General features: G+C 49.1%; 2 protein-coding genes and 1 long non-coding RNA gene across 4 annotated transcripts; 2 read left to right on the top strand and 1 right to left on the bottom strand.

The window, feature by feature from the left end:
* Nucleotides 1-61,394: 61,394 nt before the first annotated feature.
* Nucleotides 61,395-97,120, bottom strand: CD9 (CD9 molecule). The gene is made up of 8 exons (XM_027541088.1): nucleotides 96,898-97,120; nucleotides 74,407-74,509; nucleotides 66,483-66,580; nucleotides 65,622-65,696; nucleotides 64,214-64,312; nucleotides 64,016-64,105; nucleotides 63,099-63,182; nucleotides 61,395-61,915 (listed from the first exon to the last, which is right to left on the bottom strand). The coding sequence occupies exons 1-8, from the start codon at nucleotides 96,961-96,963 to the stop codon at nucleotides 61,850-61,852; spliced, it is 681 nt and encodes a 226-aa protein (XP_027396889.1). The 5' UTR covers nucleotides 96,964-97,120; the 3' UTR covers nucleotides 61,395-61,849.
* Nucleotides 97,121-100,818: 3,698 nt separating this feature from the next.
* Nucleotides 100,819-103,600, top strand: LOC113893615. 2 transcript variants are annotated; one of them, XR_003511315.1, is made up of 3 exons: nucleotides 100,819-100,855; nucleotides 101,101-101,176; nucleotides 103,400-103,600. It is a non-coding gene; the product is annotated as an uncharacterized LOC113893615 (long non-coding RNA). The 2 variants fall into 2 exon arrangements; XR_003511316.1 differs by lacking the exon at nucleotides 103,400-103,600 and adding an exon at nucleotides 101,424-101,846.
* Nucleotides 103,601-158,767: 55,167 nt separating this feature from the next.
* Nucleotides 158,768-283,394, top strand: VWF (von Willebrand factor). The gene is made up of 52 exons (XM_027541087.1): nucleotides 158,768-158,977; nucleotides 160,839-160,893; nucleotides 162,386-162,550; nucleotides 169,412-169,514; nucleotides 169,786-169,994; nucleotides 171,129-171,250; nucleotides 189,379-189,595; nucleotides 191,293-191,415; nucleotides 192,266-192,377; nucleotides 193,320-193,366; nucleotides 197,650-197,786; nucleotides 198,105-198,243; nucleotides 199,180-199,280; nucleotides 203,962-204,157; nucleotides 204,775-204,990; nucleotides 210,995-211,235; nucleotides 212,769-212,863; nucleotides 215,572-215,732; nucleotides 219,837-219,940; nucleotides 220,983-221,121; nucleotides 224,353-224,487; nucleotides 225,819-225,965; nucleotides 229,204-229,344; nucleotides 229,479-229,592; nucleotides 231,189-231,345; nucleotides 232,124-232,282; nucleotides 232,943-233,078; nucleotides 235,005-236,383; nucleotides 237,899-238,015; nucleotides 238,098-238,238; nucleotides 238,525-238,668; nucleotides 238,937-239,101; nucleotides 240,635-240,678; nucleotides 241,324-241,501; nucleotides 244,824-245,044; nucleotides 246,935-247,121; nucleotides 247,308-247,649; nucleotides 251,916-252,115; nucleotides 259,714-259,816; nucleotides 260,173-260,247; nucleotides 262,473-262,577; nucleotides 263,956-264,161; nucleotides 265,556-265,705; nucleotides 268,912-269,022; nucleotides 271,034-271,214; nucleotides 272,141-272,181; nucleotides 272,659-272,775; nucleotides 277,950-278,048; nucleotides 278,717-278,845; nucleotides 279,348-279,387; nucleotides 282,500-282,597; nucleotides 283,077-283,394. Exons 2-52 carry the CDS (start codon nucleotides 160,839-160,841, stop codon nucleotides 283,263-283,265), a joined length of 8,433 nt encoding a protein of 2,810 aa, XP_027396888.1. The 5' UTR covers nucleotides 158,768-158,977; the 3' UTR covers nucleotides 283,266-283,394.
* The last annotated feature ends 4,203 nt before the right edge of the window (nucleotides 283,395-287,597 follow it).

Here is a 287,597-nt window from a genome sequence, read left to right as displayed (position 1 = left end):
TGGACACATCTGATCACGCAGATGATCTGATCACATCTGAGCATCCCGCACGCACCTCTCCCCAGAGGGCCCTGGTCTCCCCTAGTGGCAATCCTTGGAAGTGCAGTTAGATTTTACTTGGTCTGCGGGGCCAGGAGTGGCCAGGCCCCCAAGCCCTGGCCTTTCTCAGTGAGATGGCAGCTGTGTGGTCTCACAACTCCGTGCAGGAAGGCTGCCTAACGTCCTTGGCAGATGGTCCTCGCTGCTGCCCGATGACCTCCAGCAAGGCCGCTGCCCAGGTTGTCCCTTTGTTCCTGCAGCTCTGATCAGTGACAACCCCTTCCTCCAAGTAGTCGTTTGATTTCCTTCCTCAGGTCTTCACTGACAGTGGGTGTCCACCTGCTCAGCCCCAGTGACTCAGAAGCACACAGAATGAAGAATTTTAAGGTTCTGGGTCAGTCTTTGCAAAAGTTTTCAAAGTGAGAGTAGCTCACGACCCCCAACCTCGGTCAGCTTCTATGAGCACTATGGCCCTTGTCACAAGTCCAGGCTTACAGCCAGCTCTTCCTTGTGAAATACACAAAATATATGTGTATTTTGAGGTTCATTTGCCCAGAGAGATTGACTGTCGGCCCATCTCATTATGACACATCTTGCCCAGCCTGGGAAGGTGGGCAGCTCTTTCACTCCTAAAGCAGATGCTAGCACAACAGTCCTAAATCATTATTTATAATTTGATTTGACAACCCTGAATTTCAGGAAGTTCTTTCTCATCTCTGACCCAAATACCTCCTGCTCAAGCTTAAAGTAATTTCCTCATGTTCAGGGGAATACCTGTCTCTGTATCATGGGCCCCTTTTTGGATAATTGAGCCACAATTTGGGTCACAGTTCGTGACTTCCTAAGTGTCGCTAGTGTTAAAGAATCCACCTGCTAATGCAGGAGACTTAAAAGACACTGGTTTGATTCCTGGGTTGGGAAGATCTCCTGGAGAAGGAAATGGCAACCCACTCCAGTATTCTTGCCTGGAGAGTTCCATGGACAGAAGATCCTGGCGGGCTACAATCCATAGAGTCACAAAGAGTTGGACATGACTGAAGTGACTTAGCAAGCATACTCGGGTCATTGTAGCAGCATCCTGAAGCCTTGGATCCACTCCCCATCCTTCAGAGACTTAGATTCTCAGTTTGGGGTCATGTGGGCAGCCCCTAGGTCTCAAGAACCACCCTGTGTGCCTGGCACTGTGTTCAGTGGAGACCAGTTAGCTCTGTTCCCTGCATAACCCAGTGGAATGGGGCTGCCTGTATTAGCCCACTTGATAGATACAAAAACAACTCTCAAGTAAAGCCCCTTGGCCAAGGACACGAAGCCACTATGTGGAGCAGCACACGGAACGTCCAACAAGGCTTCAGGGCGGGCATTGGTCCAAGCACTAGCCTCACAGGAGATCTCTGTGAGCGTTCTGGAGAGATGTCTTCTCTGACCTCGCCCTCATTTCATCCCCATTTTATGCTTGTCCCATATGGCACTTGTGGTAAAGAACCCGTCTGCCAATGCAGGAGACTTAAGAGACACGGACTTGATCCTGGGTCAGGAGGACCCCCTGGAGGAGGAAATGGCAACCCACTCCAGTGTTCTTGCCTGGACAATCCCATGGACAGAGACTTGTGGGCTGCAGTCCATGGGGTTGCAGAGAATTGGACACGACCGGGCACACAAGCGTTATGTTCATCTCTACCCTGATTCTGCATTGATCCTTTGCATCTGCCTAGATGACCTTCAGTCATGGCCCCATGCATTCCTTACCATCTTTGTTCAAAGGCAGGCCCTTCACAAGGGCTTCTGGGGCAGGTGAATTTGACTTCTCCAAGTCTCCATCCTTGTACATAAAATGAGGATAATAATACTAATTTTTGGATCATTATGATAATAACAGCTAACTTTTTATTAAAGCAATTACTAGGTGAAGGCATAATTTAGCACTTGACATGTGTCATTTCATTTAATCCTCACCAAAACCCTTCGAGTTAGATATTAACCTCATTATAACAGATGAGGAAACAGACTCGGAGAGGTTACATAACATGCTCACGAGGACAAAGTTAGCAAGAGGAGAAGCCAGGATTTGAACTCAAGTTGTCTGGCCCCCAAGCCTGCACCTCTCACCTCTCGCCTGTAGAAAACAAATGGGTTACTGTGGGTAAGCCTGTCGTGAGATGGTGAAGGACAGGGAAGCCTGGCATGCTGCAGTCCATGGGGTTGCAAAGAGTCGGGCGTGACTTAGTGACTGAACTGAACTTAACAGAAAGCCTGCCGTGGGGCTAGGAAACCAGAGGAAACTGCCTGCCTAGTTTCCATCTGAAAGGTTGTCTCAGCATTTAAAGAGACAGAAGTCTCCTTCCTGAAGCCTTGAGAAGTGATGCTGGCCTTTGCTCAGGGCTGTCCTGTGGCACAGGGCCCTGCAGCTCACCACCAGCACTGCTTCCTTAAAAAAAAAAAAAAGCACCTTCACGGGATTTTGCTGTCAGTCTAGGGGTTAAGACTCCACGCTTCCACTGCTGGGGAAACGGGTTCAATCCCTGGCTGGGGAACTAAGATCCCGCATGCTGAGAGGTGCAGCCAAAAATCATCTTCATATATCACCCCATCCCCCAAATATCACTCCTCACATCTGTTCAGCCTCTCCGCTCTGTCTCCTCGAAAGCCCTCTTCCTGATCATCCGTCCCGAAGCTGCATCCTCTTGCCGTTATAAAGCCACTTGCCCTGGTCCTCTGGCAGATTTTTCTGGGAAGCCACTGTGCTCAAAAGCAGGTAGTCAACTCCCATGAGGACGGAAGATGCTTGTCTTGGTATCCGGACTCTGGGCACGTCCGAGGCTGATGGGAAACCCTAACGGGCTGAGGGGCCAACCAAGAGGGGATTTAGAGAACTACCTTCCTCATGGGCCTCTGTCCCATCCCCCTTTTCCTTCCCCTCCTCCAGTCCCTGGGGGAGGGATCAATGGGGAGTCATTCGGCCTTACTGACTCATCCAGTTCTGCATATTCTACACAACTCAGATTGATTCCTGCCCAACCATCAGACCCCTCTAGTCCCTGCGCCCTCTCCCAGCTTTGGGTCCTGTTGCTTTCACCACCCCTGCCTCTCGCCCTGCATTCACTGTTACCAAATTTTCCACGGTGGGTGTGCATCTCCTTAACTAGGCTGTGTACTCCTTCAGAGAGGCAGCAACAGCACAGCTGTCTAGCTCAGGTGTGGAGTCAGGCAGTCTTGGTTTGAATCCCAATTCTGACACTTTGGCTATGTGGCCTGGGCAAGTTATTTAATCTCTGTGTCTCTGAATCTTGACAACGGAAGCATCTATCTCATATGATTGTATGAGAACCAACCGAAAGTGTTGAAAAAGCGAAAGTGTAAGTCGCTCAGTCATGTCTGACTCTTTGCAACCCCATGCACTGTAGCCCACCAGGCTCCTCTGTCCATGGGGATTCTCTAGGCAAGAATACTGGAGTGGGTTGCCATACCCTCCCCCAGAGGGTCTTCCCAACCCAGGGATCAAACCCAGACCTCCTGCATTGCAGGCAGATTCTTTACCATCTGAGTCACCAGGGACCAAGTGAGTTAATATTAAAAAGCACTTAGAATGTGACCTGACGTTGTATGCTCAATACAAATTTATAATATAAATAAAATGCAGCAATGGACAAATAATTAATTACTGTTGGAATAATTAGGCTTCAGAGCAAATTAACAACGAGAAGATACCTACAATACTAGTAAGTGGCAGGCTTGCAAAATATGTATTTAATGATTGTTGTTAAATGCATTCTTTATAGGAGAATATTTACATCACAGTGCTGTTAAAAGTTAATCTAACAAGGACACAGTAGGAATAAACAAATGAGCTGAGAAATGACTGACGATTGACCGGCAGAAGATGATCCAGCAAGGAGGAGACATGTATCCAAGTTAAAAAAAAGAAAAAGAATGATTTTCCATTATCCAATAATTTAGGGGCCAAAGTTAGTGAAAAAATTTTCTATAAGTCATTAAATGTTTGTAAAAATATAAAACACTGAAATGCCTCTGATACATGTTCCTTTACTTTAAAGACCTCAAGTAATAATAGTTCAGTTGGTAAAGAATCCACGTGCAATGCAGGAGACCTCGGTTCGATTCCTGGCTCGGGAAGAGCCGCTGGAGAAGGGAAAGGCTATCCACGCCAGTATTCTGGCCTGGAGAATTCCATGGACTCTATAGTCCATGGGGTCACAAAGAGTCGGACACGACTGAGTGATTTTCAGTTTTACTTTCTTTTGGATTCAGCTGTTGAAAGTAAATGTGAAACTTCTCACTTCCTCCTCCTGGAAGTCGTGTAAATATGCAGAGGAGAACAGACCCAGGCAACACGGCTGAGGGTACCTGCCAAGCTCTTGAAGGCTGAGAACAGCCAGGGCGCAGGTGCGCCTCAGAGCAGAAAGCCTCCATTGCCCAGATGCTCTTTAAGAATCATGAATAGTTTTAAGATAGACGGATAAGGCATGGTGTTGCGCCACCAGTTCATCACCCGCATCATGTAAAGTACCATCAGCCTTGGAATTTCACCTGTTTTGTGCTCAGGGATTCACCCTCAGGAATCAAGCATTCTTGGACAATGGGGGGCAAATGGAAATGAATAGCATCATGGGGACTTCCCAGTGGTCCAGTGGTTAAGATCCTGTGCTTCCTTGGCAGGGGATTTGGGTTTGATCGGTCCAGGGAGTTCTGCCTGCCTCAAGGTGTGGCCCCTCTGTGATATATCCAAGTCTAGAACACCCCAACGGGGCCCAAGTATGTTTTTATTTATTATTTATCACTGCTTTATGGACTCATTTTCTATTAAATCCTCAAAAAAGTTTTTATTGCAGTATGTGCTGTACTTAGTCACTCAGTCGTGTCTTTCTCTTTATGACCCCATGGACTGTAGCCCACCAGGCTCCTCAGTCCATGGGATTCTTCAAGCAAGAATACTAGAGTGGGTTGCCATGCCCTCTTCCAGGGGATCTTCCTGACCCAGGGATCGAACCTGCATCTCTTATGTCTCCTGCATTGGCAGGTGGATTCTTTACCACTAATGGCACCCAGGAAGCCCCAGTTGCTGGTGTAGAGCAAATTAAATCAGTTATACATATATCCCCTCTTTTTTAGATTTTTTTCCCCATATAGATCATTAACGGAGTATTGAGTAGACTTCCCTGTGCTATACGGCAGGTTCTTATTATCTATTTTATATACGGTAGTGTGTGCATATCAATTCCAGTCTCTCCACCCCGCTGCCCCTTACTGCCTGGTAACCATAGGCTTGTTTTCTGCATCTGTGACTCTATTTCTGTTTTGTAAATAAGTTCATTTGCACCTTTTTAGATTCCACATGTGAGCACTATCATGCTATGTTTATCCTTCTCTAAGATAAATATTTATCATGCTATATTTATCTAAGTGAAGTGACTTACTTCACTCTGTGTGACAATCTCTAGGTCCATCCACAACTTATCTTCTTCTTAATGTCACATTGGAGAAGGGCATGGGGACCCACTCCAGTATTCTTGCCTGGAGAATTCCACGGACAGAGGAGCCTGGTGAGCCACAAATCCATGGGGTCGCAAAGAGTCAGACATGACTGAGAGACTAACACTTGTGCCCAAAACAAAAAGATATTTGTGACAGAGAAGGCATGAAGCTGGTCATAGGCTTGTGGTGATTCGATTAAAAGAGGACTCATCAGAACTGATATTTTGGTGTCATTTTGTTTCAGACAAAACTTTTGCATTCCAAGCATTAATATAATCAGTTCAGTTCAGTCGCTCAGTCGTATCCGACTCTTTGCGACCCCATGAATCCCAGTACCCCAGGCCTCCCTGTCCATCACCAACTATCGGAGTTCACTCAAACTCATGTCCATCGAGTCAGTGATGCCATCCAGCCATTGCATCCTCTGTCGTCCCCTTCTCCTCTTGCCCCCAATCCCTCGCAGCATCAGGGTCTTTTCCAATGAGTCGACTCTTCTCAATTGGAGTTTCAGCTTTAGCATCAGTCCTTCCAGTGAACACCCAGGACTGATCTCCTTTAGGATGGACTGGTTGGATCTCCTTGCAGTCCAAGGGACTCTCAAGAGTCTTCTCCAACACCACAGTTCAAAAGCTTCAATTATTTATTTGGTGCTCAGCTTTATTCATAGTCCCACTCTCACATCCATACATGACCATACTAGATGGACCTTTGTTGGCAAAATAATGTCTCTGCTTTTTAATATGCTACCTACATTGGTCATAACTTTCCTTCCAAGGAGTAAGCGTCTTTTAATTTCATGGCTGCAATCACCATCTGCAGAGATTTTGGAGCCCCCAAAAATAAAATCTGACACTGTTTCCACTGTTTCCCCATCTATTTCCCATGAAGTGATGGGATCAGATGCCATGATCTTAGTTTTCTGAATGTTGAGCTTTAAGCCAACTTTTTCACTCTCCACTTTCACTTTCAGCAAGAGGCTTGTTAGTTCCTCTTCACTTTCTGCCATAAGGGTGGTGTCATCTGCATATCTGAGGTTATTGATATTTCTCCCGGCAATCTTGATTCCAGCTTGTGTTCATCCAGCCCAGCGTTTCTCATGATGTACTCTGCATATAAGTTAAATAGGCAAGGTGACAATATATAGCCTTGACGTACTCCTTTTCCTATTTGGAACCAGTCTGTTGTTCCATGTCCAGTTCTAACTGTTGCTTCCTGACCTGCATACAGGTCAAGAGGCAGGTCAGGTGGTCTGGTATTCCCATCTCTTTCAGAATTTTCCACAGTTTATTGTGATCCACACAGTCAAAGGCTTTGGCATAGTCAATAAAGCAGAAATATGGAACTCTCTTGCTTTTTCCATGATCCAGCGGATGTTGGCAATTTGATCTCTGGTTCCTCTGCCTTTTCTAAATCCAGCTTGAACATCTGGAAGTTCACGGTTCATGTATTGCTGAAGCCTGGCTTGGAGAATTTTGAGCATTACTTTCCTAGCGTGTGAGATGAGTGCAATTATGTGGCAGTTTGAGCATTCTTTGGCATTGCCTTTCTTAGGGATTGGAATGAAAACTGCCCTTTTCCAGTCCTGTGGCCACTGCTGAGTTTTCCAAATTTGCTGACATATTGCGTGCAGCACTTTCACAGCATCTTTTAAGATTTGAAGGACCTCAACTGGAATTCCATCACCTCCACTAGCTTTGTTCGTAGTGATGCTTCCTAAGGCCCACTTGACTTCACACTCCAGGATGTCTGGCTCTAGGTGAGTGATCACACCATCATGATTATCTGGGTCATGAGCATTGTAGGCAAATGCTTTAACCTCTGAGCCACCTGGAAAGCTATTAATACTTAATAATAATTAGTAACAAAAATCCAGGAGGGGTGAGAGTCTGAGGCACACCTGAAGTGTCTCACGTGGTGTGTATTATTTTTTACCTGCTCCCTCCTCTCCCTATTAGACAAAATTATTTTCAGCAATAATCATGAAAGAAATGATGACATTTCATATTTGTCCTGACTCAATGAGAAACATTGAACCTGTGATTTGCCCTCTTTTTCTCGGTTTAAAACCAGAAAACACCTATTCGTCCTTTAGATCTCAGGCCCCTTAAATGTTGGGGCCTTCTCTGACCCCTGGAAGTGTCCTCCGTAAGTGTCAAAAACCCCATGATATGTTAGTAGGAAGATGAGGGAAGAACATTTCATAGAGTAAGGACTTCAGGTAGGAAAGTCAAGTGCCCAGACTTTCCAGCCTAGGGAATTCCAGCATAGGGAACAGAAATAAACTCAGGATGGGGGGCTCAGGGTCAAGTGGATGCTGGCGGTTGTGAGCAGGAACTCCAGAATGGCCCATGGTTTATCTGTGTTTGCTGGCCTTGCCAAATGTCACGGTCTGCTGTTTCAGGAGGTTCTCAGAGACTAATCCAGAAATCCAGGGCCCTGCCCTCCCAGGGTTGCCCGGACAACCTCTGTTGGTAAAGAGTCTTGTTTACTACCTTCTGACTCATGCTTACCTGTGGTTTCTATGACTGCCACCAACAATGAAGCATAAATCCATTCCTGGAGGGTGGGGTCCGCAGGGTGGGGCTGCCCTCTTCCTTTTTCTGGCTCAGAACCTGGCAGAATTTCCCAGACTATATAGCAGAGATGATGGGGGTTGGGGGAGAGTCTTTGTCTATGGAATTTCAGGTGTGGGTGTCCTTGGGAGGGGATTCAGAGAAGCGGGGGGCAGGAGCCGAGCAGGGTAGAGGCACAGGTCTCTGCATTGGGGCCTGGGGTTCATGCAGAAAGAACAGTGTGGCCCCAAGCTTATCAGAAGCCCTCTATGTCTAAATCATTATGGAGAGAGAGTCTTCAGGTATAGAAGAGTTAGAGCAATGAGACTTCCCTGACGGTTCAGTGGTTAAGCCTACCACCAATGCAGGGGGCTTGGGTTCAATCCCTGGGCAGGGAACTAAGATCCCACATGCTGCAGTGTGGTAAAAAAAAAAAAAAGCGTTAGAGCAAGATTCAGGAGACCTGGGTACTTTCTTCACCAGAGACAAACAGGCTCTGGTCCTCAGGATGGTGGTGGGGATGATAGACTGGGTTTATAAACACAAAGCTGGGGGCGGGGTGTGGGAACAGGCTGATGACGGCTGGTAAGGACACACGCAAAGGAACCAAAAGAAAGGCAGCCAAAGGGACAGAGGGTCTTTTTACAAGACCATTTCATACTGACTCACTTTGCTATACACCTGAAATGAACACAACATTGTCAATCAACTATACTCCAGTAAAAATTAAAAAACAAAACAAAAAAACCCACCATCTCATCGCACACATTTGCACAGTCCTAGAGGTTACAAAGCACCTGCGTGTCCATTTTCTCATTTGCTTTCCATAGAGCCATGTGAGGAAGCCAGAGCAGGAAATACAGTCTATCCCAGAACGGGGAGACTAAGGCTTATCGAAGTTGACTAACTCAGTCAAGGTCAAAACCAAGACTAAGATGTAGACATCCTGGCTCCCAGTCCAGTGCCCTTGAAAACCAGTGCTTTTCCAGCTTCAGCGTCTATAGACCACTTTAGTGGGTGTCCAGTAACACACAAAGTGCCAACATTTTGGACACATTTAAAAAATGATCGCAAACTCTAAAATAGAATAAAAGAACACTTAAAAAGGTAACAAATCAATGAGAAAGATATATACGAAGCCTTCACTAAAGAATTTATATTGAGGTCGACGTCAGACAGTTTGAGTCATGTCTCATGTTTGAGTCATATCCAGCTAGTTTTTTTGTTGTTCTGTTTCCACTCAATTAGGACAAGTTAAGGAATGAGCTTGAGTGCTTCGTGAGACAGGCCTGATAACAGATGAAACTTACATTCAGAACCGTGCAGAGCATTCTCAGGGAAGACGGTTTGCTGAACAATTAGGACCGAAGTCTACAAGTTGAAAGACTATTTTAACTGGATGGTGGTTTAGTCACTTAGTTGTGTTCAACTCTTATGACCCCGTAGACTGCAGCCCACCAGTCTCTTCTGTCCACGGGGATTTTCCAGGCAAGAATACTGGAATGGGTTGCCATTTCCTTTTCCAGGGGATCTTTCCTACCCAGGAATTGAACCCAGGTCTCCTGCATTGCAGGTAGATTCTTTACCTTCTGAGCCATCAGGGAAGGTGGGGGCAATTGGGGATTCCTTATCCAATCCTTGACTTGGCTCAGCTTTGGAAAGTACTTCTTATTCTGAAGGGCTTCCCTGATAGCTCAGTTGGTAAAGAATCCATCTGCAATGCAGGAGACCCTGGTTTGATTCCTGGTTTGGCAAGATCCCCTGGAGAAGAGAAAGGCTACCCACTTCAGTATTCTGGCCTGGAGAATTGCACGGACTGTACAGGCCATGGGATCGCAAAGAGTCGGGCACAACTGAGCAACTTTCATTTCACTTTCTCATTCCGATGTAGAATTACAAGTGTGTGTGTGTGTGTTTGTTTACCATTTTATCAAAGTAGTTTTAAAATTCTCCTAATTATATGTTTTTAATTTCTTTTTCAAAGAAATCAAATATTGGGACATAGTAAAACTTTGATGAGGCAACTGTGGCAGAGTTTTAGCTTTAAGAAATCCTGATGTTTTATGCCAATTTTCAGTTCAGTTCAGTCACTCAGTTGTGTCCGACTCTTTGCAACCCCATGAATCGCAGCACACCAGGTCTCCCTGTCCATCACCAACTCCCGGAGTTCGCTCAAACTCACGTCCATTGAATCGGTGATGCCATCCAGCCATCTCATCCTGTGTCTTCCTCTTCTCCTCCTGCCCCCAATCCCTCCCAGCATCAGGGTCTTTTACACCTGAAGAGTCAACTCTTCTCATGAGGTGGCCAAAGTATTGGAGTTTCAGCTTTAGCATCAGTCCTTCCAATGAACATTCAGGACTGATTTACTTTAGGATGGACTGGTTGGATCTCCTTGCAGTCCAAGAGACTCTCAAGAGTCTTCTCCAACACCACAGTTCAAAAGCATCAATTCTTCAGCACTCAGCTTTCTTTATATGCAATTGGAGAAATTCTCTTTATTGGTATTCTTATTTATTGTCATCCCACATTTCATGTTTTTTTTTTTTGGTTGTGAGGCATGTGGGATCTTAGCTCTGTGACCAGGGATCAAACCCATGCCCCCTTACATTGTAAAGCAAAGTCTTAATCACTGGACCACGAGGGAAGTCCCCACATTTCAAAAATTCATATAGTGAAAAGGAAGAAGTAAAACTGTTTTTATTTTCAGATGATATGGTCTTATTTATTAAAAAAAAAAAAATCCCCTGAAGAACTGATGAAGAAAGAAACCCAAACAAAAAACAAAAACCCAATCCTGATTAGAGATAATAAGTAAGTTCAGCAAACCTGAGGGACGTAAGATCAATATAAACATCAGTTTCATTTCTATTTGCCAGCAATGAGCAATCTGAAATGAAGAAAGCAATTCCACTTATAATAGCATCAAAAAGAATAAAATACTTAGGAATAATTTAACCAAAAAAGTGCAAGTCTTGTACACTCTGAAACATTGAAAGAAATTAAGGACATTTAGACAAATCTAAGAACATCCTTATTCATTGTTTAGAATACTTAATATTGTTAAGATGGCAATGCTCACCAAATCCATCTACAGATTCAATGAAATCTCTGTTAATACTGCTTTTCGTTTTTTTTTTTTTTCAGAAATGGACAGGCTAATCCTAAATTGCATACAAAATTGCAAGGAACCAGGAATAACCAGTACAGTCTTGAAAACAGAAGGAAGGACAAGGTTGAAGGACTCACACTTGCCAATTTTAAAACTTGTGACAAAGCTACAGTAATTAAGACAGTGTGAAATTAGCATAAGGACAGACATAGATGCTGCTGCTGCTGCTGCTGCTAAGTCGCCTCAGTCGTGTCCGACTCTGTGCGACCCCATAGACGGCAGCCCACCAGGCTCCCCCGTCCCTGGGATTCTCCAGGCAAGAACAATGGAGCGGGTTGCCATTTCCTTCTCCAATGCATGAAAGTGAGAAGTGAAAGTGAAGTCGCTCAGTCGTGTCTGACTCTTAGCAACCCCATGGACTGTAGCCTACCAGGCTCCTCCGTCCATGGGATTTTCCAGACATAGATGAATGGGATAGAATTGAGAGTCCGGAGACAAACTCATACATTTATGATCAATAAAGGTGCCAAGACGATTAAATGGGAGAAAGATTAGCTTTTTCAACAAAAGATGCTGGTAAAAGTAGATATCCACATACAAAAGAATGAATTTGAACCCTTCCTTCATACCAGAAACAAAACTTAACTCCAGGGACTTCCCTGGCGGTCCAGTGATTAAGACTTCCTCTTCCAATGCAGAGGTGCAGGTTCCGTCCCTTGTTCGGGAGCTAAGAACCCACATATCTTGAGGCCAAAAAACCAAAACAGAAAACAGAAACAGTATTGTATATAATAAATTCAATAAAGACTTTAAAATGGTCTACATTAAAAAAAAATCTTTAAAAAAAGAACTGAACTCAAAAGAGATCAAAGACCTAAGTGTAAGAGCTAAAACTATAAAACTTTAGAAGAAAACATATGGAAGTTTGTGTGGCCTTTGATTAGGCAATGGATTCTTAGAAATGAGAACAAAAACACAAGCAATCAAGGAGGAAAAAATACAAATCAATTGGACCTCATCAAAAATAAAAATTTTGCGGTCAAAGAACACTAACAAGAACATGTAAATACAGCTCACAGGATGGGAGAAAATATTTGCAAATCATATATAAGATAGGGAGCTAGTGTCCAGACTATGAAAAGAACTCTTAACAACTCAATATTAAAAAAGATCACCTAGTTAAAAAATTGGGCAAAGGGTTTGAATAGATATTTCTGCAAAGAAGGTAAACAAATGGCCAAAAATCACATGGAAAGATGTTTTTAACATTATTAGTTACTGGGGAAATGTAAATCAAAACGATAATGAGATGCTACTTCACATCCACTAGGATAGTTATAATAATTATAATTATAATTCATAATATATAATTATAATATAACAGCATCGACAAGTGTTGGTGAGAATGTAGAGAAAGTAGAATCCTCATACATCGCTCCTGGGACTGTAAAATATTTCAGCTGCTGTGGGAAGCAGTTTGGCAGTTCCTCAAGAGGTAAAATACAGAATTACCATCTGACTCAGCAATTTCATTCACGTATACCTGAGAAAATTGAAAACATTCATTCACACACATGCTCGTGCATGAATGTTCATAGCAGCGTTACTCAAAATAGCCCCAAACCAGAAACAAGCCAATGTCCATCTACTGATGAATAAATAAACAAATGGGGTCTATCTGTACAGCAGAATATTATTCAGCTGTAAAGAGGAGTCAAGTACTATTATATGCCACAGCATGCATGAACTTTGAGAATATGGTGCTAAGTGAAGGAAATCAGACAGAAAAGACCACATAGTGTAAGAAGTCATTTATATGGAAATATCCAGAACAGGCAAAGCCATAGAAGACAGAAAGTAGATTAGCAGTTGCCAGTGATTGGGGGAAGAAGAGAATTTAGACTAACAGCTAATAGGTATGGGGTTTCTTTTTAGGGTGATAGGAATGTTCTGGAAATTAGATAGCATTGATGGTTGTACAACAGAGTGAATATACTAAAAATATACACTTTAAAATGGTGAATTTTGGGACTTACCTGGTGGTCCAGTGGTTAGGACTCCGCACTTCTATCGCAGGGGCATGAGTATGATCCCTGGTCAGGGAACTAAGACCCTGTATGCCATGCGATGTGGCCAAAAAAAACCCCACTAAATTAAAAAAAAAAAAAAAAGTGAGTTTTATGCTATGTGAATTGAATCTCAGTAAAAATGCTAAAACAAAACAGAATTGATGTGAACTCCTCTGCCCTCCAGCATCTATGTACTTCCCAGGGCTTGGCAGAAGGAAGCAGGTTCCTGTACTTCTATTTCTATGACCATGTTGAAAAGAATGTATCCTTCGTGACTGCAGCTTGACTCACGATGAAAATGTTTTCTATTTCCTCCAACACTGAATTAGGTTCAGGACACGTACTGAAGACTGCCAGTGGTTCTCTGAATTAAGCAGTGTTCAAACCAGCATTCATGTAATGAGAATAATAACTCACCTTTATTGAGTACTTCCTTAATTTTTTAATTGCTGGATGTTTGATCTTTGTGGCAGCACTCGGGATCTTTAGTTGTGACATGCAAACTCTTAGTTGCAGCGTGTGGGATCTAGTTCCTTAAACAGGGATTCAGCCCAGGCCCCCTGCACTGGGAGCCCGAGTCTTAGCCACTGCACCGCCAGGGAAGTCCCCACCGAGTGTTTTCGATATGCCAGACACTGCTTTATGTGTAGTTCCTCACTAATCTTAAGCACCTCTGTAGGAAACAGGCATTGTTATTACTGTTAACAGCATCATTCCCACTTTTCAGAGGGAGAAACTGAAACACAGAGTCGGAAAATCCCCTTTGTTAGAATTCCAAGGTATCTTTTTCATTTACCAAATAACCTCTAATAAAACAAAATATTTTCCTCTGGCAGTAGAAAATTTTAGAGATAAGTGGAACAAAAATTCAGTGACTGCTTGGCCATCGTCTATGTTTTCCCCTTTCTAAAAGCTATTGCCTAGTCTGGATATGAAAATTTTCACCAGGAGACTTGAATGTTGACATCTGTACCTAATGGCGATTGCTCATGAACTCGGCGTGCCATTGTTCTATGACATCCAGCAGTGGCATTTCATCAAACTGCTTTCTTGCCAAGTATTTATATCACTAACTCCACAACGGGTTTGTCTGTCTTTTCTGTTGTGTCTTTCTGTTCTGTTGCTCTGAAGAGTGAGGGCAACTAGAAGTGATGTGCTCTATTTGGGGGCCTTTTTCTATCTCTATTATGAAATTAAATTTTTATTCTGGGAAACGCTATATTGGGCTTATTCTGGAAAAAAAATCAGTAGGCTTTACCTGTGACCAGTACACAGGTTTTGATGACTTTGAGCCTTGATTTGACATTTTAGAGTTGATAATGCACTGGGGACGGGGTGAATCATCAACAAAACCCAGTTTCTGGGACTTCCTTGGTGATCCAGTGGTTAAGACTCCATGCTTCCATTCCAGGCTTCCACTGGTTTGGTTCCTGGTCAGAGAACCAAGATCCCACATGCCACATAGTATGGCCAAAAAAAAAAAGACTCCCAAACCCTCCAGTTTCCAGATAATGTTTATGGTAGTTCCTATTTGCAGTTTCTTTTTTTCTTATTGTGTGAAATAATTGCTCATATTTTCCTTCATCCCAGCCCATTTGGACATATTATACCCCACTGAATGCTGTTTGCACTTTATGAATGGTATTGTTCTGAGCTGTCAGATCCCTATTACTACCTTCATCGCCGCTTTTATGAGTCAAGGAAGCACTTTTGAGGCATTGGTGATTTTTTTCTAATTTGGGGCTATAACAGCAGGGCAATAGGGACATATAAGGCACATTCTACAAGGTAAACAAAAATGTGCATACAAAAGAAAAATGATTTGCCAGTGTCAACTACTCCCGTTGACGAAATATTTAAGAACATGAAATATTTAAGATCATAATAACTATTAACATAATGAGACGCAGTGATAGCTGTAATCAATGCCACATTTCAAATTTGTGAAAAGTGGTGAACTAGGGTGCTTACTGGGCTTCCCAGGTGGCGCTGGCTGTAAAGAATCCACCTGCCAATTCAGGAGACCTGAGACACAGGTTCAGACCTAAGACACAGGTTCAGACCTGAGACACAGGTACAGTTGGGGAGATCCCCTGGAGGAGGGCACAGCAACCCACTCCGGTATTCTTGCCTGGAGAATCCCATGGACAGAGGAGCCTGGCGGGCAACAGTCCATGGGTCGCAAAGAGTCGGAGACGACTGAAGTGACTTAGCACACACACGGGGTGCTGATTACCTCTTCCCCTAAAACTACCCCCAGTCTACCTGTGGGCTCAGTGATACAACTTGCCTTGGAAACATTTCAAAGGGACAAGATATTTTAAATTCCTCAGAGATAGGCTGTGGGGAAGCTGACAGAAGAAAGTAGACAAAGGCCATCCGAGGTGCTGAGAGAAGCTGGTAGCCGGGACTCGGAATCTTGCAATTCTCCCCTATGGCCTGGGAATCCTATGCAACAGTTCTGTCACCACCAGAGGGCGCTGTAAAACTAGAGATGGTAGCCTTGAACCTGCTGAGTCGCTTTAGTTATTCCCCAGGCATTATTGATCTTTTTAAACTTTCTTTCTTTCTTTTTTAAGACAAAATCTTCCATGAAATGGTCTAGATGTTCTTTCATTTTGTTCTTTTCTTTCACAGGTCATCCCACAGCCAGCTTAAATCCCCTGAATATCCAAAGATGAGTTACGGCTGTACTGGGTCTTCATTGCTGCAAGGGCAATTCTCTGAGTTGCAGCGCGCAGGCTTCTTACTGGAGTGGCTTCTCCTGTTGCAGAGCGTCGGCTCTAGAGCACAGGTTCCGTAGTTGTGGTGCACGGCTTAGTTGCTCTGAGGCATGTGGGATCCTCTGGGATCAGGGATCAAACCCATGTCCCTTGCTTTGGCAGGTGGATTCTTTAGCACTGAGCCACCAGGGAAGCCCCTGCCCCAGGCATTCTTGACAGCTAACTTCTAGCTTTGTTTTTCTCCCTTATACTCAGGGCTCTTAACCTGGTGACTCTGGTCAGTCTTCTAGTCATCAGTGACCATCCAATATTTATGTGTAAAATATGTGTGCCTGTGTTTAGCTTCATTATTGTATCTAGAGGGAAGTGTTTTTTTTTAAAGCTGTTCTGGGTATTAGTTTCCACTCTTGAGATCTAGTGCCCTGACTAGATGGAACCCAGGCCCCGCTGTATTGGCGCAGAGAGTCTTATTACTCACTGAACCATCAGGGAGGTACCTAGAGGTAGGTCTTCTTATAGTTTTTTTTTTTTTTTTTTTTTGGTTTTATAGTTTTAAATCAAACTCTCAAAGGGATTTGTGAGCTTCCCATCCCCCCAAAGCAACAGCATCTCCTTGAGAGTGCGGAATGCAATGATGTTAGGTACTGTTGACATCTATCAGTAGTAAGCACTTGTTATATGTAATGTAACAGAGGCTAAGTACATGTTCAGTCGTGTCTGGCTCCCTGTGGTCCCATGAACTGTAGCCCAACAGGCTCCTCTGTCCATGGGGTATTCCAGACAAGAATACTAGAGCAGGTTGCCATATCCTCCTTCAGGGGATCTTCCCAACCCGGGGATTGAATCCACATCTTCTACAATGCAGGTGGATTCTTTACCCCTGAGCCATTGGGGAAACCCAACATAAAACAGTCTCTAAAATTTCCTTGCAAAATATCCCCATTTTTCAGAAAACCAAAAAAAAGACTTACAAAACCCCCTGAAGTTCAAAGAGATGAAAGTACTTTGCCTCATATCACACAGTTAATAAATGGCAAGGCTGAATTTAATTCCAGGAATGGTTGGCTTGAACTGCACTGTTGCTACACTGAGAAATAAAAGAAGCCAGAGATTCACCTCATTCACAGCGAAAACTGAGTGTGTGTCCAGCACCCTGAGCTGGGTGCTGGGGTAGAGGGGGAACCAGACAACCCTGCTTCCAACCTTCTTGGAGCTTAGTGCCTGGAGGTGATGGTGGCGATGGTGGTCATGTCAACAGGAAACAGGCAGTAAACAATAAGCCTGTAAATTGCAAATCGAGAAAGGCATTCTGAAGGAAACAACAGGAACAGAGACATAGAAAAATGGGGAAATTTATAGATAGTTGGAGCTGAAGCTGCAATACTTTAGCCATCTGATGTAAAGAACAGAATCACTGGAAAAGACCCTGATGCTGGGAAAGATTGAAGGCAGGAGGAGAAGGGGGTGACAGAGGATGAGATAGTTGGATGGCATCACTGACTCAATGGACAGGAGCTTGAGCAAACCCTGGGAGATGCTGAAGGATAGGGAAGCCCGGTGTGCTGCAGTCCACGGGGTTGCAAAGGGTCGGACACAACTCAGCAAGTGAACAACAGCAACAGATAATTGGGCCAGGGGAAACCTGAGCATGCTAGCTCAGAGTAAAGGGTGGAGGTTGCTGTGAGAAGAGGTAGAGACAGAGTCTCTCAGGGAGGGACAAGCCTGGTCTGGGTACACATATGAGAAGCGTCCGACATGGCTGAGCAGGGGACCCAGAGCAGAGGTGAGGGTGACAGAGAAGCAGAAGTCATCCGGGCTTTCTAGACCAGATAAGGAATTCAGATCCTATTCTTAGAGAACTAGGAAGCCATTCTAGGGAAGAAATACCAGCTAATTTGTTTTTTCTTATTTTACTTTTATTTTATATACATATATATGTTAATTAGAGGATAATTACTTTATAATATTGTGGTGGTTTTTGCCATACATCAACATGAATCAGCATTAGAAAAGTGAAAGTGAAGTCACTCAGTCATGTCCGACTCTTTGCGACCATGGACTGTAGCCTACCAGGCTCCTCTGTCTGTGGGATTTTCCAGGCTAGAGTACTGGAGTGGGTTGCTGTTTCCTTCTCCAGAGGATCTTCCCAACCCAGGGATCGAACCCGGGTCTCCCTAATTGCAGGCAGACGCTTTAGGGTCTGAGCCAGCAGGGAAGCCCTGAATCAGCATTAGGTATACATATGTCTCCTTCCTCTTGAACCCCTCTCCCACCTCCCTCCTCATCCCACCCCTCGAGGTTGTCACAGAGCACAGACTTTGGGCTCCCTGCATCATAGATCGAACCCCCACTGGCCATCTATTTTACATACAGTGATATATTTGTTTCAGTGCTATTTTCGCAAATCATCTCACCCTCTCCTTCCCGCAGTGTCCAAAATGTCTGTGTCTCTTTTACTGCCTTGCAAGTTGGATCATCAGTACCATCTTTCTAGATTTCATATATATGCATTAATATATGATATTTGTCTTTCTGACTAACTTCACTCTGTATAATAGGTTCCAGTTTCATTCAACTCAGTAGAACTGACTCGAATGTGTTCCTTTTCATAGCTGAGTAATATCCCATTGTGGATAATATGATATTATCCATTCATCTGTCGATGGACATCATGTTCTAGCTATTGTAAATAGTGCTGCAGTGAACATTGGGGTACACGTGTCTTTTTCAATTTTGGTTTCCTCAGAGTATATGCCCAGTAGTGGGATTGCTGGGTCATATGGTAGCTTTATTTCTAGTCTTTTAAGGAATCTCCATGCCATTCTCCACAGTGGCTGTATCAATTTGCATTCCCACAGACAGTGTAAGAGGGTTCCCTTTTCTCCACACCCTCTCCAGCATTTATTGTTTGTAGACTTCTATGATGGACATTCTGACAGGTGTGAGATGATACCCCATTGTAATTTTCATCTGCATTTCTCTAATAATGAGAGATGTTTTTAAGTGTAGAAAACTCCCACACAATGCCTAATTTATCACTTGAACCATCTTTTTAGGCTTACAGTTCAATAGTGTTAAGTACCTTCATATAGCTGTGCAATCAATTTCCAAAACTCTTCATTTTGTAAAACGAAAATTCTGTACCCATGGAACAACAACTTCCCATGTCGTCCTGCCCGCACCTCCTGCAGGCCTTGGCAACCAGCCTTCCATCTCCTTCTGTCTCTGTGGATTTGACCACTGTAGGGACCTCATGTAGGTGGAATCATACAGTACATGTGTGTGACTGGCTTATTTCTGGTAACATTATGTCCTCAAGGTTCATCTGTGTTGTAGCCTGAATCAGAATTTTTATCATCGGGGAAGAAGAGGACCCGGATCAGAGGCCACGGTGATGGGTGGGTCTTTCCCATGGATGCTGCCCGGTAGAGTGAGTAGTTTCTGGGAAGAGCAAGCCTGGAGCCAGGAGCCCGGTCTTCAGGGAAGGAGGGGGAGTGGCCAAGAGGCCAGAGGATGACAGTAAGCATTTATCTTTCCTGATACTTTTCCTGTTAGCTGACCTGTAAAGGGGTGGGGGGGGGATTATCTCTCATTCCCCAATTGTTGTGGAATTAACGTGTTGCTTAAATAAGTGGTCTACAAATTGTCATTATACAATGACCTAAGTCTTCCTTTCCTTCTCTGAGTTTGGGTGCATAATGGCACCTACCTCCCCCAGGGCGGCTGTGAGTGTGAAATAAACACATAATCTAAGCACAGAGTTGCTCAGTCGTGTCTGGCTCTTTATGACCCCATGGACTATTCTCCAGGCCAGAATACTGGAATGGGTAGCCTTTCCCTTCTCCAGGGGATCTTCCCAACCCAGGGATAGAACCCAGGTCTCCCACATTGCAGGCAAATTCTTTACCAGCTGAGCCACCAGAAAACTAAGATCATGGCATCTGGTCTCATTACTTCATGGCAAATAGATGGGGAAACAATGGAAACAGTGGTAGACTTTATTTTGGGGGGGCTCCAAAATCACTGTAGATGGTGACTGCAGCCATGAAATTTAAAGACATTTACTCCTTGGAAGGAAAGTTATGACCAACCTAGATAGCATATTCAAAAGCAGAGACATTACTTTGCCAACAAAGGTCTGACTAGTCAAAGCTATGGTTTTTCCAGTGGTCATGTATGGATGTGAGAGTTGGACCATAAAGAAAGCTGAGCGCAGAAGAACTGATGTGAACTGTGGTGCTGAAGAAGACTCTTGAGGGTCCATTGGACTGCAAGAAGATCCAACCAGTCCATCCTAAAGGAGATCAGTTCTGAATATTCATTGGAAGGACTGACGCTGAAGCTTAAACTCCAATACTTTGGCTACCTGATGTAAAGAACTGACTCATTTGAAAAGACCCTGATGCTGGGAAAGATTGAGGGCAGGAGGAGAAGGGGCGACAGAAGATGAGATGGCTGGATGGCATCACCGACTCAGTGGATATCAGTTCAGTTCAGCCGCTCAGTCGTGTCCGACTCTTTGCGACCCCATGAATTGCAGCACTCCAGGCCTCCCTGTCCATCACCAACTCCTGGAGTTCACTCAAACTCACGTCCATCGAGTCAGTGATGCCATCCAGTCATCTCATCCTCTGTTGTCCCCTTCTCCTTCTGCCCCCAATTCCTCCCAGCATCAGAGCATTTTCCAATGAGTCAACTCTTTGCATGAGGTGGCCAAAGTATTGGAGTTTCAGTTTTAGCATCAGTCCTTCCAAAGAATACCCAGGACTGATCTCCTTTAGAATGGACTGATTGGATCTCCTTGCAGTCCAAGGGACTCTCAAGAGTCTTCTCCAACACCACAGTTCAAAAGAATCAATTCTTCGGCACTCAGCTTTCTTCACTGTCCAACTCTCACATCCATACCTGACTACTGGAAAAACCATAGCCTTGACTAGATGGACCTTTGTTGGCAAAGAAATGTCTCTGCTTTTGAATATGCTGTCTAGGTTGGTCATAACTTTCCTTCCAAGGAGTAAGCGTCTTTTAATTTCATGGCTGCAGTCACCATCTGCAGTGATTTTGGAGCCCCCCAAAATAAAGTCTGACACTGTTTCCACTGTTTCCCCATCTATTTCCCATGAAGTGATGGGACCAGATGCCATGATCTTCGTTTTCTGAATGTTGAGCTTTAAGCCAACTTTTTCACTCTCCTTTTTCACTTTCATCAAGAGGCTTTTGAGTTCCTCTTCACTTTCTGCCATAAGGGTGGTGTCATCTGCATATCTGGAGTTATTGGTATTTCTCCCGGCAATCTTGATTCCAGCTTGTGCTTCTTCCATCCCAGCGTTTCTCATGATGTACTCTGCATATAAGTTAAATAAGCAGGGTGACAATATACAGCCTTGACAGACTCCTTTTCCTACTTGGAACCAGTCTGTTGTTCCATGTCCAGTTCTAACTGTTGCTTCCTGACCTGCATATAGGTTTCTCAAGAGGCAGGTCAGGTGGTCTGGTATTCCCATGCATATAAGTTTGAGTAAATTCCGGGAGTTGGTGATGGACAGGGAGGCCTGGCGTGCTGCAGTCCATGGGGTCGCAAAGAGTGGACACGACTGAGCGGTTGAACTGAACTGAACTGGCACAGAGGGCTTCTGGTGGAGACGCCTAGGGTGAGGAGGGGCGGGGCAGGGGCTGGGAGTGGGCGGGGCGCAGAGCGCGGAGTGGGGCGCAGGGGCAGCAGGGCTTCCCGGTGGCCACGAGGGGGCGCCGCGGGGGCGGAGGGAGCGGGTCTCCGGGCGGGCGGGTGACTCACGGCGGCGGGAGGGAGGGAGGGAAGATGAGTCTGCCGCCCTCCGGCTTCCCTCTCCCGCCGCGCCCCGGCAGCCGCCCGGAACTGACCCTAGGGAGGGGCCCCGGGGGCGCCGCCCTGCAAGCGGCAGGGCCCGCGCCTCCCAGAAGCGGGGGCGCTCTGGGCCTGCCTCTGGTCGTCGTCTCCTTCGGGGCCGGGGCTTCGGGAGGAGACTCCGCTCGCGACCGGGGCTGATGATCCAGAGCGGCGGGCGCCAGCTTGGGAGCCGCAGAGGCGCTGCCCCCGGGCTCGGGGTGGGCGGTGGTATTGCCTGCGGGGCCGGAGGAGGGGGCTTCCCTGGGGAGCCGCTCCCGCCAGGCCGGTGGGGTCCGCTAGGATGCTCCAGGTGCGGTGGGCTGCAGGCGGCGGCGCAGAGAACCGGGTCACCCCGCCCTGCCGCCAAAGCCGCACGCAGTAAACCTGCCCTGTTCCTTGGCGCACAGGCTGTTTTCACCTCTTTAACCTGGTGCCCGATGCCCGGTGCCCGGAGAGAGTCTGACTCAGACCTTGGGAGTCAGAGCTACCCAAGACCTCGCGGAGCCTGGGCCGCGGCCTCGCGTGGGCGATCCAGCCCAGGCAGGGAGGTGATTTGTCCAAAGGCCCCAGAGGGGACACCGAGCTCCTGAATCAGGACCTCCTACTCACCAGCCCGTGGAAAGTGCTTAAAACAGTTCCTGGCACCTAGTCAGCCATTATGTATAATAAATAATATATATGCCTAATAGCTCATCTTTGTGGGGTACTTGCTGTGTGCCCCTACGTGTTCTTCATGGATTGCTTGATTCTCACAACTGCACTAAGACATGAACACTATTCTTATCCTTATATGGGGGTTTGGGAAACATGCTCAGAGAAGTTAGGTAACTTGCCCAAGATCACACAGCTAGGAAGTAGTGTGTGGGAGTTAAATCCAGACCTCTTGAATTCAGAGGCTGTGTGTATGAGACTGACTTCAAATATTGGTGAGGTGCAGGTGTTAACACAAAAATTAACTAGTCGATCTAAGAAAGAAATGGGAGATTTTTATTGGCGCCAAACTGCAGGGTTATAACCTGAGAACAGCCTCTCAGAAAGCTTTGAGAACTGTTTGCCCTGTTAGGGGCTTCCCTGGTGGCTCAGATGGTAAAGAGTCTGCATGTAATGTGGGAGACCTGGGTTCAGTTCCTGGGTGGAGAAGATCCCCTGGAGAAGCAAATGGCAACCCTCTCCAGTACTCTTGCCTGGAAAATCCCATGGACAGGAGACCTGGTAGGCTCTAGTCCGTGGGCTGCAAAGAGTTGGACACAACTGAGCGACTTCACTTCACTTGGCCTGTTAGAGGTCAACACGTGGTTGTGTAACAAGGTTTGAGAGAGGGGGCTGCACATTAAATGACAGGTTATTGACAGTTTACATGATCCAGATCCACAGGCGCAAAGCACAGTCATGGATTATCATCTTACAAGATTAAGAAAGAAGTTTATCTCTTATGGAATTGCGACCCTTTATGAGATTAAGAAAGATCATGATCGAAGAGGAGGTTGGGTTAATGCAGAGACATCACACATGTACACACACACACATATGCAAAGAGGGGAGGAAGGAACCGAAAAGGACAAAGAAAAAATTAATGTTTGAATTATGACTTACCTTAGAATTTGAATTTTATTTCATCGCAGGACTATGCTGCAGGTGGTTTGCTTCTCAGGGTGTCTGAAGAGCAATAGTGTTAAGCTGAGAGCTAGCTAGATACTAAGGGTGGGGGTCTGGTGAGCTCTGTCCCTCCAACCAGGGCCCAAGTTCTGCAGGTTCCCAGGTGCCACAGGACAGAAGAGAAGCACTGGGCGTCATCTCATCTGGTCACTGGCTAGCCCTCTGCTCCCTGGTCTCCGGCCCCCACTTCTGGCTCCTTTGGTGGCCCACACTCACTGCTTGGGGGAACATTGCCTTTAGCAGAGTTTCCCAAATACCTGCCAACAGAGAGAGACCGACTTGAGGATGTTAGACACATAGATCCCAGGCCCTGGCAGAGGCAGAGGGGTGATTCTCAGCCTTGATTTTACGTTGGTTCTCAGTAGACTTTATGCCTAGGTCCTCCCACCTGGAGATTCTAATTAGATCTGGGGATCCCCCTGAGTCTTGGGGTGATCCTTGAGTGCAGCTGAGATTGAGCATGGCTGCTCCAGTGGTAGAGTCCGGAGGGTGGAGGTGGCCTTAGGAATCTCTATGTTTAAGAAACTGCTCCTGTGATTTTCAGGTTGCTCCCTGGTTTGCCAACCTCTGATGTAGAACACATTTTCTTCTAATTGTCTTTGAAGACTGCCCCAGATTCTTACAACTGAACTATCTGCCTTATGCATGTGAACTGCCTCACTGGTTGTCTCAGAAACTTTGCATCAATTCTCCCATGCAAGAAAGGGAGCAGGGTCCCTGCTTAGCTTCTCCTAAGCCCCTACCTTAGTTTATAGGAGTTCTCTCCTTACCACAGACCAGCATTCTCACCCATCCTGTCAGCTTCATTGCTCAAAAGTTCTGGGCAGGGTGGTGAGCTCCTCTGAGCTGGTGGTCACCTGGAGGCGGAACTCTTGCACCCCGAGGGCTCAGCCGTGTTGACAGCCCAAGGACCTCAGGGACCCTCACGCCCATCTTCTTTCCCCAGGTCTCGGTAGACAGTGTTGTCATGACAAGTGAGCTGGCTCTAGGGACTGCTCCCCCCTTCCTCTGGGACGTGTTTTTAGCCCTCTTTTTTCAGTGTTGTCTTCTGCCCTGAGGGCTTCCCAGGTGGCTCAGTGGTAAAGTATCCGCTTGCCAATGCCGGGGAGACTCGAGTTGGATCCCTGGGTCTGGATGATCCCCTGAAAAAGGAAATGGCAACCCACTCCATTATTCTTGTCTGGGAAATTCCATGGGCAGAGGAGCCTGGTGGGCTATAGTCCATGGGGTCATAAAGAGTCTGACATGACTTAGCAACTAAACAACAACAATAAAATAACAACTTCTGCCCTGGAGTAAAGTTACATCTATCATCCCCCAGCTTGATAGCCAACCTGTGAATCTGGCTACTGTGAGTTCTTCTGGTTTCTTGGTGCTCATGTTAGGTGTGAGGCTAGGAGTCTAGGGACCTGTGTTCTGGACTGTGTGCCCCCAGGGCATATTACCACCGCCTGTAATCCTCTCCCCATCACTCCTGGTCCTCTGGCACCCCTGTGCCATCTCAGTCAGATCACCCCCTCCCCGATCTCTGTCCCTGCCTGAGTGCTCCACCCTCCACCCAGAGCTGCCATCCATTGTTCTCCTTGGGAGTGGGTGCATCACGGGAAATCACTGTTTGGGGCCAAGGAAGAAGGAAGGAGGGACGGGACTGGAAGGGGCGCGTGATGGAAAAAGTGACTGCCAGCCATTGCCTGGACGCGAGCCTGGAAGGCAGGGCAGGGCGGTTGCCCTGGTGATGATCAGAAAAGCAGGCCACCACTGGTTCCCTGTCCTTGGCATTGAAGGCTACTTGTGTGTCTTTCCTATCCTCCTCTGATAGCTTTAGGCTGCCTCCTGGGACAGGGTCCAGACCCCCAGATTTAACTCTTGTGCCTCAGGTTCCCAGCCTGGCCAAAGGAAGGTAAAGAGCATGTGCTGAGTATTCCATCTGCCCCTGCAGACCTTCCAGCCTTCTCCACGCGCTCTGTGCCCCAGCTGGCTCACTTTTGTGGGCCCCTCCTCCTGGGCTCTCTTGCTCTCTGCAAGCCCAGGGGGCCTCACCATCCCTAGCTGGTCTCCCTCAACCCCCACCTACCCCTCTGTGATTAGCCCCTCCCTGGGCACCCCTTTCTCTCCATCTGCTGCTGGGATCCTGGCTGCTGGAGGGATCCTGTTAACAAGGAGGGAGGGATGAAAGAGGCCAGGCACTTCAGGACTCCTTTCTCTGATCAGGCTCTGGCAGGCTGGCCGAGTGGGCGGGGTAGCCTTGAAGGTGTAATCTGAGCTGTACCCAGAAGCCTGCCCTGCCCAGAAATAGCTCGGCTGAAATCCTGAAGTCCAAGGGTCATTCTCTGGATTAAAGAGTTTCTCTGTATTTCTCTATTGCATATAGGGTTATCGTTACCATCTTTCTAAATTCCATATATATGTGTTAGTATACTGTATTGGTGTTTTCCTTTCTGGCTTACTTCACTCTGTATAATAGGCTCCAGTTTCATCCACCTCATTAGAACTGATTCAAATGTATTCTTTTTAATGGCTGAGTAATACTCCATTGTGTATATGTACCACAGCTTTCTTATCCATTCATCTGCTGATGGACATCTAGGTTGCTTCCATGTCCTGGCTATTATAAACAGCGCTGCGATGAACATTGGGTACATGTGTCTCTTTCAATTCTGGTTTCCTCAGTGTGTATGCCCAGCAGTGGGATTGCTGGGTCATATGGCAGTTCTATTTCCAGTTTTTTAAGGAATCTCCACACTGTTCTCCATAGTGGCTGTACTAGTTTGCATTCCCACCAACAGATGTATAGAATAGTCTTTTGGACTCTGTGGGAAAAGGTGAGGGTGGGATGATCTGAGAGAATAGCATTGAAAGATGTATATTATCATATGTGAAACAGATCGCCAGTCCAGGTTAGATGCATGAGACAGGTACTCAGGGCTGGTGCACTGGGATGACCCAGAGGGATGGGATGGGGAGGGAGGTGGGAAGTGGGGTTCAGGATGGGGACCACATGTAAACCCATGGCTGATTCATATCAGTGTATGGCAAAAACCACTGCAATATTGTAAAGTAATTAGCTTCCAACTAAAATAAATTAATTTTTTTCAAAAAAAGTTTTTCTGTAAAGATCCCACATTCCCTGGGAAGGTGAGTACATTACTTTCATTCATTTCTCAATGTATTTTGTAATAGTTTCAGCAGATAAGAAGCTTGACCATAAGCTTCAAGATACGAAGACTATCTTCTTTGTGTAGACATGGGTGGCATGGGGTCTGGTGAAAAGTAGGCTTAAAAGCAATCTGCTGAATAGATTCATTCCCCATTCAATAAATGTTTCTTGAGAGCCTACTGTGTTCCAGGTGTTCTAGATGCTTGGGATACATTAATGAATAAACAGATAAAGAACCCCTTCAGGCAGAGAGATGAACAGTATATTTTATATACATATATATACGTGTGGTGCTTCCTTGGTGGCTCAAAGGTAAAGAATCTGCCTGCAGTGCAGGAGCCGTGGGAGATGCACGTTTGATTTTTGGGTCAGGAAGATCCACTGGAGGAGGTCATGGCAACCCACTCCAGTATTCTTGCCTGGAGAATCCCACAGACAGAGGAGCCTGGTGGGCTACAGTCCATAGTGTTACAGAGTTGGACACGACTTAAGTGACTTAGCACACATACATGTATATGTGTGTGTGTGTCCAAAGCCCGCTACCTCCTCTGAAGAACGTCACTGAACCCCACAGTCCCATCCAGACTTCCTCTGTCCCCTTTGCTATAAGCAGACTGTGCCAAGTTGCTCTTTGTGACCCCATGGACTATAGCTGCCAGGCTCCTCTGTCCATGGCATTCTCCAGACAAGAATACTGGAGTGAGTTGCCATTCCTTTCTCCAGGGGATCTTCCTGGCCCAGGGATTGAACCCGAGTCTCTTATGTCTCCTGCTTTGGTGGGTGGGTTCTTTACCACTAGCACCACCTGGGCTAAGCAGACCAGTCTCTTCAAGTTTCCCTGGTGTATCTTATTTCAGAGACAGTTGACAAGGAAAGCAGAGGCTCCTAACAAAGGAGATACTTGTGGCTACTAGGGAGTTTTTACGGTTATATGTTGTATAATAAACCCCACCCTGGTGAAACTTAATGCTGTGTAAATGACTGTATTAAAAGCAATCAAGTACTACTTGATCCAAGAAGGTGACGTAGGAGGTTCCTGAACTCACCTTCTCCTATGAGCACAGCAAATCTATAGCAACATGTGGAGAAATTCCATCAAAAAATCCAGAAATCAGTTGAGTGAATTCTATACATTGGATGAATGTATAGAATTTGTTGAATCCACATCAAAATGAGGAGAAAGGCTGAGACACAAACCCCATCCTACACAGTGCTATGCAGTCAGGAGGGGACTCAACTCCCAGTGTCTCCCTGGGGAGCCAAGGCTTTGGACCTAATATCTTGTGCTCTAGCTTTTAGGACTTCCACTTTTGGGGATGGGCCTGAGACAGGAGATAGATGGGCCCTAGGCTGAACAGTTTCTCCCCTCTGGACAGAAACTCCATGATAGCAGATACTCTATAAGTGCAGGATGATGGAGGAGGCTGGGCCCTGCCCAGATAAGAGATAAAAGGCCACATATTCCTCATTCTTGAAGTTAAGGAGACCTCTTCAGCCGCATATGCCCAGAAAGGCTCCTTGGAGGTTTAAAAGGGAGGGAGTGCCACGTGATATCAACTACCCATAGGCCTCTTCACTAGACTCCATCTTGGCTAAGAGATGAGCATGGACACATGGGAGGACCCTGAGATGTACCAAATATGGACTCAGAACCAAGCCAATCAAAATGTCTGGCCAGAGGAAACCAGGAAGAAATGTCCTATATACATGATTCAAACTTCCATGAGGGTGCGACTCAGCGACTGCCTCTCTGAGGCTGGACAAGTGGTCACTGACAAGGCCCTGGCTCCTCAGCTTTGCAGAAAAGAATTACCACAAAGACAGAGAGTAGTGAAACAAGTGAAACACTTATTAGGAGGAGAAGAGTACAGTATGCGTGGATAGACACATGGCCACCACTGTGACCTGGTGTCCATATCTGGCTGGGAACTGAAACCCTATTTCAAGCCACTGCAGGCTGAGGCCACCTGAGATCAGCCCCCCCAAACACCTAGCTCTGAAAGTCAATGGGGCTTGCATCCATAGGATCCCCAAGACTATAGCAAATGAAGAAATAGTTCTTAATGAGCTACCTACATCCAAGCTTAGTGGGGAGGGAGCAGACAGAAATGTTCTTTTCTCAGTCTTTTCCTGAAGGAGTCCTATGTGCATAACTTAAAAACTGTTGCTTCAGAGTCTGGCTTCCAATCTGTCTGCATCTAGATTGAGATCAGACAGATATCTTCGACTTTGGGACACTGACAGGTCTCTGCATATCCTCAACTACTGGGAGCCATGGAGAACAAAGAATGCAGCGTGGACAATCACAGAGGCTTGAAAGATAATTAAGAACCAGCCTGTCAAGAGCTGAGCTGAGCTGAATGATAAAGTGCATCTGCTACTTGAGACCAGCCTGTCAAGATTGGGACAGGTAGCTTTTTTGTCTATTGCACAGAAAACAACATGGAAAGTAAAGGAAAAAGAAGAAACAGAAGCATATGCTTCAAAAAAGAAAGAAAACAAGATAAAGAAATGGACAAAAATTACTTACTAGATAAAGAGTTCAAGATAATGGTCATAAAGATGCTCACTGAGGTCAGGAGAACAATGCATGAACAAAGTGAGGGTTTCAACAGAGTTAGAAAAATATAAGGAGGTACCAAACAGAAATCACAGAGCTGAAGAATTCAGTTACTGAACTGAAAAATTCAATAACGGGGATCCATAGCAAACTAGATCAAGTGGGAGAAAGGATTAGTGAACTTGAAGACACCATAGTGGAATTCATCCAATTAGAGGAGCAAAGAGAAAAAAAAAAAGGGTAAAGATAGCTTGTGAAAGTGAAAGTTGCTCAGTTGTGTCTGACTCTTTGTGATCGCATGGGACCCCATGGGCTATAGTCTATGGAATTCTCCAGGCCAGAATACTGGAGTGGGTAGCCATTCTCTTCTCCAGGGGATCTTCCCAATCCAGAGACAGAATCCAGGCCTCCCACGTTGCAGGTGGATTCTTTACCTGTTGAGCCACCAGGGAAGCACAAGAATACTGGAGTGGGTAGACTATCCCTTCTCCAGTGGATCTTCCAGATCCAAGAATCAGACTGGGGTCTTCTGCATTGCAGGTGGATTCTTTACCAGCTGAGCTACCAGGGAAACCCTAAAGATAGCTTGGGAGATGCCATTAAGTGGATCCATATTCACATTATAGGAGTTCCATGAGGAGAATAGAGGGAGAAAAGGACAGAAAGTTTATTCAAAAAAGTAATGGCTGGGACTTCCCTGGTGGTTCAGTGGTTAAGAATCCATCTGCCAGTGCAGAGGACATGGATTCGAACCCTGGTAAGGGAACTAAGATCCCACATGTCTCAGAGTGACTAAGTCCATGTGCTGAACAGCTGAGCCTGTGCTTTCTGGTGAGCCCACATGCCACACCTAAGACCCAACAGAGCCAAATAAATAAGAAAATTTTTTAAAAGAAGACTCTGAGTTTTCAATGCAGGGGTCATGGATTCAATCTCTAGCTGGAGAGGTTCTGTGTACTATGCACCCGGCCTCCTCCACCAAAAAACCCCAATATGTCATTATGAGAATTAGTATGAAGTTTACTCAGAAAATTAAAAATAGAACTACCATATAATCCAACAGCCCCACTTCTGGGTGTTTATCCAAAGGAAAGGAAAACAACATCTCAGAGAAATAGTAATATATGCAGCCCATGTTCACTGCAGCATACTCACAACAGCATGATACAGATACAGCCTAAATGTCCCTCAACGGATGAATAGATAAAGAAGATATATACACAATGAAATACTCTTCAGCCATGAGAAAGATGGAAATCCTACGGTTTGTGATGACATGGACAAAACTCGAGGGCTTTATGCTAAGTGAAATAAGACAGACAAAGACAAATATTCCATGTTATCTCTTATAGGTAGAATTTTAGAAAGTTAAACTCATAGGGACAGAATGTAGAAAATTAATTGTCAGGGCCTGGGTGTGTGTGGTGGGGTGGGGGAAATAGGGAGAGGTTGATAAAAGCTTGCAAACTTTCAGATGAATAAGATCTGAGGATCTACTGTAAACATGGTGCCTTTCAGTTCAGTTCAGTCGCTCAGTCGTGTCTGACTCTTTGCGACCCCACGGACTGCAGCATGCCAGGCCTCCCTGTCCATCACCAACTCCCAGAGTTTATTCAAACTCATGTCCATTGAGTTGGTGATGCCATCCAACCATCTCATCCTCTGTCATCCACTTCTCCTCCCGCCTTCAATCTTTCCCAGCATCAGGGTCTTTTCAAATGAGTCAGTTCTTCGCATCAGGTGGCCAAAGTATTGGAGTTTCAGCTTCAGCATCAGTCCTTCCAATGAATATTCAGGACTGATTTCCTTTAGGATGGACTGGTTGGATCTCCTTGCAGTCCAAGGGACTCTCAAGAGTCTTCTCCAACACCACAGTTCAAAAGCATCAATTTCTTTGGTGCTCAGCTTTCTTTATAGTCCAAATCTCACATCCATACACGACTGCTGGAAAAACCATAGCTTTGACTAGATGGACCTTTGTTGGCAAAGTAATGTCTCTGCTTTTTAATAAGCTATGACTTAATGGTGACTTTAGATGATAACAATGCATTGTAAGGCTTTCTTGGTGGCTCAGATGGTAAAGAATCCACCTGCAATGTGGGAGACCTGGGTTGGATCCCTGGGTCAGGAAGATCTCCTGGAGAAAGGAATGGCAACCCACTCCAGTATTCTTGCCTGGAGAATTCCATGAACAGTGGAGCCTGGCGGGCTATAGTCCTTGGGGTCACAGAGAATCAGACACGACTAAGCAACTAACACTTCACTTCACTTCAATGTACTGTATAATTGTAATTGTCAAGACAATAGAACTTAAATGTTCTTGCAAAAAAAGCCCCTAAAACAAAAGATAAATATATGAGGTGATGGATATGTTAATAAACTGGGTGGGGTAATCTTTTCATAATGCATATGTCCATCAAATAACCACAATGTACACCTTAAATATCTTACAATTTTGTATGTCAACTATACCTCCTTACCTCTGAAATACAATAAATCAGGTAGCTTCTGTGAGTGTGTGTATCAGTGTTTGTAGCTGCAAAATATAAAACTCTTGGTCAGAAAAGTAATTTATTTTAAGATATTTGATCCCCAGGAAACTTCCAGGAATAGCAAAGAGAACAGCTTGCAAGCCACATAGACCTATTACTAGGCCAGCGAAGGTGCACCCCCATCCCTAGTCATGGGCAGTGCATCTCATATGGCCAACATGGGTCCCCTAGACACAGGAACCTCATGTCCTCAAGCCCCAGACGTCCATGCCTCCGTCTCCTCTGTTGCCAGGAGATGTAGCCCTACTGGGGTAGCAGTACCTGCCTCCTCACACTCTTTCTTCACTCACAGTTTTAAACCTCAGTTGGTTGCCTTGGGTGGGTGGAGCTTAGGTCACATGCCTGCTCCCTGGCTTAAAATGAGGCTGGGAAAGCAACTTTTCTGGCTTCTACCGGGTTCTGTCAGTGCGTGTTCTTGGTTTTAGCGAACAGAAACTGACTCTGGTTGACTTAAGTGGAGGGAATTTACTGCAGGAAAGGTAGGAAGAAAGTGGCGGGGGAGGCAGTCTTTTGCGAGGCATCTACTATGTGCTTAGTCATTCACATTCTTTCTTTTAATCCTCCTGTCAACCTTGTGAATTAGGTATTGTTACTCCCACTTCACAGATGAAGAAGCTGAGGCTCAGTGACTTTAAGGGACTTGCCTACGATTGTATAGCTGGTAAGCGGCAGATACAGAAATAAAATCTAGAACGTTTCGATTTAAAATTCCATGCTGCTTCTGGAGTTTATTTTTCTCTTTTTATGTGCATGGATTGCCCCAAAGCTCCAAATATTTTCACCACTGCTGGAGTCCTGGCAGCATCAGCCAGTGGGGTGGCTGCCAGGGGCTGTGGCAGCAGAGGAGACTGGGAGGCGGGGTATGCCTGTGTGGGTCCTTTGTGTCAGGTATTTATAAACCTGGATCTTCTCCCTCACAACAAACATCAGAGGTATTTCTTCTGGCTCTCAGATTCAGGCAAGGTCTCCTCCCCTCTGTTCATAAGAACACTTCCAGGAGAGGCAGTACCCAGAGGTCAGGTGAGGCCAGGACAGCTGGGGGTGAACTATGGCTCCCAGATTATAGGTACCCTGGGGACTTGGGGTGCCATAGAGTCCCTTGGACAGTAAGGAGATCAAACCAATCAATCTTAAAGGAAATCAACCAGGAATATTCATCAGAAGAACTGATGTTGACGCTAAAGCTCCAATCCTTTGGCCACCTGATGTGGAGCCAATTCATTGGAGAAGACCCTGATGCTGGGAAAGACTGAAGGCAGGAGAAGGGGGCAACAGAGGATGAGATGTTTGGATGGCATCACTGACTCAATGGACATGAGTTTGTGTAAACTCTGGAAGATGGTGAAGGACAAGGAAGCCTGGCATGCTGCAGTTCATGGGATCGCAAAGAGTTGGACGCAATTGAACGACTGAACAACAACATGGGACCAAAGGCCCGAAACCTCGTCTGCAGGATTTTGTCCCAAACCACGTGGCCTTGCCTCCTTCGGCCACGAATGGTCGGTTCAGCCTGAGCACCACAGGCTGGCCAGGGCCCATGATGGGCTTTGGTGTCAGGGCTGTGGCTACATCAGAGCGCTGGGGATGGGCTGGGCCTTATAACTGAGGGGCAGAAGCAGGAAGAGGCCCAGAAAGAGCAGAAAAAAAGGCGGCCCACCTGAGAGGTGATAGCACCCTGGGTCCTGGGCACTGTCCCCTTCCTGTTACATGGCGTCCTGTAGGGTGGTCATTCCCAGGGCCTAGAATCCTTCAAGACTTCTTGCTGTGAATTCCTTACAGTTACATTTTTAGACCTAACGGAGTGAGAGAGATTGTGGTGACCCAATGAGATCAATGAGGAAAGACCCGGATCACAGACCCTGATGTGGTCTGCCCACCACATCCTTGTTGGCCGTCCTTGGGAAGCTGTCGTCGCCCACACTTGGGTTCCTGGTTCCTGCAGTTCAGAGTCACAGGAATGCCTCAGGACCAGAGCCTGACAAGGGGGTAAGATGTGGACTAGAAGCCCAGCAGGAGAGAGAGAGAAAGGGCCAGAGGGACCAGGGGCGCATCGTGGCTTCCACTCAGGACATCATCACGGAGCTCGGCCACGGGGTGTGTTGTAAATAGTGTGTTCCTCATGGGGTCAAGGCACGGGTTTGTATTTTAACGTGTGTACTGACCCATTTAACTGTTTCAAAATTCAGAAGACACAGAAGGGAGTGCACTGAAAGTCTCCCTCCTTCCCAGCCGGCAGCTTCCCTCCCCTGACAACCACTGGAGAGTTTTCTCACCCTTCCGGAAAGTTCCACGCACACAGAAGCAAACTCACTCACACGGCGCCCTGATGACACAGATGTTAGCCCACGATTCCCATCGTCCTGCGTCTGGTTTTCTTCATTGTGAATAAGTGACTAATGTTCTCCTGAGTGAGGGGAGATTAGAAGCCATCCTGGAACAGGTAACAGAGCTGCAGTCTGCCTGGAAGGTGGACACAGTGGGCGGCAGCCTGTTCTGGGCAAGCCCTCAGGGAGGTTGTGTGTGAGTGACTGTGTATGTGTGTGAGAGTGTGTATGCGTGTGTGAGTGTGTGTGTGTGTGAGGGTGTGTGAGTATGTTTTTGTATGTGTGAGAGTGTGTGTGTGTGTGAGGGTGTGTGAGTGTGTATGTGTGTGAGGGCGTGTGAGTGTGTATGTGTGTGAGGATGTGTGATTGTGTATGTGTGTGAGAATGTGTGAGTGTGTATGTGTGTGACTATGTATGTATGTGTGAGGGTGTATGTGTGTGAGGGTGTCTGAGTGTGTATGTGTGTGTGTATGTGTGTGAGAGTATGTATGTATGTGTGAATGTGTATGTGTGTGAGGGTGTATGTGTGTGAGTGTGTGTGTGTATGTGTGTGAGGTTGTGTGAGTGTGTATATGAGTGTGCATGTATGTGTGTGAGGGTGTATGTGTGTGTGAGTGTGTGTGTGTGTATGTGTGTGAGAGAGTGTGTGTGTATGTGTGTGAGGGTGTATGAGTGTGTATGTATGTGAGAGAGAGTGTGTGTGTGTGTGTGAGGGTGTGTGTGTGTGTGTGAGTATGTATGTATGTGTGTGAGAGAGTGTGTGTGTGTATGTGTGTGAGGGTGTGTGAATGTGTATGTGTGTGTGTGTGAGAGTATGTATGTATGTGTGAGGGTGTATGTGTGTGAGTGTGTGAGGGTGTGTGAGGGTGTGTGTATGTGTGTATGTATGTATGTGTGAGGGTGTATGTGTGTGAGAGTATATGTGTGTGAGTGTGTGTGTATGTGTGTGAGAGTGTGTATGTGTGTATGAGGGTGAGTGTGTGTATGTGTGTGAGTGTGTGTGTGTGTGAGGGTGTGTGTGTGTATTTGTGTGTGAGGGTGTGTGAGAGTGTGTATGTGTGTGAGGGTGTGTGAGAGTGTGTGTATGTGTGTGAGTGTGGGAGGGTGTGTGAATGTGTGTGTGTGTGTGTGAGTATGTATGTATGTGTGAGGGTGTATGTGTGTGAGAGTATATGTGTGTGAGTGTGTGTGTATGTGTGTGAGAGTGTGTATGTGTGTATGAGGGTGAGTGTGTGTATGTGTGTGAGAGTGTGTGTGTGTGAGGGTGTGTGTGTGTATTTGTGTGTGAGGGTGTGTGAGAGTGTGTATGTGTGTGAGGGTGTGTGAGTGTGTGAGAGTGTGTGTATGTATGTGTGTGTGTGTGTGTGTGAGTATGTATGTATGTGTGAGGGTGTATGTGTGTGAGAGTATATGTGTGTGAGTGTGTGTGTATGTGTGTGAGAATGTGTATGTGTGTATGAGGGTGAGTGTGTGTATGTGTGTGAGAGTGTGTGTGTGAGAGTGTGTATGTGTGTGAGAGTGTGTATGTGTGTGAGTGTGTGTGTGTGTGAGGGTGTGAGGGTGTGTGAATGTGTGTGTGTGTGTGTGTGAGTATGTATGTATGTGTGAGGGTGTATGTGTGTGAGAGTGTATGTGTGTGAGTGTGTGTGTATGTGTGTGAGAGTGTGTATGTGTGTATGAGGGTGAGTGTGTGTGTGTGTGAGGGTGTGTGTGTGTATTTGTGTGTGAGGGTGTGTGTGTGAGAGTGTGTGTGTGTGTGAGGGTGTGTGAGTGTGTATGTGTGTGAGGGTGTGTGTGTGCGCGTGTCCCCAGGAAGCCCTTGGGAAAGCCCTAGTGCAGAGCTCCACACTGCACTTGGTTCTAGGTCTGCTGTCTTAACCCTCAGACTGGGTTTCCTTCGGACAAGGGGGAGTGACAGAATGCCCCTTGGGGCTGTTGGGAGGGTGGGACCAGGATGTGCTGGGAAACCGTCCTGCCAGGTGCGGGGTTATTCTCAGCTGGTCAGACTGGAAGAGGCTCTCCATTTCCCCGCAAGGGCATCTTGACCCTTCTCTGCTGCCTCCCGCCCACTGCCTCCTTCTCCGGAACCGACATCATCTCACCCTCGGGAGTCAACAGAAGCCTTTGCCCCAGCCTCCCACCCCCACCTTCCTGCCCACAGACTGGCTTTAGCCCCACCTCACCTCTCCCGCCCTCTCTTGGAACCTGAAACTTTCTACCTCCGCCCTCTACCCCCACGTCTCCCACCTTCCACTCATTCCTGGTTCGCTTCAGCCCCTATTCCAACATGCTCAGATTTTTCCGTCTGGTATAGTAACCTTGGGCTCCCTTGGGGCTCAGATGGTTAAGAATCTGCCTGCAATGCAGGAGACCTGCGTTCGATCCCTGGGTGGGGAGGATCCCCTGGAGAAGGGAATGGCTATCCACTCCAGTATTCTTGCTTGGAAAATGCCATGGACAGAGGAGCCTGGCAGGCTACAGTCCATGGGGTTACAAAGAGTTGGATACGACTGAGCGACTAACATTCACTCACTCATAGCAAACCCTCCCCTGACCCCACATCACCCTAAACTGCTGTTTTTCTCCCCCACTGCAAAGTCAAATTCCTTGAAAGATGAGCTTAGCCTCAAACCATGAACCCTACTCTTTCCTTCACTTCTTAGCCAGTCTCACAATTAAAAAAATTTTTTTTGGCCATGCTGCATAACATGTGGGATCTTAGTTCCCTGACTAGGGATAGAACCCATGCCCTGTGTAGAGGAAGTGTGGACTCCTAAGCACTGAACCACCAGGGAATTCCCCTGTCATATTTTTTAATAGAATGTTTATGGAGCTCTACCTGTCAGGTGCTCTTCTAAGCACTTGTATGTAGTGACCCACTGAATACCCGGAACAACAAGTCAAAGAGGTAGATACTGTTACTAGTCCATTTGACAGATGAGGAAACCAAGAGGGAGAGATTGAGTGTGGTCACGCTGAGTACAGTCCACACCCAGGGAGTGAGTGGTTGCAAAATCAGGCTTTCTGTCTAGCTCTCATGTGCATGGATCCAGGAAGCAGATTCATGCCAGGTCAGCAACCAGCTCTTTGTCCAAACAATGGCACCTGTCAGTGACTGGAACACTTGGCTTGGCTTGGAACACTTTGATTTCTTCAGTCTTGGTGTTCCTCTTTCTCTTCTCCTTTCTTCTCCCTTTCCTTGGGTGAATCCACCCATTCCAGGGGTTGCTGGGTGCTCACTGATCTCCTAAGCTATAATCTGCCAGGCTCCTCTGTCCATGGGATTTCCCAGGCAAGAATACTAGAGTGTGTTGCCATTTCTTCCTCCAGGGGATCTTCCCAACCCGGAGATCGAACTCGTGTCTCCTGCATTAGCAGGCAGATTCTTTACCACTTAGCCCCCTGGGAAGCCCCTCGATTCCATTAGGGGTTTACAAAGACTCCAGTCCTGCGCTGTTTGCTGCAGTCAGTTAACCACCTGGGATCTCAGCTACAGGTCACTTTCTCAGGAGGCTTCCAAAGACCATCTCTCTGTATGCTCTTCACATCCACATCTGGCACTGTCAGATCGCTTCTTATTCTGGACTGCAATTGTCTATTTCCTGGTTTGAGGGTGAGGGTTTCCTGTCCCCCACCACGACTGGGGAGTGTGTTTCCTTTTAGATCTGATGGGTCCATGCCTTGCCTGTTGAGAGCACTCCATAAATGTGTGCTGAGTGACATTTCAATGATGCGGATCTGGCTGGAGCTGTGGGAGGGAAAGGAATTGCAAAGTGGTGGTTTGGTTCAAGAGAAATCAAAGAGAGGGAGGTTCAAGAGGGAGGGGACATATGTATACCTATGGCTGATTCATGTTGATGTATGGCAGAAACCAACGCAGAATTGTTAATAGGAAGTTAGGGACTTTGGGAAAGTCATGCCCACACAGCTATGTTTAAAATGGATAACCAACAAAGACCTATTGTTAAGCACAAAGAACTCTGCTCAATGTCAAGTGCCAGCCTGAATGGGAGGGGGTTTGGGGGAGAATGGATCCATGTATATGGATGGCTGAGTCCCTTCTCTGTTCACCTGAAACTATCCCAACACTGCTAGTCGGCTATACCCCGATAGAAAATAGAAAGTTGCAAAATAATGTAGAGCAATTATCCTTCAATTAAAAATAAATAAATTTAAATGTTAAAAAAAGATAATTTAAAGAGAGGAGGAATAAAGTAGGAGTTTGGAATGAACGTATACACATACTATACATAAAAGAGAAAACCCAAAGGACCTGCTGAATAGCACAGGAAACTCTACTCAGTATTCTAGAATAACCTGAATGGGGAAAGAATTTGAAAAAGAATATATATATGTGTATATATATATATATATGTATGTATATATATGTGTGTGTATATATGTGAATATATATGTGTGTGTGTATATACATATATATATATATAACTGAATCTCCGTGGTACACACCTAAAACTGCTGCTGCTGCTGCTAAGTCGCTTCAGTCGTGTCCGACTCTGTGCGACCCCATAGATGGCAGCCCACCAGGCTCCCCCGCCCCGGGATTCTCCAGGCAAGAACACTGGAGTGGGTTGCCATTTCCTTCTCCAATGCGTGAAAGTGAAAAGTGAAAGTGAAATCGCTCAGTCGTGACCGACTCTTAGCGACCCCATGGACTGCAGCCTACCAGGCTCCTCTGCCCATGGGATTTTCCAGGCAAGAGCACTGGAGTGGGGTGCCATTGCCTTCTCCAACACCTGAAACCAACACATTGTAAATCCACTATCCTTCAATTAGAATAAAATAAAATGAATGCAAAAAAAAGATAAATATCTAAATAGATGCTGTCCATAGAAATTCATTGAACTGTAGGAAAATAAAGTATGACTAAAAATGTGTGTGCCAATTTGGCAAGATTGAAAAAAGAAAGAGAAGAATCAAAAAGAGAAGCACAGAAGCGTGGAAATGCACATAGCCGGGCAGGCTTGTCTGGGCCCCGCTTGTCTCATCTTCCCCTCCCAGGGTGGCGGGAAGAGCCTAGGTTCAAATGGGGAGGATCTGTGTTCACGTCCTGCCCCACCACCTGCTGCAGTGTGATCTAGAGAGAGTTCCTCAACCGGTTTGTTTGTTTCTTATTGACAGAAGCCACCCGCAACCGCAGGGCAGTGGGCCAGGGTTCTGCTCTTTCTCTGTCCCCAGGTGTCCTTGTGCAAATGGCCCCCATCTCCATGCCTCTGTTGTCCAACTTAGAGTTGAGAGCCTGGGCCAGACTCTTTCCAAATGCATTTTCGTGTTCAAACCCCCTTACCTCCGTGTATACTTAGATTTTACCTCTGAAAGTTCAACCCAGCAACGAACATTTCTCCCAGAGGAAGGAGGTGATGACATTTCACCTGACTGTCCTACACCCACAAGATGGCACAGCCCTTCCCACCTGGAGGAGCAATTATAGAAGCTGTTTATGCAGATGGAACAGCCCACACCACAGGGCTGCTTGGGAATTACACTGACTCTGGGTGCCTGAACACGAAGAGCTAAGACCCACAGCTGATTAAAAAAAAAAAAAAAAAAACCTGCACAGTTTTTGTGCAAAGCTTATCTCTTTCAGCTTCACAACAGCCCTGGGTGGGGAGGGGGATAGTCTTGAGTAGAGGGTGGGCTGCCAACCTGGAGCCCCAGGAAGAGCTGATGTGGATCAAGTTCAGAGGTTGCCTGCTGCAGAATGTCTTCTTGCTCAGAGAAGGGCAATCTTGCCTTCCACTCAGGTCTTCAACTGATTGAATGAGGGCCGTGTCCCTGCCACATTATGGAGGGCAGTCTCTTCACTCAAGTCCATAGATTTAAGATCTCATCCAAACACAACCCTATAGAAACACCCAGAATAATGTTCGTCTGCATGTCTGGGCACCAGGGTCTAGACACAGTGACATATCACATTAACCATCACAAGGGCTTTTTGTTTAATCCCTACAACCTGGGAGATAGGTCTTGGGGTCTCCACTGATGATTAGGAAAGGGAGGCTCAGAGCAGTGATGAGGTTGACTCAGGGCTGTAGTGCATGCCATCACCAAGGGGCATCTCCCACGACTACACAGAGAGTGCTCCCTGGGTGTTACTCGAAAACCAGCACCCAGGGGCCCAAAGCAGGGACCTATGAGGTCATGATCAGGACCCAATGGAAATGGATAGCCATTTCAGTTTTTCTTCATAACTCTGTTCCTTCGAGGATTGACAAGGGTCTGGGCTTGGGAATCATGAATCAACTAAACAACCCATTGATAATAACATCTCCATTTTATTTTGCTTTGATGCTTTATAGTGTTACAGCTTCATAATGCATTAAAGCTGAGCATCCACAGTGAAGAGGGGAAAAGAGCTCATTGTGTTACAGGCTTCCCTGCTGGCTAAGTGGTAAAGAATCCGCCTGCCAATGTGGGAGATGTGGGTTCGATCCCTGGGTCGGGAAGATTCCCCTGGGAAGGAGATGGCAACCCACTCTGGTATTCCTGCCTGGAGAATCCCATGGACAGAGGAGCCTGGCGGGCTATAGTCTGTGGGGTCGCAAAGAGTAGAACACGACTGAGCACACAGGCTTCATGTTATCCTTCATCGGGAGGACTCTGCGTGTCAAAAAGCTAAGCACATCAAGACCACTTACACTGCTGGAAATATTCCTAGTGGAAATAAGGATGAATCCTTCTTATTTACGTAACAAGTTTTCCCAGGTTTCATTGGCTTGTGGATATTAGAGACAGTCACAGTTATGTTAGTTACTAAAGAGAAAAAAAAAGACGAACAGAAGGGAGACACTGGGCAGCTGGGAGTGCACACCTCTCACCATCTAGATAAGATTGCCTCATTTCTTCATACCTTACTGTGGAAAGTCTAGCATCTTCCTCCCCGTGCTTCTCTTGGTCAATTGGCCCTGACTTCCCACTTCAGGCCAACAGCAATCTTATCACCACTCCCCACGACGTTCCTGTTTGCCAACCTAGCAAGCTTTTCCGTTATTTCAAAATCCACTCCTCTGCCCCCGCCGAGAGGCGTCCGTGCTTGTGGCCGGCTTTCAGGTGCCTGGCGGGGGTGATGGAGGGAACGCACAGAGTGGGGCTCCAGGCTGGACAGGAGCCCACCTGTTCTTGCCAAACGAACTTCTTGAGGCCTTTCTGCAGCCCAGTTCTGGCTCCCAGTTGCTTGTCCCTCCCTATTTCCTCGCCTTCCTTCCTCTGCCTTCTCATCACTATCCTCTTTCTCTCAGAAAAGAACATTAAATTCCTCCAGGTTTCCTTGATGGGGAAATTCCATCTTTTGTCATCCAGAGTGGTTGTCTTGGCTCCGGGCCTCGCCCTGGCTGTCCTGGGAGTGGGCAGAGGCCTTCTGAGAAGTCTTCATGAGAGAGGCGGGCCTCTTCCCTTCCCGGTCTGACTCCTCCCGCCACGGGAGCCTGTGCTGCCCCTCCCAGGGCCGGCCAGTTGAGACCAGCACAGGTCCCCATCAATCCCAACTGGAGGCCCCCCGGGTCTGACCCACATGGCTTTGTGATTCGTCCACCCCTGTGGCTTGTCCACAGTGAGTGGGCACCCTGGGCTGATGGCAGAAGGGTCTGGTCTGGAAATTGCCCTTGACTTCCTGGTGTCTGGACAACTCTGTGCTCAGGTGGACACCCAGGACAGTGTTCACAGGATTCATGTCCCCCAGCTCTGGCCTCTCCCCAACTCACTGGGAATACTCCAGGCTCTTGTATTCAGGGACCCTCCTCTGTCTCACAGGAATCTACATACCCCGTTCTCTACGGTGGGTATCGAAGGCTGGACATCCAGCCCCAAGGAGTTCTGATGCCCAGGCTCTGGAGTCCTCTGCAATCCTGAGATGTTCTATGATGCTGAAGCAGTTCCCTGTTGCTCAGCTGAACCCTGGGGGTCCTCATTCATGCAAGTCAAGATGCTCTGTTTCCCTGAATAATGCCTCCAGATGACCCAACCTTGGGCACTCAGGGACACCGCTACTGTTCTCAGAGCCTTCCTTTCTGTGTGACATGGTAAATTGCATGCTGAGGTGGACAGCCTTGGTTTAAATGAATTCTTGTGGTGTCTTAGCCAGAGCTTGGACAGGAGAGGACTGAAAAAGGAAAAAAAAAAAAAGGTCAAGCTCAGTGTATTTTCACAATAATTTTTCTTGATAACTTCTGTGTATGAGGCAGTGCTACCTTTAGAACGGGGCTGGGTCCCCATTTCCCCACTCCCCGCTCAGTGGGATCTCTGATCCTGTGCCCTCTGCCTGAACTTGACCTCAGGAGCTCTGGGTCCTGTGGCCTGGCCTCAGTTCCAGGAGTCAGCTTGTGCTGCTGGCTGTTGTGGGATCACGGGAGATTGAGCTGTGGGAATGACACTGACATGCTGATTTAATGTAACTGTAATTGTCTATCTAGACAGGAGATCAGAAAAAGAATATCTGGGCAGGGGCTTGGCCATCCTGGTGGTGGCCTTGGTGGCAGGACAACCGGACAATGTTCGGCCACCTGATGTGAAGGGCCAACTCAGTAGGAAAGACCCTGATGCTGGGAAAGATTGAAGACAGGAGGAGAAGGGGATGACAGAAGATGAAATGGTTGGATGGTATCATCGATTCAATGGGCGTGAGTTTGAGCAAGTTCCGGGAGTTGGTGATGGACAGGGAAAGCTGGCGAGCTGCAGTCCATGGGGTTGCAAAGAGTCAGACGTGACTGAGTAACTGAACAACTGCCCTCCAGGAGCCTGTGTTCTCTTTGGGGGAGACAAGTTGGGGTGCTCTGGCTGGAGAAAGAAGGCAAGCAGCTGAAAGGGGTAGACAACCATGAGGAGGCCAGCTGGGGAGTCCTCACTGATAGGATGGCACCTCAAGAGCAGTGAGAAACACATCTGGGTGTATATGGGGGAGAGTTTCTCAGACAGGAGAACAGGAAGGTGGCTGCCTGCCTTGGACTCAGCCACAAGGAAAACCATGAGGATAGAGAGCTCGTGGAGACCAGATCGGGCAGAGAGCTTGCAAGCCCTTGTAAAGATTGGCTTTCAGGGACTTCTCTGGTGGTCCCGTGGTTAAGAATCTGCTTGGCAGTGCAGGAGACATGGGTTCGATCCCTGGTCCAGGAAGATTCCACATGCCTCAGAGCAACTAAGCCTCTGTGGCACAGCTACTGAAGCCTGCGTGCTCTAGAGCCTGTGCACCGCAACTAGAGAGCAGCCCCGCCTCGCCGCAACTGAAGCCCGCATGTAGCAGTGAAGATCCAGCACAGCCATAAATAGATAAAAAATTTTAAAGTAACATTAAAAAAAAAGACTGGTTTTCCATTCAAGGAAGATACAAAGCCCTTGAGGGGGTTGAGCAGAGGAGTACATGATCTGACTTACCTTTTTCCAAGGATGAAAGTGAAGGTGTTAGTCACTCAGTCGTGTCTGACTCTTTACAGCCCCATGGACTGTATAGCCCACCAGGCTCCTCTGTCCATGGGATTCTCCAGGCAGGAACACTGAGTGGGTTGCCATTCCCTTCCCCAGGGGATTTTCCCAACCCAGGGATCTAATCTGGGTCTCCTGCATTGCAAGCAGATTCTTTACCATCTGAGCCACCAGGGAAGCCCTTTTAAAAGCATAAGTCAGACCTATTCGTGTTCAGTGCTATACAGTACTTCATCGTGTGTATATGTGTGTGTGTGTGGGAAATAAACAACTATTTGTCCACTCTCCTTCCATAAGCTCCTGGCCTGCTCTTTGCAATAATAAGCTGTTACTAACAGCTGTTACGAACACAGTTTTCACATCTCCTAGTGTTCCTGGGTGAGCATTTCCATTGGGTGGGGGTACTTACGAGATGAATCACTGGGATGAACATCATCTTGAACTTCTGACCACGTATTGGATTTCCACCTCCACTTGGATTTCTGACTGCTGGATGTAAAATCTGACTTCTGATTTCCTCACTAACAAGTCTAGTCCTAAAGTCTCCACATATCAGTAAAAGGCAACTCCATACTTTCTGCTGCTCAGGTCAACACCTTCGTGTCCTCCTGACTCTAAACTGTCACCGAATCCTATTAGACTGACCTTACCCTTTCTAGTTAGATCCTCCTTGCCTACTACCCTAGTCTAAAGCACCATCATCTCTCACCAGGATTAATCCAATAGTATCTTTTTAAATACAACTCTTTGAAAATTTTTTTATTTATTTTTGGCCGCCCTGGGTCTTTGCTGTGCGTGGCCTTTCTCTAGTCGCGGCGAGCAGGGGCTACTCTCCGGTTGCCGTGCTTGGTCTTCTCGTTGCAGCGGCTTCTCTTGTTTTGGAGCACAGGTTCCAGAGCTGTGGCACGCAGGCTTCGTTGCCCCACAGCTTGTGGAATCTTCCCAGAGCAGGGGTTGAACCCGTGTTCCTTGCATGGGCAGGTAGGACTCCCACCACAGGACCACCAGCGAAGACTTAAACTGCATCCTCTTCCTTGGTTTCCCTACAGAGGGAGCTTTTGCAGACCCAAGTCAGGCCAGGACCCTTCCTCTCTCCACACCCTGGGATGGCAGCACCTCCTTCAGAGGAAAACCTTTGGAACGTTCTTGGAATGGCCAATGAGACCATCTGTCTCTTGTTTCCTGTCTGATCCGCTCTCTGTGACTCTCTTGCTCTCGCTGGCCTCTGCTCTGTCCCTGGGACCTGCCGACACCCTGCTGCCTCAGGACTTTGCACTGGTTGTTATACTAAAATAGCTTCAGTGTTCTGCTTTATTCAGTGCTTATTGTCTGTTTCCCTTAATAAAAAGCGCTTCACAGGCAGGGCTTTTGTATCTCCAGCACCTAGAATGGTGCTTGGCACAGTGTGGGTCCTGGGTGGCTGTTTATTGGATGAATCAATGAGCGGATGAACGTTCTGAGCTATGTAACCTAAGCCAGACAAAGAAGACGTGACGTCAGGAGGGGCGAGAAGCAGGGAGCAGATGGCAGGGTCAAGGGACAGAAGGCCCTGGGTAGAGTGGGAAGATGGTTGGCTTTGGGGTTCTAGAGGAAGGAGAGATAGGAGGGGATGAGAGGGTGCATACCTGGGTCGAGTGATGAAGACGCTTTCTGTTCTCCTGCCTCATTGGCTGCTTCTTCTCAGGAAACTTTGCTGGTTCCTCCTCTCTAGACCTGGAGTGAAGTCATGAAAACTTGTAAAATTAAGTTAGTGAAAGTGTTAGTTTCTCAGTCGTGTTTGACTCTTTGCGACCACACAGACTGCAGTCTGCCAGGTTCCTCTGTCCTTGGAATTCTCCAGGCAAGAGTACTGGAGTGGATAGCCATTCCCTTCTCCAGGGGATCTTCCCAACCAGGGGTTGGACCTGGGCCTCCTGCACTGCAGGCAGATTCTTTACCATCTGAACCTCTGGTGAAGGTCCCAAACTAAGTTAGTACATCTATTAAAATAAAATAGAACAGAAGAGGAAATAGCAGAGCTCAATGTGTGTAGGAAGGGTAAGTGTCATGATAAAGCTTTATTTCACTGAGGTTGTGTACATGGTGTATGTGTGTCCTGAGTCACACATAGACAAACAAATTTAAAGCCACTGGTTCTGAGTGTGGGTGAGGAAGTGGAAGAGCTCAGGGGCCAGGCGATTAGAAGGATTTTGTTGTGAATCTTGAAATCATCAATGCTTCCTAGAGGGTAGTGCTGGAGAGGATAGTTTACCAAGGTCAAAACTCTTCAAGAAATGCCCATGGGTCTGAAAGTGGTCTTTCCTCCTTGTCCAAGATTTCTTATTCTAAATCTTTCCAGTGGTCCTCCAGCCCAGAGTGGCTGGTGGCTTCTTGCCCACCAGTGATTCCAACCTGCCTCAGTATCCAAGCAACCTGCCTCTGATGCTGGATCATGGTCCTGGGCTGGGTTTCCTCACTCATACTTCTCACTTTTTCCAAGTATGCTCATCAAGAAAACAGTAGAACAATGTTGAAATGGAGTAGGACCCTATGGCTCTTACCACCCGCCACCCCATATCCTCTGCCTGCCTTTTGTCTATGGAAAAACTTTAGCCAAACAATAAGTTTAATCAGAGAAGTGAGAAAATGCAAACACAGGAAAACAATCAAAGGAGACCAAATAACAATAATTAGTCATTAAGCATAGTCAAAGGATCTTAGTTCCTCCTCCAGGTTTATAGATAATATTCTGAGCCATATCCTGTGAGCTGTCTTGTAGATACTGAAATCCCCACGGGGTGGAAATAACTTAACTACACAATGACCAGGCTGTTGCCATGACATAAGCTGCCACAATTCTGAGAATTGGCCTCAAGGAAATGAAAACAAACTGACTATGGAACCAAAGATTAACTGTACTTAAAACAATCTGGATGATGCTCGTCGGACCACTGATGACCAATTTCAAGAGGACGGTCGAGCTGACTATGCTGTTTCTGCACGGAGCCCCCTCCCTCTATCTATAAAAGCTCTAGCCCCTTGATTGTCAGAGCTGGGAGTCACCTTTAGACAGGAGTCTGCTCTCCCTCAACTGCCTCTGGTTGCTGGCATCCAAAACAAAGCAAACTTGCCTTTCGCGTTTGAGTGGTGAGCAGGCCCCACTTTTGGTCACAGTGTCAAGGTCAGTCACCATCCTTGGAGCCCTTCTGTGTGCCCCTCTTGCAACCCCCCAAGGCACACATTACCTCTTGTTTTATAGAGGAGGGGTAGGAATCCAGAGGTTGAGAGGCTTGTCCAAGGTCACTTAGCATCAGAGGCAGGGTTTGTACTCAGGCCCATCTCACTCCCAGGTGTAGCCGTTGCCAAGCACTTTCCAACCTCCCCTACCAGCTGACCGATCCACTCCCGTGGACCATCTCCACAGCATGAGGTTCAGATTTCATGCTTCAGCACAACTACAAAGCACTCATTTCAGGGATGTTGTGTTCTATAGCTCTGACACCAATTCTCCAGCAGCAGCTGGGTGTCCTACAGTTTAACTCTGTTCTGACACCACCTGCCCAGAGATGGCACCATATTTCACAGGTTGGTGGCTCAATCCCACAAGACTGTCCACCCCACTTCAGATGTCCATGCATGTCCAGGTTGTTACCTGTGCTCTGGCCAACTAGACATGAGAGGTTCCCACAATCCCATCGTAGGCCATTAACTTGCTAGAGTGGCTCAGAGAACTCAAGGAACCAGTTTACTTACTAGATTATGGGTTTATTACAAAGGGCATGAAAGGATATGAGTCAACAGCCAGATGAAGAGATGCATGAAGTGAGGCCTCCAAGGCAGAAGCTTTTGTTCCTGGGGAGTCTTGAGGCCAGCATAGTACCCATGGATGTGTTATTATGGTTCACCAGGCTGGAAGCCCTCCAAACCCCGCTCTTTCGGGTTTTTATGGAGGCTTCCCTGATGGCTCAGAGGTTAAAGCGTCTGCCTGCAATGCGGGAGACCTGGCTTCGATCCCTGGGTCGGGAAGATCCCCTGGAGAAAGAAATGGCAACCCACTCCAGTATTCTTGCCTGGAGAATCCCATGGATGGAGGAGCCTGGTGGGCTACAGTCCACGGGGTCGCAAAGAGTCGGACACGACTGAGCGACTTCACTTTCTTTCTTTCCTTCTTTCATTATGTAAACATAGTTGATTAAAACATCGGCCATTGGTAGATTCAACCTCTAACCCATTTCCTCTTCCCAGAGGGTGGGGCTGAACTGTTCAAACTTCCAATCATCAGGTTGGTTGCCCTGGCAACCAGCCCCATCTTTAGGTACTTTCCAAAAATCACCTCATTTTAACCTCAGGTGTGGCTGAAAGAAATAGGCTAAGATAGTGATACCTTTATTGTTCTTATCACTGAGGAAATTCCAAGGGTTTTCGGAGCTCTCTGACAGAAACAGGATGAAAATCAAGTACATCTCTTTCTATAATTCACAGTATCACCAGTTCTCCCACAGTGCTGAAGCATAAACTTTAAAATTCTTGAATGACTAGTCTTCCCTGGTGGTCCAGTGGCTAGGACTCCATGCTTCCAGTGCAGGGGGGCCCAGGTTCAAAATAGCAATTCTACCTAGTGTGTGTCTACTGTGGGGCGGGTGCCTTAGGTTTCCACCTAGTAGGTGAACCTGGCCTGTGGGTGGCAGTGTCAAAGCTGTTCCAGGAAGGGAGACCCCTTCCAGGGCCTGAAAGCGGACTCTTGTCTTAACACTCAGAAATGAATTGTCCCAGGAGACACACATGCTGCCCAAGCATGACACAAGCAGTAGGGTAAGGGAACCCAGGAGGACCTGGGTTCTGCCATGTGGGTCAGCCTCAAGTCTTATGATGATGGGGTTAGTTTCTGGGTTGTCTCTGGCCAATTATTCTGACTCGGGGTACTTCCTGGTGGTGCAAGCATTGTTCAGCTAAGATGGACTAAAGCAAGAAGGATTCTGGGAGGTGTCTCTTTTTGATCTTTCCTGAATTTTTCCGGTTCGTGGTGGCTTGTTAGTTCCATGTTCCTTATCAAGACCTCCTGTCGTAAAATAATTCATGCAAATGGTGACCATGGTTCCTGGCCAAGGTGGATGGTTTCAGGCAGTGTGCTTCCCCTAACAAAGTGACCCTCTGTTGTTGGCTCTATTCCTGACCTGTGCTCCATGGGGCAGTTCTCCATGGCCCTGTGGTGCTGTGTGGCAGCCCCTACACTTCCCTGGTGACTCTCAGGGGAAAGTCTACAGTGACTTCGAGGTACAGAAGGACCTTCATTCCAGAAGGATACGTTCAGTCTCAGATATTAGCCAAGGCTTCCAACTGTGAAGTTACGACCATTTTCCTTGGTCCTCGAGGGGTCTGCTCCCGGGAAGGTGTGTGGCCAGCTCACCTCTGCTCTCTCAAGTTCTGGTTCTGAGCTCCCAGTTAGTGAAGGTTCAGAGACGCCACGCCGACAGTCAGATACATAGGATAAGGTACTCACAGAACCAGCCTCTTGGCAGGTGGCAGAGGTGCCAGCGGCAGTAGGGACTTGGGCCCTCCTCTGAGCTTCGAGGGCCTGGGAACCCTACCTCTGCCCTCTGTCCCCAGCCTTAGGACTGGTAGCTGTTTCCTGTGGTTATTATTTCTGCATTTCCTCATTCTTTTGATTTTTCAGTCCTCCAAAACTTGTTTAACCAATTCCCTATATTAAATTCTCTCTGGTGAATTACCTATTTTGGATTCTGTCTTCTTGACCAGACCGTGTTGCATATTGGTTATTTAACACTTTCCAATCCACCGCAATTGAGAGCAGATGTAGTGGCTGTAGGTATAGAGTACTGGTGACTCAGTGGTAAGGAATCTGCCTGCCAATGCAGGGGATGTGGGTTCGATCGCTGGTCTGGGAAGATTCCACATGCTGTGGGGTAACAAAACCCATGTGCCACAACTACTGAGGCCTGAGCTCTAGAGCCCGAGAGCTGCAATAAGTAAAAGAAAGCAGATATAAAATATACTAAATATAACAGCCAGCGATTTATGAAGAAAATGATGAAATATTTGCTTATGTCAGCCAGGGTTGGATAAACTACTACTCTCCCTGGGAGAGAGATTTGTACTTAATTGAAGTGCTGTGACCCTCCTTTTCTGCTTTTGCTTAAACCAAAATGTGCCCAGAATGTCATTCATGGGCCAAACTACTACTGGGCAAGAGCTGACTCCAAGTATCAAAACATCCTAAGGCACCCCCACTCTCACCCCGTTACTAAAGCAACCCACAGGTCAGAAGTGTCATCTGTAGGGATGGTTAAAGAGCCAAAAGATAATTGAACGGGGGACTTCCCTGGTGGTCCAGAGGTTAAGAATCCACCTTGCAATGCAGGGGACACAGGTTCCATCCCTGATCAGGGAAATAAGCTCTTATATGCCACGGGGATCTTAGAGAACCCCAAACTAGGGAGTTTGTGTGCTACAACGAAGAGCCCAGGTTCCCTAATGTGGCCAAATAAAATATCAAAACAAAAAACAAAAAACGGTAACTGAAGGCAAATTACAGCCTGAGAGCTTTTTTTTTTTTTTTTTTTTTTAAACTATCTGTTCCCTTAACTGGTGTTCTGTAAGATAAGCTCAAGAATTTCTCTTAGTTACCAGTTTCTGTTGACCCTTGTGGGGCAGTTTTCTTTTCCAGAACATCATGTAGTTGGAATCACATATTTGATAACCCTTTTTGGATTGGCTTCTTTCACTTGGTAATATGCGTTTAAGTTCCCTCCAGGTCTTTCTGCAGCTTGATAGGCTTCCTTTCTTTCTTTCTATTTGGCTGTGCCTTGTCTTAATTGCAGCATTTGGGCTGTTTAGCTGCAGTATGTGGGATCTTTAGTTGAGGTTATGTAGGATCTAGTTCCCTGACCTGGGACTGAACCCAGGGCACTGCATTGGGAGGGCAGAGTCTTAACCACTGGAATACCAGGGAAGCCTCTCATTTCTTTTTAATTTTCAAAACTACTCTCTGAAATACATTTTGACTTCTCCAACTTACACAGGAAAAAACTAAGGCCCAGGGCCATGTTAATCAAATGCCAGGGTCAGGTCTTTTTAATGTAGATCTGTTTCAATGTCTCTGGCCAGTGGGGGACCAGAATTTGCCACCTCCAAAAGTGTTTCATTGGCATGTTAATTATTTCAACCTTGTTATTTTCTAAGAAACTGGAGACCTGAAAGAAATGCTGCAAATGAAAGGAAGGGTCATTCTTTTGTAAGAAACCTTGACATTTGTAAGAGAAATCTCCATTTGTAAGGGTGTCTTTCTCATTGTTCCAAGAAGAGAATGTCCAGATCTCTAGAAACTCTTTGGAGAAGCAAAGACTTTAATCTGCATCACAACATTTAACCTTGTTTGCTGAGCTTTTTCCCCCTGGTCCCCTTCCATAACTGGCTCTCCTCACCCTCAGCACTCTGTTTTACATTCTGTAAGGATGGTTTTTGAGGCGAAGTTTAGTTATGTTTTCTGTGTCTCTCCTGCATAGACAAGTTAGAAACTTTTGTTTGATTTTCTCCTGCTAACCTGTCTCATGCAAATTTAATTCTTGTATCATCCAGATGAGCCTGGAGGGTAGAGACAAGGTTTTCCTCCCTGACACCCCCTCCCTATGGTTGTGGGGCTTCTCTAGGCCTGCCTGGGCTTTGTGGTCCTGGGCAAGTCCACGTCTTTTCTTAGCCAGTTGAGTTCCCCATGTTGAGAATGTAGAATAATCATGTGTCTCCTTGTAGACTGAGAAGAAAAAAAAAAACCCACAACGGGCTCAAGAGTGAAGGGATGTATGTATACTTATGACTGATCCATGTATGGCAGAAACCAACACAATATTGTAATTATCCTTCAGTTAAAAATAAATAAAGGGGAAAAAAAGCACAACCAAAAAGTTGAGAATCACGTTTTATTCAGTGGATTTTCTGAGGACTTACACTCGGAAGGCAGCCTCTCAGATATCTCTGAGCAACTGCTCTGAAGAGGTAAGTGAGAAGCCAGGATAGATGATAAGCTTTCGCAAAAACAAACAAACAAACAAAAAACTAAAAACCCAGGTAGTCAGAACTTCAGGCTTCCCTTGTAGTAAATAATCCACTTGCCAATGAAGGAGATGCGGATTTGAGCTCTGGCCTGAGAAGATCCCCTGGAGAAGGAAATGGCAACCCACTCCAGTATTCTTGCTTGGGAAATCCCACAGACGGAAGAGCCTAGAGGGCTACAGTCCATGTGGTCACAAAGAGTCAGACACGACTTAGCTACCAAAAAACAACAAAGTTGGAATATCAAAGGATCATTGTTAATTAAAGAAAAAACAGTCATCTCGAGCTAATGAATTTAGGAGTTTTCTATGTCTGGGAAGATGCAAGAGTCTCGGCTTATTGAAATCATTGTTTTGACGTGCACCTCAGTTATCTGGGGCCAAGATCCTGCTTTCTCCATCCTGAATTCCCTCAGGGTGCACAGTTCGGGGCATCTGCAGTGGCTGATGGCTTGTTAGCCTCAATTTTCTTTGTCTACTGATACAGCAGGCAGCATTTTTCATCTACAGCCCCAGATGAGAACTATAACTGGGAGACAGCCTCACAGCTCAGCAAAACTGCTCTGAAGAGGCAGGGGGCATGAGGCAGGAGATAAGATGGCCCCAGGCTAAACAGCTGTTTTCTCCCCTGTGGACAGAAACTCCAAGATAAAAGATCTTATCTAGGATAAAGGACCACAAATTCCTCATTCTTGAAGTCAAGGAGACCTTCCGGACTACACATGCACAGAAAGGCTCCTTGGAGATCAAAAAGGGAAATGATGTCAACCTACCCATAAGGCTCTTTGCTAAAATCCATCTTGGCTAAGAGATGCGAGTGCACACATGGTAAGACCCAGAGATAAAGCAAATGCAGGCTCAGAACCAGGCAAGGCAAGAGGACTGGCCAAAGGAAACGTGGAAGAAATGGCCCATAAAAGTGATTCAAACCACCACGAGGGCGTGGCTCTCTTAGCCAGCCCGTGAATGTATCTACACATACTCTTTTCTTCCTAATAAACACTTTACTGGTTTACTACTTTCCGCCTCTGTGTGGAAATTCATTTGTACACAGCTAGTGGGCCAGGGCCTTGTCTTTGACCACTGGTTCCTGGTGGTCTAGTGGCCAGGATTTGGTGCTCTCACTGTCTAGGCCTGACCTCAATCTCTGGTTGGGAATCAAAATCTTGCTTCAAGTCACTGCAGGCTGAGGCCACCCAAGATCAGGGAAGTCAGTACATTTATGATTTTATTTGTGTAATTTTTGTGTAATTGCTTTACAATGTCATGTTAGTTCCTGTTGTAAGATGAAGTGAACCAGCTATTTGCATACAAATATGCCCTCCCTCTTGGAACTCCCTCCCATCTCCACCCCTCATCCCACCTGTCTAGGTCATCACAATGGACTGGAATGGGTGAATTTAATCAGATGACCATTATATCTACTACTGTGGGCAAGAATCCCTTAGAAGAAATGGAATAGCCATCATAGTCAACAAAAGAGTCCGAGATGCAGTACTTAGATGCAATCTTAAAAACGACAGAATGATCTCTGTTTGTTTCCAAGGCAAACCATTCAATAACACAGTAATTCAAGTCTATGCCTTGACCAGTAATGCTGAAGAAGCTGAGGTTGAACGGTTCTATGAAGACCTACAAGACCTTCTAGAACTAACACCCCAAAATGATGGCCTTTTCATTATAGGGGACTGGAATGCAAAGGTAGGAAGTCAAGAAACACCTGGAGTAACAGGCAAATTTGGCCTTGGAATACAGAATGAAGCAGGGCAAAGGCTAATAGAGCTTTGCCAAGAGAACACACTGGTCATAGCAAACATCCTCTTCCAACAACACAAGAGAAGACTCTACATATAAACATCACCAGATGGTCAATACTGATATCCAATTGATTATTCTTTGCAGCCAAAGATGGAGAAGCTCTATACAGTCAGCAAAAACAAGACTGGGAGCTGACTGTGGCTCAGATCAGGAACTCCTTATTGCCAAATTCAGACTTAAATTGAAGAAAGTAGGGAAAACCACTAGACTATTCAGTTATGACCTAAGTCAAATCCCTTATGATTATACAGTGGAAGTGAGAAATAGATTCAAGGGATTAGATCTGATAGAATGCCTGAAGAACTATGGATAGAGCTTTGTGACATTCAGGAGGCAGTGATCAAGACCATCTCCAAGAAAAAGAAATGCAAAAAGGCAAAATAGTTGTCTGAGGAGGCCTTAAAAATAGCTGTGAAAATAAGAGAAGTGAAAGGCAAAGGAGAAAAGGAAAGATATATCCATTTGAATGCAGAGTTCCAAGAATAGCAAGGAGAGATAAGAAGGCCTTTCTCAGGGATCAATGCAAAGAAATACAGGAAAACAATAGAATGGGAAAGACTAGAGATCTCTTCAAGCAAATTAGAGATACTAAGGGAATATTTCATGCAAAGATGGGCACAATAAAGGACAGAAATAGTATGGACCTAACAGAAGCAGTCCCTTGGACTACAAGGAGATCCAAACAGTCCATCCTAAAGGAGATCAATCCTGAGTGTTCATTGGAAGGACTGATGTTGAAGCTGAAACTCCTATATTTTGGCCACCTGATGCAAAGAAAGAGCAGACTCATTTGAAAAGACCCTAATGTTGGGAAAGATTGAAGGCAGGAGGAGAAGGGGATGACAGAGGATAAAATGGTTAAATGGCATCACCAACTCAATGAACATGAGTTTGAGTAAACTTCAAGAGTTGGTGATGGACAGGGAGGCCTGGCAGGCTGTGGTTCATGGGGTCACAGAGTTAGACACGACTGAGAGATTGAACTGAACTGAACTGAACAGAAACAGGGATATTAAGAAGAGTTGGCAAGAATACACAGAAGAGCTATACAAAAGAGATCTTCAAGACCCAGAGAATCATAATGGTGTGATCACTCACCTAGAGCCAGACATCCTGGAATGTGAAGTAAAGTGGGCCTTGGGAAGCATCACTACAAACAAAGCTAGTGGAGGTGATGGAATTCCAGTTGAGCTATTTCAAATCCTAAGAGATGATGCTGTGAAAGTGCTGCATTAAATGTGCCAGCAAATTTGGAAAACTCAGTAGTGGCCACAGGACTGGAAAAGGTCAGCTTTCATTCCAATCCCTAAGAAAGGCAATGCCAAAGAATGCTCAAACTACCGCACAATTGAATTCTTCTCACATGCTAGCAAAGTAATGCTCAAAATTCTCCAAGCCAGGCTTCAAGAGTACATGAACCACGAACTTCCAGATGTTCAAGCTGGATTTAGAAAAGGCAAAGGAACCAGAGATCAAATTGCCAACATCTGTTGGATCTTCGAAAAAGCAAGAGAGCGCCAGAAAAACATCTACTTCTGCTTTATTGACTATCCCAAAGCCTTTGACTGTGTGGATCACAATAAACTGTGGAAAATTCCTCAATTGATGGGAATACCAGACCACCTGACCTGCCTCTTGAGAAACCTGTATGCAGGTCAGGAAGCAACAGTTAGAACTGGACATGGAACAACAGACTGGTTTCAAATAGGAAAAGGAGTACCTCAAGGCTGTATATTGTCACCCTGCTTATTTAACTCACATGCAGAGTACATCATGAGAAACACTGGGCTGGAAGAAGCACAAGCTGGAATCAAGATTGCCGGGAGAAATATCAATAACCTCAGATATGCAGATGACACCACCCTTATGGCAGGAAGCGAAGAGGAACTAAAGAATCTTTTGATGAAAGTGAAAGAGGAAAGTGAAAAAGTTGGCTTAAAGCTCAACATTCAGAAAACTAAGGTCATGGCCTCTGGTCCCATCAGTTCAGTTCAGTTCAGTTCAGTCACTCAGTCGTGTCTGACTCTTTGTGATCCCATGAATTGCAGCACACCAGGCCTCCCTGTCCATCACCAACTCCTGGAGTTCACTGAGACTCACGTCCATCGAGTCAGTCATGCCATCCAGCCATCTCATCCTCTGTCGTCCCCTTCTCCTCCTGCCCCCAATACCTCCCAGTATCAGAGTCTTTTCCAATGAATCAACTCTTTGCATGAAGTGGCCAAAGTATTGGAGTTTCAGTGCAGCATCAGTCTTTCCAATGAATACCCAGGACTGATCTCCTTTAGGAAGGACTGGTTGGATCTCCTTGCAGTCCAAGGGACTCTCAAGAGTCTTCTCCAACACCACAGTTCAAAAGCATCAATTCTTTGGCACTCAGCTTTCTTCACAGTCCAACTTTCACATCCATACATGACTACTGGAAAAACAGCCTTGACTAGATGGACCTTTGTTGGCAAAGTAATGTCTCTGCTTTTGAACATGCTATCTAGGTTGGTCATAACTTTCCTTCCAAGGAGTAAGCGTCTTTTAATTTCATGGGTGCAATCACCATCTGCAGTGATTTTGGAGCCCCCCAAAATAAAGCCTGACACTGTTTCCACTGTTTCCCCATCTATTTCCCATGAAGTGATGGGACCAGATGTCATGATCTTCGTTTTCTGAATGTTGAGCTTTAAGCCAACTTTTTCACTTCCCTCTTTCACTTTCATCAAGAGACTCTTTAGTTCTTCTTTGCTTCCTTCCATAAGAGTGGTGTCATCTGCATATCTGAGGTTATTGATATTTCTCCCGGCAATCTTGATTCCAGCTTGTGCTTCTTCCAGCACAGCGTTTCTCATGATGTACTCTGCATATAAGTTATGCAGAGTGACAATATACAGCCTTGAGGTACTCCTTTTCCTATTTGAAACCAGTCTGTTGCTCCATGTCCAGTTCTAACTGTTGCTTCCTGACCTGCAAGGTTTCTCAAGAGGCAGGTCAGGTGGTCTGGTATTCCCATGTCTTTCAGAATTTTCCACAGTTTATTGTGATCCACACAGTCAAAGGCTTTGGCATAGTCAATAAAGCAGAAATAGATGTTTTTCTGGAACTCTCTTGCTTTTTTGATGATCCAGCAGATGTTGACAATTTGATCTCTGGTTCCTCTGCCTTTTCTAAATCCAGCTTGAACATCTGGAAGTTCATGGTTAACATATTGCTGAAGCCTGGCTTGGAGAATTTTGAGCATTACTTTACTAGCGTGTGAGATGAGTGCAATTGTGTGGTAGTTTGAGCATTCTTTGGCATTGCCTTTCTTTGGGATTGGAAGGAAAACTGACCTTTTCCAGTCCTGTGGCCACTGCTGAGTTTTCCAAATTTGCTGGCACATTTAGTGCAGTACTTTTACAGCATCACCTTCAGGATTTGAAATAGCTCAACTGGAATTCCATCACCTCCATTAGCTTTGTTTGTAGTGATGCTTTTTAAGGCCCGCTTGACTTCACCTTCCAGGATTTCTGGCTCTAGGTGAGTGATCACACCATCGTGATTATCTTGGTCATGAAGATCTTTTCTGTACAGTTTTTCTGTGTATTCTTGCCACCTCTCCTTAATATCTTCTGCTTCTGTTAGGTCCATAGCATTTCTGTCCTTTATCGAGCCCATCTTTTCATGAAATATTCCCTTGGTATCTCTTTTCTGGAAGAGATCTCTGGTTTTTCCCATTCTGTTGTTTTCCTCTAATTCTTTGCATTGATCGCTGAGGAAGGGTTTCTTATCTCTCCTTGCTATTCTTTGGAACTCTGCATTCAGATGGGTATTATCTTTCCTTTTCTCCTTTGCTTTTCACTTCTCTTATTTTCACAGCTATTTGTTAAGGCCTCCCCAGACAGCCATTTTGCTTTTTTGCATTTCTTTTCCATGGAGATGGTCTTGATCCCTATCTCCTGTACAATGTCATGAACCTCTGTCCATAGTTCATCAGGCACTCTATCTATCAGATCTAGTCCGTTAAATCTGTTTCTCATAACTGAATAGTCTAGTGGTTTTCCCTACTTTCTTCAATGTAAGTCTGAATTTGGCAATAAGGAGTTCATGATCTGAGCCACAGTCAGCTCCTAGTCTTGTTTTTGCTGACTGTATAGAGCTTCTCCATCTTTGGCTGCAAAGAATATAATCAATCTGATTTCAGTGTTGACCATCTGGTGATGTCCATGTGTAGAGTCTTCTTTTGTGTTGTTGGAAAAAGGTTTTTGATATGACCAGTGTGTTCTCTTGGCAAAACTCTATTAGCCTTTGCCCTGCTTCATTCCGTATTCCAAGGCCAAATTTGCCTGGTCCCATCACTTCACGGCAAATAGATGGGGAAGCAATGGAAACAGTGAGAGACTTTGTTTTTTTGGGCTCCAAAATCACTGCAGATGATGACTGCAGCCATGAAATTAAGACACTTACTCCTGGGCAGAAAAGTTATGACCATCCTAGACAGCATTTTAAAAAGCAGGGAGATTACTTTGCCAACAAAGGTCCAACTAGTCAAAGCTAAGGCGGGCTGCCGTCTATGGTGTCGCGCAGAGTCAGACACAACTGAAGCGACTTAGCAGCAGCAGCAGCAGCAGCAGCATGGTTTTTCCAGTGGTCATGTATGGATGTGAGATTTGGACTATAAAGAAAGCTGAGTGCCAAAGAATTGATGCTTTTGAACTGTGGTGTTGGAGAAGACTCTTGAGAGTCTCTTGGACTGTAAGGAGATCCAAGCAGTCCATCCTAAAGGAAATCAGTCCTGAATATTCATTGGAAGGACTGATGCTGAAACTGAAACTCCAGTACTATGGCCACCTAATTCAAGGAACTGACTCATTTGAAAAGATCCTGATGCTGGCAAAGATTGAAGGTGGGAGGAGAAGGGGACGACAGAGGATGAGATGGTTGGATGGCTTCACCGGCTCAATGGACATGAGTTTGAGTAAACTCCGGGAGTTCGTGATGGACAGGGAGGCCTAGTGTGTTGCAGTCCATGGGGTCGCAAAGAGTTGGACATGACTGAGCCACTCAACAACACAAGGGGTGAGGGGGCAGCTGGCCCTGCCCAGAGTATATATTTCTTATTCTCAAAGTCTGGAGACCTCCCTGACCACATGTGCACACAGAAACGGTCCTTGGAGGTCAAAGGGGAGTGATGCTAACTAATGCTGGTCTATCCAGAGGCCTTTGTGGTAGAATCCAGCTTGACTGAGATGTGTGCATACATATGGGAGGATCCTGAGATATACGAAATATGGACTGTGAACCAGGCAAATAAAAATGATTAGCCAAAGGAAACCTGGAAGAAATACACCAAAAAAGTAATTCAAACTGCCAGGAGGATGTGACTCAGTGACTCGCTCTTCCGTCTGAGTCTGATTGTGTGCCTATCCACACATATTGTATACTTTGTCCTCTTAATAAAATTCTACTTACTTCACAACTTTCTTTTCTGCAAAGCCAAAGGGCCAGGGCTTTTACTGACCACTGGTCTAGTGATTAGGATCTGGTGTGTTTACTGCCGAGACCTGTCCTCAGTCTCGGGCTGGGAACCCAAGCCCTGCTTCAAGGCATTGCAGACCAAGGTCACCCAAAATCATATCAAAGGATTTATTACTTTCTGAAACTAAGGAGAACACTGGGGGTCTTTTTCAAAGTGGGGTCGGTAGCTCAGATAGTAAAGAATCTGTTTGCAATGCAGGAGAGCTGGGTTTGATCCCTGAGCAAGGAAGATGCCCTGGAGAAGGGAATGACAACCCACTCCAGTATTCTTGCCTGGGAAATCCCACGGACAGAGTATAGCTCGTAGGGTCGCAAAGAGTCGGACATGGCTGAAGCGATTTAGCACATTCCCCAAATAGCAAAACCAGGGAAGATTTAAGCTTCCATGCATATTGACGAAGAGGCTTGAGCAGAGGAGACTTCAGCATAGAACTGGGGCAAAGGTTGACAGTATTTGTTCTTTCCTATCTGGCTTATTTCGCTTGGCAACACGTCTTCAACGCTCATCCTTACTGCACCCTGTGTTCGAACTTCATTTCTTTTGAAGGCAAAACAATATTGCATTTTAAAGATCTACTACATTTTTGTGTATCCCTTCATCTGTTGACTGACATTTGGGTTGTTCCCACCTTTTGGTTATTGTGAACAATGCTGCTCTGAACATTGGTGTTCTGAATTCTTATTGTAATGGCTTTTAGGGCCATTTTGATTCTCTTCTTTTTTTTTTAAATGTTAAGATAGAGCCCAAACAGAATCAAGAAGTGGAAAATAAAGACAGGATTCCTACGCTTCTGTACTCCCCTGCCCCCAGCCTCATGTTGTTTATCTCACTCTGTCATAATTGCTGGCTTGATGCTCTGAACAGCTCGCTAGACAGCAGACTTTCTGAGTGCAGACTGTCTCCACATGGTGGCCTGGTGAGACTGAGTGACACCCCCAGCATCCCCTTACCCCTCCTTTCTGGTTAGCATGGAGCACCACTAGGGGTGGGGGTGGAGGAGCAGGGGTTGTTGGGTATCTCACACAAATCGCTACTGCTTTCCTGGCTCACTCAGCTCCTCCATGTCCCAGCCTGTGTGTTTGGCTCCATCACATCAGATCCTGGCCTCTGCAGGACCCACACCACCCATATCAAGCACCAGAACAGGGTGGGGGGGCTTCTGTGGTGGTCCAGCGGCTAAGACTCTGTGCTCCCCATGCAGGGGGCCCGGGTTCAATTCCTAGTCAGGAAATTAGTCCCACAGGCTGCAACTAAGAGTTCACCTGCCATGACTAAGACCTGGCGCAGAAAAATAAAGAAAAGAACAAGAGGAGATTCGGATTTGTTGTCCTCATGGGCTTCACATGTTCCCTTTTGCCCATGTTACATCCATTTGTGTTTTCTGACTCTCTGCCCGTGGGCATTGAGTTCCAACGTTGGGGCAAAGACAATAGTCTTACAGAGACTGCTTAACCCGCTCTTGAGGTTGGGTAAGGTCAAATCCCTTAGAAAAGTATTTAATATTCTGTGTCTCTGTTTAAACCCTGATGGGCATATCCTCATGTATCCAACCAACAAACTTTGAGTACCTACTATGGACTAGACAATGGGTCCTGAGGGTACCGCTGCCACCACCAAGTCGCTTCAGTCGTCCGACTCTGCAACCCCATAGACGGCAGCCCACCAGGCTCCACCGTCCCTGGGATTCTCCAGACAAGAACACTGGAGTGGGTTGCCATTTCCTTCTCCAATGCATGAAAGTGAAATTGAAAGCGAAGTCACTCAGTCGTGTCCGACTCTTAGCCACCCCATGGACTGCAGCCCACCAGGGTCCTCCACCCATGGGATTTTCCAGGCAAGAGTACTGGAGTGGGGTGCCATTGCGGCAGGGAGTAAAAGACTCTGCCATCAGGGAGCTCATGTTTATAGCTGTATCCTCCAGACACATTGTGTTGCTGCAAGAAAAGCCCTGGGCTGGGTTCCAGGGTTGATGTGTGAACAATGGTGAGATCTGGACCAAAATTTCTTCATTTCTCCATGTCCTGATGTCTTCACTAGTAAAACACGGAGACCAACCTTCCTACCTACTTCTCATCCAAGAAGAGTCGGGCCTTCCCTGGTGGTCCAGTGGTTAACAATCTGCCTTCCAATGCAGGAGACGTGGGTTTCATACGTAGCCGGGGAACTAAGATCCCACATACCTTGGGGGAACTAAGCCTGTAGTGAAAGATCTGGCATGCTGAAATTAAGACCCAGTGCAGTCAAGTAAATGAACAAATATTGCAACAAACCAGGGACTTCCCTGGTGGACCAGCGGCTTAGATTCTGTGCTCGAAATGCAGAGGGCTCAGGTTCAATCCCTGGTCAAGCAACTAGCTCCCACATGCCGCAACTAAGACCTGGCATAGCCAAATAAATAAAAAAATATTCAAACAAAACACGAGCAAAGAGCAGGTGAAAGACGCCTGAAAAAATAAGCAGCTCTAAAAAATTAAAAGAGGCAAAACTCCAAAACCAGTTTGGAATGTTGTCATCATTTTTTATTATGTATCAAATTGTCTTTAACATTAAGTTACAACCTGATTAAACTTGATAGACATTTTTATCTATTTAAAGACACACAAAAAATCTCGCTATGTACAATATCTTTTGTCTAGAGTTTAGCAAACATAGTACCTTTCATTGCAGGATTTCTGCTTAATATAATAAGCAAAAACAAATGACAAAAAAATATATATATTTATATAAAGCCAAAGCAAACCCAAATCCCCAATTCCCTTAACTACAAACATCAATGTTGAATAAAGCATTAAAAACACAAACATAGAATAACTTTGTTTAGAAATGCAGAATGAATACCAAAGTTAGTGGCAAAGGAAAAAAAAAACAAACTGTAAAAACAGAACCCCGCGAAAATAACCAGCGGTCTTCACGGGTGAACGTTCCTGCTCAGGGCACAAAGCTTGACTCTAGACCATGTCTCGGTTTCTGCGGATGGCACAACACAGGATCATGCTGAAAACCATGCCGAATATCTGGAAGACAGGAAGAGGTGTGAGGGACTGCCTGACTTTCTGCTGGAAGGTGGAGGGAGACGGGGAGACGGGGAGACGGGAGCCAATGAGGCCACGACAAACGACAGTGGAGGGGTTCTGGTGGGCCAGTTAAGACTCCACACTTCCACTGCACAAGCCGGCTCCTGTGAACGCTCAGAGTGAGACACGCCCAGAGCTAAATTTAACGCTCAAATCCCAACTATTCCAATATCCCTCACGAGACTTTCACTTTCCTCTGTGCCTGTCTATGTTTCATATTCTAGTTTTTATTTTTTTTAAAAATTCTTTAAAAAGTTTTTTGGCTACACCACATGACCTGCGGGATCTTAGTTCCCCAATCAGGCAATGAATCTGTGACCCCTGCAGTGGAAGTGTGGAGGAGTCTTAACCCAGGAAGTCCTTATATTTTTGTGCTTTTTACTGAAAGTGGCTTCAAGGCTTTCCTAGATTCAGAGGAGCGGTGCCAATTACCACTAAGAGAGGAAGTGGTTCTCTCTCCTGGAGTCTTTGCAACGGGCAGAGGGCTGTGTTCCCTACTGAATCTCAGCACTCCCTCGTGGGGGCTCCCCTGGGGAACCTGACTGGCCCCTGATGGCTTCTGGGGATGGACTGGCAAGGGAGAGGTGGTTGGAAACTTTCGGTCCCCTTTCTAGTTGTTCACCTGTGGGTGTCTTTCTGACCATAGCAGGAGGTGAGACAGTTCACATCCATGTTGCTTTTACTGAAACTGCTTTCACAGGACAATGAAAAGCAGCTGCTTTTTGTGAAAACATGTCCTGAAGATTATCTGGGGATCACTAACAGGGTGTCTGGGTGACCTACATCCTTGCTGCTCCAAGTGTGGCCCGTGGACCAAACACAGTGGAATCACCTTGCATTTATTCCTGAAACCTTTAAGGTAGTGGGAACGGATTCTGGAGAAACACTGAGTTCAAGTCTCAGATGCTTCACTCCTGACCTCAGAGACTCTGATCAATGCACTTAACCTCTCTCTCTCTCTGGAATCTGTAAAACGGGAATATGAATAGTTTCCACCTCATGGGTATGGCAAGGGTTAAATAAGTTGATAAATTCATAGATTAGTGAAAACAGTGGTTGGTCAGAGTAAGAGCTTCATAAATTGTAATTACTAAGGTTTTTTCCCAAAGCCCCTGACACTCACCATCACCACGGCAATCCCAATACCCACGGCGCCGATGATGTGGAATTTGCTTCGGAAGATCTCGTCGATGGCTTCAGGGCAGGGCTTGGTGGGAAAACCAAGACCCAGATGAACACATAGCCCTACTCCAGGCTCACCCCTCCCCTCCATGGCACTCATCTGACCCCTGGGGTGCTGTGGTTGCAAAGCGAGGGCTGGGGACTGGCGGATGGACAGAAAGGAGAACCAGGAAGGGTCCCCCAAGTTTGGGCAAGAAGCCATGGAAGGAAGAGGCGTGGGCCCCTGCTTTGGGATCCGTGTCTAATCTGGCCATAGGGTTTTTATTATTGTTGGTCGCTAAGTTGTGTCCGACTCTTTTCTGACCCCATGGACTGTAGCCCCCCAGGTTCCTCTGTCCATGAAATTTTCCAGACAAGAATACTGTAATGGGTTGCCATTTCCTTCTCTAGGGGATGTTCCCGACCGAGGGATTAAACTTGTGTCTTCCGCATTGGCAGGCAGATTCTTTACTATTGAGCCACCAGGGAAGCCTGGCCATAGAGTTACTTCCTATTACTATTATGGATGTTTGTACATTTGCTCCAGCTCACATGCACGAGCTGCTCACAAGTCTAGAAGGCAAGAGTCCAGGCCTGGGAGCACCCGCTGTGCAAGATGGCTGGATGGAGGCCCAGCAGCTGTAGGCAGCTAGAATGCTTTGCTACTTCTCCGGTCTCTGATTTGCTGCCCTGGAGGAATTAGAGACCCAGGGTAGGGGAGAAAGGAGACAGCCACCCTGGGTGCTTCCCACGGGGAAGAGGTGTTTAAGAAGCACCACAGTGCTGTCCTCACAGATCAAGGGGGCTGAAGGCATGTCCGCTTTGGTGGGATTTACCCAGAGCAGCTGGGCAAGGCACAGGGTCTTGTGCTAAGCTTACCCTCGTTTTCAAGCTGTCAATTAAATTCTTTGGGGGGCAGGTGTCGGTGAGAAATTGTTCTGGCACCCCGGTCAAACCACAGCAGTCCAGCTGCAGAGAGAAGGACACGACTGGGGGTTAGAGAGACAGATAACGAGGACCGAAGCAGAGATGCACACGAGTTCGGAAGAAAGTCGGGGGGACGGGAAGCTGGTGTACCGCGATGTGGATGGCCTTCAGCGTCTCCCGCTGGGGCTCGTCCTTGTTCTTCAGCTTGTTGTAGGTGTCCTCGTAAAACTTCTGGACTTCCTTGATCACCTGGGAAGCGCAGACCAGAGATGAGCAGGGATGGATTCTTTATGAGCAAATGTCACCCGTTCCATTTGCTCACATGCAGCCAAGCCACAAATTCCCCTGCTCTGAAATGTCACAGGGCAGACGCACCACTGGGCGAGCCCCCTCAGGGGCTCTGGGGTCCCCCACCTCCTCCCACCTCCTCTAGGAACCCCTCCAGCCATCTCCCCTTCTGCGTGCACCTTTGGTTACCCCTGTAGCCCCACTTGGCTCTTTCCCTTCTACCGAAAAAAGAAAATTCAATTGCCTCAATGTAAGGAATTAAAAGCAAAAATCCTACTCCCGATCCAGCTAGTTCTTCTTCCTTGTAGCACAGTGTCTGGTACAGAGTACATACGGGATAAGAACTGGCTATTACATTATAATACGAAGGAGATACTCTTATCCTCCTGCACCCGGGCACATCTCCATTTAACCAATGCTTGGCCCCTGCTCCCCACCCCCAAAAGCAGAACTGATCAACATCCAGCATTTCCCGCAGCAGCTTTCATAATTAGCCTCTTCTACTTCCATGGCTGCGGCCTTTATCATCTGCATAATTCAATCTTTTTCTCCCCCGCTTCCCCACCTCCCATCCCCACCTCCACTGTCTCTCTTCTTTCGACCCTCCTGATAAATATGACACAACATCCGTCCCTAAAACACTGCTCTGATGGAGCCCCACCTGGCCCCCACCCAGCCCCCACCCAGCTGTGCTCAGACCCTTTCTTCGCCAGGAAGCCCCTGCCTCCGCCAACTTCCCTCCCGACACCCCTCCCTCCATCAGGGTTTTGGTCAATGTCTCCCTCTCCACGAAGCCAGAAGAGACACCCCTCGCCTACCCACGCCAGCTTTTCAAATCCCATGGGGTTTCTGGATATAAATGACTTCTGTAACACCAGTCAGTCCCTAGCCCACATGAGTGGCAAAGTTCCTTGAAATGGGGAGCACAGCTCATCCATCTCTGGACCCCGCAGAGAGTGTGGCATGCGTTTATAAACTAGGGGAGGGGGCTAGGCCACACAAAGCATTCTTTTCCTACGCTGTGTACCAGAGAAGTTGGGGGAGTGCTGTAGAGGTGTGAGAGGCAGACACCAACCCTACCATACTGCCTGAACCCTTCTCTATGACAGAGCCCGGGAGGCTGGTGCTCACTCCCATCCCCTGCCCTGGGGAGCTCCTGTTAGGGGCACTTTGATGGCTGAAGGGTGACCCAAGTGACCAGCTGGGATACCCTTCTGCCGCCATCACCCTTACACCCCTGACTCCTAAGAGGTCTTATGGGAAAACCTACCTCCTCCTTGTGGGAATATCCCCAGATGGCTGCAGCTACTTCAATGGCAAATATCACCAAGAGGAAGCTGAAGAACTGGAAGAGAAAGGGCTGGGGTTAGGGGCAGGCCCAGCCAGCTGGCTGAAACAAGCAGAGGGCATTTCGGAGACCAGGCTTCTGGGGACCTGGCACTGGGGGCTGGAAGGGATGCCTGGAAGGGGCAGGAGGAGGTTCAGAGCTGCCAGCGCTTGGCCAAGGCCAGGAGTGGGGAAAAGCCACAGGGGGAAAGCATCAGAGACCCCAGACTAGTACTTCTTTTTTTTTTCCTCACAAAGCAAGAGACTTGATTGGGAAGGGGCGCCGTGGAGGAGAGCAGGAGGGTAAGGGGACGCAGGAGGACTGCTCTGCCACGTGGCTGGAAGTCTTTGCTTTTAAGGTGACAGGATTAGTTTCCGGGTCAGAACCGGTATTTCTAAAGGTGTTAATGAAGAGGCGGTGATTAAAAAAAAAAACCTCACTGGCTTACAAAACCCACAGAGATTTGAGGCAAGAAGGAAGTGAATACACTCTGGGGTTTGAGGAGAACTGTAACACAAACTTTGAAACAAGAAGAGGAGGTGAAGGTACCTGTGGATTCAGGGAAAAGAGGCAAACGTGGGCCTCGAAAAAGGGATAAACAAAGTCCTGGCATTTGGTTGCCTAAGGGAAGTGACAAGACAGTGGCTCCAGGAAGGAAGAGGAGCTAGTGTGTCACCAGAGGGGAGGAGACACTTGGGGCTAGGGCTCTGGGGCCCGCCCCACCCCACCCCACCCTGGGGACTACAGGATCCTGGGAGGGGGACCTGGGAGGCCAGGGGCGGTGGGCACCCAGGGGACACTCACCAATCCCAGCATGCACTGGGACTCCTGCACGGCTCCGCAGCAGCCCAGGAAGCCCACCAGCATCATGAGCGCACCGGCTCCGATCAGAATATAGACGCCTGGGGGGATGGGGCAGGTTTAGCGGGAGGCCCAATTGCTTCTCAATCCACCCCCCTTCCTCTCCCACATCCTCACTGGCCTTGCATCCAAGCCCCATCTCCCACTCAGCCTCCTCCGCCTCTGTGGGCAAGTCTTCTCCTGCCTCTGTGACCTGCCCATCAAGCCTCCACTCCCACTTGACCCTCAGCCCTCTAGCAAGGTGCCCACTGCGCCTCCAACCCAGGACAGAGAATATCCACGGGACCCCATGTTCTACTCAGGACAGACTGGTCCAGTTGATCAGCGGTTTCCACTTGGGATGGATCCACTCCTGCTAAATTAGACCCTCCGAACTAGGGACTAACTTCCCGGAGACTCTGACAAGCATCTTGCTGACCTCTCTACCTGATGGAAGAGGCTGTCAGAGCAAGCCTTCATCACGAAGGGGCTGTGCACATGCAGACAACCACGCTCTGGGCGGGCAGCTCGACCAGGTTCCCAAAGGGGATGCCTGAGGGCAGGTGGGAGCCAGGCACGTGCAGTTAACAACATCCAAGAGCAAGAGAACCCTGCTTCAGTCCCAACTCTGCTTCTAACTGCTGTGTGATCTTGGGTAAGACACTTTCCCTCCCTGGGTCTCAATTTCCTTACAAGTAAAATGAGAAGTTGGTTGCTGCTGCTGCTGCTAAGTTGCTTCAGTTGTGTCCGACTCTTCGACCCCATAGACAGCAGCCCACCAGGCTCCCCCGTCCCTGGGATTCTCCAGGCAAGAGTACTGGAGTGGGGTGCCATTTCCTTCTCCAATGCAGGAAAGTGAAAAGTGAAAGTAGCTCAGTCGTGTCCGACTCTTAGCGACCCTACGGACTGCAGCCCACCAGGCTCCTCCATCCACGGGATTTTCCAGGCAAGAGTACTAGAGTGGGGTGCCATCACCTTCTCCAGTTGGTTGCTATGAAATTTCAAAAGATGCCTTATAGCACACCAATGGGATCTTACAGCTACAATTCAGTCACCCCAGTTTAAGCATGCAAAGAATCCTCCTTGGTAAAGGGAAGTTAAGTGACATGGTTTGTAAACACTCGGGTGTCTGATGGAGAAGGGTGGTGAGAGGCTGTGAGTTCTACAACTCTGGCCTGGGACAGGGAACACAGGCTTGGCCCTAGTCATTCCACACTCCCCCCAGGGAACGCCCAGAATGGCCCAGCATGCGGTTATCTTCTTGAGAAGCACAGCTGTCTTGCAGTGACCATCCTCTTAACCCAGCTTCCCCCTCCATCCCCCATGGCCCCACGGGAAAACTGGCAAAAATGTCCCAGGCCTCCCCAGCTTGCAGACATGATCTGTCCACTCCTGAGAGGGGTGACTGTCACATGTGAGAATACCAGCTCTGAAGACCAAATGCCTGGGTTTGAAAAATGGCTCTATGACCCAGGGAAATCCACTTCACTGTCTGTCCAACAGCTTTCCATCTGCATTCCAGGGGTGAGAAAAATGCCTGCCTCCAGGACTGCCTTGAGGATCAGGGGATGTGCTCCAAGTGCACACGAGTGCTAGCTACTGTTGATTTTTCTAACTTATATTTTAAAAATCGGTATCTTTTTATTAAGGTATAGATAATGTACAATCAGGGCTTCCCTGGTGGCTCAGACAGTAAAGAATCTGCCTGCAATGCAGGAGACCTGGGTTCAATCCCTGGGTCGGGAAGATCCCCTGGAGAAGGGAATGGCAACCCACTCCAGTATTCTTGCCTGGAGAATCCCCATGGACAGAGGAGCCTGGCGGGCTACAGTCCATGTGGTTGCAAAAGAGTTGGACACACTGAGCGACTAAACAACAGCAACAAAAGATGTACAATCAACAACTGTCAATGTTAACAATAGGAAGGATGGACGACAATTGTGAATAATCACGATTGTGAGGATGATTTTCACAGGCGTCCCTGCTGTCCTCTCCCTGGGACCAGGGAGACTGCCCCGAAGCAGGGATGCTCCCCACAATACACAACAGGATGCTGCGATGAGAACCCTGTACCGCCGGCAGGTGTCACAGTGATTTCACTGCCCCCATCTGTGCCCTCCACTCAGCCGGAACCACACAGGCAGCAAACCACGCAGCAGGCCCGCAGCTGAGGCTCGCCAGCAGCACAGCGCAGAGTGCACACAAGGGAGCGTTTGTCCTCGGCTCGTCCCCCCACATCTGTTGTGATGTCAGGTCACGTGGGCTGGCTGGCAAGCCCCGATGAATATGGGTATTGTTCCTGTGCACGTCCAGCCAGACTGGGCAAGGGGACAAATGCAGCTTGTCCTCGAGTCAAGTCCACCCTTCTAGTCCTCCACTCTGTGGGCCCACAGGCCGGACCGCCCCGCCCACACACAGGGGCCACGGGAGAAATGGCAGTGCTTTGGGGTCTGGACTCCAAGGTGGAGACCCCAGGAAGCAGGGGCAGTAAACTGGCCCGTCTCTCCCTATCGCCTCCTCTCTCCCCATCAGGGCGTGACAACGAAGGATGAGGTCACCCCTTTGAGTCCCACTGCAGGGTCTGAATAAATAGGGCATATTAAGAGTTCAAACTAGTCAATCCTAAAGGAAATCAACCCTGAATATTCATTGGAAGGACTGATGCTGAAGTTGAAGCTCCAGTACTTTGGCCACCTGATGAAAAGAGCCGATTCGATGGAAAAGATTCTGATCCTGGGAAAGATTGAAGGCAGGAGGAGAAGGATGAGATGGTTGGATGGCATCATGGACTCACTGGACATGAATTTGAGCAAACTCTTGGAGACAGTAAACAGAGGAGCCTGGCATGCTGTAGTTCATTGAGTTGCAAAAAGTGACTTAGCGACTGAATAACAAAAATTAAGAGATCAAAAGGATTTACAGGCCCATAAAATAGAGTCGAGTGGGGATGATCAGACAATTTTCTTTCTGTCCAGCTCCCAGTCCACAAGCCCGGGTGACCCTGGCAGAAGATGGGGCGCTGGACTGGTAGCCTCAGAGAGCCACTAAAGGCAAAATCATTTCCCATGCAGAGAGAGCATTTCCCTAACGGGCCTGACAGTTAATATTAAATATTCATTCCTGGGCTCAGCAAAGATTTTAGTACCAAGGGTCTCGGTTTTCAATCTCGCTCAGACAGTTTGCAGATCTCAGGTGTCTCGGCTTCACCCTCTCTGGGTGGGGATGAAGAGGAGCAATTCCCTGGTAGCTATCTATGGGAGTTTTGGCAACGGCCATCAGGCCACAGAGGCTCAGTGGTTAAAAAACCCACCTGCCAATGCAGGACACAGGTTTGATCCCTGGGTCAGGAAGATCCCCTGGAGGAGGACGTGGCAACCCACGGAGGACGTGGAAAATCCCATGAAGAGAGGAGCCTGGCAGGCTACAGTCCATGGGGTTGCAAAGGACGCAACCGAGCACATACATCAAGCCACAGGGCGGCTCAGCTGTGAGCAGCAAGCCCTTGATCCACTGCAGGGCGAGGCTGCTGCTCCAAAAGGCCATCTGGGGCTTCCCCTTTGGACAGGCTCCTTCTAGTCTGCATCCGGAGCTTGTTAGCAGAGGCTGCCGGTGATAAATGACAAAGCATTCCCCTTTATAAAGCAAGTGGATGTTAGCCTTCGGTCTGACTCATGGAAAAAGTTATTCGTCACGGAGCCTTCTCTAGGATTACTGTATTCATTTGCTTAAGAGCTGTTTATTCTGCTTGTTTCAGGCTGATACAGACCTAGTCCAGAAAAAAATTAAAAATAAAAATAAAGCTTCTCATGAAGCAGTAGCATCTGCCAGGGTGTCCTTTAGACAAGAACCTTCTTTTTTCACCTGTTTACTGGGGCTCTAGGCCTAGGGAAGGGAGGGGACAATCAGCCTCCTGACATCACCCCAACCCCATCATGAAAACAGCGCTCAGCACACCTGCTTGTGTGCAGAACAACATTGGGCAGAGCCTCTGGCCTCCACCTGCTGAGAACACTTTGTGTGTGTGTGTGCGTGCGCACGCGCGAGTGTGCATGTGTTTGTTCAGTCGTATTCGGCTCTTTGTGACCCCACGGACTATAGTCTACCAGGCTCCTCTGTTCGTGGGAGTGCGTCGCCATTCCCTTCTCCAGGGGAATTGTCCCCATCCAGGGATCAAACCTAGGTCTCCTGCATTGCAGGTGGATTCTTTACCAACTGAGCTACCAGGGAAGCCCGAGGACACTTTATCATCTCTATTAATTCAAGCGGGGGTTCCGAGGAACCCTAAGTCGGCTCCCCAGTGGCTCTCCCTTCATCCCTCTCCATCCCACCAATGGGCCCCATTCATGAGGCCACAGTGAACTCCGGTTGTCAAGCAGGTAGCTCTCTGCCTGGAGAGGTGTGTGTATAGGCCCTGCCAGTGTCAGGATGGGGAAACCAGGTGCAGAGTGGCAAAACAAACCACCCCAGACCACAAACTGGACTGGGGAAGCCAGCTCAGCCCATCTTGGGGACAGTCCTTGCCGGGAGGACATGGTTAGAGCGTCCCAGATGCCCTCATTCGGAGATTCTGGTTCTGCAAGGGACACCAAGGAGTTAAGAAGGGCAGCTGGCCTGGGACCAAGAAAAAGCCATTCCCAAATTTGTCTGCAGCGGGGATTACAGGTCCTGCTGACAGGCTGATCTCCAGGGCCTGAACTGGAGATCAGGCCCATATAAGGCCGTCAGTTATTCTGGATCCACTAGAGACTGCTCTGAATGTGGCGAAGTCTCTTCTCTCGCTTCTCAGCCTCCTTCTGCATTCTTTCTCAACTTTGAACACTGTGACTCTGCTGGAGAAAAGACATCCCTGGGTCCCTCAGGTTTCCTGAAGGGTGAGTTACATGGCCAGGCCAGCCTGAGGGTTGCCCTGCAGACAGTCTGTGCCCCAGTGCAAGGACAGTCACCCCATGATGTCGGGAAGAGTGGCTGGGTGGGGCTGGTGCTCTAGGCTGGAAGAGGGGCTGTGGGTCAAGGCAAAGGCTGACGTCACAGCCTGAGGGGGAAGGGGACACAGAGAATGGAGCCTCCTTGGCCATTTGCCCGGAGATGACAATCGTTCAGTTGCCCACAGCGCTCAGTGAAGTAAGGGGCCCTGGGCAGACCCGGGTGGTCAGTCGCTGACTGTGTTCTATGTGATGTCACTTGTACCCCCTCCAGGCTTCTGCCAGCAGAACGAAGTCTTCAGAGCTGAGCCCTTGCCCAGCAGAGAATCCAGCGCAGAAGATTTGTATTTGTCCCTCAGAGCTCAGGGGACAGTGGCGCTGGCCCCTGAGTGAGGACAACTGTGTCTTTCTGGGATGCACCTTCAGACCAGCTCCTGGTCATTTCAGCTAGGACCACAGGCCATCAGAAGGGCCCTGCAGTAACCTGGGGGACCTAAGTCCCAGGAGGTCCCCAGACACAGGCCTGGCCCCTCCAGCTGTATGCTTGGCACTGTCCTACCACCTGCCTGACTTTTCCACCTGGCATCTGCTGGGCTGCTAGTGCTGGGGGCCTGTCTCCCGAGCACAGTTTGGGGTGAACTCAAAAGGCCCAGAGGGGGACTTCTCTGGTGGTCCAGTGGTTAGGAGTCTGCACTTTCACTGAGGAAAGCCCCAGTTCAATTCTGGGTTGGGGAACAATGATCCTGCAAGCCTCGCAGGCAGGAAAAAAATATCAACTTAAAAAGAAAAAACAATTAAAAAGTTAAAAAAAAAAAGAGCAGATATATATATATATGTAATTAATACACAGATATCACTTTGCTATACCCTGAAACTAATCAATTCTTCAGCGCTCAGCTTTCTTTATAGTCCAACTCTCACATCCATACATGACCACTAGAAAAACCATAGCCTTGACTAGATGGACCTTTGTTGGGAAAGTAATGCTTCTGCTTTTTATGTGCTGAAGGATTGATGCTTTTGAACTGTGGTGTTGGAGAAGACTCTTGAGAGTCACTTCAACTGCAAGGAGATCCAACCAGTCCATCCTAAAGGAGATCAATCCTGGGTGTTCATTGGAAGGACTGATGTTGAAGCTGAAACTCCAATACTTTGGCCACCTGATGCATAGAGCTGACTCATTGGAAAAGACCCTGATGCTGGGAGGGATTGGGGCAGGAGGAGAAGGGGACGACAGAGAATGAGATGGCTGGATGGCATCACCGACTCGATGGATGTGAGTTTGAGTGAACTCCGGGAGTTGGTGATGGACAGGGAGGCCTGGTGTGCTGCAATTCATGGGGTCACAAACAGTGGGATACGACTAAGCAACTGAAATGAAACTAATGCAACATTGTAAATCAACTATACAACCCCCCCCCCCACCAAAATACATAAAACAAGCCAGAGTCCTAGATAACAAGACAGACACAATTGTTGGGCATGATGGTGTGAGCCAGGCACCTGCAGAGCACGGGGGTGGGGTTGGGGGGCAGGGGGCTCTCTGGGTCATTGCCAACTGCTTGCAAATGTCTGTCCCAAGACCCGCTCTCCCCCCCAGAGGGTCCCCAGCTCCCTGTTGTGACATGACGTGGAGAGCTCAAGACCTGCCCTCACCCCCCGCCCCCACCCTGCAGCCCCACTGCCCCAGCTCAAGGGGTGACATTCCAGGCCTGCCAGAGCCACCAAAAAACTTACCAAAAAAACCCCGCTGTTGCTAAAACAAGTCAGGGTGCTATGGAAATCTGCTTTCAAAAACTGTGTGTGTGTAGTTTTTTAAAAAAACACATGTTGTGCTTTTTCTTCTCTCATTTTCTTTCTGACAATAGGGAGGCACGCCCTAAAAAACCCAACTAGCACCAGCACCAAAAAGCCAAGAAAGGAGGGAAACCGGGCGCCTGCTGGGCCATCAGCTCAAGGCTGGCGCTGGGAGGTGGGTGGGGGTCATGGGCCTCCAGCCACCGCGTTCTTCCTGAAGGTCTGGGTGATAACGCTCTTTAGACTGCTTGCTCTTTTTTTTTTTTAAAAAATAACTTCTTTGGTGGGTGGAAAGGAAGTGACCAAACTTACACTTTGAGACTGATGACATGACAGTATCCTTCTAAAATAGGGGCTGCTTTTGTTTCTCGCAAATGAAGTGTTTGTTTCCTATCCCCCAGCCAGGTGAGGGGAAAGCTTCAGGTTCTATGAGGCAACTCAGAAACCGGGGAACTGCCGGGGACAGGCCAGGGCTCTCCTGCTCCTGTGAGAGGTGCTTATGCTGGTATCACTGCGGGTGACAGTGACAGAATGGTGCCAGAAAAAGATGCCAAAGGACCTATGTGCAGAAAGAAACCTGCTAAATCGATTCATGTTCCAACTGGACACCTTTGCCCTGAAGCAAAAGCACTTTAGAAAACAAGTAAGACTTAACATGCATAGCCTGTGCGCCAGTGCAGGGGTCGGAAAAGCTGGTGCCTCTTCTACTCTCTCACTATCTGACAGTTATCCAGGAGGCAGGACCTCGGGCCTCTTGAGTCCCTGTCTGAGCCGTGGGGAGATGTTCCCTCTGCTTCTCCTGGCATCGTGGGTCCCCAGGACCAAGTTTTCTAAATTAAGCAGATGAATGAACCTTCTCAGACATGAAATTCAGAGAGAAATCCAGGGACAAGAACAGAAGCTCTGCAGCCCTCTGGGAGTGGCAGCAGCTTTGGCAGAGCCAATTTCACATCAAAGAATGGTCCAAGTGCCAGGCTTGGTCAGCTTGGAAAAAGAAACCACATCAGTCAAATGCAAATTCATGGGCGCAACTACACAAAAGCAGGGCTGGAAATGGACCTGACTGGCAATGCAGGCCGGAGCAAAGTCCTCCCCTGCCCAAGTCCCTAGATCAACACGGACTCTCTCTCTGAAGCTGGATGGAAGGAACAGCAAGGTCCCCCACTCACCTGTGTAGAAGCTGGAATCATTATTTTCTTGCTCGAAGATGCTCTTGGTCTGCGAGTCGAATCGGAGCCATAGTCCAACAGAAAGGACCGCGATCCCGGCAAGCTGCAAGACACACAGGACGTCGGTATGAGCCTGGCTGCCGGGGACATGGTGGTATCCCAGGGGAGCCGCCCTTGGTCTCTGCCCCTCGCCAGGCACCTGGCGGCAGCAGCAGCCACGCCGGGGTGGGCACAGGGAATCACGTCATTTGCTAAAAATAACAACCAGTGGGGAATAAACAGTTATCTCCCAGCAGTACAGGGATGGTTATTGTGTGGAGAGAATATTATACAGCAGTGAACATGAACCAGCTCTGATACTACGGGTGCGTCTGACCGTGTTAAACAGAAGCAGGGACTTCCCTGGCAGTCCAGTGGTTCCCGTGCAGGGGACACAGGTTTGATGTCTTGTCGGGGAACTAAGATCCCACGTGCCTCTGGGCAACTAAGCCCACGCACCACAACTACAGAGCCTACCAATGACAGAGCCTATGAGCTCTGGACCCCAAGTGTGACAACAAAGATCCCACATCCCGCACCTAAGACCTGACACAGCCAACAATAAATAAATATTATAAAACAAAAACACAGAAGAAGCAAAAAGCACCAAACACACACAATAGGATTCCATACAGTTAAAAATGACTATTTAGGGGTGCTTGTAACTCATAACTCCTAAGAAAAAGAAGAAAGTGACGATCATAAAGTCAAGTGAGTGGTGGTCAACAGGGAGGGGGGTTTCTGATGAGGGAACAGCAGTCGGGGGTGGGGGGTGGGATGGATGGTCTACAGCTCTGGCGGTGTTCTAGCTTTGACTTGAGTGGTGGTGGTCCAGATATTCACCTCACAATTACTCTTTACTCTGTTTTCTGCACTCTTCTGTGCATATACCATACAATAAAAAAAAGAAAGAAAAAAAAAAAATCACCCAAAGAGCAGGCACATCCCTGGCTCTTCAGGCCACTATGACTCCTGAGCCATGTCGCCCAGTGAAGCCTCCCCCATATCTGGTCCCTCCCTGTTCACACAGGGAAGCCTCACAACCTGACCCACCCAACTCTAGGTTTCGCTGGACACATCATTATGAGTGATCCTTATAAACATTAGACAAGAAGCCTTCAAGGGATTGTTCGATCCTACAATTTAGTGAAAAGCTCCCTGCAGTAGGAAATGGCAACCCACTCAGGTATTCTTGCCTGGAAAATTCCATGGGCAGAGGAGCCCGGTGGGCTACAGTCCATGGGGTCACAAAGAGTTGGACATGACTAAGCATGCGCATGCCCATTTCAGAGGGGGGCAAGTTGAGATACTAGACTTGAAAGGGCAGATTTCCCCATAAGGAAAGCCTGAGGCATCAATCCTGGCCTCAGGCACTGCTGAACTCGGTGCCAGGAGGAGGCTCCCTGCCCAGCCCCCCAGCCGACTGAGCTCCCCTCCCCACTGCTGGCCTGTACCAGGGCTTGCCTGGGTGACTCACAGGCTGTGGGTGGTGGCCGGCTGGATGAGGGCGTGTGGGCTTGGGGCCAACACCCAGCCCCAGGTTTTACTGGCCCACCCTCTTCAACAGAGACAGGCGCCCTGTGTCAGAGCCCTACTCAGGGAGCTGGGTTCTCTGCTCCAGGGGCCAGGACAGCCTGTGGTGTAGACAGGCTTCTTCTCTCTCTCTCTCTGCTTCTCTCCTTTTCAACATGACTTGGCAGCATTTGAGTATGCTCAGTGGAGCATGGAGATGGCTACAGTGGGAGGGGTGACCCAAGACTTCAGACTGCAGTAGAAACAAAACCTTGTCTATACCCACAGCGGTGTCCACAGTGAGGGTCTGGAATTCCTTAAAATTCTATCTCTTTGGTTCTCCCATCTGGCAAACAGGAGTAGTGAGTCCAGATCCTGTGACTCAGTCTGGGTTCTCCCAACTCTCAGGATTGCCCAGAACAGGGGCCAAAATAGAAAATGTCCACGTACCAGGGACTAAGGCCCAAGTCCCTGGCCTACCTATTTAGGGATCTTGGAGTTACAAGAAAGAAGGTAAGACTTCCCCTTCTCCACTCCCAACACAAGGAGGTCCAATCAGGCCCCTGGAAAATGGAAGGCCACTGGCTTCTTTTGGGATGTGAAAGCATTAACCTGAAAAGCCTGGAGGCTGGAGCTCTGAGCACACTTGCAGGTAGTCCTAGACAGTGGTTAGCGCTGAGAACAAACCCTGGCCTCCGTATCTCCTCTTGCCCTTATCCTGGCAGGGATGTTGCTGAGAACACCTGGGCCTGAGAGGCCTGTCCTTTCCTATCCTTTCTGCTCTAGGCTGCCTGCTCTTATCCAAGAATTATCCAACAGTCATTCTTCCTGTGGATAAATTTACTCATCCATCCCTTATTCTGCCGGGGAAATTCTTAAATGAGTCAGCACACACACACACAAAATAAAAACAATCCCATTTGAAAGAACTAAGCTACAAAAGACGGTGATGACTACACTCTGCCCAGAAGCTTCACAGGGCAGGAGCTGGGTCTCTTGGGGAATGATTCCACGCATGGGTAATGACACACAAATGAAACTCCCATTCTGTAATTTCAAGGACACATGCACAGGTGGCAAGATGAGAACTGGACCCAGAAGGTCCAACCTGGCCAAGGACAAGGCCAGACACAGGAGACAGTCCGGGGTCCTGCCGTATCTGGACCCTACCCCAAACCTAACATCAGGAGGGAGGAAAAGAGACTGGTTCTACAGAAGTGGAAAAAGCAGTAATAGATCTCCATTTCTGATGCCTAAAAACTAACCATTAGCAAGGAAGAAGGCTCAGCCTCCCAGGAGGCAAGGAGGTCAGGGGCAGGACTGAGAGGCTCGGTTCCCACTCTCTTTTTTATGGCTGAGTAATATTCCATTGTATATATGTTCACCCAAATCACAGACAAATGAGCCCTGCTGTCTGCTTTGACTGAATTGCTGAGCTAACTGGTTTGAGGGGATGCTGCCAACGACCGCTTTGTTTTCTGTAGTCCTGTTGGAGAAACAGCTTGAACTGGCTAGAGGTCACAGGGCCATCCATGATGGGCTTCCCTGGTGGCTCAGATGGTAAAGAATCCGGCTGCAATGTTGGAGATCTGGGTTTGATCCCTGGGTTGGGAAGATTTCCTGGCAATCCACTCCACTATTCTTGCCTGGAGAATCTCCATAGAGGAGCCTGGCAGGCTACAGTCCATGGGGTCACAAAGAGTCGGACATGACTGAGGGACTAAGGACGGCACAGGGCCATGATCCCACTTAATAGTAGCCTCCCTGCGTGTACAGATAGTGCTATCTGGAGAGCTCAGAGCACGTCTCAAGAGGGCCCACTTTCTGCTGTGCACAGAGGGTTCCCTAGCCCCCTACCTGGCTTTCACCCCTAGCTATCTGAGTCCTGGGAGAAACCAAACGGGAATGACCAGCAAGAACCAAAAAGAGGTTTACCGTTTAAAAAAGTGTCACCCCACGGTTCATAGCAGCACTATTTACAATAGCCAAGATAACCTACGTGTCCAGCAACAGATGAATGGATAAAGAAGATGTGGTACACATATACAATGGAATATTATTCAGGCACAAAAAAGAATGAAACAATGCTATTTGCAGCAACATGGATGGATCTAGAAATTATTAAGCTAGGTAAGTAAGTCAGAAAGAGAAAGAAACACCACATGATGTCACGTATATGTACAATCTAAAAAAATGATACAAATTGGGAGTTTGGGATTAACATTTACACAGTACTATATATAAAATATATAAACAACAGACCTTACTGAATAGCACAGGGAACTATATTCAATATCCTGTAATAAACCATAATGGAAAAGAATATGAAAAAGAATAGGTATCTATCCGTATCACCGAGTCCCTTTGCTATACACCAGAAACTGACACAGCATTGCAAATCAACAACACTTCAGTTAAAAGGGTGTCAGCCAGTTATGGAAGGACTCCATAGAATTAGGACACAGGGGTCTGAGGTGGGGGTGGGGCAAGAAATCGACGGCTTCCTCCTGGGTTAACGCACAGCACGTGGCAGGAATGTCGACCACGCCGACGCTACGGCTGCAGCCTTGCCTCTCCCCGTCATGGAAGGACTCGAGCGCATGGATGCTGGATGCTGACAATTCCCTGCTCACAGCGTCTTGGAAAGAGAGCAGCAGCCTGCCTGCCGTCACCAACCTGTCTGGTGGGGACGGAAGTACAAAGTACAGGCCTTCCACTCCCAGCCCCAGGCTCCAGTCACCTCTAACAAAAGCCCATGGGACAGATTCTCCCTTTAGGCCAGAAACAGTCATACACATTTGATAGACTGGGGCAAGAGTACAATTTTTCCCATCATTTTACTGGAGATTTCTTTATTTCTTCAAGAATGTTCACTTTCTTCTTAGAGGATGGGCCAGGAGAGAAACACTGGACAAACCTAACAAAATACTTGACCAGAACGTCTCAAAACTGTCAGGGTCATGAAGAAGGAGGACAATGAGAGCAGACAGACACTGTCACAGACCAGAGGAGACAGGGGAGACTGTACACCCGTCACCTGGTATCTCGGGTGGGATCCTGAAACAGAGAGGTGACAGGACTGGAAAAACAGATGGAATCTGAGGAAGTCTCGCTTAATTAAGGGTAGTATAGCAATGCTGGCTTCAGCGCCGTGACAACTGTACCTTGGAATATGCACTGTGAACGAGAAAGAAGATGGGCGTGGTGGGGAGTACAAGGGAACTTTCTGTAATATCTTTGCAACTTTTCTGTAGATCTGAAGCTGTTGTAAAATCGTGTGTGTATGTGTGTGTGTGTGTGTATGGTAGGGCCTCTCTTTCAAAACTTCCTGTCTCCTTCAAGAACCTGCTCCATTAATCCACCCCTTTCCTGCCTCTGCTGCCTGTCTCAGCCGCTGTTTTACTTTCTGCCAACACACAGAGGAAGGTTTGTCTGTCCCAAAAAAACCCATCAGAAAACAAGCCCTCTCTTCCTCCAACTGCATTGCTCCTCCTGGCTGCTCTGTGCTTTAACCCCAGAGTTTGTAGCTAAACCATCTCCGAGTCCTCACTCAGTTAGGAGTCCCTGTAACGTCCCCTGCCCTCCTCTGACCCCTGTCCTTCACGCAGGATGGTGGCTGTTGAAAGGATCAGACGGCTTGGGTCACCACCAAGTGTGAAGGCTTCTACTCTGTCCTCACACTTTTTGATCTCTGAGCAGTGACATTGTGGAACCCTGCCGCTGCCTCCTCTTCTGTTCCTTAGATGGAATCGCTCCAGCAAGCCCTTCCTCCTGGACAGCTGCCCTGGCCATCCAGGCCGGCTGCTTCCCCACCAGGATGTCCACCCCAGGAAATGTGACCCCTACTCCACACTGGTCTCCCCAGCATCCTCGCCCCCTCCCTTTCTGTCCACATTTTCCTGGAGGGCGGGGTGACTTAAGTCATTTGAGTAGCTCCCCTGCCCCATCCACACTTGGGACCAAAGCAGTCCTTGGTAAATCATTATTCAGTGAGTGAAGGCTGAGCACCAAAGAATTGATGCTTTCAAACTGTGGTGATAGAGAAGCCTCTTGAGAGTCCCTTGGACAGCAAAGAGATCAAACCAGTCAGTCCTAAAGGAAATCAACCTTGAATACTCATTGGAAGGACTGATGCTGAAGCTGAAGCTCCAATACTTTGGCCGCTTGATGCCAAGAGCCAACTCACTGGAAAAGACCCTGATGCTGGAAAAGCTTGAAGGAAGGAGGAGAAGGGGGTGACAGAGGATGAGATGGTTGCATGGCATCACTGACTCAATGGACATGAGTTTGAACAAACTTCAGGAGATAGTGAAGGACAGGGAAGCCTGGTGTGCTGCAGTTCATGGGGACCCAAAGAGGTGGACATGACTTAGTGACTGAACAACAGGTGAAGGACGACTTCAATAAAAGAGAAGAGAATCTCTGGGACTTCCTTGGTGGTCCAGTGGCTAGGGCTCCGTGTTCACAATGCAGGGGCCCGGGGTTCAATCCCTGGTCAGGGGACTAGACCCCACATACCACAACTAAGATCAGAGATCTTGTGTGCTGCGAATAAGACCTGGCCTGGCTAAATAAATAAACAGAAGAAGAAATGAACAAATAAATATTAAAAAGAGAGAGAATCTTTGAGGCCCACCAGAACTTCCTCTCCTGGGTTCTCTTCCCTTGGACAAGCCTCCTTTCCCACTGGCTTGTCATCTGGATTCATTTCCCAACGTCTCACAAGAGTCAGAAACTACAAACAACTACTTGCCCAGAATAAACACCGAGAAAGAGTCATAAGGGTATACAATGAGATTTAGGAGCATATCCACATCAGGTCTTTTGGAAAATGAGAGTGTTTATGAAAAGGTCATGCCCTGCTGTCCTCAGCATCCAGGGAGGTCCAGCTAGACACTCCGATCCTTGCAGAGCACACAGGTGCCCCAGTCTCTGGGGTGTGTGCCAGCTCTCCCCCCAGAGACATGAAAGCTGCACCCCACCCCAGGCCCAGGCCCAGGCCCTCGGCGAGCGTTCAAAGCACCAGGCATCCAAGATGCCACGCGGCAATGGGGATCTCAGCGAGTCACCCCCAAAGGGACAGTGCTGGGCCCCCGAATCTCCAGTTCCACGCGGGGGACTGAAAACAAACCCAACGCGGTGTTGCTCAGAGGCTCCTGGCTGCCCTGGACCCGCTGCCAAGTCTGCAAGACTGCTTGCTTCCAGCCAGAGCCTGAGGAGGGGTGGGCGATCAGGGGCCCAACCCACCAACAGGAACACCTGAAGTCTGAGAGATGGGATGTGAGGAGGAGGAGAAGAGGAGCTGGCTGACTGAAGAGGAGGTTTCTTATGTGCGTATGTGCGTGCACGTGCGTACGTGCGTGTACGCGGCCTCGCGCCCCATCCCTCAGGTAGAAGGAACCATGTCTCCCCTGGGACAACCCCCCACTCCGGCCAACACACTGGGTGGGGTCAGCTCCACCCTCTCTCCACATGGTCCCCTCTGTTTTCCGTAATATGAGCTGGCCAGTCCACATTTTTAAAAAAAAATTACTTTGGCTGCACCGGGTCTTAAGCTGCGGCACGAGGGCCCTTCGATCTTCTTTGCAGCATGCAGGATCTTTAGTTGTGGCCCGAGGAATCTAGTTCCCTGACCAGGGATGGCACCTGGTCCTCCACTGCCTTGGGAGTGCAAGATCTTAGCCACTGGACCACCCGGGAAGCCCCTGGTCACATGTTTCTTTTTTAAAGGGCAAATACTCATGACTCTTTCTCCACCCAGCAGTCTGAGGCCGGGGGCTGCAGGGCAGATCATTCTTCATGAGCCAGATCTCTGGGCCGACCACAGACGGCAGGGGTCCCACCTGCCACCCTGGGAACAGCTGGAGGCGACAGTGGTGACAGGAGCAGGTGGGGGAGAAGGCAGGGCTTTCTTTCCTTCATCCCACTGTCCTATGAAGCCCTGGCCATCCGGTGACTTCGGTGAGCCTGTGGTCCCTAAGGGATGCGGCACACCTTTCAGTGAGGGGACAGGTAGTGGGACAGAAAAGGGCACGAGCAGGGGCCCTGGCTCTGTCCCTGTCACTTGCAGGCCACTGCCAGCCACGGGGCGATGTTAGAGTCACCTGGTGGAACTCTAAGCAAGCCCCTGGCGCAGCTCCACCGGGGGCGTTTGGGTGCTGCCAGGAGAAGGCACACCTCTGCTGAGAAGGGTGCCTGCGTGACGGCGTGGCCTCGGGGTCTGATCCTGGCGCTGCCTCCAAGGAGCTGTGTGACATTCAGCACTTTCCTTAGCGTCTCTGAACCTCAGAGCTCCCATGTGTAAAAAAGGAGTTTGATACCTTCTTGCCTTTGACCCAGGTTGAAGGTGAAGATTAAATGCAGTGATGCATGTAAAACACTCTGAAAACTGAGTTCTAGCTAGCCAGAGTCTGTGGGGAGAACAATGACAACAGCTATAATAAATGCCCATCGACAGAAGAATGGATAAAGATGTAGTGCCTATACACACAATGGAATATTAGTCATTAAAAGGATGAAATGCCATTTGCAACATGCCGCAACATGGACGGACCTAGAGACTGTCATACTGAGTGGAGTAAGTCAGACAGAGAAGGAGAAATACCATGCGACATCCCTTCTGTATGGAGTTTCAAAAGAAATCATACAAATGATTACAGAACAGACTCACAGACTTAGATAATAAACTTATGGTTGCCGGAGTTGGGGGAAGGATGGGGAGAAGGGACAGTTAGGGAGTTTGGGATGGACATGTACACACTGCTTATTTAAAATGCATCACCAGCAAGGACCTACTGAATAGCACAGGGAACTCTGCCCAAAGTTATGTGGCAGCCTGGATGGGATGGGAGTTTGGGAGAGAATGGATACATGTATATGTATGGCTGAGTTCATTGGCTATTCACCTGAAACTATCCCAACACTGCTAATTGGCTATACCCCAATACAAAATAAGGAGTTTTTCTTTTTTTAAATAAACCTTGAAAGTGACACGAAGCCAACAGTGGGGAAATGTATGACCTCAGCGATGTGTCCTTCCCTGATCTGAGAAGGTGGCGGGTGGACATAGGGCAACTGGGGACAGAGGGGGTCTGTCTCCTGTGAGTCTGAGTGTGGTGGGTGGGGACATGCCTCCCAGAGCTCCACAGGGACCAGCTGGAATCGTGGAGAGAGGTGGGATGGGGAGGGTTAGGGAGACGGTTGGCTGAGAGTGGAGGCCTTTGTCCTTCCTGGGATCCAGGCTGCTTCCGTGCGAGAGCGAAGTCACTCTGCAGAAGGCAGTTATTAAAGGGGCAGATCACAGAGAGAAAAGGGATTTGACCTCCTGACTTTCCTCCTTGGGTAAGATCTGTATCAGCCCTGGAATTTTTCTGTTAACTTACTGTGCTTGGGAGACCTTGGCATAGCTGCCTGAGGCGCCCAGGGAGCCACAGAGGCTAACAAGAGGATGCAAGTGGCCCCACCGCCCATGCCTGATGGAAGCCTTGGGAGTGCAGATAAGCGGCTCGGTGTTCATGAAGCCTTTAAAAACCAGTCGGGCCACCTAGGCCTGTGGGTGCCGGCCTCACCCATCTCCATGGCAACCCGGGCTCAGGGCGGCTTGCCAAGCCTCAATGGGCTGATTCACGGTCAGAAGCCTGGGCTGGGCGCTGCCGGCAGGAGCAAACAGCAGCTGGATCCCCACCTCCTCTCTCACCCTCTCCCGGTGCCCATTTCCCCCGAGCTGCTATCTCTGGAAGGACGAAGCCCTTTGGCAACAGCAGAGATCTTGGGGTCCTGCATTCTCCAGGGCTGCCAGACAAGATAACAAGAACAGAAACCAAGTTCCACCCTGATTAAAAAAAACAAAAAAAAAAAAACACAAACTGCTATTAACTTGCTTTCTGCAACATTCAAAAGTAAACTGTTAGTTATGGCAGAATGGAAAGAGGCCAAACAGGGCCTATTACCAACTTTAGTTTTATTAGAGATGATGGAAAAGCCCCAGAGACCACAGTCCTGGGGAATGACCGATCCCTACTTTCTCCTTCCTCGTGCGTATGATCATCCCAGGGGCCATTTTGTTCACTTGGGGCTTCTGCTGAGCTGCGGATCTACAGAAACCAGTACCCTCAAAGGCCACTGGGAGACTTCTTTCCAGGCCAGCAGTTCTCAATGTGTGGCCCCCAATCAGCTATAGGGACAACAGCATCACCTGGGAACTCGTTGGAAATGCAAACTTGCTGTACCCACCCTGGACTTACTTGATTAGAAACCCAAGTAAGCTGGGCTTCCCCGATGGCTCAAGTGGTAGACAGTCCACCTGCAATGCAGGAGATGCAGGTTCAATCCCCGAGTTGGAAAGATCCCCTGGAGAAGGGAACGGCAACCTACCCCAGTATTCTTGCCTGGAGAATTCCATGGACAGAGGAGCCTGGCGGGCTACAGTCCACAGTCCATGGAGTTGCAAAGTCAACACGACTGAGCGACTGCGCTCAACTAAGGTGAAACCCAGAAAACTGTGCTGTTTTTTGGCCACACCATGTGGCATGTGGGATCTTAGTTCCCAGCAGTGGAAGCACAGTCTTAACCACTGGACCACCAGGGAAGTTCCAGCAAGCTAAGTTTTAACAAGCACCCCCACATGATTCTGCTGTGCACTCGAGTTTGAGAACCACTGCTCTAAGACTTTCATTTAAACACTGAACAAACTGGAGGACATGGTAAAGCTCGCTGGGGTGGGGGGGCTTCTGAACCCAGAGACCAGCTTTTGAAATGCCAGTGCCAAAAGGCACAAAGTCACAGAATCGGGGCCTGAGCCTCCCCTGGGTGCACGGGTACACAGCTGGCACTGGAAAGCCAGGGGTCCCGAGCCCGAGGATCACCTTGGCGGCCACACGGTGACAGGTAAGGGGGAGGATGTAGGACAGGTAGGCAGGAAGGAAGAGGTAAGAAAGATAGATACTGGCTGGACAACACTCTCTTGAACCCACTGAGCAGGGAAGAAGCCATAGTAAATGCTCAAGTCCGAACCTGCATTTGGCTTCCCCACATGCCTCCACCCACAGACTCACCCGGTGAACCCTCCTCCCTGAGAGGCCAAAACAACCTGGGTAGCCTTGGCAGAAACATCCCTAATGTCTGCAGCCTGCGATCTCCCTAGGACAGGCTGTGCTGTGTATGGAAGGGGTTGTTGTTTGTTGTTTAGCTGGCGACCCCATGGACTGTAGCCCGCCAGGCTCCTCTGTCCATAGAATTCTCCAAGAATACTGGACTGGGTTGACATTCCTTTCTCCAGGGGATCTTCCCGACCCAGGGATTGAACCCACGGCGGATTCTTCACCACTGGGCCACCAGGGAAGCCTATATGGAAGTGAACTCTTCCTCAGATTTTTCTCCAGGACAGATTTCACAAGAGGGGCCCCTGACAACCAGGCCTCCTGATGTGCCCCCAATTGGTACCTCCCTCCCCCACCTTTCCCAAACTGGGGAAATCTCTGAAATGCGCATTTTGTAGTCAGATGGAAAGATAATTTCTCTATTTCACCTTCTGAAAGGGATGAACCCTATGGTAACATTTCAGCTCTGAGCAATGCCCTGGGATGCAGGTTGGCAGAACTGAAGGAATAAGACGCTGTTGAACGTGAAAGCTCAGGGCAGCCTCAACCTCTGAAAACTTCTAAGGAGAGGCAGCTTAGGTAACAGCAACTACAGAGGGCTGCAGAAGCTGAGCTCTGGCTAAGATGTCACAATAGGAGTTTTACATTAAATATCCTGTTACTGCTCTCAGTGACCTTGAATTATTGTAGGAAGGTTGCCACATTACCTTCATTCCCCACCTAAGGGAAGTGAGACCTAAGCAGAGTCACTCACTGACTGTCCCTCCCCTCAGGAATCTGCATTTCTAACAAGTTATTTCCTCCCTTCCCCCAATAATCTCCTGGGTCACAAAAGCCCCCTGCGGCTCAGCTCTGTGTTGCTCTTTTACACAGTGTGGCACCTTGAGGTGCTGTCAACAGCAACAAAACCAAAATCCAAGTATCCCCTGCTCTGCTTCCCCCAAGCCAGGACCTGGGGAGACAGACTTCTGCTTCCTGTGGCCAAGTGTGTGTGTGTGTGTGTGTGTGTGTGTGTGTGTGTGTGTGTGTGCGTGCTCAGCTGTGTCTGGCTCTTTGTGACCCCATGGACTGCAGAGCATCAGGCTCCTCTGTCCATGGGATTTACCAGGCAAGCATACTGGAGTGGGGTGCATTTCCTCCTCCAGATGATCTTCCTGACCCAGGGATTGAAACTGGGAAGCCCTTCTTATGGCCATTTCGTGCCCTTAACATGCTTCCCTGACGGCTGAGATGGTAAAGAATTCGCTAGCAATGCAGGAGACTCAGGTTTGATCCCTGGGTCAGGAAGATCCCCTGGAGAATGGAATGGCAACCCATTCCAGTATTCTTGCCTGGAGAATCCCATGAACAGAGGAACCTGGCGGGCCACAGTCCATGGGGTCACAAAGAGTCAGACACGACTTAATAACTAACACACACACTGAGAAGATCATGGCACCTACCCCACCACCTAGATAATTCAACTTTAAAAACAAAAAATCGAAATTAAAATGTAAGTCTAAAGTAACCTTCCCCAGGGCTCCTGAGCACAGGCTCAGCCTGCCTGTGGACCCTTGGCCTCCCTTTCCTGGGATGTTAAAACACCTGAGGGCCTCCTGGGTGGAGGACGGGAGGTGGCTTAATACCTTCAGCCCGTGGCTGCCACTGTCCTGCTCTGCCGGTCTCTCCTGGGCCAACTGTGTTTAGATTGCTAACAGGAGAACAGTCCCTGGAGGCGCACAGTGAGTGGATTTCTAGGGAAGAAGGGCAACAATGGGAGACTAGAGTCCTACAGTTGGGTCCTGCTGTTCTGGGTCAGGAAGATCCCCTGGAGATCCTGGAGAAGGAAATGAATATCTACTCCAGTGTTCTTGCCTGGAGAAGCCCATGGACAGAGGAGCCTGGCGGGCTACAGTCCAGGGAGTCGCAAAGAATCGGACTGAGCGACTGAGCACGCATGCACACCCTTCTGAACCTGAGGATGTGGGTGGGACGGCCTTATACCCTTCAAGGTAGTTCCCATCATCCCAGCCTGAGATGAGGAAACAGGCTCAGAGTGGTACAGTAACTTGCCCACCATCACAGAGCAGACATGCAGTGCCTTGGCGGACAGCTCTCTCCCTGTCGTATGCACAGCATGTGCCAGGCACAGGTCAGCTACTTGACTGCCTGTCTCATCCTTGGTGGAACGGCGGGAGCTTGGTCCCCTCTCTGGGGTGTGGTGGAGAATGAAGGACCTATAAAAGTTTTTTCTTAGCACATATTTATGGGAATTCGGCAGTGACTATGTCTGAACAAGTTCGAGACTTGAGAAACCCTCCCTTCTGAGGACTGAGCCAGCACTTTTAAAAAACCAGAGCCCTGGGATTTTCCTGGTGGTCCAGTGGCTAAGACTCCATGCTCCCACTGCAGGGGGCCCAGGTTCGATCCCTGGTCAGGGAACTAGCTCCCACATGCTGCAAGTAAGAGTTCACAGGTCAAAGTAAAAGATCTCATGTGCCACAGTTAAAACCTGGTGCAGCCATATAAATGAAAAGGACAGCAACAACAGAAAATCAGAGCCCTTATTCTGTCTGAGAAAAGTTTCAGTTCCTACGAGGTGCTGGTGTTAAGTGGTTTAGGGCTGAGGGAATGGGAGGGAGGCCTCTGCCCAAGGTAACTTCCCCTTCTAAGCAAGAAATCTCATTTCAAGTTTCCACTGCCTGTTCGCCAGACTTGTAGCAGATGTCAGCCAGCACATAAATCCATTTTCTGCTGAAAGCAGGCATTCTGATCTTAACCAAAATCATCTGATGTGGGAGATTGTTTTGGGGCTGTTTGGCTTTAAATTCCAAAATACCATTGTGTTTTCCATTGCATATGCCTCACTAAGATGCCTGGTGATCACACACACACACACACACACACACACACACATTCTTGCTGACATACTTTAGCCACGCGGACTAGGTTCTCATTTCATCTGTAGAACCAGTTACCACTTGCTTGCACAACCCTGAGTGGTAGGAGACGTGCCTGTCCTATTCCCTAAAATGATGTCCCCTTCATTTTAGTCCCAACAATCAGACAACAAGCTATCTGCTGTCTGCCATGTTCCTAGTCCCACCCGAAGCACTTCACCTGAATCATTACACTTTCTCAATGAACTCCCCAGGTAGGTAATATAAACTTCCAGTTTTCAGATGAGAAACTTCAGGCACAGAAATTTAGTAGCTTGTTTTGGGATCTCATAGGTATCAGAGTTACAATGTGGACCCTGTACAGTCTGACTACACAGCCTAAATTCTCATGTTGCTAAGTCTTGTTGATCTGTTTGGTTAATTTCAGGGCCAGAAATTTTCAGTTTTGTCTTTTCTCCTTCCTAGTCACGTCTGATTCTATTTCAAAAGTGGCATCGTCTCACCATAAAGGCCCCAAGAGAGATCCCGTGTATGAACAGAGTGTCTACCTTCTCAAGACAGGAAGGGATCTGCCACCCCACCTGGCCTGTAGGTGCCATGGGAGCCTGGCCTCTCTCTAGGGCAGCTGCCTGATGGATGGAGGCTTGATTCCTCTTCCTGACCTCTGGCAGGAAAACTCTGTCCACGCTCTTGCTGAACTGGCCAGAAACCGAGTGTGGACCCAGCCCTGCTCTGGGAAACAGATTCTCCAGAGTAACCTAGTACATTTCCTTCTTGTCCTAGCTTTGCCACCGTTGCAAGCCTGGCAGGCAGACACTGCTGTAGCTGCCCACCGTCCTTACACCCTTACAGGCATGGCCCCACGGTGGGACCCAGAGCCTCTGCCCTTCCCCCACAGCCCATCCTGCCAGCCGATGCCTGTGTTACAGCCCTGGGCATGGGACCCCAGAAGCACCTGTGACATGAGGGTCATGTCACAGCTCCCTATCCTAAGGGTTCCTCTCCAGCACTGGAAGAGCATCTAAATGCCTTGTTGAAATGAGTTTTCTGGTCTCTTAAGGGTTACCTGTCTTGGGGAATCAGGGCTATAATGTTATTGAAGTGGGGGAAAGTAGGCTGGTAGAAAGGAGGCTTTAAAAAGTTTGAGCACCAATAGTAAAACAGGATGAAACCCACAGCCCCACATCAGAAGAAAGAAGGCACTTATAGTGTATCAGGGTGAGCAGGAGGAAGAGGCTTAGGGGGGGTTTCCTGTCCGTGGAGGGCACATTCTGCTGGGGTGGCTTCCCACCCATCAGCGGGAGACATGGATGTGAGGAGTGCAAGCAAACAGGCACATTGCGATTGTTCATCTAGAAGGGAAGAGTTGTTCTCGACTGGGACCTGTAAATAACTACATCTTAGTCTTTTCAGGCTTTTATAACAAAGTACCGTGGACCTGTGGAAAAGTCCAAGATCAAGGCACAGTCCTCATGAGCTCATCACCCCAAAGGCCATGCCTCCAAATACCACTGCATTAGACTTTAGGATTTAACGTAGGAATATGAAGAGACATAGTCTATAGCAAACTATCTTTTTAAACAAATGCTTTGGCTGTGCCCCCATGGCATGTGGAATCTTTGTTCCCCAACCTGGGATCAAACCCATACCCCCCGCAGTGGAAGTGAGGAGTCTTAACCACTGGACAGCTGGAGAAGTCTCTATGGCAAACTATCTCTTAAAAACACCAAACCTCCCAAAGAAGACATCCTGATGGCCAACAGGCACATGAGAAGATGCTCACAGTCACTAATTGTTGCTGCTGCTGCTGCTAAGTCACTTCAGTCGTGGCAGACTCTGTGCGACCAGGATTCCCCGTCCCTGGGATTCGCCAGGCAAGAACACTGGAGTGGGTTGCCATTTCCTTCTCCAATGCATGAAAGTGAAGTCGCTCAGTCCTGCCCGAGTCTTAGCGACCCCATGGACTGCAGCCTACCAGGCTCCTCCGTCCATGGGATTTTCCAGGCAAGAGTACTGGAGTGGGGTGCCATCGCCTCCTCCACACTTATTGTTAAGGAAATGCAAATTAAAACCACAGTGAGATATATTACACCTGTCAGAAAGGCTATTATCCAAAGGTCAACAAGTAACAGGTGTTGACGAGGATGTGGAGAAAGGGATCCTTGTGCAGTCTTGGTGGGCATGTAAACTGGTGCAGCCAGTATTGAGGTTCCCCAGAAGATTAAAAATGGAAGTGGTCCAGCAATTTCACTTGCAGTTACAGATCCGAGGAATATGAAAACACTAATTTGAAAAGTTACATGCACCCTGATGTTCACTGCAGCACTATTTACTATTGTAAACAGCTAGTGCCAAGATGTGGTAACAATGTAAATGTAAATGGATAAAGAAGTGGTGTGCGCACACACACACACACACACACACACACACACACACACACACCAGAATATTATTCAGCCATAAAGAAGACAGAAATTGTGCCATTTGTGACAACACGGATGGAAGTGGAAGGTATTATGTTAGGTGCAATCTGAAAAACAACACAAATGAACAAACCAGACCCACAGACACAGAGAACAGATGGGTGGCTGCCAGAGGGGAAGAAGGCTGGGGGATGGGACGTGAAACAGGCGCAGGAGATCCAGAGGTACAAAATCTTCAGTTATAAAATAAGTAAGTCAAAAAAATAAAATAAAATAAAATAAATAAGTCATTTGTTATTTGTGATGTACAGCATGGCAACTGTAGTCAGTGATACTGTTTTGCAAATTTGAAAGTCGCTCTCATTTCAAGAAAAAGATACATGAACCCTGATGTTCACTGCGGCACTATTTACAATAGCCGAGGTATGGAAACATCCTAATTGTAAATGGATAAAATGATGTAGTATATACTCAAGAAAAAAGAAGGCTGTGACTTTGGTGACAGATGGTGCCTAGACTTACTCTGGTGCTTTTTTCAGGGTATACAAATGTCAAATCATTATGATTTTGGAGGAAGGTCCTACTGATTTCATGGGATTTCCCACCCCCAAAAATTCAGACTTGCCAGTCAAGGATGACAGCATGCAGTATTTAAAAACTATCCAGAAGTCAGTGTTTTTTTGGTGGCGGGGAAGAATTACTGGATGGATGTAATTAAAATAAAATTATCTCATCTGGACACAGGATGTTGCTTTCCACAGCTGCCTGCCATCGTCTGACGGAAAACGAACATGTCCCTGGACCAGTGTTACTTTTTCCACGGAACGAAGCAGGCAAGTATCTGCAGTTAGACTTGGAAAACATAAATTCAAAAAAAAAAAAAAAAAAGGATTGTTTAGCACTTTTGATCTCCTGAATTCCCTTGGTTGCAAAGGATGATCTCTGGGTGAACCTGGGTCCGATAGTCTCTTCCCCAGATTTTCAAGTCCCCAAATGATGAAATCAGTGCTCTTCTGTAGGTTAGAGGGAATGATGGTTTCTGCAAGACTGGTTGAAAAGACCTGTGATGGCTCCCAATAAAGTTCCCCTGATCCTACTCTGGGGGAGGTGGGAACACAGAATATAAACATGCAGCTTCGAGAAACTTTTCCACGCTCCTCTGTCCAGACTATCCACCAAGGAGGCTACAGGACCACAGAAGCCATGGTGACCTGTGACTTCAGGTCCCTCATCTCACAGCCAGAGGTACCCAAGAAAGCCAATCAAGGCTTGGGTTCTTCAGTAGAAAAGGTGCTTGTGTTAAGTCCCAGGGGTATTAAGCCCGAGACTGTGCAACAGATCCCAAAAGGCGGGCCTCCTTGCAAAATGGAATTGAACAGGAAAACAAGACACATCAAACACGGACACACAGTTCTGTGTGTAAGAGGGAAGATTCGCCTTGGACACAAAAAGGAAAAGCGTGAGAACACTGATGGGTGAGGTCTAAAACCGCAGAAGGCTTCATTTAGCAGAGTAAGCATTCCGGTGAGGACAGCCCTCCGAAGGGCTGTTTATCAAAATGGTTCTGCACCAGCAGTGGTTTCGTTGGAGCACAAAGAGGAAGGTCTGGAATGGTGCTGTGGGCCATTTTGAAAAAAAAGAATAGAGTGTGTGTGCCTGTGTAGGAATCCCGCCTCTCGCCCCCGGGGCCCCCATCAGGAGTCAGACCTGTTGTTGATAACCACTGGAGGGCAAAGTGGAGGGGGTAAAAGCCATCAGGAGCCAGGCAGGGAGAAGTCCTATTTTCCTGAGCAGAGGCAGACACCTGGCCTCCTCTCCCCTCTCCCCTAACCTGCCAGGCTCTGTGCAAACGCAGCTGGCTCTTGCCGGGCTCCGGCTGTCCGGGTGCCAAAGGGTGGAAGCCATTTCATGCAAGAGCCCAGCGGCCTGCCGAGCCCAGCGCTGAGCAAACAGCCTCTGGGGGGAAGCCGCAGGTTAGGTGGGAGGGGCATCAGCCAGCGCCACCCCTGCTGGTCCACCCCCCACCCAGACCCCGAATCCCGGGGCCTCTGCAGTTTGATTTCCAGAGGTGGGGCCACCCATGACATGGAGTCAGTGTCCTGAAGTGGGGATCGCAGAGGTGGGTGGAGGAACGAGGCTGGCGGTGACGCAGGAGGAGGAGGAGGAGGAGGAGGAGGAGGAGGAGCCCGGAGTGTGTGGACGAGGGGTGTGCACCTGGCTACCTCTCTGGTTTCAACTTCCATACTTCTCAGGCAGTGGCTCCCACCCTCCCTACCTCCTTTCCCCTCAGGAATGATAAGAGAGCCACAGCTGGAAGCTTACTCTGCACCCAGGACTAAGCTCCTGGGCCAAGTGCATCACAAGCACGTGCTCCTGTAACCCATAGCCACCCTGGGGGGTGGGGGCAGGCGCCAGCTCCACGTGATGATGGGGAAATCGAACCCAGAGCTGCTGGTGCTCTGACCACTGCGCAGCACTGCCATGAAACGCTCACCCAGGGGGAGACCTCACCCAGGAGGAGTGGAGTGGAGGCAACTCCAGGGTTAACAGGAAAGAGAGGCAAGACTCAGGTCCCAGAAATAAAGGTCAAATGAAGCCACTCTCTGAGCCAAGCCTGGGTACCCACTATACACTTCCATTTCCGGACTCCTATTTTGGGTTGTGTGGGAATGTCCTTCGCTGTAGGTCACGGGGGTGGGGTTGGTTTCTTAGGCTGACCTTTTGGGACCATTTGCTCCCACTCACTGGTCTTACAGATGAGGAAGCTGAGCTATGGAGTTCAAAAGTGACCTGCTTGGTCATACTGTATAGCGCAGGTAACTATAGTCACTATCTTCTAATAACCTATAATGGAAAATTACTTCAAAAATAATAAATGTGTATGTGTATAACTGAATCATCTGGCTGTGTGCCTGAAGCATTGTAAGTCAACTATATTTCAATACAATGTATATATATTAAGAAGAAAAAAAGTGACCTGCTCGGGACTTCGCTAGTGGTCCAGTGGTTAATTTAAGACTGTGCTCCCAATGCAGGGGGCATGGGTTTGGGCCCTTGTCAAGGAACTAGATTCCACATGCCGCAGCTAAATAAAACACACACACACACACACACACACACACACGTGACATGCTCAAAGTGGGCTGAGGGCAGAGCTGACCCAGGTCCCTGAACTCTGGTTTCCACGGAGCCTGTCTTAGGCCCAGAAGATACTGTTTCTCGAGAAAGAGAAATTCCCTGCTCTTCCCATCAGTGAGGGAGGGGTCAGGGATGAGGTGGGGGGACATAGTGAGCAAAGGGCAGAGGGAGGTGAAGGTAGAATGGGAAAGCCCGGCCTGGCCCAGCTCTGGTTCCCCACTAAACAGCTGAGGCTGTCACTCTGGCATCACAACAGGTTTCCCCTCTCAATCTTCTCTGGAGGGCGGGTGGGCAAGCAGGTCAAAGGAAACCCAGAAACAACTGAAACGGAACTGGGAAGTAAGAGTCCTGGGGCCACTGGAAGGACAGAATGACCGCTGACTTGGCTGCAGGCACCAGGGGCCTTACTTCTGGGGGTGGAGGGCAGGTGGTGCAGGCTGTGCTGTCACCGAGGGGCCCTCAGGAATGAGAATGGGGGCCAGGGAAGAGGTACACCCTTCCTCCTTGATTGCCCCTGCCACTGAGGTGGGCCTCTCCTCTCTGGATCCCTGCTGGACCACCCCTCTCAGCATCCCCTGGCCATGAGGTATGGGTGACTCCTACCCTCCCAACTCCTGCTCTTCAAGGCCCATATCAGGTCCCAAACACTGAATTTATAAATTCTGAGTCTCAAGAGAGAAAGGGAAGTGACGACATCATAACGATCCAAGCAAGCAGTTCCCTCAGGTCACGGTTTCCCTTAAAAATCATTTTTTGAGGGCTTGTTGCCACCCTCCTATCATTCTTATCCAGCTGGGTATGGTGGCTAGCGGTGACATAAAGTGCACTGGGCACACTACAGCCCACAGACCTGTTTTCAAACTTACCTCTGATGCTCTCCAGCCACCTGACCCTGGCCAAGTTACGGAACCTCTCTGGGGACTGGTTTCCTGGTCATTGATAAAAATGGGGATAATGCTTTCTGCTCTGACCATATTGTGGGACTTGGAAAAGGACTTTGCAGGCTGTACCGTGCTGCACAAGAGATCACAGTGTTCCTTTACTCTATCACCTCCTAGGAGATGAGGGCTACATCTCTATAGGGACCTTAATACAGGAGTACTGAACAAATGGGCTTCCCTGGTGACTCAGTGGTAAAGAATCCTCCTGCCAATGCAGGAGATGTGGGTTTGATCACTGGGTCGGGAAGATCCCCTAGAGAAGGAAATGGCAATCCACTCTAGTATTCTTGTTGGGTAAATCCCACGGACAGAGGAGCCTGGTATGCTACAGTCCATGGGGTAACAAAAGAGCTGGACACAACTTAGCAACGAAACAACAACGACAACTTAACAATAGTTGATTCAGATTCTTGCAGCTACTGCTTACCCCCCACACCACCTGTTACCAGGTCCCCTTGTTGGTTTTGTGATGGAGACGGAAGAGGACAGGACCCAAAGGATCTAGGGGCCGAGGTATTGGCTTGGTTCCTGTGACGCTGATCGGATCAGCCCAGTTCCGGTTCCCACTTCTTTACTGTGAAGAAGTTGGACAGGATGACCTCGAAAGTCATTTCCAATTCTACACCCAACCGGTCCCAGAATGAGTCATCTCTGTTTCAGATGACACTGCCCATCAGCAGCACTGAGCCCAGGTGGGGGCAGCTCTGGACATGGGTGGGGTGGCAGACTGGAGGCTGCCGGAGAGGTCTTGGAGTCTCCCACCAGGCTCTGCCGGGCTCCTCTGTCCATGGCATTCTCTAGGCAAGAATACTGGAGTGGCTTGCCATGCCCTCCTCCTCCAGGGGATCTTCCCGACCCAGGGATCGAACTCATGTCTGTTGCATCTCCTGGACTGGCAGGGGGGTTTCTTTACCACTAGCGCCACCTGGGAAGCCAAGGAGTCACCAGGGGACTAGCAGGGGAGAGAAGGTGCTAGAGGAAAACTCCTTAAATGACTAGGGTGGGGCAAGGCGGGGCTAGCCCGCCTTCCACATTCTTTTCTGGTGCCTCTGTTGGGGTGAGGAGGAAGCCAGGCTGGCAGCCAGCTGGCTGGCTGCTGGGACTAGTGGGAACAGCAGGAGGGTCTCCCTAGAGCAGGCCCTGGGCTGGGCAGGGCACATCTATGCTCCACCTTCACTAGGGCAGGTGTTTGGTGTGATGACTTGAGCAAGGGCAGGTCCGTCTCATATCCCGTCAGCTCCAGGGAGAGGAGTAAATCTTGGGAGACTTTTCCCTGGGGCTCATGGGGAAACAGATCCGAGTGAATAAGTACAGTTTTGTTACAAGCCTCCTGTGGCATGCCCCTGCTTCTATAGCCATCTCTCTCTGGAGAGTGGCACAGGATCTGCCTTTCCAAATGCCTTCCTGATGGCAAAGGGGCAAACATCGTCCACCTGTGAGCGGGGGAAGTGGCCCTGAAATTAGGACACCAAGTCCCCTACCCCTTGCCTCGGTGTCTGGGTGGCCCCTTAATTCCCCTAGGGAGGGCTCCGAGGGGCCTCTCCCCTTCCCCGCTGCCCGCCTCAGGCTGCCGTAGGCTGAGAGGCTGCCAGTGGCCGGCAGCGGGAGTCTTGGAACTCCCAGGCCTGCGTCCTCCCCAGGTGACAGTCCGCTCCCGGTGGCCCCACCCGGCTTCTGGGTGGGCTGGCGAGGGAGGAGGTAGGGCGGCCACCTGATCCCTCCCGGAAATGGAGAAACACGGGACTCATCCCACACGGGCGCCGATAAGCATCGGCCCCAACTCTCCCCAACAGTCCCGGAGTTCTCTCCAGTCCAGATACTTATCGCCCTTTGGGGAAAAAGAAAATCAAGACAAGCTAGTCTTTCAGGTAGTTTTGAGGGAGCTCGGACTTTCTCACGCCGGGTCAGAATCAGTCTGAGAGCTCGGGGGTGCAGGAGGGACCCCGACTTTCATTCACGAATGGGGTCCCGGGACGCCGACACCCGCGGTCAGGGCGTCCCTTCCCCTCCCGTGCAAACGTGCCAACAGCTCTTGGCTGAGCGCCCCCGGAGAGACATTAGTCCCTTTTCGCGTCCGCATCCTTCCCCTCCTCGCGGCCCCGGATCGCACAGTCCGCCACAGCCCCCCACGATTAGGGCCTTAAGTCCCCAGCAGAGGGGTGCTCTGATTCTTCCTCTTGCTCGGAGGGGCTCGGGGTGGGAGCAGACACAACTCCACCCGCAGGTCATCAGGGCCGCGCGTCAGCCGCCCGCCTCGCTTCGGACGCGCCCCGGACCAACCCGTCCGCCCCGCCCGTCTCGGCTCGGGCCGAGGAGTTAGTTGGAGGCCGCAGCGCCGTCTCCTCCCCGCCAGGAGTCTTCCCCGTACAGGCTGGGCGGGTGCCCTGCAACCCCGATCGCGGACTGAGTGCGCCGGGCGGACAGGTGGCCCCCGAGAGGCGCGCGCGGCAGTCGCACTCACCCAGAAGATGAAGTTAAATCCGAAGAGCAGGTATTTGATGCACTTGGTGCCTCCTTTGACCGGCATGATGCGAGCTAGAGTGGTCTGGGTTGGACTGATGTGAAACGGGGCCGCGTGAGGCCGGGACGGGTGGGACCAGGCTGTGGACTGAGGTACGCGCGGCTGCGGCTGGCCTCGGGGCTGCACTTTTAAAAAGTGCCACTCCTCGGCCGCGCGCCGCCGCGGTGCGCATGTGCGGGGCCCCGCCCACGCCCCGCAGGCCCCGCCCCCGGCCCACCTGCCACGCCACGCCCAGGTCCCGGGGCCCGCGGCTCCTCCCGCCTCTGGCTCGGTGCTCCCCACCTAGTCGGCCGGACCTGACTTCCCGCCTTGGCTTCCCTTTCCTCCCAACCGTCCTGGGGTCTTTCCAGGCCGTCATCCCTGGCCGATTTCATCCTGGAATTATGTGAAGGCCTCACCCCTTTCGGTTCTCTCCTGGATTCTGCCCCTCCCGAGCCCTCTACCCTAGGGAGAACTTCCCCGGTGGGTGGTGAGGGCAGAGGCCCCTTACCTAAGATGGCCAGCAGAATGAGGGCTCTTCTTGCTTGGGGCCCGATTTGAAGAGAAACTGTTTCTGTCTCCCTGGGGCGGCTCCTTGCACACTTTCACTCTGAAGCACACTCTTCACTCGGCACACGGAGGCTTGCCTTCCGGATGGGAGGATCAGTAGGGGCTTATGGAAGTAATCCTGAAACACCATCAATGAATAGTAATAGGTCTGAGAGCTGGACACTGTGGGATTGCTTCCTGGATTTGTGGTTCAGATGCCCCAAAGAAGAGAAGGGCTGTAGCCTGGCTTCTGTTCTTGCCTCTTCTCTTCATCACCCTCCTTCTTGCCCTTGACACTGCCCACTGCCACATCTTTGAGCTCCTGTGCCAGAGTTCTTAGGGTGTTTCTCCTCTGCTCCAACATGTCCAGCAAATGACAAATGTTGGCTAGGATGTGGAGAAAAGGGAACCCTGCTAGATGGTTGTGCTGTGCTTAGGTCGCTCAGTTGTATCCAACTCTTTTCGACCCCATGGACTGCAGCCCACTAGGCGCCTCTGTCCATGGGATTATCCGGGCAAGAATACTGGCATGGGTTGCCATGCTCTCCTCCAGGGGATCTTCCCAACCCAGGGATTGAACCCAGGTGTCCCGCATTGCAGGCAGATTCTTTACCATCTGAGCCACCGGGGAAGCCCCCAAAACTGTTGAGGGGGAATACAAATTGATACAACCACTATGGAAAGCAGTATGGAGGTTCTTTAAAAAATTAAAAATATAACTACACAGCAATTCCACTCCTGGGTATTTGTCCAAAGAAAATGAAAACACTACTTGGAAATACATTTGCACCCCTATGTTCATTGTAACATTATTTCTAGCAGCCAAGATATGGAAACAACAGAAGTGGTCCATCAATAGATGAATGGATAAAGAAAAAATATATATATATGATGAAATATTACCCATAAAAAGAAGGAAAACTTGCAACCACATAGATGAACCTAGAGGGTATTTTGCTAAGTGAAATAAATCAGAGAGAGAAAGACAAATGGAGCCTAAAAAAAAAAAAAGTGTAACTAAACAGAAACAGAGATATACATACAGAGATACCAACAGTTGGTTGCCAAGTGGAGGTGGGTAGGGGGAGGAGAGAAATAGGTGAGGGAGATTAGGAGGTACAAACTTTCAGTTACAAAATAAATGAGTCAGGGGTATGAAATGTGCAGTGTAGGAAATATAGTCAATAATTATGTGATATCTTTGGACAGTGACAGATAATAACTAGACTTACTGTGGTGATCATTTCAAAATGTATAGAAATATCGAATCACTATGTTATGTATGTATCAGGAACTGACACAATGTTTTAGGTCAATTATACTTCAAAAACAAGCAAACAAGCTCAGAGAGAGAGATTAGATTTGTGGTTACCAGAGGTGGAGGTGGGGAGGTAGGAGAAGGGGAATTGGATGAAAGTGATCAAAAGGAACAAACTTCCAGTTGTAAGATAAATAAGTACTAGGGATTTAATGTACAATATGATAAATATAATCAACAGTGCTGTAAGTTATAAGGAAAACTGTTAAGAAAACAAATCCTAAGAGTTCTCAGGACAACGAAAAACATGTAAATATTTTTCTGTTTCTTTCATGTATGTATATGAGGCATGGATATTCGCTAAACCCATTGTGGTAATCATTTCATGATGTACATGAGTCAAATCATTATGTCATACACCTTAAACGTATACAGTGTACACCTTAAACGTATACAGTGCTGTACGTCAATTATATCTCTGTTAACTAAAAAAGATGCACAATGTGAGAGTTGCGAGTTAAGTTTTATTTGGGGCAAAATGAGGACTGCAGCCCAGGAGGCAGCACCGCAGATAGCTCTGAGAGACTGCTCCAAAGGCGCAGTGGGAGGACGGTCAACATATAAGATTTTGGTGAAGGGGGAGTTCGATACCATCAAGCACTCATTTTACAAAAGGTTTTCTGCTAGTCACGAGGATTTGATGTCATCATGAAGGGATTTAGTGCTTTTCTAGATATGAGAAGATGGCAAGGATTGGAATCATAAAATTTGTTACTGAAAATATCCAACTATATAAAAACGAGTTCCACCAGGTTCCCTGGAGCACAGAGTGCCTCACTCTCCACCCTGAACCCCCTCGGGGTGTTTAAGGCCAGCAGCTGCAGCAGTGCAGGGTTCAATCTCTGCAGAGGCAGATGGCAAATGCCCTTGCTGTTCAGTCGTTGGCAATGCTCTTGGCAAGTGCCAGTTTGTAGTTGACATCTCAAAGAAACTGGAAGAAAAAATACTTTCCGCAGCGCTCCTACATACAATGACTTACGTCAAAATTCCTTATTTTGCCCTCCACAGCACCCCAGCCCTGCATGGGGCACGTGGTGTGTTCCCTCTGGCTGGCTAACCGTCCCCTCTTCACTTGTAAAAATTCCATGCCTCCTTAAACATTCCTTTCCTGGTTCTCACCAAAGGCTAAGGAGATTCCCCCTACTTTAAAAAACCCCAAACCCTTTCACATTTTTTTGTCAAAATTAAGTTTCCTTTTTTTTTTTTTAATGACAAAGGCAAAACCTCCTTGATTACCAAAACATCAGAAAATACCAATAGTTTTTGCCTAACTCAAACATAACTCAAAATAACACCCACCCGAAACAGCGTGTATTACCACTTTGAAATTATATTTTGCTCTGTTTATTATCACTGTTACATTTGTCTCATCAATTTGTTCATTCAGGCCAAAATGTGGTTTCAGTATCCAGGCGCATGAGGGTATATTCTTAGAGCAGTAGGGGACTGAGCCTGTTACATGACCGCAAGGAGTGAGGCTTGAAGGCCAGGGGAGCTCAAAGCAGACTTTTGACCCAAACAGGGAAGCAGGCTGCAGAGTGCCTTGAAAAGTGGTTGTAATCAAGGGAGAATTGGGCAAAGTTAGGGCAGGGGCTGTCTGGAGTCTGGGCTGGAGCTCACAGTAGTGGGGAGGTGTGTGGGGAAGTGAGGCGGGCATCTAGCTAGAGGTGCCTCCTGGCACTGGACTCTGCCCTCGGGGGTGAGGGATCACTGGTGGACTTAAGCGAGGGGAACCTGTGTTTTGGGTAGTTGGGTGGTGGGGGAGCAGGAGGGGCAGGCAGAAGGCTGCTTGACTCTAAGGACCATTTTCTGTGTCTCCAGACCTTGGCTCAGAGTGCTGGGGGCTTAGACTGTGACTCAGATGGTAAAGAATCTGCTTGCAAAGCAGGAGACCCGGGTTTGATCCCTGGGTCAGAAAGATCCCCTGAAGAAGGGAAAGGCAACCCACTCCAGTATTCTTGCCTGGAGCATTGCATGGACAGAGGAGCCTGACGGGCTGCCATCCAAGGGGTCACAAAGAGTCAGACATCACTGAGCGACTAAGACTGAAAGGTGAGAACATTTGCGGTTGGGGAGTGAGGCAGCTAGAGACGGAGGTGATCTGGGGACCCATGGAGGTACATCAGGAGGATGTGGGTTCAGGTCAAAGACCCAGGGGTGAACTGAGGTGGGACAGCAGAGTGGAGGCTGGAGAGAAGGCGGCAAACAGGGAGAGGGGATGAGTGTGTGAGAGGGCGGCCAGGGGAGGTCAGAGTCAAGGCAGCTCATTCACTTCTTCTTCTGGTGTTTCTGGGGAGCCTGCTGTGTGTCCTGGACACAGGGGATGCTGAGAGGACAACGCCCTCTGTCTCACCTGGAAGAATCGCAGTGCAGGTCAGACTAAACCCCAGGAGTATTTGTTCGGGGTGTAACTGAGCAGGACCCTATGGGGTCTTCCCCAGGACAGGCCTCCCCCATATCCTCTGCTTTAACTCCTCTCTGAAGTACCCTGTTGTTGCTGTTTAGTTACTAAATCACGTCTGACTCTTTGTGACCTCATGGAGTGTAGCCCGCCAAGCTCCTCTGTCCATGGAATTCTCCAGGCAAGAATCCTGGAGTAGGTTGCCATTTCCTTCTCCAGGGGATCTTCCTGACCCAGGGATCGAACCTGCATCTTCTGCTTGGCCAGCAGATACTTTACCACGGAGCCAATTGGGAAGCCCTCTAAAGTATCTGAAGTATCTGAAGCACATTTTCCGAGTTGTTTCAGAGATGTGAAAACTCCTCATCGAAAGGAAGATGTTAACTACCTGATGACCAAGAGCATACAGCCCCAGGCCTCTTGAAGCCTAAGGACTGATAACGTTCACCTCTGTGACACTGCCTGCTGCCTCACCATCAGCCCATCAGAGAACTGTGTACAAGCTGATCACATACCCTGTGACCCCTCCCACCTCCCTCACTTGGTTTGTAAAAATGCTTTACCTAAACCCTTTGGATAGCCTGAGGTTTTTCAGGGCACACGGCACCCGTCTCCTTGCATGGCCCTACAATAAATCTTTCTTTGCTCCAAACTTTGACGTTTCAGTTTATTTGACCTCCCTGTGTGCCAGGCGCACGAACTTGTGCTAGTAGAGGGGAGATTTGGCCTAGGGACTCACAGGGGCCAGGGTGTGTCCCCAGGTCTGCCTGGGAACGAAGAGGCTTCCAACCTCTGTGGGGGACATGGCAGCCAACTTTGGAAGGCAGGCCAGTAGACAAGGTGGGGGGTGGCGGGGTGTGGGGCGGGGGGCAGGGAGGAATTCCAGGTAGAGGGAACCACATGCAAAGGCACAGGGCAGGAAACCACAGGTCGCTGCTGGGGAATCGCCACAGTGGGTGAGACAGGGAAGGAAGGAGGAAGGGAAGGAGAGGCAGAGAAAACAGAATTTCCTTAATGTTGCCAGGAGCAGCCATGCATAGGAGTTTCCCCTCTGTCGCTGCCACTCACCCACTGGGGCTGAGGACAGTTTGGTCCAGCCACATGTAGGGCAGGCTTGAAGGAAGACAGGAAACCAGACAAGAGCTCATGTGCTCAGCCAGAGCCCACCTGTCTTTTGAGAACAGGTCTAAGGAGAGGAAAGATTTTATCTTTTTAATATACCCTTCACCCTGGCCTGGACTTCCCTGGTGGCTCAGCGGTCAAGAATCTGCTTGCAATGCAGGAAACTCGAGTCTGATCCCTGCATTGGGAAGATCCCCTGGAGAAGGAAATGGCAACCTACTCCAGTATTCTTGCCTGGAGAATCCCATGGGCAGAGGAGCCTGGTAAGCTACAGTCCGTGAGGTTACAAAAGAGTCGGACACGACTTAACCACCAAAGGACAGCTCCCTGAACCATTCTCCCTCCATTGCTCACAAGCCCAGATAGGAGGAGCTCAGGAAACATTTAGTTTCTAACCTTCTTTGGGTGATTCTGAACCCTGACTGTTTTATTCACCTGCCACAGGAGTGCCCAGGAAATGTTGGCAAAGGTTACTATTACTGTTATTATTTGTACTATTACTGTTATCATTTGCCCTCAAGAAACCGTGGGAGGGGCCATGGTGAAACATCAAATTACTTAGTAAATCAAGAAATCAAGGGGGTCCTTAGAATGTGAATGAGGCAATCCGAGTTCTATTCTGGGTGATATCCAATGAACCACCTCAGGCTCCTCACCTGCACAATAAAATTTTTTAATGTCTTTTTTTTTTTTAATTGTGGTGAAAGTCATGTAACATGTGCCCAGTCACTCAGTTACATTCAATTCTTTTGCAACCCCATGGACAATAACCCGCCAGGCTCCTCTGTCTATGGGACTTTCCAGGTGAGAATACTGGAGTAGGTTGCCATTTCCTCTTCCAGAGGTCACATAATATAAAACACACCATTTTAATCATATTTCACTGTACAGTTCAGTGGCACTAAGTACATTCACACAGTTGTGCAGCTCTCACTATCATCCGTCTCCCAAATCTTTCAGCTTCCTAAACCTGAAACTCTGTCCGCATGAAATGCTGAGTCCCCATCCCCACCATCCCCAGCCCCTGGCAACTACCAATGTACTTTCTGACTCTATGCATTTGACTGTTCTAGGTACCTCATAAGGATCCTAGGATCCTCGTGGTGGATTCACTCCAATATTCTTGCCTGGAAAACTCCCATGGACAGAGGAGCCTGACGGACTACAGCCCATGGGATTGAAAAGAGATGAACAACTTAGTGACTGAAGAAGAACAACAAAGTATATTGAAATGCATTTTTAGGATTAAGTTAATATATGTCCTATAAACAGATTATATCTTCTTTTTTCTCCTCCCTGTGCTATATGTAGGTTCTCACCAGCCATCCACTTCATACATAGTAGCTGTACCGTGACTTTCTGAATTAGGAGATGGCAGGTCTCCTCCATTCCCGGGTTCGATTCCTGGATGGGAAAGATCCCCTGGAGGAGAGCATGGCTACTCACTCCAGTATTTTTGCCTGGAGAATCCCATGGACAGAGGAGCCTGGTGGGCTACAGTCCACGGCGTGGAACAGAGTCCGACATTACTGAGCACGCGCCTTTAGCTCCATTCCCGGTGGCACGAGTCCCTGTTCCAGAGTGTGTTTGTGACGGGTGTTTTGTCCCACAGGCAACCAGGAAATGGAGCAATGGAAAAAACATGGTTTGCTTTAACTGGAAGGGGAAAATCTGGGTAAGCCCCTGAGTCAGAGATCACATGGAGGCAGCGAGGTCTTCCAGGCTCTGCGGTGAAGGGTGAAGGAGTGGGAAGACTTCCTCCCCTCTCTCAGAGAATCCTGTTTCTGGAAAACCCTGCTCCTGGGGCTGACGGTCCACTTTGGCTCTTGTGCCCCACCTACTGGTAAGACATGAACACAGGGCTGGGGCGACGAAGACGGGCCACGCCCATCTGCGTGGGGTGTTTTCACCTCCCGAAGCAGAAGGCGGCAGGAGGACCCACTCTCAAGGGCCATTAAAGCCTCCCAGCCGCCACTCCAGTGGCCATTTCTCCTTGCTGAGCCCGCTGACCAGCCCTTCCTTCTAGACAACTCCCCTTCACTGTCCCAGGTGCTGCACCATCTTGGTTCACTCTTTTCCCTTCTAGAAACGTCTTTGCTGTTCCTTGGGCTTCCCTGGTGGCTCCGTGGTAAAGAATCCACCTGCAGTGCAGGAGACACTGGAGACCTGAGTTGGATCCCTGGGTTGGGAAGATGCCCTGGAGTAGGAAATGGCAACCCACTCCAGTGTTCTTGCCTGGAAAATCCCATGGATAGAGGAGCCTGTCAGGTTACAGTCCATGGGACACAAAAGAGTTGAACACGGCTGATTGCCACACACACACACGTGTGTGTGTCCATGCTTTGGTGGTGAACTCCTTTGAACACACTTGCATTTGGTTGATTTCTGTGTTCTCCAAGCATCCAGTTCCTTGGTGGCCTGGAGGAACCCTCTGCAAACATGTGGAAAAGCTGCAAGGGAGTGAGTCTTCCTCCTGGCCTGTGTTCTCTACTCCCCTCTCTTCCTGGACTTGCATAGCCCCCTTTTTCTCCCTCCATTTTTCTTTTGAGTTGACCTCTCCCTAAGTTCATTGTGATAAACTGGGCCTGTTGGCCATTTCTACTCTAATGTCCCTCTAGATACCCCCTATTTCAAATCCTAAAAGATGGTGCTGTGAAAGTGCTGCACTCAATATGCCAGCAAATTTGGAAAACTCAGCAGTGGCCACAGGACTGGAAAAGGTCAGTATTCATTCCAGTAGAAAAGAAAGGTAATGCCAAAGAATGCTCAAACTACCACACAATTGCCCTCATCTCACACACTAGTAAAATAATGCTCAAAATTCTCCAAGCCAGGCTTCAACAATATGTGAACTGTGAATCTCCAGATGTTCAAGCTGGTTTTAGAAAAGGCAGAGGAACCAGAGATCAAATTGCCAACATCTGCTGGATCATCGAAAAAGCAAGAGAGTTCCAGAAAAACATCTATTTCTGCTTTATTGACTATGCCATAGCCTTTGACTGTGTGGATCACAATAAACTGTGGGAAATTCTGGAAGAGAATTTTGAGAAATTTGTATGCAGGTCAGGAAGCAACAGTTAGAACTGGACATGGAACAACAGACTGATTCCAAAGAGGAAAAAGAGTATGTCAAGGCTGCATATTGTCACCCTGCTTATTTAACTTATATGCAGAGTACATCATGAGAAACGCTGGGCTGGAAGAAGCACAAGCTGGAATCAAGATTGCCAGGAGAAATATCAATAACCTCAGATATGCAGATGACACCACCCTTATAGCAGAAAGTGAAGAAGAACTAAAGAGCCTCTTGATGAAAGTGAAAGAGGAGAGTGAAAAACTTGGCTTAAAGCTCAACATTCAGAAAACGAAGATCATGGCATCTGGTCCCATCACTTCATGGGTAATAGATGGGGAAACAGTGGAAACAGTGGCCAACTTTATTCTATTGGGGCTCCAAAATCACTGCAGATGGTGATTGCAGCCATGAAATTAAAAGAGGCTTACTCCTTGGAAGGAAAGTTATGATCAACCTAGACAGCATATTAAAAAGCAGACACGTTACTTTGCTAACAAAGGTGCAACTAGTCAAGGCTATGGTTTTTCCAACAGTCATGTATGGATGTGAGAGTTGGACTATAAAGAAGGCTGAGCGCTGAAGAATTGATTCTTTTGAACTGTGGTGTTGGAGAAGACTCTTGAGAGTCCCTTGGACTGCAAGGAGATCCAACCAGTCCATCCTAAAGGAGCTCAGTCCTGAGTGTTCATTGGTAGAACTGATGCTGAAGCTGAAACTCCAGTACTTTGGCCACCTGATGCAAAGAGCTGACTCATTTGAAAAGACCCTAATGCCTGGAAAGATTGAAGGCGGGAGGAGAAGGGGACAACAGAGGATGAGATGGATGGTTGGATGGCATCACTGACTCTATGGGCATGAGTTTGAGTAAACTCTGGGAGTTGGTGATGGACAGGGAGGCCTGGTGTGCTGCAGTCCATGGGGTCACAAAGAGTTGGACATGACTGGGGGACTGAACTGAACTGAGATAGCCCCACCTCCTAACCCCCCAAATCTGTGAAGATATCACCTTACACATCAAAAGGGATTTTGCACATATGATTATGTTAGGATCTTGAGGTGAGGAGGTTATCCTGGAGTGTGCTTGTGGGCCCAGTGTACTCCTAAGAGTCCTTAGAGGAAGAGGCAGGAGGGTCAGAACCAGAGAAGGAGGCAAGCAGAGATGGGAGGGACATGGGGCCACAAGCCAAGGAATGCAGGCAACGATGGAAATTGGAAACAGCAACGAAGAAGATTCTCCCCTAGAGCTGCCAGAGGCAACAAGTAGAGCCTCACTGTCCCTTTTTAGGCTTCTGACCTGCAGAGTTCTAAAGTGATATGTGCTAAAAAAAACAAGTGTGTGTTTATTTGGATGTGCTGTGTCTTAGCTGTGTACACAAGATCTTCTTTGGGGTGTGCAGGGTCTTTTTCACTTGAGTCATGCAAACTCTTAGCTGTGGCTTGTAGGATCTAGTTCCCTGACCAGAGTTAGAAACCGAGCCCCGCTGTGTTGACAGCATGGAGTCTTAACCAGTGGGCCATCAGGGAAGTCCCAGTATGTGCTATTTTAAGCCACTGTATCTGCAGTACTTTGTCACAGAAGCAATGGAAAGCTAAAAGACTTGTCTCAAAATAAACATCAAGATCAGACTTTGTAATCTCTGAGGGTCTCCCTGTATAAGAGGATGACTTCCTTTCTCCTTGTCCCTCTCCCCTGACCCCTGTTCTCCTCCCAGTCAGCTCCAATCCTTGCCCCCCAACCCGAGACTCCTGTGCTCTGACTACATCTGCTCACTGATGCCGTTCCTGGGTTCTTTGTGTGTGGGTTCAGACACATGTGGGCAGATGAAATATAGTTAAGATGAACCTGAACATAAGAAGCTGTGGCCCCCTGGGGCCTGTGGGGAGGGAGATGAGAGGGGATATCACCTTGGAGTGTCGCTTGCAGAAAGATGGAATCTGGACCTCATGGTGTCCCCCAAGAGGTCACTGTAACCTGGTCTGTGTCGATGTCCAGCACCCATTCCCTCTTCTGGCATCTTATCTGCTTTAGCCTTTTTGTACAATTATACTTTTCTTTTTGTCTTTTTTCCTTCTCTCTCTCTCTCTTTTTTTTTGGCAAATTAACTTTAATATACAGATACAAAAGCAACAAATATAGATTCACAGCATTTATAAGAAATCATTCAAGTAGCATTGTAAATAAATTTTTTAAACAAAATTTCAGACAAAATACATATTTGCACAAGTGATCTTGTACAACACACATCAGCCATCAACAGCTATGTCCTCAGTCAGGAAGCTGTCACCTGACCTGGACAGATAACAGCGTCTTGATGTTGATGAGTTAGAATTGAAGGAAAAAGTGAAGGCAAAAGTGTTAGCTGCCTAGTTGTGTCTGGCTCTCTGTGACTCCATATTCCGTAGCCCGCCAGGCTCCTCTGTCCATGTGATTTCCTAGGCAAGAGTCGTGGAGTGGGTAGCCATTTCCTTTTCCAGGTCTCTCTTAATAACTCTTCTATTTTGGAATAATTTTAGGTTTATACAGAAAAGTTGCAAAGATAGTCCAACTTCCCCCTAATGTTCACATCCTCTTAAAAATTTATTGATTTATGTATTTGTGGCTGCCCTGGGCCTTTGTTGCTGCCCTTGGCCTTTCTCTTGTTGCGGCGAGCGGGGGTCACTCTAGTTGAGGTGCACAGGCTTCTCACTGCGGCGGCTCCTCTTGTTGGGGAGCACGGGCTCTGGGGTGTGTCGGCTTCAGTAGGTGTAGCTTGTAAGCTCGAGAGCACAGGCTCAGTACTTACAGCACTTGGGCTAAGTTGCTCTGCAGCATGTGGGATCTTCCTGGGCGAGGGATCAGACCCATGTCCTCTACATTGGCAGGTGGATTCCCAAGTACTGGACCACCAGGAAAGCCGTAATGTTCGCATTTAAAAAAAAAATCATGATTTGTCAAAACTAAGACGTTAATATTGATACAGTACTAGTAACTAAACTGCATATTTTATTCAGATTTCACCCATTTTTCCACTAACATTCTTTTTCTTTCCCAGAGTCCAATCCAAGACCCCACAGGGATTTAACATTTTGCATTCCTTTTAATTCTGTGAAGGAACTGGGCTCCCTCCTGTCTTTCTACCTTTGACCCTATCATTTACTTTGTTCCCAGTTCCCACTGAAGTCCTATTCATCCTGCTACAACCCCTCTTGTAGGCAGGGATACTGTGGGGAGGATGGTAGGAGAGGGTTAGGGGATCTGGCTGTAATATTAAATGGGGAGAATTTCCACTGCCTCTTCCATACTCAGGATCTCATCTGACTCTCATTTGGTTTTTTATTTATTTATTTTTAATTGAAGGATAATTGCTTTATAGCATTGCATTGGTTTCACCAAACATCAACATGAATCAGCCATAGGTTTACTCGTGTCCCCTTCCACTTGAACATCCCTCCCACCTCCCTCTAGGCTGTTATCCAGCCCCGGTTTGAGTTCCCTGAGTCATACAGCAAACTCCCATTGGCTATCTATTTTACATATGGTGATGTAAGCGTCCCTGTTCCTTTCTCCATACCTGCTACCCTCTCCTTCTCCCCTGCCACCCCAGCCATTATCGTTTGGTTTTGATGTAAGAAAGAAAGTGAAGTTGCTCAGTCATATCCGACTCTTTGTGACCCCGTGGACTGTAGCCCACCAGGCTTCTCCATCCATGGGATTTTCCAGGCAAGAATACTGGAGTGGGTTGCCATTTCCTTCTCCAGGGGATCTTCCCGACCCAGGGATCGAACCCAGGTCTCCTGCATTGCAGACAGACGCTTTACCCTCTGAGCTACCAGGGAAACCCTGGTTTTGATGTAACCTTTATGCAAATCCAAGCTACTGTGTATTATTGCTCACTCCCTGCTCCCCCCTACTCAAGAGCCTGCATCTACAGGTGAGCTTTTCAGGATCACGCAGGTGGCTGGAAGCAGAGCTGGAACAGAGCCCAGGTCTCTGACCTCTGGGAGTTTCATCGGCTCCTCTGTCGTGGGTGATGATCCACCCCCACGTTCCTGTGCTGTCCGGTCTGGGGGTGCTTTGGTGTAATACTTGGCTTGGTGGGTGGAGGTTTTCCTGTGGTTTCGCAGCGGCTGCACATTTAGATAAAACTGCATTATCCTTGGCCTCAGGGACTTTCTTCAGGCTGTTCCAGCTTACGTTGTCCCTGGTGCCCTGCCAACCCTTCCACCCACCTCTGCCAAGCAGTCCGGGAACCCCCCCAGAATGCCAGAACCTTGGGCTCCCTAACTCTACCCACCTCCCCCCTCCCCCCTCCCATCATCCTCTGTGCCCCCCAGTCCCTTGCTTTTCTGTCTTCCTTTCACCCTCCTTCCTCTCCTTCCTTCCTTTCTTTCTCTCCTGTCCTGCATGGCATGTGGGGATTTTACTTCCCCGACCAGGGGTTGAACCCGGACCCCCTGCAATGGAAGCCCAGTCTTAACCACTGAACCACCAGGGAAGTTCTTAACCATGTTTTCATAATCTGTACAAAAGGAACAAAATACTCACTTCCGGGATCACTGTGGGACCCTATGGGAAACATCTCTGCACAGTGCACAACCACTAAATACTGTCTCCCTTCCGGGACTGCGGACTGCAGGCCACTCTTGGGCTCCTTAATGGCTCGTTGGGGAGGAGGTTTGGAGGCGGCCCTCCCGGCTCTGCTACTCTGGGGGAGGGGACGGTCAGGCCAGCCTGGGGGTTGGGCTTGCAGCAACTGCCCTGAGCCTTTGTCCGGCTGCGGGACAGGCTCGGTCCTCCCCTGCCCAGACTCTGGGCTTCTCTGGGCTGGGAAGAAGAGAGCAGTCTCCTTTTTGGGGGCAGCGTCATCCTCTCTCAAGGCTGAGACTGACACCCGGCGACCCCTCCCCACTTTTCTGGCCTCACTGTGCTTGGTGGCGCCAACACTCTCCTCTGCTCACACGGTCCCACAGATGCTAACTCTTCTGCTCGGCTAGAAATACCGTCTTATTTTTAGCTCTGGCCCTCATCCATCCCACTGCACCCCTCCCTGCCTGGGCTTGTCCAGATCTGCAAGTCGTTTTCCCCAGTCCTGAGAACCGCAGGAATGTTCCCGGCACTACACTTACATGGGCCCTGCTCGAACTTCTCTCTCTCTGCCCTATTTGCTTGCACACAGTCTATTTCTGCCACAGACACTCTCCAAAGTGTCTCCCAACGCTGCCTCCTCTCCTGTTCCCCGCCCCTGCCGCTCCCTCCAGAAGAGAGGAACAGCCCTAGGAAACCCTCACAGCTGGAAGGGACAAGGGAAGATGGCAATGAGTTTATGCAGCCTACACACACACACACACCACACACAGACACACACACCACACACACACACCACATACAGACACACCACATATACACACACCACACACACACCACACACACACACACACACACACCACACACACACCCCATATATACACACACCACACACGCACATCATACACACACCACACACATACCACATATACACACACCACACACACACACACCACACACACACACACACCACATACATACCACATATACACACACCACACACACACCACACACACACACCATATATACACACACCACACACGCACATCATACACACACCACACACATACCACATATACACACACCACACACACCACACACACACACACCACACACACACCTCATATACACACACCACACACATCACACACACACCACATATACATACCACATATACACACACCATACACATCACACACACACCACATATACACATACCACACACACCACACACACACACCCCACACACATACCACACACCACATACACCACACACACACACACCATATATACACAACCACACACGCACATCATACACACACCACACACATACCACATATACACACACCACACACACATCACACACACACCACACACACACACACCACACACACACCTCATATACACACACCACACACATCACACACACACCACATATACACACCACATATACACACACCATACACATCACACACACACCACATATACACATACCACACACACATACACACACCACACACACACACCACACACATACCACACACACACATACACCACACACACCACATACACCACACACACACACATGCACCACAAACACATACACCACACACACACACACACACACACACACACACACACATACTATGTTCTGCTTTCCATGGCGTGAGGTTGGCTGTGGCTGGATCAGCTCGGTTTTCTGAGGTGGTTAACCAAGAGTCTGCAACACTTCCCCCCTCGATTTAAATTCAAGAGGAGCAAACAAGCACTCCCTTTGGAGACAAAGAGTGGAGAGCTGACACTGATGCAGAACAGCAGGCTTCTGAACCAAGGCGGGTGGTGGGTGTCTCCCTGAGCCTGCCAGAGGACACTTTTCCATCTTGAGGCTGAGTTTCAAGCTTTTTTTCTCTTCTAAATTGGTATTTATTTATTTGGCTGTGCCAGGTCTTAGTTGCTGCAGGCAGGCTCTAGTTCTCTGACCATAATGGAACCCAGGTCCCCGGCATTGGGAGCACAGAGTCTTAGCCACTGGACCACCAGGGAAGTTCCTCTAAGCATCATTAGCATGTCTAATGGAATTATTAGCATTCCTCTAAGCACTGTCAACATAGCCCTGGCCCCACTTCTGATTCTAGACAGGGAACTCCTTGAAGACACGGCACATTTTGTTCTCAACCTTTAACATTTCCAGTCCCTCAGGGTAAAACCCCAATTCCTCAGGGCCTGTGATATATGATGCGCATACCACATGGCGTGTCTGGTCCCCTCTCTCCCTTCCCCAAAACATACGCCCCAGACTCTAGGATGCTTCCTGAAACTGTCCGGCACACTGCACCTCCTGCCTTGGTCTTGCCGTTCCCTCAGCCTCGATCTCCTCCCTGAAGATACTTCCTTCTCTGAGCCTTGCTCTAAAGGATCCTTATCAGCTTCTCCCCTCGACGTGTGGTCCAGCCCAGCCCATGCATCCTTGTCACCTGTCCTGTGTTCTCCCCTCATTGTGTTTCTCAGCAGCTGACGTGGGGTATGTTGATTTTTCTGGTCTCTGTCTCCATACACCTGAATGTGAACTTCACGGGGACCATGGCTAGTCCTTCTGTTTCCCACTACATTTCCAGGGCCTAGATCATGCCCATGTGGGTGTTAATACTTATTTGTTGAAACGGAAATGAAGGCTCAGTACATATGGATGAATGAGTGACCTACATCAGAAGCCTCTCAGGACAGCTGGGCCCTTGGATGAAAGACTGTCAAGGAAGGGAGAGTGGGGGGAGCACATGGTCTCCCCTGGCCCCTGGAGGGTGGGTGGCTGCCTGCTAGCCAGGCAGGACACATAAAGTAGGGAGGGCTGGTGTGTGGAGGTGGACACTCCCCTGGAGGTCGTGCTGGGTGTGTCCAGATGTGAGGGGTCTCTGGTCAGCAGCCAGCCATTGCTGCCCTTCCCTTCCTGGCCAGTGAGTCAGCCTGCCGGGAAACACACTAGGGAAGTGGCCCTGTCAGAAATACAATGGGGCCAGGGGTCAACAAAATAAGAACCCGCTCACCCACCTCGCCCTCTGCCGGTCAGAAGGAGCCGGCCCACCCTCACCTCCATCTCAGACTGCTGGCCCCAGAAAGTGGGAGAATGCATGCCTGGTGTTTAAGCCCCCAACCTGTGGGCCTGTGTGAGGAACCCAGGAAACAAAGGCGGGACCTCCTGACCGCTGATGCTCATCTCCTGGTCCCTTGATTTCTGGAGCTCAGGCTGCCTATGAGAACTCTCCCGCTTCAGGCTTTCTTCATCTATTGTCCTGTCTCCCCTCTCCGTCCCCTTCTCCCCATCTCATCACAGGGATTGCTTCCTGTTGCAGTATTTGTCACCTGCACCAGACTGTAGGTCCTTCGTGCTCACTTGATACTGTGTCCTCAGTGCCTGGCACCTGGAGGTGCTCAGCACACTTTGGTAAATGAAGGACTATATGAAGGAAGGAGTGAATTTCATCCCCTTGGGCTGATTAAGAGGCTCTGACAAAGGTCTGTGCTTATAATTTCAAATTGTGGTGCTCAAGAAGACTCTTGAGAGTCCTTCAGACTACAAGGAGATCAAACCAGTCAATCCTAAAAGAAATCAGTCCTGAATATTCATTGGAAGGACTGATGATGAAGCTGAAGCTGAAGCTCCCATACCTTGGCCACCTGATGTGAAGAACTGACTCATTGGGAAAGACTCTGATTCTGGGAAAGACTAAAGGCAAAAGGAGAAGTGGGTGGCAGAGGATGAGATGGTTAGATAGCATCACCAATTGAATGGACATGAATCTGAGCAAATTCGGGAGACAGTGAAGGACAGGGAAGCCTGGTGTGCTGCAGTCCATGGGGTCGCAAAGAATCAGACAGGATTTAACGACTGAACAACAGCAAATAATAATAAGCAGGGGCAGCAGAGTCCCCCTCAAGACCCCCCAGTAGAGAGTCATGTGGGATATTCTGGAGAAAGCCCTGCAGAGGCTGCCCAAATAGCCCTGGAGCCCTGGGGGCAGGGCAGGGAGCCCGATGGATGACAGGTCCACACAACTCACACCTAGCACTAGTCCGGCAACAGAAAGGCCAAGAAGAAAGTCTTCTCTTAGTCTAGGAGTCTGAGCCTGGAACTGGATTGGGAGAGTAAAACGTGGGGGGATATTGGAGTACGTGTTCCTCTTTCTCTTACCTCTGCTCATCCTGCTTCTCTGTTGTGGACCCAAAACAGGGTAGGGAATGAGAAGGAAACAAGTCTCCTCCTCATCACTCACAGATGCAGTGACTATTGAGGGGCCGACTATGTGCCGGATAGTGAGATTGGGTCCAGGATGGAGAGATGAGTAAACTCAGTCCCCAGGCAGCTCACAGCTGGACAGGGAGATGGACAAGTAAACGGTCCTGGAACAAGGTCACGGCGGCTCTGACGGGCTCTGTGTAGTGCTGTGCGAAGAGAGGAGATACTCTGAGTGAGGGACTTGGTCCAGTCTGCATGGAGGAGGGGCCACCAGAAAAAGGCCTCCATGACTGCTGTATAGCAAGCTGTAAAATCTCTATATTTCCAATTCAAGTTCAGGACTGTAAAGTTTAAAAAAAAAAAGTTTTTATTTTTTATTTTATTTAAAATTTTTTTTTTATTGAAGGATAGTTGCTTTATGATGTTATGTTAGTTTACGATTGTGAAGGTTTTACTCAGCTTCCCCTGTCTTGAAAATACTTAAGTATCCTTGGAGATTATGGTTTTTTGTTTGTTTGTTTTGATTTTCAGTTGCACTGAGAGGCTTGTGGGATCTTAGTTTGCTGACCAGGGATCCAACCCATGACCCCCGCAGTGGAAGTGCAGAGTCCTAGCCACTGGACTGCCAGGGAAATTCCAAGATTGTGGTTTAGACACTAATAAGGAGAAATTGTTATCTGGTGGAGGAGGTTCAGAGAAATCAGAGACAAAACCTCTGGACTCAGATGAGTTCAGTGACTGTTTAATTCGTTTTTACACACATGCACAGCGGCTCCAATGCTTTGGCCATCTGATGTGAAGAGCCAACTCATTGGGAAAGACCCTGATGCTGGGAGAGATTGAAAGCAGGACGAGAAGGGGGCGACAGAGGATGAGATGGTTGGATAACATCACTGACTCAATGGACATGAATTTGAGCACGCTCTGGGAGATAGTGAAGGACAGGGAAGCCTGGTGTGCTGCAGTCCACGGAGTGACAAAGAGTCGGACACAACTTAGTGACTGAACAACAACAGTCAGCCCACCTAGCCTCCTTTGGATAAAATGGTATCTTGAATTTCCTTCAAGATTCTCCCTCCCCACCCTCTGCCCTTTTGTTTTGGGTGAGATTGACCCATCTCTATAACTCATCCCCACTGACCAAAACTCTGTTGGCTCACCAAAACCACAGCAATGAGTCTGGGGCAGTGGGGTTGGGCTTCAAGTAGAGCAGAGAGACTTCAGCTGAGGTTTCCAGGGGTGAGACGCAGGGTTTCATCCCTGATGGGCTTGAACCTGCACACATTAAACACTGGGACCACTGTCTCTCCTTGTTATCATCACAGGTGGCCTGAAGGGACGGCAGCTGAGAAATGGAGAGAAACCAGGCCTTTGAGGAGTATAAGCCCCCGGGCAGCCTACACCGGAAGGCGTCCCAGCCAGACTCCTGGATTTCACTTAAGTGAACTCCCATTTGGTCTCTGTTTCTCCTTTATTTATTTAGTTTTTGGTCACTCGTAGCTGAGAGAGTCCTACATGAAGCGATGGTCACCGTCAAATCCTGTCTCATCTTCTAGCTCTCCTGGGGGATGGCGCCTCAGATAGAAAGCATGATGGTATTCAATCAGAGCATTGTGAGTTAACACTTCTGTGTCGGACCCCTGTTTGTAAAACAAACTTTAGTTATTCTTATATTTTACTCTCCTTGAGGGCAAAAACTGAGATGGTTTTGTTTGCTTTGTAGAACCACAGAGACTTGCCAAAGTCCCTCAAAGAGACTGACTATTCTTTGTGTTTATTCTCTCCATATGGTGAAGGAGGACAGAGGCTCAGAGATGAAGCGTCCTGCCCAGGCAGGCGTGGATGCAAGAGTCTAGTGTCTGGGCTCAGCTGAGGCCAGCGGTGAAGCCTCTTGGCTCTAAAACGAGGAATAAGTACTGGCCTGGGACCAGCTCTGTCACTGACCTGCTGGGTGACTTGAGGTCACTTCAGCCCTTGGGCCTCAGTTTCCACATCATTTAAATGGGGCCACAACCCTCACCTGCAGGAACCAGCATGTTCTGTGTACAAGTTTTCTCAAGAGCACACAGAGTATCCCAGCGCCTTGCTGCTTCTTAGGGAGTGAGAAAGCTGGGGGGCAGGAGGGCTCCCCCAGCCCCTCCATCCACCTGGGACCTTTGATTCCCAGTGTGCAAAGTGTTGCAGACACACCCTAACTGGCCCAGGGCAGGCCTCTGTCCCCACCCGCCACTCCACTCCGGTCTCGACAGCAAGTGCCCCCCCGAGTTGCTCATGGACAGACATGGCCCAGAAACGCCAAGGGGTGCGCTCAGGGCCCTGCTGGCCTGGCCACTCTGAGGTGGCCTTGCTGCCGTAGGCTGGCTGGTGGGGGCGCTGTAGGCCTGGGTTCCCTGCTGTTTCTTTGGCGGTAGTGCCATGATGGGTCCTAGGGGAGGGGGGACCTGAAGGGGAGGCGCAATCGCTGTGTGTTTTGCTGGACCTGCGTCCGAGTGGCTCTTCCGGCCATTGTGCTCAGGATGCTTTTGTAGCCTTTTTGTAGACGCAGCGACAGCCTGTATGTACTTCCCCGCATTCCAAGGAGGCCCACAGATGTGGTCACTTATGGGAGGTCTCCCAGACCCTCCTTCCTCCCCCTCCTCTGAACTCCATCCTCTTCATGGTGTTGTAGCCACACGTTCCGGGAAACAAACTCACTCAGAAGGATGATGCAGATAGTGAAGTGCAGTTTATTACACTGCGGGCCCAAGGCAGAGTCTCCTCTTAGCCCAGGACCCCGACCAGCATTTGTGAAAACCTTATATACCCTAAGTGTACGTGCCCAAACCCACCTCCCCAAGTTCCCTGAAACTAGTCTGAACAAAGGAAGAGAAAGATACAATCAAAGTTAACCCGTGATTCATATGCCTTAAGCCTAGGTAGTTAACAGTGGACAATTATCAATAGGTCACACCCCAATAATCATAATAGAATTTATGATTTTATTTGGTTACACAGATAATTAAGGTATTCTTTTAGGCAATGGAGAGTCTAGATATGAGCCCTGGGGTTCTTTCATCTGGGGGGTCTGGTTCTTCCATCTGGCGGGTCTGGTTTTCCAGTTGGTATGTCATTTCCATAGATACTGGACATATAGCTCAAAGTCCACAGTCCGGCCCAAGACGGAGTCCTGCTTTCAAGATGGAGCCTGTTCTGTCTGTTTCTTCCTTCAACGGAAGAGGCTTCTGGCCACCCAGCTCTCCCCATGACCAGCAGCCATGCTCCAGAAGTCCTTAGATCTTGACCACACAGCAGATCAACAGCACAGGGAATGTTTTCTGACTTAGATACTGCTTAAGAGCTTTACACACTAACCAACAGTTTCATGAAATAGATGCCCTAGTTATCAGTTCAGTTCAGTCGCTCAGTCGTGTCCGACTCTTTGCGACCCCCTTTCTCCTCCTGCCTTCAATCTTTCCCAGCATCCGGGTCTTTCCAAATGAGTCAGTTCTTTGCATCAGGTGGCCAAAGTATTGGACTTTCAGCTTCAGCATCAGTCCTTCCAGTGAATATTCCGGACTGATGTCCTTTCGGATGGATTGTTTGGATCTCCTTGCTGTCCAAAGGATTCTTAAGAGTCTTCTCCAACACCACAGTTCAAAAGCATCAATTCTTCTTCGGTGCTCAGCTTTCTTTATCAGCCCTTCTCATAAATATGAAGGAAACAGAAGCTTAGAGGGGTCCAGTAACCAGCCCCCCACCCCCAACCCCAGGACACAGCAGTGGTGAGTGGCAGAGCCAGTTCTCAGAGTTCATGCGTCTGAGGCAAGAGCCTATGTTCTCAGCTGCCCGTTGTCCTGTCCTCTAGTTAAGTCTGGTACTTTGTGCTTCAGAAGTGAGTAAAGATGAAATAGAGTTCATGAGTCATTTTTTATAATAAACTTTTAATTTTGGATTTGCAGAATTACTGCGAATACTACAGAGATAGTACAGAGAATTCTGATATAATCAACACCCAGTTTCCCTGATTATTGACACCTTATGTTGATATGACATACACATTGCTATTGATGAAGCCATATAAGTACATTGTCAGGTCCATCCCAGGCAAGGATATTGGAGTGGGTTGCCGTTTCCTTCTTGGATAGTTTATTTATTCAGAGGTCTTTATTTTTATTGTTATTTTTTAACTTTACTTTTTTCATGTGATCACTTTTTTTCTACCAAATAATCTGCATTTTACTTTTTCAATTTAATTTAATTTTTTATTTATTTTTGGCCATACAGGATGTGGGATCTTAGTATGGAAGGGAAGATGCTGGAGGGGCAGGTGCGAGGGCTCAAGTGGTGTCCCGGAGGAGACTGTAGGGACACCTAACTGTCCTTCCCTTGGTGTGTTTACTTATTTATTTTTGGCCTCACCTGTGGCACTTGGCATTTTAGTTCCTTGACCAGTGATCAAACCTGCATCCCCTGAACTGAAAGCTCGGAATCTTAATCACTGGACTGCAGGGAAGTCCTAAGAGTTCTTTTTTTTTTAATCTAATGTTCCTTTTCTGTTACAGGATCTCATCTTGGACCCCACATTACATTTAGTCATCCTGTCTCCTTTGGCTTTGAGAATGTTAATGTCCTCGGTAGGGAGGCCAGAGGTCCCCAAACAGCAGGAGTGGCAGACTTCTTTTTTTCCCTCTTCTAATCCTGTGTTGTAATGGAACACCTGATTCCACCTGAATTTAACTTTATCTCACATCTTGAGCTAACCACTGTGCTTTTCTTATGCATATGTTTTCTTAAGCTATGTTAATGAACTATGTATTTGCTAGGAAATCTGCCTTTCTTCAAGATTCAAGTCAATTGTTTTATGGCCCGATGACTCACCTAGTGTCCGGGATGACTCACCTAGTGTCGATGCTATCTCATTATGCGTGTTGTGGGTGAGGGGCCTGGTGCACCTCTCAGTTTTGAGACATTTCCTTTCTCTAATTAGCAGCTTGCTAAAAGGCAACGCACTGCAGTATTCTTGCCTGGAGAGTCCCATGAACTGTAACCTGTCAGGCCCCTCTGTCTATGGGGTTGCAAGAGTTGGACACAACTTACCAACTCAACCACCAATAGGTATGTAAGTGAAGTCACTCAGTTTTGTCCGACTCTTTGCGACCCCATGGACTGTAGCCTACCAGGCTCCTCTGTCCATGGGATTTTCCAGGCAATAGTACTGGAGTGGATTGCCATTTCCTTCTCCAGGGGATCTTCCCAACCCAGGGATCGAACCCAGGTCTCCCGCATTGTAGACAGACGCTTTACCGTCTGAGCCACCTGGAAGGTAGGGATAACCTAGCAAGGGGGCACTCTTTCTGTCCCCTTCTGATGTCTATGTCAGACACTTCCTCTATTCTTTTATACTTTAATAAAACTTTATTACCCCAAAAACTCAGAGAGATCAAGCTTCATCACTGGCTCTGGATTGAATTCCTCTCCTCCAGAGGCCATGAATCCCGGCATTGTTCACAGCTTGTTCAGTCAGTTCAGTCGTTCAGTCTTGTCTGACTCTTTGCGACCCCATGAACAGCAGCACATCAGGCTTCCCTGTGTATCACCAACTCCCAGAGCTTGCTCAAGTTCATATCCATTGAGTCGGTGATGCCATCCAACCATCTCATCCTCTGTTGTCCCCTTCTCTTGACTTCAATCTTACCAGCATCAGGGTCTTTTCAGATGAGTCAGTTCTTCCCATCAGGTGGCCAAAGTATTGGAGTTTCAACTTCAGCATCAGTCCTTCCAATGAATATTCAAGACTGATTTCCTTTAGGATTGACTGATTGGATCTCCTTGCAGTCCAAGGGACTCTCAAGAGTCTTCCCCAACACCACAGTCCAACAGCATCAATTCTTTGGCCCTCAGCTTTCTTTATGGTCTTTGACTAGACAGACTTATGTTGGCAAAGTAATGTCTCTGCTTTTGAATATGCTGTCTAGGTTGGTCATAACTTTCCTTTCAAGGAGTTAGCGTCTTTTAATTTCATGGCTGCAGTCACCATCTGCAGTGATTTTGAAGCCCCCCAGTAGGAAAAGGAATACGTCAAGGCTGTATATTGTCACCCTGCTTATTTTACTTAAATGCAGAGTACATCATGAGAAACGCTGGGCTGGAGGAAGCACAAGCTGGAATCAAGAATGCCAAAGGAAATATCAATAACCTCAGATATGCAGATGACACCACCCTTATGGCAGAAATTGAAGAACTAAAGGGCCTCTTGATGAAAGTGAAAGGGGAGAGTAAAAAAGTTGGCTTAAAGCTCAACATTCAGAAAACGAAGATCATGGTCCCATCACTTCATGGACAATAGATGGGGAAACAGTGGAAACAGTGGCTGACTTTATTTTTCTGGGCTCCAAAATCACTTCCCTGGGGGGAAGCGTCACATGGTCAGGATAGGAGCCCTTTCCTTGTCTTCCCATTACACACTCAGCACAACCACCACTGTCGCCATTGGCAACAGAATGCATCCTGTGCAGGAGCCCAGGGACTCTGGGCTCAGGACTTGGTCCCAGTTACAACTGTTATTAAAAAACAGAGACATTACTTTGCCAACAAAGGTCCATCTAGTCAAGGCTATGGTTTTTCAAGTAGTCATGTATGGATGTGAGAGTTGGACTATAAAGAAAGCTGAGCACTGAAGAATTGATGCTTTTGAACTGTGGTATTGGAGAAGACTCTTGAGAGTCCCTTGGACTGCAAGGAGACCCAACCAGTCCATCCTAAAAGAGATCAGTCCTGAGCATTCATTGGAAGGACTGATGTTGAAGCTGAAACTCCAATACTTTGGCCACCTGATGCTGAGAGCTGACTCATTTGAAAAGACCCTGATGCTGGGAAAGATAGAGTGCAGGAGGAGAAGTGGATGACAGAGGATGAGATGGTTGGATGGCATCACCAACTCAATGGACATGAGTTTGAGTAAACTCTGGGAGTTGGTGATGGACAGGGAGGCCTGGCATGCTGCGATTCATGGGTCACAAAGAGTCCGACATGACTGAGCGACTGAGCTGAAGTGAACAACTGTTTTCATTCTTACAACCCTGGGGCATGGATTCTGTTCCTCCCTTGATTTTACAGATGGAAAGACAGAGCTTTCCAGAGGTTAAATAACACACCCAAGGTCACACACCAGGGACCCCTGTGTGACCTTTTGTGTCTGGGGGATTGGCTCCCACAGTGGGGTCAATCCTGGTCAGAGGTGGGCACCTTTTTCTGGGAAAAGTAACTATTTTAGGCTTTGTGGGTGACATAGAGTCTTCTGTCCTCCTCCTTTTCTCTTCCTTCCACCCTTACAGATGTACAAACCTTTCTCAGCTGGTGAGCTGTACACAGACAGGCCACTGGCTGGACTGGGCCTTCAGGCCCTAGTTTACTGACCCCTGCTAACAGGTGAACAGAGATGCAAATGGCTGCAGAATGGTACCTTTTCAGTTTACAGAGCCAATCTCAGACCCACTCAGAGACTTCTGGCCTGGGAGGGAGGCAGGGTGACCTGTCTGTTCCTGGTGGACACCAGGTTTACTGGAGATGCAGTGGGGTGTGGGCACCAGGACCCACAATCAGCTACTTGCCCCCTTCTGCCAGGTCGCCTTGGTGTCTGGTGCTGGGTGGGAGGTGCTGGAGCAGAGGGGAGAGAAGGCCTAGTGTGGGGGCACGGTGGGATGCTGCCGCCAGAGTGAGGAGTGCCCCAGCCTGGCAGGAAGCTGGGAAACCTCTTTGTTCCTCAGGGGTCTCTGGCTGGCCCAGTCAAAGAGGTTTGGGAAAGGAAGCTATGGTGTAGAAACAGGAGATGCTGTTTGTGTGCGTGGGGCTGGCCTGCACGAGCCCTTGCAGATGCAGTATGGGAAGAGCTGCGGTCCTGGATCTGAGCGGCAAAGAAAGGTTTAACCCAGGTGCACACGTGGGTTCAGTTCCTGACACCAGTGCTGACCCACTCTGTGACCCATCCAGATCTTCAGCCTCTCAGGCACTCCCTTTCCTCATCTATAAAGTGGAAACAGCAACATCCATTTCAGCAGGCTTACAAGGTAACTCTATTCATCCAACGCTTCCAACCCAATGGTTGATCTTCACTATCGGCAGATTCCTGATTTTCAAACTTGCCTACTTGTAATCCCTTGAATCCATACTCAAAGTACTTTGAGGTCTTTGGAGCATGTGTGCCGAGCGGTGACTAGTGTGAGCTGTCAGAAAGTCACATTCGCAGCTGAATGAGACGCTAAGTCTCCTTGTTTCCCCTCTTCGTGGTCTGTTTCGTGCCACATCTTTCTCACGTTTGTGCTTTCTGTTGGTGATTTCGCTGTTTAAAATGACCCTTACTTTAAAAAAAGAATAAAAGAAACTCCCTAAAGGGTACCTAAGGGCTTCCCAGGTGGCAACAGTGATAAGGAATCTGCCTGCCAATGCAGGGGTGTAAGGAATGCAGGTTCAATCCCTGCGCTGGGAAGAGTCCCTGGAGGAGGAAATGGCAACCCACTCTAGTATATTCCTGTCTGGAGAGTCCCCATGGACAGAGGAACCTGGCGGGCTGCAGTCTGTAGCGTCGCAGAGTCGGACAGCGACTGAAGCGACTCAGCACACAGGCAGATATTCTCTGACTCGGCCCTTGTACAGGCCTCTGCTCTCATGTCGCCCCGGCAGAGAGGCCCTCCTGACTCCTGCCCATAAATACCACTCGCCCCATCACTTGCTTCCCTTATCCTGTGTCCTCTTCCTAGTGCTGTCACCATTTGAGTTATGCTTGTTCCCCTGTGTCTTCATCAGCTTGGGCTGCTCTAACAAATGCCCACAGACTGGGTAGCTTAAACAACAGACATTTATTTCTCATAGTATTGGAGGCTGGGAGTCCAGGGTCAAGGTGCTGGGAGATTCAGCTGTCTTCCTCTCTTCTCCTTGGACCCTCACAGGGCCTTCCTGGGAGCAGGCAGACTGAGAAATCTCCCGGCTCCTCCACTTTTTATCAGTGCACCAATCCCCTCATGAGGGCCCCACCCTGTGACCCATTCTAGTTCTAATTACCTCTCAAAGGCTCCACCTTCAAACACCATTACCTGGGGTTTTACCAGGTAAAAGTTAGGGTTTCCCATATGAATGTTGGGGTTCCCCAGGTGGCACAGTGATAAAGAACATGCCTGACAATGCAGGAGGCTTGGGTTTGATCCCTGGGTTAGGAAGATCCTCCGGAGAAGGAAATGGCAACCCACTCCAGGTGTTCTTGCCTGGAGAATTCCATGGACAGAGGTGCCTGGAGGGTTACAGTCTATGGGATAGAAAAGAGCTGGACATGACTGAGTGACTGAGCACGCACACATATGAATGTTAGGGGGATATAAACACTTGTTCATCAGCTTCCTCCCTCACCAAGTATAAGCTCTTGGAATGGTCTGTCTGACTCTTAGGGTCTCCATCACCTGCAATAATGCTAGCACACAGTAGGACTCAGCTGAGGTTCCCTGGATGGGGAGTAGAGAGTACTGATGGGTGGGTGGCAATAATAGCAGAACAGAGTAGCCTCTGCCTGGGCTTCAGGGAAGGTAAGGTGGATCTGAGCCCTGGAGGGGGGATGGAGGGAGCAGGTGGGAGGGAGGGAGAAGGCAGGCAGGGGCTGGAGGGAGAGCCAATTCTATTAATCATGGAACTTTGCCTGGGTGGTCAGAGAAGTAAGGCAAGGGAGGGAGGGAGAGAGGGTGCAGGCAGCGGGGGAGGGCAGGAGGCAGGGGGGCGGTGGGCTGGGCTGGGGGGTGGGGGCCGTGGGCACTGCCTTTTCCATGTGACTGGCGCTGAGTCCCGGAATCTGCTGGGCGCCCGCTGTCTGCTTCCAGGCCCGGTCATTTGTTTACTTGGCCAGTACTTTGGGTTGCCTTGGGCTTTTCTTGCTGAACTCCAGGGCAAGAGTTAAATAAATACTGGCTTCCAGATACGGGAACCAAAATCATGCAGGAAATGAAGTGGGGGAGAGGGCGAGGACCAGTCCTGGGCTTCCCCTGCTAGGGGCCCCCAGGAGTGCATTCACGCCTGCCTGGCGTGTTTATTCCCAGCTCCCGTGGGAAATGAAGTGGGGCATCCTGTGTTTCCCAGTGGAAGCTTCTTGGTTTTTCTTTATAGCACTCGTTAGTTCATTCATAGACCTGAAAGAAGTGAAGTGAAAATTGCTCAGTCACGTCCAACTCTTTGCAACCCCAGAGGCTCCTCTGTCCATGGAATTTTCCAGGCAAGAATACTAGAGTGGGAAGCCATTCTGTTCTCCAGGGGATCTTCCCAACCCAGAGATCGAACCCTGGTCTCCTGCATTGCAGGCAGATTCTTTACCATCTGAGCCTCCAGGGAAGCCCTGTTAGGCACTACCTGCCACTAACAGCAGAGAAGACAATGGCACCCCACTCCAGTACTCTTGCCTGGAAAATCCCATGGGCGGAGGAGCCTGGTAGGCTGCAGTCCACGGGGTCACTAAGAGTCAGACATGACTGAACAACTTCACTTTCACTTTTCACTTTCATGCATTGGAGAAGGAAATGGCAACTCACTCCAGTGTTCTTGCCTGGAGAATCCCAGGGACGGGGGAGCCTGGTGGGCTGCCATCTATGGGGTCGCATAGAGTCGGACACGACTGAAGTGACTTAGCAGCAGCAGCAGCAGCCACTAACAGGCTAAGGATCTAATGTTCATAGCAGCCCTGTTCTGTGATTCTGCTCTCTAAGCATGGTGAGCTGTTAAAAGATTAACAGCTGGCTTTCACAGCCTCCACCAAGGCTGCATTTTCATGCTACTGATGTGATGTTACTGAAACCAGGTTTGTTTACCCGACTCTGCAAACCAAGCACCGAGACATGGGGGTTGATAGCAGAGAAAGAGTTTATTCTCAAGGCAGCCAAGCCAGGAGAATAAGTCTCAGATTTGCCTCCCCAAAGGTGAGTGGCTTGGGATATTTATGCGATAAAGAAGCAGCATGATCTTAGGTGTTGGGGAAAGGGGATTGAAGTTAGGGAAAAGGTAGGCTATTTGGTATTCTGTATAGGCAAATATGGGCTTCCCTGTTGGCTCAGTGGTAAAGAAGACACTTGCCCATGCAGGAGACACAGGAGACAAGGGTTTGATCTCTGGATTGGGAAGATCCCGTAGAGGAGGAAATGGCAACCTACTTTTGTGTTCTTGCCTGGAGAATCCCATGAACAGAGGAGCCTGGTGGGCGACACAGTTCATGGGGTTGCAATGAGTTGGATGTGGCTTAGTGACCGAACAACAAAAAAACGTAGGTGTATCTGGGTTATGTGCTTCTCCATGGGATGCATGTTCAAAAGTGGAGGTGCTTTAGCATGATCTGAGGGTGGCGTTTTCGGCCTTCTGACGTCAATATGTCATTCACTGGACATTTGTGCTAGTCCAGTTTTAGGGTCAGTGGGGTCAGTGGTCCCAACCAGTCTTAGCCGTCTTGAACTGGACAAGAACTGACTCCAAGTTTCTGAAAAACAACCTAAGCTTCCGTTACTATAACAACCCATACGTCAGAGGTACTGTCTAATAGGGGTGGTTAAGGAGTCTAGCGATATATTTATCTAGGCTATGTGAAACTTGGAGGGTAGGCAATTAAAGAAAGAAAACACAACTAAATCGAGCTTAATCAGTAAAGTCAGGTTACAAACAGAAGGATTTTAACAAGCTGTTTCCTTACCTGCTGTTCTGTAAGATAAGCTCAAGAATTTCTGCTGGTCACCAGTTTCTGTTAACCTGTGGTCTCAGTGTCACTGAGTGCAAAATTGGAAAGAGTTGTGTAGCACCACACCATTGTATAGAATTCCCTCTGTACAGATTTATGTTGATATGTACCTACTACTTTAGCACCAAAGAATTGATGCTTTTGAACTGTTGGTGTTGGAGAAGACTCTTGAGAGTCCCTTGGACTGCAAGGAGATCAGACCAGTCAATCTTAAAGGAAATCAACCTGAATATTCATTGGAAGGACTGATGCTGAAGTTGAAACTCTGACACTTTGGCCACCTGATGCGAAGAACTGACTCATTGGAAAAGATCCTGATGCTGGGAAAGATTGAAGGCAGGAGGAGAAGGGGATGACAGAGGATGAGATGGTTAGATAGCATCACTAACTCAATGAACATGAATTTTAGCAAACTCGGGGAGATAGTGATGGACAGAGTAGCCTATCGTGCGGCAGTGCATGGGGTCACAAACAGTCGGACAAGACTTAGCAACTGAACAGCAATATACAGCTCCAACTAACACAACATTGTAAAGACAATTATACTCCAGTAAAAAATAAAATAAAATGTTGCTAGTACTTAAAAAAAGAGTCTGTGCTGTGCTGAGTCACTCAGTCATGTCCAACTGTTTATGACTCAATGGACTGTAGCCTGCCAGGTTCCTCTGTCCATGGGGTTTCCTCAGGCAAGAATACTGGAGTGGGTTGTCATGCCCTCCTCCAGGGGATTTTCCCAACCCAGGGATTGAACTCAGGTCTCCCACATTGCAGGCGAATTCTTTACTGTCTGAGCTACCAGGGAAGCCCAAGAATAGTAGAGTGGGTAGCCTGTTTCTTTTCCAGGGGATCTTCCCAACCCAGAAATCAAACCAGGGTCTCCTACATTGCAGGCAGATTCTTTACCAGTTGAGCCACAAGGGAAGCCCAAAAAAGAGTATAGATAATGGCAAAATGCAGAATAATTAGGAAATGATGTTTCCAGTATTTGTTATCTCTGCTTTAAATAAAATTTATTTAATTATGACTACTTACTAACAGATTCACAAAATTCTTAAAAGTATAGCAATCAGCTCTTGAGAGCCAGGATGAGCTGGTTCCAGTTATCACTGCCTGGGAGTTTGTGCAAGACACAAAATCTTAGGCCCCACTCCAGACCTACTAAATCAGAATATGATTTCTAACACTTTTAACAATGTCCTTAGGTAATTTGTATACATGTTAGTGTTTGAGAAAGGTGACCTTAGAGGTAACCACTGTTTTCTGATTTTGTTTATATCTTTTAGATCTTTTTCACAACACAGATGCATATATTTCAAAGTATCTTATTATTCTTATTGCTATGTTATTTATTTTTATTTTTTGGCTGTGCCAAGAGTCACGTGAGATCTTAGTTCCTTGACCAGGGATTGAACTCACGCCCCCTGCATTGGAAGCTTGGGGTCTTAACCACTGGACCAACAGGAAGTCCTGGATGCATATATATTTTTTAAATGATGTTTTTCTGGCTTTCTCTTTGAACAATTTAAAAAAGATTCTATTTATAAGAGCAGTTTTAGGTCCACAGCAAAATCAAGCAGAAGGTATGGAGTTTTTCTGTACACCTCCTGTCCCCACACATGTACAACCTCCCCCAATATCAGCATCCCCAGCAGAAGGTACTTTTGTTACAACTAATGAATATACATTGACACACCAGTCTCACCCAGAGTCCACAATTTACATTAGGGTTCACTTGGTGTTGTACATTCTGTGGGTGTCAAAAGTGTGGAGTCTTAACCGCAGGCCTGCCAGGGACGTCCCTAGATTTTCAAAATATTGATCTTATATTCAGTTACCTTGCCAACATTTCTATTATTTTTAATATTTTTGTAGATACTTTTGGGACGATTATATCATATGTTATTAATGACAGCTTATTTCTGATCTTTTTGACTTTGTTTTTCTTTCTTTTAAAAATTATTTATTTATTTGGCTGCACTGATCTTGGTTCCAGCATGCATGCAGGATCTAGCTCCCTAGTCAGGGATTGAGCCCAGTCCCCTGCATTGGGAATGTGGAGTCTTACCCACTGGACCACTGGGCAAGTCCCTATTTTTAATGTCTTGTTGCATTTTCTAGGATTTCCAGTGTGATTTAAACAGAAGTGGTAGGATTGGGCATCATTGTCTCGTCTTTCATCTGAAGAGGACTGATGTTACATCCTTACATTTCCTTTACAATAGGGTTTAAAAAAATTGAAATATAGTTGATCTACAGTGCTATATTAGTTTCAGGTGTACAGCATAGTGATTCGACTTTTTAAAGATTATATTCCGCTTAAAGTTATCATAGAATATTTATCATATTTCCTGCGCTCTATATTAGACCCTCCTGTCTTGTTTATTTTATGTCTAGTAGTTTGTGCCTCTTAATATCCCTCTCCATCTCGCCCTTTCCCCCACTCTTCTCCCCACTTGTTATCCCTAGCTTCTTGTGTCTGTGAGTCTCTTTCTGTTTTGTTATAGTTAATTTGTTTCATTTTTTAGATTCAGAGTATAAGTGAAAACAGGCAGTGTTTGTCTCTCTCTGACTTACCTCACTAAGCGGAACACCCTTTAGGTCCATCCACATTGTGGTACATGGTAACCCATAGGTTTTTATTACTTAATCTTAGTTACATTAGGGTATTTTCTTCTATTTCTGGTTTGCTAAGAGTTTTTATGAATCAGTAAATTTGTCAGGTGAGATGCTCAGAATTTTATCTTTTAATTTGTTAATGTGGCATGTGATGATGGTAGATTTTCTAATGTTAAACCATTCAAATTTCTGGGATAAATAAAACTTGGTCATGATATATTATCTTTTTTAACATATGGTTGTATTCAGTTGCTAATATTTTGTTTAGAACTTTTTACTTTTACTTGTTACTCTATAAGAATTTAGGCTTCAATCAGAGGCCTTTAAATTGGAAAATATTGCCTCATTACAGCTACATTAAGATATGACTAATATGATTGTGAAATGGGATGTTAATGGCCTATAATACAGATGAAAATTTAAAGAAATGGCTCATTTAAAATGTCCAGTAGAAAAGAAACAAAACTGTGAGCTGCTTACTTTGTTTAATAGTGTTTGGGTTTTTACCAGTTTACGAAATGGTTATACTGATATATTTAACACATATAAAATTGTTATACATATATAATTAACACAGTAAGGAGAATTTTGGGGCTTCCCAGCTGGTGCAGTGGTAACGAATCTGCCTGCCGATGCAGGAGATGTGGGTTTGATCCCTGGGTCTGGAAGATCCTCTGGAGTAGGAAATGGCAACCCACTCCAGTATTCTTGCCTGGGAAATCCCATGGACAGAGGAGCCTGGTGAGCTACAGTCCATGGGGTTGCAGAGTTGGACACGACCGAGCGCACACACATGTACAGGTGTGTTCATGATTAAGTCTGGCAGGGATTTTTTCTTATATTGTTCATGTCTGGTTTTGGGATCAAGGCTATATTAGATTCATAGTCTCAATTAGGGATAATGTTCTTTGTGCAAGAGTCTGCTGCTGAGTCTCTAATACTTACTCTGGACTTCTTTCTTTAACAACAGAACTCAAGGTTTTAGCTGGACACACAGTTAAAGATGATATTTTCCCGCCTATCTCACACTCCTCCATGTGATTAAATTTTGGTGAGTATCCGCTCATCAGCACCACAGTAAGTCGACTCTTTATGGACCCAAATCCTGAAATTTATGATTCCTACTTTGAGAAATAGATCCCCGAGGGTTTTTATTTCTAATAGTGACTCGTTTCATTAAAACTAAAAACATGATCTAGTATATAGACTTCATATATATTTATATTTATACATCCGTGTAGAATTAGAAAAATATATTCATTGCTCCTTGATCTATACTTGCAGCTTCTCTAGACATCTTAAGTAGAAAGAAAATTAATCGTTGAAGTCATTAAACCAGCCACTATTTGCATGAAAGAATGTCACTTATGAACCATTTTCAGTTTTTAAAAAGATCTTTAAAATTTTTTTCTTCAGTTTTAAGAAAGCTGGCTCCTAAACGTATAAACCAACACAATTTTCATATTAAACTGAAAATATTCCAAAATTTACATGCATTATAACCAGGACCATGGAGAGAAGCTAACCAAATGCAGAGGAATCCTTTTCAGCTTCTACAAAGAATTATGACCTCTTGTTTTTCCTGAAACTCAGCTCTCTTGGTGTGTCTGATTTTCTCCACTTTTGATAGAGAAGTAGCTACAAAGAAATGTTTCTGTACTCTTAAAAAAACCCGATAAAGTAAGTGGAATGATAAATGGCAACTGACAACAGACCTCGTTGTTGGAGACAATAAAGCAGGTGGAAGGGACTGGCAACTTCTAGAGGACATGCCCATCCAGAAAGGGAAGTGCCTCGTCCCCTGTTGATTGTCCATGAGAACATGGTCCAGTCTTCCTGCTGATCTTCTAAGTGAACCAGAAGTTCACATTTTAATGTAAGAAATCCTGAGATGTCACTATTGGCTCAAAATTTAAAAACAGACAAACACACACACATACATAGTTATACACACACACAAACACACACATATCTGACTATTTATGGAAAAGAGAGGGCCAGAGAAATTCTGAAACTTTCTCAAGGTGGAGGATTAAGTAGGTGCAGACTCTGACCTCCCAGAGTCTGAAACTTCTTCCATTTCTGAGACTCTGTGAGGAAGTAGATGCAGCTATTAATTCCAGTCAAAGGCACAATTATATCCTACTGCTTGCAGGCTGCAAAGGGCAGTGTCCCAAGTGTCCCAAGGCTTTCTCTTCCAGCAAGAAGCTCCATCTTTGGTGAGTGGCTTCAGGGAGGGTGGTGGCAGCTTGCTCAAGGCCCATGATTTAGGACATGTTTACGTTTTTCATGCAAATTATAGCGGGTAAATTCGGTCACATTTTTTTAGAAAGAGGGAGGCTAGAAATTTAGGAGAAAAGAATTTGTCCTTGAGCATTTTTGGAAAAAAGAAAGAGAGATGTGCTTTTTCCTAAATCAACAAACACTTTATAATGTGGGCGAGGCCATTTCAGATAGAGAATGGTTGTGTTTCAGGAAGCCATAAAGATAAGGGGAAAGTTCCCGTGGTTCCCAAATGAATGAGCAAAACCTTCCCATGAGAGGATGTCACTGGCCCACGGGCATTTTCTGTATTTCAAAGCTGACATCTGGAAGAGGGGAGTAACTGAATTAAAGGCCGGGTTGCTCGGTCCAGCCAAACCATGTCATCCCAAAGGCTTTTCCCACCAAGGAAGTCTGAGCTCAAAGGAGTCCAGCCTGTGTTTCATGGTATAAAGCAGAGAGAATACAGCCGGAGATTCAGGGATGCATCGGCACTTTCAGGATGCCCCCTGGGAGAGTGTTAGAGAAGGAAGGTCTTCCAGTTTCGTGACCTGGAGTCTCCGCCTTGGATTTGAGGGCAGGGCCCTAGGAAGGCTCAGCTTGGACTGAATACAGGGGTGCAGTGGTGACGCAGGGCAGAGAACACGGGACCACGACACAACAGCAAGGGGTGAGCACGGGCTTTTCCACATCCTCCCTGTGTAGCTTCTCAAGTCACTTTCCAGAGCACTCACTTCTTCCCCTGCAGGCTGGGACTCTGCCGGCTCTTGGTGGTGGTGAAAGTGCCCTGAAAACAGAAAGGATTCACGTCACATCTGGTACCTTCTTACCACTGCAGCCTGTGCCGCATGCATCCCTGTGTTCTGTGTTCCAGCCACGCACACCATCTTTTGGGTTCTTCATAGGTAGCTTCCTCCAGCCACTGGGCCTTTGCACATGTTGATTCCAAGACCCGAAGTGCTTCTCCCATCTTTTTCTTGATTTTAATCTATTTATTCTAGAACTCAGCTCAGTTGGCACCCCTTCCCCCATCAATTTAGGTTAGAATCCTCTGTTGCAGGTATATATCCATAGTACCACTACCTTCTCACCATTTGTAGCTGTATGATTTGTTGAAATCTATGTCATTCTTGTCACTAGACTGTAAGCTACTTGAGAGCAGAGGATGATGGAGTTTTGCTCATCTTTGCATTCCCAGCCCCAGCCCAGATATCTGGGACACATTAGGACTGCAGAGTGGTTCCAGGAGTATAGACAGTGGGAGTTCTGGATTTAGGTACCTGGGTTTGTTGTTGTTGCTCAGTCGCTCAGTCATGTCTGACATTTTGCTACCCCATGGACTGCAGCGCGCCAGGCTTCCCTGTCCTTCACCATCTCCTGGAGTTTGCTCAAACTCATGTCCATTGAGTTGGTGATGCCATCCAGCCATCTCATCCTCTGTTGCCCCTTTATCCTCCTGCCCTCAATCTCTCCCAGCATCAGGGTCTTTTCCAGTGAGTTGGCTTTTTACATCAGATGGCCTAAGTATTGGAGTTTCAGCTTCAGCTTCAGTCCTTCCAAAGAACATTCAAGGTTGATTCCCTTTAGGATTCACTGGTTTGATTTCCTTACTGTCCAAGGGACTCTCAAGATTCTTCTCCAGCACCACAATTTGAAAGCATCATTTCTTCAGTGCTCAGCATTCTTTATGGTCCAACTCTCACATCTGTATATGACTACTGGAAAAATCATAGCTTTGACTATACGGGCCTTTGTTGGCAAAGTAATGTCTCTGCTTTTTAATATACTGTGTAGGTTTGTCACAGCTTTCCTTCCAAGGAGCAAACAACTTTTAACCTCATGGCTGCAGTCACCATCTGCAATGATTTTGGAGCCCAAGAATATAAAATCTGTCATTTGTTCCATGAACTGATGGACTGGATGCCATGATCTTAATTTTTTGAATGTTGAGTTTTAAGCTGGTTTTTTCACTCTCCTCTTTCACCCTCATCAAGAGGCTCTTTAGTTCCTCTTTACTTTCTGCCATAAAAGTGGTATCATCTGCACATCTGAAGTTGTTAATATTTCTCCCCGCAATCTTCATTCCAGCTTGTAATTCATCTAGCCCAGCTTGTTGCAGGATGTACTCTGCATAGAAATTAAATAAGCAGGGTGACAATATATAGCCCTGATGAACTCCTTTCCCAATTTTGAACCAGTCTGTTGTTTCATGTCCGGTTCTAACTGTTGCTTCTTGACCTGCATATGGGTCTCTCAGGAGACAGGTAAGATGGTCTAGTATTCCCATCTGTTTAAGAATTTTCCGCAGTTTGTTGTGATCCACACAGTCAAAAGCTTTAGCGTCGTCAACAGAGCTGGTCCCTGGGATAGGATTCTCAGAGTGAGGATCAGACAGTGTCACCTTCAAATAAGCTCTGTGTTCACATCTTTTCTTTCCCTCCCATTACGTCACACTATACCCCATCATGTGATGTCACACTGACATCTGTATATATTGCGTACATCAAATTATGTCATCTAGTTAATAGTGGTAGGGGCGTGCGGGCTTCCCAGGTGATACTAGAGGTAAAGAACCCGCTGGCCAATGCAGGAGATGCAAAAGGTGTGGGTTCGATCCTTGGGTTGGGAAGATCCCATAGGGGCGCCCTTGTGTGAAAGGCAAGCAGATCTGGTCCAAAGCAGCCAGTTGGAGCAGGAAGTGGGTTTCAGAACAAGGAGTTCGAAATTAATTAGATGCTGCCTTGTCTGGAACACTGCTTCAGAGACTTGAATTATTAATAAAAATTCTAGGAAGCCCAGTATCTTTTCAGGACCTTTATCCAATTAAGGGAAGATAAATTCCAAGCATGCTTCCAGGCACCATTATTGCTTTTCATTTTGAAAACTTTATATTGATATAATATTCATAGAGAAAGTACTCAGATTACAAGCACCCAGTTCAATATTTATTCACAGATGAAGCGCCCCCTCTTATCACCAGGACCCAGGTTAAGAAATAGAACATCACCAGAACTCCAAAAGCTCCTCTCATGCACCTTTCTAGCCATTCCCCTCACCGCCCCCACCAAGGGAACAGTCCTCTGACGTCTCACAGCACAGATCTACCATTTTTTGTATTCTGTGCAAATGGGGTTTCCAGCAAGTACTTTCCTGAGTCAAACTTCTTTCACTCAGCGCTGTATTTGTGAGGCTCATATCTACTGGTATGTGCGGTTATAGATCGTTCTCAGTGCTGAGCGATAACCATCATGCGAGCACACCACAGGGTATTTATCCATTCAGCTGTGGGTGTACATTTAGGTGGTTTCCAGCTTGGGACTATTACAAAAAGAAGCATTGCTAAGTTGGGTTCACTGTAAAGGAGTGTACAAAGTAAATCCAACTTTTTTTGGTAAAATTGTTCTCTTTTACGAATTTTCTTTCCATTCCTCCCACTTCCCACCCTATCTCCTCCTCGGAAAACAAGAATCTGACTGGAATAAGAAAGCGTCTCTCCTTTTCCTTGGAGTTCCCAGTTCATTCTTCTTCCTCCTTCTCAGATCTGCAACTTCACCTGTAAGTTAAATCCTCAATAAGCTTCTGTGCTTATTCTCCCCTCTCCCCGTTTTTCCTAGCGTTAAAAATGTGAAGTGAAGTGACATGAAAGTCGCTCAGTTGTGTCCGACTCTCTGTGACCCCATGGCTCCTCTGTCCATGGAATTCTCCAGGCAAGACTACTGAAGTGGGTTACCATTTCCTCTTCCAGGGGTTTTTTCCCCACCCAGGGATCGAACCCTAGTCTCCTGCATTTCAGGAGGATTCTTTACCATCTGAGCCACGAGGGAAGCCCCTAAGAATGTAAACACCCCTTTTAAAGACATTACATCCTATTGTAAACACATTGCCACAAAAAGTGGAAGCGTAAGTAAGTGACAACCTCCTGCTATCTAGAGATAACAGTGCAAAAGATGTTAGTGGTTTTCTGTCCAATGTTTTCTTCTACATCAATTTCACGTAGTTGAGATAGTCTCCTTTCACTTAAGATTATACCACAAGTATTTCCCTGTGTCATGTGTAACTGTTCTTCACCCCTGTTTCTCCAGGCTACGTGATAATCCATCCCGTGTGTTTGCCAAAAGTTCTTTGACTCATCTCTGAAACTGGGACGTTGTGGGTGCTTGAGCTTTCATTTGATGATCAGAAACAATGCTGCAGTGATTATCTAGGAGGCAAATCTCTGTCCACATTGTAGACGATTTCCTTAAGCTAGCTAGAAGTGGAATTTACTGGACCAAGGATATGAACACTTTAAAGAAGTCAGGTACCTCACATATTGTCAATCTGCTATCTTTATAGTATTGAAAGGTGCTATTTTTTTAACTTATTATTTGGCTGCCCTGGGTCTTTGTTGCTGTGCATGGGCTTTCTCTAGTCGTGCCGAGCGAGGGCTGCTCTCGTTGTGGTACACTGGCTTCTCACTGTGGCGGTTTCTCTTGCGGAGCACGGGCTCCAGGGTACACGAGCTCCAGCAGTTGTGGCACACGGGCTTAGTTGCCCACGACATGGAATCTTCCAGGACCAGGGGTCGAACTTGTGTCACCTGCATTGGCAGATGGATTCTTAACCGCTGGACACCAGGGGAGTCTGGAGAAAGACTTTAAAGTCAGTTTATGTGTTTTGAAGCTATTTTACCAGATGCATGCATACAAATTTAGAATCTGTAATTTTCTGTCTGTGAAATTAGAACCCCTGCCCCTAGGATAGTGGGTCAAACATCCTATAGAGCTACTAGGACCAGAAACGCCACGAGATAGAGTGGACTGAGCCCTCTCTAATGCTGTGGCTATAATAATGTGGTGTCATAGTTACTGAGAACATGAGAAGATTAGCCTGAAGTTGTGCGTTCTTTTGATAGTGGGCATTCCGTTACTCTGATGGCAGTCACGAAGGCAGGAAGTGAGCATACCGCTTAGCCCACAGAAGTCCCTGGAGGAAACAAAGTGGAGGAGGATGGCTTCCCTCTAGTAGAGGCGTTAGCTGTGTGCTTGGGAGCTGGTAGCCTGGCTTGAGAAATTTGGCTTGTTTGTTTATTTGCTGTAAACTTACAAGAAAACTCTCTTTTCTGTGGAGTTGACATAGGAGAAGAGATGCTACAATGATGTAAGGAAAAGACAAAGATGAGCCCTGCTGGGAAATCTTGAAGTTCTCTTGCATTTGTGCTAGCTCCACCCTGGAGAACTTACACTCCCCAGGCAGGCAGAGGTCAACTCATCCGTCCCCCTGTCTCAGGGTAGTACTGCCCCAAGTACCTCCAACAGTCACACTTCCCATGTGTGCTTCTTCTCTGGTTGTTCATCTTCCCAGCTTAGTTCTTCAGGCTCTTATGCCTAGGCCCTCAGGGATCCCTCTTCCTTGAGCTCATAGCACATGCTCTTTTCTGGACCCCAATTCAGCAATGCTGCCTGGAATTGCCTCCCACGAGAGCAGAGTGCTCTGTCCATGTGAGTTTCCTATCATTGCTCAAACAAATTGCCACCAACTTAGTGGTTTAACACAATAGAAGTTTGTTATCTTACAGTCCTGGTTAGAAGTCTGAAAGTCTGAAATTTCCCTGATGGACTAGTGGCTAAGATTCTGTACTCCCATGCAGGGAGCCTGGGTTCAATTCCTAGTCAGGGAACTAGATCTTATATGCTGCAACTAGGAGTTCGAATCTTCAACTAAAAATCCCTCATGCTTCAACCAAGATCCACTGTAACCAAATAAATAAATAAATATTTACAAAAAGAAGGCTGAAATGAGTCCAAGTCGGGGTGGGCAGAATTGTGTTGCTTCTGCAGGTTCCAGGGGAGCAAGTGTCACATGCCTTTTCTGGCTTCTCCAGGCTCCCTCATTCCTTGGCTGCTCATCCCTCGAACCTCTGCTTCTGCGAACACCTTCCCTGACTCTAATTCTCCTACCTTTCATGTAAGGACCCTTGTGATTCGATTGGGTTCCCTGGACAATCCAGAATAACCCCCCATCTCAATATCTTTATTTTATTTTGAATTTATTTATTTGGTTGTGTCGAGTCTTAATGGGGGCATGCAGGATCTTTAGTTGCTGTATGTGGGATCTACTTGCCTGGCCAGGGCTCGAACCCAGGATCCCTGCATTAGGATCCTGGAGTCTTGGCCACTGGACCACCAGGGAAGTCCCTCAATATCTTTAATGAATCACATTTGCAGAGTCCCCCTTTTGTCTTGTAGTGTGACTTTCACAGGTTTTGGGGACTAGAATGAGGACATCTTTGGGTGTTTATATGGGTGGCTGTACCTGTCCTTTCTCAAGCTCATGGCCCTCTTCAGATCCTCACTGTACCTATTCTGGAAGAGTCTGTCAGCCTCCTGACCAGTCTCCCTTAGCCATGCAGCCTCTCTACAATCCCCATCTACCACATCCAGAGTGTCTGGCCCAGAGCCTAAAGGATGCACACAGGCCCTTAACCCTGACTCAAGGTCCTTGACAAACTGTCTTACTGCCTTTTCTGATCTTCTCTCCTGTTAGTTTCCTTTACATGCATTAACTATCAGCTTATTTGGCATTTTGTTTATTCTAACACACCCACAAGTTTCCTGCTTCTATGCTTTTACTTCTTTCTTTGCATCTGAAAGGCCCTCTGCCCTCATTTTTATCTTTCACAATCCTATTTAGCCTCATCATCAAAAGCTTTAAAATGTGGATGACTGTTGACCCAGAAATTCCAGGGGCAGGAATTTCATACTATGGAAATAACCCCAAGGGCTGTGCATAGACACAGCTTCAAAGATAAACATTGCAGCACTGCTTAAAAAAGTTTTTTTTTTTAATGGAGTATAGTTGACTTACACTGATGTGCTAGTTTCAGGTGTATAGCAAAGTGATTCAGTTGTATACATGTGTGAGTGTATGTATATATATATAAAAGAATATATGTGTGTATATATATATTCTTTTTAAGGTTATTTTCCATCACTGGTTATTACAAGATCTTGAATGCAGCAGCATTGTGAATAAAAAGAAAAAAGTAGAACCAACCTAAATATACATGCAATGATATGTAAATAGAGCTGGTTGAATTTGTGGAATATCATAAAGTGAGATATGTAGTGAACAAAAGCCAAAAACCGCAAAATATTAATGCATTGAAAAACGCTTTTGATATATTCAAAAGTCAAAATGGCAGACTACAAAATCCCCTGTATAAGAAAATTTTATTTAAAAATTATATTGCATATATATTAAAAAGATAAGAAAGCAGCATTGTAAACTGTTGATGGTGGTTGTTTCTGGGTAGTAGGATTATGGGTGATATTTATTTTCGTATTTTGATTTGTTCATACTTTCCTTTCCTACTGTGAACACATGTTACTTTTATAATTAAAGAGGTAGGGACTCGCCTGGTGGCCCAGCAGCTAAGATTCCCAGCTCTTAATGCAGGAACGTGGGCGGGGGTGGGAGGGTGGAGGTTGGGGGTGGGGGTGGGTTCAGTCTCTGGTAGGGAACTATATTCCACATGCCACAACTAAAACCCGGTGTAGCCAAATAAATAGATAAATATTTAATAAAAAATAATCAGAAGTATTAAAAAAAATAATTCTACCCACCCTGCCCAGGTCAAGTCAACCCTGCCTCTTCCTGAGGCCTTTCGTGGCCACCTTCCTGGAGGAAGGTGAAGGCTCTGTCCCTTGACCCTCTCAGCCCTCATCATCAGTATTTAAGAAGATGTTACAGAGTAGCGTCTAGGAGTGGGGTTCCGTCTCCTCAGTGTGAGGCTGCCCTGGGCGAGGGGCGTGCTCAGCACACCACTGGGCAGGGGGGTGAGGCTCAGGGATTTCAAGTGGCACTTTTGCCAAGGGTCCTCCCTTCATGCCCAGAAGCTGGATTCATCTGGGAAGCCAGGCTGTTTCCAAAATTCCACTCCTATTTTCATGGAACTGGTGGTCTGATTAGGGAGATAAGGCAACAGAACACCATATGTTTATTGTTGTTCAGTCACTCTGTTGTGTCTGACTCTTTGCAACCCCATGGACTGCAGCATGTCAGGCTTTCCTGTCCTTCGTCTCCTGGAGCTTGCTCTAACTCATGTCCATGGAGTCGGTGATACCATCCAACCATCTTGTACTCTGTCGTCCACTTCTTCTCCTGCCTTCAATCTTTCCCAGCATCAAGGTCTTTTCTTAATAAGTCAGCTCTTCGCATGAGATGGCCAAAGTATTGGAGCTTCAGTTTCATCAGTAGTCTACAATGAATATTTAGGATTGATTTCCTTTAGGATTGACTGAGTAGATCTCTCTACAGTCCAAGGGACTCTCAAGAGTCTTCTCCAATACCACAGTTCAAAAGCATCAGTTCTTTGGCATTCAGCCTTCTGTATGGCCCAGCTCTCACATGCATGTGGAATTACTGGAAAAACCATAGCTTTGACTATACGGACCTTTGTTCGCAAAGAAATGTCTCTGCTATGTTTATAGGAAAACACACAAATTGCTGACTGATACCTTGTGGGTCTCACTATGAACAAAGCTAGCTAGTGGAGGTGATGGAATTCCAGTTGAGCTATTTCAAATCCTGAAAGATGATGCTGTGAAAGTGCTGCACTCAATATGCCAGCAAATTTGGAAAACTCAGCAGTGGCCACAGGACTGGAAAAGGTTAGTTTTCGTTCCAATCCCAAAGAAAGGCAATGCCAAAGAATGCTCAAACTACCACACAATTGCACTCATCTCACACGCTAGTAAAGTAATGCTTAAAATTCTCCAAGCCAGGCTTCAGCAATATGTGAACCATGAACTTTCAGATGTTCAAGCTGGTTTTAGAAAAGGCGGAGGAACCAGAGATCAAATTGCCAACCAACATCTGCTGGATCATCAAAAAAGCAAGAGAGTTCTAGAAAAGCATCTATTTCTGCTTTATTGACTATGCCAAAGCCTTTGACTGTGTGGATCACAATGAACTGTGGAAAATTCTTCATGATATGGGAATACCAGACCACCTGACCTGCCTCTTGAGAAACCTGTATGCAGGTCAGGAAGCAACAGTTAGAACTGAACATGGAACAACAGACTGGTTCCAAATTGGAAAGGATATATTGTCAAGTATACAGGACTATACAGTCAAGGCTGTATATTGTCACCCTGCTTATTTAACTGATATGCAGTTCCCATCATGAGAAATGCTGGGCTGGAGGAAGCACAAGCTGGAATCAAGATTGCCGGGAGAAATATCAATAACCTCAGATATACAGATGACATCACCCTTATGGTAGAAAGTGAAAAAGAACTAAAGAGTGCCTTGATGAAAGTGAAAGAGGAGAGTGAAAAAGTTGGCTTAAAGCTCAACATTCAGAAAACGAAGACCATGGCCTCTGGTCCTATCACTTCATGGGTAATAGATGGGGAAACAGTGGAAACAGTGGCTGACTTTATTTTTCTGGGCTCCAAAATCACTGCAGATGGTGACTGCAGCCATGAAATTAAAAGACGCTTACTCCTTGGAAGGAAAGTTATGACCAACCTAGACAGCATATTCAAAAGCAGAGACATTACTTTGTCAACAAAGGTCCATCTAGTCAAGGCTATGGTTTTTCCAGTGGTCATGTATAGATGTGAGAGTTGGACTGTGAAGAAAGCTGAGCGCTGAAGAATTGATGCTTTTGAACTGTGGTGTTGGAGAAGACTCTTGAGAGTCCCTTGGACTGCAAGGAGATCCAACCAGTCCATCCTAAAGGAGATCAGTCTTGGGTGTTCATTGGTAGGATTGATGTTGAAGCTGAAACTCCAATGCTTTGGCCACCTGATGCGAAGAGCTGACTCATTTGAAAAGACCCTGATGCTGGGAAAGATTGAGGGCAGGAGGAGAAGGGGATGACAGAGGATGATATGATTAGATGGCGTCACTGACTTGATGGACATGGGTTTGGGTGGACTCTGGGAGTCGGTGATGGACAAGGAGGCCTGGCATGCTGTGGTTCATGGGGTTGCAGAGAGTCAGACATGACTGAGTGACTGAACTGAACTGAACCTTGTGGGTCCTTGTCAAGTGAGTGGTGAGAGGGCAGAGGAAGGAGAGGTTGCCATGGGTGGGGGCAGAAGAGATGCACTTTGAGCTGGCGGAGCCTCCATCATGTCAATGCAGTTAGGCCCCAGATTGTTTGTCAATGTGACCTAAGCACTCAGGTAGCTCAGGGCTGCTATGGGTGACAGTCTACAGCTTTCATGTCAAATAGCATTCTTTTATTCATTTTATCCGATTTTATTTTGTAGGCCATCTTGGGGCATGCAGGATATCTTATTCCCTGATCGGGAATCGAACCTATGCTCCCCTGCAGTGGAAGTGTTAACTGCACATTGCATTTAATATGTAAAATATTTATTGAAACCGCAGGGTTTAAGCTGTCAAATGTGAAACTTGATGACTTGGTCTCTGACTTGGGAGTTTCCTGAAGAAAAGGGCCCTGTGGTGACAGTAGGAGTCAAGGTTGATCACCTTGCAGCCCTGAGCCCTCTGCCCATAGCACCTCCGCTGTGGCTAGGGGTTGACACAGCTCCCTTCTTACTGATGATGGCTCAGCAGGTAAAGAATTTGCCTGCAGTGCAAGAGACACAAGAGACGTGAGTTCAACCCCTGGGTTGGGAATATCCCAAGCGAAGGAAATAGAAACCCACTCCAGTATTCTTGCCTGGGAATCACATGGACAGAGGAGCCTGTTGGGCTTCAGTCCTTGGGGTCGGAAAGAGTCAGACATGACTGATCACATGGCACCGGAGGAGACCTCTTATCAGATGGGGAGTCCCAGCTGTATTTATCTACATTCCCCTGTTTTTAGGGGAAATATTAGTGCCTCAGTGGTAAAGACTCCACCTGCCAATTCGGGAGGCTTGGATTTGATCCCTGGGTCAGGAAGATCCCCTGGAGGAAAATATGGCAACCCACTCTAGTATTCTTGCCTGGGAGAGCCCATGAACAGAGAAGCCTGGCTACTATTCATGGGGTTGCAAAGAGTCAGACACGACTTAGCAACTAAACAACAACAAAAAGTGTTACTATTCCAGTCAGGAGTGTTACACCCTGAAAAAATAGAAATTACAGTGTCATTTAGAAATAGTCCTGGAGAGTCATACCAGTTACGGCTGCTGAATGACAAATGGGTGTGTGACTGGGTCTGATGTCACTGTCCCCTGGCAGAGCAACCCCATGACTTTCCCTTTGCAACTTCCCCTGACCTAGGGGTGAGTGCTTTTTTTTAACCTCAGTGTTGACAAATTGGAGAGCAGCTGACAACTCTCTCAGATTTTGAGCAATCGTTTCCTTGTGATATCAGTCTTGGAGATCCTTTTTAATATTTTATGCTAATTAAACATTGCAGGGAGTTCAACTAGCATTTACAGAACACTTATTATGATCCATGCTCAGAGCCACACACTTTCAAAGATACAGGGATGGGTAAGGTGTGGTCCTTCTTGTAGGAGAGCAAAGAGGAGAGGCAATTTAAAGAGGAAAATATGCAGAGGGATGGTATGGGGAGGGAGGAGGGTTCAGGATGGGGAACACATGTATACCTGTGGCGGATTCATTTCGATATTTGGCAAAACCAATACGATATTGTAAAGTTTAAAAATAAAATAAAATTAAAATTGCAAAAAAAAAATAAAGAGGAAAATACGTGGCAGGATGGGTTCCCTTAGAGATATCAGAGTGGTTGAAAGACAGGCAAGTGGTTTCTAGACAGGTCAGTGGGGCATGAGGGAGCGAAGGAAGGAGGAATGACTTCCAGAATAGTTACACTTGTAGGAAAGAAAAACACGAACTTTGCATCAGAGAGATATGGGTTCAGAACTGGCTATAACTGGGGGGTCCTGTGCAAGTTACTTGGCCCACTTGAGCCTCAGCATCCTCGTCTCTGGGATGATTGGTTGTTAGGAGGTGTAGTGGGTTGAATGGTGCCCCCTCCTCCAAACATATGTCCACATTCTCACCCCCAGGACCTGTGGGTGTGACCTTATTTGGAAAAAGGGTCTTTGCAGATATACTTAAGGAAATCAAGATGAGAGTGCCTTAGATTACCTATGTAGGCTCTTGTGACATGTGTCCTTTTAAGAAACACAGAGGGGAGACAGAGAGCGAGAAGGAGAGACCATGTGAAGACAGAGGCAGAGACTGGAGCGATGTGGCCACAAGCTGAGAAAGGTCTGGAGCCCCTGGAGGCTGGAAGAGACAGGAAACTCCTTCTCTGTCTTAGAGCCATTGGAGGAGCTTGGCCTTGTTGCCATCTTTTTTTTTCCCCCCCGCCACTTTGCAGCATGTGGGATCTTAGTTCCCCAACCAGGGTTCAAACCCTCACTCCCTGTATTGGAAGCACTGTGTCCTAACCACTGGACTGTCAGGGAAGTCCCCCGTTGTCATCTTGATTTCAGACTCTTACAGAACTTTGAGTGAGTACACTTCTGGGGTTTGAAGCCACTCCATCTGTGACAGTTCGTTACGGGAGCCCCAGGAAACTATATAGGGGGACTGAGTGAAAGAATGCAGGGAAAGCATGCTATTTTTGTTCAGTTGCTAAGTCATGTCCAACTCACCCCATGGGCTGCAGCCTGCCAGACTTCCCTGTCCTTCACTGTCTCCTGGAATTTGCTCAAACTTGTATCCATTGAGTCTGTGATGCTATACTAACCAGCTCATCCTCTGCTGCCCTCTTCTCTTGCCCTCAATCTTTCCCAGCATCAACATCTTTTCCAATGACTCAGCTCTTTGTGGGAAGGGTAATTAACAGAAGGGAGGAGAGGGGGAGAGAGAGGGCCCTCTGGTTGGTGGAGTCCTGTGAGTGAGCATAGGAGGTGTCCGGGGAGGGAGACAAATGGGCCATGAGTGGGGTGCACAGTGAGATAGGGTGGTGATATGCATGGGGGCCCAGGAGGCAGTTAAGTGTGTTGGTCGTGAGGCCCAGAAGGAGGAAGATCCATAGAAAAAGAAGTGGAGGAGTCCCCGGGCCCACCCTGCTGCCTTGCTCCACCTGGCTAACACTATTTTCGTGTTCTTATTAGAGTTAAAGCAGTGGCCTGGGGAGCCAGTGGCTGCCAGACCCAGAGGTCCTGCCAACAGGCCCTGGAAGTTGCTGGACTGCTTGCCTTTATTCATTGATTTTCGGCCAGTTGGCGAGACATATGGGATCTTAGTTCCCTGACCAAGGATAGAACCCACATTCCCTGTGTTGGAAGCGCAGAGCCTTAACCACTGGACTGCTGGGAAAGTCCTTAGACTACTGGTCTTTAAAGGAGTCATGTGAGCTTGGGAAGGAAGGAGCAGCAAGAGGAGGGGACTTGAGATTTGAAGTCAGTGTTTTCTGAGCCCTCCATAACCCTCCTGGAGTCTCGGGTCACCTTGGTTGTGAAGAAGGTTAGATTTTATCTGACTTAAATAAATTAAAGGGATGTGATGCATCTTGCCAATGCAAGTTGTGGATAAGATTCACATTCCACAGGACAGATTTGAAGATGAATGTTTAAAACATTTGTAATGTTTTTTGACTGTATGGATCACAATAAACTGTGGAAAATTCTTAAAGAGATGGAAATACCAGATAACCTGACCTGCCTCTTGAGAAACCTATATGCAGGTCAGGAAGCAACAGTTAGAACTGGACATGGAACAACAGACTGGTTCCAAATAGGAAAAGGAGTACGTCAAGGCTATATATTGTCACCCTGCTTATTTAACTTATATGCAGAGTACATCATGAGAAATGCTGGGCTGGAAGAAAGACAAGCTGGAATCAAGATTGCCGGGAGAAATATCAATAACCTCAGATATGCAGATGACATCACCCTTATGGCAGAAAGTGAAGAGGAACTAAAAAGCCTCTTGATGAAAGTGAAAGAGGAGAGTGAAAAAGTTGGCTTAAGGCTCAACATTCAGAAAACGAAGATCATGGCATCTGGTCCCATCACTCCATGGGCAATAGATGGGGAAACAGTGGAAACAGTGGCTGACTTTATTTTGGGGGGGCTTCAAAATCACTGCAGATGGTGACTGCAGCCATGAAATTAAAAGATGCTTACTCCTTGGAAGGAAAGTTATGACCAACCTAGACAGCACATTGAAAAGCAGAGACATTACTTTGTCAACAAAGGTCCATCTAGTCAAGGCTATGGTTTTTCCAGTAGTCATATACAGATGTGAGAATTGGACCATAAAGAATGCTGAGCACTGAAGAAATGATGCTTTCAAATTGTGGTGTTGGAGAAGACTCTTTAGAGTCTCTTGGACTGCAAGGAGATCCAACCAGTCCATCCTAAAGGAGATCAGTCCTGGGTGTTCATTGGAAGGACTGATGCTGAGGCTGAAACTCCAATACTTTGGCCACCTCATGCGAAGAGTTGACTCATTGGAAAAGACCCTGATGCTGTGAGGGGCTGGGGACAGGAGAAGAAGGGGACGACAGAGGATAAGATGGCTGGATGGCATCACCGACTTGATGGATGTGAGTCTGAGTGAACTCTGGGAGTTGGTGATGGACAGGGAGGCCTGGCGTGCTGCGATTCATGGGGTCGCAGAGAGTCAGACATGACTGAACGACTGAACTGAACTGAGTGATTTTTGGAGGCTACCCAAGATACTGGAGACAGTGTTGCCTCCAAGAAGAGAACTAGGAAGCTGGTAGGGTGACCGACTGTCCCAGTTTGCTGAGAACTGTCCCAGTTTTAGTAATGAAACTCCATGTCCCCAGAGTCCCTCTGTTCAGGGCACACTGGGACAGTTGGTCACTCACTCGGAAGGAAGGGAGATCTGACTTTTCACTGTGTTTCCTTTCAAACACTGTGTTTTTTGCTGCACTGGGAGGCATGTGGAACTTCCCCCGCCAAGAACTGAACTAATGCCCCTGTGGTGGAAGCACGGAATCTTAACCACCAGACCGCCAGGGAAGTCCTCACTCTGTCCCTTGTACCTTTACTCTGCACCTGTGATAGCTAACACTCCCCTGTCCCCAGAACATCAAACAACCCCCCAAAACTCTTGTAACATAAAAAGTCACCATAACAAACAAAGGTAAATGAAGAATTGAGAAAAAAGTTCACATATTAGTGTGAGGAAAAAATTATTCTGATTTCTGAAGCGCTTTTACAAATCAATAGGAAAAGATAAACGTCTCTGTTGAAAATGAGCTAAAGACACTAGCCAGAAATTCACAAAAGAAGAAACACAAGTGGGCAATGTTAGAAAACATCCCCCAATAATCAGCGGGATGAATATTCAAAAATAATCTTTTACCAGTTTCTGCCAGTTACATTACCAAGTAATAATAAAAAAGAATAATTGTCTTAGCTCAGGCTGTTGTAACAAAATATTGTAGGCTGGATGGCTTAAGCAACAGACATTTATTTTGGTGGTCTGGAGGCTGGAAGTCCAAGATCAAGGTGCTGGCAGATTCAGTTCTTGGTGAGAGCCTGGTTGCTGGCTTGTGAATGGCTCCCTTCTCCCTGCGTCCTCACTTGACGGATAGAGAAAACTCTGGTGACTCTTACCCTTTTTATAAGGGCACTAATTCCATCATGGGGGCCCATCCCTACACCTCATCTAACCCTAATTAACCTTGAAAGGTCTCATCTTCTTGTACCATTGCAGTGGGAGTTAGGGCTTCAGCAAAGAATTTTGGGAAGATACAAGCATTCAGTCCATAACTAATAAAATTCCATGGAAGGGTGAATCGATACAATCCTTGACAGGATGTATGTAAGTCTTAAAAGTTTTTTGACTTTTAACCCAGTGATTTCTTTCGCATCTAGGTATTTGTCTTAAGGCAATAGAACTGGTATGTGAAAATGGGTCGTAAGGATGCTGGTCCCTCTGCTGTTTGTGACAGCAAAGCCAAGATGCCAAGGTCACTGGCTTCAGGGCTTTGCCTTGTAAAGGAAAATTTCAACTGTCCCCAAAACTAGAGAGGCTAATGTAAAGATATCCATGTTATAGTCATCTGTTTTTAAAGTTTATGTTTTATTGAAGTACAGTTGAATTACAATGCTATGTTAATTACTGCCTTACAGCAAAGTGATATATTCTTTTCCATTATGGTTTATCATAGGATATGGAATATAGTTCCTTGTGCTATACAATAGGATCTTGTTGTTTATTCTATTTATCAGTTTGCATCTGCTAATCCCAAATTCCCAATCCAGTCTCCCGCCTTCCACCCTTTTGGCAACCACAACTCTATTCTCTATATCCCTGATTCTGTTTGTTTCATATATGTGTTCATTTATGTCATAGTTTAGACACCACATATAAACGTTATCATATGGCATTTGTCTCTTTCTGACTTATTTCACTCAGTATGATAATCTCTAGTTGCATCCATGTTGCTGTAAATGCCATTATTTTGTTCTTTTCTATGGCTGAGGAATGAGGTTCGTGACATTGTTCAGGAGACAGGGATCAAGACCATCCCCATGGAAAAGAAATGCAAAAAAGCAAAATGGCTGTCTGGAGAGGCCTTACAAATAGCTGTGAAAAGAAGAGAAGTGAAAAGCAAAGGAGAAAAGGAAAGATATAAACATCTGAATGCAGAGTTCCAAAGAATAGCAAGAAGAGATAAGACAGCCTTCTTCAGTGATCAATGCAAATAGGGGAAAACAACAGAATGGGAAAGACTAGGGATCTCTTCAAGAAAGTCAGAGATACCAAAGGAATATTTCATGCAAAGATGGGCTCGATAAAGGACAGAAATGGTATGGACCTAACAGAAGCAGAAGATATTAAGAAGAGATGGCAAGAATACACAGAAGAACTGTACAAAAAAGATCTTCACGACCCAGATAATCACGATGGTGTGATCACTGACCTAGAGCCAGACATCCTGGAATGTGAAGTCAAGTGGGCCTTAGAAAGCATCACTACGAACAAAGCTAGTGGAGGTGATAGAATTCCAGTTGAGCTATTCCAAATCCTGAAAGATGATGCTGTGAAAGTGCTGCACTCAATATGCCAGCAAATTTGGAAAACTCAGCAGTGGCCACAAGACTGGAAAAGGTCAGTTTTCCTTCCAATCCCAAAGAAAGGCAATGCCAAAAAATGCTCAAACTACCGCACAATTGCACTCATCTCACACGCTAGTAAAGTAATGCTCAAATTCTCCAAGCCAGGCTTCAGCAATGTGTGAACCGTGAACTTCCAGATGTTCAAGCTGGTTTTAGAAAAGGCAGAGGAACCAGAGATCAAATTGCCAACATCTGCTGGATCATCGAAAAAGCAAGAGAGTTCCAGAAAAGCATCTATTTCTGCTTTATTGACTATGCCAAAGCCTTTGATTGTGTGGATCACAACAAACTGTGGAAAATTCTGGAAGAGATGGGAGTATCAGACCACCTGACCTGCCTCTTGAGAAATTTGTATGCAGGTCAGGAAGCAACAGTTAGAACTGGACATGGAACAACAGACTGGTTCCAAATAGGAAAAGGAGTACGTCAAGGCTGTATATTGTCACCCTGCTTATTTAACTTATATGCAGAGTACATCATGAGAAATACTGGACTAGAAGAAACACAAGCTGGAATCAAGATTACCGGGAGAAATATCAATAACCTCAGATATGCAGATGACACCACCCTTATGGCAGAAAGTGAAGAGGAACTAAAAAGCCTCTTGATGAAAGTGAAAGTGGAGAGTGAAAAAGTTGGCTTAAAAAGCTCAACATTCAGAAAATGAAGATCATGACATCTGGTCCCATCACTTCATGGGAAATAGATGGGGAAACAGTGGAAACAGTGTCAGACTTTATTTTTCTGGGCTCCAAAATCACTGCAGATGGTGATTGCAGCCATGAAATTAAAAGACGCTTACTCCTTGAAAGGAAAGTTATGACCAACCTAGATAACATATTGAAAAGCAGAGACATTACTTTGTCAACAAAGGTTCCTCTAGTCAAGGCTATGGTTTTTCCTGTGGTCATGTATGGCTGTGAGAGTTGGACTGTGAAGAAGGCTGAGCGCTGAAGAATTGATGCTTTTGAACTGTGGTGTTGGTGAAGACTCTTGAAAGTCCCTTGGACTGCAAGGAGATCCAACCAGTCCATTCTGAAGGAGATCAGCCCTGGGATTTCTTTGGAAGGAATGATGCTAAAGCTGAAACTCCAGTACTTTGGCTACCTCATATGAAGAGTTGACTCATTGGAAAAGACTCTGTTGCTGGGAGGGATTGGGGGCAGGAGGAGAAGGGGACGACAGAGGATGAGATGGCTGGATGGCATCACTGACTCGATGGACGTGAGTCTCAGTGAACTCCGGGAGTTGGTGATGGACAGGGAGGCCTGGTGTGCTGCGATTCATGGGGTCACAAAGAGTTGGACACGACTAAGCGACTGATCTGATCTGATGGCTGAGTAGTATTCCATTACATATATGTACCACATCTTCCTTATCCATTCATACGTTGATGGAAATTTAGGTTGTATCCATATCTCAAGATGTTCCAGCCATCTTAATGTGTTTTCATACTTGTCTCATATTTTCAAAATCATTAAGCAAATAAAACATACACAGAGAGGTATAGCCCATCATGTACTACTCTCTGGATCCCATCTTCTGTCTTCCTCCCTAAAGGTGGTTACTACCATGAATTTAGTGGTGTTCCACCATGCATGTTGACTTTTCCTGCAATTAAATATATTTATAGGCAATAATATATTGCTTTGGGGCTTCCCTGGTGGCTCAGAGATTAAATATATTAAATATATTTATAGGCAACAATATATTGCTTTGGGGCTTCCCTGGTGGCTCAGATGGTAAAGAATCTGCCTGCAGTGCAAGAGACCTGGGTTTGATCCCTGGATGGGAATGATCCCCTGGAGAAGGGAATGATGACACACTCCAGCATTCATGCCTGGAGAATCCCATGGACAGAGGAGCCTGGTGGGCTACAGTCCATGAGATTGCAAAGAGTCAGATATGACCGACTGACTAACACTTTCCTGTTTTATTTTCCATGGTCTTTATTTCGCTTCACAGAAATGCCATTGAGCTGCTGAAATGCTCCAACACTTGCTTTTATTTTCTGCTCAGCGTTATTTTGGGGATTTATTCTTGTTGGTAGATGTAGCCTTGATTATTTTTGACTGTTGTTTTGTACAAATGTACTACCATTTATTTATTCATGCTGTTGAAGTGTATTTAGGTGTTTACACACTTGTGAACTACATTCACTGTGGCCATGAACACGCTGTGCACGTTGCTTTGTGGATGTAGGTGAAAGTTTCTCCAGCGGATATGCCTAAGGGTGCATGTGCTGGGCCATGGGAGGAACATCTTTAATAGCTGTTTCCATATTTTCCTCCAAAGTGATATACCACTTGTTCGAGCAAGAGCAAATAGTTCCAATAGCCCCTCATCCTGGCCAAGCTGATGGGAAGATAACTGTGTGGCTTTATTTTGGATTTCCCTGGTGACCAGTGGGGTTGAGTGATTTTTCATGTGTGTACTGGCCAAAGGGGCGTTTTCCTTTTTTGTGAATTGCTTTTCTATCTCTTATCTGATGCTACTGGATAGTTTGTCTGTACCTCACATTTTTTAAAAATTAAAATATTAACAAAATTTAAAAAGTAGAAAGAAAGGGAATTCCCTGGCAATACAGTAAAGTTAGGGCTCAGTGCTCTCACTGCCGAAGCCTGGGTTCAGTCCTTGAAAAGCAAACTAAGAGCCCACCAAGCTTCACAGTGTGTGCCCTGCCCCAAAAGATATAATTGCCACATAACATTATATTGGTTTCAGGTGTACAATATATGATTTGACATTTGCATATATCGTGAAATGATCACCTCTGTCTTGTTAACATGTTAACATCTATCACCACAACTTTTTATCTTGTGATGAGAACTTTTAAGATCCAGTCTCTTAACAACTTTCAAATATGCAATACGGTATTATTAACTAAAGTCTTTCAGTGTCCTATCTTTTTGCCTTTTCATACTGTTCATGGGGTTCTCAAGGCAAGAATACTGAAGTGGCTTGCCATTCTCTCCTCCAGTGGACCACATTTTGTCAGAATTCTCCACTATGATCCGCCCGTCTTGGGTGGCCCTACACGGCATGGCTCATAGTTGCATTGAGTTAGAGAAGTTAGACTCGACTGAGTGACTGAACAGAGCTGAACTATAGCCACCGTGTTGTACAATACGTCTCATGATTTACGTATTTTATAGCTGGAAGTTTGTGCTTTTTGACTCCCTTCACCCATTTTGCCTATGTCCTACCCTCTGCCTCTGACAACCTCCAATCTCTTCTCAGTTTCTATGAGCTTAGTTTCTTGTTTTGTTGTTTGTGTTTTAGATTTCACACATCAGTCAGTTCAGTCCCTCAGTCATGTCTGACTCTTTGTGACTCCATGAACTGCAGCACGCCAGGCTTCCCTGTCCATCACCAACTCCCGGAGTCCACCCAAACTCATGTCCATTGAGTCGGTGATGCCATCTAACCATCTCATCCTCTGTCATCCCCTTCTCCTCCTACTTTGAATCTTTCCCAACATCAGGGTCTTTTCAAATGAGTCAGCTCTTCGCTTTAGGTAGCCAAAATATTGGAGTTTCAGCTTCAACATCAGTCCTTCCAATGAACACCCAGGACTGACCTCCTTTAGGATGGACTGGTTGGATCTCCTTGCAGTCCAAGGGACTCTCAAGGGTCTTCTCCAACACCACAGTTCAAAAGCATCAATTCTTCGGCGCTCAGCTTTCTTCACAGTCCAACTCTCACATCCATACTTGACCACTGGAAAAACCATAGCCTTGACTAGACAGACCTTTATTGACAAAGTAATGTCTCTACTTTTTTATATACTGTTTAGGTTGGTCATAACTTTCCTTCCAAGGAGTGTCTTTTAATTTCATGGCTGCAGTCATCATCTGCAGTAATTTTGGAGCTCCCCAAAATAAAGTCAGCCACTGTTTCCCCATCTATTTGCCATGAAGAGATGGGACATGATGCCATGAACTTAGTTTTCTGAATGTTGAGCTTTAAGCCAACTTTTTCACTCTCCTCTTTCACTTTCATCAAGAGGCTCTTTAGTTCGTCTTCACTTTCTGCCATAAGGGTGGTGTCATCTGCATATCTGAGGTTATTGATATTTTTCCTGGCAATCTTGATTCCAGATGTGTTTCCTCCAGCCTAGCGTTTCTCGTGATGTACTCTGCATATAAGTTAAATAAGCAGGTGACAATATACAGCTTTGACATACTCCTTTTCCTATTTGTAACCAGTCTGTTGTTCCATGTCCAGTTCTAACTGTTGCTTCCTGACCTGCATATAGGTTTCTCAAGAGGCAGGTCAGGTGGTCTGATACTCCCATCTCTTTCAGAATTTTCCACAGTTTATTGTGATCCATACAGTCAAAGGCTTTGGCATAGTCAATAAAGCAGAAACAGATGTTTTTCTGGAACTCTCTTTTCTGGAACTCTTTTTCGATGATCTAGCGAATGTTGGCAATTTGATCTCTGGTTCCTCTGCCTTTTCTAAGACCAGCTTGAACATCTGGAAGTTCACGGTTCATGTATTGCTGAAGCCTGGCTTGGAGAATTTTGAGCATTACTTTACTAGCATGTGAGATGAGTGCTATTGTGCAGGAGTTTGAGCATTCTTTGGTATTGCCTTTCTTTGGGATTGTAATAAAAACTGACCTTTTCCAGTCCTGTGGCCACTACTGAGTTTTCCAAATTTGCTGACATATTGACTGCAGCACTTTCAGAACATCATCTTTCAGGATTTGAAATAGCTCAACTGGAATTCCATTCCCTCCACTAGCTTTGTTCGTAGTGATACTTTCTAAGGCCCACTTGACTTCACATTCCAGGATGTCTGGCTCTAGGTGAGTAATCACACCATCGTGATTTCACATATAAGTGAGATCATTTGGTATCTGTCTTTCTCTGATTTGTTAACAATAATGCCCACAAGTTTCATTCATGTTGTTGCAAATGGCAAGATTGCCTTCTTTTTATGGCTGAATAATATTCCATTGTATAAATACCACATTTTGTATATTCATTCATCTATCCATGGATACATTGGTTGTTTCCATATTGTGGATATTGTCAATGATGCTGTAATGAACCTGAGTCTGCAGGTATTTCTCTGAAATAGTTATTTCATTTCTTTCAGATATATATAGGGAATTGGGATGACTGGCTCATAGGGTAGTTCTATTTTAATTTTTTTAAGGAATTTCCATACTGTTTCCCGTGTGGCTGTACCAGTTTATAGTCCTACTAATAGTGCACAAGATCTCTTTTCTCCACTGCCTCATCAGTACTTACTATTTTCTATCTTTTTGATAATAGCCATTATTAATTTCTTATTGACAATCTAAAATTCCAAATTGTCTCAACTGTTCTTAATCTTATGCTCTCCATAAGGATTTTGTGTCAGCTTGTCTAATTTCTTGAAAAACTCTGTTACATTTTGACTGGAATTGTGTTTAATTTATATACTAACTTGAAGATAATTGGTATCTTTACAATACTGTGATTTAAGTAAGTATGAACACAGTGCATCCTCCTGTTGGATTTTCTGCTATGTCTTGCAACAAAATTTATAATTTTCTACATAATAGTTTGTGCAGATTTTACCATACTTATTCTTAAGAGCCTTACAGTATTTGTTGTTTTACTAATAGGGGCACTTTAAAGATTACATTTTATAGTTATATAGAAACATTATAGGTTTTAAAGATTTTTTGTTGTTGTTCAGTCACTGAGTCACGTCTGACTCTTTGTAACCCCATGGACTGCAGCATGCCAGGCTTCCCTGTCCTTCACCATCTCCCAGACTGTACTCAAACTCATGTCCATTGAGTTGGTGATGCCATCCAACCATCGCATCCTCAGTTGTCCCCCTTTCCTCCTGCCTTCAATCTTTCTCAGCATCAAGGTCTTTCCCAATGAGTCAGCTCTTTGCATCAGGTGCCCAAAGTATTGGAGCTTCAGCTTCAGCATCAGTCCTTCCAATGAATATTTAGGACTGATTTCCTTGACAATTGGCTGGTTTGATCTCCTTGCAGTCCAAGGGACTCTCAAAAGTCTTCCCCAGCACCACAGTTCAAAACATCAGTTCTTTGGTGCTCAACCTTCTTTATGGTTCAACTTTCACATTCGTACTTTGTTTTAGTAAACTTTTGAACTCTGATAAAATTCTCTTATGTAGAATTCTGTGGAATGTTTTCTATGTACAAAGTCATATCTTTAAATAATAACTATTTTGTTTTTTCTTTTTGAAGCCATATGCCTTATATTTCCTTTTCTTTCTCTTTTTCTGTACCAACCTGGACACCTGATCCAATGTTGGCTAGCAGAGATGTTATTGGGCATTTTTGGCTTGTTCTGATTTTTAAAGATAAAGTGGCTCATATTTTATCATAATTGTGAGGTTTGCTCTATTACTTAGGATAAGGATATTACATTTTTTCTGTGGGTTACAAAGATGTTTTGCATGTTTGTTTTCCTAAGAGGATGTTGTTGATTTTCACCCAAAGCTTTTTCTGCTTTGCCTTATAATTCAATAATTTTTTTTGTACATTTTGAGCAAATATTATGAAGTGCACATAATTATAGCTTCTTGGTACATCCATCTTTGTGTCATTTTTGTATCCTCTTTGTTTCTAATAATGCCTTTTATCTTTTTTTTTTCGCTCAGTCACGTCCGACTCTTTGCGACCCCATGGACTGTAGCCTACCATGCTCGTCCATCCATGGGATTTTCCAGGCAAGAGTACTGGAGTGGGTTGCCATTTCCTTCTCCAGGCTTTTTTCTTAAGGTCTGTTTTGTCTGATAGTAGTATCATCAGCTTTCTCTTGGTTACTATTTGAATTTTCCTTTTTTCTTGCAGTCTTTGTGTCTTTATGTTTCAGGCTTAGCTCTTGAACATTGCTAGATATGTGTCATCCAGTCTGATCATCTGTTTCATTTAACTGTTGATGAGCAATGTCTGGATTTTTTCTGTCTTATTTTATGGTATCTGTCCTGCTGTTTCTATTTTTTCTCCTGGGTCAGTCTAGTTGTCTTTATTTCTAGTTCCCCTCTCCCATGTTGGTTTGGAAAATGTACATTTAATTCTATTCATTTAGCATCCTCTCTTAAAATTTGGCTGCATTTTAGCCTCCACAAAGTCCACAGTTATCACCTCTTGCTTCTGAGCAATACAAGGACTTTTCTACACTTTCACTCCCATTACCCACTCTCCAACTTAGGTGCTATTACCATCTGATGTTTTGATTCTGTCTTACTTTTGAACTCTCCAGTTTATTGTTATTATTCTTATTGTTTTATGCAATCGCTGCCTGCTCCTATTACTCCCATATTTACCAATTTTGTTTTATGAAATTTTACTTATTTATTTGTTTTTGGCTGTGATGGGTCTTAGTTGCTGCATGCAGGCTTTCTCTAGTTGCAGCGTTTGGACCTCTTGTTGCGGTGGCTTCTCTTGTTTCAGAGCACGGTCTCTACGCGCAGGGGCTTCAGTAGGTGTGGCTTAGTTGTGGCACAGGCTTAGCTGCTCTGCGGCTTGTGGGATCTTCCTGGACCAGGGATCAAACCCATGTTCCCTGCATTGGCAGGTGGATTCTTACTCATTGAGCCACCAGGGAAATCCTATATTTCTCAATTTATCTTTTCGTCTGGTATTTTCTTTGTGGGTTTAATTTTCTTCTTCCTGAGGTACCTTTTTTAGTAGTTCTTTCAGAAAGGACTGTTAATAACAAACATGCTACCATTTTTCTGGAAAAAGAAGCCTTTACTTTCTGCCAACTTCCAAATAATTTAACAGCCTAGTTAAACTTCTCCCATATCCCCCCGAACTTAACCTTCATGTGCTTCTTCTAGACTCCAGGGTCTGTACCTCTATGCCCTGGAGACGGAATATTGGAGAGGTAATGTGCCCAGGAGCAACCCTCGACAATTAAGGGCCAGTGTGGGGTATTTTAGAAATATCCCCATTTTCTTGACCCAAGAAAGGGATAGTTCTGAAGTATGTGTCTTACCCTTTGTCCTAGACTTTCCTCAAGGGATTAAGCTCAGTTGCCCACGTGGTAACTGGCTTAGTAAACATCTATTATTGGCATCCCTCCACTCCTCCTGTTCCCACTTGCCTGCCAGTGTTTTCTGCTCTCCCAAATACATTACCTGCACTAAAATTCTCAGGGCCTGCTTTGGGATGGGGTGGGGTGGGGTGACATTCAAGTTAAGGCACTGCCCTTGGGAATCTACACTGAAGGATATTTTCTCAGTACTTAAAACTTTATTCATTTATTTGGCTATGCCAATCTTAGTTGCAGTATGTGGGATCTTAAGTTGCAGCATGTGGAATCTAGTTCCCTGACCAGGGATTGAACCTTTGCTCCCTGCAATAGGAGCAGGGAGTCTTAGCCACTGAACCACCAGAGAAGTCCCTCAGCACTTCTCTTTGGATCTTCTCCTATCATTTTTTGCCTCCTTATCTCTTTGAACAATTTCTTCAACTTTATCTTTCAGTCAATTTGTCTTCCAAAATGTCTGGTGTTTGTATTTGAATTTTTTAAATTAATTGACTATTTGCATTTCTAAAAGTCCTTTATCAAATCTTCCTGCTTTTTTCTCATGGTGTCTATTTATCTGTTTTCAGTTCCTGCTCTTTATGATGCTTTGAAACACTCTTATTTTTCCCTCTCTCTCTGATCATTTAATTATCTGAAGTTCTTGGGGATCTAATCCTGCTTTTGATTGTTAGGGCTTCTTCTTGTCCATGATGGACTATGTTCCCAAGTGTTGTAAAATTTGTGATTTTGAATTCATCCTCTAGAGACCTTTATCTGTGAGTATTATGTGTGACCTGAGAGGAAGGTTTATCTTTTCAGATACATTTGTGTTTGTTTCCACCAAGACTCACATGTGTCAGTTTCTCAGTTCTGGAGTTCCTGGACCATGTCATCATGTCAGTCTTGAAATCTGCAGGACTGTGGGCCCATGGCTACAAATTCTAAAGAGACTTAATTTTCCCACCACCAACCAACACAGATGGAGACAGACGAATTCCTTATCTTTATGTTGGTGGCTGGATTTCTTTTTTCCTATGTACCCTTAGGAAGGTAGTTCCCTTCCAGGGTTTCAGCCGAGTGCATGGGTCTTGTTCCAACTTTCTGCCTGAGCCAGACCCGAAGCCTCATTTCCTGTTCTCATGAGGCTCGGCCTTGAGGTGCCCGGGCTCACCAGCCTTGTGGACTTGAGCTGCTTCCTGTGGACTTGAGTCCCTCTTCCTCTTTGATCCTTGGAAGTAGTCATCATCTTCCTTCCAGTTTGGCTGTGCATTTAAAGAACATTTATGGTATTTGACACAACATTTCAAGATGTTTTGTAGGGAATGGATTTTCAGGTCATCTAGCTAAAAACAAGTTGGAAATGGAAGCCCTTGAGTGCCTTTTCTGCTGGATTGTGCTAATTCTGCCTCTTCTACCATTTCTTCCTTGGGAGCCTTCATCTTCCTCTCCTGGGCAGTAAAGGGGGTGGTGGAGTGTGAGGTGTGCAGGTGGGGAGGAGGAGGTTGCAGACAGATGGCTTCCCAGACTCTTAGAGTAGGTACCGTGGCCTGAGAAGCAGTGGATGGGCTTCCTTACTGAGATGCCTCTTAGGCTACCTGTTGCAGAGCCTGGGGTCCCAGCATGAGAGGCCCCGTGCTCCTCTGTTTTATTGGCTACCTCTTCAAGCAAGAATTAATTTAGCAGGTGATTGAAAACTAGGCTCGGGGGAATTGGAGTTTGGGAAGAAGAATTGGTGTGTGTCTGTATGTGGTATGTATGTGGTGTGTGTGTGTATGTATGTGGAGTATGTGTGGTGCATGTGTGTGTGTGTGATATATGTAGTATGTGTGTGTTATGTGTATGTGTGTGGTGTGTATGTGTGTGAATGTGTTGTATGTATATGTGTGGGTATATATATGTACTGTTCAGTTCAGTTCAGTCACTCAGCTGTGTGCAACTCTTTGCGACCCCATGGACTGCAGCATGCCAGGCCTCCCTGTCCATCACCCACTCCTGGAGTTTACCCAAACTCATTCAGTCGGTGATGCCATCCAACCATCTCATCTTCTGTAGTCCCTTTCTCCTCCTGCCCTCAGTCTTTCTCAGCATCAGGGTTTTTTCAAATGAGTTAGCCCTTTGCATCAGGTGGCCAAAGTATTGGAGTTTCAGCTTCAACATCAGTCCTTCCAATGAACACCCAGGACTGATCTCCTTTAGGATGGACTGGTTGGATCTCCTTGCAGTCCAAGGGACTCCATATGTGTATGTATATATGTAATGTGTGTGTAGACATGTGCTATGTGTGTGTGGTGCATATGTTGTGTATGTGATGTGTGTGTGTAAGGTCAGGGAGGAGTCAGGGCACCAGGTGGGTTTGGAAGCATCTTTGGGAAGAAGACAGCCTCCAACCATCCAGCCATCATCTCAGAAAGGCCAGGACCAGTGACCAGGCCCCTTACCTGTAAAGCAACCATTCTCTGTCCGGGACCCAGCCTGGTGGCCCTCGTGGGGGCTGGGACCCGATCTCTCACACCTTGCGGGGCAGGAAGCTTCAGCTCTCTCCTTCCTCTAAACACAGTTGCTCAGCTGGCTCAGGTGGAGGTGTTTCTCCAACCTACCCTGGAGTCTGGCCCTGGAGATCGGATCCAGAAGCTCTGTTGCTCTGGCCTGGGTTCCTCCCCAGCCTGGGCCAGCCTGTCTGGGACAGCCAGCCTCCCTGGTCCACCGGTTTGTGGGGCGCTGCCTATGGAAGGATCAGGGCCTATGCGGGGGCCCTGGAGGGCCAGGAGGCTCATTGGGGCAGAGGCTAAGAGGCCTCCCACCAAACTGTTCAAAGCCTTATCGCCTCGGAGGTGTTTCTAGTACCATTTCCGTCCATTGTTTCCTCTGGGTCATTAGGAGGAGGCCTGTCTCCTGTTGTGGCTGCTCACAGCTACTGTGGTGGGAAAAGAGGGGGGCAGGCGGGCTGACCGCAGACGTCACGATTTGGGCTTTATCACCCTTCGGCCACAGGGTGTCCGCGGCCTGGGGATCACTCACCAGCAAGACTGTCCAAAGCCGCAGAAGTTCCTGGAGAGCATGGCCTAGGGCTGGCGGCAGCACTGTGGAGGCAGAGTTTCCTTGGAGACACCTGCACCCCCTTCCACAGGGAAGGTACGGGCTTTGGGAGGGGGGTTGGCTCACTGTGGAATGAGATGCAGGACAGACCCCCCACCGCCCGCCCTGGGGACCTGGGGTTCTCCTTCCGGGGACTAGTGTGCCGGGGTGATTCACAGCCAAGGACCCTCCTAATGCCGTCTTCTCCACCTGCCTCTGGGGGTTCTGTGACTGCTTCTGTTCCTGCCAGGGCTTTACTGCTTGTAGTGCTTGACCAGACAGGAAGAGACAAGCCCTACTCTCACCTCTGGGTACCTTCCGGAAGCAGCCTGATGTACCTGTGTGTATGGCTGAGACCAAGGCTTGGACATATTGGACATCAGAGTGTTCCTTCCCCAGAAGAATTATATATGAATGGGCTTTACCTCTCCCTTGTTTGGTCAGATGGGACAGTGGGTGGGAAAGGACCCCCCCCCCCCGCAACCGCCTCCCCCTGCCCAGTGAATGCCAGATGACAGAAAAGTGTTAAGTTGCTCAGTTGTGTTCAACTCTTTGTGACCGCATGGACTGTAGCCCACCAGGCTCCTCTGTCCACAGGATTGTCCAGGCAAGAATACCAGAGTAGGTTGCCATTTTCTTCTCCAGGGGAGAATCCAGGAATCCCTGGATTCCTGATCCAGGGATCCAACGGGGGTCTCCCACATTGCAGGCGGACTCTTTACCATCTGAGCCATTAGGGAAGGCCAAATGAGAGACCCTGAACTTAATTTAGCTGCTTTTCCAGAGGAGACAGCTATGGCTGTAGCCCTGAGGGACTCAGGGTATGCTCAGCCAGCCAAGGTCAGTGGTCCCTTTTTTGAAGAAGGGGAGTCACACCTCTGGGAACCTTACCAGCCACCCAGGGCTGCTGGACTCCTGTCCACTTACCAGATCAACTCAGCAGATTTTTCCTGAACGCCTCCTGGGTGCTGGGCATTGTGCTAGGTGCTGGGGTAGGGATGAGAGAGGGAGTTCATGTACCTTGTGGGTGCCTATGTGTGTGCTAAGTCGCTTCAGTCATATCCAACTCTTTGCAGCCCCATGGACTATAGCCTGCCAGGCTCCTCTATCTGTGAGGATTCTCCAGGCAAGAATACTGGAGTAAGTTGCCATGCCCTCCTCTAGGGGATCTTTCCAACCCAGGGATCGAACCGTGTCTCTTATGTCTCCTGCATTGGTGGGTTCATTACTACTAGCATCACCTGGGAGGCTCACTTTGTGAGTGACTGCCCAGCAAGTCTGGTTCCTGAAGGTTCTCGAAGCCTGGTGCCTGTGGTAGGAATGGAAGTGTGAGACAGTTCCTCTTCTCCAGTTTGCTGTCAAGTGTGGAAGGACGATGAGGAGGAGGGAATGAGCTGCTTCCTGCTCTGAGCTGCTGAAGGATCAGGGAATGCTGGGGGTCAGGCTGGCGGGGGGCAAGGGAGGGCAAGGCAGAGCTTTCCTCTCAGTGTGCCACAGGGATCCCTGTTTGGGGAAGGGTGCCTGGCGTTCTGACCCAGTGATTATTACTCTTGAGCCTGACCTGCTTTTTTGGGGACCAGCAGTCCATGTTTAGGTCTTTCCCAGTGGCTCAGCTGTAAAGAATCCACCTTCAGTGCAGGAGATGCCAGTTCGATCCCTGGGTGGGGAAGATCCCCTGGAGGAGGAAATGGCTATCCACTCCAATATTCTTGCCTGGAGAATTCCATGGACAGAGGAAGCTGGCAGGCTACAGTCCACGGGGTCCCAAAGAATTGGACACGACTGAGTGACTGAGCACAGTCCATGTTTAAAGGGGAAATGAGGGTCATTCTTTTCTCTTGCTTAAAGAATTCTCCCCACATCACGTGTGGCCAGTAGCACAGACCAGCAGCTGCTCACCTCTCCCACTTCTCCACAGATGTTTCCCACCAGGCTCGCGAGGCTGCTGCTTGCTGTGGCCCTCACTTTGCCAGGTAGGTCCCACGTGCTGCCACTCTTCAATTCTGCCTCGGGCCATTGGGAACCACCCCCTGCCAGGGGCCAGCAGGTGTGTCTAGAGCACACCTGTGTGCCCAGCCCTACGTTCAGCTCCTGCTGGGGCTGTGGAGTCACAGGGTCCCTGGTTAATTTCTCTTCTGCAGAGCCCACCGCTCCTGATGTGTGTTTCTCAAGGAGTTGGTGCCTGCAAGTGTCTTCTCTGATTGGGGAATTAAGAAGCACCAGGGCTACACAGGACAGTCCTTTAGGACGGGGACGGAGGATGGGGAAAAGGAACCTAAGACTTGGGTAGATTATTAGTTTTTGAGTGGATGGTGGGGCTCATTTATTTGTGTAGCTGTACATCCCATAGTAGCGATGAAGAAGCCGAGGGTCAGAGAGGAAAAACAACTGCTTTAAAGTCACATAGAACCAAGATCAGAGGTCAGTTCTCCTGGGTCTCAGGCCAGCTCTCCTCCACTGTAGACACTGCCTTTCCTCCCTCACTGAGATGCTGAGTCTATGAATGGCAAAAGGGACCCTTTTCTGATCCTGGTCTCACCCTCGTCTCCACTTAGATAACTAGGTCAGCAGCACCCAACCCGCTGCCCTCAGGGGCAGATGTACGTTTGTCATCCCTCTGCATCTTCCTGTTAACTGTAACCCTAACCCTAGCAGGAGGGTCCTGGGCCAGAGGATGCAGAAAACTTGGAGACTGACTGCTGTTTTCCTACCTGCCAACACATACACATACGCATGTACACTGTGAGGTGAAGTTGGCAAGTGTCAGCGTATGATCTCGCAGGGGCTAACATTTCATAGGTTCTATGGGTCAGGCACACTGCTCTATTGATCTATTTAGAATTTAATATGTTCAAGATATACCAGTAGATTAAAGGACACTCATTACAATCTATTTACACATCAGAAAACTGCAAAATGTTAGAACCTATACCAAATTCATTTCAATGCAGGGTACAATACAGCCCACCAAAAATCATGTTTTGGAAGTATGGCATGGTAAATTCTTCATAATATATTGGGAAATAAACAGGTTATAAGTCCTTTGCTCAGTCAGTTTGCTGACATATTTGCAAAAAAACTGTAATTGTTTATACACAGTAAGATAGAAATAAACGGCAAACACTAAAATGTCGACTCTAGTTACTGCTGAATGCTGGTTGCAGATGATTTTAACTTCCTTTATTATTCTTGAACAATATTTTTCATATTTTCTCTAAGGAGCATGCAGTATGCACTTCAAATCATCTGTCATTAAAACGAGTCAATTTCCTGAAAAGCAGTTCTTCCATTACCGGGGAGCCCTGAGTCATTCTTGGGGGCCGAAAGCAACAGTTCTAGTGTTGTTTAAGATGGAAAGTCCTTCCCCGTAGCCTGATTTCTGATGGCTGCAGCCTTATTTCTCCTGAGCTGAAGTGGTTTGAGCTGGTGGTACCTGCTGTACTCACGTGTGGGCTTTCCCTCCAGGGGCCCTTTGTGGAGAAGGGGCTCTTGGCAAGTCATCGATGGCCCGGTGCAGCCTCTTCGGAGCTGACTTCATCAACACCTTTGATGAGAGCATGTACAGCTTCTCGGGAGACTGCAGTTACCTCCTGGCAGGGGATTGCAAGACACACTCCTTCTCAATCGTAGGTGAGTCCTTGCCCTAATGGGAGGGCTTCAGAGCGAGGGGGTGGGCAGGAGTGGGGGCAGCCTAGCTCAGCCTTAGCAGGTGAGGGTGTCGGGTTGGGCGTTGTTGAAGTTTCTCATTCTTACGACTGTGCCGAGCCAAGATCATGGTGGGGAACGGCCTCTCCACGACTTAGGGATTCCCTTGACTTCTTCCTGGGTCTCTTCCTGTGGAAGCCTCGTGCATGGAGAGAGTCTTCGTGCTTCTCCAGTGTTTGAGGCCATTGCTCTGGGTCCAGGCAATGCTCAGGAAGCCCTGAAGCATCAAGAGAAATGATGACCCAGAAAGTGGTTTGTAACAGCCCAAGCATGTAGAAAAGGGAAGGAAGGTTACCTGTTTCTGCTGGAGGTCAGAGTATCAGCTGATGTGGAACATCTCCTGTGTTCCTGGCAAAGGGCTGGTACCATGCCCGTGTTATCTCTGCTCCCCCGAGGCAGCTCTGAGATGTGGGGGGCAGGCAGTCACCCCGGTTTCCCGCATGAAGAGTTGAAGCCCAAGGAGGTCAATGATCCTCCCAAGGGCTGACAGGTAAGATAGCGAGAGCAGGATTTTGATCCTGGGCTTGTCAGGAAGAAGGACCTTGCTCCTGTATTAAGGAGAGAGGGCACTGTCCAGGGCTGGGAGTGGGGCTGGAGGCAGCGATGGAATATTGCAGTTTGGTGAGCTTCACACTCTAACAGTTCACGAGATGTGTGTGGTATGTAAGAGGGATCATGCGAAACCCAGCAAAGGCAGAGTCCTTAGCTGTGGTGGGGCGGGGCAGGTGGAGAGGGAGATGGCAATAGACTTACCCACACTGTCACAGAAAAATTTTTGTGGCAATTGTTATAAACACAGTGAGGAAGACTTTACACAGGGAGTGGGGCGGGCACTGCAATGGGGGTTTTGCAGTAGAGGAAAGAATATAACAAGGATGAGTGGGGATTTATAGACAAGGAGCCAGGTGTGGGTGGCTAGATAGAAATTTTTAAAAATATTTATCTACATTACTTATTTATTCAGCTGCGTTGGGTATTAGTTATGGCATGCGGGGTCTTTGTTGTGGTGTGCAGATTTCTCTCTAGTTATGGCACTCAGGCTTAGTTGCTCCATGGCACGTGGGATCTTAGTTCCCTGATCAGGGGTTGAACCCATGTTCCCTCCATTGGAAAGTGGATTCTTAACCACTGGACCAACAGGGAAGTCCCAGGACAGGAAATTGCCAAGAGGAAACGTCAGGGGTCTCGGGGAGTCTGGCTAAACCAACTTGACAGGGTTCTTGTTGATGGCGGGACAGGGTGATGCAATGTGCCGAGTGGGTTATGAGGAATATAATTGGATTCTTGCTAAACTAACCTACAGGATTCTCACTAAAACTTGACCAAGTAGGCCAAGGATAGAGTCTAAGAGGAGACCTAACCAAGCAGAGGGCTCAGAAAACCCTGACTCAGGTGTGGTCAAGGAGACTTGGTCAAGGAGAGCATCTTGGTCAACACCCAGACCTCACATGAGATGCAGGCTCAGGGCTCTTGTGGTGTTAACTCCATCAGTTGGGACGATGGCTGCAACACCTCTGTGTTCCATCGTTGGGTGAGGCTTGGCTTGGCTGCTGAGTGAACTGACAGCTGGACCTAGCTCTGGGCTCTCCTGCTTCATTTAAAATATAATTAATTAATTAATTAATTTTTGGCTGTACTACACTGCATGTCAGCTTCCTTGGCAGCTCAGATGGTAAAGAATCTGCCTGCCATTCAGGAGACTAGGTTTGATCCCTGGGTTGGGAAGATCCTCTGGGGAAGGATGACTGCACCCATGAAATTAAAAGATGCTCCTTGAAAGGAAAGCTATGGCAAACCTAGACAGTATATTACAAAGCAGAGACATCACTTTGCCGACCAAGGTCCATTTAGTGAAAGCTATGACTTTTCCAGTAGTCATGTATGAACATGAGAGTTGGACCTAAAGATGGCTGAGCACCAAAGAACTGACGTTTTTGAACTCTGGTGCTGGAGAAGACTCTTGAGAGTCCCTTGGACTGCAAGGAGATCAAACAAGTCAATCCTAAAGGAAATCAACCCTGAATATTCATTGGAAGGACTGATGCTGAAGCTGAAGCACCAATACTTTGACCACTAGATGCCAAGAGCCAACTCTTTCGAAAAGACCCTGATCCTGAGAAAGACTGAGGGAAGGAGACGAAAAGGCTGATAGAGGATGAGATGGTTGGATGGCATCACCGACTCAATGGATGTGAGTTTAAGCAAGCTCTAGGAGACAGTGAAGGACAGGGAAGCCTGGTGTGCTGTAGTCCATGGGCTCACAAAGAATCGGACACGACTTAGCGACTGAAAAACAACAACACGGATTCTAGTTCCCCAGCCAGGGATGGAACCCTCGCCCCCTGCAGTGGAAGGGCAGAGTCCCAGCCACTGGACCATCAGGGATGTCCCTTGGGTTCTCCTGCTTCTCTGGCTGCCCGCTTGGGCCCTGCCTCTGCTGGAAAAGTGGCTTCAGTGGTCTGAACTTCACTGGAATGCCGTTTTCCCTACTGCTCCATGAATCCTTCAAGCGCAAGGACTGCATCACACTCATCTTTGTTTCTTTAGCTCCCTGGGGTCTCTGTCAACACCAAAGGTGGGGTGGTGCACAAAGCATGGTTCTTTATTGTATACAAGAGCAGTTTTCATGAACAGCAAGGCATGCAAGGCCTTGGGGAGGGGGTTTGCTCAGGCAGACAGGACAGGGAAGGTGTCCCGTGTAGTGGGGACAGCAGGAGCACAGGGGAGAGTCTTAAAGGGGTAAGTTTGGTGCCATGCAGCCCAGTGGGGGGATCAATGTGGTGGGAGTTGTGGTCCCCATCAGGCTTACCTGGAGGCTGGTTAAAACACGTTGTCGGGGTTCCCCAGCCTTGGCCCAGGGTGTCTATGCCACTGGATCCAGAGTGTGGCTTGAGATATTCAATCAACCCTAGCAAGTTCCCAGATGCTCCTGGGGGTTTGGGACACAACTTTGAGAAGCACAGGCCTGGGGAAGAGGGGGGTGCAAGACGGGGTGGTGAGGGGAGCTGATGGGGCTGGAACTTGCTGTCTGATGGCGGGGTTTGTTTCTCATTTCAGCAGGCAATGAGGGGCTAGCGCAGAGTCTCTGCAGGGAGGGCCAGGAGGAAATCAGTTCTTAGCCAAGATGGTCCTGGAAGGGAGAGAGGCAGGAGGCACGGTGACCTTGGCCACGGTCACCAGGCAGCTGGTGAGAAGGACTGGAGGCGTCCCTAGGGCATGACGAATTGAGGAGGTCATCCTGGACGCTGAACTCTGGGCACCTACCTTGCTTCAGAGGCAGCAGTGGAGAAAAAACACCCTGTCGCCTTCCCTGGGAAGCTGAAGGCCCAGGTCCTTCCTCCTCAAGTGGTCCCAGTGTTTATCTCAGTGGATTTCTCCACTTTGAAAGTCATGGTGCACTTGTTTTATTTTAAAGTGTCCACGTGTGAGGTGGTACATTTGTCTTTCTCTATCTGCCGTATTTCACTTAGTACAGCGCCCTTCAGTTCCACCCATGTTGTCGTAAGTGCACTGTGAGCGCTTGGGGGCTTGTCTCTCAAGGTCAAGGTAACGCTGACCTCCCCTCCATACATCTATGCAGGTGGTGTCAGAAGTCTGGCCTCTCTGGCCATCCTTCTTTGGGTTTCAGGGGCCAGGAGGAATGGACGGGCTGAGTTAGGCCTCTCTAATTCAGAGCATCACCGTGGGATACCCTCTCTGTGTTCTTCTTTTCTTATATCAACTTGCTCTTGTCGAGTGTCAGTTTTCTGGCAGGTAATTGGCCTAAGTCAGGCTATGAATCAATCACATTTCAATGACGACTGGTTTAATTCTCACCCCAAATTGTGCTGCTATTATATTATATTGGAGAAAATGGGCGGCTACTTTGTCTGTTTTGGATGGTGAGGGTGGGGTGCTGGCAGGACACGGGTAACCTGAGGAACTGGGCCGGGTAGGGTGGGCTGGCATGATTGCTCCGGGGAAGAGGGGGTGCCGGGTCAGGGGAAGGGACCTGGCAGCCCTGGATGCTGCCCTTCAGTCCTGCAGGCACCGCTGGGCCCTCCCCCACGCCTGTGCTCCATTGTTCTCCGATGACATCCTGTTTCCTCACTTCCAAATCACGAATTCCCGTTCCTCTCCTGCGGACCTTGTCCACATCCTGGGTAAAGTGTTTGTGTCTGAGCACGCAGGGCCACCTGGTGCAAAGGGGAGGCTCTTTGACCTGGTGCTGGCTCCCGGCCAGCAGGCTCCATCCAGGGACTCATGTCAAGGCTCCTAGCTGGCCAGCACGGGGACCTGGGAGAGATCTCGGGAGTCCTGGTGGCCCCCACACTGGGATCTGGCTCCCATAGCAGCCCCAAGAGCCATGGACAATCTGCACGGTTCTGAGTGAGCTTCCAGCCTGAGACTCTTGTCTCTACCTCAGGGCGTCATGGCCAGGTCAGATCAATCACTGCTGTGCAGCTTTAGGCTGATGTCCACCTGCATCAGAGTCGCAGGGTGGAGGACGGAGTGTTTGTTAGAGACGCAGATCAGTGAGTCCCACACTAGGAAGGCAGAGACAGCACTTGGGTTGAACTCGGCTTCCTGGAGTGCTCCTCACTCACCCAGGGGAGGTCTTGCTCCCTCACTTAGATCCTCAGTCCCTGAGTTCAAGAGGCCAGAAAGGAGACGGGGTATAGTGGGAGCTTCTCTGGCTCGCCCCTGAGATGGACACCTTGCCCTCCCTCTGGCAAGCACAGGAAGTGCAGACCTGCTGGTCTGCAGGGCGTGGGAGTGTTCCCCGGCACTGGGCTCGCTGGCGGTTTCTAATGGCTTGTCTTTCTAATGGCTGCCCATCATCAGAGTCCTTCCCGAGTTCTGCCGGGAGAGTAGGAAGCAAATAAAGAAGAGGGCTGATGGAGAGTTCTCCCCTGCATTAGCAGTTCACAGCCCTGATGCTCCATTAAGAAGTTTGTGTGACAAAGGGAGGTTTGGACTTGGAGTCAGAAAGCCCGGGTGGTTAGTGGTGTAAACTAGTACTTCTCAACTTGGGTGATTTTCCCCCCAGAGGACATGGAGTCTGGAGGCATTTGGTGTTGTCACAACTGGGGATGGATGCTAGTGGCATCTGACTGGCAGAAGCCAAGGATGCTGCTAATGACCTACATGCAGAGTGGCCCCCACAGCAAAGAAGTATCTGGCCCCCAGTGTCAACAGCGCCGAGGTGGAGAAAACCTGCTGTACACTTGGGCCTCAGTCTCTCCATCTGTAAAATGGAGCCAGTCTAGGTCAACGTTTTGCAAACTGAGTCAAAAACTATGGGTCATAAAATGAATATTATCGTTGTCGCCAGCATTAAAAAAATTTAAACAGAAAAGAATAGAAGACATCAGAAATTACCAGAGTTCACGGCTCTGGTAAGGGTAGGGGTGTCGTGGGAAATGTGTGTGCGCGCACACTGGATCATGAAGTCATTGGTATTTTTACTCCACTTTCTGGGCAAAAACTTTTTAAAAATTTATTTTCTCAGACAGTAAAGAATCTGCCTGCAAAGCAGGAGACCCAGGTTCGATCCCTGGGGTAAGAAGACCCCCTGGAGAAGGGAATGGCAACCCACTCCAGTATTCTTGCCTGGAGAATGCCATGGACAGAGGAGCCTGGCGGGCTACAGTCCATGCGGTTGCAAATGAGTTGGACAAGATTGAGTGACTAATACTTTCATGTTTTTTGAATTACCATGTTGTGTTTATTACTGCTGTACAACAAAGTGACTCAGTTATACATGCATATATACACACACACACACACACATTCTTTTTCATATTCTTTTCCATTATGTTAATCATAGGATATTGAATATAGTTCCCCGTTCTATACAGTAGGACCTTGTTGCTTATTCATCCTGGGAATCCCAAACTTCCGATCCAACCTCCCCTTCCCCTTGCCAATCACTGGTCTGTTCTCTGTGTCCTTGATTCTGTTTCGTAGGTGTGTTCATTTGCGTCATAGTTTAGATTCCCCATATAAGTGAGATCATATGGTATTTGTCTTCTCTTCCTGACTTATTTCCCTTAGTGTGATACTCTCTAGGTCCAGCCATGTTGAGGCAGATGGCATTGTATTCGTTTTCATGGCTGAGTAGTGTTCTGTTGTGTGTGTGTATCCTCTTCCTTGTCCATTCCTCTGTTGGTGGGCATTTGGTTGCTTCCATGTCTTGGTTATTGTGAACAGTGCTGTTGAGAACATAGGGGCACATGTATCTTTTTGAACTACAGTTTTATCTGGATATACGCCTACGGGTGGCATCGCTGAATCGTATGGAAACTCTATTTTGAGTTTTTTGAGTAATTGCCATACTATTTTCCATAGCAGTTGCACCAATTTACAATCCCACCAACAGTGTAGGAGGGTTCCCTTTTTAAGAGACCATTTTAAATAACACATCCCAGGGTTCATGTCACCAATAATTCACATGGTGGCTTTGATTCACTGCTTTACAATGTATTTGACTCATGCTTAATTTTGTCTTTATACTTTGATTGTAAACTCCTGGAAGGAAGGAGTCAGGATTTTACAGTTTCCTTTAAAGGAATAGACTATTAGAAGCCCTTGTATACAGAAGGCACTCAATAAATATTCCTAGATGTATGGAAAGATGAGTGAGCATATGAGATTTTGAGGGAGATTTCTGTTGCCCATTTGTTAATTCTTTGGGGGGAGTTTCCCACTGAGATAAGATTATAGAGATGATGGTTATAAATAAATGCATTCACTTTTTTGGGGTAATAATTGCTACCCAGTTTAAATGATTCTTTTCTTTTTCAGGGGACTTCCAAGGTGGTAGAAGAATGGGTCTCTCGGTGTACCTAGGGGAATTTTTCGACATCCATGTGTTTGTCAACGGTACCGTGCTGCAGGGGGGCCAGCAGTAAGTCGGAACCCAGAAAGTTCAAATTAGAAGAGGCCCTGAGAATCCCCCTTGTGCTCTCCCTCGTTTTTTCAAAGGAGTGGGGCCCAGAGAGAGACAATACCTGTGCCCAGAGGAGGTGAGAAGGGTGGGTGAGAGTGGGGAATCCTGACTCCGAGACCAGGCTCCCAGCCTCTGCATGGCAGTCTGAACCCTGCAGAACACGGTCAGGTTGATGGGTTGAGGGACTCCCAGAAAACGGCTCCTTCCTGAGCTCCTCCTGTCTCCCCAGCGTCTCCATGCCCTATGCCACCAGAGGGCTATACCTGGAGACCGAGGTTGGGCACCACAAGCTGTCCAGCGAGTCGTATGGCTTTGTGGCCAGGATCGACGGCAGCGGGAACTTCCAAATCCTGCTGTCGGACAGACACTTCAACAAGACCTGTGGGCTGTGCGGTGACTTTAACATCTTCGCCGAAGATGACTTCAGGACTCAAGAAGGTAAGATTTTCTGGGACAGCGTTCCCTGAGGCTGTGGTTGTGTTACCCTGCTCACCAACCTACACTGGGACTCCTCCCCTGGTGCTCCACCTTCCCTGAGTCCTCACCTCAGTTTATCTCATGAACTTTATCTCTTAGCATTCCACCTCAAGGCCTAGATCTGTCCTCAAGTCAATACTCAGACCTGACTTGGTTCAACTTTGAATTCCCCACGTGGTAGACGTTTGATAAATGCCGGATGATCTGAACAGGTCCTCCTGTGCCACTCTGATGGAACTTCGCACATGAAATCTATAAAAGGTGGTCCTCTGCCGGTTTATGTGTATGTGTGCATGTGTGTATGTGTGCATGTATGTGTGTGTGTGTGTGTGTGTGTGTGTGTGTGTATGTTCATGAGAAATAGGAAGTATAATGATATGGACTATGTGAAAACCACTGCTAATCCTCATTTTTCTTCTGAAAATTTCAATTACATAAACATATATGTGGGCTTCCCTGGTGGCTCAGAAAAGAATCCTGGTGGCAAAGAACCTGCCAGCCAATGCAAGAGACATGGGTTTGATCCCTGGCTCGGGAAGATCCCCTGGAGGAGGAAATGGCAACCCACTCCAGTATTCTTGCCTGGAAAATTCCCAAGCACAGAGGAGCCTAGTGGGCTACGGTCCATGGGGTCACAAAGAGTCGGACATGACTGAGTAACTGCTGCTGCTGCTGCTGCTAAGTCGATTCAGTCGTGTCCGACTCTGTGCGACCCCATAGACGGCAGCCCACCAGGCTCCCCCGTCCCTGGGATTCTCCAGGCAAGAACACTGGAGTGTGTTGCCATTTCCTTCTCCAATGCATGAAAGTGAAAAATGAAAGTGAAGTCACTCAGTCGTGTCTGACTCTTAGCGACCCCATGGACTTCAGCCTACCAGGCTCCTCCATCCATGGGATTTTCCAGGCAAGAATACTGGAGTGGGGTGCCATTGCCTTCTCCAGACTGAGTGACTAAATAACATCAAAACCCCTGCTGCACAGGGCTGTGTTCAAATCTAAACAAAGTTGATTCAGGTGCCTACAGATCTGGAGTTTTCACCCAGCAGTCCCAGGTCTCATGACCATGGCTCCATCCTCCTGAACCTTTCTCTACAGGAACCCTGACCTCAGACCCGTACGACTTTGCAAACTCCTGGGCCCTGAGCAGTGAGGAGCAGCGGTGCCCACGGGTGTCCCCTCCCAGCAGCTCCTGCAACGTCTCCTCCGAGCTGCAGAAGGTGGGTCACCTAGGCTGGGCGTGATGTGGGTGGTGCGGGGCTTTAGGAGTCAAGAGACAGAATGAGGTCCCATCCCAGGCCCTCCATCCTGAGGAGCACGGGGTCCACCTTGGAGGGTCCCTCTGGCTGCTCTGTGTCCCATGAGCCCCTTTCCTCTGGAAAACCAACTGTGGTTCGAGTTGGGCTGACCCTAATCTTGTTAATAATACTGTCCTGGGCCTGGAACTCTAGAGATGGGCCTGGTCCAATGAGTCGGTACAGCGAGTTACTATACTTTCCTGTTTTACATTCCAATGCCCCCTCAGCCCCAAATATCCCCATTGTCACCTGCTACCTGTCTGAAATTCTGCTGTGGAAAACCATTTTTAAAAAATATTTATTTTTGGGTGCTCTGGGTCTTTGTTGCTCTGCATGGGCTTTTTCTGGTTGTGTTACATGACCTATTCAATGTGGTGGCTCCTCTTGTTGCAGAGCATGGGCTCTAGGGTGTGCAGGCATCAGTAGCTGCAGCTCACAGGCTGAGTTGCTCCGACCAGGAATCGAACCCGCATCCCCTGCATTGGCAGGTGGATTCTTATTCATTGTGCCACCAAGGAAGTCTAGAAAACCATACCTTTTTAAGGGCCCGATAAGTGGTTGTTATAAAGCACAAATAGAGGGCAAGGACCTGAAGTCTCACTAGCAATCAGCAGGGAGGGGGTTACTTTATATTTGGGTGGGGGAGGGGAGAAACTGGGGGGAGGGGAGACACTGCCGGGAGAGGAGGGGCAGGGCCTGCTACCAGCCACCAGCTTGGATGTTGTCAGAGTTTCCTGAGGCTGGAGTGGCAGACTGTCTCAAACTCACTGACTTACAGCTACGGATATATATTCTTACAGTACCAGAAGGCAGAAGGCTGAATTTGGTTTCAAGGTGTCTGCAGAGCTGGGTCCCTCCGGAGGTCTAGGGGAGAGCCCCCCTTGTCTCTTCCAGCTCTTTGGGTGTGGGGCTCCTTGGCTTGTGGCCCCATCCCTTCACTTGCTCCCTCTGTGGTCATGTGGCTTCCTTGTCCACATGCTTCCGTCCAAGTCTCAGCTCCGTTGGTGACTCTGCCCATCCCTCCCCCAGTAATTAGCAGCTCCTTCCCCTTCAGGGCTACCCTTTATGATCCCATTTGGGGAGAAGGGGTCCAGGTGGGAGTGATCTGCAGGACGCACCTTGCCTCCGCCTTCTGTAGGTGGAGACCAGATGGTCTCTGTGCTTCTGTGTGGTGGGTGTTGGGATGCTTTAGGTAGGAAAGACCTCCCTCAGTGGAGGACCTCCTCTTCTCAGGGGTCAGGCTGCCAGGGCTGAGGGAGGACGGAGCAGCATGGGTCCGGGGTGCGGCTGGGCTCTTGTCAACATGCAGTGCCCTGAACAGGCTGCGCTCAGAGACTCCGCCGCTGTCTGGGGAATGAGATCCTTGTAAGTCAGGTTCCCGGAAAGTGGAGGTTTGTGAGCAGGGAGTGGCTCTCGGGGTGTGAGAGAGGCAGGGCTGTGCAGGGGGAGAAGCTGAACGCTGTGTAGTTCCAATCAAGGCCTCAGCCGGCCCTTCAGGGAGTTCTGAAAGCTGGGTGGCCCCATGGGGCGAGGGGCCCACACTGACCAGTCGGTCACTGGATGGAGGCTGCCTCTGGACAAGGAGGCAGGACGGCTCCCCTAGACTGAGGGCGGTGCCTGCAGAGTGACTCGGCTATGAGCCCCCAGCAGCCAACATGCTCAGCTTCTGGTGGGTGAGTCCTGCTCCGAAGGGCGTCTGCATTGCACCCAACATCCCCTGTAGAGCTTGGCTACCTGACAGCATCACCTCCCTGCCTCCCATCCAGGGAGCACGCACGATGTTCCAACCTACCATCATGCAGGGAGAGGGTGACCTCTGCTTATCCCCAGAACCACTGCCATGATGGGACTTGACAGGCCAAGTAAGCCCCTCCTCTGGGACTGTGTGGTTGTGCAGAGCGATGAGGAAACCAGAGCTGGGTGGAGGGGGGTGAGATTAAGGAGCTGCCCTGAGTCATCAGGGAGCACTGCAGAGTCAGAGTCCACACCCTGCCCTGCCCCCTCCTCTGCTGTTCTGGCTGTACCACCTCAGGCCACCGAAGTGATGACTCCAGACTTGTTTTCCTTCAGGAGTCTGGCTCCATGAATCTTGCTGCCTTCAGCTCTAAAACTCTTTGACTGTGTGTTTCTCTGGGTTGAGCTAAAGAGAGAGTTGATAATAGAGCTTCCCTGGTGACTCAGATGCCTCCAATGCAGGAGACCTGGGTTTGATCCCTGGGTCGGGAAGATCCCCTGGAGGAGGGCATGGCAACCCACTCCAGTGTTCTTGTCTGGGAAATCCCTATGGACAGAGGAACTTGGAGGGCTACAGTCCATGAGGTCACAAAGAGTTGGACACAACTGAAGTGACTAACACTTTCACTCAGTAAATATTCAGTGGATGGATGGATGCAAATTAGGTGGGGTCATTTATCCAGGGAATGGGCCACCCCACAATCATAACTGAGGATTCTTCATTTGTAGAACAAATCTGCACATAAGTGGAGAAATTCTAGCCTACTCTTATTCCAGAAGTTAAATAAAACACACCACACCACGCACACACACACACCCTTTCCTTAGCATGAGAAAGCTTCATTATTACTCAGTCTTTCCACTTTTAAGCAACAGTTTATCTTCCGAACCAAGGAGTGTGTCAGGCGCAGGAAAATGCTCTGGGTCATGTTCATTTCAGCTGCCCACACTATAACCACAATCTCTAATGTATCAACAAGTCCATTCCTAACGCCTCTTTTCCTTGGGTTTCCAATGTTTCAGTGGTGCGAGGTTTTCCCAGCTAGTCCCTAAACATCTCTGTCACCTAGCACACAGCACAACACTGGCAGCTTACAGAGACGGACTGAGTTCCAAACCCCGGGAGGAGAGGGTATTGTCTTGGGATAGAGGGTAGTTCCCTCTTCTTTTCAGGAAAACTTCGAAAAAGCAGACACTTGCCCTTGTAGCCCTTCCCGCTTTCCTATCCCCGGACCGTTTACCAGATTGGTCACTCTGGGCAGGACACTTGCCTTCTCCAAGCCTCAGTTTCCACATATGTAAAAGAAACAACAGACAAGTGCCTGCTCCACATATCCTTATAAAAGGATACGTGTGGAGTGCTTAGCGCAGTGGGGCTCAATTGGCTGAGCTGTTATTGTTATTATTATTTTTGAGTCTGCATTTGCCCCTGGGGTGGCCACACTTTGAGAGCAGGAGTGGGGGAAGCAGGCCAAACACACACAACACTTGAAGTGTTAAGCCCAAACTTCCTTTTTTCTCTCCTCCTCTCCCCCCAGCTATAACCCCATTCTTTCTGGGGGAGTTGAGCACAGCGTGGGGTTAGAAGGAGAGTGAGGCGCAGAGGCACCCGGACACGGAGGGTGGGGAACAGGCAGAAGCCAGCTTTTCTTCTGGGGCTGCTTGTAACCCAGGGGAATTTGGGGCTGAAGGGACTCCAGAAGCCCTGAGCAGCGAGGAGCAGAGGAGAAGGGGTTTTACCATCTCTTCCTTTTGTTTCCAAAGTTACACTTCCACCGATGGTTGTGGTTAGCTGTCTTCCGCCCTTTCCAGTGTTGTCTAGGCAAGGGGTAGGATTGAGGTATGTTGACGGGGGATAAGGGGGTGGGGAGTGGGGGGGTTAATTAGTGAGTTAGGTGGGCAGTTCATGGGCACCTCTGACACCCAGGGCATGGGCTTTGTCTCACTTTAGTTTGCAAAACACAGGCATCATAGAGTAAGCTCAAGATAAATGCTCCCACCCTCGGGGTACAAAGGAATACTCTTGTTTACACCTAAGAAGTGGGAGGTGGAGAGCGGATTTCCAAATGGGGAAACCTGATACAGAGGCCCGAGTGGAGGAGGGAGCCTGGCACTCTGTCTCCTGGAGACAGAGGTGGGGAGGTGGGGGCAGAGAATCCACAGAGGCCCTGTTTGTCTCCCCTGGGCCTTTGGGGGCTCCAACTGTACATTCGCTACTCACTTTGTCTCCTGGGTGCATTAAGGTTCTTACTAACCAGTGTCCTGGGAACAGTTTAAGAAACTGGTTACTAAGTTCTCAGAGCTGGGCCAAGGCCCCCGAACACTCACACCTCCCAAGGCACAAGATCCTCCCGAACTCCAGTTTCAGGCTGTTTACCTGAGAAGAGGGGGCGGGGCTTCATCATCCAATCAGGCTGTGTTTGTCCACGAGCGGGGCGCCCTCATTGGCTGGAAAACACATCCCCAGGAGATGATAACTGCAATCTCGAATTGTCCACAGCCTGTTGGGTCTCGCTGGGTCCTTGGGTTCAGTCAGAAGTCAGGGCTGGTAAATCCCTTTACAAGAGTCTGCCACTGTGGCTCCAAGAGCCATATTCAGTGGCCAAGTGTTCGGTGGGAGAGACGGTGCTGACCCAGCCGCCAGGGGCTCTCTGTCTTTCCGAGGTGGCAGCAAGGAGTCAGCTCGTTGAGAGCCAGGTCATATTACTTATACCCGGGGGAATGAATGTTTCCTTGTTATGCCAACAAAACCGGAGCCTCTCTACTGGGACGCATAATGGCTTGTTTGATTGCACAAAGATTTGCAGTACTATTTAGCTTCTCCGAGGGCAGGGCTGCTGGCGTCTGGGGCTTAGGTGCAGACCTAGTAATAAAAAGTGCCAAACTATAGATACTCAAATAATTGGTATTCATTTGCAGGTAACTCCACTGCACAGTGAACGTTTTAGAAAGATCCTTAGGTCACTTAAAAAAAAAAAAAAAATTCTGACAGCCTAGGAAATGTCAGCGTGGGTTGAACCTTACACAGGGATCTTAGTTTTTATCCTGGAGTCCTGTCTGCAGTGTGAAGCCCAGGGCTCCGGGAGGCTGGGTAGGGGATGCAGCTGGTCTATGCGATGTTCTTTCTAATTAGAAAAAGACACCCTTTTCTTGAGACACTTTACCATCACCTGCTGGGAAAGTGCTGTTTTAAGAAATTTAAGGAGCGTTAGTCGCTTAGTCGTGTCCGACTGGTTGTGACCCCATGAGCTGTAGCCTGCCAGACTCATCTGTCCGTGGAATTCCCCAGGCAAGAATACCGGAATGGGTTGACATTCTTTTCTCCAGGGGATCTTCCTGACCCGGGGATCAAATTTGGGTCTCCTGCATTGCAGGCAGATTCTTTACTGTCTTGAGCCACGAGGGAAGCCCCCTCAGTGGCGCTGAATACTGGGGAAGCAAGATCCCTGCAGTCTGCTTTCTCCAAATCTTACTCAGGACTTCACGTTCAGTGGTGCTCCTACCAGTCACCTAACAGTCCCAGATTGCCTGTTTTCCACTGGTTCCGATTTTAGCATTTTGTGTGTGTGTGAGTGAACACAATCCTTATTTCTTTTGTTCTGTTGCTCTTCGTGTCTGCACATCTTCTCCCCCTTGCCTCCTCCTCTGAAGAGCCCACCGTTCACCTGTAAAGCCTCTTCCCCTAAGAAGTCACCTGTCTGCGCTGGAGCTAACATTTGTAAACACACATGTTTAATTTGAATGACCATAAAAGTTTCCTGCATGGCACAAAGAGGCACACAAAATACCCGTTCTGTTGGGAACAATGCAATTCACTCTTCACATCCTCATGAAATATTGCCCACGCCTTTTATTTGCAAAGTGCGTACCCAGGTCTTTCTCTTATTTCTGCCCACAGCTGCCCTGGGAGGAAGCTCACAGGCCTGGAGGGAGGTGACCTGGTCTGGGAGGGACTCAGTGCCCTGGCAGAGCTGAGGGCTTACTGGCCACGTCCACTCCTGGCATCTTTGCTGCCTCTCCTGGCCTCCTGCATTCATGGCCTAGAATAGACTTTTCTTGGAGATTGGAATGAATTTTGTTATGTTTGTTTGTTTGGTAGAATAGTTGTGATTCTTAGAGAGAGGAACTGTGCCCGGACAGTCTGGTTCAGGGAAGGTCAGTATATCTCAAGAAGGGATCCTTGTAATCCAGGAACCCTGGAGGAGTTAGTTATCAGGGACCTGACCTGGCTCTGCAGAGGGGGCCCACCCACTGAGTCCCAGCGATGAGTAGATCTCAGTTGGGTTTTGAACACAAGTATGCACACATATACACGCCTATTTATACACACATATACACACATGCACTCATATACACACACAATACGCATACACACCTATATATACACATGCATAGAGAAGGCAATGGCACCCCACTCCAGTACTCTTGCCTGGAAAATCCCATGGACGGAGGACCCTGGTGGGCCGCAGTCCATGGGGTCGCTAAGAGTCAGACACGACTGAGCGACTTCAATTTCACTTTTCACTTTCATGCATTGGAGAAGGAAATGGCAACCCACTCTAGTGTTCTTGCTTGGAGAATCCCAGGGACGGGGGAGCCTGGTGGGCTGCCGTCTATGGGGTCGCACAGAGTCGGACACGACTGAAGTAACTTAGCAGCAGCAGCAGCATACACACATACAGTACACACACATATACACATACACACGAATACATATATACATGCACATACGCAATATACACAAAGACACACATGTACACATAGGCACACACACATACACAATACACGCCTATAAATACACACACACATATATGTACACATATGCACACACACACATACATACACACATACACATGCGCGCACACACACACACACACACACACACATTCCCCTTTCTGTGGTATGAGAACTGCTCTCTCAAGTCATCCAGAGGTTAAGGAGTGAGGATTTATTTTGGGGACTTTGTCAAAATCCAAGAACCCGTGGTTTCTAGAGCTTTGCTGTGTCCTCACGTAGTTGCACCCCTATTCTTCACCTCGGTCTCCCCTCTGAAGACCAGCAAAGCTCTGCCCGATACTGACCACTGAGGAAATAAGCACCCTTTCCCTTTCCAGCAAATCCCCTTACCCATCTGAGTACAGGGAGGCAGGAGGGGCAGGGAGCCCGTGGGCTGGTGGTGGTGGTGGGACAGTGAGTGACCCTGGCCATTCTGCCTTTGGAGGTCTAGCTTCATGGCAGAGTTCAGGGGCTGCCACTGGGTTTCAAGTTTTCCCTTAAATTGTGTGTGTGTGTTCACTTGCTCAGTCGTGTCTGACTCTCTGCAACCCCATGAACTGTGCCCGCCAGGCTCTTCTGTCCATGGAATTTCCCAGGCAAGAATACTGGAGTGGGTTGTCATTTCCTTCTCCAGGGGATCTTCCCCACCCAGGGATTGAACCTGAGTCTCCTGGGTCTTCTGCATTGCAGATGGATTCTTTACTGCTGAGCCACACCAAGGAAGCTTCCCTTAAATTAAGCAGATGCAAATGCATCCCTAACCCAGCACATTTCCTCCCACATTCCAAGATCTGGCTCAAAAGATCCCATGAAACTGGCTGATACATTTCTACTAAACGGATGCTTTAGTTTAGTGGAAAACTAAAGTTTAGTTTACACATAGGCACATACATACACACAATACACACCTATACATACACATATGCACACACACACATGAACACACACACATGCACACACACATGTATATACACATAGACACACACACACACATTCCCAAGACTTTCCCCAAGTGGCTTTCTTTCCCTTCCTCCCTCCTGGCAAGGATAGGAGGCTGCAGATGCCTGATGGCATGTATTTACTGAGATGTTTTTTATTGAGGTTGTATTTGCAATCTCACTCAGGCACAAGACACATAAGAGACAGTGAACAACCATGAAAGAGGACCATGTGAATGCCATCCGGAGTTAGTTAAGGGGCATGTGGTGCAACAGTTCTTATCACAGAGCTGATGACCCTTTCTGACTGGAAGCAGGGTGGGTGGAGCTGTTCCAGACCCAGAGCTTGGACAGATCCCAAACTGGGAACCCGGGGCTGATGCCAGGCTTTTGTCCTCCCGGCCAGCTGGTCCTGCCCTGACCCCTTCTCAGATGCTGCCCAGGAGCACAGTGGGTGGGATGGGTCCTTTGGAGGGTTCTGTAGCCATCTCCCTTGGCACTGGGGACTCCAGGGACATATCCTCTTATCCTCCTTCTCATGAAGGCTGTATTCTGACTATCTCAGAGAGAGGAATCTCCAGCTTCACAGAAAGCATCCGTTTAGTGGAAATCTATCAGCCAGTTTCATGGGGTCTTTTGAGCCAGATCTTGGAATGTGGGAGGGAATCCCAAGCCAGGCAGAAGTTATAAATAGAATCAGCAACCCTCCCCCACTCATCCTTGCAGGCTGAGCAATAAGAAACTGGGCCCTTCCCTGGGGGTGAATTCCTAAACCCACGGCTTTGGACCACTTCAGGTCTAGGCGCCTCCAGACCTCCCCAGGGGGCAGCCGCTGAACACCCACTTCAGGGCTCGGCTGAACAATCTTGCACTTTATCTGTTAGTCTCCTCTTTGTTCATGCCAGACCTAGGAATGCCCCCACCTCTGCTCCTTTGTCAACTATTCCAGAACCAACACACGAGCTAAGCTCCAGATCTCTCACTCCTGTTTTTTATCTCCTCGATCCACCCCCCCCCACCGCCTCTGCCCTTGGGGAGATGAACTTTTCTCTCCCTCTCCCTCCAACTGGCTTGGCATCTCCAGGGAGTAGGCCTGGTGCTTTTTAATGAACTGAAAATGTGATTAAGTTGGACTCCAATTGGGTCTGCACACCCACCCAGGCAGGGTGAGGTCATGGCTTGATGGACTGGGGCTGGCGCGCTCTCGCCAGCCTCTGGCACCACAGACGAGAGATGCAGGAAGACAGAAGTAGCTAATGCTGGGCATCGGAGCCAGGGAGATGCTGGAAGTGAATTATCTGACCCTCTTTGGTCTCCCTGACAGAATGGTTTAGCAGAGAGCTGAGGAGAAGCCATCTTCGAGCTGTTTGGGCTAATACTGACAGCAGGCAATGACAACAGTTACAAGCAGTCGATTGCACTCCCTGTGTTATGTCATTTAGGTTTATTTTGCAGGAAAGTTGAAGGCAGGCATTGCTATCTCATTTAGGACTAGGTCCTGCTGTGCCAGGATAGCTAAAGTAGAAACAGCTTCCATGGTAGAGCAGTGTATTTCTCTCTCACTGAGAAGGAGTTCGGAGTGGGATGTCCAGTACTGATGCCATGGTGTTGGGTGAAGGGTCCTTCGGTCTCGTTTCCCTGTTGTCCTCAGCCTCATGGCCCAAAATGGCAGCTTAAGCATCAGACATCAAGACCACATTCCAGTCATAGAAAGAGAAGGGTTGAAAGAAGCACCCCTTCCTTTGGAGGCTGCTTCTTGGGAGTCACACACAACCTTCCTGCTTATGTTGGGGTTAGCGAGGGGAGCAAAGCTTAGTCTTATGACCACTCCCAGCTGCAAGGGAGGCTGAAAAATCAAATCTTTGTTCTCAGTGGCTATGTGCCCAGCAGTTTTCTGACTAAGAAAGACGGGAGGAATAGATCCGGACAACTTTCCATCTCTTCCACAATCTCCCTCTTTTAAGGGTGAGGAAGTAAAGGTACCGAGAGCGGAGATGATCTTCCTGAAGTCACGCATTTTGTGAGCGATGGGGTTGGTCTTTCTAAAATCTGTGCTATATCCACTGGGCTACATTGTTTTCTGATCCGACTGATAGGAAACAAGGCGGGGAGTGGGGGGCATTGGGGTCGTGGAAAACCAGGTGAACTGTGGCTAAGTGGCAGGTGCCTGGCCTATGGCGTGAAATCAGGGTTTGAGTTCAGCTCAGTGACTCCTTCACCAGTATAGCTGTTGGCAAACTAAATTGACTGAGGACTGCTTTACACTCTTAAAAATAATTGAGGACCCCAAAGAGTCTGCTTTTTAAAAAATAATATATGTTTTTTTATTTGGGTGCGCTGGGTTTTAGTTGCGGAATGTGGGATCTTCGATCTTCATTTCAGCGTGTGGGGCCTTTAGTTGCAGAATTTAAACTCTTGGTTGTGGCACACAGTATCTAGTTCCATAACCAGGGATTGAACCCAGGCCCCCTGCATTGGGAGCACAGAGTCTTAGCCTCTGGACCACTAGGGAAGTCCCAGAGTGTGTGTTTATATGGCTTATGCCTGTCAATATTTACCCTGCTGCTGCTGCTGCTAAGTTGCTTCAGTCGTGTCTGACTCTGTGCGACCCCATAGGCGGCAGCCCACCAGGCTCCCCTGGTCCTGGGATTCTCCAAGCAAGAACACTGGAGTGGGTTGCCATTTCCTTCTCCGATGCATGAAAGTGAAAAGTGAAAGTGAAGTTGCTCAGTTGTGTCTGACTCTTCATGACCCCATGGACTGCAGCCTTCCAGGGTCCTCCGTCCATGGGATTTTCCAGGCAAGAGTACTGGAGTGGGTTGCCATTGCCGTCTCCGAATACTTACCCTATTAGATATCGAAAAGAAAAATTGTAAACATGTACATTTATTTAAAACTAAGACATGATATTTAGCATGAATGTGTGTTTGCTTAGTTGCTAAGTCATGTCTGACTCTTTGTGACCCCATGGACTGTAGCCTGCCAGGCTCCTCTGTCCATGGGATTTCCCAGGCAAGGATACTGGAGTGGCTTGCCATTTCCTTCTCCAATTTAACACAAATACTATCTTTTAATAAAAAGGACTATAAATTCCAAACCAAAAAAAAAACGTTGGGAGGAGGATGGTGTTGTCTCACAGTTCTACAAACTTCCTCACTGTCTGGCTTGAGAGAAAGCAGCTGGTTCTTACATTTGCGTCTGTAGCCGGCCTGTTGTGAGCCCACACATCATGTAGTCTCTGGAAAATTCCACTGTGCTTTACAAAAGAATGAGAGCATAAAGGTCAGATGACATCTTAGTGTTATTACGAAACTAGTTTTGATCTTGAGGATTCCTGCAAGGTTCTTGGGAATGTGTTGGGGGTCCCTGGACCACACTTTGAGAACTGCTGACCTATTGAATTCTTCATTTTCTCCTGCCTCAGTTTCTAAATCAGAAAGGCTGTATTTAGCCTCTGAGGTTTGGGTTCTTTAAAAAAAATTTTTTAACTTTATTTAAAAATTATGTACTTGTTTTTTACTTGGCTGTCCTGGATCTCAGTTGCAGCATGGGGGATCTAGTTCCCTGACCAGGGATCAAACTTGGGCCCCTGCATTGGGAGCATAGAGTCTTAGTCTCTGGCCCACCAGGGAAGTCTCGAGGTTTGTGTTCTTTGAAGGGGTCTTCAGGCCTCTATGTGGGAGTGGGTGACCTGCGGGTCTCTGAAACAACTTTATTTGTTGGGTTACAGAGAGCACAGATCATCATGGAGGGGACAGGGGTGTGGTCTGTCTGTCTTTAAAGCAGTAGAAGGGTGGAGACTCTGCAGGTCCATCAGCTCGGGGCTCTATAGGTCAGCGGCCTTGGATGAGTGATGAGCAGTCAGAGGAAGCTGCCCACTCCTTGCGTCACCCTGGCCCACCCAACACTGCTGGGCATAACTGTATCCACTCCCTAGGACGAGGAGACATATGGAGACACACCTATGTCACAGATGGCTTGGGTTCCATGAGAACACGTGGCAACAGGCTTGGGAACCCAGGCCTGCTCACCAAATCCTACGGTGGATGGAGTGCCCTGGAATGAATCAGAGAAAGACACCTCCTAGTGCTTTACTCAGGGAGTAACAAAGAGAGGGTCTGGAGGACCAGCTTGGGAGAAAACAGAAACTGATTCAAGGAGAGTCCACAAGGTTGGGACCATGACAAGGATCAGAATTAGCTGCTAGGAGAAGCCCAGGCACTGACCTATCAGAGTAGCGTCCCAGGGGCAGCTGTGCCTTTCCTGGGGTGTTTGTTAGCAACGCAGGGTTTGGCTTGACCGTAATTACTCTGTCTCCTGCTGCCTGAATTTGGCCGTTGGCCTTGTCTGGTGTGGCTTGAAACCTAAGTCCTGTGTAGCGTCCAGAGCCTGGTTCAGACTGTACCTTCTTCCCTGGCGTCTCAGCAGCAGCTTCCTTCTTGCTGTGACTGGCCACACCCTTGGGAAGACACACTTACACTGAGACCAGGTCTTCAGGCCATTATATAAACCTTCCCCATGGAAATACCTGGTGCAGGTAGATTGAAAACTCCCTGAGAACTGGAGGATATGACTCTCTCATTGCCCTTGTCGTGACTGTTGATTTAGCTCTTTTGTACAGCCTGGTATGCATGTCTTGGGCTTCCCTGGTGGCTCAGATGATAAAGAATTGGTCTGCAGTGTGGGAGACCTGGGTTCGATCCCTGGGTCAGGAAGATCCCCTGGAGAAAGGAATGGCTACCCACTCCAGTATTCTTGCCTGGAGAATCCCATGGACGGTGGAGCCTGGCGTGCTACAGTCTATGGGGTCGACAAGAGTCAGACACGACTGATTGACTAACACTTTCACTTTCATGCCTTGGGAACACTTTCATGACTTGGGAATACAGCTCCTGTCTTTGAAAAGCCTGCAGGGAAATGGGGAGATGGCCCCGGAAATGGAGACCAGAGTAGATGCACCCAGGAGCCTATGGGAACATCGAACTAGCTTTCTATTGTGGGTCTTGCCTGGCACAGCGCCTGGACATAGTAGATGTGCAAGAAATTGAAGGAGACATTGGGATGTGTTCAGGAAACTATCAGTAATGCAGGACATGGGGAGGGGGAAGGGTGAGAGAGAAGGAGGCTGGGCTCAGGCCATGGAAGGCCAGGCCTCCCTGCCTCCCTCATATGCTGGGACTTGGCCCTCCAAGTGGGGATGGGACCTAGACTTGCCTTTTCTATTGACCACACAGCTAAATGCTTGCTGAGTGACAATATTGGTCCCTGTCTCTCCATGGCTCTCAGAGGACACAATAGTTCCATCTTGGACTTGTATCCATGGAAGTATCCTGCCTGGGGCCTGGCCTGGCCTGGCAGGGGTGCTCAGCTACTCAGGAACTTGTGTCCTCCTGACCCACCCAACACTGCCGCTCATGACTATGTCCAGCTCCCATGGACAAGGAGACAGTCAAAGCATACCTATATCACAGATAACTTGGGTTCCATGAAGGCATGTGGTAATAGGCATGAAAACCCAGGCCTGCTCACCAAACCCTACAGTGGTTGGAGTGCGCTGGGACGAATCAGGCTGTGTGCCCTGGGACGAATCAGGATGTAGGTGATGGATCAGGGGATCCTGGAAGGAGCAGATGGCAGGCCAGGTGTGCCACTGTGCTACCGTTGTGGGGTAAGGCCAGCTGGGCTTTAAAGGCTGGCAGGCATCTGGAAATCCTCCCTGACCTTCACACTGTGGCCACTCTCGTGACCAAGCGCAGGCCAGGGCTGACCAGAGGACAGCTTGTTCCTTTTCTCTGAGAAAGAAAGCCTAGGCAGGTTTTGGATGCAGATGGTCGAGGCCTCAGGAACTGTTCTAAGGGAGGTGGCCGCATCTGCAGAAATCCACTCCCTCCTGCAGGCAAATGATCAGAACCCACCCTTCTTGCTAAGGCTTTCTGAAAACCATTTACTACCTCCAGGGACCTCCCAGGAAATGTGCTGGAGTACGGTTCCCACTTTTCCTTCCAGCAGGGATGAAGGTGGGCCAGCTGGAGATGAGCCACACTGGACCCTGCTCCCCCACCCTGGGCTCTGAAAGGGGGAGGGGAGGCCTGGACTCCTGGGTTTCTCCCTTCCTCTGACTGGTTCTGTGTCCGTCGAGGGGCCTGGTCCCTGTGCCTGGGAGCTGGTCATGTGGTGCAGGGACTGCTCAAAGCCACTGTCCTACAGCCCAGGCAATGGAAGCCAGCACTAGAAAACCCCATGGAGTTGCCTTTGGTTTTTTTTTTTTCCTCTGGTTCCAAATTGTGTGTGTAGCAAGAAGTAGGCAAGTGCCTAAGCTCCTGCCCCTACCCCAAGGGTGCCCTCAACTGCCCTGTAAGAGACCAGTAACCTCCTCCACATTTTTAAAAAATTTTATGTGAACCTTTTTTTAAAGAGCTTCTCTGGTGGCTCATACAGTAAAGGATCCGCTTGCAATGCAGGAGACCTGGGTTTGATCCCTGGTTGGGGAAGATCGCCTGGAGGAGGGCATGGCAACCCACTCCAGTGTTCTTGCCTGGCGCATCCCTGTGGACAGAGGAGCCTGGCAGGCTGCAGTCCATGGGGTCGCAAAGAGTCAGACATGACTGAGCGACTAAAGCATAGCACGTTAAAAAAAAATGTCTTTATTGAATTTGTCACAATATTGACATTAAAAGATGCTTACTCCTTGGAAGGAAAGTTATGACCAACCTAGACAGCATATTCAAAAGCAGAGACATTACTTTGTCAACAAAGGTCAGTCTAGTCAAGGCTATGGTTTTTCCAGTGGTCACGTATGGATGTGAGAGTTGGACTATAAAGAAAGCTGAGCGCCGAAGAATTGGTGCTTTTGAACTGTGGTGTTGGAGAAGACTCTTGAGAGTTCCTTGGACTGCAAGGAGATCCAACCAGTCCATCCTAAAGGAGATCAGTCCTGGGTGTTCATTGGAAGGACTGATGTTGAAGCTGAAACTCCAATACTTTGGCCACCTGATGCGAAGAGCTGACTCATTTGAAAAGACCCTGATGCTGGGAAAGATTGAGGGCAGGAGGAGAAGGTGATGGCAGAGGATGAGATGGTTGGATGGCATCACTGACTCAGTAGACACGGGTTTGGGTGGACTCCGGGAGTTGGTGATGGACAGGGAGGCCTCGTGTACTGCAGTTCATGGGGTGGCAAAGAGTCGGACACGACTGAGTGACTGAACTGAACTGACTGCTTGTTTTATGTTTTGGTGTTTTGGCTGTGAGGCTTAGAGGAACCTAGTTCCGCAACCAGGGATGGAATCTGCACGCCCTGCCTTGGAAGGTGAAGTCTTAACCCCTGGACCACTAGGGAAGATCCTGAGTGGCGTTTCTGATGGGCCAGGCAGTGGGACAGGATGGAAAGAATCAGACACAAGCCTCAGCCTCCTTCCTGGAGTCTCAGGTGCCAGTGATGATGGAGATTCTTAGACCTGTCTACTAGAAAGAAAAGTAGGGTCCTCCCCCAGCCACCCCAACTGGAAAGACACCCACCTTGTTCTGGAGGACTGTGACTGTCCCAAAGAAAAGATCAATAACAGCAGCCCTCTGTTGACCAGGGAACCCCCAAGATACTAGTGAATTGAGTGTTGCCTTGGCAACCATTCACCCCTGTACAGCCCAGGTAGATGGAGATGGGAAAAGGGACAAAGATACCCTTCTGTCCTGCTGGCGACCTGTTCACTAGTCTGAAGAGATGCCTGACGGCAGTACGGACAGTGGAAGGGCTCTCTCTGGTGGCCAGGATATCAATGTCAGTGACAATGATGATGGTGAAATGGGGTCACCATTTCTTACCTCTGGCGTGTGTTATTCCATCCAGTCTCCACTTTCGTCCTTTCGGATTGTTGTTCAGTCGCTAAGTCACATCCGACTCTTTGTGACCCCATGGACTGCAGCACGTCAGACTCCCCTGTCCTCCACTATCTCCTGGAGTTTGTCCATTGAGTCCATGATGCCATCCAACCATCTCATCCTCTGTCGCCCCCTTCTCCTCATGCCCTCAATCTTTCCCAGCATCAGGGTCTTTTCTAATGAGTCAGCTCTTATGAGTTATCAGGTGGCCAAAGTATTGGAGCTCCAGCTTTAGCATCAGTCCTTCCAATGAATATTCAGGATTGATTTCCTTTAGGATTGACTAGTTTGATCTCCTTGCTGTCCAAGGGACTCTCAAGAGTCTTCTTCGACACCACAATTCGAAAGCATCAGTTCCTCAGCGCTCAGCCTTCTGTATGGTCCAACTCTCACATCCGTACATGACTACTGGAAAAAACATAGCTCTGACTTATGTCTTTTCACGGTCCAAGTCATAGTTTGGTGCAGTCATAGTTTGACATAATCTTTTCAAATAGGCACTGTTATTATTGCCTCCACAGAGGAGGTGGGGTTAGGTAAGCAGCTAGGGTCACACAGCCAGCACAGGGAAGAGGCAGAGCTGGGCCCGGGGCTGTGATGTCATACCAGATCCAGGGCAGGGCTCTTGCTGGTGTTGTCTTCAGAAACCTCAGTTTCCCCCATCTGAAGCGCTCAGGGGGTAAAGGAAAGGCGCGTGTCATCACCTCAGCAACACAGCCCAAGGCGGCCATCTTTGTTCATCAGTCACTTGCTCCACGTGTCCACCTGTGAGGCGGTGTCTGCAGCTGGAGTCTCGTTTTACTCCAGGATGCCATTTTCCATGGAAGAATGAGCTTTGTCCCCATCCCCACCCCAGACTGCGGCAAAGCTGGATTTAAGCCGCTGCTTTTTCTCTGCCGTGTGAGGGTGCGGCGGAGACCTCAGGAGGGCAGGCTCATGGAGGGAGGGAGGCTGTTCTCAGCCACAGCTCTCAGTTTGCAGAGCTGCTAATCGTCCTTGCACAAGCCTGCTTGCTGCAGCTTTGCCATTTAGCAGTCCATGTGACTGCTGCTTTTCTCAGATGCAGAGGGAACCAGTTACGCCCAACTGCTTGTGCCAGCTGGCCTTGGAGCTCCCTGGGTCCTCCCAGGGGCCTGTGGCGATCAGGGCCCTGTTTCTGATGGCAAACCATGCAAGCCAGGCAAGGGCAGGGCACTGTGGACAGGATACACATTTCCCCGGTACCACCACATGACCGTGGGGCTTCCCCCAGGAGGCTCTCCCCGGTGGTGCGGAGCAGAGACCACGGGGCTAGCTCCTTGATCAGAACCAGCCTTGTCCTGATTGACCTTGTACACTTAGAGCAGACTGGAGTTCTCTCTCCTGAAAACTGGTCACTTGTTTGCTCTTTTTCACCATCCCCTTTATGAATGCCGATTTGCTCTGACTGACCCTCCAGGACTCAGCTCGCTCTTCTTGTACTTCCTTCATTTTAGCTGAAGTCCTTCCATCAACAGCTGGCTTCCCTTCAGTCTGAGAACATGCCTGTACAGGAAGGAAATCGTGTACCCTGTGGGCATCAGTTATAGCAACAATACTGCCTCATGTCAAATTGAAGACAAAGTGCGATATTGATTTTAAGATGTGCTCTGATTTCAGAAACGTTAAATTGTGAAAAACAAAAACATGAGTTTAAAAATTACCAACGCATTTTTTTTTCTCACGATTTAACATCTCTGATATGGCACTAGTGGTGAAGAATCTGCTTGCCAGTGCAGGTAGACCTAAGAGACGTGGGTTTGATCCCTGGGTCGGGAAAATCCCCTGGAGGAGGAAATGGCAACCCACTCTAGTATTCTTCCCTGGAGAATCCCATGGACAGTGGAGCCTGGCAGGCTGTAGTCCCTAGGGTCACACAGAGTCAGACATGACTGAAGAGACTTGGCACGCATGTTATTGAGAAACATTACCAAAATGCAGAATGTGAAGATGCTCACAAATACAACTTATAGGGAGGGGTGTTTATACTAACGTGTCCAGGAGTCATTAGTGAGAACAGTTCCAAACCTGCTTGTGTTATGGGGTTTAGATTGTCAACAAAGTGATAAAACTTAGGAAAATCCCTAAACTGGCAGCACCCCTGGGACACTCTGTAGAGTCCTGGCATGTTTTTGCTGATGGGAACTGGTCCAGTCTGGTCCATCCCAGGAACCATCTTGGAAATGTTTGCTCAGTTTCATCCCTGACACGTGGAGTTTAAGTCTCTGGGGATGAGGCCTGGAGGGTCTGTTTTGTAAACCTCATCTCTGATGGAGGAACCAAGCTCAGGGAGGGGAGGTGACCAGGTGGGTGTGGGTCAGATGCCTGGCCTTCCTCACTGGGATCCTCACAGCCTCCGGTGGATTTCCACAAGAACTTCAAGTTCTGCTCCTTTCACTCACAGAATCTCTTTACCCTTGCCCTTCAGAGGACACTGTCTGCCCCTGCAGGCCAGGCCCCTGGCATCTGCATTTCCAGGGCTCAGTTCACAAGGCTGCCCTGGCCTGGGGGCGCCCCACCAAACAGGGGTCCGACAGAGTTCCACCAACTGCTGGACTGTTTCGTCTGATAGGCGTGGACAAGCACCTCCTGGGTGTGAGAGAGCAGTCTTGGATTTCCGGGCGTGGCGGGTCTCCAAGCCCCGAGGTCAGGGGACACCCGGCCGTGTGGGTGGCAGCCTTCCTAGGTGGCCTCTCCTTCTCGCAGGGCCTGTGGGAGAAGTGCCAGCTTCTGAAGACGGCCTCCGTGTTCGCCCGCTGCCACGCCCTGGTGGACCCCGAGCCTTTTGTGGCCCTGTGTGAGCGGATGCTGTGCGCATGCGCCCAGGGGCTGCGGTGCCCCTGCCCTGTGCTCCTGGAGTACGCCCGCGCCTGCGCCAAGCAGGGGATGCTGCTGTACGGCTGGGCGGACCACAGCTCCTGCCGTGAGTCTGCGCGGGACCCCACCTCCCGCCGGGGTGGGCGGGGCCCGTCCTGGGTGTCCCACCCCAAGTAGCGGGTGCTGACCGAGGCCCCGGTTCCCGCTCGGCTCCTGCCCCCTGTTCCCGGCTCACAGAGCGAGTCCTCTCCTTAAGGGCGAAAGGAGGTTTGAAAGGTCCCCCTGGCAAAGTCCCCATATCTCCTGCCTCTGTTGTCACGCCCGGCCTCCCCGCTTCCTCGTGGACTCAAAAGCTGTTCCCCAGCTCTGCCGGGGGTCTCATCCGTTCAAGTCTGAAACTGACCTGGAGCAGGGCGGTGATCTCGGCATCCTGGCAGGCTTTTCTCAAGCCCCTGACTGTCATTGCCTCCCTTCTCTCCTCTGGCTGGTACTCTCCATCCCTCCCCCGCACCCAGTCGTCTAATCTCACCGGGTCCCTAGTTATCGTGATAGTTCCCACTCCCAAATTATCGTGAAGAACTAGGAGCTGCTGCGGTCACTTACAGGCAACCTCCTCCTCCTTCCCCCGCCCTGCCCCCGCAGGCTTCCCGTAGATCACACTGGCTGATGCTGCAGGGCAGGCAGCCCGAATGTTTACACATACACACACACACACACACACACACACACACACACACACACACGCCTTTCCGTGTGTGTTTCCAGCTTCTAAGTTAGAGCTTTTCATCTTTGCTGTGGGGGTGTGAGAAGGGTGGTTATTGACAGCTGAGTTGGCCTCTGGAAGGGGGAGTGGCTGTCTAAAAGACAGGTCTTTGAGGTAGGAGGGGGCAGATGACCGAGGTATCTTGGAGGAGAGGCGGTTTGGGATGCTAGGTCCTTCTGGTTCTTCCGCCTGAGCATCAGTCAGCGGCCAATAGAGAGACAAAGGAGAGCCGTCCTTATCCATGAAGGGCTGGGTCCAGTGGGAACAGCGGCTTAGGTGATGAGCTCCGAGGGCTGTCCTGCCACTCAGTGGACATAGATAGGAATGACCATCCCCTAGCCTGGAAGATGCTGTGCGCCCATTTCTGGGTGGGGTGTCTGATTGAACCCAATCTCTTTCTTTTTTCAAAAAAATTTTTTGATGTGGACCATTTTTAAAATCTTTATTGAATTTGTTACAATATTCCTTCTGTTTTATTTTATTTTATTTTGGCCATGTGAGATCTTAGCTCCCTGACCAGGGATCAAACCTACACCCCCTGCATTGGAAGGCGAAGCCCTCATCACTGGACACCAGGGAAATCCCGAGCCCAAGTTCTTGAGGAAGAGGAGCCCTCAGAAGAGGGATAGATGGAAGACACCATTTCTGGCTTGTGTGGCCTTGGGGGCCTTGCATTTTTAGCCTGGAGGCATTTGGCAGCCCCCGGAGAGCAGTTTAGGAGAAAAGGACAGAGCAGAGAAGCAAACGAGTGGCCAGTTGTTTGTGGCAATCAGGTGTCTGAGGGGGTGCCAGGTGACCCTGCTGAGTCTTAACCAGGCCCCACAAGGTGGAAGATGCCCCTTCAGGGCAGGAGTGGTCAGCGGATCGCCTGGGAGGTGACACTGACCACTGGGGTGCCACTAAAGTGGAGATGGCCCATGGGGCACTGAAGACAGAGGGGCCAGGCAAGGGGGCCTCAAGGGCTCTGAGCACCTCTTGGCCTGTGAGATGCTTCCTGGAGGGGACTGGCTCCAGGGAGACTCCCGGGTTTTCCATTTCAGGACCAGACTGCCCCACGGGCATGGAGTACAAGGAGTGTGTGTCCCCATGCCACAGGACCTGCCGGAGCCTGAGTATCACCGAAGTGTGTCGGGAGCAGTGTGTGGATGGCTGCGGCTGCCCTGGTAACAGATGTCCCACTTTATTTACAAACCTGAGACCTCGCCAATGCCTTTGGCTCGGAGAATCCAGATGAAGGCTGCTTGTGTTTATTCCCCATCGCTGAATTCAGAGGCCCTTTATTTACTTTTTTAAAAGTCTTTGTACAGAGTGGCCAGAATTAAGTTGGCATTTATTTTTAATTTATGTTTTCCATATCCACGAAAGCGCATGTGTGCCTGGGAAGTAGGGTGATCTGGGCTCCAACAGTGACTTTGTTTGGGGGAGAGGGTGGCTCATGGCTCTATCTGAGCTGCAGTGTTTTCTCAGTTAAGAGTCAGGGAGTGGTCTGGGAGAAGGACAGTCTAAACTCTCTCCTGGGTTGGCCATGTGAGCTCAGCTGAAAAAGAGTCTCTTCCAGGAGAGACCTTGTGAGCTTTGGTGAAAAGTCCTGGTTAATTACTGAGAGTGAGTCCTATGTGTTTCCACTCAGGACTTGCCTACTGGAAGACTTTGAATGAAACATTTGCCTCCATGTCTTTGAGACGAACATGGAAACAAACAATCTTCCCCCACCTCTGTGCAAGATAGAAAAGAAATTCTTTGAGCTTTCTGGGAGAAGCCTTCAGCCTAGACTCATGGCTTCCTTTCTGGAAGGCCTTGAACAAAACTCTTTCCCCCATTGCTTCATCACTAGAATGGAGATAAATAGCCGCCCCCCTCACTTTGCAAACTGAAAGATCAGCATCATAGAATGAGTCCTTTGAGCTTTCTGCAAGAAGCCCTGAGCAGATGACCACCCCGGGGCTTCTGTGGTTGGGAGATGAGTCATGATGGTGACAAGGCTGAGTCTTTGTCTTGATGCCCTTGACGCAGAGGGACAGCTCCTGGATGAAGGCCGCTGTGTGGAAAGTACTGAGTGTCCCTGTGTGCATGCTGGAAAGCCATACCCTCCAGGAGCCTCCCTCTCACGAGACTGCAACACCTGGTAACTGGGGCTGACCAGTGCAGGTTTGGGGAGCTGCCAGGGGCTGGGGAGGGGCCGCTGGGCCAGCAGAAGCATTCGGGGCACCGGCAGGTGGATCAGGACCAGGCCTGGGTTGGGGGTGTTTTGGGAAAGGCCGTGGAGGTTGACGATGAGAAACAAGGGTTATATACAGATCTGCCTGGAGGAGGGGGGTTGGAGCGAAGGCCGCTTCACGGGCAAACAGCGTCTCTAGCTGCACTGCCAGCCATGCTTTAATAAGCGACTCTTTCTCCCTGTTGCCTTTGCTTCTCTCAAGCCATTTCTTCCAGAAGCCCCTCTGGGTGTCCCCGCCCCCGCACACAGGGGAGGGGAACACCTCAAGACCTTGTCCCTGGCTGCCTTTCCCTCCTGGGCTGTCTTCCAGGAGTCTCCAGGGCTGCCCAGCATGGGTCAGGGCGTTACCCCGTCAGAGTCCACCGTTTCTGTCTTCCACCAGCAATATGTGTGTGTATGTGTGTGCATTTTGTATATGTGTGTTTATATGTATATGTGTGTGTATTGTGTGTATATGGGTGTGCATGTGTGTGCACATGTGTTTGTGTGTGTGCATGTATGTGTGTGCATGTGTGTATGTATGTGTGTGTTTGTGTATGTGCGTGTGCGTGTGTGTGTGTTGAGAGGGTAGCAATTCAACTGCTTCGTGCCTGGGTGGACTCGCTTGCTCTCCCTCTTCTGTCTGTCTGTCAGGGTTTGCTCCCTTGCCTCGGCATTGTCTCCATGATTCCTCTGCGGCTGAAGCCCCCTGGGTGCACCTTCACCTCCTGAAGCCCCCTCTGATTTGGGTGACTTTCTGGTCCCGTACCCCTCCTTGGGGGCTGTGGGGTGGCGGTGCCCTCTCCAAATCCGTTCATGGATGCCTGCCTCTGCAGACCCACCCATAACCTGTGCTTCTCTCTCCACCAGCATCTGCCGAAACAGCCAGTGGGTCTGCAGCAATGAGGACTGTCCAGGTAGGGAGCTTCCCCTCACACCCACTGCCCTCCTCCTGGTGGAGAGGTGCAGCCTCCCTTACCAGACGGGGAGGACCACATAGCCAGGCAGCCTCTCCTCACCTGGACATGCAGGCTGGATGCAACCCCTGTTCACAGCTGCAGCACCAGCTGTGCTAAACTGTTCCTTTCCGGCCAGCCAAGGGAGGCCCCTGGCAGTGAAGCGAGAGACTGCAGCTGGGCAAAGCTTTCACCCTATTTCCTGTCACCTGTTTACTCAGAGGATTACAGTTGCGTGAGCTGTGAAACTTGCAAGGTCATGGATGACTAAACAAAGATGACGCAGATTCCTTGGAAAATTAAGAGGAAGAAGGGCTTGATGGTTCTTTAAAGTTGATGTGAGAAATTTCTGGAATTTTCCAGAATGCCTGAGCCAAAGACCTTGGCAGGATCCAAGGGCTTCACAGGTGTCTCAGTAAAAGAATCTGAGGCAGGTAAAGAATCTGCCTGCAATGCAGGAGCCACAGGAGACTTGGGTTTGACCTCTGGGTTGGCAAGATCCCTTGGGGGAGGAAATGGCAACCCACTCCAGTATTCTTGGCTGGAGAATCCTATGGACAGAGGAGCCTGGTGGGCTACAGTCCATGGGGTTGCAAAGAGTCGGACATGTTTGAGCAACTGAGCACAGCACCGCAAGAGCTAGAGAAACCAGGCCACCCAATGAGTTCTCCTACACTGTCTCCACCCTGGAAAATCCATTTAGGAAAAGTTTGAATATAATCTCTGCCTTTTACTTTCTCCTCTGTTTAGCCCCAACTCCATCTACGGCAAATTTTGTCTGCTCAGATCTCCCTCTGCCTCCTCCCCTCCAGCTGTCCCCCTCCATGACCCTGGCTCTTCTCCTGATGCGTCTCCCCTTTCGGTCAGTTACATGACATTTTCTATTCGTTATGAGGCAGGTGCAATTTATTCTCATTTTACAAAAGAGGAAACAGGTTCAGAGAGGTCAAGTAACTCACTCAGAGTCACACAGCTTCTATAATATAGAGACAAACTCACGACTCACAGACTCAGACTCACAACTGCCTGACCTCTGTTTCATACTTGCTGTGTGGGTTGACTTCCCCAGTGGCTCAGACAGTATGAATTTGCCTGCAGTTCAGGAGACCTGTGTTCAATCCCTGGATTGGGAAGATCTCCTGGAGAAGGGAATGGCAACCTACTCCAGTATTCTTGCCTGGAGAATTCCATGGACAGAAGAGCCTGGTGGGCTACAGTCCACGGGGTTGCAAAGAGTCAGACATGACTGAGTGACTAACACACACACACACACACACACACACACACACACACGTGTCCAGGATCCCCATGAAATCAAGCTAATTGGAAGTTGCAGGAGACGACCCAAACCTTTATTGCCCACCGGCTGCGTCAAGTGGTGGCCAGAGGCATGTCCAGCTGCCTTTTGCTGACCAAGTGGCTGGGAATGTTTTGGGCGTGCTCTTGGCAGAACTTGGTCTTCTCTGGAACCTGTGGGCAGGGCTTGGGTAAGCGTCACTGTGTAGCCCATCCTTTTGGCTCCTCCTCCAGCCCCCCGGGCTCATGGCTGTCCAGCACGGCTGTGTTCCTGGGTTTCCTGTGAGGCAGCCCCATCCCTCAGTTGTACCAAGGAGATAAGCTAAATACAATATTCAGACTTCTGATTCCCCGGGAAACTTAAGGATGTCCATCAGGGGAGGTCAGAGCAGGAAATCAGATCGGAGTAGATTCAGGCCCCAAGGTTTTGCTTTTGAATGCTTGCGGATTCTCTCATTGACCCTTCTTTTCCTGGGCATTGTCAGAGATAAGGCAAGTGCAACTTCTTACTCAGATTAGAGTGCTCTTGAGAAAACACAGAGAGGCTGGGGGAAGCATTCCCACCCATTTCCCTGTGACGGGGTCAAGACCTGTGATACACAGGGCTGTGTCACTTTGTAGAAAGATGACAGCATCTGAAAAATCCCTTTCAAAAAGGCTTTTTCAGGACTTCCCTGATGGTCCAGTGGTTAGGAATCTGCCTTGCAATGTAGGGGATGTGTGTTTGATCTCTGGTCGAGGAAGTAAGATCCCACATGCTGCGGAGCAACTGAGGCCACGAATCGCAGCTAAGACTCGATGAAGCAAATAAACAAGTATCTTTTTTAAAAAGGCTTTCTCGTGACACCTGTGGATTTGGAATTCCAGCTTGGCTGCAATCAGCCGGGGTGACCCTTGCCCACCCTTGCCCCTAATCATTGCCCGTTATGCTCTGATTTCCACAAAGACTGACCCCTTGTTTGTGCCCTTCTTGAGGGGCAGTGCATTGGGAAGTCATGACTTGTTTTTGCTCGCCGCTCTGACATCATGCGTCCGTGTTTTCCCCACAACAGCCCATTCTCTGACTTACTGGACGCCACCTCGGTGCCCTACACTTCACTGCATTTCTGAGCCTGACTACCCGGGGTTAGTGCAGAACCCGGAGGTGAAGGTCTGCAACCAAGCGCCCCTACTTCTGATGCCAGCCATGGTAACTGCTAGAATGGCTCACAGAACTTGGGCAAACACTACACTTACTATTACCAGTTTATTACAAAGAAAAATATGAAGGATACAAACACTAGATGAAGAGGTACACAGGGCAAGCTCTGGAAGGGTCCTGAGCCCAGGAGCTTCTTTCCCCGTGGAACGGGGGTCACCACCTCCTGAGTGTAGATAAGCTCACCAGTCTGGAAGCCCTCCCAACTCTGTTGTTTATTTTATTTAAAAAAAAATTGATTTATTTGGCTGTGCTGGGTCTTAGTTGTGGCATGCGGGATCTAGTTCCCCGACCAGGAATGGAACCTGGGCCCCCTGCACTGGGAGATTGGAGTTTTAGCCACTGGACCTCCAGGCAAGTCTCTGATTAAGGGTTTTAATGGAGGTTTGGGGGCTACTTGCCCTCCCCCTGACTTCCAAGGGTAGGGCCACGCCTGGACCCCAAGTTGGGGTCCCGCCCCATGCCCGCTGTGCCTTTCAGTGCAGATATAGGCATGAGGTGGTAGTCAGGGGCTGATAAGCCTGGTCTTTGACAGGTGGGCAGCTGGCACCCTCCCCCCCCCCACGCCCGCCTTAGGCCTTTGGGGGCTCCTGACTGTGTGACGGGCCCAGCATCAGCCCCTGGAGATGGAACTGGCTGTAGGGCCCACTTAGGGGGAACTTGGGGTGCAGAGCAGATCCGTGCCATGGAGGACGAGTCTTTGCTGTTTGCAGGCTGGGGGTGACAGGGCCGGGAAGGAGGGCTCCCACTTTGTGGAATAGCCATGGCAAGTGTCTCTGGTTATTTCTCTGTAGAGGAGAAGGTGGAGAAGGGACGCAGAGAGGGGGGCTGGGAAGGACTCCGGATGCTGCCTGGGCTTCAGTGGGGCCATTGTGGGCCCCAGGATGGGGATGCCCTGAGTGGGGCAGGGCCAGCAGGCATCACTGGAAATGATGGCGGAGCCCCCTCCCCCCCACAGATGGGCTGTGCTCCAGGGTGTGGTGGGTCTGCACCACGGGCTGCTCCGGGGCCTGGGGAGGACAGAGTATTGGTTGGATCCAGGGCAAGTCGAGGGCTGGGGCTGCAGGGTGATGCTGGGGAGTCCTCGCTGCCACTCCCAGCTGTGTCAGCCTGGCTGGGGAGCTGGCTTGGGCGGTGGTGAGATAGTGGGCAGATGGCGTCCTGGGCCCCCATTTGCCCTGAAGTCCCAGCAGGGGTTTGCCCATGAGGAGGCCTGAGAGCTGCCCCTTGGCTGGGCAGGGGGTGAGGACAACATGCTGGCCCCTGGACTGCTCGCCCCATCATTGCTCTGGGCTGGCTTTCTGCCCTCTTGCCCTCAGGGACTCTCCTGGTGGGGGGCAGCCCCCGTGATAACAGTGCAGAGAAAGGCTTCTGACCCCAGCAGAGCAGAACCCAGGGAGGCAGTGGGGAGGGCTGGGAGCCGCAGTGAACCCAGAACCCAGAGCTGGAACTAACCCTGGCTTCTGACCCAGCCCCACCCCCAGCGTCACCACCCCCCACAGCCCAGCCCCCTGGGTGTGAATCCCTGGGTGTGACTTCACTCCCTGGGTGTGACTTCACTCCCTGAGGCTCAGGACTGACCCACTGGGCCTTGACCTCCCAGGGCCAGAGGAGTGGAGCCTGAGTAGAGTCCTCCTGTGGGGCCCCTTTCTAGACCGTGGTGGGGAGAAACCCAGAAAGTGCCCACTACTGGGACACCCCCCAGGGGACCCACTGGGACACCCCCTCTCCCCTCCCCCTGTCTTTCCAGGAGAGTGTCTCATCACAGGACAATCCCACTTCAAGAGCTTTGACGACAGGCACTTCACCTTCAGCGGGGTCTGCCAGTACCTGCTGGCCCAGGACTGCCAGGATCACTCCTTCTCCGTCGTCATAGAGACTGTCCAGGTGAGCCCGCCAGGCAGCCCGGTGGTGCCCACGGGGATGAGGGCCAAGGTGACCCCACGTGTACTTCTTTCTTCTGGACCACCCAGCAAAGGGGAGGACAGATAGGGCGCCCAGGGCTCCTTGAGGATCCAGGTCCCTGATTCCCTTTGGGACAACAGGCCCAAGGAACAAGGACAAGCAGGGCCTAGAGTTTTGAGGAGGGAGTGGTTCTGAGTGAGCAAAACTGAGGCTGCCTGGTTGGGGTCTTTTCCTGAGTGCATGGGCTGGGGGCTGGGCTGGGGGTGGTGGTGACGCCCCTCTGCACGCCCCTCCTGGCAGTGTGCCGACGACCCTGATGCGGTCTGCACCCGCTCCGTCACCGTCCGCCTGCCCAGCCCGCACCACGGCCTCCTGAAGCTGAAGCACGGGGGTGGAGTCGCCCTGGACGGCCAGGATATCCAGATTCCCCTCCTGCAAGGTGGGCGCCCTCCTCCCCTGGAGCCCCCCACCCAGCTTGCCCTCAGCGCCCCCACCCCTCACTGCTGCCTCTTCTGTGAGAATGTGAAGGAGTGCTATTGTTGGAGGACAGGCTGGCGTCCTGAATTTATGCTGCAAGAAAGGAAGGCTTCCTGGAGGAGGAGGACGAGCTGAATGACGGAGTGGCTGGTGATGGGTCAGACCCCAAGACATCATGGGTCAAAGCCAGATGACCCTGTGATCTCTGAGAAAAGCTCCCTGCTCAGTGACTTTGCCAGGCGGAAATGTACCATTACACACAGCATGATTCTAACCTTCACTCTTAAAGGGGCTTCCGTACCCCTCCCCTCTTCTTTATGACCACTGGCCACCCCATGGCTCAGCATCCCCATATTGCACAGAGTAGGTCCACAGCTTATCCTTGTGTGCTTAATGCTGTGTGTCTCCCATGAGATGCTGTGTTCCCTAGGATAAGAGGTATGCCTCCTACGTTGTCTCCAGAGAAAACTGCAGTTTTAGCTTTGCTCACAGCATTGCTCAGCAGTGAGGACTGGGTCACTCAGCCTGGAAGCATGTGCCACAGCCCAGGGGTTAGAGGTTCAGTGGAAAACCCATCCCGGCTCAGGGCACGTGCATAAGCTAAGGATGCAGTGACTTCTACTGCCCCCTCGTGGCATTATGGGAAATGGCAGGCTACCAGAGGGATGCAGAGGCACCTTCTTCTACGTGGAGCCCAGTTTGCACTGCCCCACCCTGATCCACCTTTCCTCTGAGACCCTCTGTAAGCCTCATGGCCACCCCCCAGCTGCCCCCTAATTCACTGCTTTCATTGCCACAGTCCTTTGTGACAAAGCCCACCTCTCTCTACAACCCATCTGCCTGCGGCCTCTGCCCTGGCCGCATCCCAAGCCTGAATCCCGACGTTGCTTGGTTCCAGGTGACCTCCGCATCCAGCACACTGTGACGGCCTCCCTGCAGCTCAACTTTGGGGAGGACCTGCAGATAGACTGGGACGGCCGTGGGAGGCTGCTGCTGAAGGTAGGCGCCCTCCTGGCAGCCGGGCCACACAAAGTCCCTGTTGTGCTCTGATGGGAGAGCTCGGGGGCGGGAGGGGAATTCCTTTCTCCCCCCACCCGCCCTGAGCCCCCAGAGTGAGGAACAGGCCTCTCTTGTGTATGAGAGGCTGGTGATTGCTGTCTGGATGCCCCTTGTTCACTCTGGGAGTTCCTGGGTGCTGGGCTCTGGTCCTCTGAGGGTTTCCAGCCTGGGTGGGCTCCCTGCAGGGCTGGGCTGGGGGCAGTGGTGGGCAGCTGGTTTACTGCTAAGGCTCCTAACTGCAACAAAGCTTGTGGTCAGAGGGTGTTCCCTGGGGCGCCTGCTGTGGGACTCACAGCAAAGACCTGGGTCATGTGCCCACTACCTGTGAAGGATTGTTCTGGGAGCTGCCAGATCCAACCCCCCTCACCCCCATCCAGGGGCTTGGCAGCCTTGGGGTCACTTCCAACTGCTCTCTGTGTTCTTAGAGTCACTCTTGGATAGGGATCTGTATATTTCACAGGGCTGGCTTCCAGATCTGTGTTTTCCTCTGAAAAGTACTGTCACTGCTTTTTCATAAACAAAGCAAGCAGGACTCATGGGAGCCAGGAGACGTGCCCAGGACTGCAACCCCGATCAGCTCCCCGGGCAGGGTCACCACCCCTAGGCCGGTGCTTCTCACTTTGACGTCTTTAGATGCCTTTGCACCCTGAAATTTTACTGAAGGTGCCAAGATCTTCTATGGGGGTTATATCTATTGATGTATTCTATCGCTTCCCTGGTGGCTCACAAAGTAAAGAACCAGCCTGCAATGTGAGAGACCTGGGTTCGATCCCTGGTTTGGGAAGATCCCCTGGAGAAGGAAATGACAACCCACTCCAGTATTCTCGCCTGGGAAATCCCATGGATAGAGGAGCCTGGTGAACTGCAGTCCATGGGGTCGCAGAGTCAGACACGACTGAACAATTAACACTTTCACTTGTCTAGTGACATTTACCAGATTAGAAATTAAATCAGAGACCCTTGTTAATTCGTTAAAAAATACCAATAGTGAAGTCACTACATATTAATGTAAAGATTAAAAAATCTGTTTTCCGAAACAAAGTTCAGGAGTGAGAATACCAATGTTTTATGTGTCTTCAAATTTCTTTAATGACTGTCTTGACAGAAGACAGTTGGAATCCTGTTGACTTCTGCAGTGTCATGTAGCCCTGAAAAACCCCAGTGCACACTCACAGAGAACGAGAGGGAAAAAGTCATGGGAAAATAGTTTTGGCTGCATGGACCTCTTGAAAGGGCCTCCGGGACCACCCCGTCCCACAGGTCCCAAGACCGCACTTTGAGAACCCTTGCCCTGGATATATTAAAATCCCTGGAGGGTCCCCTTTGGCTTCTGGGGGGCCAGTGTTCCCCAGGCCGTGGTATGATCCCATGGTGGGCATCTGGGGTGTCCCTGAGGACCTCCTGGTGCCCTCCATCCTTGTGATGTCATATTCTTTCTCTTCAAGTCCCTGAGAGTTCCAAATCAACACCTTTTTGTTTTTCTTTTATAAAAAAATAAAGCTGTGACCACTAAGACTATAGAGCATGAAAATCTTGAGACTTCCCTGGTGGTCCTGTGGCTAAAACCCTGTGGTCCCAATACAGGAGGCCCAGGTTCAATCCCTGGTCAGGGAACTAGATCCTACATACTACAGATAAGACCTGGAGCAGCCAAATAAATAAATAATAAATCAGTAAAGGGCTTCCATGGTGCTTCAGTAGTAAAAAGTAAGTAGTAAAGAATCTGCCTGTCAATGCGGGAGACGCAAGGGACATTGGTTCAATCCCTGGGTTGGGAAGATCCGAGTAGGAAATGGCAACCCACTCCAGTATTCTTGCCTGGAGAATCCCATGGACAGAGGAGCCTGGCAGGCTACAGTCCATGGGGTCACCAAGAGTCAGGTATGATTGAGTGATGGCACGCACATAGAGAAATAAATAAAAAATAAAAGTTGCCTTCATCCAACAACTTAAAAAAGAAGAACATGAAAATCTTAGAGATCTTATCAAACCCTCAGGTACAGTTGGAAATAAAGATACCCTCATTTCTGGAGCAGGACAGTGACTCACAGTCATTTGGTTACAGAGTGAGCAGAACTCAGGTCTCCCACACCCTGGTCATCAAGGCAGGCAGCCCCATTAACTCCCCGACTTTTTCAGGCCCTTCCCTCCGCACAGGGAGGGTGCTCTTGATCCGTGAGGCGCCCCGCCACCCTGCTTCAGCAGGCCAATGGCGCCTTGTCTTGGGCGGCTGACCTCTTCCCTGCAAGCTCCTCTGTCTTCTGTCTCCTCTGAGGAGAGAAGGCCGACTTGCTTCTGTGGGGAGGGGGTGCAGGGTTATCTCTGGGGCTGGGCTTGGTGGGTTTGACGAAAGAGAAGAGGCCTTCACTGGTCAAGACTACAGGGCAGCTGACCCCGGGTCCTGGGGAATGTCCTAGTGTTTTGGTGTGTGTGAGGGAGCGCATTCCCATGCTGACCCCGGGTTTGTGGGGACCGCGGAGTGGAGGACAGCGGCTGGTGTCAGGACGCCTGGGAGCGGTGGCTGGGGACCCCTGCTCCCCACCAAGGCAGTGGGATGAGGTGGGGTGAGAGAGAAGCTGCCGGTGGCTCCCTGGGTGCGCTATGAATCCTGCCGTGCAGGCAGCGGGGCCGGGCCGGCTGTGAGGCAGGCCCAGCTTGGCCTTAGAGCGGAGGAGAAAGGGTTCTGACAGTTTTCACTTGGTCAGAAGTGCCCCTGAGGTTTATTCCAAACAGCAAATAGCCGGCGCATTCTCCCCATGTTCCCGATCCTGGACAGTGTAGGCCTGGCTTCCACGGACACGTCTACCCTCCTAACCCTTTGCTGAGCCAGCCTCTGAGACCAGCCCCAGGGACGGAAGGAGACAGTCGTAGAGAGTGGGGGATGGTAGAGAAGGCAAGCCTGGTGGGTGAACAGGGGGAGCCTGAGGGCCTGGGGGCCTGAGAACCAGGAGGGAAGAGAGAGGGTGCTGGGATGTGGGCGAGGGGACAGGCACCTCCCCAGCTTTGCTGGGGCTGGCGTCCAGAGCAGCGCCTGGCTCACTCACCAATCCGTCCGGACGCTGTCCAGCCGTTCACTCTCTGAGCACACCGCCGAGGTTGCAGCAGTGACACAAAACAGGCCCGAATCCTGGCTTTGTTTAGTTTAAATTCTAGTGGAGGGGAACTGACAATAAGCAGAACCGACAAGGAAACTGTGTCTCCTGTTAGGAGGCGATACATCCAGGGGGAGGAGAGATACCGCAGAGGAACGCCAGGGAGTGCCAGGTGGGGAGGACCGACATGTTCAGTGGGAGGTCAAGGAAGGGCGGGTGCCTGGCGTGCCAACGCTTGCTGTTTGCCAAGCAAACAAGGAAACGTTACTCCAGCTTCCTTTTTCTGAATGATATTAACTTGGGTCCATTATACATATGTATGAGTCCGAAACCCCCACTAGATTGTTCATCCTGAGTCTTGTCGAGTTGGAGCTGGAAGCTGGAAGGGGCTCCAAGAGATGACCCTGTAGGGCCAGCCCGTCCGGGTGTCAGAACACAGGAGGTCCTGAAGCCACAATTGAAGTCTGGGGCTTCCCAGATGGCTCTAGTGGTAAAGAACCCTCCTGCCATTGCAGGAGACATAGGAGACTTGGGTTCAATCCCTGGGGCGGGAAGATCCCCTGGAGGAGGGCATGGCAGCTCACTCCACTATTCTTGCCTGAAGAATCCCATGGACAGAGGAATTTGGCGGGCTACAGTCCATGGGGTCACAAAGAATCAGACACGACTGAAGCGACTTAGCACTCATGCAAATTGCAGAGCAGGGGTCAGGGCCACCAGTGGGTCTAGGCCTCTGCTCCAGTTTGAACTAAGATGGGCAGATGACTCCAGCTGTACCATGGATCCCCACGTCACCCCTGAATGCACACCCCAGGCTCAGAAGCATCGAGAATGAGCACATGCCAGTGGCCTGCACCCCTCCTGGTCCCCTCGCAGGTGCCCCTGGGTCCTCGCTGACCCCCACAGCCCACCTCTTTGGATCATGACCGCAACCCCTGGGGTCCTCTTGGACTTATGGCCTTTTTTCCTCAAAGATGCCCAGTGACTGAGTCAAAATCTAGACGCTAGGAAGGAGTATTTTTTTTTTTTTTTTTGTCACTCAGTGTATGTTCTGAGAAAACTTGGGCCCTAAACGCTCAGCCTGCTTCTCCCACGTGTGTGACAGAGATAAGTGTGCAAGAAAGGGGGGGCTAGCTTTGCACTGTGTTTCCCCGGCCATGTCCTCTGATGGCCAGGGTGGCAGAGCTTCGCCCATTGCTGGGCCCAACTCTGTGACCTCAAGTGAGTTGCTATCCCTCTCTGGGTCTCAGTGTCTGGTCTTTGAGTGAGGGGATCATCCCTGAATTGCTTCCTAGAGGACAGGTCTTTGATTCTAAAGATTCAAGAGCGGGATGAACTACTGGTAACTGGTTAACAGATACTGCACTTTGGGTTTTTAGTTTCTTTTGCAGCCCAGGGCTTAGCTGTGGTGTATTAAATTCATATTTATTCCTCTCTTCCGGGGGACCTTTTCTGATGAAAACCATCTCATGAGGGCAGGGAAGCTGTGGCTGCTGGGGCGGCTGCTCCACGTGGTCTGTCCCCCGCAGCTGTCCCCTGTCTACGCGGGGAGGACGTGCGGGCTGTGCGGGAATTACAACGGCAACCAGAGGGACGACTTCCTGACGCCCGCGGGCCTGGTGGAGCCCCTGGTGGAGCACTTCGGAAACTCCTGGAAGCTGCGCGCAGACTGTGAGGACTTGCAGGAGCAGCCCAGTGACCCCTGCAGCCTCAACCCGCGCCTGAGTACGTGAGCCCCGAGATCCCCGAGTTCCAGTGCATTCCAGGGATGGAGCGCCCACCGCGGGGGGAGGGGGCCCCCAAACCCCTGAGATCCCCCTTGTTCCAGTTTCCTGAACACTGTGCCCATGGTGAGGGGGTTGGAGCCGGTGGGTCTTTCTTTTCATCCTCAGCATTTGATTATCTGGATCATTTATTCTTCAAAGTCTCTTTACTGAGCACCCTCTGTGGGCCACACCCTGGGAAAGAAAAGAATAGTCCACACTTCTTCCCCTGGACCTTCTCAGTCTGTCTGAGCAGCAATTACATTACCGGAAGATAGATGCAGGGGGTGGCCATCCGCAGATTGGTCTGCCCCAGCATCTGGGACCTACATCAACCGCGCCCTCTTTCCCAACTCATCAGGGAACAGTTTCTCCCTGGGAAATGCAGTTGATTGTGTATTGAAGCCAATCAAAAAAGAATATTGGCTGCGGAAGAAAAATCGCCATGGTTCCCAGACCAGAGAGAAGCTGTTTTTGCTGTTGGCTCAGCCTAGAGGGGGCGAGTTTAGGGATTTTGGTCTTGGGGTCCGAGTGCGCGTGCCCGTGCGCGGTCGGGACACGCCCCTCCTTTCCCCACAGCCAAGTTCGCAGACCAGGCCTGCGCCATCCTGACGTCCCCCAAGTTCGAGGCCTGCCACAGCGCCGTGAGCCCGCTGCCCTACCTGCGCAACTGCCGCTACGACGTGTGCGCCTGCTCCGACGGCAGAGACTGCCTGTGCGACGCGGTGGCCAACTACGCAGCGGCCTGCGCCCGGAGGGGCGTGCACGTCGGATGGCGGGAGCCCAGCTTCTGTGGTAAGTGTCCTCCCCGTCTGCTGCCCCTCCAGGCCAACCAGCAGGATCCGCTGGGATGCCCTCTGCTCTGGGCCAGGTCAGAGCACTGTCTTTGCTTTATTGCCACTGGGGAAGGAGCCCAGGGCATCTTCTCCCATCCCTCACCCCTCCCATTTCCTGGAAGGACAGGGCAGTGGGGACTGGGGTCCCTGCCTGGCAGAGATTTCTGAGGCTGCTGCTACCTGGTGTGGGATACACGTAGGGTGGGGGTGAGGAGCGAGTGGGTCCCAGATGCCCATGGGTTCCTGCATACCTGGAGGGTCTGATGAAGCAATGGGAGAGAGGCAGGTGCCAGTCCTCTGCTTGAATGTGTGTGTGCTAAGTCACTTCTGGGTTCAATCCCTGGGTTGGGAAGATCCCCTGGAGAAGAGAAAGGCTACCCACTCCAGTATCCTGGTCTGGAGAATTCCATGGCCTGTATAGTCCATGGGGTCGCTCAGACATGACTGAGTGACTTTCACTTTCACTTCTTTAAGTCGCTTCTGTTGTGTCTGACTCTTTGCAGCGCTTTGCATGAATATCTGGCCTCAGAGATGTGTAACTGGGAAAAGGAGTATTTTAATAACTTTCTGAGATAACTGTGGATATATTCTTCTTTGATCCTCCTCCTCATGTGTGCTCAGTCACGTCCAACTCTTTGCGATCCTACGGACTATATAGCTCGCCAGGCTCCTCTGTCCATGGAATTTTCCAGGCAAGGATGCTGGAGTGGGTTGCCAGTTCCTCCTGCAGGGGATCTTCTTGACCCAGGGATCGAACCCGCATCTCTTACGTCTCCTGCATTGGCAGGAGGAGTCTATCACTAGCTCCACCTAGGAAGCCCGTCCTCTGCTTCTAACTTCAGGTAAACCTCGGAGCAGTCCCTGCCCACAGCTCCAGCACTGTGTGAAGTCGTGTAGAGTAAAGTCATTGTCCCCAGACGATCTGAGAGCCTCTCCGGCACTGTTAAAGGCCTGGCATCTGAGCTCATGTGTGCCCCGCACTCTGGTCCCTGGTTGGTTGTTACTGTTGCTCTGGGAACATTTGCCCGGTGCCCTGCGTGGCCAGGCAGTCACAGTGCTGTAGGGCCTGGACCTTCTTGTTTGAGGCAGAGATGGAAACTGCCTCCCTGACTAGGTTCCTGTCACACTGAGCAAGAGCATCGTTAGATTAAGGCAGGGGCAACCAAGGAAGGCTTCCTGGAGGTGGGGAAGTCCCTGGGTGGGGAATATCCCCTGAAGGAGGGCATGGAAACCCACTCCAGTATTCGTGCCTGGAGAATCCCATGGACAGAAGAGCCTGGTGGGCTACAGTCCATGGGGTTGCAAAGAGTTGGACACAACTGAAGTGACTTAGCATGTACACGCACGCCCTTGACCAGGCTTTAAAAAAGGCACTTTCTTGATGGAGAAAAGTTGTTTCTGATGGTGGAATAATAATAGGGATGTAGAAGTGAAGGCATTGAAGGAGGATATGGTCTAGTGGACACTGATTTATAGGGTGAAGTAGATGTATTTGGAGACATAAATGTTGGTGGTTCTGATAGAAGCAGGAAAATAGGAACTACAGAAGACAGTAAAAGGACTTAACAACACATATTTGAAGAGGAGTTTAGGTTTGGGGGCTCTAGAAGTGTCATTATTTGGGATTAAATGAGCCAAGTTTAAGCGACCTTATAAAAATGAGTTTAAGTGCGATCTGATTTTAAGCGACCTTACAAAAAAGAGAAACAGACACAAAGTGAGGATGAGGAGGATGAAGTGTTTAGGTGTGTGCAGTTGTGCCCCCATCCCGCCTTCCCTGGGGTGTCACAGGGTCACAGGCCAGCAGCCAGGGGGACTGAGGCTGAGACCTCACTGGCAACTTGCTTCGAGCCCTTCACTTCACCCTCCAAAACCCTTATCAGCGTTTGCTGTTTAGAAATTGGGAGACATGATCTGGAGTAAGTGGTGTCTGTTTGTGAATATGTTTTTAAAACAGTTTGGTGTTCTTTCGTGAGCTCCAAAGAGCTCCAGTACCACAGTTGTTTATGTCTCAGGGCGGAAAAGAATTCAGCGAGAGGCCGAGAAGTGATTTATTAGAATAGGACACTTGTGAGGTTGTACACGTGGGTGGGTGAGAAATGCCACATCCTGAGAACTTACTGGGCTACAGTTTTATAATCAGAGGAAAAGTGGGGAGGGGGAGAAGACTCTGTCCTTCTTGAGTAGACGTCCTGCTTCCATCATCAGCTCCTCGTCCAGGTTGAGCAGGTGAGTTTTCTTGTTCCTACATGGTCAAGCTGGGTCCACAGATTATGTTTCCGTGGGTGCAGAGAGCATGTCCTAGGGATCATTAACTTACTGAGCTCACTGGGCAGGATGTGGGTTTCATGCCATCATTGTTTTATTGTTTGGAGACTTGTCTCCTGGTTTTGTTGCTAAGCAAGCCTGCTTGGTTCTGTGGTTAAGCAAACCTGCTTTCTGAGTCACCGTGAACTTACAGGGTCTCCCATGTTTTTTCGACCCACAGTCCCCCAGTGGCATTAACTGCTGTATCACCTCCTTTGTCCCTTCACTCTGTCCCTGTCTCCTTGATCGTCTGCTGATGTTAGACACTACGCATTATCCCTGTGCTGAACCGCCTGAAGGATTTCCTCCTTTAGGACAGTCCCCCAGAATGCCAAGGGCTTACCCAAATAGTCTTTAAACTCTTAGGAGTGACTGTTCTTAACCCCCACCCAGAACAGAACACAAAGGGGATGGGCCGACTCCGCAGCAACAGGCGCTGACCTTTGGTTAGAGTTTCCTGGCTCTCAAGGCTTCGTGATATGGCAGAAAGTGCAGAAAGTGTCTCCCCATCCCTGGAGACTTTAAAAGAAAAATTTATTTATCTAGGCTATGTCAGTCTTTTAAAAAATATTTATTTGGTTGCTTTGGGATCTTCTTTGTCTCAGGCTGGATCTTTCACCATAGTGCATGGATTTTCCAGTTGGGGCACACGGGCTCAGTGGACCATTGAGATTTGTAACCACTGGACCACCAGGGCAGAACCTGTCCCTGAAGACTTTTAAGGACAAGAGGGATCTGTCTCTATGAGCTGAACCAGAGAAAACCAGCCAGGTGGCCCTGGCTCTGAGGCCTGAGGAAGCGGGGGCAGGATGCCTGGGTTCCTCCTCCATCCTGCACCTCATTTTCCCTTCCTGAGATATGAGCAGAATCCCTAAACAACTAACTCTGTCCCCAGGAATAGGCCATACCCACTGGGGACTCTCATGGAGCAAGACCCGATTGTGTAGCTGCTTTACAAGGTGCTATCAGGAGAGTCCTGAGAAGCACAAGATTTTTTTTTCCCCTTGGAAATTGGTTGTGTTTCCTTTGGAAAGACAAGACCCCAGGCTCCTGGCAGGCAGGGACCAAGTCTTACCATCTCTGCATCCCCCAGACTAGCACAGCCCCTTCCACGCCCCATGCGGTGGACACAGAGTCAACGCATGTTAAACAGATGATATTACTTCTGGGGAAGAAAAAGTGAAAGTGAAAGTGAAAGTAAAGTCGCTCAGACGTGTCCGACTCTTTGCGACCCCATGGACTGTAGCCTACCAGGCTCCTCCCTCCATGGGATTCTCTGGGGAAGAAGGAGACATTTAACACGGCTGAGCCGGCTTCTCAGAGGAAAAAGCCTTCTCAGCTCTAGCTCCTTCTGATTGGATGAAATGTGCCCTTACAGTCATAGGTTCAGTGGATTGGGACGCCCATCTTTAGAACCCAACCTGTCCCATCTTAGGGCTTCCCAGGTGGTACAGCGGTAAAGAATCCACCTGCCAATGCAGGAGACACAAGAGATGCAGGTTTGATTCCTGGATTGGGAAGATCCCCTTGCAGAAGGAAATGGCAACCCACTCCAGTATTCTTGACTGAGAAATCCCATGGACAGAGGAACCTGGCGGGCTGTGATCCATGGGGTTGCAAAGAGTTGGGCACAACTGAGTGAATCACGTATGCACGTTCCATCTTAATCCACCTTTGCTCTAAATATTCAACCGATGACCCAATGTCTCTGCTGGTTTGGAAAAAAGTCTGTGTCTAACATGGTTAGAGCCCCTCCCCTCCCAGCTTCCCTCAAACACCACGCCCACCCGGGGCAGTTGTAGGTGGGGAGGCACCCCGGCGTGGACATTTCTGAGGTTCACGATCAGGCTTTCCCTCTACAGCTTCCCTGGGACACAGCCAGCAGGTTTCTGCTGGAGAAATGGCTTCTAACAGGGAGCAACAAGTTCTATGATCCTGAGAGGAGTGTCCTCAGGGTGAGCTTCTTATTTCTTGGATGACAGCTGATCCGCAATGGGAAAGCATCTTGAAGGAGCCAAGTGCCTCCCTCAACACCAATCTCCCTCCCCCGCCACCAGTCAAGAATTCCATCATCGGGGAGATTGTGAGAGGACCGTGAGCTCAGTGGGCTGAATCCTGGCTGGGGCCCGTCAGTGCTGGGGCCGCTTAGGTTTGGGGCCTGCAGAGCTCGGGCTGCGTTTCCCCTTTCTCACGAAGGCAGGAAAGCGGCAGACAATCACCACCTGCCAGGCATGACTCGAAACTCCCTTAGCCTTCACAGCCACCCAGCTGGATGGTATTTTTATATTCCAGCAAGGACACTGCTGACTAGAGGCACAGTTGGGACTTGAACCCGGGAACTTGGTGTTCAGCGCCCACTCTCTTAGCTGCTTTATATTTCTATGTGGGAGAAGGCCAGGAAGGGCAAGGGCTATGGGGAGGTGGGTGCTGCCTGCTCTGAGTGCCCCAGCTCTTTGTGACTGGCACGTCCCCAAAGCCTGGCTTCTAGGGGACTGTTTTCTTTTAGAGCATAATGGTTAAGAGCATGAGCTTTGGGGCTGTCACAGAGAGCTGGGTTCAAATCCTGCCTCAAGGACTTCCCTGGTTGTCCAGTGGCTAAGACTCAGCGCTCCCAATGCAGGGAGCCTGGATTCGATTCCTGATCTGGGAACTAGATCCCATATGTTGTAACTAATACCCAATGTAGCAAAAAAAAAAAAAAAAAATCCTGCCTCAGCCTCTTCCTGGAAGGCAGGTCCCTGATGGGTCACTAAGCTTAAGTTTCAGGTTTCTTACCTCTGGTGGTGGGATTGTGAGGTCTCACTCATTGAGAGGCACCAAAGGCGTAAAACCCCCGTGAAGAGCAGGGTATCCAGTAGGTGCTTAGTTAAGGGAGCTGTCATTGTTTTTATCATCAAGGGAGAAATGCCCTCACCCATCCCTGCCAAGTCTTTTTTTAATTGTTGTCGTTCAGTCGCTTAGCTGTGTCCAACTCTTTGCAATCCCGTGGATTGCAGCAAGCCAGGCTGCCCTGTCCTTCACCATCTCCTGGAGTTTGCTCAGACTCATGTCCATCAAGTCAGTGATGCCATCCAACCATCTCATCCTCTATCGTCCCCTTCTCCTCGTGCCCTCAATCTTTCCCAGCATCAGGGTCTTTTCCAATGAGGCAGCTCTTTGCATCAGGTGGCCAAAGTATTGGAGCTTCAGCATCAGTCCTTCCAATGAGTATTCAGGGTTGATATTTACAGCCCTAAAATCTACCAGGATTTCTACTCTGTCCCAGGCTCTGAGAGTTCAAAGATAACCTAAGCATGGTCCCCCTAGTTAAACAGAGGAGAAAGCGTGTACTTCCGTAATTAGAACAGTCATTTGTGGGGAACCTTGGCGGTCCAGTGGTTAAGACTGCGCACTTTCACTGAAGAGGGTTTCAACGCTGGTTGGGGAATGAAGATCTCCTATGCGGCCAAAAAATAGAAAAAAAATAAAAATAAAAAGAACAGACAGTTGTGAGCATAAAAACACACTTTTGCTCCCGGTGGGAAGATAAGGCGGTGACCATGCAGGTATAATTGGGGGTCTCAGAGGCAGCGGGTGGGACTGCTGGTCCTAGAACCACAGTCCTGCTCGTCGTAACGTTTCCGCTGAGTCTGTCCTGGCCCCGCCCTCTCCCCCAGCGCTGAGCTGCCCACACGGCCAGGTGTACCAGCAGTGTGGGACCCCCTGCAACCTCACCTGCCGCTCACTCTCCCATCCGGACGAGGAATGCACCGAGGTCTGTCTGGAGGGCTGCTTCTGCCCGCCGGGGCTCTTCCTGGATGAGACAGGGTCCTGTGTGCCCAAGGCCCAGTGCCCCTGTTACTACGACGGTGAGATCTTCCAACCCGAAGACATCTTCTCGGACCATCACACCATGTGGTGAGTCGAGCAGTGGGACTGGGGACCCCGGGAATGGCAGGGCCGGGAAATGGTCCTCTGAGTCCTCCATTTCATGGATGGGTACACTGAGGCCCATGGGCAGGCAGGAAGTGCCCGCCCAGTGTTGCACAGTGAGTTGGGAGCTAAGCTGGGATACCCAGGCCTTCTGTCTGCCTTCCTGTGCCCGGCACTGGAGCTTCAGGCTGGCGGTGGGACTAAGAGGTGAGCAGTAAGCCAGCTGTCACTCCTGGAGCCCCACTCCCTGCATGAGGTGTCAGTTTGCCTTTTCTAGAACAGGAGATGAGAGTGCTCCCTGCCAGCCTCCCCTTCGGCCTCCCGTCAGCATTCTCAGAACAAAGCATTTGAGCCAGAAGAACATTGACCATAGTAGCATCGCCTCCAGAGCACATCACTGTCCCCACTTGCCTCATGCTTTTCTTGGGAAAAAAAAAAAAAAAATCCAGATCACACCTACTTCCTGCTGTCCTTCACCCAGGCCCTTGGGCATGGTCATTGTCAGCAGGGCAGTCACAGTCGCAGAAAAAATTTGTAACAGAACATTTACAAACACCTCCTTGGCACCGGTTCTGTCCTGGGTGCTAGGCTAGAGACGGTGACCTAAAGATGAACTGGACACAGAGTGGGCCTCAAAGCTGACTGTCTACAAGGAAAACCAGCTGAAATGTCCTGTTGATGGAAAATTTCAGACATTGGAGTGGGGAGAATAGTATCAGGAGCCCTAATGCATCCAGCCTCGGCTTCCCTGATTATGACCTCTTTGCTGTTCTGATTTTTAAACAAATTTAGAAAAAGTTTTGTTTGAGATATAACTCACACACAATAAAATTTCTCCTCTTCGGTATACAGAGCTATAGGTGTTTACAAGTGTGTACATCAGGTAACTACTGTCACACTCAAGATACAGAATGTTTTCATCACCCCCCAAATTCTTCCATGCCCTATTTTACTCAATCCTTTACTCACCCTCTGGGCTTCCCTGGTGGCTCTGATGGTAAAGAATCTGCCTAAAGTGTAGGAGACCAGGGTTCGATCCCTGGGTTGGGAAGATCCCCTGGAGGAGGAAATGGCAACCCACTCCAGTATTCTTGTCTGGAGAATTCCATGGACAGAGGAGCTTGGGGGGGCTACAGTCCATGGGGTAACAAAGGGTCAGACACGACTGAGCGACTGGGCTGTAATATTCAAGGTGTTTCTCTCCAAGACCTTGCAACAACACTGTTAGGCAGGCAGACCTGGCTTTTTCAGTAGGAATTTGAGGCTTAGGGATATGATCGCTTTCCCAAGCCACCCAGCAACTGGCTGGAACCCAGGGACTCCTGAACTCTTCGTTAAGTGGAGAAGAGGCCATTGAGTTTGGCGATCAGAAGGTCCTGGTGGCCCTCTTGTTTTGTAGTGTGGTGAGCAGCTGCCTTTCACATGGATGATGGGATGGGAGCCCGGCTGGAGTGGGCAGAGCACCTTGTGGGAGGCGGGGAGTCCCTCTAAGTGAGGCTGTGACCTTTGTTTCTGCAGCTACTGCGAAGATGGCTTCATGCACTGCTCCACGAGTGGAGCCCCAGGGAGCCTGCTGCCTGAAGCAGTCCTCAGCAGCCCCCTGTCCCACCGCAGTGAGTACTGCTCACCATGAGCTCCCCACTCCCTCTGCTCAGACGGCGTGGGCGAGGGGGCTGGCTGCATTCAGGCATGTGTTTGGGTGGGTGACCTCCAGGCCTTTGCATGTGGACATCTCAAGTATTGAGGCAGGAGGAGTTTAATTTTGTGATGAGGAAAGACTGAATTGCCTGTAGGATGGACCAGCGAGATCTCGCTTCGGCCCACGGGGACCTTAACCCAGGGAGCAGCTGTGGGTGTGTTGGCCACTTTGACTGTGGTTAACACCACCCTCCTCCGATGGCCTCTCTGTCAAGGGACATGCTGACCAGGACACCTCTTTAGAAAGCTTCTCAGATGGATTGGAGAGAGCAGTTTGGACCTGGTGCCTTTAGTGTGAAGGTCGTAATTGATGCTGTGCTGTTTAGGGTTGAGACACAGGAGAGAGAAGAGGCTGACCTGGGGCTGGTGGGACCATATTCACATTTATGGAGCAGGGACCTCATGGGATTCCAGATGGATTGTCACCTTGTGTAGAAAGGATCCCCCTAGGAGGAGGAAGTGGGATGCCTTTAGGCAAATTGTTCTTCAGTTGCTGAGTCATTGTGGCTCTTTGCTACCCCACACACCGTACCAGGCTCCTCTGTCCTCCCCCATCTCCTGAAGTTTGCTCAAATTCTTGTCCACTGAATCAGTCATGCTATCTAACCATCTCGTCCTCTGTCACCCCCTCCTCCTCCTCCCCTCAATCAAGCATCGGGGTCTTTTCCAATGAGTTGGCTCTTTGCATCAGGTTGCCAAAGTTTTGGAGCGTCAGCTTTAGCATCAGTCCTTCCAATGAATATTCAAGACTGATTTCCTTTAGGATTGACTAGTTTGATCTCTCTGCTGTCCAAGGGACTCTCAAGAGTCTTCTGCAGCACCATAATTCAGAAGCATCAGTTCTTCGGTGCTCAGCCTTCTTTATGGGCCAACTCTCACATCCATATATGACTACTGGAAAAACCATAGCTTTGACTAGATGAACCTTTGTTGGTGAAGTGATGTCTCTGCTTTTTAATACGCTGTCTTATATGGGCTATTTTTCAACCTCTTCTTCCTGCCTCTCACTTTACCCAAGACCCTCCCTCTGACCCAGCTCTGTGACCGTGTTTGTTTTTCGAGGGCCCTGGGAGTTTGCCCCCTCCCTCCGCATGGCTGGCTGGTTGTCGAGCATCTCAGCCTATAGCTGGGGCAGGATCTGAAACACACGGGTGGCTCACCAGCTGTCAGAACTTAGGACTTTTTCTTAGTCTGTTCAGGCCATGTAACAAAATACTGCAGACTGTGGGCTTGTAAACAGCAGATCCTTCTCACAGTCTTGGAGGGTGGAGATTCGAGAGCAGGGTGCCCACATGGTCAGGTGAGAACCTGATTCTGGGTCCTCACTGTGTCCTCACGTGGTGGAAGGGGCGAGGGAGCCCCATGGCGTGTTTCCTTAGGGTGCTAACCCCATTCATGAGGGATGATTGGTGACCCACCCTCATAACCAATCTCCTCCCCCAGCCCTTGCCTTCTAACCTCTTAACCTTTGGGGGTTAGGATTGCAGCACGTGAATTTTGGGGGACACAACCATCCAGTCCATAGCGGACCGCAAGGTCACTGCATCCCTCTGCCTCTTTCTTCCTTCCGCTCTCTCTCACTGAAGCCTTTCCCCCACGACGTCACCCCTCTCGGCTACATTCTGCCTCTTAGGTCTTTCATATCTTTCTTGCCTAGAGTTGTCTGCTTGTCTAGTCACTGGAGGGTATCTTTTTTCAAAGTCAGGGAACTCCTAGAATTTCATGTGATTTGGAAAAATCATTTAACCTCTTAGGGTTTTAGTTTCCTAACAGACGTTTCCATATAAAAATGAGGCTGGAAATTTTGACTTTCTTACCCATACAAGGTAGTAAATGCTCTATATGTAAGATAAAAATGCAATCCAGCGCATCACAGTTTTTGAAAGACAGGCGCTGTATCAGTCATCTGCTGCCATCATTTATTCAATCAGGCAGTGATACTAATTGTCAGGAAATGTATCAGTGAACAAAGCAGATATCGCGCCACCCCCCCCCCCGCCCCACTTTCGTGGAGCAGATATTTTAGCCTGTGGGTGGGGTGGGTGTGAACAGTCAACAAAGAAGTAAAATAAATGGTGCATCAGAATATGATGTCAGGTGATCAGGTGGAGAGTGACAAAGCGGGGGTTGGGGACAGGTAGGAGGGTCCAGGGATGGAATGTTCCAGGTTTAAATGGAGGGGCTGGGACGGTTGGGGGCCAGGCAGAGGAGGACATGTGAGCAAAGCCCCCTTTAAAGTTCCTGTGATTAAGCTAATTTTAGGAATGATTGTGTTGGGGCAAAGGTTCCTTTTTAGCACCTGGCTAAATCCTGGCTCTGGACGTTTCTGCGGTGTGTCCTGATTCAGTGTAGTGGGCAGCGGCAGGGTCAGGGGATGAGGAACATGGGCCATCGGAGGGGTGCTGAGCTCAGCAGAAGTGCCTTCAGTGTGGGCAAAGGTCAGAGGTCAGATGATAGATGAAGCTGCTGCCCAGGGCCCGGCTGGAGGTCAGGCAGTGCCGTGTCCCAGGGCTTGTACAGCCTGAGCCTCTAGGGTGGAGTGACTGCAGGCAGGGGATGAAGTACAGGGTAGATGGCAGACCTGTTCACCCCTCCGCTGATCTGTGGTTTTCCTGACTCCAAGGCAAAAGGAGCCTGTCCTGCCGGCCCCCCATGGTCAAGGTGGTGTGCCCTGCTGACAACCCGAGGGCCGAAGGGCTTGAATGCACCAAAACCTGCCAGAACTATGACCTGGAATGCATGAGCACTGGCTGTGTGTCCGGCTGCCTCTGCCCCCCGGGCATGGTGAGAACCCAGATTTTGTTGTTGTTTTTTTTTTTTCCCATGAAAGATCAACAAAAATGAGGGGATTGCTCTAGAAAAGTTCCCAAGCCTTTTTGTGCAAAAATTCTTGAATGGACCACTTGCGTTTAAATTATACCATTACCTGCATCCACCACGAGGTGGCAGCAAACCACAGTCCAGGGCCCGTCTCTCGCCCTCCAGCCAGGGCTGGACACAGTCTCCAGGCAGAGCCCTAGACTCAAGCTTTCAACACTTCCTGCCACACTGGAGGAGACCAAGGACAGAAAAGACACAGAACCATTCAAGGATACACAATTGTGTAGTGGAAATCCTGGTCTCCTGTCTCCCAGCCCCAGGTGTACCACTGTCTGCGAGATGCTCACTTACCTCTGAAGTCTAGTGGCCACATCTTCCAAACTGGTACCCAGCTCTGCTGGCACCAGGGAACCTCTTGGCAGAGGGGAAGTGTGTTTATTTCCCTGGTCCTTTGAGGTCTGATTTTCTCGCTGGCCCACTGGGAAGCCTGAAAAGACTTTGGCGCTGTTTTTATTTGGTTTTGTTTTAAATTAATTTTTATTGGTGTATTTGGATTTACAATGTGGTGTTAGTTTCTGCTGTGCAGCAAACTGAATCAGTTATACATGTATCCACTCTTTTTAAGATTCTTTTTCCCATATAGCTCATTACAGAGTATTGAGTAGAGTTCTCTGTGCTGTACAGTAGGTTCTTATTCGTTATCAATTTTATGTTTAGTTGTGAGTATATGTCAGTTGCAACCTCCTGATTTATTTCTTCTCTCCCTTTCCTTCTTGGTTGGGGCTGCTTCTTGAAAGCTAGAGCTTGGGCTCAGGGGCACATCCACAGAGAGCCTCACAGGAGGGCATTGCAAATCCTATGAAATGTAATCTTAAAAGGTTCCAGAAAGCCCTCCTGTCTCAAAGATATCTCCTATACTTCCTATGGTTTGTCACCTTATCAGATTTACTAAAATATGATAGGTATGAAGTTAGTTTGGTTAACAAAAAAGAACTTTAAAAAAGCTTCTCTTATAAATCCGCATAGGAAGTCATTCACACTTTAGTGAGAGTTAGTTCACCAGATTCTTTCCTGGTAGCAAACATGCATTGAGCTGGAAATATTAGCAGGGAGGACATAGCGCAGTTGGAAGGCAAAAAAAAAAAAAAAGGTTTTGGAGAATGGGTCAGTGTGGAGGGGTGAGGTGGGTTTTTTTCAGAGAAAAGTGACAAAACCAAATTTTTTCTACTTCATAATTTTTCTTCGGGCCGATTGAAACCCAGGACCAAGTTCTCAGCGCAAACCTTTCTTGCTCAAGATGTCATGAGTTGATGAACAAACGTGACTACTATTTCTGCCTGTTCTCTTCAGAAGTCCTAAAAGGACAATCGTTACTTTTATTGTATCATCCTTCTCGTGTCCCAATGTCCAAGAGACTGACTTGCACAAAATTCACTTGGGGCTGCAGTGCCGGCCCACCCTCCATGTGGACCATTCACCTGGGGCTGCAGTGCCGGCCCACCCTCCATGTGGGCCATTCACTTGGGGCTGCAGTGCCAGCCCACCCTCCATGTGGGCCATTCACCTGGGGCTGCAGTGCTAGCCCACCCTCCACCCTCCATGTGGACCATTCACCTGGGGCTGCAGTGCCGGCCCACCCTCCATGTGGACCAGGTCTCATCTACGTCCCGCCCATCTTCTGCATTGTGTCTTTATCTTTCTATCTCTGTGGATTTTTTTTTAAAAATGCTTTAGGACTCTGGGTGATTCAGCTGGGCTGGTGGCGTTAAAGTTGAGAGCCTCTTAATGGGAAACCTTGCCTCACATATACATAGGCACACACACATATATACACACATGCACACAGAGGTGCACACGCATATAGACACACTTATACTCACATGTATAAACACACACACAGGCACCCACACATATACAAGACACACACACATACGCACACAGAGGCAAGCACACACACACACACACACACATATACACATATGCACAGATACACACAGGCACACACATATAATACAGGCACACAGCCATACACAAACATGCACCTACCCACACATACACATAGGTATACACACATATACACACACATACACACACAGGCACACACAAATATAGACACACACACAGGCACACACACACATAGACACATATGTACACTCGTGTATATTAATACACACACATGCACTCACATATACACACAGGCATGCACACACACACACACACACATACACATATGCACAGATACACACAGGCACACACCCATACACACACATGCACCTACCCACACATACACATAGATATGCACACACATACACACACACACAGGCACACACACACATAGACACATATGTACACTCATGTATATTAACACACACATGCACTCACACATATACACACATGCACCCACATATACACACAGGCATGCACACATATACACACATGCATGCACACACAGAAACACACAGGCATACACACATATATATATAGGCACACACAGGCACACAGCCATACACACACATGTGCCTACCCACACATACACATAGGCACACACATATACACACAGCCACAACACAAATATAGACACATGGGTACTCACTTATATCAACACACATATACACCCACACATATGCCCACATATACCCACACACACACAGGCACACAGCCACATACATGTGCCCACACATACACACGGGCACTCACACACACAAATGCACACGTGCATACACAAGGAAGACACACATATACACATGCACACAAATGCATGCATATACACTAGCACATGCATACAAACACATGTACGTGAATGCACATATACACATATTCACACACATAATTTCAGTCTATGATCCCTGACATGAAAGCCTTATGTTCAGCCCAAGACCGCCCTATCCCCGGGCTCCAAGCCTAGGGGTCCCAGGCTTGTCTGTGGAGCAGTGGGGTCATGTGGATGCTGGGGCACCCATACCAGAAGCTTCTCACCCTTGGGTGGCTTTGGAACCAGAGTGCTGTGGGTCCTTCTCTCAAGGTCATGCAGAGCGGGAGTCCAGGGCTGCCTCCTGGACTGCCGGGATGGAAGCAGATCCCTATGTGGAGTCAGAGGGGCTTGGCCAGCTCTTCCTGAGCCCACCGGGGCCAGTGGCTCTTCTCAGTTCTCCCCTGCCCCCTCGGCGGCATCCCGTGAGGAGTATAACTTGTCACGTGGTAACTCCTTGGCTGGTGGAGGGCTGGTGGGGAGGAGGGCAGGTGCGTCAGACCCTCAGGAGGGGACTCGTGGGACTTGAAAACCCCCAGCTTCTGGTTCTGGTCCATCCCTACCTGTGGCCAGTATTCCGCTTTTACCTCCAGGACATTAAGTACATTGTTAACCGATTACTTCATTTCATTAAATCTATTGTCCAGTTTCTTCAATTATAGAACATAATAAATGCTCAGTGAAGAGCAATCAGAAGAAAATTTAAAAACCACAGAAAGAAAATCAAACTCCCTTATCCCACCCCCTCAGAGGCAACTTCTAAATTCCCTTCCAGACAGTTTTTGAAGTATATATATATATATTTTTTCATAATTGAGACTATATGTATATACAGTTTTTTATCTCTTGTTTTAAAAATTAACAGAATAAGTAGTTCTCAAAACTTTTAAGATTTTGGTATTTCCATTGGCCAATATCACCTGGAGATTCCTCAATGGGCTTAATCATTTTCCTATTGTTGAACACTTAATTGCTCCCACTTTTTTTTGAATGGTAAATAATTGCACATTAATCTTTACCCATAACTCTGTTACCTTTAGAGAAATCCCCTGGAAGAATTACTTGGTCTAAGGAGATGCATGTGTCAGGGGCTTTTGACATGTGTTACTGGAGTCTCCACTGGGTCCCAGGGCTCCTGCCTGCAGCAGTGTGTGAGGGCAGAGGGGGTCAGAGCGTCTCCAGCTGAGCCAGGAGGACCAGTGTGGATGAGAGCCAAGCAGGGTCTCCAGCCCCAGTCTGGGCGTGGGCTCCCCGGGTTGCCTCTGGCCGTGGCTGTTCACTCACTGTGGCCCCAAGACTTTCCCTTCACTTTCCCTCAGGTCCGGCATGAGAACAGGTGTGTGGCCCTGGAAAGGTGCCCTTGCTTCCACCAGGGCAGAGAGTATGCCCCCGGAGACAGGGTGAAGGTCGATTGCAACAGCTGGTGAGGCTGGGAGCGGTTCTGGGGGTCCTGGGGGCAGGTCAGGGAGGGGTTTGGTCACTTGCCTGTTCCCCACTCCTGGGAATGTGACTGCACCTGTCCTTTTCCCTCTGCCTCTGTTTCTCCATCTGTCAAATGGGAGAATCTTTTTCATCCCCTGGGCTCGCCCTGGATGGATGCTCTCTGGAAAGCAGTGTTTCCCTGCAGGGAGGGGGCAGGGGAAATATAAGGGCTGTGTCCATCACTGCATGTGCAACCAAACTGCCCCAGGGCACCAGGCCGGGGTCCTTCTGTGGCTTTATCCTGGTCCCCCTCCTCCAGGCATATTGTGAGGGTGCCTGCCTGGAAAGGGACCGTCCTTCACCCAGTCCCTGACTCTGCTCATCACCCCGCCTTTCTTTGGGGCCTGCAGAGCTTTAGGGATGGGCCAAGGGGCCAGGCAGGAAGGGGCTGGAGGCCTGAGCATCCCACTGCTGACGCCCAGAGTGGACTTCCTGATGTTGGTTCTGGTATGGAGTGGGGAGATGGGGGTGTGGGCAGCTGGCAAGTCCCTGTGGGTTTATACACGTTGCTGCCCACACAGACCCTCTCCCAGCAGAAGTTCATGGCTGGTCACCATTTCTCTGACTCAGAACTTGCCTGCTCTTCTGTCCTGTGTGTTCCCTTAGCCTCAGAGGGGCTTTTGGCCTTGGGGTCCATTGTATAGAGACCCAGTGGCTCTTCCCAGGTAATGTCTTGGGAGACTGGGCTTCAGCATGTTCGGAGCAGGTGGTGATAGTGTCACCTCGGACAACTGGGGCTCTTCTTTGGTCATTTCCCCCTTGTGATGAGTGGGTAGCGTGGCTTCCCTGTCCTCCTTGGCCCTGTTCCCTAAAAACATGGGGGTTCATGACTGCAGAGCCCCACGAGGTCCAATCTGCAGGCCCTGAAGCCACCTACCAGTTCCCAAGGCCTCCTGGGGGTGGGTGGCACCCTGGCTGCCCTGATGCCGGACCTGCCCCTATATCCGGTGGCCTCACCCTCACCCCCTATCTCCTGTCCCCAGCGTCTGTCAGGACCGGAAGTGGAACTGTACGGACCACGTGTGTGATGCTAGCTGCTCTGCCCTGGGCCTGGCTCACTACTTCACCTTTGATGGGCTCAAGTACCTGTTCCCGGGGGAGTGCCAGTATGTCCTGGTGCAGGTGAGACCCGGGGAGGGGGGTCCCAGGCTAGAGCTGCTTGTGGAAACAGCTCTGGGGGCTGGTTTCTAATGGAGTGACTTCCCAGTCCCTGGAGAGGCAGGGCCTCAAGACCCCGGTGACTGCCGACTTGCCTCAACTCCCTGGACGCCTCCAGGGATGGATGGAAACTCATTGGTTGACTGGCCTTGGTATGGAGCAGGCTCCCATCACCCCAATTCCAGCACAAGGGAATGAGAGAAGGGCTTCTTTCCTCCTGGCAGACACAGCTTGGTCAGGGGACCAACCATGGCGAGTGGCATTGGGGCTGGATTTTGGCCCCAGCACCCTCTCTGCCAGCATCCTTGTGCAGTGAACAGCCCGCTGGGGATGGCGGAAATGACCCCTGGAGTTTCCTTCCCTTTCTGTGATTCTGTTCCATTCCATCTATTCTGTTCTGTTGTATTCTACAGCATGTCTCCTACTTACGAGTGAGTGCTATTCTGAGAGCGCTCTATTCTGAGAGTTCTGTTCGTATGTCCAGTTTGTTCACAAGTCCACCTAAGTAAGCTTAGGTACCCAACTAACACAGTTGGCTATATTTTGTACTATACTGTAACAGGTTTATAATATTTTTCACACAAATAATACACACACAAAAAACAAATACAAAAATAAAGAAAACATTTTTAATCTCACAGTGCAGTACCTTGGAAAGTACAATAGTACTTTACAAAAAAGTAAAATAGTACAAAAGTACAACAGCCCAACAGCTGGCATACAGGGGCTGGCATCGAGTGACCAGGCAAGAAGAGTTACTGACTGGAGGAGGGAGAGGAGCGGGGGAGATGGTGGAGCTGAAGGGCCAGCAGCGATGGGAGACGGAGGGCAAGCTGCCCGTTCACTCACACCTGACGTGATGGTTCCTCGCTAGAACACGAGTTGCACGTTTGCAGCTTTGAAAGTTTGCCACCTGAAAGTTCATATGTAGGGCGCTCCTATCCTATTCTATCCTGTCGTATCCTGTCCTATTCTATCCTATTCACCGTTTTCATTTCCAACCCAGTGCAGCTCAGAGTGGGGAGGGGGTGTGGGGTAGAGCAGATCCTACTGCCCGCAGGGTGGGAAGCAGCCCCAGGGGATCCTAGCTGTGGACTCAGGGCCGCTCTGCCCCCTCTCCCGGTGGGTGGACTCCTGGGCGTGTCTCTTGCTGGTTGACAGCGATGTGGGTGAGCAAGGAGGGCTGGGCTCTCTATTCACGACAGTGAGGAGGCTGGACTCTGCAGCTTAAACAGATTGCGGTCTGTTCATCTCCCCTCTCCCGAGCCGGGGAGGAGGGGCTCGGTGTGGTCTGGAGGGAAGACCACAGACCCACAGGAGCCTCAGCCTCGGAGTCAGGGCTGCAGGGAGTCGGGCGTCGAGTGAGATGGAGCATGACACCTGCCTGGCGTGGGGGGAAGGAGCCCCCTGCCTCTGTCCCCTGCCCCAGATTGGCCCCAGAGAGGTGGGCGGCATGCTGGCAGACGGGCATGCACCCCATGAAATGGTTTTACGCACCCCCAGGTGCCCTCTGGGGCTTCCCCACAGGTCGTATGTGGAAGCCCACCTTTGTTACCTGTGTGCCCTCCAGCCTTGGTAGCAAAAGAAGGGGTGACCCAGCTCTGGGGCTCCACCCTCAGTCAGGTTCAGATCTGGGCACCCAGAAAGCACGACAGTTCAGTGCAGTGAGAGGAACTGGTCAGACCCCCTGCCCTGGCTCTGCCTGCCCAGTGAAGCTGCCCAGGTGGGCAGTCGTGCCCCCACAGAGCTGTGCCCCTCGGGGGGCTACTAGTCCTGCCCCACAGCCAGTGCTGATGTCCCTTCAAGGATGCTCTTCCTGGGTCCCCTCCCTGACTCCCCTTCCTCCTTTGGGAGGTGTTCTCAGGACTAAACCCTCCCCTTCAGAAAAATCTCAGCTGGTGACACAGCGCTTCTACCTTTGTTCCCTCTTACAACTTTCACAATCCCATTAACCCAACCCTAACCCGTTGAACCCGGCAATCCCACTAACCCAACCCAAACGCATTAACCTGACGACCCCATTAGCCTGAGACAAACCCGTTTAACCTAAGAGTCCCGTTAGGTTGGCTAATTCCATCTTACAGAGGGGCACGTCCTACGTGTGGTATGTATGTATGTGTGTATGTGTGTCTATGTATGTGCAGAGTGTGTATTGCATGTGTTATCTATGTATGTACACGTGGGTGTATGTGTGTATATGAATGTGTCTGTATATGTGTGTTTGTGTGTGTATGTGTGCACTTATGTGTATATGCATGTGTGTGACTGTGTGTGACTGTGTGTGACTGTGTATGACTGTGTACACACATGAATGCATGTGTGTATATGTGTCTTTGTGTGTATATGAATGCATGCCTATATGTGTGTACATGTGTGCATGTGTGCATGTATGTATGTGCAAAAGTGTGTATTGTATATATGTTATGTGTGTGTCTTTGTGTGTATATGAATGTGTGTCTGTTTATGTATATGTGTATGTGTGTGTATGTGTGCAAGTGTGTATTGTATGTGTGTGCTGTGTGTGTGTGTGTCTGTATGAGTGTGTGAGTCAGAGAGGTAAGTGACCTACTCAACATCATCCCAGATGTGGCAGAAACAAGCCCGCACCTAGCTTTTCTAAGTTGAGTGGTTTTCCCCATCACACCACAGTGACAGCCACGATGGGAGGTGTTTGCCAGAAGCGTGTCCCTTTCTGCTGCTTTTCTGTGTAGACCCCAGCGAGGACCAGTGCCTTCTAGAGGTGGCAGCTCAGCTGGTGTTGCTGGGTCTGGCGGTCTTTGGTTACAGTCCTGGCCAGCCGCCCAGGGGACTCCACTGGAGCTTGGATCTACCAAGTGTCGCATGCCTGATGGTGTGGGTCCCTGCTGAGGCTGGCCCAACAGGCTCCGGGGCGGGGTGGGGGATCAGCAGGCTGATGTGTCCACCTTCCGCTGTCTCCCTTCTTCCTCCCTCCTGCCCCTCAGCCCTTCTCCCTGCCTGACTGTAGGCGCTTGCTCATGGCTGGTGGCTGAGGATGGCAGTCTTGTGAGTGTCGTCTGGCTCATGAACACACAAGCGCACACACACGTGCATGTGGTCATGGCAGCCTCCTGTAACACTCCCTTCAAAGGCCTGGGAGCACCGACCACGGGTCTGCTGGTCTGGGCAGGGGTGGAAGGATCGTGTTTCTCTCCTGACATCCACCCCTTTCCCCAGGACCACTGTGGTAGTAACCCCGGCACCTTCCGGGTCCTGGTGGGGAATGAGGGGTGCAGCGTCCCCTCCCTGAAGTGCAGGAAGCGCATCACCATCCTGGTGGAAGGAGGAGAAATAGAGCTGTTTGACGGGGAGGTGAGTATGGGCTGGTGCCCCACCCTCAGTGCCCCCGTTAGCTGATGGGGAGCAGTGCCCAGCATTAGTTCAGGACACGTGCGGGTGGAGCACGATGCTGCTGGTGGAGAGACCTCACCACGTCCCGCGAGGGGGGCGGGTGCAGATGGTGATGGATTTAGTAAAAGGAAGTGCAGACATGTGTGGAGGAGGGTGTGTAACTGTATTTGCACCAGTGTAGGAAGAGCCAGGGCGGACTTGGGGGGTAGTGGAGGGTGGGAGGACTTTCATATGGGAATACGTGTGTACACACACATATGTTATATGTCCACAGTCATGTTATTACAATACACACATAGACATATGCATATATAAACATGCATTACACACACACAAATATACACACTTGTGTACACACACATACATATATATATTATATACCATAGTTATATGAATTATATATATACTCATGTACACACACACACATATTCTACACACACATACATATGTATTATGTACCCATGGCTATATGTATATATACACACATAAACACATGTATTATACAAATATATATTATAAGCACACATACACACAAATACATACATATTATATAGCCATAGCTGTTTGTATTATATATACAAATGTATACACACATTTACATGCATGTATACATATATATTACATACCCACAGTTGTATGTATTATACACACAAATGGATGCAACACATATAAATATATTATACACACATATACATATATATTATATATTCAAATGTATACACACATATACATACAAATGTATACACATATGTACATACACATAAATATTATATCCCACGCACATATATAATGTGTACAAAAGTATACACACATACATACACATGTATATGTATGTACCCACATTTATATATATAATATATACAAATGTCTGCACGCATATATACACATACATTATACATGCAAATATTTTATACATACATATATATTAAGTCTCACATTTATATGTATTATATAATAAATGAATACACACATACATACATGCATTATTCACACAAATATATATACACACATATACAAGAATACGTTATATATATATACACATACATATACAGGTATATGCACATATATTGGAGAAGGCAATGGCAGCCCACTCCAGTGTTCGTGCCTGGAGAATCCCAAGGACAGAGGAGCCTGGTGGGCTGCCGTCTGTGGGGTTGCACAGAGTCAGACATGGCTGAAGCGACTTAGCAGCAGCAGCAGCAGAAGCATACACATATACAAGCATACATTATACATATACACATGTATACACACATATATGCTATCCCTTACTGTCCTGGTCTCTCGCTCAGGTGAACGTGAAGACGCCCATGAAGGATGAGACGCACTTTGAGGTGGTGGAGTCTGGCCGGTACATCACTGTGCTGCTGGGCAAGGCCCTCTCTGTGGTCTGGGACGGGCACCTGGCCGTCTCCGTGTTCCTGAAGCGGACGTACCAGGTGGGTGGCCTTTCTCCACTTCCTCCCTCTTTGTCTGCTTGCATCTTCAGCTCCCTGAGCAGCATCTGGGATCCCCACCCCCAGTCTCAGGGGGAAGGTGGGTGGTCACCTGGTTCAGCCTCCTCCCAACACAGATAAGACTCAAGGATTAGAGTTCACCTCGGCTGTTTCCCGAGACAGTTGCCCGTGGGCAGGATGGAGGGTCCTGGACCCTGCAAACAGTCCCTTGACTGGCAGTAGGTATTTTTAAGGTTTCCTAACCTAAGGAGCAAAACCCATCATGCACAATGTGACTATAACACCTCAGAACATTCGGGGTGCACCTCCCATGGAGCCCAGGCCCGCACCTGCCAAGGGCTGTGGTGAGATGGCTCATCAGCTGCTTGGGGGGAAGCTCGTGATGTCTGGCCAGGTCTTGACGGTTTGCTGGGACTTCGTTTCCTCCACGCATGTATGTGATGAATGCTCTGTCTGCCCTGGTGGCAGGACCCACGTTCCCAGCATTCTGATGGCTCATTCTCAGCTCGTACCTGAGTGAGGCTGCTCCTTGCGACCCCATGCTGTTTCTGGAGAGCATCAGCAATGCACTCATTCCATTATTCAACAAATGCTTACTAAACTCCTGTTATGTGTCAAGCACTGTTCTAGGTACTCTGGGTATGGGGAAAATAACTTACTATTGATACAGTGAGGGGAGAATCTGTCCTTGCCTTTTCTAGCTTCAGGAGACTGCCTGCATCCCTTGGCTGTGGTCCCATCCTCCACCTTCAAAGCCAGTAGCACAGCGTCTTCTGCTCTCCGTTTCCCTCGGTCTCATCGCCTTTCTCATTCTGACTTCTCCTGCACCCTGTGATCACTCTGAGCTCATCCAGGTGACCCAGGACAGTCTTCCTGTCTCAAGATCCTTGACCTAACACACCTGCAAAGTTCCCTTAGCTGTGTACAGTGACATATTCCTGGTTCTGGGGATTAGGACGTGGACATCTCTGGGGCCGGCTGTCGTTTTGCCTACCACAACCCTGCCTGCTTGCTTAATCGCTCAGTTGTGTTTGACTCTTTGCGACCTCATGGACTGCAGCCCACCAGGCTCCTCTGTCCATGGGATTCTCCAGGCAAGAATACTAAAGTGGGCTGCCATGCCCGCCTCCAGGGGATCTTCCTGACCCAGGGATCGAACCCGCATCTCCTGTGTCTCCTGCATTGCAGGCAGATTCCTTACTCTCTGAGCCATCGGGGAAGCCTGATGGAGGTCATATTCTAGTGGGGATATTATGTGTTTTATATTTTAAAGATTATATATATATTTTTAAAATATATTTTCATTTATTTTTTGGCTGCTCCGAGTCTTAATTGCAGCCTGTAAACACGCTTTAGTTGCAGCATGTGGGATCTAGTTCCCTGACCAGGGATCAAACCCACGCCCCCTGCATTGGGAGCGTGGAGTCTTAGCCACTGGACCACCAGGGAAGTCCCTATTATTTTTTATTATTATTATTTATTTATTTGACTGTGTTGCATCTTAGTTGTGTCATGGGAGATCTTCCATTGCAGGGCAGGGACTCTCTAGTGGTGCTCGGGTTCAGTTCAGTTGCTCCACGGCGTGTGGGATGTTAGCTCCCCGACCAGGGATCAAACCCACATCCTCTGCATTGCAAGGCTGATTCTAGACCACTGGACCACGAAGTATTTTAGATGGGTTGGTCTGATGAGACTCGTCTGATGAGAAAGTGTGAGAAGAGTCTTTGGGGAAGAGGGAAGGGAGTCGTGTAAATATCCTGACTTTAGGCAGATGGCACAGCAGGTGCCAAGTCCCTGAGGTAGATGGTGTTTGTGTTGAACAAGCAGACCAGGGTGGCTAGAGAGGAGGGGCTTGAGGTGATTGGTGGTCAGTAAGGACAGGGACCAGGCAGGGCCATACGCAGGGGCTGTCAGGCCACGTAAAAATCTTTGTCCTTTTGCCCACCTATGAGAACATTTTTCTTACATGTTTCCTAGCAAAACAGAATAAATCACCTCTCTTTGTCTCAAGGCAGGACTTCAAAAAGGTTCTAAAAGCATCACCTTTTCTTTTCCAGGCTGATTTTGTCCACTTAAAAAAAGTTTTTTTTGGCCATACATCGCGGCTTATGAAATCTTAGTTCCCTGACCAGGGATTGAACCTGCACCCCCTGCATTGAAAGGCAGAGTCTTAACCACAGGACTGCTGAAGAAGTCTTTGTCCAGTGGTTCTTATGTGATGGTTTTCATCTATTCATTCATTAGTTGGTCAGGATTTGTTGTATACTGCACCCCCTGATAGGTGAACATGGAGAGAAGTAAGATATTATGTCAGCGCTGGTAGCATTTAGTATACAGCAGAATCCTGGCCTTCCCTGGTGGCTCAGATGGTAAAGAATCTGCCTGTAATGCAGGAGAACTGGGTTAGATCCCTGGGTCGGGAAGATCCACTGGAGAAGGAAATGGCAACTCACTCCAGTATTCTTGCCTGGAGAATTCCATGGACAGAGGAACCTGGTGGGCTATAGCCCACGGGGTCACAAAGACTTGGACACGACTGAGTGACTAACACACAGAGGATCCTGGCCAGCTTGCTCTGGACAGGCTGCAGTTGTCCAGGGAAGGCAAGCAGCTGTCCACAGTCAAGTGGGACTAGAGGGCTCCTTCCTGAGACCTCTCACACTCTCATTGATGTAATGCTGAACCAGCTTCTCTTCTGCTCAGACCCTTACTGGGGCGGCTGACGGTTTATACTGCAGGGATCAGGGCCCTGGCTGCTTAACTGGCCCTCCGAGGGACCTGGGTGTGCTGCTTCTCTCTGTGAATGATCTTGGCTTCCTTAACCTTAACATGGGGTCATTTATGTTCATTCTGAGAAGGGGGAGACAGAGGATGAGATGGCTGGATGGCATCACTGGCTCAATGGACATGAGTTTGAGCAAATTCAGGGAGATGGTGAAGGACAGGGAGGCCAGTCCATGGGGTCACAGAGAGTCGGACACAACTGAGTGACTGAACAATTACAGCATGGGGGTCAGTGCAGAAGCAGGGAAAGGGCCTTGGCAGGGTTGGGGCTTTGCTGACCACCCTGGTCTCCCTCTGGGCTGCCCTCCCATCCCCTTCCCTCCTCCTCTTCCTCAGGCGAGTCTGCCTCCCGTGCTGCCTGGAACTCTCCTCCTCCTGACTCAGCCAGTTTTCTCCGAGGTTTGCAAAGCTCACGCTCCCCCTACTTGTCCCCCAGGAGCGGGTATGCGGCCTGTGTGGGAATTTCGATGGCGTCCAGAACAATGACCTCACCAGCAGCAGCCTCCAAGTGGAGGAAAACCCCGTGGACTTTGGGAATTCCTGGAAAGTGAGCCCACAGTGTGCTGACACCCAGAAAGTAGGTTGGGTCCCCTCTGCTGTGCGCTGTGGGTCGTGTGGCCTGCAGGGGGCGGGGCTTGGGGAGAGGGACTCTTGTTTGCTTCCGGGTTGACTGTTCTGGGTCCATCTGTGTTCTCCCTCTTGGTTCCCCAGGTGCGGCTGGACTCGGCCCCTGCCATCTGCCATGACAACGTCATGAAGCAGACCATGGTGGATTCCTCCTGCAGGGTCCTCACCAGTGATGTTTTCCGAGAGTGCAACAGGCTGGTGAGGGCAGCAGGGGGCCTGGGAGACAGGCACTTCTAACCGTGGATGCTTCCAGGAGCTTTAGAAATGATCTGTAGTTGCCTACCTCTTGTGGCTTCAGTCTGTGAAAGAAAAGGAATAATCGATGTCTTATCAGGAAAGCAATGCTTGGCAAAGCCTTTTTCTTCTGTGCAATGGTTGGCTCTCTGTGCATCCTGCCTGAGCTGCCCTTCTGGCCTCAGTCTTGGGGCTTGTCCCCCACAGGTTACCTTATCTCTAACCTCAGAATGGTGGGTTCCCTTCTCCTGCCCCTGCTGTGTCTCTGGCCCCAGACATCCCACCTGTGCCCTGGGCTCCCAGGTCTTGTCTTACAGAAACTCTTCTGGTCTTACAGCCAGATTAAAAAAAAAATTTTTTTTGGCTGCTCTGTGTGGCATGTGGGATCTTAGTTCCCTGACCAGAGATTGAACCGGTGCCCCCTGCATTGGGAGTGCAGAATCCCAACTACTGGACTACCAAGGAAATCCTCTTAAAGCCAGATTTTGAGCCTGTATTTTATGGCTTCTTTGGATGTCTTTAACTCACGTGGTGATGAGGAATTTCTCCGCAAAAGGTTCAGTGTAGGTTTCTGTCTCTGTCTGAATGTATATATGCCCACATGTGTATCTGTGGGTACGTGTGTATTTGTATATGTATGTACACATGTAGGGGCAGTCACAGACAGGTGCCCAGGCCTGCTGCTTCATCGTGTCGCCCTCGTGGGAGTGGCTGAACACCTGTGTTTCATCTCTTCCTGTCCAGCCAGTGAATTTTAGTCCCTCAGCACCCAGAAGGATAGGTAGGATCCCCTGGTTTGGTGGAGACCCCGGGCGCCTGAGCAGGAAGTGGGGAAGCAGTGAGAGGGTCAAAGAAACCAAGGCTGTGGGGCACAGTGAGCTGCTTAATGTCCGGTTCATTCCAACCGCAACTCTCCCAAGCAAGGCTGGTGTGTGGGGGTCAGGTGTGCGGCAGGTGGAAAGTGGGAGGTGGTTAGGGCTTGAATGTAGACGGCAGGTGGGCTTCCCCTAGGGTAGGTTTGGGGTCGGAGTCCAGGAGCACTGGGCCAGCCGAGGTCCAGCACGTCAGCCTATAGCATCTTAGCGGGACAGTATGGGTGGTCCTGATGGGTTTTTGGTTTTCTTGGTCTCTCTGCTGAGTGGAGGCCAGGAAAGAGTGTGTGTGTGTGTGTGTGTGTGTGTGTGTGTGTGTGTGTGTGTTGTGTTTATGTAAAGCACCCAGACTCCCATGAGGGTGGGAGTGGGTTATAGGGATGGATGATGGCTCATCAGGTGCCTGGAACAGATGGGTTGAAAGGAATGTTCTTCTGAAAAATTCTCAGGCACATCTCATCTATGAGAGGCTGGCAAGCCTGCCTTTTCCCCCCTTTTCTGGAATCCAGATGAGAACATAGGATTTCTGCCTTTTTACCCACCCCCTCCTGGAGACTATGGCCTCACATCTCTCCTTCTGCTCTGGAGCCGCTGTCCCTACTCTGATCAACGGCACATTCCCGCCTGGCTGAGGGCCAGAGTCCCCAAGCGCAGCCCTGGGTCATGGCCACCCGCGCCTCCCTTGCAGGTGAACCCCGAGCCGTACCTGGATGTTTGCATCTATGACAGCTGCTCCTGCGAGTCCATCGGGGACTGCGCCTGCTTCTGTGACACCATCGCTGCCTATGCCCATGAGTGTGCCCAGCACGGCCAGGTGGTGACCTGGAGGACAGCCACACTGTGCCGTGAGTCCCGCGGTCCCTCGCGATCCTGGCCGTGCACCCTCCCCTCACACAGCTGGACCGTGAGACCCTGGGGGTGGACGCCTTGGTGGGGGAGAAAGACCCACTTGGGAGTGAAAGCCGAGGTGGAGGGGTCAGGACACAGGTGTGCGTGAGGAGGGTCAGGATTGAGTAGAGCAACAGGGAGAGCCTCTTCTGGAGAAATTCTGGGAGAAGAAGAGGGAGTGGTGATGAAGAGAAGAAAGAGGTCAGTGTGCCTGTAATTAGACTCGATCACATTTACCATCACAAGCGCTTCCTTGGTGGCTCTGACGGTAAAGAATCCTCCTGCAGTGCAGGATACCGGGATTTAATCCCTGGGTCGGGATGCTCCCCTGGAGAAGGGAATGACAACCCACTCCAGTCTTCCTGCCTGGAGAATCCCATGGACAAAGAAGCCTGGCAGGCTACAGTCCATGGGGTTGCAAAGAGTCGGACACGACAGCCACTAAGCACGCTTCACACCACTGTGATCGAGCAGCTCAGATGCTTATGTCACCTCTTCCTCCCTGTGTTGAGCGACTGAACATTTTTATAAGGAAAACAGATTCAGAACCACTGGGTTGCTGGTTGGGGGGCTCTCAAAGCCCAGATGCGTCGGACGTGGGTGACTGTGTCTTTCCCCAGCGCCACTGTCCTCCCCCGGGCCGTCATCCCCACGGGTCTCCTGCCATCTGTCCGGGGCTGCATGGGGTTGTCTGGGGCCTTAGTAACCATCCTGCCTGTTTGGGGGTCTGCACAGCCCAGAATTGTGAGGAGCGGAACCTGAAGGAGAGTGGGTACCAATGCGAGTGGCGCTACAACAGCTGTGCTCCGGCCTGTCCAGTCACGTGCCAGCACCCGGAGCCCCTGGCCTGCCCCGTGCAGTGCGTGGAGGGCTGCCACGCACACTGCCCACCCGGTGAGGCCCTGGCCCCCTGTGGGGATGGAGTGGAGGGTGGGGCTGGTCCTCAGGAAAGTGCCGCCCCGTCCTGCTTCGTCTCAGCCTCGCCCAAGGGCCCTTCTGTCCCCAGCCCCATCACCCTATGTCCTGTTTCTATGTCCTTCCACCAGAGCCAGGCCAGCTGAGATTTTTGCCAAGCTGAGTTCCCGTGTGATGCTTCTGGGGGTCAATTGATGGGTTTATCATCTGGAGCAGCACTTTCTGATAGAACTTTTTGCAATGCCAGGAGAGTTCAACTCAGATGTGGCTCATTGTGTCTAAGGAATTGAATGTTCAGTTTTGTTGATGTTACTTAATTTACATTCAAATGTAACCAGCCACTGGTTGTTAGTAGCTACAGCAGTGGGTAGCACAGGTTGAGAGTTATCAGGTATCTTCTTTGGTGGAGGAACAAAAAGATCCCTGGTGATAAGACCTGCTTTGTCCCGGGATTTGGAAGAGGCAAGGTAGGAGAAGGAACCCCCTCTCCCAATTTTGTAGGTGAAAGGATGCTCCCTAAGTGATTTGGTGGCCCTCGGGGGAGGCAGGCAGAGCTGGGACAGGCCCTTTGGTGCCAGGAAAGTCTTCCTTGCAGGCAAGGTGGCCACTTTGGCTCCTAACGAGAGGCTTGTCACGCAGGGAAAATCCTGGACGAGCTTTTGCAGACCTGCGTCAACCCCGAGGACTGCCCTGTGTGCCAGGTGGAGGGCCGGCGCTTAGCCTCCGGGAAGAAAGTGACCCTGAACCCTGGGGACCCTGAGCATTGCCAGATCTGGTAACACAGCACCCCCTACCCTGCCCCTGATTGTCTGAATGATCAGCCTTACTGTCAAACCTGGGGGCTTGCTCGGAAGTGTCTGTTTGGGGAAGGACGTCTTGTTCTTGTTCGGTTTGCCTCTCTGTCTTTGAGGACAGACTAGATTTCTTCCCCAGGAAACACCTCTTAGGAGATTTAGGTTTTTATCTCTTGTTGCTGAAGGAAGAGTCTGGCCTCTTCTTGTCCCTGGAGGTGGCATCTGGTCTGGGGACAGGCATCTATGGATAGCAGATTTCTTGTTTACTGGACATTGGGACGCAGGTTGGGGGAAAGTGAGGTGGAGTCCCTGACCCTGTAGCAGGGCTCATACACCGTGGGCCACCGCCAAGGTGGCCAGAATGAGGCTCTCATAACTGGAGGGAGGCATGGGTCACTCCCCCTACCGATTGTAGGGGCCCCCTACTGCCCCACTGCCTGATTGCCTCTGGCAGCTGGCCCTGGGGAGGTGAGGAGGGGGTTGAGCTCTGAGCTTCTTGAAGCCCTGCTCCTAAGTCGAGGATTTATGTTCCAACGTTGTATGCTCAGCACCACTCCTTATGGGATCCTAAACTCGAGAACTTAAACTCGCTGAGGAAGAAAGGGACCATTGCCACAGCTGCGAGGGCCAGACCCCGACTGCTCTCTGCCCGGGTGGATTTTCTAGCAAACACAGGAAAGTCGGGAGTCTGTCACTCATGCGAGGCCCAGACCCCGACTGCTCTCTGCCCGGGTGGATTTTCTAGCAAACACAGAAAAGTCGAGAATCTGTCACTCCTGCTTTATCAACCAAGGATGGAGGCCCTAAACCACGTGCAGCATGAGGAAGTAGGAGTCGACTTTCCGTTAAGACCTTGCCTGCCCCCGGCTGTGCCGAGGAGTAGGGGTTCTGAGCCGCAGGCGCATGGGGAGGACAGTCACCTGGGCACACGCTGCAGCTGCGAGCCCGTGTGGAGAGCGGTTCTGGAGCAGGCTGGGGACACTGCTGGGAGGCGCTCCATAGGGATACTCCGGGGCTCAGGGCACTGCTGTCTCCCCACTCTGTTGCGATGCTGAGAGCAAGTGGCCACAATGGCTGAGAAAGTGCCTGCAGAACAAGGTTCTAGCCTGAATGGGTCTCCACCGCAGGCAGCTTCTCCTGTGGTCTGGCAGACCCTGCCACTTTCCAGGACCCTGGTGAAAGGGAGAGAAGTGACCAGGGGACTGGAAACTTGGCATGGTGGGGTGATAAGTTGTGTGGGGGCTTGGGGCTGGGTGTGGGGCACAGCCAGATCCTGGCATGTGATGGGCATAAACCATCTGTCCATTGTGGGAAAGAATGAATGAGTTAATGTTGTTCCCCATCTAGCATCTTGGAGACCCGAGAACACCACCCCCAGTACTTTGTTCTGCCAGATAAAGCTGGGATTTCAAATCTTTATTCATCTCTCCAAAATGATTTTACTCCAGTTTTCCTTTCTTCCTTAAAGCCCAACATGTTAAACATGCTACGGAATTATGCACCTTAGACTCTGTTTAATAAATACTGAAAAACATATATCTTCAGCAGAGCATTTTCAAGTCCTGGTCAGCATCAACATTACAGAGCAGTGTTTGTCTTTGGAGATATTTGGGAGAAGGCTTGGATTATAATTAAATATTTATGTTGTTCGAGGAATAGGTTGAAAATCAATCAAATTTGAATGGCTGTGTGGACTGCCGAGAAAGAAGAAAGATTCATTTTTAGGTCCTAGGTTGGGTAGAAGCTTTGGTTTTTAAGGGACTCACAACTCAAGGGAAGTGTGTATGTGTATATGTGTATGTGTATATGTGTATGTGTATATTTATGCGTGTATATGTGTGCATGTGTATATATATGTGTGTGTGTGTGCTTCTTTCTGAACCATTTTGGTCTCTCCCCTCCTGCAGTCACTGTGATGGTGTCAGCCTCACTTGTGAAGCCTGCAAGGAGCCAGGAGGCCCGCCCCCCACCGAAGGCCCGGTCATCCCCACAACCCCATATGTGGAGGACATCCCGGAGCCGCCCCTGCATGACTTCTTCTGCAGCAAACTCCTGGACCTGGTCTTCCTGCTGGATGGCTCCTCCAAGCTGTCCGAGGCTGACTTCGAGACGCTGAAGGCATTCGTGGTGGGCATGATGGAGCGTCTGCACATTTCCCAGAAACGCATCCGTGTGGCCGTGGTGGAGTACCATGATGGCTCCCATGCCTACCTCGCGCTGCAAGACCGGAAACGGCCATCTGAGCTTCGGCGCATTGCCGGGCAGGTGAAGTATGCGGGCAGCGAGGTGGCTTCCACCAGCGAGGTCTTGAAGTACACGCTCTTCCAGATCTTCGGCAGGATTGACCGGCCTGAGGCCTCTCGCGTGGCCCTGCTGCTTACGGCCAGCCAGGAACCCCCCAGGCTGGCCCGGAACTTGGTCCGCTACGTCCAGGGCCTGAAGAAGAAGAAGGTCTCCGTGGTCCCCGTGGGCATCGGGCCCCACGCCAGCCTCAAGCAGATCCGCCTCATTGAGAAGCAGGCACCTGAGAACAAAGCCTTTGTGCTAAGTGGCGTGCACGAGCTGGAGCAGCGGATGGACGATATTGTCGGCTACCTCTGCGACCTCGCCCTCGAGGTGCCTGCCCCGACCCTGACGCAACATCCCCTCGCCGCACAGGTCACTGTGGCGCCGCAGCTCCTGGGTCCTTCGCTGCCGGGACCCAAGAGGAGCTCTGTGGTCCTGGATGTGGCATTCCTCCTGGAAGGCTCGGACGAGGTGGGCGAGGCCAACTTCAACAGGAGCGCAGAGTTTGTGGAGGAGGTGATCCGACGCATGGACGTGGGCCAGGACGGCATCCACGTCACAGTGCTGCAGTACTCATATGTGGTGACTGTGGAGCACTCCTTCAGGGAGCCACAGTCCAAGGACGTGGTCCTGCAGCGACTCCGTGAAGTCCGCTACCGAGGTGGCAACCAGACAAACACGGGGCTGGCCCTGCAGTACTTGTCGGAGCACAGCTTCTCTGCCAGCCAGGGGGACCGGGAGCAGGCGCCCAACCTGGTCTACATGGTGACAGGAAGCCCGGCCTCGGACAAGATCCAGCGGATGCCTGGAGACATCCAGCTGGTGCCCATCGGCGTGGGCCCCCGCGTGGATGTGCAGGAGCTGGAGAGGGTCAGCTGGCCCCAGACCCCCATCTTCATCCAGGACTTCGAGAGGCTCCCCCGAGAAGCTCCAGATCTGGTGCTGCAGCGGTGCTGCTCCGAAGACGGCCCGCACCTCCCCACCCTCGCCCCTGCCCCAGGTGTGTGGGGGCTTGGCGTTGGAGCGAGAACTTGGGGGGCTAGGGGCTGCCTTGGTGGAGATGCCGTTCTCAGGCTCCAATCTGTCTCTCTGCTCTGTGTTTTCTGTCATGTCCTGCCTTCAGGGAGAGGCATCTGTGGTCTTTTGAGGGGGAAGGATCTTTTCTTATGGGCTTCTGTGGTGGCTCAAATGGTAAAGATTCTGCAGACCCAGATTCCATCACTGGGTTGGGGAGATCCCCTAGAGGAGGGGCATGGCCACCCACTCCAGTATTCTTGCCTGGAGAATCCCTTGAGCAGAGATGCCTGGCAGGCTACAGTCATAGGGTTGCAAAGAGTCAGACAGAACTGAGCGACCCAGCATGCATGCATCTGTAAGATGTGGATAATAATAGTGCTTACTTGTAAAATGCTTAGAATGGTACCTAGCACATAGCAAGCACTCAAAAATGGTTTATCTCCCCTGCTATTATTACTACTTTCTTAACTGATACTAACTACTGATCAGTTTCTAGTTCTTCTTTATTTACTTACTTATTTCTGGCAGTGCTGGGTCTTTGTTGCTGCACTCAGGCTTTTCTCTAGTTGTGGTGAGCGGGGGCTACTCTGTGTTGTAGTGCAAGGGCTTCTCATTGTGGCGGGTTCTCTTGTTGCGGATCATGGGCTCTAGGGCGCTTGGGCTTCAGTAGTTGTGGTTCCCCAGCTCTAGACTGCAGGCTGAACAGCTGCGATGCACGGGCTTAGTTGCTCCATGCATGTGGGATCTTCCCGGACGAGAGATGGAACCCGTGTCTCCTGCTTTGGCAGGTGGACTCTTTACCACGGAGTCCCTGGGGAAGCCCAATCCCTAGTTCTAGAGTATCTTTATTTGGAGTGTTTGGAACCATTCCAGAATCACTAGCCTTCTTTCATTGTCTATGCTTTTGTTTCTTGGTTTTTATCTGGGCTACCGATTTATCTAAACTCTTGTGATCTCTCAGTAATGGCTTCATCCAGTCTCAGAATGGCATTTGGGGCAGAGTTTGTTTCCTCACGGTGATCATGACCCTGGTCCCAACCATCAACATGAGCTTTAGGCCTTTGCAATAGAATCACCTTCTAGCTCCTCACGTGCCGCCTGAAACCCACGGACACACAAGTCCACCTTCCAGGGGTGCTTTGCTCTGCTTCCTTTGCCATCCACCTGTTTTCTGCTCCAGTCTATTGTTGGATTCTAGAAGAGCTGCAGCCCCCGAAATGGAGGGACAGGATGCCTCTGCCTCTTGCTGCTGCCTGTGGTGTTTAAACTGCCTTTGGGCATGTTGGCATCCCCCTAACATCTCCACACTTGGGGTCTTGCAGCCCCCTTGCCTGCCGCCTGGCACCAGCTGCCACACCCATGCAGGACTGGGGGACATGCCTCCCTTATGTGGCTCCTCCCAGTCCAGCGCCCTGCACACACTGTCCGGTGAGTGTCTGCTTCAGGAGCCTGGGGCCTGTCCCCCGCTGCCCTTGGCCACTCCCTCCTGTCTCTGCAGACTGCAGCCAGCCCCTGGATGTAGTTCTCCTCCTGGATGGCTCCTCCACCTCTCCAGCCTCTTACTTTGACGAAATGAAGAGTTTCGCCAAGGCGTTCATCTCAAAAGCCAACCTAGGTGAGTGAGGCGCCCGAAGCAGGGTGTTTCGGGGGCTTCCCGCTGATCCAGAGCGTGACTCCTGCGCCCCGTCTCCCGCCAGGCCCTCAGCTCACCCAGGTGTCAGTCCTGCAGTACGGAAGCAACACCAACGTTGACGTGCCCTGGGACATACACGTGGACAAAGCCCACCTGCTGAGCCTTGTGGACCCCATGCAGCGCGAGGGAGGCCCCAGCCAAGTTGGTAACGTGGGTGCGGGATGGGGGTAGGGGCCGCGTGCGGTCCCCGCTCTGGGCACAAGTGACCGAGTGACCCCGGCTGGCTGTCGCTCCTTGGCCTTAGTTTCCCTTCCTGTAAACTAAGGGCCAAGACATTCTTCCTCCCCTCACCTGTATGTGAGCCTCTCCGAGTCTCCGAGTCATCCCGTCTCAGGGATCCGAGGCTCCATCGGGAGATGGCGTGCTCAGCTGGCCTCAGGACCCCCAGTCCTGAGTCAGGACTGATTGTGCGGTCCACTGTCTGTTCCCAGGGCAGGCACTGTCCTTCGCGGCACGCTACATCACGTCCCAAGTCCACGGTGCCAGGCCCAGTGCCTCCAAGGTGGTGGTGATCCTGGTCACAGGCTCCTCCATGGATTCAGTGGAGGCGGCCGCCGCTGCTGCCAGATCCAACCGTGAGTGTCCAGAGTTCAGTCCTGTGGGCTGGGGGGGTGGGCGTGGAGTGCGGGGTGAGTGGAATGATGTAGCATCTTAGTATCTCCCTGGAGAACAGCTCATTTTTTTTTTTTTGTAGTTTTAAAAAAATTCATTTCTAATTGGAGGATAATTGCTTAAAAATATTGAGGCTCTACAAGTGGCTGGGTGAAGCTTCAGGCCAGACCACTCTGAACCCACTCGACCAGAGGTGGGCACAGACCCTTTCTCGTTCCTCTGTAACCGCAGGAGTGGCTGTGTTCCCCATCGGGATTGGGGACCAGTATGATGCAGCCCAGCTGAGGGTCTTGGCGGGTCCGGGGGCCAGCTCCAACGTGGCAGAGCTCCAGCGGATCGAAGACCTCCCCAGCATGGTTGCCCTTGGCAACTCTTTCTTCCAGAGGCTATGCTCTGGTGAGTCTTGTGATGTCTCTCTTATCCCCTCAAAATAGAAGCAAAAGCAGTGAAACCCATCTCGACACTAGAAGGTTCCCATACGTGAGATTTGGCCTTGAATTAAGACTGCTTTATAGGCCATGATCTATAAATTTCTGCTTGTGGGAGATTGTAAGACAAACCTCCAAGGGGCTGCCAGAAAGTTCTCTGTGTATATACTTCCTTCCCTCCTTACTGTCCTTGCTCACTATAGATGGGGCTTCTGGACAAAGAAACGGAAGGCAGAGGCAGGGAACCCTAACATCCGCAGGTCATGGACCTCTTCTCCAGGCCCTGCACTCATGCTCAGCATGGGTGTAAAAGACTTTAGAAAAGCAACACAGATTTACCATATAGCATGGAGATCTACATTCAAGATCTTGAAATAATCTATGATGGAATGTAATCTAAAAAATATAGCAGTCCCTCTGTGGTATACTTGAAACTGGCACAGTATTGTCTATCAACTATACTTCAATAAAAAAGAAAATAAAAAGATTAAAAAAAGAAATACAGTAACATAGAATTTAACATCAAAGTACCATAGTTTAAATTGATTTAGGGTTAGAAGCTTTTTGTTTTTACCATTGCTGTTCAGTCACCAAGTCGTGTCTGACTCTCTGCGACCCCATGAACTGCAGCACATCAGACTTCCCTGTCCTTCACTATCTCCCGGAGTTTGCTCAAGTTCATGTCCATTGAATCGTGATGCCATCCAATTGTCTCACCCTCTGTCGTCTCCTTTTCCTCCTACTTCAGTCTTTCCCAGCATCAAGGTCTTTTCCAATGAGTCAGCTCTTTGCATCAGGTGGTCAAAGTATTGGAGCTTCAGCTTCAACATCAGTCCTTCCAATGAATATTCAGGTTGATTTCCTTTAGGATTGACTGGGTTGATCTCCTTTTTTTCCACATGCATGATATTTTTTAAACTTGTTTTTTTGTATTTTCCTAATATAATTAGGTGTGAGTCCAAACCTACTAGGAGTTATTGCCCTGTCTTGCTAGATGATAGCTCTCTTGGTAGGAATTTTGAAGATCTCTTTCAAGGTTTCAGGATCTTGTCTCATTTCCCTCTTCTTACTAGGCACTGATATATTAATATCAATACATAGAAAAGAGGACAAGAAGATATCGATTATAGTTGTTGCCATGTTATTACTGTTGTATCACTATAATGACTAACAACCACAAAGCTTATGGAATTCTCTGGTGATCCAGTGGTTAGGACTGTATGCTCCCACTGCTGGGAGCATGGACTCGCTCTCCTGGTCAGGGAACTAAGATCCTGCAAGCCATAAGGCAAAGCCAAAAAAATAAAGCACCCCACAATGTTTGCCTGAAGAACCACAGGATGACTGCCTTCTAATCTTCCATACCCGAACCCTCACTGCTCATTTCACTCACGTTCTTTTCGGTCAATCCAGCTTCAAGGACCAGCCAGGTAGCTGAGTGAATGGCTCACAATTTCTGGGTGGTGGATGGGGACAGAGGTCTGACTTGTGTCTGTTTCAGGGTTCGTCAGTGTTTGCGTGGATGAGGACGGGAATGAGAGGAGGGTAAGTTCCTTTCTGTTGGCTTTGAAGGAAAGATCAGGAATGTATATTTGGAGTCCTCAACCTCCTGGTTAATGTTTCCTCCTTTGGTCTGGGTCCAATAGCTTTTTTTTTTTTTTTTTTTAATTGGAGGCTTCCTTGGGGGCTCAGTGGTAAAAAATCTGTCTGCCAAGGCAGGAGACACAGGTTCGATCCTGATCTGGGCAGATCCCATATGCCGCGCAGCAACCAAGGCCGTGGGCCATAACTATTGAGCCTGTGCTCTAGAGCCCGGGAGCCGCAGCTACTGAAGCCCGCATACCCCAGAGCCTGTGCTCCACCACGGGAGACGTCACCGCAATGAGACCCACGCATGGCAACTAGACAGTGGCCCCCGCTCGCCACGACTAGAGAAAGCCCACGCAGCAGCAAGACCTAGCATGGAATAAATAATAATAAAAGCCTAAATAAGTAAATAAAAAATTGAAAAATTTTGGCTGGGGATGGGAGTGGATCCACCCGTAAATCTTACGTTCTGTCTCCTATCTCCTTGCCAATCAGGCCCAAGTTGTAGTTTCTGTGTCTCTTGAGGGCGGGAGGGTTAGTTGCCTAGTGGATGTTGAAGTGCCTCACTCCAGTCCCTGCCCGAATGTGGTTCTGTCTCTGCAGCCTGGGGACGTCTGGACCTTGCTGGATCAGTGCCACACGGTGACTTGCCTGCCAGATGGCCAGACCTTGCTGAAGAGTCACCGGGTCAACTGCGATCAGGGGCCACAGCCATCATGCCCCGACGGCCAGACCCCGCTCAGGATGGAGGAAGCCTGTGGCTGCCGCTGGGCCTGTCCCTGTGAGTCCTTTGCTTCCTCAGCCTGGGCAGTGTTCAGGGTCTGGTGCCTTTTGCTTGTCTGTGCCAAGAGGTAGACCAGAAGGCCATCTCCTGCCCCTACCACCCATGTTCCCTCACTCTCCTGTCCTTGGGACGTGTTTCCATCCCATTCCAGGGCTCCCCATCTCCTTCCTGTGCCTTTTGGAGGGCACATCCCCAGATAATGCATAACCAGAGGGAGGAATTGGTTTTCTGAGGTCAGTACTCAGCCTCTTGCTCAGTCGCTCAGTCGTGTCTGACTCTTTGTGATCCCGTGGACCGTAGCCCTCCAGGCTCCTCTGTCCATGGGATTCTCCAGGCAAGAATACTGGTTAGATGCCTGCTCCTGGGTAATAAATAAGACTTTGAACTTGAGTTAGAGCTGAAAAGCCTCCCTGATCCCAGCATGGACCGCCTGCCTTTGGGGATGGTGGGGCTGGAAGTGGATTCTCAAGTTCTTACACGATTGGTGCTTCCATGGGAGGGCCCTGTGTTCTGGCCTGACAGGTGTTTAAGGCAGCTGCTCTTTCTTGCCAGCTCTCCCGAGTTTTCCTTTGATATCAGTTGTGTATTCTATATTCTTTGCCTGCCCACTGCTTCATCCTGCCATCCTTCTGGTTTGCTTTGTTTTGTTATTTTCATTTACTTGTTTTTGCATTCAACCCCTCACACAGGCTCTCTCTTTGTCTCTCTTTAGGTGTCCTCCTTACCATATAGAAGTTTGAGCACTTTTAAAGCAACCCTGGGCCTTCATTCCTTTGTAGACCGTATACAAAATACACACAAAGTAGTTTCAGATTTGCTACCAAGGAAGTTCCCTAGCGGTTCAGTGGTTAAGATGCCATGCTTCTAATGCAGGGGATGTGGGTTTGATCCCTGGTTGGGGATCAAAATCCCACATGCCACGCAGCCAAAAAAAACCCCCACAAAAACAGAACTGCTAACCAATATCTTTATGAAAACCAAATATACTAACTAGAGTATACATTCGTGCAGGGCTTTCCGGGTAGCTCAGCTGGTAAAGGATCTGCCTGCAATGCAGGAGACCCCAGTTCGATTCCTGGGTTGGAAAGATCCCCTGGAGAAGGGATAGGCTACACCCTCCAGTATGCTTGGGCTTCCTTGGTGGCTTAGCTGGTAAAGAATCCGCCTGCAATGTAGGAGACCTTGGTTCGATCCCTGGGTTGGGAAAATCCCCTGGAGAAGGGAAAGGATACCCAATCCAGTATTCAGGCCTGGAGAATTCCATAGTCCATGAGGTCGCAAAGAGTCAGACATGACTGAGTGACTTTCACTTTGGGTACAGAGTAAATTTTTCACCAAAGTTATTTAGGTTAGTTTCCCCCTTCCCTGCTGTGTACTCACATTATTCATTACCATTCATTTGATTTTGTACCTGTTTGTGTTCCGTCTTGAATTTTCCTCTCCGCCATCCTAGCTGATTCCATCTGTTTGCCTTCTGTGTGTGAGGCATTCACGTGGTTCTCAGTGTCAGAAGTCTATAGAAAGATATGCCCAGAAGTTGCCCTGTTGGTTCAAAGAGAGCAGAGCAGATAGGAGAGGATCACAGAAGTTAAGTCATTTAGGTGGCAAAGCCACTCCCACTAACCTGCCAGCTTAACACCATTTCACTGAACCAGCTTGTTCCAGGTGGGCAAAGCCACTCCCACTAACCTGCCAGCTTAATGCCATTTCTTTATCTTGGGACTTAGTACGTTCTTGTGGCAGCTGGGGCTGGACTGCTTAAGACTTGGCCACAGGGACTGCCCTGGTGGTCCAGTGGCTTAGGCTTCACATTCCCAATGCAGGGCCCTGGGTTTGATTCCTGATTGGAGAACTAGATCCCACATGCTGCAACTGAAAGATTCTACATGTGGCAACTAAGACCAGATAGATATTTTCTTTAAAAAAAAAAAGACTTCACGGTACCCCCGCTGGAGTGTCTGGGAACACTTACAGCATGGATGTCAGTGGGGTGGTAGCATTCAGGACTGTTGCTTGGACGTGATCGGCTGCCCAGAACGGGGGGAACTTTGAGTAGAAGAGCATCTGGGAGCCGATCAGCCCTGACCAATGGTGTATCATTTGCCAGGGTCTGTGCTGCCTTGGTATATGGGTCGTTCTTGCTATGGAGGTCTCCTGGGCCTGGCGGAGAGCAAGGGTGGTGTTAGTGAGTCCTTGCTAACCCCCTGGATCTGCCTCTCAGTTCTTGGTTTCCATTTCTTCACCACCATAGACGTGGTCATGGTTTGTCTGGAAGGCTCGTTTCCAACTTTACTGAAGTCCGAGATTAGTTTTCAGATCATGTATGACTCTGGACCATCAGTTCAGTTAAGTCACTCAGTCATGTCCGACTCTTTGCAACCCATGGACTGTAGCATGCCAGGCTTCCCTGTCCATCACCAACTCCCAGAACTTGCTCAAACTCACATCCATCAAGTTGGTGAGGCCATCCAACCAGCTCGTCATCTGTCGCCCACCTCTCCTCCTGCCTTCAATCTTTCCCAGGATCAGGGTCTTTTCCAGTGAGTCAGTTCTTCGAATCAGGTGGCCAAAGTGTTGGAGCTTCAGCTTCAGCATCAGTCCTTTCAATGAATATTCAGGACTGATTTCCTTTACTCATGGACTGTGGTCCATTGGGGGGATTTTTATGGAATCATCTGACATAGTTGCAAGATGATTAGTCTTCCCAAGTGGTGTTTTAATAGAAACCCTGAGAGTTTGCTAATGGTGTGGATGGACAAGTGGTAGACGAGATCGTGTTGAGACCCCACCGTTTGTTTTGGCTTCAGGAATATTTCTCTTTCAGGGTCTCTTAAGGGATCATGTCAACATGGCCATGTGTACCATTAGTCACTTGGTAGCTGAAAAGACACGTGCGCCTTTAGGGGAACTTCCTTTCCAGTGAGGTCATGAGCTCATGGTTTGCTTAGCTTGTTGTGGTTTAAACGTGTCCTAACACCCCTGGAACCTCAGTTTGTTTCCTGGGCCAAGACATGCTTATGGGGGAGAGCATTAACTTTGCACGTTTACATTTTTTGGAAGTATGGCTCTATAATTTGCCACATTTTAATGGAATCCTCATCCTTCTAAATCTTTCCTAGGAACATATTTAATGGCCAAGTGTTACCTAAGGTGCTCTACCTCTCAGAATCAGTTTCCTATTCTGTAAAAAGGAAGAAATTTTCCTCTGTGGCTTCAAAAAGCCCACCCAACTCTCAGCTCTGGATATCTGCATGCGGCTGCTTCTTTGCATGGGTGCGAGTCCGCTCAAGTCATACCCATCCTTTGCTTTCTTGCCCAGGTGTGTGCACAGGCAGCTCCACTCGGCACATCGTGACCTTTGATGGACGGAATTTCAAGCTGACCGGCAACTGCTCATATGTTCTGTTTCACAACAAGGAGCAGGACTTGGAGGTGATTCTCCATAATGGATTCTGCAGCGCTGGGGCGAGGCAGGCCTGCATGAAATCTGTGGAGGTGAAGCAGAACGGCCTCTCGGTTGAGCTCCGCAGCAACATGGAGGTAAGAGGTGCTTTCCGTGGTCCTGTGGCAGGGCCCTTGGGGAAGCCACGTGGACCCGGTGGCAGCTGGTTTTAGCTGGTATTCCTGTGCGGAGACTTGACCTTCTGCCTGATTAGCAAGGTGCTATCTCTGTAGAAGGGGCTTATTGCATCTCCTTTTGGTGTGATTTCTTGTTGTTCAGGGCTCAGATTCGGAAGGAAGGGTCCATTTTTTTCCTTTTTTTTTTTAAATAAATATTTCTTTTTTTTTTTAATTTTATTTTTTAACTTTACAATATTGTATTGGTTTTGCCATATATCAAAATGAATCCGCCACAGGCATACATGCGTTCCCCACCCCGAACCCTGCTCCCTCCTCCCTCCCCATACCATCCCTCTGGGTCGTCCCATTGCACCAGCCCCAAGCATCCGGTATCGTGCATCGAACCTGGACTGGCAGCTCGTTTCATATATGATATTATACATATTTCAATGTCATTCTCCCAAATCATCCCACCCTCTCCCTCTCCCACAGAGTCCAAAAGACCGTTCTATACATCATTGTCTCTTTTGCTGTCTCGTATACAGGGTTTATTGTTACCATCTTTCTAAATTCCATATATATGCATTAGTATACTGTATTGGTGTTTTTCTTTCTGGCTTGCTTCACTCTGTATAATAGGCTCCAGTTTCATCCACCTCATTAGAACTGATTCAAATGTATTCTTTTTAATGGCTGAGTAATACTCCATTGTGTATATGTACCACAGCTTTCTTATCCATTCATCTGCTGATGGAAATATTTCCTTATCTGAGTTCGGCAAACTCTTAGTTGTGGCGTGTGGAATCTTTAGTTGTGGCATGTGGGATTTTAGTTCCCTGACTGGGGATCAAACCTAGGCCCCTGCATTGGGAGCATGGAGTCTTAGCCACTGGACCCCCAGGGAAGTCCCAGAAAGGGTCTGATGTCAGTAGCATTACATCGTCAATGGGGTGCCAGTTTTTTGCACTAGTAGAAGATTGGGGTTGACACCAGGCTGTTTGTCCAGCAGGCATTTTGCGCCCTGTTCCTAGGCTAGGGCCTGCCAACCTTCTGAAGGAAAATATTTAGGGCCTAGATGAAAGCCTTTGAAAATGTTTAGGGCCTAAGAAAAATGTGTGGCTCCAAAACTCAAAAGGGAAACTGCAAAACTCATCAAAATAAATGTTTGATTACCTGTTTACAAGAGGTTGTATCCTTCAGTTCTTTTGGAAATCATAAATATTTCATTACATGAAAGCAACTTAAGGGTTAGACCTTCTCTTGCAAGACTTCTTGAACATGCACAGTGATTGCTGAAAAAAATAATCACAGCTCGTCATATATTAAATGAGTAGCTCATAGCCAAATGTTTAAAATTCAAAAGGATAAAAAGCTTTCCAAATTTTTTACAGCAAAAATTATAGTCATCATGGGAGGTGAGTGTATTTTAACAGGTTTGGTGTGATATGTTGTGGAGCCTCTGTAGATCTGGTGACCAAAATAAAATAAAGATTAAAGTGTTCCTATTAGATGCTCCTGGAGATAGGGCATCAATGAGTTGGCAAATGGCAACTTCCCCAGCCTGTCTTGAGGAGTCAGTCTTCCCTCTCGAGTGCAGATGGACTCAAGGTTTCCTTTAACCCCTGAGCTTTTGGGTTCCAGATGCCTGGCTGGCTGTTCAGCTTTGTAAGAGTCCACTCTCCTGCCAAGGTCTGTAGAGCCCCTTTATCTTAGAAGAGCTGCCGGCCAGTGCCCAAGTTTGTGAATAACAGTGGAGTTGAGTGGGATGAATGTGTAGGGACTGTCATGAACTGTGGAAAGAGACTACAAGTGAAATCCTAGGATCCTTCGTTGCCATGACTACTGATGGGGCTTTTCTCCTTTGGGCAGGTGATGGTGAATGGGAGACTGGTCTCTGTCCCTTACCTGGGTGGGGACATGGAGGTCAGAGTCTATGGTACCATCATGTTCGAGGTCAGATTCATGGGCCACATCCTCTCCTTCACCCCACAAAACAACGAGTTCCAGCTGCAGCTGAGGCCCAAGATCTTTGCCTCAAAGACGTATGGTCTCTGTGGTAAGACTGTTGTCTGCTTCTTCCCTGAGATGTACGCCCTCCTTGGTCTAATCTCAGGGCCCCTGGCTACTGCCATTTCTGGGTCCGGTAGTGGGCTCAGATGCTGGCAGGGGTGGAGAATGACCAAGCCTCCAGCATCGGGAGCTGGCTTTGGGCTCTCAACCATGTCTCTCCTGGTTTCTCTAGGGTTCTGTGATGAGAACGGGGCCAATGACTTCATGCTGAGGGATGGCACGGTCACTGAGGACTGGAAGACACTGGTCCGGGAGTGGACGGTGCAGCAGCCGGGGCAGACATGCCCGCTGGGCCCCGAGGAGCCGTGCCCCATCTCCCAGGGCTCCCGCTGCCAGGTCCTCCTCTCTGAGCTATTTGCTGAGTGCCACAAGGTCCTTGCTCCAGCCACATTTCATGCCATGTGCCAGCAGGACAGTTGCCAGCAGGAGCAAGTGTGTGAAGCCATTGCCTCTTATGCCCACCTCTGCCGGACCAAGGGGGTGTGTGTCGACTGGAGGACTCCTGATTTCTGTGGTGAGTCTTCATTGCTGCTAAGTTGCTTCAGTCATGTCCGACTCTGTGCGACCCCATAGACGGCCTCCTACCAGGCTCCTCTGTCCCTGGAATTCTCCAGGCAAGAACACTGGAGTGGGTTGCCATTTGCTTCTCCAATGCATGAAAGTGAAAAGTGAAAGTGAAGTCGCTCAGTCGTGTCCGACTCTTAGTGACCCCATGGACTGCAGTCTACCAGGCTCCTCCATCCATGGGATTTTCCAGGCAAGAGTACCGGAGTAGGGTGCCATTGCCTTCTCCGGGTGAGTCTCCACAGGCTCCCCCAAATGCTGTGAAGAATGACGAATGAGAAGCCTGCTCAACCTCCCTGAAACCTCATATTTTTAAAATCTGGGCCATGGAGATCAAAATCTCCGCCTTTCCTGTTCCCTAGGATTCCATTCAGGGTCAAGTAAGATGGTGGACATACAGGTAATTTGAACACAGGATTTCTATGTAACGAGTTTCTAGGTAAATGAAAGCATGGTCCTTTCTATCAGTATTTCTGCAGTTCCTGCACATGTGACTTTATCAGACACATTGGATGGCATCACCAACTCAATGGACATGAGTTTCAGCAAACTCCGGGAGAGAGTGAAGGACAGGGAAGCCTGGCATGTTGCAGTCCATGGGATCACAAAGAGTCGGACACAATTTAGCGACTGAACAACAATAAGACACATCAAGGCCCCAGCAAAGTACAGAATAAGCAGTCACCTTGAACTTGGACTGGCACCAGGGTGTAGCAAAGGCTCCCAGAGCAAGCCACGCCTGAGCAGGATTTAGAAGTGTGAGTGGAATTGTACCATTCGAATACCAAGAAGCTTCTTCATTAGAGATACCATAGGCTTGCTAGTGTAGACACCTCCCTGCCGAGGACCTGCCCCGGCTGATCCAGGGTATTCGAAGGGGAGACGGAGTCGGCAACTATTTACATATTTATCAAAGATATAAAGAGTAATAGAATGAGGATAGCTCAGTAGGAAAATTCAGTGGAGAAAAGAAGCTGAGTAGCTTGGTTTACACGGGAGACCAATAAAACTTCAAGACAAGAAGTTTGCACCACTTACGTAGGCCGCAGGTGTCCTTCCGTTCTCCCGAAGGAGAGGAGACACGGAGGCCTCCCCAGTCGGATCTTAGAAGCCCAGGCATAATTAGTAAGCATCCGCGCTCCAGATGGAGACTCAGCTGGAAGTTAAAGGGAAGAATGACATGGGGAGACCAAGCGTTGGTGAGCAAGGCCTGTAGCTTTATTTTTAACAGGGGTTTATATACTCCAAGTTACACATAGAGGATAATAGGGGATGCAAAGTCAGCAGTCTTTGACCCTTATCAAAAACCAGGGTTTCTTTCCTGCAAATTTATCGTATACAAATGGTTTAGGTAATTTACATCATCTTCTGGCCAGAAGGCCTATTAACATTTTATGACTCTTGACAAGGACTTATCAACAAAGACTTATTTTCTCTAAGAGTAATTATTTTAAGGTTTGGCGCCATCTTCTGAAGATAAAATTGCATTCCTATAGGGTGGATGTGTAATGGGTTTACAACAAAGGAAAGAATTTATTACCTTAAGGGTCTAAAGTTACTAACACCAAGGCCACTACTTATTTTTTCTACATACCAACTATAATTAATACATATTCAAGGATACAATTCAGGGGATGTGAAAACTTGGCAACAAGCATTGGCTCATCAATGAAATCCTTTACTAGTTTATTCTGATAGTTTCTAACTCTCTGAGAGGCTCTAAGCTATTTGAATATCTTAAGCTTCCCGTGCCTCTCGAGGCTGGGAGACTGTAAACAATAGCTGTAGGAGTCCGGGTAAACTTGTCAGGCGAGTTAGAGAGCCATCTGAGGGGTTTGGATTTAAACACTCCTAATTGCCCAGGAACTTTATTAATCGGAGCTGTAGGTTAACTCTTTTGACAGAGAGAGTGAGATGGTGGTAAGGGACAGCCCCCAGTAAAGTCAGAGGTGAGAGCACAAAGCAATAAAGTAGGCAGACTCTGGTTTTTTGGGGGGTAGATGCTCGAGAATATCCGGGGGGACTCCTGAGGCTCGGTCCTGCCTTTGCGTATGCTGAGCCTCCTTCCTCATGACCTTCGTCACGAGTGGAATGCCTCCCCGGCTCCCGGCACCTCCCCACGGTCAGCTTCCTTACCTGGACTTGGCACATGTTTATTATTTTTTTTTTGAGGGAAATGAATGTGTGCAAGCATCTCGGAGTCTCCGAGTTTATGATTATTATGCTGTCTCAGCTTTAACTGGGGCTGGAGGACTTGGGCATCCTAGCCCCAGCTCATCTGGGTGATCAGCTATTTCCTTAGTCTTTCTGGACCTCAGCTTCTGCATCTTGAAATGATAGTTGGACTAGATGACTAGATAACTTGACATGGTTTGGTGTCATTTGTGTGTTGGGCGGGGGGGGGGGGGGGGGGCTGGCGCTGAAGAGCTCCTACACCAAGTCCTCTGTGTCTTAGCACAGAAGGAATTCACCGAGAGGCACAGTGATAGATAGATAAGAAGTGATTTATTAGAACAGGACACATGTGAGGTTTTACAAGCAAGTGGGCAAGGGGGTGCCCCACCCCCAAGAACTTACTGGGCTCCAGTTTTATAATCAAAGGAGAAGAGGGGAGGTGGTGGGTGGGGGGAAGACCTTCCCTGTCTTCTTGAGTAGATGTCATGCTTCTATCATCAGCTCCCCCTCCAGGTTGAGCAGGGTTTACTTGTCCCTACCTGGTCAAGCTGGGTCCACAGATTGTTTTTTATGTGTGCAGAGAGCATGTCCTAGGGATCATAAACTTACTGAGCTCACTGGGCAGGATGTGGGGCTCATGCCACCACTGTTTTATTATTTGGGGACATGTCTCATGTTTCTGTCTCATGGTTTTGTTGCTAAGCAAGCCTGCTTGGTTTTGTGGTTAAGCAAACCTGCTTTCTGAGTCACCATTAACTTACAGCGGTCTCTGATATTTTCCCCACTTACAGTCCTCTAGTGGGATTAACTGTTTCATCACCTACTTTGTTCCTTTACACTGTCCCTTTCAAACCCCTAGGTGTGTTGGGGCTCTGGTTTTATGAGTCCCTCTGGCTGTTACTGCCTCCTTTCAACCTGCCTGCCGATCAAGGGAAAAATGTTACTTTCTGAGTTACTGATTGCACCTTCTCTATTTATTAATTGTTGTACCTCCTGGCAATTTGTTGTGCATTTGGGCTTCCCAGTGGTTCTAGTGGTAAAGAGACTGCCTGCCAATGCAGGAGATGCAAGAGATGCGGGTTGGATCCCTGGGTGGGGAAGATCCCCTGGAGGAGAGCATGGCAACCCACTCCAGGATTCTTACCTGGAGAATCCTATGGACAGAGGAGCCTGGCGGGCTACAGTCCACGGGGTCGCAAAGAATCGGACACAACGGAAACAACTTAGCACGCATGCGTGAGGAAAGGCTTTGTTGGTCTAAATCCTTGGAATCTTCTCTACCACATGCCTTGGCACCGTGAAAATGTGAGGAAGGGGTTGGCTAGGACCAGAGTGGGAGAAGTGGGTCACTTGGTAGCTTCTCTCCCAGGACATCCCTCTGTAGCTGTGGGTTCCTTTTTTTTTTAAGTTGAAGAGAATTTTTAAAGTGTTATATATACCCATATTCAAAAAAGAACAACAGAATTTCCTAAGGATCCCAGGTTCACATCATCAGGTGGGGTTAAATTTGGCTGCAAGCGAGGAAGAAGTAAAATTCTCTGTCATACAGCAGACCAGAGGCGGGCGGCTTCAGCTCTTTCCAGATCTCAAAGTGGGTTCTAGTTCTCTGCTCTGTCCTCGCGTGGGTTCGCTTCTTTTCTTGTGCTGTAAGATGGAGCTTTGGCCATCACACCCAGGTTCCAAGCAGCAGGATGAAGGGAAGGAAGGAGAAGGGCCAGAGGCACAGCTGTCTTTCAAAAAAAGATTCCTAGAAGCTGCGTAAGAGTCTACACTTGCTCTAATAGTTCATTGGTCAGAATGTAGTCATGTGACTACACTTAGTTGCAAGGGATGCTGGGAAATGTAGTCTTTTTTCTGGGTGGTCATGTGCCCAGCTTGAAAGTCTTATTTCTATGGAAGATGGAGAGAGTGAAAATTGGTGGAAACTGGCTAGTTTCCATCCCAGCAAACTTGTTGGATGATCCAGCCGCCTTGAATCAGTGGTATCTGCTTCCCTCTGGTTGCTGTGGCCCCTGAGAATCATCTCCTTCTCTCTCTGCAGCTGTGTCCTGCCCGCCCTCCCTGATCTACAACCACTGTGAGAGTGGCTGCCCCCGGCAGTGTGAGGGCAACTCGAGCTCCTGCGGGGACCATCCCTTGGAAGGCTGCTTCTGCCCTCCGCACCAAGTGATGCTGGAAGGCAGCTGTGTCCCTGAGGAGGCCTGTACCCAGTGCGTCGGTGACGATGGCATCCGGCACCAGGTAGGAGCCCCCCCTCCCCAAGGGGGCTGCTTCTCACTGGCTCAGTGGTGGAAGCATTGACCCGTGATTGGCCCCTTCCAACCTTGGCAGCAGGGCTCGGCTATTCCAGGCATCCCTGAGGGATAGGGAAGCAGCATGGCATAAAGACTTGGAGTCGGACGCACCTTGGTTCAAATTCCAGTCTATTGTGGGTTAGCTGTGTGGTTAAACACCAGAGTGTAACAACCCATTATTACTACTAGTACTATTTTTTAAAAACATTTTTTGATGTCTTTATTCAATTTGTTGCATTACTGTTTCTGTTTTTTGGTCACAAGACGTGTGGGGGTCTTAGTTTCTTGACAGGAGTCAAACCTGCACTCCTTGCGTTGGAAGGCAAAGTTCTTACCATTGGACCACCAGGGAAGTTCCCATTAGCAGTATTTTTTATGATTATATTCACATAAGTAGAATGCAGGGAAAAGAATGGCATGGGAAAAGAATACTTTATATAGTGATGTCTACCATTATTAGGGGGTTCCCTGATGGCTCAGACAGTAAAGAATCTGCCTCCACTGCAGGACACCCAGGTTCAATCCCTGGGTTGGTAAGATCCCCCGGAGAAGGGAATGGCTCTCCACTCCAGTATTCTTGCCTGGAGAATTCCATGGTCAGAGGAGCCTGGTGGGCTACAGTCCATGGGGTCACAAAGAGTTGGACACGCTGAGTGACTTAACACTTTTTCACTTTTCACCATTTTTAAGATATATTAGGTGCCTTGCATTGTACTAAGCACTCTGTATTTATGTTTGAACATTCCAAGATGTGTTTTGCAGGCAGGGTATTGACAGTCATTGTCAGTAAGAGGGGATGAAAATACACTAGCTAAGCAAGTTAGACAGTTTCTTTATTGCTGGATTCTTTAGAGCTTTTGATGTGCTGATGTCCATTGCCAGGTTTTGCTTCTCAGACTTATTAGACCATGGAATTGTACTGGGTTAGCCAAAAAGTTCGTTCCTGTTCTTCCATAAGGTGTTATGAAAAAACCCTAATGAACTTTCTGGCTAATCCAATGTGTGTGGTGGAGTGTGTGTGTGTGTATAGTATCTCCTTGGACTACAGAGAGAGTGTGTGTGTGTGTGTGTTTGTGTATAGCATCCCCTTGGACTAGGGTCCCACAGAAGACACTTCGCTATCTTACATCATCTTATAAATACTCACGAAACCTCTTTGAGAAAATGAAAGAACTTGAGTGAACTTGGTCCCCTGCCCACGGATGCAGTTTGTAGGTGATGGGTTGGGAGCTGGAGTCAATATCTGAAGCTCTGCCTGACTCCCTAGAGCTTGCTCTTTCTGATATATGAAGTTACCCTTCGGCTAGGTCTCCTTTAAGCTGAGTTGCTTGGAAGTCATTGAGTCATCAAGTCATCAATTCCTTTAGCCCTTTAGGAGTCATTATTTTGAAAGGTGATTTATTTACCAAACTCTATTTATTTACCAACACCTTGGCCTCGGATTGGGGGCAGGAGGAGAAGGGGACGACAGAGGATGAGATGGCTGGATGGCATCACTGACTCAATGGACAAGAGTTTGGGTGAACTCCGGGAGTTGGTGATGGACAGGGAGGCCTGGTGTGCTGCACTTCATGGGGTCGCAAAGAGTCGGACACGACTGAGCAACTGAACTGAACTGAACTGGCCTCAGATGGCAGTCACTTCTCTCCAGAGTTGCTCACGTGTATATTGTAGTCCCTGGGGCAGTGTGTGTCTGTGGGCCTGGGTATGGTCCTGCCCTTCATTCTGGCAGTGATACCACAGAGAGTGCTAGAGGGGAGCTTGTTTGGCTTCTAGAGAAGGAGGATGTGTTCTATCACCGTGGGCCACACTCAAGGCCTAACATCTCTATCATCACCGGGGAAGACCTTCATCACTAAGGGAACCTGGTTGATGATTTAACTGTATTTAGTCACAGCAGCAGCAGCAGCAGCAGCAGCAGGAGAATGTATGTGAAGCTAGCTAACCAACTGGAGAATGACGAGAATAGTATATCCATGACTACATGCTTCTGTCCCTGACATTGTAAGCCAGGATATGGACTGTTTCACTTGGTTCTCCCCCCAGACTCCATAGGGTAATTATTACACATCTCATTGAATGGATGACGGAACTGTGGCTCAGATGGAAAGCGGTGATTTAAAAAGACCCTGTTCACTACACCAGGTCAACCCTTAGTGTCCTACGTTTGCCACAGATCTCACTGGAACTGTGAGCTACACTCTGAGCTGACCGGGTGTCCATGTAAGCGTGTGTCCATTAGGCTAGTACTTGGATGGTTCCAGTGGCTCTGTTTTGTTGTTGGGTTTTATCCTAGTTGAACCCGTTTTGTTTTCACAGTGTAGTCGATAAACCAAGAGGGAAGCCCAGCCACTCTCTACTGCCATATTCCAACTTGCTAAATTAAGTGACTGTCTGTACCATAAGTGAAAGTGTTCCTTGCTCAGTCATGTCTGACTCTTTGTGATCCCATGGATGGTAGCCACCAGGCTCCTCTGTCCATGGAGTTCTCCAGGCAATACTGGAGTGGGTTGTCATTCTCTTCTCCAGGGGATCCTCCCGGATATTCCCCCAAAGAGTTGACAAAACCTGACTTGCACGGTCCTAGGCTCCTACTGGGCACAGATGACATGTACCACTGCCCTGGTGGCTCAGACGGTAAAGCATCTACCCGAAATGTGGGAGACCTGGGTTCAATCCCTGGGTCAGGAAGATCCCCTGGAGAAGGAAATGGCAACCCACTCCAGTACTCTTGCCTGGAAAATCCCATAGATGGAAGAGCCTGGTGGGCTACAGTCCATGGGGTTTCAAAGAGTCGGACACGACTGAGCAACTTCACTTTGTTGTTGGTGGCAGGTATTCTCAGAGGGAGGCAGAAATGGTCTCTACTTCCTTCCTTGGCATCCTGGGATTGGAAGGAATGTCAAGTTTGTTTTTCTGGTTCCATGAGTCAGATGTCTGTAGGATCCTGAAAGCAGGAGGCTTTTGAATTTTATCTTGGGGTCCTCAGCTCCTTCCCAACTCCTTCTCTCTGACCCCATTTCCCCTTTTCACTGCTCCCAACCTTTCAGTCCAACACACTGGAATATGTATCCAAGTCATATGAAGCCGGCGTTCAAACAGTGTGGTACTTTGATGTAGAAACGGTCTTAAAAATATATTTTAAAACCAAGCAACATAAAATCAGTTAATAAAACACTATGAAGGGAACACAGCCAGTGTTAGTTATTTCGGAAAATATAGTTTAAACAGATAAAAAAAATTATCCAGCCACCTGCAATGTCATTACTCTCATAGCAGAGAAAGAATAAAAATCTAATATGAAGAACATTCCCATTAAATGAATTTTCTTTAAACTGAAAACTAAAGCCTCGAAAACTTTTCTTTGGGGAAATAATTCAGGGTAGAAATCCCTCGTGCTAATGTCAGAAGGGCAAAATATTTACCAGTTTCCATAGCTCTTGTTTATGTTACAAATGCACTCTGCCTTTATAGCGGGCTCCGGAGGAATCCCGTGGACAGAGGAGCCTGGAGAGCTATCGTCCATGGAGTCGCAAAAAGTCGGACATGACTAAGCACAGACACACACACACACACACACACACACACACACACACACACTGGAGGAATCCAGAGCCCCCGTGCATGGGTTGTCCTCCTGTCAGTTTTGCGGTTCCCCCCACCCCACTGTGCTGGGCAAGCACTGCTCTGGCCCTTCTAGGACTGCCTCCATCACCTTGTCAGTCCACCCTGAGCCCGGTTCCCTCCCTGATCTCTGATGTCAGTTTATTCGCATCTTCCTCAAATCCTGGCTGGGGTGGACGGTGCTTGTGACTTGCTGAGTCCCTGGGTTCTGAAGACTTCCATTTCCCCTTGCTGTACTCTCTGCAGGCTGTCCTTCTGTAATCTTTATTTAATCTTTAACGCCAGCCATCTGGCTTACCTGTTCTGTCCAGGTAACAGTACTGTACCAGCTCTGGAACCTGGGGACTGAGACAGGGCTGCCGTGTTAGGAGCCATCAGGAGTCGGCTTGTCCTGATGCAGGAGTGCCCTCTGCCGGTCAGTTGGCTGCATAACCCTCCAGGTGTGTGGCCTCAGGGCCTTTCGAAGCTCAGCCTTGGAGGCCTAAACGGGCTTTTTCAGGAGCCAGAGATTCTCTGGCCTGAAGAGCTTCCCAGGACAGTGGAAATCCCTGGAAAAGGAGGTTAACACCTGATTTTGGTCATCTATTGTGATCTTTCCCAGGAGAGTTGGAAAGTTGTATTACTCATTCTTGAATTTAAGATGTCTGGAGTTCATTTTTAAAAAGAGAGAAAAAACTAATAAATATATATCTCCCTTCTTTTATTTTTAATTAATTTTTATTGGAGTATAGTTGCTTCTTTTGTGGGCTTCCCTGGTGGCTCAAACGGTAGAGAATCCACCTGGATGGTGGGAGACCTGGGTTCAATCCCTGGGATGGGAAGATCTCTTGGAGGAGGACATGGCAAGCCTCTCCAGTATTCTTGCCTGGAGAATCCCCATGGACAGAGGAGCCTGGCAGACTATAGTCCATGGGGTCGCAAAGAGTCAGACACGACTGAGCAGCTAAGCGCAGCACAGCACAGTTTCTACTATACAGCAAAGCAAATCAGCTATACATATACATATAAAATCCCCTCTTTTTTGGATTTCCTTCCCATTTAGGTCACCACAGAGCACTGAGTAGAGTTCCCTGTGCTATATAGTAGGTTCTCACTGGATATCTATTTTATACATAGTAGTGTATATAGGTCAATCCCAGTCTCCCAATTCATCCCACCCCTTACCCCTTTGGTGTCCATACATTTCTTCTCTGCGTCTGTGTCTGCATCTCTGTTTTGCAAATAAGATCATCTCTCTATATAATCTCCTTTCTTATCTCATCACTTTTGTTACGTAAATGTCTAAATATCCCTCAGTTTATGGTTTTCTTGGCATCACTATCAGTGTAAAAGAACAGGAAGCGCCTGGACAGAGAGATGCCCTGGGAGACGTGAGTCGCCCCCTCTCTTCTCCACTCTGCCTAGCCTCCCATGTCCTGTGTCCTGGGCCTCTGAGGTCAGCGCCCTCTGCCCCTCCCGGGTCTTCACAGCCCCTGAGAGGAGCTGGAACTGTGGCTGCTGCACCTTCTTTTCTGCCTCCTGGTCCTCGTCCTGCCTTCTGCGCCTGCTTGTGGCACCAGGCTGGTCCCTGCTGAGCTTTGAGGCGGGACCTGCTCACAAAGCCTCAGGGCTGCTCCTTGTCCTCCAAGTTCAGCAGTCTCCCACAGTGGACAGACTTCCAGGAGGTGAGACCTCTCTGGAGCCCCCGATCCTAGTGAACTCTTTTTTCTGCATTCCTGGGGCTCTTGGATTTTTTATTTTAAAAATCAGCTCTATTGAGAGTTCCCAGACATTAAACAGCACCAAAGGTAAACGCACAGTGTGATGAGTTTTGACAAGTGCCTGCACCTGTAAAGCCGTCATCATAATCAAAATAATGAAATTCCCATCACCTCCAAAAGTTTCCTGAGCCTCCTTTTTAATACACCCATACCCCCCACCTCTCATCCCCAGGCAACCACTGGACTGGTCTCCTTTCTGTCATTGTAGATTCGTTTATATTTTCTGGAATTTTATATAAACGGACTCATGCAATATTACTCCCCTTTTGCCTGGCTTCTTTCACTCAGCATAATATTCTTGAGATCCATCCATGCTGTGTGTTTCATTGTTTGTTTTTACGGCTGAGTAGGATTCTGTGATGTGAATGCATCACAATTGAGAGATCTCATTCAGCTTTTCATGGGCGAGTCCTATTTCCTCGGCTTGACCATCAGCCATTCGAGGGCTGGGACAGAGTGTCTAGTGCTCATCACTCCCCGAGCCCTGCAGCGGGCTGGCTGAGCTTGGCAGTTGTGGTCTGGAGACGGAGCAGATGTCCAGGGCTAGGATGCTGAGTCCACCTGGTCAAGCTCCTGCTCTGTGCCTTGGTGTCACCACTGGTCAGCATAGATGATGGTGATTCTCACCACTGGTCTGTGCAGACGATGGTCATCCTCACTGGATAGGATTATTAGAAGGCACATTCAGTGAGTCAGTGTGGAACCTTTGGGGAATTATCCTGAACATACTTCATGCTACTTGTTCCTAGGAAGGGGGCTTCCCCAATGTCTCAGCGGTAAAGAATCCACCTGCAGTGTGGGAGATGTAAGAGATACAGGTTCGATCCCTGGGTCGGGAAGATCCCCTGGAAAAGGAAATGGCAACCCACTCCAGTATTCTTGTCTGAAAAATCCCATAGAGAGAGGAGCCTGGCATGCTATAGTCCAAAGGGTCTCAAAGAATTGGACACAACTGAGCGACTGAGCATGCATCCTCATTACTGGGAGGCAGCTAAGCACAGTGTTGCCAAGTGGATTCTGGGTCCAGATCCTAGCTCCGTGCTGTGACGATGTGACCCGGGCAGGTGCCTCTGCTGTCTCCTTGGACGAGTGGCGATGACAATAAGGATGTCCTGGCTGTGGGGCTTCGGTGAGGATTAAATGTGGATTAAACGAGTCGTTTACATAAAGCCCTAAACTGTGCCACGTGGCACTGGCCCCTCAGATGTGCGCTCTTACATGTATGCAGTGAGCAGACGGTGCCCAGGGAGGCCTCCGAGGTTTAATCCCACAGGAGGAAGGCAGCTGGGGGAGGGGTTACCTGGAGCTCTCCCATGTCCTTCCTCTCAGTGGCTGATACTGATTATGGACCATGGAAGCAGATGGGATAAGTAAGACCTTCCCGACCTGGGAACTTCTTAGTGGCCTTTTAGCTGCTGGATAAGAATGCATTTTATTCAGGAGCGATTTCACTGGAATTTTCCTGCATGGCTGAGTCTGAAGGGAGCCATTCTTGGCTCTGCAGTCTGTGCTGTTCACAGCCCTCAACTCCTAGCATAGTCCTGGGAGGCAGGCTGGGGGGCGTCCTCACCTTTCAGGGGAGGAAGCCAGGCATCGGCACCCAGGGGTGAAGCCTACGTAGAAGTGGGGGATCCCCTGATTCAAAGCCCTTGTGCAGCGGGGGTACCCCCAGGTGACCCTTCATCTAGAAACTGCAGCCTGGTCTCCAAAGCCACTCCCAGACCCAACCACGTGGTGGTTCTGAGTTTTGCTGTCCCCGTTTCCATTCTTCTTGCCGCATAGTCTGAAGTCTGGTCCGGAAACAAAGGGAACCCTTCTTCGGCTGCAGTCTAGCTTCTTCTCTGGCTTGGGATGCGGCCAGGCGGTTACACCAGAGTCCCCGTTTTCTTGCCTTGCTTCATTTTAGCACCACCATCAGTAGGGCTGCAGTGAAAGCTCCATGTTTTCGGACACCTGTGGTTTGCCCCTCCCCCGAGCGTGCAAAGTGACGTGGGCGGCCCCGTGGGCTCCTCCTTCTCAGCACCCCCTGGCATCTGTCCGTCCCCCCGGCTCATCTGCATGGCTCTGACCCTGGGGCCCCACGTGGGGAGAGAGAGCCAGGGATGGGGACGCCTGACTTCCACGAACTCCTGGACTCTCTCTGAACCTCGTTGTCCCTCAGCTCCTGGAAACGTGGGTCCCAGACCATCAGCCCTGCCAGATCTGCACGTGCCTCAGCGGGCGGAAGGTCAACTGCACGACACAGCCCTGCCCCTCGGCCGGAGGTGAGGCTCCCTCCACACCCGCCCCCCCGCCACCGTCTCCAGAGCCGGGGGGCCAGATCCATACATGGATTACCTGTGCCAGCCCCACTCCTTGCCTCTTGGGGCTGGAGTCCCCTCTCTGCACGTGGGTAGAACTCTCGGGTTGGCGGGCCGGGGAGGCCTCTCCTGCTTTCCCCACCTTGACTCTCAGCCCTGGTGTCCTGAGGGCGCATCTGAGCAGGGTGACAGGACGTGCTGGGGAGACTCATTTGTCGATCGGCTGGCTGGTTGCCATGGTGCAGAGTCTGCAGGGGGTGAGGGGTGGTGGGGGGTACCATTATCTCTTCCTCTGACCTCTGTGGCCTCTTGTTCCCCAGTGCCCACGTGCGGCCCATGTGAGGTGGCCCGGCTCCGGCAGAGCACGCAGCAGTGCTGTCCCGAGTACGAGTGTGGTACGTGTCACCCTTTCTCCAGGTCCGACCCCAGCCCAGCCCCGGAGGGCGAGGTGGTGGTGCTGAAGGGGACGGTGGGAAGGGCCGGGGGTGGATTTTCTAAAACCTGGAAAGAGTAGCCTCTGGAAAAGGGGATTTGCTTCCTAGAAAAATTCTGCAGTGACTTACCAAATGTAAGGTTTGAGAGCATTAAGAAAGAATAGGGTTCAGTGTTCGCAGAGGCCTTGTTTGCAGCAGCCAAGATATGGAAGCCACCTAAGTGCCCATCAATAGATGAGTGGATAGGGACCTCCTTGGCGGTCCAGTGGTTAAGACTCCATCCTTCCACTGCAGGGGCCACGGGTTCAGTCCTTGGTTGGGGAACTAAAATCCCATGTGCCATGCGGCCAAAAAAAACAGAAAAAAAAAAAAAAAGAAATGGATGAATGCATAAAGATGTGGTATATACATGCAATGGAATACTACTCAGCCACAGAAAGAATAAAATTTGACACTTGCAGCAACACAGATAGACCTGGAGGGCATGATGCTAAGTGAAGTGGGTCAGACAGAGAAAGACAAACACTGTGTGATACCACATATATGTGGAATCTAAAAACTGCAGCCAGCTAGTGAATATAGCAAAAAAGACACAGACTCACAGATATAGCGAGCAAGCTAGTGGTTACCAGTGGGGAGAGGGGAGAGGGAGGGGTAAAACGGGGCGATTAAGATATACAAGCTACTGTGTGCACAGTAGATGAGCTACAAGGACGTGTTATACAGCACAGGGGTTATAGCCAGTACTTTATGATAACTATAAGTGGAGTATAACCTTTAAAAATTGTGAGTATGCCAGGGTAACTGGCATACTTATGCCAGAGTAACTGTAGAGAAGGCCACACATGGACGGGCACCTTGATTTCAGCACGTTATGTGTCAGAGGGTTTTGTTATAGGATTGCAAACTACATTGTGAATAATGGGTGGAATGACAGTGTAATTAAATGAATCCAGAGCGGATGGAATTCTGGTTAATATGACGGGAAATCTCTAGTGCACTGTCCTCATCCTCTCCGGGGTGTTTTTTTAGCTTACAGGCAAAGACATAAAACACAGGCTTGTGAAGTTTGCAGCAATAAATCTTTGAGGGAGAGCAGGTAGATCAAGGCAGCGGGAGGACCTTGAAAAGAAATCACGAGACTTTGCTTTATGCTGATGAAATGTATCAAGGACAAACAGAAGCCCCGTCAGGAGATCTGACTGGAGAACAGTTTATTAAACTGTTGGGACCCTATGCCAGTCGTCTTGGGTTGTTAGCAGTAGAGGGAACAGGTGGTCATTTAGTTCAAGGCTTTCATTTATGGACAGTACAAAGCTTCTTCAATGTGCTGGACACTTTGCTGCCATTATTTCAGGACAGCCTTAGACTGGCCTGGTGTGGTGGACTTCCCACCTTACAGAAGGTGATCCTGAGGTCTAGAGGGTTCAAGATACTTGGCCTAGATCTGGAGTCCCTGCAGATGATGGGAGTAATTAACATGAGTTTGTCCTATATCTTGGATCTATCTGTTATCTGTCTATTGATCATCTGTCTATTATGTATATATTTATTTATCATCACCTCCCCCTACCCACTCCTTGTCTCTGTATCTCCGTCTTTAACTTCATCTCCATCTCCACCTGCATCTCCATCTCTGCCTGAATCTCCATCTCTACCTACACCTCCATCTCTACCTGCATCTCCATCTCTGCCTGAATCTCCATCTCTACCTGTATCTCCATCTGAACCTGCATCTCCTTCTCCACCTGCTTCTCCATCTCTACCTGCACCTCCATCTCTACCTGTATCTCCATCTCTGCCTGAATCTCCATCTCTACCTGTATCTCCATCTCTACCTGCATCTCCATCTCCACCTGCATCTCCATCTCTACCTGCATCTCCATCTCTGCCTGAATCTCCATCTCTACCTGCATCTCCAACTCTACCTGCATCTCCATCTCTGCCTGCATCTCCATCTCTACCTGTATCTCCATCTGAACCTGCATCTCCATCTCCACCTGCATCTTCATCTCTCTCTTCATCTCCAGCTCCCCCTCTGTCTCCATCTCTAGCTCTACCTTTATCTCATTGCCATCATGTGTGTAAACAGTGGAGGTCTCATGGGTAGAAATGTAGGGAACCACTCAGTAGCACAGGAGTGGCCTTGCTGGACTCTGAGGGCCCATCCCTCCTCTGGCCCTCAGTGTGTGACTTGGTGAGCTGTGACGTGCCCCCGGTGCCTAACTGCGAAGACGGCCTCCAGCCGGTGCTGGCCAATCCTGGCGAGTGCAGACCCAGCTTCACCTGTGGTGAGTCCTCCCTCTGAGGGTGAGGAGGGGGCCCTGCAGTCACTCTCCCCTGGCCTGGGACGGTGTCCTGTATTCTAGTGAGCTGAGTCTGGGCTTGGGGTGTGTCTGGAACAGAAGGGTCAAGATCACACCTGGACTGAATCCTCTAAGACTCCTCCCAGTCACAGGCTGTGACGGGGGAGCAGGCGTGGGCACAGCTGCAGGCATCCCCCTCTTGGGTTTACTAGGAGGCAGTTGGACCTGAGGTGAAGAAGCCTCCGTATCTCATTTTTATTTACTCGCATCCTCCCATAGACCATGGAGGGGAAGGAACATACCCTTGGCTTGTCCTCGTCACTGGGTCTTTGTTGTTCAGTCGCTGTCGTGCCTGGCTCTTTGTGACTCCGTGGACTGCAGCATGCCAGGCTCCTCTGTCCTTCTCTGTCTCCCAGAGTTTGCTCAAATTCACGTCCATTGAGTTGGTGATCCTATCAAACCATCTCATCCTCTGTTGTCCCCCTCTCCTCCTACCTTCAATCTTTCCCAGTATCAGGGTCTTTTCCAATGGCTCTTCACATCAAGTGGCCAAAGTATTGGAGCTTATTCCCAAACAAATTTATAGATTTTTCACTTCCTGTATGTTTATCTATTTAAATTCTAAGTACTGCCAATTTAAGCCTAGGATTGGACTAAAGAAAGTCCTGGACATGTTAAGAAACCACATTCTGTGTTAAGCTACTGAGTATACCCACCTAAAGTCAATACCTACTTACAGTCCTGTTGATTTGGAATCTCACTTCAGTTCATAGATGGAAACCCTTGAGGGTGAGAGAACACTTTATATCTGGAAGAAGCTGGGACAGGCAAAGACATGGGGGAGGATTTGGCCTTGATGAAATGACACTGTGGATTTGCTGTCATTTTTCATTCATCATTGTTGAAGGACCTAAAACTGTAGGGTATTTATTATTCCAGGTACTGAGATGGGAATAAGATCTCATAAGCTACCAGCCTGTAAAAATGCTAACCAGCGCCTGTGTGCCTGGGGTACCTGGGTCTTAGAGATTCTGCATCTGTCCTCTCTGAGTATCTGCAGGTGAAAAAACCCCACCCCTTCCAGAGGTGCCTGGGAGGATGATGGACTGGACACCCAGCAGCCTTCTCTTCCTCTCTGTTAAAATAACATCACATTTCCCCTTTGGATTAGTGTCTTTACTGTCCTACAGACTAACTAACTGCTTTACGGTGTGATTGACTGTCCCAGGGCTCCTGAGTGGGGCTCACGTGTGTTTCTGACTTCAGAGGGGCTAGAGTTCCCAGGGACCTTGCATCCTAGCTGAATGCTGAGTGCAGGGCTCAGCGTGGCAGGACCAGGGCACCACTTTGTGCTGCCCCTCAGTCTGCAGGAAGGAGGAATGCCCGAAGGGGTCCCCACCCTCCTGCCCCCCGCACCGGATGCCCGCCCTTCGGAAGACCCGGTGCTGTGACGAGTACGAGTGTGCTTGCAACTGCACCAACTCCACGGTGAGCTGCCCGCTGGGGTACCTGGCCTCCACCATCACCAACGACTGCAGCTGCACCACCACCACCTGCCTCCCCGACAAGGTAAGGCTGCCCGGCTCTGGCTGGGATGATGGCCAGACACGTGCTTCTCGTGGAAGACGTGCCTTCCTGCCCGATGAGTGCTGTGTGGCCTGGTGGGGGGGCATCAGCATTCTCTCTTAGCCTGATTCTTGTTAGCTCAGGGGGTACTCGGAGACTACCGTGTCTCAGCATGGCTGCGTGCTGAGGTTACAGACGTGGTGTAAGATACAGTCCTGCCTTTAAAGAGCTCCTGTACAGAAGCTGGAAGACTGAGTGGGTGTAGTGAAAGTGTTAGTTGCTCAGTCACGTCTGACTCTTTGTGACCCCATGAACTACTGTAGCCTGCCAGCCTCCTCTGTCCATGGGATTCTCCAGGCACAGATACTGGAGTGGGTAGCCATTCCCTTCTCCAGGGGATCTTTCCCGACCCAGGGATCAAACCCAGGTCTCCTGCATTGTAGGCAGATTCTTTAGAGCAAGTTTAGGAAAATGGTTTTAACCTATTTGTACTGTTATGATGTGAGTGAACATAGACAGCTGTTTGGAGCTTTGGAGGACACACTTGGGATTATTTAAAACGTGTCTTTAAGCTTTATGATCAAAGAGTTTCCTTGAGCATCTCATGCCGAGAAAATAAAGTCTGAGCGTGTGTATCACATGCACTCCAGGCTTAACTGTTCTAATCCTAGCCAGCCGCTGGGATCGCATGTCCCAGGCTCCTTCCATAGTCTACAGTTCTTCCAAACGGATCCTGTGCCTCAAACACAGCTCGCAGTCCGTGCCCGAGCCTTTGTTTGATCCATTCCTCGTCCTCTGTGGGCCTCAAGGGAGCACTCGTTCATAGCCCCTGCCCAGCCGCCCCTCACTTTCAGCCACTCCTCACGGGACAGAGGGCTATTCATGGGTGGGTTCCGAGTGCAAGGACACCACTAAGTCTGAGAATTAGGGTACAGCTTTCCGAGGGACACAGGAAGGAGTTTAATGCAGTGAAGGGAGCGGTGATAGTGAGTCAGGTCAGCCAGTGTATTATATCCCCACCCAAGGGCCATGAAAGACTCACAGGGGCCAGTCCACGGGTGGGCTTTCCTAAGTTAGGTGGGCAGGGGTGGGAAGAGGCCAGACTCTAGTGTGGGCAGAGACCATGCTGTTTCACTTACTGCTGTAGTCTTAGCACCTAGGGTAGCTTCCAACACGTAGATCCTCCGTCCATGGGATTTTCCAGGCAAGAGTACTGGAGTGGGTTGCCATTTCCTTCTCCAGGGGATCTTCCCGACCCAGGGATTGAACCCGAGTCTACCGGCATTATAGGCAGACGCTTTACCGTCTGAGCCACCAGGGAAGATCCCAGCAGATGCCCACTCACCTCTCATTTAGATGAACCGAGTGAATTCACTCAGGAAACCTTGCGTCTACAGGTGTGCGTCCACCGAGGCACCATCTACCCCGTGGGCCAGTTCTGGGAGGAGGGCTGTGATACCTGCACCTGCACGGATCTGGAGGATGCTGTGATGGGCCTGCGCGTGGCCCAGTGCTCCCAGAAACCCTGCGCGGACATCTGCCGGCCGGTAAGGGGGAGCAGTGTGGGGCGGTTGGGACGGGGATCCCAGGAACGGGCAAGGAAGTCCCTTTAGGACCCTCTGGTTCAAGGCCAGAGGGGAGGGGCCAGGAGGGGAGTGGGGCCGGGTAACGGAAAGAGGCATGAGGCGAGCATGGCTCTGTCATCCTTCCGTGAACACTTCTCAGCTGACGGTCATCTCAGCCATGTGGTCTTGAGGCCAGAGGGCTGGGGAGTCGGTTTAAGCAGAGAGGTGAATTAATAGCCTAGAAAACAGGGCTTGGTTTTTTTTCCCTGTCAGTGTAACATCATGTTTCTACGTAGTTTGGTGATTTTTCAGACCAGGTTTATAATTTGAAGTACAGAAGTCGAGCTGTGTTTATAATTTGAGGTATAACTGGGAGTTGGAACCCTCCCCCCAATTCAGTTTTTAATTCTTTTTGTGGTGGCCTGCCCACTAACTACTTGGGGATGCTCTATTCTTGCCAGTGAAGACTGATCAGACTCTAGAGAAAGGGGAACCACAGTCTGCCGGGGGAATTGTGGGTTGAATTCTTGCTGGTTTAAAGCTTTTATTGTTAGCACAAGTTCACGTGCCCAATGCACAGGGAGGCCAAACAAACCGAAACATTGGAGTTTGAGGAAGAGAAAGGTTTATTGCAGGGCTGTGTAAGGAGATAGGCCGCTCTTGCCCTAAAAATCCCCAAGATCTCCTAAGGGTTTCGGCCAAGTATTTCTAAAAGCCAGGTGAGGGAGGGGGTCACAAGGGATGTGATCAGCTTGCACAGTTCTCCAATGGGCTGAGCGAAGGAGCAGGTGGTGTCATAAGGGTGAACATGACCAGTCCTTAGGCCCCAGGAGGCCTGGGGCTGTGTGCTCATGGTCAGTAAGTGGTGAACTTCTTCTGTTTGGTGGGGAGTTTTCACATTTGCAAAACAACTCAGAAAATGTGCATCAAATATTGTTACCTAGGTACTTCAGAGAGGAGCTACAGCAGAGGATGTGGGGGAGGCCTGTCTGTAGGAGGCCCCATAGGGTCCTGCTCAGTTACATTATTATTACTGCTTTATTCTCAGTACAGAATGTTGATCAAAGAAGTGGAGCTAGGACAGATCTGTACCAACAGCAGTGAAGAGAAGGCTCTTGATGCTTTTTCAGAAGTGTGTGTGTGGTTTGCTGATGGAGGGGAGGGCCTGAGAGTGAATCCAGAAGTGGGGACGTCCATTCAGTGCCCCCACGGCTCTCCCTGCTTCGCTGATGCTGTGGAGGAGCAGACCTGCCAGGCCCCTGGGAGAGGATGACGCTGTGGGATCCAGGGGTGCCTCTGGGGAGCGCCCATCCGTCTCCATCTCCTCCCACAGGCCACGGGAGGCAGCGGGAGTAACGTGCTATCGGGTGAAGAGAATGCTGCTAGAGGTCGTTTTTATACAGTTGGTCCCCAGTATGTTTTGTGTTTTGGTAGGGAGGTTTGTTTGTTTGTTTTAACTGTGATGGGTCTTTGTTGCAGTGCGTGGGATTTCTCTAGTTTCAGCAAGTGGGGGCTGCTCTGCAGTTGCGGGGCGCGGGCTTCTCATGGCGGTGGCTTCTCTTGTGGAGCACGCGCGCTAGGGCATACAGGCTTCAGTAGTTGCAGTGGGCGGGCTCAGTAGTTGTGGCTCATGGGTTTCGTTGTCCCTCGGCATGTAGAATCTTCGCAGACCAGGGATCGAACCCGGGTCCCCTGCATTGGCGGGTGGACTCCCAACCACTGGACCACCAGGGAAATCTAAGCCATTAGGTCTTATTCATCCTCATGATTCTCCTCCAGAAGGAAGAAGAGGCAGGGCTGTTCTTCCCACTTGTTAGAAAGCAGAGGGGATGAAGTTGGCTGAAAGCAGAGGGATGTTGTGCTAGGGGTCATCTGAAGCCAGCAGATGGGGCGAGTCCTGACTCCTAGCCTGGGGCTGTGCTGGCACTCTAGTATAGCTGGCAACAGGGTTGATTTCCTTCAGGACTGACTGGTTTGACCTCCAGCTGCAGGATAACTAATGAGATCTCAGCTGTTAAGACTGAGAACAGCTTGCCAAGCACCACTGTGACGCGGGTTGGGTGTCGGCAGGTCCCATGGAGATGGTCCTCAGGCTCCCAGGTCCCCGGGAGAGGCTGTAACTGGGGTGTGGCTGAGTGTCAAGCACGTCCTGTGACTCGGTGCCGCTTGTGAGTGTGCAGGGGGAGCAGAGCCGGTGTGGTACCCATGCCCGTCCCGAATACCCTTCTCTCCGAGATGCTGCTTAGTCCTGGGTTCCGGCCCCTCCTCCCCTGGGCAGCCTCGCACATCACTGTTTTGTCTGTTCTTTGTATACTGTTTCCGTGTTCTCGGTGGAGGGTTTCAATCCAAGACCCCCATGCTTTGGCCAGATTGGAGGACCTCCAAGAGGAGGATGGGTTGGCAGACTTCCACCTTGCAGGATGCTGGTCTTCCTGGCCAGCTTTCTGGGGATGGTTGGTCTCATCTCATGGTGCCCCATAAACTACTAGGTCAGTGTCAAGTGGTGACCTGGGGAAGCCCAGCTCTGTAGGTTACTGAGAGGTCCTGGGGTCAAGGCGCTCATCTCGTGCAGGTAACTTGCTCTGTTAGTGCAGAGCCCAGACTCCAGGCATCCTGAATGTTCTCCCCTGGTCTAGACTTGGGCCGTGATAAACGTTGGGTCAGCTGGCAGCTGCTGCATGAACTCTGAACGTCTTTAAAACCCCCGTGGACTGCCTCTTGGGGCTTCCCTAGTAGCGCCATAGTAAAGAATCCCCCTGCCAGTGCAGGAGATGCAGGTTCGATCTCTGGTTCAGGAAGATCCCCTGGAGGAGGAAATGGCTACCCACTCCAGTATTCTTGCCTAGAGAATTCCATGGACCGAGGAGCCTGGTGGGCTACCTCCATGGCCTCTCAAATAGTCAGACACGACTGAGCAACTGAACAAAAAGGACTGGCTCCTGGTCCGGAGTGGACGCTTGCGGAGGGCAGGGTTGTATCTGGACAGATGATGTGAGAGCCGTAGTGATTCAGTGGGTGGTGCTTCCTGACCACTTAGCGTGATCGTGGGGCCGGAGGAGCGCAGAGATGAGGACGTCCGGTCCGGCTGCCCTCTGCAAGCCCCGGAGCTCCAAACACCTGTGCGGGGACCAGAGCACTTGCGTCTTTGCTGCCAACTGTCCCGACACTCCGTCCTTGTGTGTTTTCAGGGCTTCACCTACGTCCTCCGCGAGGGAGAGTGCTGTGGAAGGTGCCTGCCGTCGGCCTGCGAGGTGGTGACCGGCTCCCCGCGGGGGGACTCCCAGACCCAGTGGAAGAGTGTAGGTCTGGGCCAGGGTGTGTGGGCAGGGGGCTGGGGGCCGGGCCAGCCTCATCTGGGCTCCAGGGCTGGCCTTGGTTTCGATAAAGCAGATGCTCACTCCCTACCGTTCGCTCTCCCTGTGGCGAGTTTAATGTAGCTGTTGGTTTATCCAGATGTCAGCTGGGGAACTAGTTAAGGCTGCTCAGATCTGGGGAGAGCCCAGTGCCCTCTTTATGAGTTCTGTGAGCTCCTGGGGGTGGGGGTTATGTTCTCCTGTTCACCTGTGAACCTGAGGACTCTGATGGTTGACGCAGGTCTGTATGATGGCCCAGGCAGGGTCCTCTGACCTTGTCACTGATTTCCGTTGGAGAAATTTACAATCCAGAGAAGCAAACAGTGTTTCTGTCCCCAGACCCCGCAAGCTACTTCTGCAGCTCTGGCTGTGGCCCTTGACCATGCCAGTGGCCCCCCCACCTCCCTCCCTATCGTCTCCTGTCTGGCCTCTCACCCCCAGATCCCCCTCCCTGAACCAGAGCAGCCTAGCTTCTCCTTTGTGGCCGGAGGCCCTCACTTTGGCTCTGGAGCCATTTTCTGAAACACAGAAGATCCCTCCCTGGGAGTCTTAGCTCAGACGCAGCGATGTTAACAGACCTTTCCACTCTGGCTGATACGGATAAAGTGGGGGTGCTGAGCCCTGGGATCCTCAGGGGGCAGGTGCTGGGGTGGGTGTGAGGTCCCTTCTCAGTCCCCCAGGGAGACCAAAACACACTCTGTTTAGAAGGAGCGCAAAGGGTTAACTGTCCTGCCCTGGCCATGCGCATCTCGTGCCCTGGCCCACTGGCCTCTTCCTCCTCGGTGGTGACCGAGGGACTTGCTGAATTCCCCATGAGGGGTCCCACCTCCCTATTCTAGTCCTGGTCCCTGGGGATGTCCTTGCTCCATCCCTCCTCCTGCCCTGTCAGGCTGCCTGCTCCCCATCACCCCAGAATCAGGCTGGTTTTGCGAACCCTCCCCAGGGTCAGAGGCTGCTGTGTCCTGGCGGCGGGGGGAGCTGACAACTGGTACCTTTGAGGCTCAGTACCCCCTCCCTCCCAGTCACTCATCTGCCTCCAGGGCTCACTCAGCTCTGATATCAGTGTATACGGAAGAGTCTCCCTCGCCCTCCCTCCCTCTGACTGTAAGACTTGGGGGTCAGAAGTGGCTCTGGAACATGAGGGACCAGCGGGAGTGGATGGGGACGGGTCTTCTTAACGCATATGATGTCCAGGGCTCAGTGGGTTATTGATCAGAGTCGAGTGTGGCCTGCAGCGGGAAGGTGTGTTCAGGGTGAGTCAGAAAGGGGTCAAGACAGAGGCTGCAGTCGGGGCACTCTGCTCCTCCTCTGAAAAGAGAAGAAAGGGAACCGGGCCCGAAAGAAGCTGCCGGGCCTGGAGCATGCCGACTGGGCACCCCTGCTTGTGCGTCCGGGAGACACACAGACCGGTCAGAAACTCCGGGGAACTTTCTGAACCATGTTCTGGACACTCAGTGCTCCTGGATGGTGGAGCCAGCCCGAGGGGACAGGCCACCCATTGCAGCCTGGAGGCCTGGGGACAGATTGCAGGGCCAAGGGCCAGATGCCAGCATCCCATCTTTAGAGGGAGGCCGTGTGAGGCTGGGCGATGGGCTGGTTCCCCCGACCCCCATGTCGCCCCTCCGCTGTCTCCCCACGCCGCTGTTCCTGGTTGCTCAGCTCCCAGGCGGGCTGAGGGCAGAGGGAGCACCCTCTGTCCTCAGGTGCTTCCTCTGGTGGCTCAAGACTGTCTTGGGAGCACATGTGGCTCTGAGCTGGGCTCTTGGTTGGGGGGACTCTGACCCAGACTCACCGAAGGACCTGGACGAGCTGTCATTCCCTCCAGGGGCCTCCCCCGTGGGCAGGGCTTAGCTGTGGAGCCAGGCTCACCTCCAGGGCCCACCCAAGCTCCTGAGGGGACCACCCACTCCCAGCAGGACCTCGGGCCCCGCGACCCACTTGGGTGCTCTGCCCACAGGTTGGCTCTCACTGGGCCTCCCCCGAGAACCCCTGCCTCATCCACGAGTGCGTCCGAGTCGAGGAGGAGGTCTTCGTGCAGCAGAGGAATGTCTCCTGCCCGCAGCTGAATGTCCCCGTCTGCCCGTTGGGCTTCCAGCTGCGCTGTCAGACCTTGGGCTGTTGCCCCACCTGTCGCTGCGGTAAGACATGCCACCAGGCCAGCCTCCAGGCCTCCCAACCCTCCAAAAAGTCTCAGGAGGGCTCCCGAATCCCTGCCTTTGGAGCAGCTTAGGGAAATGGGCAGGATCAAATCTTCCTGTCCATTCCTAATGTTTTGGGGAGAAAGCAAATGAGAGGAGAGAAGCAGGACAGTTCCTGAAGGTCATCACTGAGCTCAGTGCTGGCTTTGTACCGTGTCTCATGTCATCCCATGACGATCACAGTGAGTACTGTGATACCGCCATTTGCTCACCTGAGTGGTAGAACTGGGATTGGATCCAGGCTTCTCTGATTCTACAAATACCTTCTCCATCGTTCTTCTGAAGAAGGTATTCCAGCTGTCCATCTCCTAACCCCACCAACCAAGCAACCAAGCAACCAATCAACCAAACAACCAATCAACCAACCAACCATCAACCAAGCAACCAATCAACCAATCAACCAATCAACCAACCAACCATCAACCAAGCAAACAACAAACCAAGCACTCAACCAAACAATCAATCAGCCAAACAACCAATAGCAGCAGCAATAGCAAACAACTCTCACCACCTGCTACCCTGAATTCTTTGTGTGATTTTATCATGGGACTTAGTTTCCAAAGCAGATTTTCATTCCTTCACAAGCACAGCACCCTCTCTCTTGCCCCGTCGATGTGAATCACTTAAACAAGCACCCTCCCCTCCAAGGCTCCAGGGGGCTGGAGGGTGGGGAGTAGGCAGCTGCCCATCCTTGAGGGGCCTGGGGTCAGTGTGGCCACGTAGGCAGGAGGACCCACAGTGCTTTGCGGGGTGGAGGGAAGGACTGGAAGGTGGAGCGGAGAGGCCCAGCCCAGCGGAGCGGCCAGGTTGCAGGTCTCCAGCAGGTGTGTTCCAATCACTCATGCCCTGCGCCTGTCTCTCCCCAGAGCCCGTGCAGGCTTGCGTCCTCAACGGCACCATCATCGGGGTGAGCTGATGTGTTCTCCCCAGGGGGGCAGGGACAGGGGCTGTGTGGAGGGTGGGCAGCATCTGAAAGTGCAAATACAGGGCCCGGGGCGACCTGCTCCACCCACACTTCCCTTGCTCCTAGGGCTTCCCAGGCATCCTGGAGGGGAAGCCCCAACTCTCCAGGGCCTGGGTCCCGCCTTCGCCTTCTAGCGCTCATCTCCCGGTCCCCCAGCCCCCAGGCACAGGAGATGTGTCTGTCTCCTCTTCTTCTGCCCCAGGGAAAGCCCTCACTCTCACCACTGCCATCCTTGAGGGGGGAGGGTGGGGGAAGGAGTGGCCTCTGAGGACCGGAGGAGAATTGGGGTGATGATGGCTCCTAGCAGCTTTGAGCAGCCGGGCCCCACACCTAAGGCAGATGGCTCATGGGGCTGAGGGCAGTCAGGGGTTGGGGGACCAGGGTGCCAGGAGGCCTGACCCTGGTCCCCCCTGGTTCCAGCCCGGGAAGACTGTGATGGTTGACGCATGCATGACCTGCCGCTGCCACGTCCAGGCAGGGGTCATCTCTGGATTCAAGCTGGAGTGCAGGAAGACCACCTGCCAGGCCTGCCCTGCGGTAAGAGAGGCTGTGGCTGGGGGGACCGGGGGGTCAGCTGGGCACTTTTAGGACCCAAGCAATGGGACCTCACTAGGATCTTTAAATAAAAACTTTGATGATTTTCTGATTCTGTCCAGTATCTGACAACTGTCAGGAAGGGACTAAAAGTCACCTACCCAGATTGCATTTCTCAGAAATTATTATAATTTAGTTTTGTACATTTTAAACATTCTTTTAGTGTATTTGCAAGGCTGAGACCATATTCACAATTCTGTATTCTTTTTTTAGGCAACATTTTAAGTAACATCATTACTGATCTTTGAAAGCATTAAAAATCAGTCGAATATTTATCCGACAGTTACCAGTTAGCCCACAATTATTTATCAGACACTTGCTGCGTGCAGATTTCTACACAACGTTCTCTGGAGCGGACCTGCCTCAAAGTGTACTTTTATTATTGCACATTGTTGTCCGACTCTTTGTGACCCCATGGACTGCACCCTGCCAGGCTCTTCTGTCCATGGGATTTCCCAGGCAAGAATACTGGAGTGGGCTGCCATTTCCTTCTCCAGGGGATCTTCCTGATCGAACCCAGGTCTCTAGCATTTCAGGCAGAGTGTGTACCACTGAGCCGCCAGGGAAGCCCTTTTGGACACTGGGGTGGTCTAAAATAGTTCACCCCGTTTCTGCCAGGTCACGATGATGGTGTTTGCTTTGAATACCTCTGCAGGTGGGATCAGGGACGTGGAATCCTCACTTCTAGTGGAGTAGAGGAGAGCATGCACTTCACTGGTCTAATCACGACTCTTAGCAAACCCCTCCTCCCCTGCACAGAGCTGCATGAGTGCTGAGGAGGATGCCCTGGCTTCTGCAGGCTGCCCCCTGCATCTGGGGCTCCTGCTGTCCTAGAAAATACAGTTGGTCAGATGAGTTTGTTGTGGGCTGGATGCACAGAATACATAATGTAACCACTCTTTTAGGTGGTGGAGCAGTGGGTAGGGGCTGGACGGTTCCTGGAGAGGAGTCTCTCATCAGAGGAGCAATGCACTGGCCAGAGGGGAGGGGCGATGGGGCGAGGGATGAGGCACACTGGAACCCATGTGGTCAGCACTCTTGAGGACAGGCTGTGTTCTGCACCTGGGCGCTGTGTGAGGCTCCAAGGGAGTGAAGGGAATAGGATACACATTGTTTCTGATAGGACGGTTCAAGGAGAACATCCTTGCCTCAGGTAGGAAGAAGGGACCGAAATATGTGTTTTTACTTTTTTAAAATTTAAAATCCCAGTTGTTTTAGGGTTTCCATTGCAAGTGTGTGTGTGTGTGTGTGAGAGAGAGAGACAACTCCCCTGATACATTTGGGCTTGAATATAGGAAGGAATGATGCTGTCTGAAGTCTGTGGCACCCCTTCACCTGAATGTCGATGGAATTACAATCAATGCCAGGAGAGAGAGGTTCGCACCCACTGTCCTGCAGGAAGCGGTCAGGGGGATGAGCACACTCTTTACTGGTGCCCTCTGGTGGTCAGAGGATGGCACAGTCACCTCTGCATCCATAGATACCCAGTTTTTGTTTTTAGATAACCTTGTTTTAGAATCCAGTCTAGACATAGGTTTCTAAATATTTTTAAATCCACAGCTCACTTTGGTCTGTGTACTCCTCCTCTTCTCCAAAATTGCATCTCCCCAGGGCAGTGCGGGCTTCTCTGGTGGCTCAGATGGTAAAGAATCCGCCTCCCAGGGCAGGAGATAGCGGTTTTAATCCTTGGATGGGGAAGATCCCCCGGAGAAGGCAATGGCAACCCGTGTTCTTGCCTGGAGAATTCCATGAACAGAGGAGCCTGGAAGGCCACAGTCCATAGGGTCGCAAAGAGTCAGACACAACTGAGCGACCAAGCAAATCACACACACACACACACACACACACACACAGGGCAGTAAACTCACTTCCTCCCCCTTGAGATCCTGGACAGTAGCTCTGCGGTGTGTCTTTCAGTCTTTGCTGAGCTCTGCCTCATATGCCCCTTCTCGCTCAGCATCCTTCCCTGGACCTCCAGGAGGCCTCCTGCACGTGGGGAGCTGTGCTGGGTCAAGTTTAGGTCAGCCTGGCTGAACTGCAAATGTCAGATGGGACTGTTAGCATCACCAGCAACGTGGGCCCTCTGTCTCCTCCAGGGGAGACGATGCTTATGCCTCAAGGGGCCCAGCAGCCGATGGTCTGTGCTGGTGGTTTTGCTGGTAGAGACAAAGGAAGGCAAGGGGAAGAGACATGACCCTGACCGGGAACATTGAGAAGGCCTCCCGGAGGAGCATGACCTTCGATTGACCTTCAGCAGTGCCCACCCAGGAGTGGGAATGGGGACAGACTGGCAGATCAGCAAGAGTAAGGGCAGTGGCTTTTCAAAAAATAAAAGTAGTTTCTCTTTTTTAAAGGCTTTTAAAAATAGTTCTACTAGATATTGCAATTATTTTTAAAAGTAGATAAATTAAGGCTTTTAGTTGGAGTTTCAACATCAAACTCTCAAAATTACTAGAATGAATAGACAGAGAAGTAGAAGGATACAGTAGACCTGAAAAGCGCTATGAACCAATTTAACATAATTAAGTTTTATACAGTTTTCACACAACAGCAGGATACAAAATTCTGTTCAAGTTCCCATAGACCATAAACCAGGAGACACTGGAACATATCCAGGGACATAAAACAAGGTGCAAAAATTTCATGGTCTAAAGGTATTGAAATCATACAGACTCTGTTCTCTTAACACTGTGGAATTATGTTAGAAATCAATATGAAAGGAGACTTGAAAATAACCCACATAGTTTCAAGTGCAAGGTTTAAAATATTTTATTATCACTGCGAATGTGCTAAGTCGCTTCAGTTGTGTTTAACTCTGCGACCCCGTGGACTGTGACTTTCCAGGCTCGTCTGTCCATGGGATTCTCCAGGCAAGAATACTGGAGTGGGTTGCCATGCCCTCCTCCAGGGGATCTTCCCGACCCAGGGATCGAACCTGTGTGTCTTATGTCTCCCACATTGGCAGGCGGGTTTTCTTTACAACTAGCGCCACCTGGGAAGCCCATATTCGCTATTCATTATCAGTTGTAAACCGTGCATAGGACCAATGTTAATAAGTGTATTCACAAGAGAAAAAAGTTTAAAAAGAGGGTGAGAAAAGGAAGATAGAGTAAGGGCAGTGGGGAGATAGGACTGGGGTCCTCGAGTGGCTGACACAGTTTGTGAAAAGGGCGGGGAGACACCTGTGAGAAGAGCCTGGGGGCATCCCTGGACGTGGGAGCAGGGCTCATTGGCTGCTCTGACCTGTGAGTTCTGTGGTTGGTGGGACGCCTGGCCCTTCCTGATTGGATGCCGCAGTGAAAGCCCGGTCAGCTCTGCCCACCTCCTGGGCCACCTGCTGGCTGTGCAGTGCGTGTCCGGTCAGCACTGGCCGGAAGCCCAGCAGCGCTCAGACACGCCTGTCACCTGTGCACTGGTGTTCTCGCCTCTCAGGGTCTCTTCTCTCTCCTGTGGGTGAGGTCAGCCTGCTCCCTCCCCTCCCCTCCCTCCTTCCCCCGTCCACTGCTCCTCTGAAATCGCTGCCCTCTCCTCTCACCTCCCACCCCATCCTCCACCTCCTCCTGTCCCTTTCCCTCCCACGACGCCCCCATCTTTCCTTGTCCTTGGCTTCACCATGCGCTTGGCCCCTCTGGGGTGTGGATGGAGCCTCCACAGCCTCATCTCTTCACTTTGCAACCCCCTCCTCCATTTGTCCCCCATCCCTCATGTCTCCTGTAAAGATTTTGGGCCGAGTAGAGGGTATTTCCTAGTCCCTTCTAGCACTCACTAGAAAATGCCCCAATCCAGGCTCCTATGAAATCCTGTCTGACGTCAACCCCATTTTATTTCCTCTTTCTGATAATAACCAGTTGCATGCATTCATGCTGCTTTTCCCATCTCTCTTCCTCTCCCATTCATCACGGTCCACACCTTCAGGAATCATGTGATTTTGAAAACACAGCTAAAAGCTCACCCCATGGCCTCAAACGTCAACAGTGTCCTTCCAAGCATGTGTGTGTAGCCGGGGCCCATCCAGTCGCCCTGTTCTGCTGGAAGCTCAGTCCTCACTGGCTTTCTCTACAGCCTCCCTGATGGGTTCAGTGCACACTCACAGACTCCTCACCTCCCTGCTGGTTAGGAGCCTTCAGTCTCTGCGCAATCAACATGGGAGCCCTGTGAGACAGCCAGGTCTTCTGCCCAGGACTCCAGACTGACCTGCTAGAGATTCACAGCAGAAAAACCTCAGGACCCCAAGGAATGAATCTCTAAGTGGTCATTACTAAATGTAGCAAAATGAAAAAAATGACACCGTCATTGGCTTTCATATAGCTAAATGTATTCTTTTAAAGTTTTGCTGAGTTTTGTTCTTCCTGTTTTTTTTTTTTTTGGCATGATGTGAAAGTGTTAGTTGTTCAGTCGTGTCCAACTCTTTGTGACCCCATGGAGTGTAGCCCGCCAGGCTCCTCTGTCCATGGAATGCGCCAGGCGAGAATATTGGAGTGGGTTGCCATTCCCTTCTCCAAGGGATCTTCCCGACTCAGGGATGTGGTTCTCCCGCATGGCAGGCAGATTCTTTGCTGTCTGAGCCACCAGGGGAGCCCCTTTTGGCATGGTGGGGAAAGATGAAAGAGCTTTAATTTTAATGCAATGATGAGACAACTGATGATCGCTTTTTGCTTCTTATTTGGTTAACATGTTTGAAAATTCTTTGCAAAAATAAAAAGCTGGTTACCCTGTGTGGTCTCCCAGATTTGGGGGCATTTTTGTAAAACCGTGAAATCCTGTGGTCTGGAAGCTACAGCCTTTTCCCCTACCGTAAAGGTAAGGGATGGAGGCAGGAAGACAGTTTCCGCTGTGACAAAGTCCAGTGGTGGATGATGATTGCGTGGACTAGGTGATGACAGAGGACCTTGGAATGATAAGCAGTGGATGAGTTCAAGATGCATTTTTTGGCAAGATCTGGTGATGTGTGGGTGAGGGGCGAGGCAGGGGATGAGCAAAAGAGAGCAGGGACGAGGATGACCCCCAGATTTCTGGTTGGAGCAGCTGGGTATGATGAAATCATTTACAGTTTGGCTTACTTATGAGCGGGGTCTTCAGGGGAGGTTCACAGAGGCTGCATTTTCTCCTGGTTCCAGGGTTACATGGAAGAGAAGCTCCAGGGCGAATGCTGTGGGAGATGCCTGCCTACGGCGTGCACCATTCAGCTACGAGGGGGACAGATCATGATGCTGAAGGTGGGGGCAAGTGGACGTCAAGACTGTCCCCTCAGATCATCGTCTGCTTCCCTTCTTGGGGATCTTTTCTTCAAGAAGGAGGGGGCAAAGTTTGGGTCAATATTGACTTCTTTTCATACCTATTTCTGATTTTTTATAAAGAAAAGATGGATAACCTTTAGAAGGTACAGGATTTTCTCTTTGATTTAGTTATTTTGTCACTTTCCTCGACAAGGGGATAGTTGGTGTGGGCCCCCATGATTGAGAGTTGGTTGACCTCTAAGATTTTCTCCAGCCTTGATTATCTCTGAGACTGGGTAGGCAGTCAGGTGCCAGAGATGCCGATCTGTGAAAGTTAGGATGGGCTGGTGAGACAGGCACCTAGTTCACTCATCTCTCCATCAGAGGCACTCAGCTCTAGTTCAGCTATTGATTGACCAGTTTACCTCCACTGTGTCTTAATTCTTTATGCTGTTATGTGGTCAGAAGAGTTTAGGGATTCCCTGCCTTCATACAGCCCTGTTCCCAGTAAACAGGTTGCAAAACCGGACTGCACCTGCCTCATTCTTGTTCTATGGTCCCCCACGTTGTCTCAACAACTCCAGGGAGTCAAGGTCACTATTTGAAGTGGCTGTGAAACCCAAGCTGCCTTCAGATGTGCTCAACGCACGTCCTCTCTTTCCTTTCAGCGTGATGAGACACTCCAGGATGGCTGTGACAGTCACTTCTGCAAAGTCAACAAGAGAGGAGAGTTCATTTGGGAGAAGAGGGTCATGAGCTGCCCGCCCTTCAACGAACACAAATGCCTGGCTGAGGGGGTGAGCCGTCGGAGCCCAGGCCCTGCTTTCCTCTCGACTGGCTCCATCTATGACTGAAAAAAGAAGGTTCTTTTGAATGGCAGTTCAGCTCTGCCATGATTCCCAGTGTTCAAGGAGAACCCCAGCCTAGTTTAAAAATCAACAAAATTACAAAATCAAAGCCTGATAGAGAGATGAAACTCTCTATGATGCTCTAAGAAAATACCTCCCCTTGGGGGAGATTGGATCTGTGATCCTTGAATGGGGAGGTGAGAGGCCAAACTAATTGATGGTCCCCCCTGGGAATGACAGTCCCGGAGACTCTCAACTGGAAGAGAATTCAGAATAATCAGGACTGTTTCAGCCTGACCGGGCGGGGTGGTCAGTCTGCTCACCTTTGTGATGGGACAGTCCATTCACTTCTGGGGACTTGGGCTCAGGGCTGTGAGTCCAGAGGCAGGAATGACAGAAAGTGTCCGCTATGTACTATTTGTGCCTAACTTGGGACTTTGCTGTTTTCTTAGGGGAAATCATGAAAATCCCTGGCACGTGCTGTGACACATGTAAGTACGTTACCAATAGACTGTCCCTTGAAACCCATCAGATTAAGTCCAGGGGATGTTCCTCGAAGTGAACTTTGTTCTAGAAAGATAGCGCAGTCATTGCATTCCATTCTGCAGGGGACTGCCACCCTGCCTCGCATGTCCTTGGACTGCCCCCTATTCAAGCCCCCTTTCAGATGCCTGTAAACCAGTCTCTTCTTCCTTCTTCCAGACTCCTGGCAATCACTAGCCTGTTACTTGCCTTTCTCCTCACCGGTCTTGGGTTGGTCACAGTCCTATCACAAGAGAATGTCTTCTCTCTGCCAGTGAAGCTCCTTGAGGACGAGGCACCTTGATTTATGATCTCAACAGATGAGACACTCAATACACCTCTATTCTTTGAGTATCCCCAGAGAGAAGGGGAAGCAAGAAGCTGGCTGTGGGGCTGCAGAGAAACACAGTCTTCTTAAGGACTGATAAGGCTGGTCTCATTAACCAGTTTTATTAATCTCCTCTCCTTCACTCTTGCCTGTTCTTTTTTAAAATTAATTTTACTTTCGGCTGCACTGTGTCTTCGTTGCGGTGGCCAGGCTTTCTCTAGTTGTGGAGGCCGGGGCTACCTTTAGTTGTGGTGGACAAGCTCCTGGTTGTGGTGGCTTCTCTTGTTGCTGAGCATGGGCTCTCGAGCGCACTGGCTCCGTAGTCATGGTGCATGGGCTTAGACGCCCCGAAGCATGTGGGATCTTCCTGGACTAGGGATCGAGCCTGTATCCCCTGTGTTGGCAGGCAGATTCTTTGCCACTGGGCCACCAGGGAAGTCCTTGGCTTTTCCTGACCTTGCACTGTGTTGCACGGGTTGGTCCCCCAGCAGTTACCGCAGCAGCTTTGGAGACGGAGCTCCAGTCAGCTCATCAGAAAGCATCTCACCGCATGTTCTTGTTTCCATGAGCACATGTACTTCTCAGAATCCCAAAGTTAGTGCTGTATACTCTGGGTATAGAATTACTTGTCTGGACTAATATTCTTTGTTTTTTAGTTTAGTTAGCTTTTTGTTTGTTTGTTTTTGGATTCCTGGGTCCATGTTCCCATGTTTATTTGGAGGTAGAGAAAGCAAAGAGTTGCTCAGTTGTGTCCGACTCTTTGCAACCCCATGGACTATAGCTCACCAGGCTCCGCTGTCCATGTAATTCTCTAGGCAAGAATACTGGAGTGGGTAGCCATTCCCTTCTCTAGGGGATCTTTCTGACCCAGGGATCGAACCTGGTCTCCTGCATTGCAGGCGGATTCTTTACCATCTGAGCCACCAGGGAAGCCCCTGGGGAAAAGAAAGAAAGAGTGAAAGCATGAATACCTTCAGTGGTCAGTCATTTGTTCTTCTCCTGATGGCTCCCTCTGACAGTCCCTGGAGTTGCTGTAACCAAGCTGCAGACTGAGGGGACACACTCTGAGAGCATCTCTCTCTGTGATTCCTGTCTGCATGGCTGAGATCAGGAAACCATCCAGGAAGAGACGCATTTTTCTCTAGGTGTGCTGCAGGGGCAATCTGGCCAAGGCTGTTATCTGCAAAAGTAGCAATGAGGCAGGAGAAGGCACTGGCACCCCACTCCAGTACTCTCGCCTGGAAAATCCCACGGACGGAGGAGCCTGGTAGGCTGCAGTCCATGGGGTCCCTAAGAGTCGGACACGACTGAGCAACTTCACTCTCACTTTTCACTTTCATGCATTGGAGAAGGAAATGGCAACCCACTCCAGTGTTCTTGCCTGGAGAATCCCAGGGACGGGGGAGCCTGGTGGGCTGCCGTCTATGGGGTCGCACAGAGTTGGACACGACTGAAGCGACTTAGCAGTAGCAGCGGCAATGAGGCCAAACGGAGGCTTCAGTGCTTTCAGGAGACGGGAACCCTCCATAAGGAAAATAAGCCAGGCTCGGGGATTTAAATCAACTGTGTGTTGGCTTCAATATGTTTTCCTCATTCACCCTCTTAATGTGGTTGGCAGGCTTTTGCTTTCAAATGAAATTATTTGGAAATTGGGAGTCTGGCTAATATGTATTTCAAGTTGAATTAGATTTGGAGCCATCCAGGAATGGAAAACTCCCAGTGTTTGGACAGGCAACAGTGAGCTGACATTGAATCCTAGAATTATCAGTGGTGCAAGGAGAGATTCAAAGCTGAATGCTTTTAACCCCTGTGTGGTAAGGAAACCCATGCCTGCGACCAGGAGATGGCTATACTCAAAGCAAAAGATTCCATAGGGGCCGCAAGGATCTTCTCAGTCCCTAGGGAGACAATGACATTTGCGGGGATGGATAGATATTAATTGCATTTATTGGATACTCATTGCCCGTTCACTTCTGGGTATAGTATAAGCAGGCTGCCCAGGCGGGAATCCGCCTGCAGTGCTGGAGACGGAGGAGATGCAGTTTTGATCCCTGGGTGGGGAAAATCCTCTGGAGAAGAAACTGGCAACCCTCTCCACTATTCTTGCCTGGGAAACTCCATGAACAGAGGAGGCTGGCAGGCCGTAGTCCATGGGGTCACAGAGTTGGACACAACTGAGCAACTCAGCACACATGCAGAATTATAACCGCAAGAGGCTTGCTCTGATCATTATGGCTTTTAGAGTCTACAGTTGTATAAAAGTAAGTCTTATCCATTGACATCACCAAAGCATGGTGAATCTAGGTTCCTCTTGCAGTTAGAATTGTGCCATTAAGTGAGTTCAACCCAGTGATATCTTTATCTCTGGTTGTGAAGGGTCAGGAGAAGCTGGGCTTTAGGTGGTGCTAGTGGTTAAGAACCTGCCTGCCAATGCAGGAGATGCAAGTTCGATCTCTGGGTCAGGAAAACACCCCGGAGAAGGGAATGACAACCCACTCTAGTATTCTTGCCTGGGAAATCACATGGACAGAAGAGCCTGGTGAGCCGCAGTCTGTGGGGTTGCAAAGAGTAGGACACGACTGAAGCGACTTAGCAGGAGAAGCTGAGGGGAACCAGGATCACTGACTTGCCCTCTCTGTAGCTGGCTGTGGTGACCTGGTTACTGTGAAACTGACCTATGTCTAGTGAATAAGGGAACTGGAGTGGACAGTGTTGAACGGGAGAACAGGTCCCATCTCTCACTTGCCCTGTAGGTGAGGAGCCTGAGTGCAAGGACATCACAGCCAGGGTGAAGTCCATCAAGGTGGGAGACTGCAAATCTGAAGATGAAGTGGACATTCACTACTGCCAGGTAAGGGGTCCTCTGCTCAGAGGACGGGTCTCTTCATTCGAACACCTCTCTTGAGATACATTGTGAAAAGATCTGGGAAGTTCACAGGGAGGAGATGTGAAAGAAACTAGGGACATTTTTTTCCTTTTGAAAGCAAATGTTTTATTGAAGTTAACTGAGAAATTTTGACCCCAGAAGATTAAAAAAAATCAGCAATGATTCAAAGCTTCCTTTGAGGAGAATGGAGGGTTACTTATGGAACACGGGAGCTGCCTTCCCCGGAGATCCATCAAACATGCATAGAAATTGCAGCTACAGGGCTGGGTGTGAGAGTTCCAATTAGGGGAGGCCTTTCAGACACACTGCCTGGCTGTCCTGGGTTCCTCTGGCCGAGGCCAGGCCTGGAGGAGGGCAGGTGCAAGAAGCCGGCTGCCCCAGAGCCCTCCCCACCCTGGGACTCTCTATCACCCGCGTCGCTGCCTCTCTCTTTCCCGCTGCAGGGAAGATGCACCAGCAAAGCCCTGTACTCCATCGACACGGAGGATGTGCAGGACCAGTGTTCCTGCTGCTCGCCGACGCGCACGGAGCCCATGCCAGTGCCCCTGCGCTGCACCAACGGCTCCATCATCCACCATGTGGTCCTCAACGCCCTGCAGTGCCAGTGCTCCTCCAGGAAATGCAGCCCGTGACGCGCTGCCCGCCCGCCACGGACACCCGCTGCCTCCTGCTAGGCTCGGCGATCTCTGCTCCGCGCATGCGCACTCTACTCCCGGACCTTCCCGGGCTCACAATAAAGGCCAATCTATCCTCTCGTCAAAGGCTGGTGGTTCATCCAGGTTGAGATGGCTGGGCTGCTCTGAGCCGGGTGCTGAGGTGGGGGCTGGGGAGTGGAGAGGGAGCCCAGGCTTTCACACCAGATCCTTTTCACCCCGAGAGAGACTGTACTCAGTGCAGCCACTGGACAATGAAGCTGGGAAGGATTTAGACATCATCTCATCCACTGCCCTCTCCGGCCCCTTCACCGAGGATGAAGGTAGCTCAGAGAGCGTGAGTGACTTGCCCAAGGTCACACAGCCGCTGGGTGGCAAGGCCAGGTTCAGAACCCAAGGACCTAGACACCTGGGCAAGAACCCTCGGGCTGGTCCAGCAGAGCCACATGAATCTAGTCCTGACAGATTCAGCCTTGATCTCACTGGAACCGGGGAGGGCTGCATTTTTAGGCCTTTCTGCTTCCGCTGGATAAGAACCTCCAGGGAAGATAACGTTGGAGGCAAATGGCATGAGTTGCGTTGAGTCGCGTTGGTGGGGAGTTTTAGCCAGGTAGAGGGAAGGAGGAATGGAGAGAAGTTTTATATAACTGCTCAATAATTCAAAGGCTGTCACCCTCTATCCATCATCACCCCACCTCCAACTTTGAGTAGTCTCTAAGGTCTCTGTGGGAAAGCAGATCCGGGGCCAGAGAATTATTAATAGCTGTCTCTCTCCTGACTGATCGCCTGATGCTCCACCCCAGGACCGAGGTGCTGTTGGTGGCATGGGGCTCTAAGAAACTCAGTGGGAGGCTACTTCTTCAACAGGGGGTGCCAATTTCCCAGTGCTCCCATAGCCCGAGTTCTCCTCGTATTTACTGACAGGACGATTCGCTACCAAGGAAAAAGCTAAACTTGAAAAATTGCATGTTTTGATTTAAAAAAAAACGTCAGGGAGCAGGGTAAATAGGATGCTGAAGGAGAAACATAGTGGGATGTGAACCAGGAGCTCTCCCACTCTACACGCTTTCCAAGGTGGATCTGCCTCTGGTCCCAGCTCTTGCTGTTCAGTTGCTCAGTTGTGTCTGACTCTTTGTGACCCCATGGACTGCAGCACGCCAGGCTTCCCTGTCCTTCACCATTGCCTGGAGTTTGCTCAGACTCATGTCCATTGAGTTGGTGATGCCATCCAACCATCTCACCCTCTGTTACCTCCTTCTCCTCCTGCCCTCAATCCTTCCCAGCATCAGGGTCTTTTCTAATGAGTTGGCTCCACATCAGGTGGCCAAAGTATTGAAGTTTCAGCTTCAGCATCAGTCCTTCCAAAGAATATTCAGGGTTGGTTTCCTTTAGGATTGACTGGTTTGATCTTCTTGCGGTCCAAGGGACTCTCAAGAGTCTTCTCCCAGGACTCTCTGTCTTGTCACCCTCAGACCAGATGGGACAGTACCCCAAAGTGAGAATCTGAGGAAGAGTCTCAGGGAGTATGTGGAGAGAGAGAAGAGATGAACCAAGGTGGAAGTGTTTCCAGGCCTCCTGGCATTGGAAACACATACGGAAGGGTTCCCGGAAGTGAGTGAAGGGCGTGTCTGGGAGAGAAAGGAGTCAGGATCCAAGTGTTAGAGCACAGACTCCGGAGTGAGCTCAGCCCTCAGAGATATGGGGCCTGACCTTTACACTGCAGTCTCCTCATCTGTGAAATGGGTACACAGGAGGTTAAACATAGAATGGTTGTTAGAACTCATTCTTTTGGGGAAGGCTCTGAGAAGGGTGCTGAGGGAGTGGATGTCTGTATCCATATCAGCCTTGATTACTCCTGGCAGCCAGGACATAGCCCGCCAGGGATGGGCTGGGGTGGGCACATGCTGTTTCTGGTTTTCCTTCTGCTCAGCTCCCGACTCCCTTTACTGTCTCAGGTTCATCATCAACTGATATAATGTACAAAGTAGGGAGGGGCTTCCCCAGTAGCTCAGCAATAAAGAATCCGCCTTCAGTGAAGGAGATGTAGGTTTGATCCCTGGGTCAGGAAGATCCCCTGGAGGAGGAAATGGAAACCCACTCCAGTATTCTTGCCTGAAAAATCCCATGGACCAAGGAGCCTGATGGACTATAGTCCATGGGATTCCAAAAGGGTAAGATATGACGTCGTGACTGAACATGCGTGCATAAAGTGGCGAGCAGTCCCACCAGCCCACCTTATCAGCATGGGAGATGGGAAAGTCTGTGGTCATACAGAGCCAACTTGACATATGTGTTAACATAATACCTTTTCATTGTCTGGGTCCCTGATATTAATGCACTCGCTTACCTTAGGGGCATCTTGGAATTGTAGATTTCATCATGCAGAATGGCCCTTTGGAGGTCTTCTTTTCCATCCCCTTGCCCATGGCTAGGTACCAAAGCCATTCCAGAGAGATTGAGCTCCTCTTTTTTCCTAGGATCGAGCTTTCAACATCTGTTTTCTCAACTGGTCCCACAGTCTCCCTGGGAAGCTTTTCTAAAACCTGCCCCTCCCCTTACCACTTGCAGCTCCTCTTCCTGTCCCTGGGGCGAGATTCCTCCAATTTTGCTCCTTTTAGTCTCGAGAAAGGTGGGGGACAGTTGGTGGCGGGTACAGTGCAGGCAGGTGTGCGGGGAAGCACCCACCCCACCCAGGCGATCAGCGACAGGGCGGTGGGAAGCAGGGTTTCTGGGCGGGATTGGAAACTAATCAGGCAGACGGTTCAAGAGATAATCCTGCTGAATGCTCACACCCGAACCAGGTTAGGAGGCAGCGCCCAGGGCAGGGAGAGCCGCAGTCTTACGGTCTGGCCCCTCAGCTTCATTAACCCGAGCGTGACCCAGACTCAACCCGCTGGCGGGAACGCGCTTATTCCTTCACGTGGCGCGACTAGCGGCCGGTGCGCCCAGGGCGCAGCAGCCGGAGGAGGCCGGGTGGCCCAGCGAGGGATGGGGGAGGAGACAGCAGCAGCAGGCAGGGGCGGGCACGTCCAGACGGAGCTGAGCCGAGATGGAATTAGCCCGGCGGCTGAATAAGCCAGTGCAGACGCTAGCGCAGCCGCGGGACAGTCGGGGTTTCGGGTCCAGTGCGCCCGCTCCATGGCCACCACCTCGGGGCTGCATGGTGAGTCTCCCTTGCATGGACCTGGTCTTGAGCATCTAGAATCTTGTAGGACGGAGAGGGAGCTGGGAGTGAAGGAGAGGGCATCCCTATTCCTACCCTTGAGATTGGTGACCCCGGGTGAACCTGGAGGGGGCTTCGCAGAGCAGATCCCTGTCTTCTGGCTAGACAGGCAGACATGATTTCAGTCTATGATCCCTGACATGAAAGCCCTTTGTTCAGCCCAAGAGTGCCCTGTCCTGGGACTCCAAGCTCAGGGGTCCCACGCTTGTCTGTGGAGCAACGGGTGCCCCTGGATGCTGGGGCACCCAGACCAGCAACTTCTCACACTGGGGTGGCTCTCACCCTCGGAAGGCGAGGGACACCTGAGCGGTTTCCTGGACACTCATGTCCTATCAAGGAGAAAAGAGGCAGGACAAGAGTCAGGGGATTGGTGCAGCAGCTTTTTGTTGATGAATTACCAATTCCAATCTCTTTATCTTCTCCTTGTTACAAGTCAGGGGGTGTTTAGCACATCTGAATGGATGAGCAAACAGCTGAGGTTTAATTCAGAAACAGTCTGCTGAGGACAGAGGTTCAGACTCACCCCCTGCAACTTGGGTTTAGCCTCTTGGAGCATCCTCACAATTTCAGAAAGTCTCCCCCAGCCCTTATCCACCCCAGGAAGGGCATTTACACATTTACGTGGGAAGCACAGGTGTGTCTTTCTCCGGGAGCTTATTTAAGAGGAAAAGCAAATTGAGGCAGCGTTTAGGGGAGCAGGGCATGACCCTTCTGCATCTTCAGGTGATCCTGAATACACATGTGCGTTTGGTGGGTTTGACCCTGCCTAGAAGGCGATTCTCTCTGGAGTCTTGTTTCCAGTGATTCATGAGAGAGGCATGGAGTGGCAGGGGCCGGGGAAGGTGCTCACTTCACTGGCATGAACAGTGGGTACAGGGGACTGGAAGGCAGGTGTGAGTCTGGGACTATGTGAGCACGTGTGGAGAGACGCTCCGGGACCGTGTGAATGCTGGTCTAGGGCAGAAGTTTCTGCAGAGCAAGGTTAAATCTCAGCCCCAAAGGCAGGTGGCAGGTGAGGGAGGATCTTGGACAAGAGGGGGCTCCTCCAGAAGGTGATAAGATAACTTGTCTGGGCTTTGCTCTTGGGA

This window comes from Bos indicus x Bos taurus, chromosome 5, assembly GCF_003369695.1.
Source record: "Bos indicus x Bos taurus breed Angus x Brahman F1 hybrid chromosome 5, Bos_hybrid_MaternalHap_v2.0, whole genome shotgun sequence".
Classification (NCBI taxonomy): domain Eukaryota; kingdom Metazoa; phylum Chordata; class Mammalia; order Artiodactyla; family Bovidae; genus Bos; species Bos indicus x Bos taurus.
The sequence above is the reverse complement of the archived record's forward strand: the minus strand, read 5'-3'. Positions and strand labels throughout refer to the sequence as shown.

Coding starts and splice junctions, on each gene's coding strand:
- CD9 (XM_027541088.1), bottom strand. CDS start 96,963: ATGCCGGTCAAAGGAGGCACCAAGTGCATCAAATACCTGCTCTTCGGA. Junction 66,581..74,406: donor TGATTCCAGCTTCTACACAG/GTGAGTGGGGGA, acceptor CCATCCCCCCAG/GCGTCTATATTCTGATCGGA. Junction 65,697..66,482: donor CCCAGTGCATGCTGGGATTG/GTGAGTGTCCCC, acceptor TTTCTCTTCCAG/TTCTTCAGCTTCCTCTTGGT.
- VWF (XM_027541087.1), top strand. CDS start 160,839: ATGTTTCCCACCAGGCTCGCGAGGCTGCTGCTTGCTGTGGCCCTCACT. Junction 169,995..171,128: donor TGACTTCAGGACTCAAGAAG/GTAAGATTTTCT, acceptor CTTTCTCTACAG/GAACCCTGACCTCAGACCCG. Junction 259,817..260,172: donor GCCCTGCCCCTCGGCCGGAG/GTGAGGCTCCCT, acceptor CTTGTTCCCCAG/TGCCCACGTGCGGCCCATGT.